Raw genomic sequence first — 240,866 nt, 5'->3', positions numbered from 1 at the left:
ACGCACGAGCCAATTGTAACCCAGTATATTTGACCTCATTTGAATGTTTCACTAATTCATATGCTGAACTCTCTCATTGAGCACTTAAATTTGAAATGAAATTATGACGGGAGTTTCAAATGTGAAACACCTTCATGTGGCTAGTTTTTTAAGTCACTACAGTCATCCTATTGCACTATAACCACTGCTCTTTTAAATATTGAATGTTGTGCAATAGTGGGAGAGTGTTCACAAGTAAACACCATCAGAAGTTAAATGCACTTTGAACACAACAGATCTTAGAACAGTTGCCCGTTCACCAAAAGCTCTTAAGTTGTCATAGTGCTTAAAAAGTCTGAGCATATAAAATTAAGCAAAGGTTTTGCGACTAAATGCTGCCCATGAAGGCAGATGTGTTTTCAGGTAACACCATATCATAGTAAATAAAAAGGGCAAGTGGAACCGTAGGAGCTCCAGATTAGATTTGGTCATGGCAAATACATTACGGGAAATAATTATAACATACTTTCAGCTGTCCCCAGAGATGATAGGGCAAGCCTTAACTTAGAAGGTCTTCCCAAAAGGCTGCCACAATAGATTGACGCTTACTTGCATGTTATGATTGATTTCCAGTTGTGTGGGTTATTTAGGTGCGAAGCACCTTATGCGCCCGGGCTGTCGGCGTCTCCTGTCGTAATCGTCGTCGTCGTCGTAGTAACGGTAAGCAAGCGGCCCGCTGCTCACGCTTGACACGCGCTCGTGCCACTGCTCCAGCGTTCGTCGTCGTCTTCCAAAGCAAGCGGCTCGTGCTCGCTCTCCGCACGCGCTCGTGCCACTGCTCCGGCGTTCATCGTCGTCGTCTTCCACAACTGGCTGCATTGCCGCTCATCATTCCAGCGTAGAATATCACTTTTCTTCTGTCGTCGTAATGGGGAGGCCGCGTTTACGGGGTTATGAGCCATTGCTTAAGGCAGTATGACCATATCAGCGGTGCATCACTGCATGCTTCGCACCTCCCCAGCTTTCACTTAGTGGAGGTGCATTTCGCTCAATGGGTCATTTTACGCATAAAATTTAATTCACCGCTAAAACCGAGCCTACGACTTAACTCGTGCTAGCTGTAATAACTAATAAGTGGCCACACCGCCATGGGGCCGTACTAGTGCCAGCCAGCGGCGATGCGCGCCGAGTTTTTTTTTTCATTAGCATTTGTTTCCATTTTTACTTGCACTTCCCCTCAAGACCAATGGCGGAACATCTCCAGTGCTATGCGAAGGATGGTGCTCCAATGCCTCTCCTTCGCTTTGTAAGGGAGCACCCAAGTGCCATGTAGGGGCTTCGCCCCCACCCTTAATATCAACAGCAATTCAAGTTTCTACCACCACCACCACCAAAACGCAGGCCCTCCGTAGACACTAAAATAAACGTCGCAGGCCTGCGCGGCACACGCAGCAGTCACAGCGTAAGCTGGTGGAGCGGGTACCAATTTCGGCACCACGCGCAACAGGGTCTTCACGGCAGTCTCTTCGCCTCGTTTTGACGAGAGCGATCTCAACTGTCCACCCGGCGTCGACGGCGAGCTGCGGTTTGTAATGCTCTCTGCACAGCAGTCTGCTGAGCATTTCGGGCGATAGCACTTACGCGGCGGTGGCGGCGGTGGACAACAACGCGAACTGAAACGGCTATTAGAAGGAGCCCATAACAGCTTACGCTTTAATACTTATTTTACACGATATCAACAGCAAAGAAAGTTTCTACCACCACCACCAACACGCAGGCCCTCCGTAGACACTTAATACTTATACGATATCAACAGCAAAGAAATTTTCTACCACCACCACCAACACGGAGGCCCTTCGTAGACACTAAATACTTATTTTACCACTAAAGTTGCTCACACTTTGTCTTACATTCTTTACAAAGTTATCCCTCAGAATTTTGAGGATGACAGCCCACAATCAAATGTCATGAAAGAAAACACCGACAGCGCATGCCTTTCATGTTAAATCTTCTGAAATGAAATATTTAAAGTGTGAAACAATAATAGAAGATCGGCCTTACGCAAGAGGCCGCGTTTCTACCAGAAAGCGCGCCTACGTGCATAGCGTTCACCGCCAATGTTTCCCGGTAAACATTACGGTTACATATGCTGCAGTTGCCGGGAAGCGTGAGAAGACGTCAAGGACCTTTGAATGTTATCGCGTTTCACTCTTAAAGGCTAAGGTTAAGCGTCCACCAAATTTTGAGGCCAAAATGAAGTTTATTATCCTCCATTAAACTGCAGCCCTTAAAAATTTCCTTGGATCAGGAAATTTTGTAAAATTCGAAAGACAGAAGTTGCATTGACGAGTCCCACGCGTAAGTTTATACACGCACCGATCTTATCCGGCCGATTTGTTCGTTGTACCACTTTTGCAACTAATTAGAGACGATTAATTGTTACTTACCGTTCTATATATATACCCGCATTTCCCTTGAGAAAAAGGACGTTGCAGATTACATAGCAACAGCTCGGCCTGCAACTGAACTCTCCTGTGCTGCTGTCTTTCGGCGTTTCTATGCTGGGTTCTCACACAGGGATGCATGCATCTCCCCAGAAAAAATTCGTTTGCAAATCAAATCGTTTAAATTGTTAATCCCCTAGGTCACTTGATCCCTCGTTGATCGTTTCTTTTGGATTAATTTTTTCTACGATTAGAATGACTTTTCAAGAACAGATCTCTATAATATATTCCGCTTTCACTTAGTTATCTCAATTAAATATTTCTAACTTCGTAGCCTCTAACACATTTCCGAAATTCAGCCCAATTCATGGTTAATCTCTCTGAGTGGGTAGCAGCAACTGTCTTTAAGGTCATCCTCATCGGCTTTACTTGGCGGACAATATATTTGTCACCCCACTGCTGGAAAGAACCTTTAACACACCCCTTTAACTTTCACAAACTATCCTTGCCTTCAAATATTTCTACTTCCCCTACTGGCCTTTATTTTACTCTTACGCACCCGCCTCTTTTCCTCGACCCTATGCGGTGATGAGCTACGTAAACAATGCCATGAAAATCAGTTGCCTAGATGAAGGCAAGTTCCTCTGTCAAAATCTTGGCTCCAGGCAAAAGATTCTCTTGTTCCGTCCCTTTCGATCACTGCTGTATTTCATTAAGTATTGTACATATTTAGAGATTTACAAAAATTTTAACGGGATGCATTTACAAGCCTTTCTATGCTTGGAATAACTTTCTATATACAAGATCTCGTAAAACGAGGTGCAGTTAACCACAGTTAATCTCTGCCTAAGTGGCAATACATTTAGTTAGTCAGGCCACGGCCTAACCAAGTGTGCTGACCAAGTAGCTATCACTGGTTATGTCATAAGTAGAAGGGCTTCTCAGAGTACTTCAAATGAATATGAAATAGAACATTTCGCCAATTACTTTGGTTCATTCTCAAATGAAAATAAACTATTCCGACAGGGCTGTCCTTTGTGAGCTCGCCAGGTTGAAAAAGTGCATATGCATGAGTTCCTTGAACAACTATGATATTGTGGCGTTCATGGCAGAGACAGAGGACCGTTCAATTCTTTTACAGTAACGCTATGTTCATCTCTCAAATATTCGTGGGTCAATATGTGTAAACTGCATGTTGTAAACAGTAAAATCACTGTTGTTGTCCTACATATAGTTCTCATGTTTATTGGATTCTTGTGAAATTGTTAGGGCTGGCCACATTTTAACAGATGACTTTAAACTTAGAGATTGAGGCAAGAAGAATCGAGAGCTGGGCGTGTTGGTACACTGGAAACAGTGCACAAAGCTAGAATGACAGTGGAAACAACACGGGTGCTGACTGGCAACTGAATTTTTATTGGGAACGCATCAAGTATATCTACAAGAACAATATGCACATGCCAAGCAATGTGAAAAAAAAAACAAGGATAGGAAGTGCAAGGTATTAATCATGCCTGAAGGTGCAAAATCTTCGTATCATGTAACATGACTGATGTTCTAGTGATACTCGTGTCCGCATTCCTTTTTATATGGTACGTTTGAATATGGAGAGTCATATATGTACTCTTACTGCGGTACCACATATTTGTTTTTTCACATATAGACCTCCTACCCCCCCCCCCCCCCCCCCCTACTGACCACATTGGAAGCAAGAAGCGCAAAGGGCGTTTTCACTAAGCAACTTCTTGGTGCTCATGTAATCAGGTATTAGCACAACGCTGTCTTTGCCCTGTGCAAGTTATTCCGCCTGCGGTCGCTGGCAAACAATCCTCGCTGAACACGGAACACATTGAGTAGTCATTTAAGAAGACTAGGAGCATTGCCATGTGTGCATCACGCTTTTCTTTTTATACTTTACCAGTGATTAGATATTTTCGAAGTATGATTGAAATGTGTCACATAATGGTATCACAGATCACACTCCGTATTTGCTGCTGTGTAATAGTCCAACCATTGTATCTAATGCGCATGCCCTGTCCCGAGTGACCAAGCCACTAAGTCTGTTCGATTCGCACTATCTAAACCAGTTCACGAGGTGCTGCACCCCGTCATCAGTTTCAGCGGTGCGGTAATGATGCCCTATGAACCATGTCATTCATTTCAAAAGAGGCAGGAAGGGTGCCAGGGCTGGTTCCTGATTTTTCTGCACCCTCCTGCAGCACGTTGACGTAAGCGCAAACGAAGTCACGCTTACACGCGTCTGCTGTGCCAACGCAACTCAAGGTGTTTAACCCTCAGATAGCCGACCGTACCTGCAGTTTAGGACCTCTCAAACAGACGGGAAAGGTGCACTTCAGGCGGACGAAACATAACGTCTGCACAGTGTGTGGCACTGTGTTGGCACCTCGACATTGGTTTCGAGCGTCGCATTGTGCCTACACCGCTGAAATATAGCGGCACAATTTTATGTGCCATCGCCTCCGAGATTGGCCCGCGCCGGTTGGTTAGCCGGCGCGCGCGCAAATCTTGGAGGCTATAGTTCCGCGGCGCGGTTTTTGTGTCTCCTCGAGAGATGGCGCCATGCTGCGTGGCGCCTTAGGGAGCCTACATGCAAGCGCTGTTTTAACAGCACTTGCATATAGGCTCCCTGTGGCGCCTCCTTTAGCTTCTAGCTGGGTATTGCGCTCTATCTCACTGACGTCTTTCGTAGGGAGCCTACATGCAACGCCGTTTTACGCCGTTGCATGTAGGCTTCCTAGTCTTTCGCTGCCGGTCGCGCCGCCTTCAGCTGGTTTTCTTTAGGGAGCCTACATGCAACGCCGTTTTACTTGCATGTAGGCTCCCTAGTTTTCTTCTTCTAGCTGGGCAGCGTCCTTATGAGCCAGTGCACAGTGTGGCGTGCTGCGGTGTGCTGCGGCGTGGTGTGGTGGGCTGTGCGGTTGTGAACCGATTTTAAGATTGTGGCTAGTATCATCTTCAACCATTCTGCTTTGCCGGTAGCCGTTTCTTGCTTACATCTACTCTCGATTTCAGGAGAGCCAGCAATTTTTGTTTCTTTCTTTCAAGCTGACTGCTCGCCGCTCGCACCTCTGGGAGACGCGCTATGACTGACTCATCCAAAATTCCGAATCAAAGCAAGTCTCTTCAATACGTCGGACCATATTGTGTGAACGAAAGGGATCGTAAGCGACACTCAGATAAAGCCGTCTAATGCCACCCATGAAATACAGCTGCACAATATAGCTGTGCCTCACAATGAACTGGTTCATAGTGGTGCAGGCGATTCGAACGAACGAGTTGTGGTAGCTTATGTCACAAACGCAAATATGTGCAGCAAGGTCTGCAATGAAGAGTTGATTGTATACCATATTACGAAAAAAATATTTAAGAAATTGAATTTTAATTTGCAATTACGTTGACAAAGTCAGGTTTAGACATAAAACTCCCTTTCGTCTTTCTCGTCTTGATGGCACAAGCTCCTGGTAAAATGGCATTATAACTTATTTTTAATCTGTCTTTGCAGCATGGCATGCTTATAGAGCACCGACTATGAAATTAGTTGGCCTTGCATAACAATTATGAATATTTTGTGCAAAAAGAGCAAATAAAAGGTGACAAACATAGCCACAATGCTTATGTCTGCTCTTGTATTGGTTTAAATATTGTTTTCATTTAATCTTTTAAAGCTTTACAAGCCTAACAAACAACATCTCTTTTAAACCGTAGATAGTGTAAATTTATCATATCGGAAATGTGTGGTGGCGCATATATTTCCGAGTCATTTTCATACCAGGCTTCTGTTAATATAATCACGGAGAAGGGGAAGCTTACGCGATAAAAAAAAAGTTCTATAGGTCATCTATTTTTTATTTTGCAGACCGACAGTTGAGAGCAAGAAAGACAAAGAAGAATTTTGTGGTTTTACTTTTTACTACAGGATTATACCAGATATAAAACCCCGAGCCAGATTTCAACTTTTATGAGTACCCAGTAATGAGGGAATCAGGGGAAACGAAGAGGCTGACATAGTATAGCTTGTGCGCATGCTACACACCACGGGTGCTCACAGGCCGCCTCTGACGACCTTATCCCGATTGACCAGAGCAACTCTGCAATTTTAAACTATCACAGAGGGAATAGAGTGACACTACCACTCCCCCATAAGAATCTCAGTAAGGAAAAACAGGTTGTATGGAGAAAGCTGCAAACCTATACATATAAAAACCTGCACATTCTCATAAAATTCATCCCGAAAGATATACGGACACATGCCCATGGTGCGGTACCACGCCAACCTTAGACCACATCTCATGGGCATGCACGGCATATACAGAAATGACAAACACAGAAATTACGGAGCATATACAATGGGAGGCGGCGCTGTCCAGCTCACAGGAAGGGGTCCAAAGGGCCATCATCCGACAAGCAAGACGGCGTGCGGAAGCTAGTGGGGCCCTTGCCTAGGGGCTCCACCCATTGAGCGTTTTATTTTTCAATAAAGTTGTTCTATCTATCTATGCGCCACCCCCATATGCTCACTTCTTCGTGATGCAAAACAACAAAAGAGGGGGCGGTGTATGCGAAACTGCATCGATTGCCACCTTGAAAAATAGTACATATGTGTAACTGATGACTATGAAGCTGTAGCGGCCCGTGCAAATGACATGTTTGTTGGCTTGTATAAGCCGCTCCACTGGCAGTTCTGACAATTTCCTTAGTTTTTTTGAACGCTTATTAAGTTTTTCAACTGAGCAGAATCTCAAACTTGTTGTCTGAGGGGATTTTATTATTAATTTACTTCAACGCGATTCCAAGGAAATGACATTGTTATCGACTGTTAGTATGTATGGCTTTGATATTGTTCCGACAAGCGCAACGAGAATAACGGACACATCAGAGACTTTGTTAGATTTATTCATAACGAATACCTTGCTCGAAAAAACTACCGCTGGCACCATAGCTTGTGATATCAGTGATCATTTACCTTTCCTTCTAGTTTTAGACACAGTTTGCCGTAAAAAAAGCAAAACGTCAACGCGTTTATTCCAGATATTTCAGATGCAAACTTGACGCGATTTAAAGAAGTCCTGCAGGCTGTTACATTGGAGTGCATATATAACATCAATGATTCAGATAATGCATATGACGAATTTCTAAATGTAGTGAAAAATACTTATCACGCAAGCTTTCCCACAAAAATTCCTAAGCGGACACACAAAATACGGAAACCTTGGGTAAGCAAAGATATATACGACAAAATTAAAACCAAAGAACAACTTTACGCTACTTTCCTAAAAATCAAGGACCTAAATGTATTTGCTGAATTTAAGCGGCTTAGAAACAACGTTGTGAAGTTGCTCCGGAAATCGAGGTCGGGGTATTACTCTAATCTATTTTCACATGATATTAAGCGTACCGACCTCACCTGGAAAAAAAACACTGTGCTCGGGCGTAACCAAGAATCCAATGAAATTGAATCAATATGTTACGGTAACGATTATGTTTCTGGTTCTGCTTTAGCCAATCTGTTTAACAATTTTTCATTAACCAATTTACAAGTAACGCAACACAACAACACAAAAGAATACAAAGACCTTGCACAAGCCCAAACACCATATTTTTTTACCCAACAGACGCTCAAGAGGTAGTTTCCGCAATAATTAACCTTAAGAACAGTAGCGTTCGTGACGTAGATAACCTACAATTAGGACCACTAAAGTACGTAGTACATGAGATAGCGCGTCCATTAACGCACATTTTTATCTTATCCTCTCCACTGGTGTATTTCCAAAAAACATGCAGATTGCAAAAGTATCTTTAATTTTTAAGGGCGGTGACAGAAATGTATTGAGAACTATAGACCCATATCGATTTTACACGTTTTTCCAAGACGATAGAAAAGCTCTTCTTTATAAGATTGACTAACTATTTTTCTAAGCAATCATTACTACACAATTTTCAGCATGGATTTCGTCAGCATTGTTCGATGGAAACCGCGCTACTAAAGCAAAAGGAAATGATCTTAAAAAACTTTTCAGACCGTAATTTAACACTAGCAGTATATGTAGATTTATCGAAAGCCTTTGATTCATTACAGTATGAAATACTACTTGATAAATTGCAGTCATACGGTGTACACGGCATTCCGTATGACCTCCTAGCTTCTTAAGGCATCGTAAGTCATATGTATCTGTAGGAACATCTTCTTCAGATATTAAATGCATAAAGATGGGAGTACCTCAGGGCAGCATATTGGGCCACTTTTATTTTGTGTTTACATTAACGACCTACACTCTTTTACCTTAAATACACATGTAACATCAATGTGCTATGCTCACTACATTGCTAATCACCGGTAAAACATCTGACGATATACAAAATATATCTGATGAAACAATGTCGCTGTTACTAGAATGGACAAAGTGCAATTCCTTGCCTATTAATACCGCAAAAACAAAACCAATACCTTTCAGACCAAAAAATAAGGTTGTAAAATTGCCGTTGATTACGCTTGGTCACAATGTGATTGAAATAGTAGAATGCATGAAAGTGCTGGGCGCATATTTTTCAATTACTTTAACTTGGGATGAGCATATCCGCGAAACTCAAAAAATTGTGCAAGATTGCGGGTATGCTAAACAAATGTAGAAATATCATTCCTCAACGTATAAAACTACTACTATATAACTCGCTAGCCCTTTCTCAGTTAACCTACGCCCACCTAGTATGGGGCACAACAACGAAAACGAATCTAAATCGACTGTTCCTAATTCAAAAGAAGTTTATGAGAATAATTGCAGACGTCCCATATGATTTTCACACGCAGAAACTCTTTAAACAGTTTAAGGTTATGAATGACCATGATTTTTATAATTATCCTTTACTCCAGACATACTGTTCGGCCACAAAAAAGAAAAACTCTTTTTACAGCGAGATTTGAGAATTAAGAGAAAATATTGCCATATACCCTACGCGTCACCACATATTTGGCACATACCTACTCCTCAAAAGAACTATGCGAAACAACCAATCGCTTTTACTCTTCCAGCTCTGCTCAATAATTTTGCCAACAAATCTGTAGATGTGTCACAGTTGTGAAAAAAAAATGCGAGATCAGTTTCTGTGAACTATGCTGTATTTATTTATCTATTTTCTTGTATTTGCTCATTAATCTGAAGCTTGCCTTTGTCTTTTGCAAAATGATTATGTTATCTTGTGCAAAAATTGTCTGTACATATGTATAAAAGCACTCATTTGTATGAAAATTGTTTAATAACTGCTGCTGCTGTGTAAAGGGGCAGCCACCTCGTCAAGCTACTAATCTCAGTAGCTTTTTGTGGCTACTCCTTCCTTGTGTATTTGTTCAAGGAGAATAAAATTCAATTCAATTCTATGTACACACGTGCACAGGGTGAGGATAACTGCATTCCAATGCATGTGCTACATGACGACAATCACAAAACAAAACCATCGCATCACTATTTCTTCCACAGGTAATTTTTGCTGATGCTATCGAATGGCTCTCTCATTGCACCAAAACCTGTAGCAACCAATTCACTGGCAATTTCTACTGTAATGCATAGTGCCACTTCAAAACTAAAGGATCCTTGCCGACGTTGCCTTCAGGTGGGAACAGGCCTTCCTGGTAAATTCCCGTTTCACGTTCAGGCTTTCGCGTTATTAGATTATTACCTTGCCGAATTAGTGGGCTTATGCGTGCGCAAAGGGCGCGAAATGCGTGAATGCAAGTTGTTTATTGACACAAGGAGCCCGCATTTTGCAAAGTCATTTGTAAATCTATATTCGCCTTACATCGATCGCCAACGCCGGCGCGCATCACTTTTGCATTTTCGAGCAATTTCTCGTGAGAAGTGTCTCGACGTGCTGTCCAAGGCCGTACAAGCATCCAGCTTTAACAGAAGACGTAGACAGAACTCAAAGGAGCTACGTATGACGCACGCTGCAATACGTATTATCTGTGTCGACGCCATGTTCAGACAGCGCAATGTTACCACTTCTCTTCAAAACCACTCATCCATAGCAAGCGACATGTGGTGCTGTTTCGTGGATGCCAGTACAGTTCCTTCGAAGCTTCTGCATCTTCGTAACGTACTCGCAGATATTAAACAGCACTACAGCACGCACCACCGGGCCACACACACGCACAAGGAACCACAGCGATCTGTGGTTCACAAGGAACCACAAGGAACCACAGCGATGCACGCAGCACGCGCATGTAGGCACCCACAGTCATTTTCAAATTTTGAAACACGGCATTAAATCAAATATTCTATCTATTGAAACATGGTGTATATAACAACCGAACGATAATATTAACCTTTCGTGTATTTTTTATTAAATTGTCGTTTTTTATGACGTGATCATGCGTGGCAGCAGCGGACTCCACTGGGGTTCGTCTGCTGACATGTGCGTCCACCCAGATTCAGCTTACTTGTTATCATGGGAAAATATTAAGATCAAATGTAGCGTTGTTTCATTGATACAAACTATTCAGTCATGCAAAAAAAAACTTCGCATCCCTGCGGCAAAAACCGTTGTTTGGTCAACCTGCCGCCCAGCAAACACGTCTCGGACGTACAGAAAGAAAGAAAAAAAGAAAACTGGTAATTGTGCGGCACTTATTTATTCGTGCATTTTGATACTAAGGTTATTGTATCCTAATTCACGTATATTGAACCATTTGTTGTTGTTATAAGACTGCCATTGAGCTTGAACCTTATTTGAACTCCTATCCCAAGAAACACAAGAACTCTTAAAAATGTCTTGAAACGCCTACAAATGGCATTATACGTCTTGGTCTACGACAAGACTGCAAAAAGAATTTCTTATAAACATACCCTAAGTGCTTAAAATATACTAGTATATGTTCTGTCTGCGGTAACAACTCACTACTGTTACCAGAGTCTATTTTGTTAAACGCATTCAGAATGTCTAGCTCAAGAACTTTTTTAGATGTTCTTGTCTAAAAGTGCATAAAATGCCAAACGGAATGTTAAGTTTACGGTTACGATAGACGTTAACGAACAAAAGACGCCACAGATGAACGAACTCGTAAGAAGCAACATAACATGCTGACTTCATTGTTGAATAATTTCACACTGGAACTTCAACAATCAAAGGGGTTCAAACCAGCGCGCACCCACGACGCCTGGAAACCATTATTCCACGCTCGCGCAGTATGCCGGGGCTGACAGCAGGAGCGAAACGCCTGTGTCAAAGTAATCGCATCACGGTGGCTGTGATCGCAGCGGTGTCACAGAGCAGCTAGCGTGGTTCAATCACTTTGCTGGTAGTCAAGTAGACAGGATCTGAATCTGTCAGGCATCCCATTCCGTGCTGGCAACACTGGGAGGCAGGAAGTTTGAAAAACAGTCGCTGGCGTATGCCTTGTCTCGTTCGCGGGTTCGTACGTTGTGCTAGTTGTGTGCCTTTCTAAGCTGTTCTATACATTTCTTTGATATCTGCTGGATGTCGTTTAGCTGTGCCGACGCTGTTTGCCATGTGTTTTGCATCAGTGCTATGTGACATCGGCTGTATTGTGTGTTTTCGCCGACGGCTTACTACCACAATGGCGGGATCTGCGTTCGCCGCCTTCGTTATCGATGCGCCTTTGTACGTCACACGTTTGGATAGGACTTTTTCCGGTAAGCGAAATACTTTGCACTTTGTTTCTCTTCAACAATTTCCAAACTTTTTTAGGTGTTAACCACGACAATTATTAAGGATTGGGCTCTTCTTGCTTGCCGGTTTTTGTCAGCTTTATTTTGATACGAGGGTTCTGCTTGTTTATAGTCTTTATGGTTAGCGTAGCATGAAACAACTGAAGGGAGTGCATTCAGAGAGGGAACGCTGCTCATAATCATGAGCCAGACTTTACTCGCCCTATCTTGTGTCCTTTTGTTCTTCTATGGGCATCATGTGCATCATGCAAAAGTGTTAAGATCAAATGTAGCGTTAAGATCAAATGTTACAGCTTTGTGTGTGTGCGCGCTCATGTGTCACAATACAGGTTGTAGCGTTCCCGCCGCAATGCTTACTTCTTTTATACAATGCCAAATGCATTCGGCTGCTGTTGTAAAAACTGCACTGGTGCTTTGTTAAAAGTAAGCTGCAAGACTTGTAGCCTAGTCCGTGCTTCATCTGGGAGTGCAATCACGACTGCTTGTAGTTTATTAATGAATAACTGTGGTTCACCTCATTTGTACTTGCATATCTGTCATTCAACTGACCTGATGCTCTTTTATTTGCTTCTTTTCACTGCATAGACGGCTGGACGTCCTGTCTCTTGGCGCTAGCTGAATGGCTGGACCTCGTCATTAGATCAGTGTAAGCCAATGTACTTTAACTACGCTCTCTGATCTTCACGGCCGGTGCTTTGTATATGGGTTAAGACCAAGCACTTAATTGTAAAATATCTAGCAGTTAGCAAAAAACGGGAATTTTTTTTGTAATTGTTGGCTCTGATCCCTAATCAGCTGCCACCATAGGCGCCGACTACGGAGGGGGGGGGGCGGCGATGCCTAAGCCGCCCCTCCCCTCCCCCCGGCCTGAAATGGCATTACCAGAGTCCTGTTACCCAAATCATTTATGGTTTTTTTTGAGTCCCCTCTACTATTTCTTTTAACATGGTAATGTTGCTAAAAGCTAATTGCATCATTGTTGACGCGGACGTGCACGGCGTTTATTCATACTATCGCTTTATTTCTGAAAATCCTGACAATAGGAAAACCAGTGCATTAGAAACATCAACGGCGGCTACCTCATCCGTAGTTTCTCACCTTCAACATGTTATTTTAATTTCCATTGTGAGCAGGATGCACAGACACATATTTCAATGCGTACGCAGGACAAAGTTTATCATATTTTTAAAGAGAGGTAACCAACTAACAATTATTTCTAATGCTATGGATAGCCTATGTCTAGAGAATGAATATGTTTCTGTATGTTCAACTCGCTACAAATTGCTTTCCGCGCTTTTTTTTTTTTTTTTTTTGACGCTGAAAAAGATCCGCAGATTTCAGTGACCCCTTGGGCAGTCTTTTATCAATGGTGTGTGAAATGCACGTGAATTACATGTGGGGATGGAAACATCGCAACGTGCATGCAGAGCTCATAAATATATATAATTAGTAACCGAAGTGACGCCAAGCCGGATTCACTCGAAAACCAGAATCAATAGCAGTCATGCGCAGCAGAGCTTTTGCTAGGACTAAGAATAAAAAAAAGAGGCTGCAGTTTCGCCGCAAAGGCGAAGGAGTATTAGTGATAGCGAAGCATGAGACAATTACACGAAGGAAGATTCTTCCCGTATAAATCCATGTAAGAGCCGCACCCCCAACTTGAAAGCAAATGTCTTTTTTTTAATATAACCGAGAAGCAATCGCGTTCACCGCTGATTCCGATCGCGCTCCACTGCGAATTTTCCCACGCAGCGTACTTTCGCGCATCGCAACTACATAAAAAAAGTGTTACAACTTAAGAAGACAGGAGAGGCACCCCGCCCTGATCACTGAAGCGCAGCAGCCCGATTGCCACCGTGAGTAAAGAAATAGTCCCGCTGACGCGACTCGGCCCAGCTCGATGCGCGGGCTGCCATGTCCTCCATCGGCGGGGTCACCGGCCGTCCGGCTCATGACGTCAGTCTAGAGTGCGGGCCCATTGGTGGATGCTCGTGTGCATCCGCTTTTGAGGAGAAAATGTCGCTGCCTTCTAAAGTTGTACACGGCTATAGATGGCGAGAGGACGCGATCGCGGAGGTTTACAGCATTTCGTACTCGTAGTTGAAAAATTCGATAAAATGGCCCGGTCCCATGTAAGGCTCGTCAACAGTGCGGCAAAAAAGTGCGGCCCTCACACGAGTCTGTACGACGGTTATATCGCCTATATGAATTCTAGTAACATTTACTTACTAATTAAAATAACAAACATAGTGCAATGCACCGACCATGCATGTAAACCTGTAAATATCTCGCTGGATGACCACGACCAGTCGCTATTACAACGCTGGCTTTATGAAGAACGCCAGCAGCGGAGATGAACGGTTCGTATAGCCATGCGATTTACCGGGACTCCAAAAATTCGATTCATCATCACCATCTGCATATTTTTGTGTCCACTACAGGACGGCCTCCGTCAGCGATCTCCAATTACCCCTGTCTGTTAACTTAAGCTGTGCGATCTGCGACACTTGGGGCGCGGAAAAACAGCCTAAGCAGGAATACAGTGCGCATGAAGTTAGCAGCCATCCCTACTCGCCCTTGAACATTGCACCCCCTCAATGATTACCAGCAATTATATACGGCACGCGGGCCGCGTAAGCGTCAACCGAGCACAGTCATTCGCAGCTGCGGCAGGGCTAGATGAGAAGACGCGTGCTCTCCTCCCCAGGCGCGCATTTGATCACGTGACCTCCAACTAACCCCAATATTGACCGCATGGAAAGATAATGTCGATCAAGCCGTCATCGTGTGCGGCTGAGTGTTACGCGCTTTTTCTCGCACCCACAGTGCATGGGTCGCTCACTCATATGACTTTTGGACTTTATACGGAATATCACAGTGACGACGACAGCGAAAATTGGCCTGGAGTGTCGGCACAATTGCTGTCGTAATAAAATAAGAAATAGAAAACAGGCGTCTAGCTCGCTTCTAACGCGGCTGAGGACGTTGCAATGTGCACCGGCTACAAACACAGCATGAGCACTAACGACAAAACCAACAGTGGGCACCTCGCTTATCGGTACTTCGCCCGAACCCATCTGACGCTGAAAAGGGAGCGTATTGTCCACCGTATAAGCACCAGCGGAAACGTAACACTAGGCGCGCAGGAAGACAGCGCACGCGAAGGGACCTCCCATCTCGGGTGGCCCAAGCTTGAATTCGGCGCAGACTAACTCCAAAATAAAGCGCGTGACCCGCGTATGTATGGCAGAGGCAGGAAAAGCAGGAGTTGAGAACGCGTGTGTTCTTGCTGCTAGGCAAAAGAAGACTCCACGCCGCTATCAAGAAGGTTCCTCAGTTCACGTGTTTTCCATCAGCGAGTGACATGTACTGCCAGAGGTTCTATGAAGTACTAGACACAGTGCTGTCTTCGTTTAACAGCAGGTGTCCAGCTGATATGTGGCAGCACAAGTCCCACATTGAGCAGCTTGCCATAGGGAAGTTCTACGGTCATAGCGTTCTACGGTGACGACCTTGAACCCGGACACCTGATTTTGCACAGAGATATGCTGATTGACATTTTAAGCCAGCAAAGGTCGGCATTCAAGCTTTGCTAGGATTCCGTTTATATTCTTTGTCGAACCTTCAACTACCCTTCGGCTACAGGTCCGACAAGTGTTTGTTACTTGTGCATAATAATAGTCAGCAAAGGTCGGCATCATTGCACACATTCGAGGACGTCGTGCACATGTTTCCGGGGAGCAAGGACGAACACCTGCGAAACCTTTTGCCGGAAATGGCCAAGCTAAAAAAATTGCATTGGCCATACCGGTCTCGTCCACCACATCCGAGAGGTCCTTTTCTCGCCTTCGGCGACTGAAAATGTACTTGCGGTCGACGACTGGACGAGCCCGTTTGAATAATCTCGCAATTTTTCACGCCCACAAAGAACTAACTCTCCCGCAAAATTGATTTGAATAAGATTGCCGACGACTTCATTTCCCGATCAAGTGCCCGAACGAACACTTTTTCAATGATGGTGAAATCATCGCATCAGACAACGAACTGATGTCTTTAATAGGAGAGAGAAAGGCACCAACTTACAAGTCAAAGCAAGCCACCTGGCTTAGAAAACAACGCAAAAAGTTATACAAAGGAACGAAAATGGGATCCATACAGCGCAAGCAGAATTAGGGCATTTGGGTAAGAAAATACGCGTGGTTGCACTATTTGTAAAGCTCCCCAGTCCATGCTGTGCATTTTCCTTATTGATTTCGTCATATGCTTCATTTGCCGCTCAATAACACAATCCACGCTGTTTCTATACTTGCTATCGAGACCTTTCGCGCTTTTCAGATATCGCTGTCTATTTATTTGTTAACATGTTTATTTATTTGGGCACCTGATCATTTTTACTCTATAATTCTTTATTCTGCCTCCAGAAAATAAACGAAACCAGTGGCATAAGGCATGCTTTGACAAGTAATGAAACTATTGTGTTATGGATTCACATTATACTTTTGTTAATAATTCTAGTCATAAATTGTGTTCAGAAATTGATATATATCGTTTAATTTTTATATATGTTATATCTTATGTTCTCAATAACTGACCTTTCGTCAGCAAAAGATTTCTTGATTATATCTCTTGTATTAAAACATCTACGAGGCATTACACGGCTTTTTTCATTAATCTGTATTTGTGCGAGGTAATGCGCACAAAACAAATATAACTCCCTAACGTGTTTAACTGAATCCACTTGTCGCATGGCTCATCCGAGAGATATCACTCTATTGGTGGTACGAGGAGACTTAGGCTGTAAAACTGAATTCTCTCGTACTCTGAGGTCATGCAAATACTCATATACGCTCGTTGCTTCAGTGAACAAGCTTTCGAGGTCACACGAAGTTTCCATTGTAATTTTTATTAAACGATATATATATATATATATATATATATATATAAGGGTAGGGTTTGGAAAGCTGGTCAGGCCCCAGCGCCCCCCCCCCCCCCCGCGAATAAAATTTAAACTTTCCGCCTATGGCTGCCACTATTATTCTCAGTTTCCTAAGCCTTCCAAAACTTGACTGTAGGTAGTCAATACTATGTAATAACTCACAAATTAACTCTGTTGTGTCATCATTCACCAGTATTTTATACATGAGGGAAATTTTGCTAGAACAGTTTACGTGGAACCTTGGTTCCCCAATGCGCAAATGTGTTCAAGCAAGTGTGTGATGAGTTCTGTATTCTAAAAGGTTTTCTGTGCGATTTAGTTTCTTCGCAGGAATTTACTGTACAACATCAGCAAGGAGTCTAATCTCAAATCTTTGTGTGTGCTGCAGGATGTATTCTTTGCTGCTTGGATTGATAAAACATTGGCAGAGGCTTCCAATTTGGCTCTACCACCATCAGCACTTGGCTGGCACCTGCCGAATGAATCATCGTAGGTAGGTTGTGCAGACTGCTATTTAACCTTACTCTGAGGGGATCGCACAATGTTGTGTGATGGCGCATGTGTCTGAGATTGTGTTTTCACATGCGCGGGTAGAACAGGCATGATGCTGCGGGTTCCAGCTGCTTTGCAAAAATTTGTCATAGCTCTAATTTTACCTGTGCTGTTTTTTTGTCGCCTATTACAAGAATATCAATCATATGTGTAAACAAAATTTAGCAACTTATTTTTCTTGGCCCTCTGACTACGCTGCCACGTTTCACTTTTCGCTTGGTGGACCAATAATTGAATACTGTTCTTTGTGTGTATTGGCTTATCAACTGCTGGTCAATGCAGATGCTCCGAATTACCTGAGGTATAGATGCACTTATGAACTTGCAACTTCTACAAATCACTTTGCACTTTCTGGCGCAACCACTAACACTTCTAAGACAGGGGGCAATGTTCTCGTTTGATCACATGATTTGATACTTTAAATTTTGTATTAGGTATCATCCAAGGTGACACGTTATTGGTGTGAAGTATTGCCCTAAGCCAATTGGGATCTTATGACATTATATAAACAAAAGTGATTGACCCAACCCCAGAAGCATTGCCTTGTCATACTTTATCACGAGTCCTTTGTGTGCTACCTGCTTAACCTGTACTATGTCATGTTTAAGCATGAAAAAAGGTGACAGCTATACATTGCAAAATGCCAAACTTGCTTTTCTCTGCCATTGCACTTCTCTCTCTGACTCTGTTCTGCATTTTATTAACTATGTGCCAGGAAATATACTAGTAATTTTGAGCATCAGCACATACATACCTAAAGAGTCAAGTACTTTAAGACAAAGGAGGGCATAAATTTATTTTCAATGTGGCAAACTTCTTGCTTGGCACATATCGCCAATTGAAGTTCCAATTTGCGCATTCTCATTTCCTCTTTCGCCTTTTTTTCCCTCGTCTGTGCAGGTTTTGCTTGCCTGTGTCTACAAGAACCTTCACGCGTGTCCTCCGACAAATTATTTGTGGGCAGCCAGTGCTCTCCTACAAGGACTGGCCTGCTCTGGCTGCGGCAGCAATTTACAAGATTTATGCATGGCCACATTTGCTGCTATTTGTCACCATTGTTAATTACACGTTATGCATCTTTTCTAATTTATTAGGCAATAAAATTTGACTGTGTCACATAGCGTGAAGTAGATGTCTCGCAGAATTTTAGCTTGCAGTCATGTTCTATGCACTGCACTGCATAAAAATCTCATCGTACAATGTGTGTAAAAAATAGCAGCGTATTTTAACTTATCTTTCAGTTCTGGTAACATGCGATATGCAAGGAATTCACTAATGGAGGGGGTGCCGAAGAACTGGCCATTATTTCTGCGTGATGCTCTGCAAGCATACGGTCATACCTAACAAGGGGCACCCACAAGGTAAGTTACAATTTACTTTTAAATGAGGCACGAACATCAGAAGAAAATATTTGTATTGCCGGATAGAGTGGCACGCAGAGTGCTTTTCCAGACGTGAACCATTCTTTATTTTTAAGAATTTATTGTAGCACAGCATTCTGTTTCGTATACTTGTGCAATGCTACTCTGCCGGCTGTAACTGATACCAGGATGTCAGCTATGCATGAACCGCAACATTACTGACAAAAATGTTTCCCTGCAAGAAACTATTTCAGTTCACAGGAGACCCAGCAGGGCAAAGTTTTGTCGACATGTGTGGTGTGTTTCATGCAAAGGTGACATTCTTAATGTTTCAGTCAAAGGGGGCACATTGGCATGACATCGGCATACAATGCAAATCTTGTTTTATATACAAAATAATTGTGACCGGCAGCATTCAATTGATTGGTCTAAACAAAATGCACTAATCGACCAATCGGGCTGTGCTACACTATTTCCATGGTTCACATCTGGAAAAATATCCTGTGCATCGCTCTATCCAACAATATAAATTGTTTTTTTCTGGTGTCCATGCCTCATTTAAAATAAATTCTAACTCTGCGCAAACCTCGTGTTACTGTAGCCACTGCTACAAAAATTTTAGAGAATGTCCAATAAAAGTCTTCAGTTGTTGCTGTCAAGATGTCCGTTGGCCAACATTTAGCGTAACGTTAGCAGGGCTTACTGAAGTACTTTTAGACGTCCGCGGCTACACAATGTCTTGATCAAGACGGCTACTATACTTTTGAATTAGCCGCTCAAGACATCTTTTAGACGTCAAGTTTCCAGTTTTTGGTGTGCGTCCGTTGGAGAACCTTAAACCGCAATGGAAAATTGTTTCGTCACTTTGTGTGCAAATGTGTTTTTATACACCAGTTCCTGAAGCCTGAAGCCTGAAGTCTGAAATGATCATTCGACCCCTTAAACCATAATCATTCGAGCCCTTTAAACCATTTCCGCGACGTCAGTCGCGGAAAGTGAACATTTCTTTTAAATGCGCAAATTCCACAGGAATTGTTTCACCGCCAAGACTGCTGTGCGTGTTTTTTATAACGACAATTATGAAGCTTTAGAAGCTACCCGGCGCTAGAGATTTGCCCGTGTGGTGCAAGAGCGCGCCACGCTCGGAGGGATGTGGAAAGAAATAATCCCTAGTGTTTTGGCTTGCCGGCAGATGGCGACGCCCTTCCGGTAGCCGTCTATAGTTGGTTGCGCATCGATCCCCGAGCCGAGAAAACGCGGGAATGTTCAGAAATCGGAGTTGACTCAAGTTTCTCAAACTGATGCCAGCATGTTAGTGCGCTTTAGATTGACAACAGCCTCTAGTCAGCTAGAGCATCATGTGAACACATTCGTACGTAGTCCAAATGCACCATATGTCTGCTTTGTTAATCTGTCTTGTAGCAGCGAAAACGCAAAAAAAAATGCCTGTAGGAGAACTAAGAAAAGCAAGATTGCACAACTTCTGTGCCAATCTTGTACCCTACTCCGCCCATTTGTCAAGCGTGGGAAAGCGTAACAACGCTTACAAGGTACCTGATTTTGTTCAAAAACGTTAATAGCTGTTAATAATAACCTAACCTAACCTAACCTGAATATACTCAGTCCGGCACTCATGATAAACGGCTCAGTGTTATGGACGCCTAGTGGTGTGGGTGGGATTCCGAAGCTCGATAGGGGAGGGGGAGGGGGGAGGAGAAGTGATAAGGTAAAGACGAAAAGGTTAATCAGGCTCCGTTAATTTAGCTACACTTCACTCGCAAAAGGAGAAGGAAGACTATAGTAGACGAGTAGGAGAGAATAGTTTACAGTACGCGCGCGCGCGCACACACACACACACACACAAAAACACACGCGCGCGCGCTCGTCGTGGTCATAGTGCAAAAGAAAGCAGTAACGTTCATGTATTCTTGCTACGGGCAAACAGCCACTGGAAGCTGAACCTGGCATTGTTTAACACGCGAAGCCCCTCTAGTGAAGCTAGCTTAGCGGGGCTCTTTGAAGAATTATCAGGCATTGCATGGGATGTCATTGGCCTTAGTTAGGTTAGTAGAACCGGTAAGGCTTATTCAGTGCTGACTAATGGCCATGTCTTCTGCTACACAAGCCTTCCAGACAAGAGAGAATACGGGGTAGGATTTCTCGTACATAAAAGCATAGCCGGCAACATGAATGAATTCTACAGCATTAATGAAAATGTAGCAATCGGCGCAATAAAACTGAATAGGAGATCTTTATTAGGTAGTACAAGCTAATGCTCCAAAGTCCAGTCATTATGATGAGGAAACAGAAGTTTTATGAATACGTTGAATCAGGAATGAAAAAGGTGCCAACTCAGTACAATGCAGTCATGGGTGACTTCAAGGAGAAAGCGGGGGTAAAGCAGACTGGGGAACAGGCAACTGTGGCATCGATTATACATATAGTGGACAAGAGAGGTTGGTAGAATTAGCGGAAAAGAATCTATTCTGAATTATGAATACCTTCTTCCAGAAGCGCAGTAACCAGAAGTGGAGATGGAAAATCTCTAGCGGGGAAACAGGAAATGAAAATTGGCTTATCCTACGCACACGTGAGAATCGGTTCTGAGCGAAGCTTTCTTCACATCCACACCACATTCATTTTTACGCAGCATCAACACTCCTCGTTGACTATCGTACATTTTCCATTTTGTTCACGTAACTTCTGTCTCCACGCTCGGCTGCTTCTACTGCCGACATTTTCGCTTCTTGCCTCTTGTTCTGCTTGACTATGTTGCCAGTTGCACATACCATTTCTGGGGCATTGACCGAAAATGTTCATACGCCCAGCTGCAGATACCGAGTGGACCAAGTTGTTTTTCCGGCGCATACCCAGTGGCATGGCCAGTTACACATTACCAGAGGCCCAAGTTGTCTATTCACGCAATTATACCCATTCGCACGGGCACAGTTGCATATACCACGTGGCCCAAGTTGTCTGTTTGGGGGCGCACCCCGCGGTAGATACGAAGTGGCTCAAGTTGTGGCATTATCGGCTGGCCAGCAGCCAGAAACAGCAGCACCGAGAAAGTTGAAGGAGGAGGCAAAGAAAGGTTCACTTTAAAATAGATTTCATTCTCGGTGCCAACACCACCATAGGGCAAGATGTAGAAATAGAGGTCACAAATGGGGTAGCCGGTAGGACTGCTCTAAATTTCAAGAGAGAAAGAACAAACTTAGAAGGGAACAGGCAAGCCTAGACGCTGTCAGGGTAAAAGCAGACGAATTCAGGATTTAGTGCAAGCGAATAAATATTCAGCTTTAGAACAACAGTATGAAGATAATTTAGTGGTAATGACCGAAGCGCTCTAACCAGGCTGACTGCAGAAGCAGCAATTGAAGTTGACGGTAAGGCACCAAGGCAACAAGTAGGTAAACTCTCCAAATCAACAAACGACCGAATAAAGAAATGAGAAAGCATGAAAGTGTCTAAATCGAGAGATCAGATAGAATTCGATGAACTGGTATAGCTGATAAGCAAGAATAAAGTCAGTGATAGTCGAAAATAATAATGTCGGAAAGATTGAAGAGCCAGTAAAAAGTGGGGGCTGCATGAGATAGAGGAGGAGGAAACTTGGTATAGTAAAAGGAATATGGATGCTGTGAAAGCAATTTTGATGATGCAGTAGAGGCTGCAGAGGACTTTTATACTGGTCTGTACCGTACCCAGAGCAGCCAAACAGCCTTGATTAGAGGTGGTGACGGACAGGATACAAAATCTTCATGTGTAACTAGCGATGAGGTTGGAAAGGCTTCGCAAGACGAGTAGCGGGGAAAAACGGCAGAATAAGATGAACTAACAGTGGAGTTAACGATGGAGGAGATCATCGCCAATAAGCGCAGAAACAACAGCCTATATGTCTACTGCTGGATGAAGGCCTCTCCCAGCGATCTCCAGTAACCCCTGTCTTGCGCTAGCTGATGCCAACTATAGCACCTGCAGATTTCCTAATTTCATCGCGCCACATAATTTTCTGCCCTCCTCGACTGCACTTCCCTTCCCTCAGCACCCATTCTGTAAATCTAATGGTCCACCGGTTATCTGCCCTACCCATTACATGGCCAGCCCCAGCTCCATTGTTTCCTGTTAGTGTCAACTAGAATATTGGCTAACCCAATTTACTCTCTGTTCCACACCATTCTCTTCATGTCTCTTAACGTTACGTCTAACATCTTTAGTTCTATTGCTCTATGTGCGGTCCTTAACCTGTTATCGAGCCTCTAGGTTACCCTCCATGGAGGGGTTGCAGGGGATATTATACCTGAAGCGTTTGCGGTCCGTTATTCGCAATGTCTCATGACTTTAACTGTACTAGAGAGTTGGAAGAATGTCATTATTACACTAATCCGTAAGAAGGGAGACGTTTAAAGAATTGAAGAATTATAGCTTGCTTTCAGTATTGTGTAAAATATTCACCAAAGTAATTGCCAAAAGAATTAGGGCTACATTTGACAAAACAGCAGGCTTGCTCCATGAAGGGGTATTCTACAATGTATCATATTCATGTCATCAATCAGGTAATTGAGAGATCTGCGAAGTACAACAAATCTTTCTTTATAGCTTTCACAGAATATGAAAATGTATTTAATTCAGCAGAGATGCCAGCAGTCATGGAGGCATTGCGTATTAAAGGAGTACCGGAAGCATACATGAATATCTTATCAAATATCTATAATGACTCAGCAGCTACCTTAGTTATCCGCCAGGAAAGCGGGAAAATACCGATTATTAAAGGGGTCAGAAAGAATCTCTCCAGTTCTATTCAATACATGCTTGTAGTAGTTAAGCTATTAGACTTGGAAGGATTAGGAGGGAGGAACAGTGGCAAATACCTCACAAATCTACGATTTGCAGTTCACATGGTCCTGTTGAACAACGGTGGGGAAGAATAGCACAAATGCTTGAGTAGGGTTGAATATTAATATGCAGAAAACAAAGGTAACGTTCAATAGCTTGGCAAGAGAACAAGACTGGCAGCTAGCCCCTAGAATGTGTGAAATAGTACGTTTATCCATGTCGTCGGCTCACGAGGGACCCTGAACAAAAATTTACAGAAGAATAAAAATTGATTGCAGCGGACACCGGCAGGAACTACCAAAGCATTACCGGCAGCTTAGCGATATTCTTAAAAAGATAGTTGTATAATCATTTCATTCTACCGGTTCTAACATATAGAGAAGTAACTTGTAGGTTAACAATGGAGCTCCAGAACTAGTTAAGGACCGCGCAACGAGCAACGAAACTAAAAAATCACCAGCCCTTCCCCTGTAGATAACCGCAGGTCTATTAGAGTTAAATAATGGGTTCCAAAAGAAGAGAAGCTCAGTCGATGACGGCAAAGAATTATGTGGTGTCACGAAGTTGCGAAATTTACAGGGACAACTTGGAATCAGCTCGTGCAAGACAAGGGTTAATAGGAGATCATTGGGAGGGGACTTCGTCCTGCAGTGGACATAGAAATTTGGCTGATGAGAGAGAGAGAGAGAGACGTTTATTAAATTAAAAAATTGATGATCGTTACTGCGGACGAAATTTCTCGGCCTCGCTTGACACATTTGAATGCCTGAGTGCATTCTGACGCTTCAGATGATCTAAGTGAACTGTCCCTTTAATTTCAGCGTGATGCGGAATTCATTGAGTCTGGGCTCAAAATGTGAGCGCTACATCGCATTCGATATCGCGTTCCGTGATGTCGATGCGCCTGGCGATTATTATTTTCTCGCGGTCCGCACTCACTCGGCGCTTTCGAACGCTGTCTCTATGATGATATCCCACACTGTCACTGCGATTCACAAAAGCTGCACATACATGTCGTAATTATCATGCCAACCTAAATAGCATATTAGTAGTGAGCGCTCAAGAGTAACGACGTTCTACTTATATCCGACAAAAAAAAGCTTGTGATGACATTTGTCAAGCTTGTCGTAAAATGTGAAAAGAAGCCAGCAGGCAACATAAAGTAAAACATACTAATAGCTGACGAGACAGACAAATTTATGTATACTATGCAAGAAACTTCACTCACTCGCAGAAACCAGAACACTGAGGCACGACGTTCTGCTGTATGTGAGACTAAATACGCATCCTTTATCCGTACATTGCGTGTCTCCGACTGGCATAGCGTCGAAGACCCACCCCAATGGCTGCCAGTTTGTTCATAGCGATGCTGCCGCCACCCGACACGTGTTTGCACATGCCTTCGTGTTAGGTATATACTTCCACTGCATCGTCATTGACCGCAGGGGGTCAGCTGCATTTACAACATAGGCAGCTAGTTCTTGATTTCTATAGTGCGATCACCAGGCGTCGGGTACTTTGTTCATCTGATTGTTTCGCCTGGGCCAGGTGGTGCTAGGCACGCTGCTGAGCTAAGGAGCCAAAATGGAACGCTGTAAACAGCGTTGCATGTATGCTCCCTATGCTGAGTGTACCGCGCGCGTGAGCAAATGAAAAAGTCCCCAGCGCACGCTGTAGCATCGCCATGTTGTGTACGGGAGTATGCGCTGGAAGATGGTGTCTCCTGTGCATTTTTCGCACAAGCCAGCCGTTCAGCGTCACAACAGCCTCGAAAACACGAAGAGCCAACTTCCGCCCGTGAAATTCTACCTATTTCGGGGCTGGTAGTTCAAAGCAAGAGAGGTCAAGTCGCGCTTGTTCGTTTTCGTGTGCCCAAACTTTATCCGTGTCGCGCAGTCAGTTGAGAGCGCTCTCGCGTGCAACTGAGGCCCATTACTAAAGGAGAAACTATAGAGCTCATAGCTTCAACTGTGCGCCACCGCTGAGCGCCGACCGCAGCGGCAGCTTCGTGCAGGTGCAGCGTGTGTCACGATGTTATGCGATCAACATGTTAAAAATGAAAACGATGAAAGAGGCAAGGTATCCGTCAAAGACTAAAACATCGTGAAGAAACTGGCATGGAAAGTGGCCTCACAAGTACACCAAGAGAGACGCTTTTACCATCGTCTCGCGGGACACGACTTTGACGTCCCTGGGGACCTAAAACACATGACGAATTTATACCCCTGTCACACAGGCACTTGCACTTTGGATCGTGGTCGAGTACGATTCGTATCGAGTGCTTCCACACGGGTACTTCCGACAATGACTTTGCACGATCCAGATCCAGTCAATCACGATCGTAAGCTGTCTTCTGCACCGTCATTCCGAAAGCCAAAACGATTCAAACCAAACCACCGCTGCCTTCCTCTCACAACACAACTCGCGGAATCACGATGTCACGCAGTAAGGTCCGCGTTCTTTAGACAAATGGGCTGTACATAACCATACGCCCTTGGCTAAAGCGCTCAACTGCTTGCAACTTGCTACCACAGAAGCGTTACCGATCAAGACACTTGTTCAAACAGCCCGCGTGCGCTGTCAAAAAACCCGAGGAAGCCCAATGTGCGTCGCACGCGCAAATCAGCCGCGCGGAATGCGTCACTCAAAGCACGGCGAAGTAGAGCTGCCGCGATATTTTCGTCGTCACGACCAAACTGTCATGACTCAGCTACAAGGCGAAGCAACAACGCCACTGCGAATGATAGCAATCATTCAGGAAAACGGCAAACTTTGACATCGCGACTTACTTGATTCAGCGGTCGGCGGTCGGCTGTCTTTTGCACGCGCGCTGATAGCTGGTGACGCCGGTCTCCGCTAGAAGGAGTGGCGCTGGCGTCTCACAGCAAACTTGAGGTTGGGAGCCCTGTAAAACAGAACACTGCATGGTTTATCTCCTTGGCATTACTCGCAAATATCCCCCACATAAGCAATTCAGCAGCGATCATGCCAACGTCGAACAAGCTAGCGGTTTTCCTTCACAAGTATTATTTTTCACTCTTGTCATGCATCGCGCCAAACGGCCGTTACCGCGATAACGGCTGCATCTCGGCGTCCAAGCCAACGACGAAGGGGGAAAGGAATGCAAAACGAAATCTACCGTTACATAACGGATGCTTCCGGACACTCACTGTATTTCTTCTAACCGCGATTACGCATTTCATGATATAGCGATACGATGATTGAAACTAAATCAGTTTAGAGATACACTTTATTCCATACTCGACTCGCGTCGCCGAGCAGTCGCCGCAGCCACCTACGTCGCGCTATGCGGGTGATTACGGCACGACTCCCTTTGACAGTGCTAATTCAATTGGTAATGGAGTAAGGCGTATTTACCTCGATAGGATGTAATCAATCGCTTGGCATCCGCCATGTGAGTGAAGCAGGTAGCGATTACAGGGGATCATGATCTCCCCTAATGGTGGATGGACAACAACGTATACATAGGAAGACAAAAGCTACAGAAAGGAATATAGAAAACTTAATGATGTTCGCTTACACACATCTTCGTACGCTGCATGGAAGCTGGATGCACCCAAATAAGTGGTTGTAGTACTCATGACAACTATGGCGACTCGTGACTGTAGTTGACGGCAGACGCTATTTTTGGTTATGCTCCAATCTTGGCGATTCATTTGTCCACAAAAATAGATATAGTAACGACTAGTCTATCGGAAGTGAAGAATGTCGTATGACCATACTGCAAAGAATCGCAACTTCAGTACGAACAAGAACCATGCAGATACTCGCACCTGCTAATCATACTGCAAGCTCCGATGCACATCGTAAAATTTGCATGATTTTACATTTTCGTTAAAGTGGATCCAAAAACAAAAGCTGCTACGAACTGTATATAGTTTGACAACGACTATTGCTTACCATGGACACTTGGAGCAATGGTCGCAGTAGTCGTTCCTCGCCCGACGCTAGCCTGTAGAACGGTTGCAGAGGCCCGCACAGCACAGCAAACACGTCTCTGATGAGTATAGCGTAGATTCTGCCAAGGGCACTAGGGGCAACGGTCACAATAGTCGCATCTCATCCTACACTCGTCCGTGTCGTATACGCCGAGCGCTGCATGAGGCCGACAATCCTTTGCAGCGGCCCCGTAGCACGCAAGCCACGTCTCTCTTTTTTCCAGCGGCTTGTGCAGATTTCGGAAGCTCCCAAGTTGCACCGGGCGTCGTGGGTCGCACAAAGGCGCGAGACGGGTGTATGCGCCTACACGTCCGACGGCGTCCGTCGAAGTTACGGTAGGTAAAACCGGTAAAACGATGAAAGAAAAACGCAGCGCCAAAGCTGGCTGCCATCTTGCTTTCCCGCCGGAAAAGTCTTCCCCTTCCCAGCATGCAACTCGAGCTATCGCGAGCTCAGCCGGCAGGGAGGGGAGAGGAGGGAGATAACTGAGCTTCAGTTGTATTGCAACTGGCTGAAAGGCTGCTTGTTTCCGCGGCGCACGAAGGGATCAAAGAAAGAAAGAACTGCAGCTTCGGACATTTTACTGGTCCTTTTTATGACGTTCTAGGTGTGCTACAAAAGTCGTTGAGCCTAAAAGCTGTACTGCTATAAAGCAAGGTGGTATGTAGCGGCGATAATCTGGCCTCATTACGGTCATTTTAACCTTCTTATGCTCGCGCTGATTCTCAGTGGCTGCTTTAAACGACTTTTCTGGAGCTGCCTGAACGCTCTGATATGGCCTGTCGAATTGGCCCATATTTAACATAAGTGGAGAGTGCCTGAAGAATATTCTAGGCCATTATTAAACACTTTTGAGAATGTGTTTTTAATGACCATTGGTGCAGCCGTTACACGCTGGTATGTTAATGAAGCGGTGAACATGTATGTTTCGTGCCTGATGTTTTCTGCTAAACCTCGAAATAGCTGTTTTTCCTCCTGTCTTTTTATTTCTTTTTTTTTGTACTATCGTGCCCAGGGCCGCGATTTTGTAGCGATGCCTTATGACTTATTCTATACTAGTCTTATCATACACCGCTCACGGCCGGCTGATCCCGTTGATAACGCGAGCGGACCGTCGCTCCCACCACTGACAAAGCGCGATAAGCGCGAAAAGGCATTATTACCGGAAAGGCACCGCTACAAAATACCAGACCATATGAGCTACATTGCTCGAGCGCGTCGCAAAGTGTGCTCTGCCAGTGTGGATAGCGGCGCCGATTGGCCCCGGGTTCATATGGCTTAAGGGGAGAGGGTTCCGCTGATCGTGTTTCGAACTTTGCTCCTGCATGATGCTTTCGCCCTCTCTCCCAGGCTTTTGGAAATCTTTGTCTCACGAAAATGATCGGAACAGACCACTGGGTCACCTATTGTGCGAGCCGCTTATCATTCATGTTACTGGAAGTAAAAACAGCCGTCACCTCAGAATTTCACATTGGATTTTTTGCCCCTCAAATCGTCGGCACGCAGGTTTTTGAATTACCATTCGATGCCTTGCCCTTTCTCTCTATTTGCCTTTTCTTTCTTTCTTATAGAATCGAAATATAAACGTCGCTGTGAACTCGCGCTGTTTTTTTATCTGTGATAATCCTAACACACGACAGGCGGCCACCGTCTGTCTCGGTTGTTTTCGTGAGAGCAAAATTTTGACCAGACTACATTGCGGGAGAGGTCGAAAGCAGCCATGAAGGGGTGATGTTCGAAACAAGAATTGCGGAACCTTCTTCCCAGTACTGAGGCATAGCTGAGGCATAGTATAGCTCGTAGTGAGCGCGATAGTATGCTTTACACGCAAACGAACAGGCTAGCACGTTAAAGCGCTGAGGACTGTTCAGGCAATAGTTGGGCTACAAATCGTCGGGATTTCTAACATATTCAATCGCAAGTATTTTGGAGCAACTGACGCCGAATATATCCTCACTACAGCCTCTGTTACTAAAGGTGGACTCGGACTTCATTGGTCGATACTGCAAGACGTGGTCTTTGAAAATCTTTTCAGGGAGAGCAAAATAAAACCCCTTCAGATAATGCATGCGAACTCGTATTGAACATACATCAAAACGAGCGTCAGCTGTCGGAGTAAATTTCTAAGTAATAAAATAATCCTTACGCAATCACAAGCCGACGCTGGAGTTTCCCTAAGTACACACAGGAATCATTCAAGTTGCAGAAAGGTCGAAATCGTGCAGAAGACAGTGAAGCGCGCCCCGTTGCGATTAATGCTTCTTTACCTTCTAAATATTTGCTGGCTTTTTGACTGTATAAAACGAAAGGAGTCTGCCCATACATGCACGTTATACTAGTCACACGTATATAATGTTTCAACCATGCACAATCACATGCCTGTGACGGCAGTTTGAAAATCGTTATTCTGTACGTTGAGCCATGCGCTGTGCAATAATTACCAGTTTTATAGATAGCTTTATAGTTTTATAGATCGCACCATCATCTGAGCCAAGTCGCAGCGCTCACTGGTCTCTTCCCCGTGTGACGCACTACATCGCCCATCCCTCACAATCGGCACACAGCTGGGCTATTTTTCTCACGTAGAGGGCAATTGCTATTTCAGGCGTGTTCCCATCAGTTTCCGTTGAAGTCCCTACCTCTCGAAGGCCACTTTTACAGCTTAGCTCTTAGGCGCCCATTCCTGCGTCGGCGTCGTTCGCCATATCCGAGCGAACGAGCACAGCGAAGGATGACAGAGCGAACGCGGAGCGCAACGGGGGATGAAAGACGGCGACAGCGAAGTGGAGCGCGAGGACGAAAGCGGAGGAGGAGGGAGCAGCGGAAGCATGAGGAGGAAGGCGGTGAAGGAGAGTATGGCGAAAGGGTGAGAAGGGAAGCGGTGCGCCGCACGAGACGTGCTCAATGGGGGCGACCAGGCATGCGGCGGCTGCGTCCACCGATACCATATACGGAAACAAAGCGCTGGCGTGGGCTTCGGACCCACTGCGCATGCGCTACTTCGCCTGCGCCGCCGCCGCTAGAGAATGTGCTCCGCGCGAGCAACGCGACCCCGTGCTCACGCTTTCTTTCTGAACAATGAGTGACGCAATCGGTGGAAATACTTCGTCTGCCGCCGCTGCTCAACGATCTGCCCGAGCAGGGGCTCAGCGCCGCCGCCGAGAGGACCCTGTCCTTCGGAATCAAACTATTTGCTACAATACATCGCGAATTCATAAGAGTTAAACAGCTGCGCTCAAAATTGACTCGGAGATGAGTCACCATTAAATAAAGCTTTGTTCTTTGTGGGCAGTAGCATGTATAGCATGTAGGGTATGTTCTTTGTTTATAGCACTTTTTTTGTGGGCAGTAGCCGTACTGAGTACGGAAGAGTGGCAGTCCATCCGAAAGAGAAAGACACGAGCGAAGTTTGTACGGGAAACCTGTAGGCTTCGAATTTGGTGCTGTATACCCACTCAACCGCGGCACCACCACCCATGTGTATAGCTCGCGTTTTTCACTTGCGTAGGTATACACCGCAAGTGACTGAGCTGTGCCTCACGCAGTCTGGCCAAAGGATTTTATGTCGAATTGATTTAATTCATTCGAAAACGTACTGCGGTTTGCGCCGTGTAAGCCCGTCGCTTCCACTCTTGATGCGCTCCCTCTGCGGTTGATCACGAAATCAGTGTTGACGCAGTGTTCAGACGCGAGGAGAAGAACCAACGCCAGCAATCGCAATTCGCCTGCTGCGGAGGTCCGGAGCTCGACGCAGTGACAGGCCACACAGGGAAAGTTACCGCAATGCACTGTCGCGTTCACTTTAAACTACTGCACGATAACACCTTGCAAAAAAAATACATCTTATATTTGAACTGTCACGATAAAACGCGGCAACGTTACCGGTGCGAAGCTTGACAAAAATAAGCAGTGGAAATGGAACAGCACAGAGATAAAGGCACGATTACGATTCACGAAAGACGATGCGACGGAAAATGCAACTTGCGCAGGTGCAGTACCTACAGTAGCTGCGCGGCGTCACGAGCGAGGAGCCTGTCCAGAAGTGCACTATGTGTGTGGCTAAGCATACTGTACAGTATTTGTCAAAGGTTTTGAGGCCGCCCGGACGCGCCACCAGATTTGCCGTCGCAGTGCCTCTAGGAGCCTTTGGTATGCTGCAAGGGTTCATAGCTTGGAACAGGCAGTGCTCCTCATGGTCCACTATCTTTGGAGTACTGGGCGCGCTGAAGGGACTCCGCAACAAGGATCTAACTTGGGAGTATACTATGCGTACGACAGGAGTGCTGTAGTAATGCCCGACGACGAATACTGTAATGCGCGAAATAACTTAAATGCTTTTGCGAAAAATTGCCCCATGATGGTGTACGTATTCTTGCCCTAAGTAATTTCGCTTAGTCAAACTGCAGTGTCCGTTGATGTTCGTATTATACCACGCAGCGAAGGTGGCCACTAAGGCTCAACCTACCACCCCCAGTGCTACTGGGACTCGATGTAATAGGATGTAACTGGCTTGATCAGAGCAGGGCGTGTAAACTTGGGCGAGTTGGCACAAGATTTCATGATAAAGCTTGAAACAAGACAGGTACGCGGAAATAAACTGCACACTAATTGTTTAGCTGGCTCTAGACAGCAAGACATAGCATCCAACATTTTACAACAGGATCCTGGCGATGGTCCTGGTACAGGGTACTGGTGGTGGCCTTATTCCCCGAGATTCGGCAAAGCTGGATAAGAAAGTTGAGTCAGACGCGCGTTTCACCATGGGTGCTTCGGCCAACCCGCCGAACTGTATTAGTTCTTGGGGTGACAGTGGGCGAAAGGGAACATGATCTGAATGACTGATGAACTGGACGGTAAAAATATGATAACAGCTTTTTTTTTTAAGTGCACCATTCTGTAGTTTACTTCAGCCTTGCGCGCTGTTGCGCAAAAAGCTCGCCTGAGCAGCTAGAAAAATTATCAGAAACGCGCCAGTAACTGTTTCATTTAAACAAAGATGACGTACCGTTAATACATCTCGCACCTGGAGACGCCCTCATAGAGCTTGGCTTTGCGTCCGGTTTCAATCTATCAAAAGGGGTTCCACGGAAGTTGTTCATTTCTTTGACTGTCAACTTTCCCTGAGAGCCTCTATATGATTTCGTTTTCTGATAAACGGCTCTCTTGCTGCAAAGCTTTAAGAACATGCATTACTAGTGCCAGAGCTGAGAAACGACGCGTCGTACATGTCCTTATATTCAGCGGACGTGGTGTCACGATGAAACTATGGGCATCTTACAAGCAACCCCAAGTTAGCGTTAGAAAGGAATCCGTTCGTGACTGGATTTTCGCCACGGTTTGACTTCGGTCGCGTCATGGCGAACCTGCAAAATGAAATCCACCAATCATAGCAACGACCACTATACATTCACTCTATAGTGAACTAGAATTCACTCCAACAAGCTGCGAAAAGTTAACGCGACGCATGCGCTCGGATAGCGCGCGAGCCTCAGGTAACGCGCCAACTGTGCCGTCTTGATCCTCGATCTGTCTGGGAGTAAAATCAAAAGGGGAATAAAAAGAGGAAAGTGGGAGACAGTTGCCATTGCGTGCACGTGGGAGGATACACAGAACACATTTTACTTATTCATCATCGATTGCAAAGTTGGTAATCGTGCACAGCGTCAAGCAGATTTCGAGCTCGGCACACTCGGAAGTAGCTGTGGTATATATATATATGGTATGGGACCACAACGAACAGTTTAAAACTTCCCCAGTAAAGTATCCGTACGCCTTTTGTCTGTCTAATAGAGCAGACGGGTTGCTTATTGATTACACTGATGTAGGAATCTGAAATTCAAAGCATAATGATCAGCTTACGTCTAATTCCGAATGTGTGAATTTCGTGAATTCTGCATTATTATGAATGTTCCGTACATATCTCTAAGCTTACTTGGTGTGTCTTTTTTCGTTTCATGCTTCAATCTGACGCCCTTTCTCGTTATTCTACGTCCACTACAAGGCCTCTCAAATCACCTGATTTACAAAACTAAAGTACCCAGATACCCAGATCCCACAAACACCAGATCTTAAACTCTCAGCAAAGAAGACCACGCCTTCGAAAAAAAATGTTCCTCTAACTGCAGTTTATTTCTCGTGTAAATGTAATGCGATTACCTTCTTTATACCAGCAGTTTACTGCTATCCACCGATCACAACGAGGGCGTAAGATGGTAAAAAGCCGGAGCCAATATTGTAGCGATTCTTTTCTTTTCTCTGTATCATTTTCTCTTCATTCGTTGCTCCTGGTGGCCAATGCCGACGATAACGAAGGCACCGCGGTGAGCGAGCAATCCGCGAAAGGTGAAAGGAAAGGGAAATTTTTCTATACTAGATGTGAAGCCGAATCATCAAAGTTTTTTGCTCGTGAGAGCCGTCTACCATTGGCCAGCCCCGATCGGTAATGACATTTCCAACATTGTGACAGACTAGTACTTTCTTATACGAACAATTTTATCGTAAGATTTTTTTTTTTTTTTGCAAATACCGGCCTTGGCTCAATGTCTTTGTATACACACAGCAGAGGCGCCAATTCTGTCCTACCTTTCGATGTCCTCTTCTTTCAGCTGTCTTCGTGTCGGTAGTGTTCCTTTGACCATTCGGTAGCGTAAATTCTTTATTTCGACTCATATATTTCTGGTATCCACTTCGGGGCGCTGGAAAACCGGGAGAACACGAGGTCCAACGCTTGTCAAAGGCAACGCCAACAGCTGTTTGGATACTTTTGTCAAGACGGTATGCAAAACCTGCCAAGTGCACTTCTCCACACACTTCGCTTGACCTAGCCAAGATGGCTGACCTTCGGGCTAGAATCGTAATCAAGGTGCCAACATGCGGGCTGGTGACGTCATTCCTGCCACCCTCCGTTTTCCGCAACAATCCACGCTTTCAGAACGAGCATCTCAGCTCTAACAGTGATAGTATACCGGGAACGCGGTCATATTGGTTAGGGCAGGTTAGATGAGAAGGCCTGCTTACGGAATTTCACATAACACGCTAGCCAGTGTGAGATCATCACAGCGCCCATAAAGCGTCACGCTTCCTTGACGAGAGTGTAGCAGTGACGTTGAAGAAACACACACACACAGATGCACGGGTGAGACACGGCGATTCTTTAATAGGGCGACGTGTCAAAGAAACAAAGGAGGGGGAGAGGGGGCATCAGACATCCCGGAACAGAACAAAGGGGTAACGGCAAAGAGGAAGCAATCAGAGCGGGATAGGTGATCGGGAAATGAGAGCAAGCATCGTGTGAGCGCACCTTCAGTGAACGGGACACACCATGTAATTGTGACTGCCGACACATTTATCGCGGCAGCTACACGAACAGTCCCCACACACGTCAAAGTCTTCTTCCTGAAAGGGCTCTCCCACAATCGCAAAGACACACGCACACACACACGCCAGGCGCACGAAGGAAAATAGGCGCGCACACCAAAACAGTGTTGACACCCCCATGATTGTGCAAAGATTCCCGTGATTTGCACTTACGAAATTTCGCCTACAGCCGCGTTGGCGTCGCAGACAACAGAGCCAGATATCTAAAGAGGTCACTACACGACACCGGAGTATGCATGCGTCACATTTGGCGTTGGGTCGACCTCTACGCAACATCAACGTGATCCTTCACTTCGAGCGGCACAGCGGGACCAAGAGGACTGAGAACGCAATAGCGCAATGAATGGTTAAACGATTAATTGGCCAAGTTTGATGGCATTAAATCCCGCGTGTCATCTTGCCTTGATCGCGCGGTGCTGCGCGAAGTGACAGCTAGGCGCAACAGTAATAGCTTAAGAGAAATCGGTATTAGTGCCACATCGAGCATCGCGGTCTTGCATGCGTACCCATATCGCAAACGCTTACGGTATCGTAAACTTGGTTTTGTTCAGCGAGAGCTTATTTGTCTATTACTAGCACGTTGCTTGCAAACAACTCGAATGATCACACAGTAATATGCTCAATGCTCTTGCACACATCAGTGAACTAGAGTGACGGGAATCTCACAGATTCGTGCGGATGCTAGCAAGTCTAGTGCGCTGGGGTCGGGAATCAAAGGAAAGGACAGAGAGACACACCCTTCATACACTCTCGTGTTGCTTTTTTTTTCCTCGTGGCTAGGCTGCTGGCTCTAGTTAGAAAATAACATCTCAGTGTGACTATCCTCCGCGGCAAGCGGTTTGCATAACTTGACTAGCAGCTATGGTCACGGCTGCTAGTCTGGGGGACAGATAGAGATAGTATAGTTGCTATTTACAGAAGGTTTCGAGGACACTTGCGGAACTCAGGGAGCCAAGGAAGGGGGTGTTTGGGGTCGAGGGGCTGTTGGGAGAGGGGGTGGGTGGAGGGGTCTGTAAAAGGTTTTGGGAGGGGGAGGGGGCGCTGAAGATAAAAGTGCAGGTGCGCTGGAATAAGGAGACGTCATCAGGCGTCTCTCGCTCGCGTATTATGTGCACTGCCTGCCTATACACCAGCAAGTCTTTCGACCACACCCATCTTGGAGGCACCGAACCACTCAAAGATACGCCACTGCATGCACGCTTGGAGGCAAGTACATTCGCAATGCGGGTTTGACATTTCCAACATCACAATGGCCGAGAAACATCGCCTCTCCAAAAGCGTTGTTCTTACAACGTTTATATGTCAGCCAGGACATAAGCAGACGGTGGTGGGAATACTGATCTCAAGGTTCTTTACACAACAACAAAAAAAAAAGATAAGAAATAAACTACAGTTCAAGACAAGAACTTTCGCCAAATACCTATGACTTTCACGCCTTCAATTCACCAATTAGTTCTCAGCTCTTCTATTTATGAACTAACTTTCCATATTGGCTGTGTTCAAATTTTTACTTATGTGACGTATGATCAAAACAGACTAACTTCGACCTCTGCAACACAATACGAAAAGTAAAATACACATACACATGTTTAGCGGTCTCCGTCTACGCACTAAAATCAGTGGGTCGGCAAGAAAGACTGCGTGGCCATGTGACTAGATATCACTGTAACGTAAGGAAGAAAATGACTGCCTAAGGGCACTCATGTCCTTAATCTTTGTACAAGATCCGTCGGAGGAAAAACTACAGGTACGCAAAGTTTACGTGCGATTTTTTCAGTACTTCCCAGCCGCGCCAATTTCAGAAGGGTAGTCGCGAGCAGTGACAACAAAGCCAATGTGACGGCAATCTACAGATCACACGGCTACGGAATCCTAGTAAACCCGAATCCGTCAAATCTGAAACATCGATAGGAATTTTGTATCGGGTCACAGCAGGAACAGAGATACAGTGTCATTCCTAATCCAGTGCGCAGTTTCGACAGGTTAAATGCCACAGTTCAATTTTTTATAGGTACAGCGAGTTCGTTAATATCACTCTTTTGTGGCATACTTTGCTTATAGAGGTTGACCTACAGTTTCAGACAATCGAAAGCCGTGCTTTTCTGAAGGTCTGCAGCAAATTGAAAATACAGCATAGGAGAAAAAAGAACACAAGAAATAGCAAGCATGCACGGCGTCGTAAATAACACAAATAATTTACGAGAGTCCTCACTTCGACCTCCATTCACACAGAAAACTGGAACAAGTGACATTCATGACATCAGTCTTGAGAGGTAGCCAAAATAAATCGCATCGCATGAAAAAAAAAAAGGTCTCAGCTGCCGGATAAAATAACCCATTCACAGAAGATGCAAATGGTGCACTGCATGTCGGACATAACATGACAGAAAGGTAGGCACCCCTATGAACGCTTCGTTCAAAACAGGAAAAACTATTACAAACAAGGAGCGGCAAGATTCGCACACAGGTTCAACAGACAGCGATGAATGCAACAATAAACACCGAGACGCTTAAAAATACACCTATAAAATCGTTGTTGCAACAAAAGGCATACAGTTTGTGCGAACCTAAACATTACTGCACAAAATTAGTGTCTTCGTAAGTAGACATCACCGTGGAATGTTTTTACCGGTAAAAATGAAGTAAAATGTTTTCTTTTTTTGTCGTTGACTAGAGTTAGAAGGTGGCGACTAAATGTTCAATATCAAAGAATGAACGTAACGTGTACATACTTGAAGTGAAAGGCTTCAGTCAACAAAACAGGCAAATAAAACATATCACATCTGAGTGTATGCGAGCATTTTGTGTGACCTTTAAGTAGTTTGAGATCAGTTAAAGAAAGGAACCATGCGCTTAGATACAGTGCGCAATGTTTAGGCTTTTGCCTAGGTGCGCAAGCGAATTAGAGTGCACACTTGACTAGTTGTTCCTCTCCTGCTCGTTGTCATTACTAAAGGATTTTGAAAAGTCACATCTGCAAATGATTGAAGAAATAATTTCAAATGATGGATCTAAGTGCGAACTTTTTTTTATTCGAACGCATGCTCTATGCCACCCGTGCGCACGAGTTGACAGGAAGTTGGGCGCTCAACAAGTAAGCGCATGTGAATGTCAAACCACCCATGGTAAGAAATGTGCTTATAAATAACTTAATAAATATAGAAGTACATGGTAAAAGTGTATAAATACTGCTAAATTACTAAAACAACTGCAGCACTGCCTTCGGTTCTTATATGGGCTTGCTGTGGAATGTAGCGAAGACTGTAGCCTTCCTAATGCGATCAGCACGACTTGCCGAATATCATACACCAAGATTGAATGCATCGCATCTGAAAACAATTAGCAACTGCTCTTGTTGCCTTGTCTATTCAATTCCTCACTCCCACCCCACACCCTCTACAAGGTTGTGCGCATCACCGGTATACAAAACGTCATAAATAAACAAGAAAAACACAGTAGCACTAATCAACGTGCAATCAAGCGCCGACGGACACAGTAGTCTATACGACCCAACTCGCAAGGCGGCGCACACGTAATGAACGTCCATAAGGTATACGGCTAAATAAATGACGCTCTTGCAATTCAAAAAAAGTCTTGTTGACACAAAGGACATGCATTATTTTCATGGGTCCAAGCGCAAGAAACACCGCGCGTTGGTTTAGAGCACTCATCTAGTGAGGGGCGTGTAAATCAATCACCACGCCTTATTATTTCGGTCATGCGAGCCGACAAAGTGGTCCATACGTTCGTTCTTGACAGCTTAGTGCTGTAATTGCAATGTTTTGCGGCCTAAATAGCGAGTTGTCGTGTTCAACAGACGCAGGAGGTTAACATCGTTGGGCGAACGCCACCTAAAGTCATTCATTACTCAGATAGCAAGGACTGTCTGTTAGTCGCCTCTTCTATAAGTTCTGTGTTTCGTACACCGCAGACTACGGGCTCCCAAGGAATGTTGTATGTTGAAGACGTGGAGCTACTCGGGACACTTGCGACGATCTGCATGGACGAAGTCGCGTTCTCTACATCGGTACAGGTACCGTCAAAAGCGATAAGGGTTGACGTCGAACCAGATCTGAAACATTTACTCTCTCTGACAGAACTCGTTGTGAGCACATTCGTTCGCAGCGTGCGAAGTTAGTAACATTCTTCGAATAAAAGAAGACGCGCTCCTAAGTTTGTCGAGGACTCAACGCACGTTTTCCGAGCATATCTTGGAGAAACCCAAAACAAACAACATATTTCGTGACCCGCCTACAGGCCGAAATATGTGATGTCCAGAAGTGTGGGAACCGCTGGTACGATTGGCTCGCGAAAAACAAATGGTCTTCCCAAAAAGACCCGAAAAGCTGTATGTCGACATACAAATCTCGATGCCGCCAGTTCTTTCTCCGCCGGTTACTGCCAGCACGAGTGATCCCATTCCCTTGCAAGAGCTTGCGTCAAAAGTTACACGGAATCTGCAGACCGCTCTGTGTGTTCTTCGAGTTCGGCGCTCCGAAGACGGGTTCGTCATCTCGAGCTCGGGGACGGCTCGTAACAGTGCAACATGTTCGCGGAATTTCCCTGCCTTAAAGAAGTCAAAAGGTGAGGACGCGGTATTGCTTTGGAAGCGAGTAGCATTCAAGGCCGCGCAGGCCGGTCTGTACAAAAGGCTCCGAAGCTCCCGGGCGGGACGACGACGCGCGCAGTCAACAGATCTTGGGCGCATCACTCTAATGTTTCCTAAATAAAGACTCATGCAGTGGTACACGGCACTCACACAGTTGCCTTTGAATTAGCACTGAGAGCTTATCACCATCCAACATCCAACCACAGCATGCCGTTAGAGGAGTTTCAAGGACAGTCACCGCTGTTCTGCCATGGCACGAATAGATAACATGGGTATTCGGCAGCCGATAAGGGTTATCTCTTGCAAGACCTGCAACAGCGCTGGGCTTGGGTCAAGATTCCTTTTGTTTCTATAGATTTCTTCGTTGTTTAAAGTTCCCAAAGTAAACAGCCTTCATTCAAGAAGAAACGAACAGCATATTGAACTATGGAAAACCTCGTTTGCGTTGGTGAATAAACAAGATTTGTCAACAAATATGTCAACCTCTGGCCAAAAGTGCTCTCCGGGCCCTTCTTTTTCGGGCCCGGAGAACCAGATCCGAACCTCGGTTCGACCAAGTTCCTCCCGTGTAGAGAAGACGCGCACCTTAGAAGTGCCTTCGCGGGAATTTAAAAAATGATAACAACAAAGAACGACGATGCCACTACTACCGTCCCGTTTGCCGAAACATCGCCACGCATCCCAAGTTCCCGGGAGTCCTCCTAGCGGAAGAAAAACACGCGCGGCCAAACACATACACAGCGAGAGCTGCGCGGGACCTGTGAAACGAAAAAAAAAAAACGCCAAACGCCGACTCACTGGCCTTTTCCCCATCGTCTGTGGCCGGTGACCCGAGTAATGAGAGCTAATTAATGGAGGGGGTGAGCGGCAATCTCGGCCGGAGTCGAAGCGCGCACGCCACTGCGCCTCCGAGCGGCGTCGTCGTCGAGTTCTCCAGCAAAACACCGCAGAGGCCGGCAGCCTCTCTCTTTATGCTTTTTCGAGCACGGGAACATTCGGGCGAGATGAGCTCGCCGAGCGCCGCCGAGCGCTACGTACCTACGAACGCGTCTCACGAACGATCTCTCGGCACTCAAGACCTCCGCGTCAACGCGCTACCACAACGGCACCACCAGCACCGAGCCCGTCCACGGTCAGCTGAGTATACATACTAGCAAAAGTTCTGAAGGCCGGCAGGGCGTCGTGCTACTCGTAACCGCCCCCCCCCCCCCCCCCTCAACTTTGTATCGCAAGCTCTGTAGCATCGTACGAGTAACGCAAGGCGAATCGGGAAAAGATGGGAAAAGGGACCGAGGAGTTGTGTTAGAGCCTGTAAGGATGGTGGTGGGGGAAGTCTCTGATTGGCTCCGTACTGATTGCAGGGATTCTCGGGCGCTTGAAGGCTCATTTCTTGCTGCTGGACGGGGAAAAACGCCGGGGGAGGTAGAAGGCGAGGCCTTTTGAAGAGCCCGGGGTTTTTACGAGTAATTAAGTCTCCGGCGTTTCGTTTTCCGAAGGCGTGGAGCTCGCCGCTGCTCCTTTTCCTAATTGTAATCTCGGCACGCGAGCCCTTTCTCTCGGCTTCGCGTGCCTAGTTGGGGGACGCCTCCCCGATTCTACCCACTGAAGGTGGGCACCTACTCGCCTCTCTTACATTTTTGGGGGGGTCACATTTAGTTCTGCTTTGAAAATTCTATACCACCAATTTTGTTTTTTTGCTTCCTTCGTGGGAGCAACACGGTATTCGCGATCGTTTCAGGCGGTGCTCTTGCCGTTGTACAGCGCTGACGGGGATCTGTCAGTCCCGAAAACACCGGCCTTGCTGTTCTCGGACCCGAAATCTCCAATTTCGTCTTGCTCTCTATACCGGATAGTCATTAAGCGTTCCCGAGATAAACTTGTTGTCAGCCGCTCACCGACTGCTTTTATGAAATGTATGTTTAAACAGAAAAAAAGCATTTAAAGGTATGGTACGAACTTATGCTGTGCACAATGATGACAGACGACGGGCCGGCGTACGGGACTTCATTTCAAACCGAGGGCAAGTGTCGGCCCTATTCATTAGTTAGCCCATGTGCCACAATCTCATTAGCAAACGAGGTCATCTTTGAAACATTATTTTCCGAAGTTCAGTCACATAACGGCGGCATTCGAAACCGGCTGTGGTAACGAAATTCTAAACGAATGAACTAGCTTGCTAACGAAATGCGCCGAAGCGTAGGCTTTTCTGTGTGCCGTCATGCCAAGCGACAACGCGGGTACAAAACGGAATGAGTTCTCGAACGGTTCGGTTGGTATTTATGTCGAACACACTTCCTCGGCGCAATTAAATCCAGCGAACGACGACACAAAGCAAAGCAGAAGGCGTGACAATATGTCTTGTGCTTCTTCGCCCTGGTTTTTTGGTGTATTCTAGATTCATCTGGATTCGTCGGCGTCTCTACGCGCCGTCTAGCCTGACTCTGCCTCCTACTGTAGTTCAATGGCTAAAAAGCGTGCAAGAAAAAAAAACGTACGTTAGAGCAGGTCTTGGCGACATGCACGCGAGCGAGTGGTCTGTTGTTCCAAGAACTCAAACTTGAAGTGCGACCACGTTGCCAGCCTACACGTGAATAGTTTCACAGTACGTAACGTTGTAGGTATCGAGGGCAACGGATATATTTACTTCCCTGAACGCCTCTTGTGCAGCTTACGCAGAGATGGTGTTGAGCATTTTCTCTATCGCGGGCGTATTTCTAGTGTGTGCAAGCTGTGCTATCCTGTTGAGGAAACAAGCTACGTTGAGTTTCGCACGTCCCGCCTGAGAACATTCGGAGCCCTTACAGCAGATACTGCTTTTGTCATTGTATACGGCTTTGAACTTTTTTTTTCTTCTCAACGAGAACTTCGGGGATGGGGGACACAAGCAGCGTCACGTCAAGTTTCACACGCGGCATTCGCAATGTATGTATATATTTTGTATACTATATGCAACACAAAACGTGTCCTCACGTTTTCTCTCTCTCTCCCTCTTTTTTTTTTTTCTTCCGGTTTTGCCGTGCAGTCTTCGCAGTCACTAACACACGTACACAACACAGTAAAAACACTAAAAATCAATTTAAAAAAAACAAGGGGTGCCATCACACGCCCAGCGTAAACATCGGGTGAGCACATCGTCTTAATGTTTCTCTCGCCCTCCCTCTAAAAATTTCCTTCCCTAGCAACGACGCTACGGTACATCAATGCAGAACTCGCTTTTGTAACTATACGGCAGGCTTGGATGACTCTTTTCTGGTTTGACTAGAGTGCATGCCGTCAAAAGGCAAACCGCACAGTCCGAGGCGTAGACACGATTATTTCCACGGGGTCAGCGATACGCTCAAGCGCCTGTGTCATTTCGTTACATGTGGAAGTTAACCACCTTTATATATATATATATATATATATATATATATATATATATAACTTAATAAAGGACGTCATTGGCAACACACTTTGTGTACACTGGACTAAAATTGAAAAATCTGCTTTTCCGGCTGTCCAAGTTTTGCATGTGAAATAGACTGCGACGAAAGAAAAAAAAACGCAAATTATATAAAATCACGAATGTGTAACCGGAGCTGTAGTTAAGAAAGCCTTGCACATCTGTGAACTCGTACTTCAATGTGAGGCAATGTAGAACACGTAAAACTGTTAACATGGCAGTTAAGTCGGCTGGCCCGAAGCATTACTAAACGTAAAGGTTAGTTCATTTTCACATTGGCGACACTGCACTTTGCAAATCCACGTTATTCTTCGGCCTACCAACGTATGCCTTGCTGCAGACAGGACTGTAATCCATAATGGAACGGTTGGGGGTGTTAATTCCTGCTTAAACCTATCTAAGCCTTATTGGGCGCGACGCGTCCGCGTGCTATACCACGCTGCTCAGAAGAACTGCCCCGAAATTCTCCACCGAGTCTCGCCCGATGCGGCTGGGGGTTCGCCTTCGACGTTCGGAATGGTGCAGCACGTCTTTACACTTCCTATCACAGAAAACCGATAAATAAAAACAGAAACTATGGAAAGTTCACGGGCAGATACACAAGCAAATAAAACAAGTTGCACTTGAGTCGACGCGTCGCAACGCACACACATGCGCACACAATGCCAGCAGCACACACATATACACAGCACTGGGCCCGCGGAATCATGAATGCGAGTGCCACCTAGGGCTACGAGTGTGAACCACTGACCGGAGGCCCCTATGGAGACATCAACAACAGGTCATCGAACCTAAACGACACACTTGTGATACCGAAAAGAAAAAAAAAAACGCCTGGGCCTTTTCCTTCCATATTTTGTCGGTTGAGGAGGAAAAGGTGAGAGAGCAGCCCAGACTCGTTCAATCATGAAGGTTGCGAACTCCACTTGAAATAACTTGTGTTTTTCCTTTGTTAAATCTAACAGGGTTTCCACCGTTTGCGAACACTTACGGCGTTCGTATACTCCGGTGACACCTTTCGCAGCCCTAGCGGTTGGTTTTATTTGGCCGAACGTTGGCGAAATTATTAGCAAATTCATAAGGCATAGATGCTTAACGCTGTTTGTATTTGAAATGCGTCCTGTGGAGTGTTTCCCAACTGTCATGACCGACGAGCAAAGGGCACCACCGCGTCCTCGCTTTGAGGCACGAGTCGAACCGGGCTTTCACCAGGTATCACCAGGGAGTTTAAGCCTGACGCCACTGAGGGGATCGGGCGTAGCTTGCCTAAAGTGGCTTCGCCGCACGTGCGGGTGACGCAATAAAACGTTTGCTTCCTTTCAGGTGTGGCAGCTTTGCCGGCTCAGGTTCCTTGTGTCTTGGCTGCGAATCTTAACGAAAGTCGTACGGCAGCGCAAAAAGTGCTCGGGCTAAGGCAACTGCATTGAGGCTACTGTTTGAATGAGTTCTAGTGGATTGTATATTACAGACCTGTTCGGGGATCAGGAACGTACGGCACTGCGCGGCCAGCTTAATATAAGTCCAGTGAAAGCACTTCCTCCGTGGAGTATACACATCATATATCAGTTAAAGGGGAAATTTGGTGGATGTCTCGTTAGGGATTAAAGGGTGGATGTCTCATTTTCCCTTTAATTACTTCTCTCCGCCTAGCGGGTTTTCGCTGAACTATTACGTCAAACATCACGTATGAGTGTTACAGTCACAAACAAGCATGCCATCGGATATCCTATTACGGATATCCCATGAATACTGTACCGGGCTAGATATTCTTGGGCGCAATTAGGAAAAGCAAAAAAAAAAAAAAAAAACTCCCCTCATACGCTGTCTCTTGTCTTGCACGTAAAACAAATGCGTTTTCTTTTAAGCTCGAATTGAAACTCAGTGCTAGCACACCTCTATCTCATGAGTACGTCACAGTTAGCGTATTTTTTTTCTTACGAATTTGTTTTACAACATATTTCTTGAAAGAAAAGTCCGGCCATGTCTTTTTTCTTTTCTGAGTCGGGATAGGGACATCGGGACATGACATGTATATCCGACGGAAGAACACGTGTTTTCACTGGATATGTAAAATTTTGAAGGATTGTTTTAAACACTAGCAATTTATCTCACGGACGCAGAGCTTTCCTTGCTAAGAACCATTCGGAGAGCAGCTATTTCAGTCAGGCTCGGCGTGATTATGCGTCGTAGGCTCACTCATCTCTTGCCACGCTCAATCTAGCACATATTGCGACGATGCACCGCAAAGGTGACTAAATCTGGCTCGCAGACCTTTGAACTTTGAGAACGCCGCCACTTCGAACAGACTTACGGGCGCCCATGCCACCAGCCACAGCGCGCTGCACGTGCGGCGAAGCTCACTGCCACTGGCGCTGATCGTGAACCTCACGGAGAGTCCGCTCAGTGGTTTCGGGCAGAACGCGTTTCGCCGGGTCGCACAGGAGTCGCAGCGGGTCGCAGCAGACAGTAGTGCGAAAGCCGACATACAGATGGCGCCGCTGACCGCCCACAGTCAAAGGGCACTGCTTCGTCCCCGAGGATGTGACTCCTCCCGTTTAACTCCTGTTTAACTCCCTCCCAGCGCTGAAGGTTACCGCAAGAACGCGAGCTTTCAAGGGCCCGCCACGTAGTGGCCAACAACGACAGCAATCAAGAACACTCTCGACACGGGGCCGCTTAGTCGCGCAAGGTGGCGCTGCATGCCACGCCGAAGCGGCGAGGACGGGCACTCGTTCCGTTTCGTGTCCTCCGCAACCCCTGGACGAGCGAGCGTCTCGAGGGAGTGACGCAGTCCTGGAAGGCGACGGGACGCCTACAGCGCTATGCAGAGGAGCGCAACGTCACGCCGCTTAGTAGTCCAGAGCGCGAGAAGGTATCGTCAGTGTGCACAGATACATATTGCTGCGCAGGTCATCTTCCTGCCTGCCTTGTCCGTAGTGGCAATTAGTCATCGCCGCGGTGTGCAGTGTCGAAGAGGCTGTTCGGGGCTGGTACTGAGGGTCTGTTCCAATGATGCCTAAGCTGCCACGTCGAACGAAGAGGCTGGCGGGAGGGCGGGCAGCGGTGGAGGACAGCGGGGTTGCTGTGTTTGGGGCGGGGCGCTACGTGGAGGTTCCCTTGGCGCTCTTGTCCGCTTCGTCCTGCCACTTGTCCTGCGAGCGGCGGCGCGCGTTCATGAAGAAGTTGCCCACGGTGCTGAGCTCGAGCCCGAGCTGCTGCGAGATGGTGATCTGCATCTCCTTGGAGGGCCGCTTGGTCTCCTTAAAAATGGCCTGCAGGGTGCGTCGCTGCAGGTCGGTAAAGACGAGACGCGGCTTCTTGGGCTGACTCTTGGCCGCCGGTCCGGCCGCACCCGCTCCACCAGGCGCATCCTCTTTCCGCTTGCAGGCTGCGACAACACAGAGAGATAGGCACACAATGAGGACAACGCTCAAAGGGACACGCATCTCAGAGGCTATGCGATATCAATGCTCTCCCTATCTAAAAGATAACCATATGCTGCATGTCGAGTAACCCCATCTGGACATATGGGGTCTCGTATAAGAACCCGTATGTTCCCACATATCTTATGGGACCCGTATGATATAGTATGGATGTATACGGATCTTTATATGAGACACGTATATGCTCACATGGGGTTATTGGATATGGGGATTGTGTTCTCTTTTTGTTCGATATGGCTGTTCCAAAATAACGCAATGCAGTAATGGAAGCTACAGCTGATCCAATGCGAAAACACCCTTCTTCTTCTTCTTCTTCTTCTTTCTGGGGTTTAACGTGCCAAAACACCCGTGTGCTTAGATATAGGTGCACATTAAAGAACCCCAGGTGGTCCAAATTATACCGGAGTCCCCCACCACGGCGTGCCTCATAACCAGGTCGTGGTTCTGGCACGTAAAACACCACAATTTCATTTTTTAAACATTAGCCAATCAGGAGCCGGATCGTGTGAATGCGCGTGTCCCAAGGCAACGTGTACATGCGACAGTGTCCTCCTTCGCTGTCGAGAGTGCAAGCTCGGGCACCAGTCTTACACGCTGTCTCGAGCACCAAACCACGCCATCTAGCTTCCACTGCAGCGAAAGGTGATTATGAAACAGCTTCTAGCACCGCACGAGTGCAGAAGCGAAAGCAGCGAGATGTATAGGTTCTGCTTCGCTATGAGCAGCGCGGAAAGAACGGTATGGACAGAAGGGAGTTACAACGTCAAAAAAAGAGTTCGCAAACTAATAAGTAAAAACCAGCAGAATTGAAAGTTATGAAATTAATTGTTATCTCACTTTTCTGTCCATCGCTTTCATTTCGCTCCGTTCAGGGACAAAGCTATATAAAACTGTAAAGCTACAGCGGCACAGAGACACTGTGGACATTGCAGTCGCGATTCAGGCAGCTATCGGCAAGGTGCTCAGCTAGTTTGGCGGGACAGTAAGCGGACTGCAGCGGTAAGCTGTGCTGCTGTACCACGATACACTTATACGAGAGCAGATTTCCAATTGAATCCCACGGCGGTTTAGTAGTCTTAGGCGTTCAATCGCTGTTTAAGTTAGCACGGGAATGTGTCGAAATGGAATAGTGTAGCGATGAATGCGCGTATGGTTAATCGTAAGGAAATTACAGTACCTAGAGACACAGAAAGAACACTTGCACGGGCAACGCCATTTCGTGCTACATGAACATGCTAGCGTGCACCTGACAGGCATCACGTTTCAGCCGCTACGACTAGTACAACATCTACTGGAGAGGACACCAGCGGGCAGTGCAAGCATGCGAAGCAAGCATGTAAAAGAGCAAAAAAAAACATTTCTGCGCAAAATTTCTAATATACGATGCTGCCATGATTTTCATAAATACGACGACGCAGATATTGCGTTCTTCAAGAGACTGTAAACAAACAGTAGTTCTATTTGCTGGAAATTGTTGCAAACCATGTGAATCAAGACATCAACTAGCTAATAATATGCAACGCATGGCGAACCACTTCTGGGAAACATTACTAGCGATGGTTTGTTTCGTATCGTTTTTGTCAAAACACTTCCAAGACGGAAAAGCAGATTACATTGTCCCATAACGATATCAGTCGGGCGCACACATTCTAAAAGCAAAGCTTAAGCAAAGCACGAGCTTAATGTTATATCGTAGGTCGGACACTGCGCTTGACGCAGGCGAGGCAGACACAAAACTTGCTTTAGTAATACCCTGAACGTATATTTGCCGCTGATCGTTAAGTGTGCAGCGCTGAGTAATGTGTCAAAACCACTGATTTCTATGACGAAAGTAGCAAACAAAAGACTTCCCTATTAGAACTTGAACATGTATATGGTACTTTGAAATGCTTAATGTTTTTTTATTAGTTATCGAGTTGGAGTAGGCGTCATTAAGTTAGGTTAAGGGCGGTCCGAAGTGTAGGCACCAGCTGAAGAGGCCACGAGGAGTATAAATACAGAAAATGACGCTGCAATGATTTTTCTCAACGCAACAGTCGTCACACTGCTTATTTTAAACAAAGAAGTGAAGCTCATTCATCAGACTTTGCCTTCCTTTTCACTGACTTCAAATTATATTAATTTATTCATTTATTCATTCGCGTCACTGATCAAAATGTGGTAATCAGAACACAGCGCCTATCGTACTTTCTATAAATCAGTGAACACAAGGCACTGCTTACTGCACAAATAATTCAGCGCAAGGTTTTCATTTCATGAGATCTTTGTACTTCCGAAAGTATCAAGAAGAACATATTGCGACGAATTTTTGAATAAAATTGAATTAGTCGCGATTTTCACAAGACAAGGAAAAGAAAAGGCTCTTTACAGACAGCACGCCTGCTCTAAGATCGCACTATATTTCTCTTCTAAGAACAGAACATCTCGCACCATAGGTTTAGCATATTCCTGCTTTCTCTAAGCACGTGCAGGTTATGTCGTGCTTTAAAAAGCAGAGTGGAGCGACTAGCTCCTAGAGGACCAACGAAGCTACTCAATTCACGGAACAAACTGTAAAAAGAAACACACACACAAAAAAAAAACACAGCGGCTGGTCTGCAAATCTCGCGTGACTGACGCCTTCACGCGTTCGCAGAAAAAAAAAAAAAAGCACTCTCGTCAGTTGTCTGTCACACCACGTTCGAAGCAGATGCAGATAAAAAAAATATAGATATATGAAACAACGGGGGCATCACTTTAGTAGGCGTCACTGGCTGTCGAAACCATTCCTTTGTGATCGTGCCACGGGGGACCGTGCATTTCGTGGGAGACGTCGCACCTGTCCGCAAAAGAAAGCGTGTCTCACCCGCCGTTTGATTTCCCTTACGAGGGCTACGTGCATGTCTGTCTCGTTCGAGAGGAAAAAAAATGGGCGATGTGTGGCGCGTTCCCGCGATGAACGAGCATTTTTTGATTGCTCTTTAACACATCTGTCAATCTATGCGTTATTAGGATATCTATCCAGGTTTAAATACCTTCACCAGTATTCATATTTCTCGAATTCGACCGAAATTGCGTACAACACAAATTACAGTGGAATCTCGTTGATACGATTCTGCATAATACGTTCAAGATAATACGTTTTTAAAATCTCTTTTCCAGATAATGCCATTTGGTTGGATAATACGTCGGATTATACGACTTTCGGATGATACGCTTCATTTTCCGGTTCCCGTGAATATCGTATCAACGAGATTCCACTGTATACCCGAATATCAATTTGGCCCACATTAAATCAGGGGTCCTTGCTGTCCCAATAAAATAAATAAGTCGTGTAGCCCCGATTGAGGGCGCTGCTTTCTGGCGCCGTGTGGCTGCGTATTCGTGTTTTATAGACCCTACTTACTCGTACACTCGTACACAGCACACTGCTGAAAACGTTCCAATTCGGTGTTTCTTACGTCTACAATTTCTTGACACTCTGACAATTAGAATTGTAGTCCAGCGGTTAGATTAGTAATCATAATTAAATAATTGAATTTCACCAACAAAAAGGTATTGGCGGATGCTGAGCTAGACTGAACATTATGTAGATGGTTTGTACGAGTAAAAAGGATCAATTTTTTTTTCTTTTTCTAAATGGCGAACATGATAGTTGGGACACCCTGTATATATAAAACTATGGGCGGGAAAAAAATACGCATATTATTTGCTATTGAAAATGTTCCTGCTATCCCTTCCACTCTAGACGTGCTGTGATGGCGCCCGCAAAGGTGACGTAGCCGACAAATCTACGTCACATTCCTGCGAAAGCAGAATGAATCAAAATTCCGAATGCGTGTTCTTTTCTCCAGCTCTTCGTTCGCTGCGACATAGCCGTGGCACCGAATGCACAGAATAACAAGAGATTTCCGCGGCTGACAACAAAAAGCAAACATTAGAGAAAAAGCATTGCAAAACCCGAGATGAGCAAAAGAATGCGTATAAAGCAATATGGTCCAGAGCTCTTTCGAATTTACAGCGATGAGCAAAAAAAAAAAAAAAGACGCTTTTGATTCCGCACACGCAATGTTCTGCCATGTTGTCACGACTCGTCTAGCTTATCCCACAATGCGCGGTGAGGATGTAATCTGCACCTTCCCACCCTGACCAACTCCCAAGACCGGGACCTAGAGAAACAAAAATGTTGAAAATACCACAGAAAAGCAAAGCAAAGGGAACCAAGCATGCTTACACGCCTGGCATATAGAAACGTCTACCAGAGCTCTTGTGCTCGGCTCTGAGGTTGAGAAACACGAAAGAAAAGAATTCGCTGTGAAAGCATTCATTCAACCGACGTCACTTCTTTTTCTCCTTCTTTTTTTTCTATATCTATATAGACATATTTGCATATAAGGCCACGCTTGGGCGTCCAGCGGTAAATCCCCGGATCATCCTTGCGCGCGACCATCCGGCTTCCATCTCGACCCTCTTTGCAGCATTGTGCATCCACTGTTGGCGCAGTTCGCCGTTCTGAAGGCTGTTGTAGCCCGGTGGCCGGCATCGAACACGCTACAAGAAAAGAGGAACGTGCGTGCCAGTTCATCTTCCTGATGGGTCTGCGTTCCGAGATATATCTCGAGCAAATGTGATGCGGTGTCGACTGCAACGCTCTGCGTCCTCAAGCCCCATCACCTATACACCGACCCCTAACCCCCCCCCCCCCCCTTTTCCACCCCCGGTATCAAAGAAGAAAATCGAAGCAGAAGCAGCTGTGGAGAAGGTAGCGTCAAAGCACGTACATGACGCAGGTTCTTACGGCAACCTCGAGAACGATATGCATTGCCTCTATCGCGATACGCGTATCCGGCCCTCTTTTACCCACACGGTAAACCATCCCACGACACTGCGTTCGAAAAAAAAAGAGCTCGTTTGATGCGTCTTCCGCGATGGCCGAGCCTTCACTGGCACGACGGAACGATCTGAGCATGGCCTTCAGATGAGCAAGAAACACATGTTTTTCCTTCGGCGTACGCCATTTTTCTACACGTGAGCCGTTGCTGTAATCGAGCTTTAGAATATATTTCTGAGTGTGCAAACCGCGGGGTCGACAGAGTTCAGAGGTTCAGACACGCTCGCGGGACCCCAGCATCACTCCTCTTTCACCACCCATGTTGTGTTTGGCTTCGTCACACAAAAACCCACAGTGCAGTGAAGCACGCTTTAAAGGCACTCAGGCGTTTCGTTGTCTGCACGCTTTTTCTGGTGACGTCCGACATTTGAGTCTTTTCAGCCAGCCTATCACTTTCCTCTAATTAGTTCCTCTTTCTCAGCAATTATAGGAAACGTACACTTTTTGTGTGTTTATCCCTTGACTTCCGCGCAGTAAAAAACGCGAACGATGGTGCCACAATTCGTCTTTGTTGTTGTTGTTGCCTCAAAATATGTACCATTCGACGTGTATTCTTTGTCTAGTCATTTCTTTTTCTTTTTCAGTTTCTTTTTAGGTAGGATGTGCTTTGTGGTCAGGTCACTTATCTACTTCCTGCCAAACAGCCACAACAGAACCGACGTCAGCGCACGCAGATATTGTTACGTTGCGGAAGTCACATTATGTTCTATGTTCTCACATTAAGATCTATGTTCTCTGAGCGACTGTTCAAACTGAGCATATTCTAATTAGCTCCGGTTGGTCATAGGACCCTCATCAATCAGAGCTTGATGAGGGTCCTCTACATTCAATTGGATTCACGTAGCTTGATCGTGAAAAAAGAATGTCGTCTGACTTTATCGCTCTCCCTTTTTTCTCGCAAATGCACCACTCAAAACATCAAAATGTCATCCCTCTGAAGAGTTAAAACATGTGCAGCCATGACCTTGACCTGTCCCTATATAGATTATCTGCATCCTTATTGAAATGAATGTGCTGTCGCTTGGGTTTCTGGAAACGTTCCGGTAATCGCTTTAATTTCCCCTTCAGTCAAGTATACTAGGCGAAAGGCATAAATGTGGTTCTAAAGTGCAGGCAGAATGAACAGTTTTCTTCTGTTGCGCAGACGCAACGCCACCATCTCATTGCTCCTCAACGCATATATACCGTCCGCCAACTTTTCCGGTCACGTGGTGCAGAGAAAAACAAATAGAGAAAAATTCCCACGCCCCCTACTAGTAAACACGAACTGCAAACAGCATCGCCCTCGCTTAAAACATTGCGGAAACATAGCTCTAAAAAGTCTATGAAATATAGAGGGAAGAAAATGACATCGGCTGGCTGGCAGTGATACCGAAACCGTAAAAAGAAGACGAAGAGAAGAAAGAAAAATACAAGACGACAGTTAAGCGCTATGGACAGGAAGTCACGTCGCGGTGTTTTTCGGTTGACATTGGCCGCAGGTCGGCGTGCCGTGAGCGTCGTTCAGCCGGCTAACGAGTGTCTCCCGCAGGGCGCTCTAACGCAATTGCGAATTCCTCCCGAACGCCCCCAAGGGAGCGTTCTCAGTCGAGCGGATCTGAGGAAAGAGGGGGCGAGCGTCGTCAGACCGCGGCGGTGGCCAGCGCAGTGACCAGACCGGTCTCGAAGCCGACCACAGGTATGCCCTCTCTACGATTACTTTATTTCAACGCGAAAGCGTTAAGGGCTCCGTGTCGCAGAAAATCCGGCGTCGGCGTGTGCGCCGGCGTCCGTGGCGGAGAAAATCATCGCGAACTACCCTGACCACGCAGGCCTTCCGCATGGCGCAGAGGCGTTAGGGAGCTAATTGAAGTTCACAAAGTAAAATCCGTCAGAAAAAATCGTAAAGTACGACTCAACCACAACCTAAAGACATGATAGCGTCGGATTGTAATTTGAATATACGAGAAAACATAATTCTGTTACGATGAAACTCAAACACAAACCCCTTTTCCAGCATTTCTACCATTCATACAGCGGCGTGCCCGGGTAGGCTACTCGAGCAAACGCCATCCAGATGGCACTCGCTTCCTCGGCAGCGTAAAACGGCAGCGGCGTGCAGAGGCGAAGGTGGCGAAAAAAGAAAGCTGCAGTTGCCGGGAAGCCTGACAAGTATTCAGGAATCTTTGAATGCTATCGCGTTCCACTCTTAAAGGCGAAGCTTAAGCGTCCTCCAATTTTTGTTGTTGTCTTTGTTTGTGTTAACCGGACTAATTACGGTTCGATATTCTAGTTGACATTTAGAGGGAAAAAGCATGTCATGCGTAGATCAGATAACCGTTGGTCTGTTAGAGCGACAGAGTAGGTGCCGAGGGAAGAGAAACGAAACGCAAAGTAGAAGGTGGTGTGACTGAGATTAGGAAACTTTCAGGATAAAATGGAGCTGGTTGAGCGTGACAGAGGTAATTGGAAGTCGATGGGAGAGACCTTCGTCTCGCAGTGGACGCAAGTTGGACTGACTACAACTGATATAATGATGACAATGATGACTCTAATGAATGTCATGATGAAGCGGTAGAAGTACGGCCGTGAAATCGTTGCGACACCGTTCTCCCCTGAAATTTCTTTCATTAGCGGTAGCCGCAAAATAAAAAAAGAAAACTGGCACCGCTCGTAAGTCACGAAAATCAAAACATGTAACCACGAAAGCGTTGCTCTCGCATAAAACCAGTTTCAAGCTTGCTTTTATCTCTCACTTATTTTTTTCTTTGTATTTTTGTTCGCGCCGTCGTCCTTCCTGTAATTATGACGTTCGGGAGACGTGCCTATGTCGCTGCCTTCATATTGCGGAATACAATGCCTCCTACCATGGGTTCGAACGTCCGAAGGTGATTAACCGGGGCCGCAGCCAAGCCAAGCCACCGAGCGGGGCACACCGGTGCCGCTGATTTCAGTTGACAAAGGACGAAACGCCGGATCCGTACCCCCTCCAAGATAAATTAATGAAGACAGTAATGATCCGCTCGAGAACGGCCTCTCCCGGTGCCTGTGTACGCAGCAATTAAGACAGGCGACTAAATTACCAAACCAGAGTGAAAAAAAAAGCAAAACGAACATTTCTCAGACTGTCGTTAAGGGGCCGGCAGCTGCGAGAGCTTATCGAGAGACAAAGTGTGCGTAGCTCTCTTTTTAACGTTCGTTCGCTCTTTTTTAGCTCGCTGGAACGAATTAGGAGGTGGAAGCAGGTGTGAAGAGGACGGTATCGCTTTACACGCAGGCAAAAAACTGCCGTTCTGCACCTCACGTGTTCTTATGAATGGATATCAAGTCTGTCTTTAAACTTGCGTTCAAAAGTGTTTCCCGCCAACATTATTTTTTTTTTTTTTTGCTGGCGTTTCAGCGTAGCTGCAGTACTCGCTCATTCAAATTTGATGCAGGCGGATTTGGTTGTCCAATCTAACCATGCGCGCGTGCAGCGCAAATGGAACATGTTAAGCGTTGTTGGCGATCCGTCATTGATCGAACGGTTAGCAACAGATAGCAGATTTGAACTATGCAATTGGCGCATCGTCAAGTAGAAGCCCGGCAACAAGGACACTACAGAACTATTATATCGAAGACAAAGAAAATAAACGAGAAGACAGGGAATTAATTGTACGCATGCGTCATGTATTCATCTCTCTGAACCCTTCATTCTCTTTCTTTCACTGCCTGGGTAAAGCGGTGAACGCACCTCGCATGCGCTCACAGCCGACGTGTTTTCCGCTCCAGGTGATGCCCAACAAACCACGCGCGCAACTTCATTTCACGCGGGGCCAAAAAGAAAGATACTCTTTCATGAAGAAGACCAGAATCCTCCCTTCGAGAGAGAGCTTCTCTGCCCTCACCGCCAGAGCTGCCTCAGGGTGGCGCCGCGAAACACGACCCGCTCCGCACTTCTTCGCTAGCCCCTCACCGAGCCCCCACCAAGCCAGTCAACCACGCGCCGAACGAACAGTCACCTCGGGACATCATAGCATCATGCCGCGCGCGTAGCGCGCGCGTGCGACAACGCGGTATACCGTGTCGCTCGGATAGTGTGCATACTCTTCGGCAAAGCTCCGCAAAAGGCCTCGCACCACTTACGCTAATTAATAATCCAATTTGGCACACCGCACACCATCGTCGGCGCTTTGGGAAACCATGCCACCTCGTTCGAGGTGACGCGAACGAAGCCACCCCGTTAGATAGCGGCCGCCATGGCTTCGCCTCGCATGTACGAGTCAGCGGCGTGAGAATCTAATTACGAGAACGCCGTGCTGGTCTCCCTTCACGGTCCCTCAAGGTCTCCGCTGAAGTGAAGGCGACGGTAGGAAAAGGAACTTCCCCTCCCCCCTCACCCCCCTTTCCACTCACCCAACCAGCGCTACAAAGGTACACCGAAAGGGACACGTCTCATCCGCCTGCCCCCCCTCAGTTCACGTGACGTCGGAGAACCGCGCAAAGCTCGCGCCACGCTCGTTACGTGTCCACGTCGTTTCGACGTCCCTTCTCGGCAGCCAACATCAGGGTCTCGTTCGTGTGGAGTGTCGCCGTTGTTGGCGAAGACACGACGTAGAACCACGGAGAGAAACACTTAACTAGCTGCGGGCTCCGGACGAGGGCGAAACGCGGAGAGGGCGCGATTCTCGCGTCCGCGAAGCGTAGTTGTCGTTCGTCTTTGAGCAAACGCGCGCTGCCTGGCGGGGAATCCAAATGGAAACAAATTTGCCGCACGCGCGCGCCTCGGCAACGTTCGCAGCCAGCGCTGCATTAAAAGGCTTTTAGGCAAATAGCGGCGACGCGTTTGGCCCAGCGCTCTTTTGCCACCCCCTCCGTGCTTGCTCCTCTGCGCCCTCGGAAACTCCGTATAGTGACACGTTGATCTTTCTGTCCGTGCCTCTTCTACTCTGTCGTCTCTTTGTTTAGTTTCTCTCTCTGGTTTTTGGCACAGCTTTCGTGTAGACGAGACCGCTATTGGGTCTGACGTGCCCCCCTCCAGTTCCATCGCTCTTGCCCGCTCTCTCTCCCACACCAGAAGCGCACGGTTCTTCGGGCCCATCAAAAGGCCATCGCATCGCGAGCGACGCGGGAATACGTACGCGGCCGCATCGCAGCCAGTACTGGCAGCGCAGCATCTGCGTGACGCCGAACGCGAGCAGGTTTTTCAAACGGGGGCCCCTCCGAAAACTGTTGCCGGTTGCAAAGTTTCGAGTGCGAGCGCCTGCTGAATTAGGAATACCGGTGACCGCGTTGGAGCTGCAAGAGAGAGACGGCCCCTGGCTGCTCGCGAAAGTTCCAGCGTGTTTTCAGCAATCCGCGTTTCCGGAAGAAGACGCCAGACTTTGAGACGAAGTGTCGGGCAGGTTATTCTCACTTTCCTACGGGGCATGGGTGTTCTGAAAACTCAGTGTCAGCTTCCTTGCTTAGGCAAGTTGCTTGTTAGAAAGAGTTGCCAAGTTAGAAAGAGGCTCGCGAAAGAAAAAAAAACAACTCCGCCCAAGCTGAATGTTACGCAGATTAAACAGCTTTTTGCGATAATTATGCCAATTGTACGGATGATTTTTGTAGACGACGCGCCGGTGAGATTCGACATCAGAGTTTTCGGAACACCGGGTTATTGGAGAGGTGTACGACAACATCAACAACGCTTGTACTGGCATCTCGTGACACAGGGATTAACCAGAAAGCACATGAAACTAACACTGCCGTTGCCTATTTTATTCTACTTACATTCTGATGCCAAGCGTTAGCAGTGACGCAACTGGTAACATGAAATCCTTTTTTTATTATTATTTTCCTTCGGGAAAAGCACCGACGCAATACAACAAATTTTCAAACTTGTGGCAATTAGACACAACTTCACAAAATGTTGCTAGTAACACTGCGACCTAAGTTCCCGGCTCCCATAGCTCGGTAATCCGTTAAAAAAAGAAAAAAAAAGGATAGAAAGTGTACCGACAAGCTTAAACTCTATATTGATGCTCCTACGAAACGTGCGGCGTAATAGACTAGGTGATAATTTAATTATAGTGAGAGTGCGAGGAACGAACGAAGACGGCAACAAATCGATGTCAGGAATGGTCCCAGCAAAATGCACAATTCGACATATTCTGACGCAGATTCGTAGTGAATTCTAAGAGGCGGACTATAATTGCGCGAACTATAGCTTGGTGAGAAGGCTAGCTAATCCGCAATGCTTTGACCGAAAGTTGTCAAGGCGTGTCAGAGGGAGCGCATCTAGTGATCACTATCTTAACGTTCCCGATGAACGCGGCTTTAAATGCGCTTTCAACACTGCCTCCTAAAATTCTAGTCATTTTTATTGTGCCGTTCCCATGAGACAAAGTTGCACCCGTATCTGTCTAGTGAAACTGTAACCCTGCTACTTCCTCGCGCTATCATAGTTGATATTTATCTTCTTGCCAACCAGAGTGAAGTAACAAACCGGGTACTAAGTCCTATCAACATCCGTGCCTTCCCTTTTATTTGCATATCTCTATGTTACTACCACAGCCACCTGTTCCACAACCACCTGGAAATGCAAACGCCATTCCCAAGACTTAGACGGCATACGTCAAAGCCTAAGGCGTCAGGCAGAGTACGGGAAAGATTTCCAAAAAGTTATTTTTCAAGCCCCGAGGAAACAAGCAAACAGTTTTACAAAGAACGTGTTAGCCACATTGCTTGAAGCAAGTTAATCGTTTCATCGCTGAATACCGCAAACCGCCGCATGGTGTACCAGCATGCGAAGAATGACGCTCACACGTACCTACAACAACCTGCAGAGTTATTTTTGTTCTATTGTAGACATCCACATAGATCTGCGCGATTGCATGTGAAGTGTAGTGCGCAGTCTGTGCGCCAATGTGCGCTCTGAAAGTGGCTGTCATTATATCACAGAACTTCTACACAGGCCCCACAGATAAAAAGGACAGTAGCGCAGAACGAATTGGATCAAAAATACGGTTGAGTACGATTAGAGTGATTGCCTTGAAGCAAGCTCGAAAGATCGAATTTGCACCCGCTCCTGCCATCTAAGTACTATTTCGCCAGCAATTGTTAACAGAACATCCGGCCGCTCCTCTATATGAAGGCAGTAACGACACGTCAACGTCACAGATGCAGCTAGTGAATCAGTCGATTCAAATTACCAAATTAAAAAGTTCAATATAGGACACAGACGTGAAAAAAAAAAAGGGGGAGGGGAGGGGGGCTCGGGAGACACAGGCGACTTTGAAGCGTTTTTGAAGGCTTTAAATGGTAAAAAAAGAAATGTGCGGACAATGGGGGATCTTTAGCGTACAACATGTGCCTCCAATGCTGCGTTCAGTTTTTGTGCCATGGAAAGAGCTTATCATCAATTTTTGTTTTCACCTGCGCCTCAGCTGTATGGTCGAATTCACAGCACTCCCCACATCTGTAGAGATTTTCTGTCAAAATCGGGAGCGCACTCACTCGATATTTTGTGGTAGTTTGCAATGCCCGTCTAAAGGAATTCGTAATTTCTGCTAAACAATGCTGCAAGTCACCGCTGTATGGAACGTCAACAATATACACCATTACTGCAAAGTGCTTCCTGGCTGCTTGCTTCAACACATTACGGACAGCACTAAAGTTTGTTTAAAGGCGAAAATTGTGAATTATATGGCATAAGTTTCACCAGGAGAAAGATCACTTGTCATTTGCGAATGACTACGCGACGATAACGTCGCAGCCTTTTACGACTTGAATGGCCGCACTTTCAGGTGCTAAATAGGTTAGTCTCAGAAGCTGCCCTACATGCATAAGAAACTTTAACACGTTCGAGAGCATAGTTCAATGGACAAGAAAGAAGTGTGTATTTATCGGACTGAAAAAAAAAGAGAGAAAGAAAGCGGATCAAATGGGTCGCTGAGAACTTGGCATCAATGTGCTGCCCGCATCGTGGTCGTTCTACAAGAGAACAGTTCGACGTAAGTTAGACAGAAGCCCCCGGTGAAAACTGCCACACGTCGTCCGCTGGATGTCCTAATTGCACCGGTCATTTTTCTCCCGCCTCTCGGCGCCTAGAGACGCGTTCGTCTCTGATGTGGCGAAAACACTTCGCTCAGGCGCGTATGCGCGCTACGTACATCTTCTACAACTTTTCCTCCCCAAACCGATCACGTCGAGCGCAAAGCGCGCGCCAGAACCGGAAACGAGGCTTGGGTTCCACAGCGAGACCCCAGAACGGTGCCCGCTGCGCTTCGCAGCCAACTATCTCGCTTCGAAGCAACAGAACAAACAGGCCGCTCTTGCATTTCGTCGCAGCGACCGTATTGTCTCCTCGCAGGGACGGTTGTCCCGTCCCGTGCCAAGTTCGTTGGTAAACGCGCCATGTAACGCATTTTTTTTTTCAGCATCCTCGCGCTCCGGATCCCTTTCCTTTGCCTTTCTCTCGCTTTTACCGCGGTTGTACACACTTGTGCTGCGTCACGCCCGATAGGAGGACACGTGATAGCCCCCCCCCCCCCCCCCGCCCTCCCCTCTCCAAACTGTTGTGTGCCGCAGTAAGGCTGGACCTTCTAGGAGGCCATACACGCCCGCTTCTACGGGGTCGGACCAATGAGCGGCGCGATATCTCGCCGTGGCCTCTCTCGAAAACGTCGCTGACGGTGGCAGCCAGCGGCAACAGAGGCAGCACACCCGCCCTGTACGCGGAGAACACGGTCAGGCGCTGCACCACCGGCACATCCGAAACGCGATAGCGAGTTCGGGATACCGCCTCGACCCCCCCTCCTTCCGTGTGCCCCCAAGCCCCGTTCAGAGACAGAGAGACACTTACACACATACGCACCATACTTTCGAAGTATTTCATTATTTTTCCCCCCTTCTCTCTTTTGTCTAGCGCGGCAGTAGCTTTTAATCAAGCGTCCTCGCACATTTTTCTCGTTCGAAACTCGCTTCCCCCACCCCTCAGTACGTTTTTCTTTGTACTTTTTGTCTGCGTATGTCCTGCAAGGCTCTCGCCCCTTATCCCGAATTTTTTTTTTTTTTTGTATGCGCGTGTCGTCAGTGCAGCACTTTTTATTTCACTTTGCTTCGCCAATGGTGATCAATGCGGGCCCGTCGTCGTCGTTTTTCGTGCACAGTGGGTGGCAGGCGAGGACCCCGAGGCCGACTGACGTGCGAGAGACGAGTGAGAGGCAAAAAAAAAAAGGGGGGGGGGGGGGGGGTCCGAGGGATGGGGTGGAGGGGGGCGCAAAAACAGAATTAAGTCGGTTCGATTTTCTATCGACCCGTAATAATGCAAATCATCGATCTCGGCACACAGACTCTCGGCGGCGATCGAAAAATCCATGGGAGCCCGTGCTGAGCCGCCGCGCGCCAAAGTTTGTCAGGATGGAGGGTAGCAGCCGGGGGGCGGAGGGGGGCAGTGGATGTGTAAGGGCCTCTCTGTGTGTCTGCGTTTTGTTCCTGCGTCTGTGTGTTTGTACGCGTCCGTGTGAGTTAGTGCGTCAGTGCCGGGCGGCGTGTTGTGGGTTCCGGGAAAGATTTTCGCCTCCTCACTCTCCTCGGAGAGAGAGAGAGAGAGGTTGAGTACTCCTATAGCGGAAGGAGAAGTTGTTCCGATATCGGGTGAGAAGGACTCGCAGGCCGCCTTTCGGCGGCCCGTGCGATGCCGAGGAACTTATCGAGCGCCTCTCGCACCAGAACCAGCCGACGGCGGCTGCTTGCTGCTGCCGACTATACGAACACGTGGTCTAGCAAGACTGCAACAGGCTCCGCCCCCTTCGAGTCGGCACGGGCAACGTTACGGACCAATAGGAGGCCTCGAACCGTTTCGAGGAAACGATTTCCGATTGGTCCGTACGTCCAGGCAGAGCGGTGTCTGCACGTTCGAGAAGGGGAGAGAAGGAAGTTCTGGAAAGCAAATAGAGAACGGGAGAGGGTGAGGGACGGGTTTATGAGGGTGAGCTTCGTCACGTGACCACAGTACGACAGCGCCGTCGTCGGGTGCCAGTCGCGAGGCAGTCGGGATAGTCGAGCGGACGCCCGGCGGTACCGGTCGTCTCGGCTACGACTGCGAGCCAGCCGCGATCCGACTGCCTGGTACCCGCAATATGGAGGTGTCACTAGGGTCGGTCCAAACTATGGACAAAACGGGAGTCTTAGAAACGCGCAGCTATGAGGGCCGTTCACGGACGGAGAAGCAAGACATCGTTCTCTGCCACTGCGCTCTCTAAGAGGCCCCGGCCAATAAAACATGCGTTTGCGCGCATGCTGACGCCATAATCACCATCGGCCAGACATCAAGCGGGGGCCCGTGCAGTAGTGGTATAGATACAGACGCGCCCAGAGCGTTCCTTTCAAGGCTTTTCGGGTATGACAGGACTGAGGGTCGAGGAAGGGGGAAGGTTCTCGGGAGTTTCGAGAGTATACAGCCCGTTCCGTTTCGACTCACAGGGCGGGAGCGGCGCATCGCAGCACAGGCCTCTCATTGCGTCTGTGAGCGTCTGCAATGAGAGAACGAGATACAAACAGGGGTCTGAGCGCCGGGCCCAACGTGTACGTCGCGCGGCAAAATTACTGTTCTCTTTTTGTTTCGCTCGCGGGTACACCACCCGCAATCCGCAGGCAGTATACCCCCAACCAACGGGAACCCCTCGGGTTGCTGTTTGCCGCTGCCGCGCCTTCGCGTTCGTCTCTTTTCTTTTCGGTCGATCGGATCGTTAGAGGAAAAGCTCGCGAAAAAGCAAGCGCCGGGAAGAGGGGATTAGTCGATGCTACGAGCGGACGGGAGAAAACTCGCCCACCCACCACCCACGGCCGCCGCACACACACACACACACACCAAAATCGAAATGATTGATCATGTGATATCGAATTCGGATACGTGCATCTGCGGGGTGGCTTGCTGTGCCGCCTTCGGCACGGGCAGCCCACAAAAGCCTTCTCCCGTTGTCGCTGGCGCGCCAGTTGCCACACTAGCGGAGCGCGCGAACCGCCACGGGCCCACGAAACCCCCGAGGAAGAACGACCGCGGAGCGAAGTCTTCCGCCGAGTCCGGAACCCGCCGACTCCGATCTGCGCCCAAGAGACATCTCCAAAACGTGGATTGCCTCCCACAGGGTGTAAACGGCGGGCGTCCGGAGCTAACGCCGCGCGCAGATCCCACTCCATAGCTCACAAGCGCGCGTTTGGACCAGCAGGAGAAGAAACGTTGGCCCCCGAGTGCTGTGGAACCCTATTCCGATTAGAAAGCTACTCCAGTGTTCAAGAAACTGAATAACAAGATCTTCAAAGCCGACCTCTGCGACAGCTATGTGCGACCAACCTCTGGTCGTACGCATCTTCCGGGAGCACTGTAGACGCCATAGCCTCGGTGACGTGCGACGTCCAACATCGAAGCCCGCGGTGACGGAACTCCGCACGATGGTGGTGTCGAGAGAGCAACAAATGGTTTCGAACGCACTACTGGAGCGGCGTTTCCTTCATTTGCACTGCCCGCGAATGCGGCTCGACTCTCCCGTGCAATCCGCCGAAAAGCTAGGCAACGACTTGGTTTACGCATCCGCTGTCTTCTTCAAAAGTGCCAGACGTTATCAATGGATAGCGCAGTGACAGCGCACTTTCTTTTCCGCTCCTCGACGTCCAACAATCAAGGTCGTGTGAACCCGTACTACACTCAGAGCTCAACCATGGATACGCTCTCTCCTAATGCGCCTCTTCTTCCCGGTGGTGTAAAGCTTCTATGGGAGTCTGGAGGAGCGCGAGCGAAGACTGGAAAGAGGGGGGAGAGATGGCCCTTCGCGATGGCGTGGATCCCGTTGCGGTAAGTGGCTTGCGTCGTTGATACGGGCGTTTAAATTTAAACATCGCTGCTCTCGCGGCCGTCGCCATCCGCTCGCTTCGGGGTCTCGGCGCTTAATCCGACCGCGGCTCCGTCGCACGAGGCACGCATCACTGAGCAGCTCGTCCATCACGCGCGGTCTCCAATCTCTGTCGCCTACATGTGCTCAAGCCGCAGCAGCGGGTCGCTTCTCGCAGGGCCGCTCTTTGCCTCGGCGTGGTGAAGCCAACGAGACCCCGTTCGTGGCATAACTTCCGGAAATTCCCCTTCCGTTTCTTCGCACCGTCTTTCGTTCCACGACGTGGCCGAGGGCCCCACTCCTCTCTCTCTCTCTTTCTTTTTTCTTCTTCTCTGGAAGCAGTCAAGTCAAACTTTCCTTCGCCGCTCTCTTAATCCGTAAGCGGGATGCCAAAAAACAACGAAAGAGATCCCGCTCGCTTTTTTTTTTTTTTTCGTCTTTTCCTTCATGTTCGCGAATGTTTTTTAATCGTTTCGTAGTAGCGGGTAGGCTTCTTCTCTCGTTGTTATTTTAGAGAATACGTCGCTGAGTTCATTTTGGCGTGTACCGAATACGATATTGCTGGGGCAGCTTTTGAGAAGTTGGACGTATCCTTGTTCCTAAAGGGTGGCTCCTCGAAGTGCTTAAGTGTAGACAGCTTAAACCGTCTTGGAGCTACGCCGAGGGCTTGAATCTAGATGAGACGATCAACTTCGAGTAAAAACGCTGCATAATCTGGTTGGCCTGGACGCTGAAATAAATAAAAAGCGCTGACGCGCTTTCTTGAAGCCAGCAGTTCCTGCGAGCAATTTCCATAAGCTCTGCTTTCTTATTTGCGGGCGAGTCCTTTGGTATTGGAAACAAACCCGTAGCAAGCCTTTTGTACTGCAGGGGTTATTATTTTCCGTGGAACCTTCTAGTCATTGTCTATGCTAGGAATGCACGAGGCAGGCTGGGAATTCTTCTCGCCGACGTGTGCGTTGCAGACCTTGAGAGGCTGAGATATTTGTGTGCCGCCAGCCAAATGCACTCGAAAAGTTATTTTAGCCATATTAAAAGCGCGCCAAACATAATTTTAGAACGTTTCATGCGCCACAGCAATTCTTCACGTCGCTATCATTTTGGCGTTTCATAGATGAATCGTATCCTGTACTTGGTTGGCATATTCTTCGTGCGATTGTGATAAGCACATTCTCTGTTCCGAAGGCACTTAGTTTTCGCGAGATTCTCGCATTTAGGCCGCGAGATGCAGCGGTGACAGATTTGTCATTCGACTTTGCAGATATGCGGTGAATTATTTGCGGATGTGAAGCAACGATGCACTTGAAGGGTAGCTATGAAACTTCATTCGATTGACTTCAATGGTCGAAGAGCCTGTTTTTGGAAAGTTATCTCATCATCGGTGGTGTGATTCTTACCGGCCGCCTTGTTTCCCTTGCTGGGGGCTGCAGTTAACTCCTTTTTCTGTCATATTGATTCATCACCTCATGTAAAATTTAGGATTGTCTCACGCACTCTGGCACAGAGCACAACTGGTGTTCCGTGAGCCATTGCTACTTTTAGCGACCCTGTTTTGTCGATGTCGTCAAGCGCAGTTGCTGGAGTGTGAACTTTCAGAGCGCCGGTCACAGGTTCCATACCCGCTGCAGTGCGTTCCTTTCTTCGAAGCTTGACTTTATTTCAAAGTCGTGGTTTTAGGCCGACGATCGTTTCTTGTTTGCGGATGGGCCACGGTCATGCAGGTAAGGTTGGACAGTTTTCACACGGAGTGCGAAAGTATAAGTAGCTTTTTACTGTAAAACGTACCTAGAGGTGGCGATATGGCTCCAGAAAGAAAAAACAAAACGAAACAAACATGCGAGTCGGCTTTACATTTTTGCTTTTTTTCGAAAGGATAACCGTAAGCGACGAAACGAACTTAGCCGGTACGCTCGACATCAGTGCGCGAAGTTTTGCTTCAGACTGCGTTGAGACTGAATTTTGACGATAACTTCGCATCATGACGACCCGGATCACTGTGATTTCATTTCATTTCACTCCACTTGCGTATAGGTGTCAAGCTTTGTTGCTTTATAATCGCCATACGTTATGCAGCGCCACACATCAAACATTGCGTCGCACAATTCCAGTGAAAATACCATTCAGATAGCTGCCAGAGAAGGCGATGCTGGCTATCCCGATTATACAATCCAAGGCCGAAGTTTGAAAGTGGCACTTTTGGCGACGTTGCATGGCCGCTCGCCGGTGAGCTCTCGGAGTTGCAACGGCGTAGAGCGTCACCGTATGGAGTCAGGTGGAGCTCTCTAAGAGGAACAGCCATCGGCACATCTTGCAACGCATGTTCAACAGTGGCTCTCACCACGAAATGTTTAAGAGCGTGTAGTTCGAAACTTGCGTTTTTAACTAAATGCACATTTCCTGTGCGAGATGCGCGTACTGGAAGTGATGAAGTTCTAATCTCGGGCTTTGTCGTCTACGTCAACCGGTCGCGATGACCTGACAAACGCAGATTCAGAGGAATGTGATAACGTTTTGTTTGGTTCCTTGTCTTGTCATGTGAGGTTAAACGGCGCCGTTCCAGAGCACAATATTGTATGCCATGATGGAGCGTTGGCGGACGGCGCTCAGAGGCGCAGCAACGAACGACTCCGGTAATTCGTTGCCAAATTCTAAACATCCCAGTATTCATGGCGTGTCATCTCTCAGCTTCCAAGCGCTCGCCGCGTGCGGGCTCCCGTGAAGCTTACACGCATTAAGCCAGTGGCATTTTTCATCAACGAACAATGGCCACAAGAAATTGAAATGCGCGAACCTGTCAGTCTTGCTTGCACGTAACCCGACTTGATTTTCTCATTCAGTTCGTTTTCTGTTATCGTTGAAATATTCTCCACTGCGTTGGGTCTTTAGCAGTTTTCTTGTAGATCGTCCAGCCGAGGAAAAATGCTGCCTTCATCTCTATCATGCCCATTGCGGTTGGTCCCAGATGGTCCGTTTCTTAAGTCCACATTACAGGCTAAACTGAGAGCCCTAGATCTTTTCAGACTCTACAGCCGCACAACTGAGAGTTTGTATTGCGGTAACTACATCGTAGGTCTTCAACCAGAATGTGTTTCTTCCTGTCATGAAGCCAATGACGCGCTTATGGTGTGTTCGCCCAGGTGCACCACGCCAAGCGTGGGGCGCTTAGTTGTAGGAAAAAGCGTTGAGCGTTCAGAAACCTCAGATGATGTTGAAACAGTATCACGTAGGCCGAAGCAGATCCTCGCGTCCAGGCTATAGCGAAATAATCAATCAGAGGCATGATCGCAGTGAGAAAACACGCCGTTGCACATATTTTACGCTTCGTTGGAAAACCTGGTTTTGCGACAGAAGAACCGAAACAAGGTGTATTTCAGTTCCTTCTACACGCAAATTCAAAAGCGACACGCCATATTATGACGTCACACTCACGTTTCCAGCGTTTCGGCGCGTCGCATGTATGAAGCTCACTACTGATACGATCGCACAGGACTGTTTTGCAAACTCCTGGATATTGTACATGACGATGCGGTGACAACCTGACTGGACGTTATAAATTTCAAGACTTTCGCGGGCTCTCCGGCTTACAGGGCCTTAAAAACGAAACTGGTGAGGCAACAATATTTTTTAACATACATATTGAAGTACGTAGCATCCTCGTCAACAACCAGACTCCGAAAATTTCGAATCCCCTGAAGACGTATAGAAATGCTGACAGGAAATAGAATTTGATGTTGAATCACGGAGCACCTTCCAAAGTACAAAGTAAAGAATTACGCAAAGAGTAAAAAAATAAAAATAAAAAATCTCTAAAAATACAAAAAGAATGATTCCCTACTTTTCGAGATTACATACGCCACTTGGACTCCAAGGAGTAATTGAAGCGAGAATTTATCGTTCCCTCGATACGCAACCAGATAACGGAGTCATAGCCCACTAATTCCTGTACGGATGTAGAGTAAGTACAAAGTGATATAAAATTCGGCGGTCAGCTGACACTATATGGATCTTATACGACACCAACTGCACCTGAAGTTCTAAAGCCTGGCACTGAAAATGGTTACCAGAGAAATATCGCTAATTTCTTAGGCTTTCCTTGATAAGAGCTCAAACTATGGTCAACCATTCAACAAACATACTGCTAAACTAGAAATAGTCAAGTGCGCATCGTCGAGAGTAAAGCTTTGAGACGATTTGGATGTCTTGCGAGTGAGTTGAGTGGGTGTTTGCGAGAAACACTAATATTCGTCCGTGTTCTTCTTTTTTTTTCGTTTTGTGTCCCCTTAGTGACCGACGGGTTTCATGAAGAACCGGGGCACAGCGCAGCGAATCTCTCCAACCGTCAGGTGAGTTGAAAATGCTTTTAGCGCGTGTCATGAAAGACGGTGTCGTTTCGAATATGTCAGTGACGCGCGGAGTTTCTGCCGCGACATTACCAAAAACTACCACGGTCGGAAATGGCAGGCTTGGAGCGGCGTTAAACATTCTCTCCCAGTCGCAGAAATAGGTACGTATTTGTAAACCTGAAACAGACGGTAACTGAAATGCCTGATTGACAAGTACGCTGTTCAATGTTAAAAACAAACAGGGACGCTACAACACTGCCGAAAATTATACCGCAATCCTTCGTAGCGTTCGCTTACCTGGCTATGTGCTCAAAAATGCGCCTTCCAAATGTAATTATCATCTTACTCAAACTCAGTGAGAATATTAAGCGCCCCCGTCACAGAAGCAGTAGTGACCCGTTTTATTTACGTTCAGTTTCCAGCTCAATAATTCTCAATCTACTTGCCAAGTTACGTCACATCGAAAGAAGGTTCGAACGCGTATCAGTGTGCTAGAGTTTATTTGCCACATTTGCCACAGCGCAAAACGTTTAAAAATAGATTCGAGAGCACTATTATTTTGGGACATAGTAATCAGAGCATTTGTGATCGTAGAGCAAGTTTCGCTCTTTACGCGATACCGATGCCCTTCAAACTGTTCTGTCTGATTCAGAGTTGTGAAAATTTCCACCGCCGTGAACGCGGGATAAATCTGACTTCCGCTGATAGTACGCGTAGATAGCACGTTGTGAAAGCGAATCTGATATATTTGGAGAGGGTATTACATGCACTTTTTCAATAATGAATGCAAAATTTCGTTTCGCCGTTTTTGAAAAAGATCTCGGGCCTAAGTCACGTTTCGTTTGTAAGCGCTGCATGCTATTGGCCAGCCGCATTCGCTACTAATATGTCCAACATCACTATTCAGTGGATTTTGCTCTTGCCAACATTTCAACGCAAGTAAATTTTTGTGAATGCAGGCCCAGGTTATTAGGCAATGAAAAACACTATCAACTAGCACTACTAAGAAACACTACGAAAAGCACTAGCAACTAGCAATGAAAAAAGGTAGGTGCATCCGACCATTTCGGACAATAGCAAGGAATCGAGATCGCTTCGCGGTACCAATTTACGCGTCACGTTGTCTAAACTGAGGCGTATCATTTGATCAGCGTCCTCCTCAGCTTAGCAGCTTTCCGCCGAGTTTAGCGCGCTAAACTCTCAATCTTCGCGCATGTTCCGTAGTTCTGCGCGTGGTCCGAAACTCGTCCGCAACTCTTTCGCCGAGCGTCAACTCGCACTAGTGCTTCCTTTCCAAGTCGGACTCTCGTCGGGCGCACGATTTTGCGCGGAGCCGCTTTCAACAAGCGGAAAGGATTCGGCGCGCCACACATAACCCCCGTACAACTCGCTACGGGTTGTTGCGTGTTGCAGCCAGTGGGTGCTGGCCGTGGGCGTGCAAGAACGCATCCATCAGATCCACTCGCGTCGTTCGCTCCAGTGCGCTCAGACACCAAGAAACCACGCCAGCAAAACATGTCCTCCGCCCGCTTCCCGTCATGCATTGAGATACATTACACCCCCCCCCCCCCCCTTTTCTTGTGATGGCGCTTTAATTGGCCACGAGAAAAAGATGCGGGCTTGGTGGCACTTTGACCCGGAGATGCAGCAAAGGCGGCCAGAGCAATGTATGGCAAGATTGGAGGGCATAAAAAGGTCTCGGAACGGTTTTCTTTTCTTGTTTCCGCACTGGCGGCGGATCCAGATGGCATCTCCATTAGCCGACGCTGCCAAAATGTATCTTGCTCTGTCGCCCGCTCCTCGGTTGGTGACATGGCTCGAGCAATGTGGGATGAAAAAAAAAATGAGAGAAAGGACCACCGTTCTCAGCTTCCCCACGCTAAGCGATGAGTACGACCGCCTGAAACGCTGGCAGAAAACGATGTATAAGCGATTGTCGTGGTTCTGACTGTGTGCCTCGTTGCGACTCCGGACAGATGGCATTTCTTCGGCGGCACAGAAACCGCGATGTGGGCGACAGTGATGGTTCCAAACGAGCGAAAGAACGGAAAGCTTAGCTGTTGCAGGATGATCGGCGAACGCACGCTGATATTCATACGAAAGCTGACGACATTTATATCGCAATCCAGGCTTATTCACGAGCGACGCGATATTTACAGACATCTTGTACCAAAGTCGAGGGAAGCTGCTTGAACTTCCATCGTACTTCGTGTGCAGTGGAGTAGTTCCCCTTTAGTTCAACTGCGCGTTAATTCCTGTCAGGTCCTCAGCATCGCCGGCAAAGTTCGAAGAACGAGGCTAAGCAAATATGCAAAGAAAAAGGTAACGAGGAGACATTCGCGACCATCATTGATATTTTCAAGAAAAAAAAAACTCTTGTAGAAAGTGAGAAGAATAAAATTTGATCGTGTAAATTTGTTCAACTTCCGTATGAGTGCCCAGTTCTTAGAAACCAACGGGTCTCGGCAAATGGCCGGAAGGTGGACGAAATTATTTGAACCAGTGGCAACACAACTTTCTCAAGAGTTTGTTATAACGCAATGTGATGCAATGTAATGTAACTTGACGCAATGTGGCAGAGTACAACATAATGGACTTCTTTTTTTTTTTTCATTTGGGCGTCAAATAAACTGTGCGATATCACACGATGCACTACGTCAGAATCAACGAATAGCTCAAACAGTTTATATATATATATATATATATATATATATATATTAAACACCTAGCGATCTATTCAACACATCGCAGTGCACTGAAGCAGCGCATGACCAGAAAAGTACGACTTAGGAAAGTATCATGGCACCGTATACCGCAAAATATACTCCTTGCATTTTACACCGGCCCACTAGACAGGAGTAGAGGGCAATAAAGGCATAGTGGACAGTTTAATCTAAGGTACATTACGAAGGAATGTAGAGTACAGCGCAGTAAATACACTGTAAACTAACTTACACCCTTAAAAGTGAATAGGGTGTAAATCAATCTATAACCCGCACCATTACACCCTTTTTGGATGTAAGGATGTAAGTTAGACACCAATTTACGCTCTTATTCACTTTTAACGGCGTAAATCAGATTAAAGTGTACAGTAGAGAAAAGAAGAGAGAATGCAGGTCGACATGCCTGCTACCTGGCACGTTACTTGCAGTATCATGAAACGCAGTACAAGGCATGTTTAAACGGCGCAGAACTTACCATGCTCCTCGCGGATTTTCGCACATTTAAAAGATGTGACAGAATAACCGTTGAAAGTTATCAAAGCGGTTGAAGCGAAAATATTACGGCAGTCAGAAGCGCCAATGGCTTGCTGTTACTTATGCCAGCGAGAGAGACGAAAGAAAATATGCCATAGTATCGTGCTAATAGTTGATAGCCCGTAGCGGGCTTTACTCGGTGGTGTAAACGCCGTTCTAGCGACGTCTTGAAGGGCACACCAGTTGCGCGAATTGCAGCTACAGTGAACGAAGCTTCTGAACCGCTCCTTACGCGAAAGTCACTGCATATTCCGCTTATCAAATTGTATATGTTGAGCAGGATAAGATAAATGACATCAGGCGAAAAGTTCTCTCTACATAGTCTTTGTTTAGGCCACCTTCATTATGCACCGCAAAAGTAAGTCGCTCGTTTCACTGTGGCATCAGCGTGACGCGCTAAGTGCTGGAGAAGAGTGATTGCGTTTGTTCAGAACAGACGCCGCACCATTTGGGACACTAAGCATCAATCACGTGTAATGTATTTACGACGCATTTCCGGCATTGGCCTGTCCATTCTTGTGTACCGCACGCGTTTTTTGCTATGACCTGTATGACCGCAATGTATCAGCTCTGATCCGTAACATGAAGCACCTTTGCAGCCGGAATTGCACTGCCGCGAACGCGCAGCCAGCTCCAAGCGGCGCTATTCTGTGATTATCACTGAATTAGTGAATTAGTGTCAATTATATACAGTGATTCCCGTTTTACGAGTCTATTTAAGCGCGGCAACCACCCGGGGCGTATTGCCGACTTATTTTCGTCGGAGGCGTAGCCCAACTTCGGCTCTTTTGATTTGTAAAGCGCGACGAACGCCTTGTAATCCTAGCCAAAATGTGTTCCGTGCAGCTCCCCATTGAAGCGGGCACCACTTTGTATGTACTTCGGTGTTTGGCTATGCACTGCGTATAGAACCAGTATTGCCCTCAACCCAAGTGTGGTACTGTTTTGTTCCAGCGTTGCGACAACGTACGGGCGACGTACAACGACTTCCGAAAACAGCCATCGTGACCCGGAACTCAATACCTGGGAGCAGCTGACTCAACCCGGACTTCTTTTGGAGAACGCGCACACAGCGACATATATGGTAAGTCAGATTCCTTTCAGTCAGCGGGCTTAATTTCGCACACAGTCGCAGTCAATGCTCTGCTGCAACTGAACACGAGATCGCGGGTTTGATTACTGCTGAAGCGGCAACATTCGGACGGTCGGTGCAAGAACGTGCCTGAGCCGACATTTTAGTGCATGTTCAAGAAGCCCTAGGGACCACAACCAACGCATTCGCTTCCGCTAAGACGTGCTCCATAGCCAAGTTGTAGACATAAGACGTAAGGCTGATGTTACATCAATTAGGACAATAATGCCGGTTTATTCAACTGTTATATTACCTGCGTTGGGGTTTCGCGGTTTAGTGTGCTTTGGTTGCAAAACTTCCTTTCACCAGTGAAGGCTAAATGGTGCTCGTGCTTATGTTCAAGGCCGCATGTCTCCTGATGCGTACGCTTTGTGTCCAGCGTATGAAAACATGCGCGTAATACTTTCCAGTAAAGTTGAACTGAATGGCCTCAGGGCTGAGCCTAAATGTCATCTCTCCTGGTTTTGTCCTGCTGTTGCCACGAAAGACGGCACAAGAACGTAGCGGGGTAGAAACACCGAAGCCCTGCATATCTATTCTTGGGCGAATATTTAGCGTTTTGTGTCCTTGGTACCTCGCTTACCAAAAACGGCATGCTTAGACCGATCCACTCATTAGCACCTTACGCGAACTCGGTTGCTTTCGTAATATCGCTAGGCCTAAATGTCGGTGAAAACCGCCTTTGCGTAGGACTTAGTGCCTCTCAGGTGTTCCCGTGTTTGCGTCGCTATGATTACAGCATTTTTCTGAGGTCTACAGAACTTTCGTGACGTGGATTGCCACCTCCTGGTCTGTTAGAGGTCCTGACCGTTGCTCTGCATTCTCGTGACCACCACAGTACACGGGTTTGTTTGCTATTTCAAAAGATTATTTGTGTCTCCTGCTTACTGTGAGTCGCGTCTGCAGCAACTGCATCATTGTTTTACCAACACATCTGGTGGAACTCTTGGTGAATATTTTTTTTTCTGTCTATTTCCGTACTACGCCCTTGGGAACTCTCTTCGTTCTCAGTAATAATTTTTAAGGCAGCCGTGCCGTCACCTGAGAACGGCGTAACGATCGCATATAAGCACACGCCGAGTATTCCAGTAAAAATAGTCTTCACTGACCGGAAGGTTTCCAATTCCTTGTACAAACCAAAACTTTAATTTTCTTAAAGTGCGCTGCTAAAACGTTTAAAAGTACTCTCCTCGTATCTGTGTTACCCGACGCAGCATTATTGCGAAAAATAAAAGTTTCTTCGGTAGCTTTTTTTTTTCTGCTGTGTTACAATTAGATGTGAGGTGTCAGTGACAGACTTCTTTACAACCATATCACAAAAAAATAAAGAAAAGACGTGAGCAAAGGATTTCCTATGGTTCTTTATTTTGCTTAAACGACCATCAAGTGTTTGCTAACGAAGGCACAATTGCTTACTGTTCAGTGCCGTGCAAAATAATACTAAGAAAGCACATACGCTACGGCTTCTAGTTGAGACCTGGACTGCAAGCGCGAAAAAATCTAAGCAACAGTATTCTCTCGTCCCCAAAATTTACAAGTATTGCATAAAAATTTCCTCTTCCTTCATCACCCTTTCCGAGCTCAAAATTACCTAATATTAACACAAAAGATTAATGCTTCAAAAACCTGCAGCACTGATCCCTAATTTTTTTTTCCTTCATGCTGTGACAGCTTTTTCGTTAGAGCACAGATAAATCTTCGATATGTCCATTTGAACAATTGCACGTGGCCTATTAAAACTGACGTTGTTGAGCTCGCATAACCAGCGCTGCAAACGAAACTATATAAGCCACTACAGATTAGCAGGTATTATTATTATTCAGGTTAAGTTGAAGAGCTACGGATTTCGAGTGACTTCGCGAGGTGGCAACATTAAACAGCGCTGCCGTGCTACGGCTACGGTTTACGATCGCGCACGGGATACGACCCCGTCCAACTTCTCATGCCAAGTGATACTGAAAGATGAAATGACATAAACCGCCGAACAAGAACGTTGCTGTATGCCGACCGATCCATCCCTGTAAACTTGTGAACAGCCATGGTAGTTGTTCTACTCTTGCACTGCTACGTTACTCCTGCGAGACGGGTCCCTTATTTCGACAGCAAGTACGCTATCGCGAATTAAGAAGCGCGAAATTTCGTATTAGTCAGAAGCATTCTGCTCCTGGTCCCAAGCATCGAGCGTAGACAAGGCCGCAGATTGAGTTCGCAGCCGAGGACAGTAGAAGATAGGGCGACCAGCCCGGCGCCACTCCGAGGCAGACACACCTGGCTTTACGTAAACACGAGTTCTTTCCAGGATTTTGCTTACGGCGATTACTCTTAAGGATGTTTCATCCAGTCTACGAGACGTTTGTTGCAGGCCTGGTGCTTATAATCATTATGTTTCCTCGTCCGCAAGTAGCGAAAAAGACGAAACAAATAAAGGTTTGTCTCCACCGAGGAATCGATCTCTCAGGTGCGTGAGTAATGACCTGTCGGGCTGTCTCCATCTTCGTGCCATCGTCATGCCGTCTGGGTCACAGTCGCCGTGCCGTTGTCACCGACGTCTAGATATTGTCACCGTGCCACCGTCCTCGCCGTTTTCGTCGTTGCTGCCGTGTCAGCTGCAACTACTTAGCGCTTTCTTTTTAGTTTCACTTCCACGAAGCTTTAGCATATGCCAGTTCATACTGTGATCTTCACCACAGCCTTTTTTGCGAAATAGTTGCATGTACGAACGAAATAAGTCGAAACGTCTTTTCCACGTTATTGTTTCAGACCACGATATGGAATCACTGCGCAGTCGGTTGTTGAGTACGTTGTCGTCTCAAACCTTGACGCTAGAGTCCCATAAGGTAACGAACGCGGAAATGCAAAAGACCCGATTCTTGCTTGCTCACTGATTTCTGCCGATTGAACACGTGGCTCTTGCCACTGCCAGGATCTAGCACGGCGTCAGCCTTCCGAACGTCTAGAAAAACCCTCGTTCAGGAAAAAAAGGCATTGCCTTAAAAATCCACCAGGAGCTCATGCTCAGCAGCTCATGCTCAGCCGCTCATGCTCATCACCAGCACGCAGTTAGTGTCGCAAAGAGATCCTTAAGTGTTTTTGTCAAGAAGCCAGCGTTTGACGAAAACTCTCCCGGTCGTGATTAATCACAGTCGAAGAAAAAAATGGACACCAACCACAAACAAACAATAACAAGACGTGTAGGCTCCCGTATGAGAGCCGAAACGTCTTGTTTATTATTTTTGTTAGTGGTGAGCGTCCAACATTCCTGTGAATTTTTGTCCAGGTTTCTTCGCTCGTTTCCAAGCTGAGCTCAAAATCAGTCGCCCAGCGTGAAGAACAGTTGTTTTCCTCCTGTATTATGAGAGTTAGTAAACTCCCGAAAGTTCAAATTATCTTGGACGCGACATTATTGCTGCAGTGATTATGAAACTGGGACACATAGTTTGTGCGTCTTTTCTATGTCACAATGCTATGCCGCATGTCCAAGCACGTTATACCCCAGTCGGAAATAAGCAAAAGCGCTCACGGCAAACTCGGCTATCATCAAACACTTCATAGTACTTCTAGCCTGGATGCCGACTGTGGTGACAATTTAATGTGTCCTATTTCTTCAGTGCTCGCTTGGTTCGCAGCAATTTTTTGGGGTGACTGCTAGTCTAACCCACGAGACGCTTATCTGTGCTGCACAATTTCGTTTTCCAGATGATTCCTGGACAAGGAAGACAACGATTTTCAGATCGACGTGAAGACGATATCAATGCGGTGAAGGCTGAAGAGGCTGTGTACGTACATCCAATAAAGTCCACACTGAAGGCAAACATAGGGCCAATCAAAATAAAAGAATGAGCGTCATACAACCGCAATGAGTGCACCACCATTTCCGAGACCGGAGCTTCCATTCACGACTACGCAAAGGCTGAACAGCCACAGCGCCGCCGCTTCTGAACGTGCAACCGGCTCCCACAGGTGTAAGTCATTTCTGTAATGGTTTGGTGACTAAGGATAATAAAAAGGAAGAAGTCAAATAGCGCTTAGAAGTGAAATAAAGCGTCGTTTTCTTAATTTTATTCAATTTTCAAACGGAGGAACATACCTACTAACACGCCCTTTCCTTCTTGCTTTCTTTCTTTTTTTTTTCTGCTGCCCCGACCCACAACTGGCACTTCACTTTGATTTCGTCAAGCATACAACTTAGCCGCGGACACTAGTAATTAAGGCTCTGCTCAGACTCCACGAAGAAGTGGCGATTGGATTTTGTACCATGAAGTCTCCAACGCGATTAATGCGAGGTACTGCCTCAGTACCAAGCTGAAAGTCATTATTTACAAAAAGGCGCCAATGCGATGACGCATTCAGGTAGCTGACCCTTAAACTCCGTATAGCAGTAGCCCAGCTGACAGATCTTAAAACCTCCGACAACGTTACCTCTCCTTGTCTAAGAGCCATCTTGCCCTGATAAAGCGCCGCCGTGATCCCTCATCCTTGGCATGGTAGTCTGGACATTGTCAAATACCGCCACATTGTCAGCTCTCATTGGTTCCGAGGACTGCTACGGCCTCTCTGATTGGCTCGAAAGGCCGCCATTGTAGAATCTGGCGTTATGGCGGAACTTGGCAATGTCCAGAATACCACCTCTCTGTCGGTCATTACAAAAAGAAAACACCGTTGATAATAGCAACACAGTGTCAGAAAAAAAAAGCAGTAAGTAAAACTTCAGTGAATGTTCCATATGAGGAGCACAAGCGCGTGCATTCTATCGAATTGGGTCTCTACATTTGCTAGAGCGTTAATCTCGGTGCTTAAAACATAAGCTTACGAGCCAAGCGATTCTCTATGGTTTCCTATTTTCTTTTAGGGCCAGCCTCGTAATTCCTCTATCGCCTCTCCGAAACACAATGGCCCCTTGCTCTCCAATCTCCTTAGGTTGGACCTCGTCTCATCACTCATTATTCTCGCAGCTGCGCCCGCTTTCTTTTGCAAACTGTTTTTTTTCTCCCCACCCCAACCCATACGCGCAAGGCGTAGTTCTTTTCCTCGCCTCTACGCTTCACCGTAGCCTTCTCGGTCACCCGCTATAACGTCTCCTGCGAAAGGTGACAAAGCGCTTCCCCGCCACTCGGACAAATCGCCGGGGCCGCGTACGACACGCGAGGCACCGCAGAACAAAAGAACCGCGCGCCGCCTAGCGGTAGCTCCTGCGATTCGGCGCGCATACACAGGGAGACCAGAAACGCTATGCCCACCCCGCGCTTTCTGATCGGAAGGCTCCCGAACGCTGCCCCGTCCTCGACGGAGACCCCTTCTTTGGCGCGTAAGAAAGAATAACGCCGAGTAAAATTAAGCTTGCAAAGGAAAACACACGAAGCGGCGGAAGGGAGCGCCCACCACCTCAAGGAGCAAGCTGCTTCGCGCGGCGGGCTGATTGATGGGCTCAATCTGGTGCGTTCCCTGTCTGTGTGGCGGAGCCGAATCTCGCCCTCGACGAGACGAAAAGGCGGAGGAGAAAAGCCGGGTAGCGAAGAAATCTGGGGTCAAGTGATTTCTTCCTTTCTTCTCTTTCTTTAACATTTTCCTGCAGTACTGTGTAACACTTGCATTCATATATATATAGGCGCGTGTAACGCCCCCTCTCCTTCCGATCCGCCGGCACTCACTGTCGAGATTTTGATTTGCCTTCGCGTATATATGGAACGCGCGAAGCAACGGCCCGGCGCACGGAATTCGTTTCTGTACACTTCCTGAAGTCTGGTCGGCCTCGACAGCTAAAGCGCAGTTGCTAAGGCTCGGTGTCTCTCCTTCGAGTTAGTTTTTTTTTTTTTCTGCGAGTTCCCCGACCTAATATGATTACTCGATGACGCAATGAGGAAGTGAAAAAGTTTCCTACTGTATACGCCATCTTTTAGAAGTCGTGGCCTCCGTGTCGTATGTTAATGTTAAGGATCGCAAATAGTGCGATACAAGGTCCGGCGCCTTCTCTGTCCACTTATGCGTAACGTTCCTCGTCGCACCGTAGTTCGTTTTCTGAAATGCGGTGTTGAGCCGGACCCTCAACTAATGGACGCGGTGTTCTGGAAAGCAGGTTCAGGCGGAGCGCTTGCCCGCACTGCTGGCAGTCTAATGCCATGTGAAGAAGCAACAACCACCATCACCACCACCCCTACCACCTCAGCGCGTTTGTATCAACGGTTTTGATTCTTGCGATGCACGTCTATCAACTACGACAGCATTACATAAGCCTTATTCGTACCAATAGTTTATGAGACAGCCATTGTAGTTCGTTTTCATGATCAATACAGCAAAACTTCACTATAGCGCCTCGCGGTTGCTTATTGGCTGTAGAAAATGGGGCTTTGACTTCCCTCAGAAGCACGCCATGCTGATGTGACAATGGGTTTCGTCCAACTGCCTGTAAAGCTCCTTGGAGTACCTTCCGCCCATGCTCAGACTATGTTACGTTCCTCGCGTGTAAGGTGCGCAAGACAGTACAACTGACAAGGCCGGTACACGTAACCCGACTGCCGCGACGGTAAGCCAATCATGCAATACGAAAATTATTCCGTTTAGTTTGCTTCTGCTTTCGCAATGAGCTTTCGAAAGCACTTCTGTTGTTGCGAACGAAAGACCCGGCCAACGGTAGCAGTCTCGTCTTCAGCGACACAAAGGAAGGCACGCTGACGGCACAAAGTAGACGAACAACTGAAACAGAAGGCGAGTGACAAATGACTGTCGTGGATGATACAATTGGGCAATATTAGCGCTTCCGTAAGTTAAGCCGCCGAAGCAGCAGCCTACAGAAAGGACACACGACTCACCCAACAAACGGAAATGACAGGAAAAACGAAAAAAAAAAAAAAAAACAGCAGACCCCTTTATTCTTTCTTTCTTCTTGGCCCCGCCAGACGGCGCCGCTCAGCGCGCCGCTGCAAGATGACTGCTGCTCATTACTCTTGTATTCTGCGCCATTTTTCTTTCCATCCAGCGCCTACACTGCGAACGGTGTCGCAGCAGAGATCGCTAGAAGCGGCGCGTCGGCGGCTGTAGGTTTTCGATGACAAGCCGCTTGCCAACAGCGAGCTGCATTTCGCTGAGCTCGAACCGAGAGCTGAAGACAAATGGATGTAGACGTGTCGTGTCATGTTGCCCCGTTCCCCCCCGTACAACTCCGTTCTCTTTGCGCACCACCGATGGGCCCACAGGGATCGCTGTTGTGGAGTGTTGAGTGCGAATCTGCCGCGCACACCTAACATTGCGAAGAGGCTTGCCTCCCGTGGTCTCTCACTTTCTCAGCTTCCACGTGTGCTTCAGCGAGGTATATACCTTGCCAGTTTGCGAAGGCAAGCTCTCCTGAGTCAAGCACTCGCCAGTTTTGTCACGCCAGGACTGAGCGTTCCTGAGGTGAAATAAGTTTTCAAAGAAACAGTGAACCTTTATGTCTGAATGTGACCGTATACGTGCAATTATCTTTACCCATAAGGAAATTGAAACCGTCCTTCACAAGACCAACCAGAGTGACAAACTGCAGGGACTTGTATTCTCCAGATGAGGCTGAGCATTTTGTTTTATTTGCATTCGAATAAGTATGGGACGCTATCTTTAAAAAATGCTTGATTTTATTGTCCCCTGTTCTAATTGACACTACCAGAAATCCCGTTTCCGCACAGATACGTTGTGTATGCGACATATGTACGGAGACCTCTGCTTAACTAATTATTATGGAAGAATAAGAACCTGCACTATTCTTCTCTCTGCTAGAGATTTCTCCTAACTACTGAACTTTTCATTCGGTTTCGGAATTTAGTGACCTTGCTGTATGTGTGGCATACTATCGTAGTTTAAAACTTGACCTTCAATTAAAGCACTCCTACGATCGCTGACTTTTATTTCTGTATTTAACCGATCTTCCGGAGGATATCGAACTACACATTTACTTAAAGGGCATTGCTTAAGTTAATAACACGGTGAAAGCCTCCTGCTAACCACGTCACTATATATCCTTTATACCTGTTCCCAATTTCCAGGAAATACTTTTGGGCACTCTTGCTCGAAAAATGTAGTACAAGTTGGAAAATCGAACACGGTATCACTGAGGCCAAATTAGTGTTCGCTTCGTCGTGGGGCTTTAACGTTCTGAGCACTCGACGTCGGCAAACCACCAGCTGCGACTGAACACGGCGCTGGTAAAGCCAACCAACACTTCTTTCGTGTCTCTGCTGCAGACCACCGATGCCTCTGGGATGAATATCTCCAGCACAGTATCATATTTTATTCTTTATTGTTTCAGCGCAAGAAAAGGCGCGCCGGCCTGTTTAGGATAAGGTCACGTGGGTGCCTTCAAAAACAGAATGTAGGCGTTCAAGTGAAATATAGCTGGCAACTGCACACAAAGTGTTCGGTCGCCAGACGCAGGTTAACAAAAGAACGACATAAAAATAGGAGAGCTGGATGGGCCAATTGGTCGGGAAGACGGCATACTGGCCGCAAGACACATCGATGGCGCACTGTAACCATTACTCAACGGAACGGCGTGAAGCGGAACCCGCTCCTCCAGCCCGTTTGTCACGCATATACGCACACGTGCGGCGACTATTCCGCGGGTTCATTTAAGGCACGCTCCTCAGAGCACCGGACCGCACGGAATGAATTACACACTCCGACAGCGCGTCCTCCACCACACCAGGCGGCCTGCGCGAGCAGACTCAAGCCATCACAAGGAGCCATCGAACCGAGAGGCGCCAATTCACCGCGGCTCTGTCTCTGCCTGGAGTGTGCCAAAGGAGTTCGGCAGCGCCAGTAGCCGGTGCGCGCAGATTTATTGTCTCCGAAAGGCAGAGCGACCGCGTCCTCTTCTGCCGTCGTCTTCGTCGGACAGACTCGCCGGCGTCGAGTTCCGGAAGCGACGATAACGACATATCCTCAGGCTCCGCAGTGCCGGAGAAGCGACGCGCTGCAGCGCCTAGACCTCCGCCTTTCGATTCTCCCTGTCTCGTTCCACAGGGGCCCGCCAACTGACAAACGGTGCCTTGAAGACTGCAGAAAGAGGCGGCCGCGGGATACGGGGCCGATATACACGGGTTGCGCTTGTGTTCGGCTCTCTAAATCAATGAAGGGTCTCGATGCCGTCAAGGAGAGAGAGAAATAGCCGAGCCGCCGACCTGGCCCGCGAGTCGGGCGAGCGAGTTAGACACGGACGGCGGAGGAGCTATAGAAAGCGGTGGGCGGGATGCGCCCACCGCTGCTTTTTTGTTTCGCCGCCGGCCACGCTGTCTCGGATTAGTGGCCCATTAGGGGCTCTCCGCCTCTGCTGCCCGGAGCGCGGATTTCGCGATCGACCTCTTTCCGACGCCGCTGTCGTTGGTGCAGCACGCTTCGAAGGGCTGCGCCTCGAATCGACGTAGGAGCGATCCTGCCTTTTCTCGACTTAGATAAAAGAATAAACAACAAAATAAAGGGCGATTACAAGTCGGGTGAAAAAAGATGGGTCCGGATGCGAACTTCGATGAATGATCGCGCAAAGGTGGTCGTCGAAGTCGGCTCCACTGCCTCACTTTCGTGTCCGGCGGGAAAGAAAGAAACCGGGGGTGGTAGTCTGGGGGCGTTCTCATTTCGAGCGTGTCGTAACGCGACTTCATCCGTCGATACGGTGGCAAATATTGTTTTCTGTCAGTCACGGAATCATTGACGCTGTTGTCGTCGGCACGAAGCAGAGGAGGATGCTTGCTTCTAACAGAGAACAGCTGGTCCAGATCATCCGCGCGTTCACGGAGGCATTCTCGACATGCGAGCGGTTAGCGGAGAAACCGTGATGAACGGCGTCGGCTCGTGCCGTTCGTCGCCCCGGTGCCGTGCGTGCAAATGTAAATCGTAACGTATGCATCGCAACACACCAACGCGCAGTCTAATGTCGCCCGGTCGGGGAAACGCGATTCTAAAACTGAAGGCAGGAGTGTCATTAATGATTGTTCGAAAGTGCTTATATAAGGTCAATGTCATTGAACTCGCTAATCTCCCTGTCTTTCAGTCTATTCCTCCTCCCTCCTCCTCCTCCTCAATATAATTGCTTAACGTTTATTATTATTATTATTATTATTATTATTATTATTATTATTATTATTATTAGTTCGTGTTGTTTTCGTGTGTTTACCTTATGATGACACACTAGGCATGTCTTACTTTTCTTTGTAGATGATCCGGAAATTGAGATAGCCGACGACTGCGCTCAAACTTCATTTCATTTCATTTTCATATCAGTTCATTTTCGGTGTCTTTGAGTTGGGAATCAGTCATCGGTGTTTGTTAGTGGTTAGTAAAATATTTAGATGACAAATTCTTACGATACTTTGTTGGGCGTCTTCCAGACCCAGTAACCGTGCGTGCCGCCAACTGAAAGAAAGGAGGGAGAAGAAAAAACGAAAAAACCAAGGAAACAAAAATTGAACGAAATAAAAAAGAAAACAGAACAAAATTCACACTACACCTTTATAAAACAAGAACTCACAGCTGCTTTGATAAATGAGACAAGAATTAAATAAAGATGCAACACCGTAGTTTGTTCCACTCGTAAATGCACTGCAGCAAAACGCGGTGACTTTTTAACAAGATTAACATGACAAAATGTATCAACCAAAAAATACTAAAAAACCACAAACACATGCAAAAAATGCACCTGGAGAGAAATGAAACGCGTATAAAATTAGAGGCAGCACCATAAAAAAACAAATAAAAGTTCAGTACAACAATTCCTTTAAAATTCGACACCGCCACAGCGTTAATCAAATCGGAAAGCCTCGAATCTTTCATCCGTCGGTCCCTGGGGAGTGAAGTTGTTTCTCTGTCTGGCGTCGTGCTCCACCGCGACCGCGGAATGCAAAACATCACCCGAGATCATCTGACACAGCTCCAAGTGTCGAAGCTGCTCCCCACCTTTGGCAACCCCCCCCCCCCCCCCGCCCTCCCCACAACCGGTCCCCCAAATACTTCAGCAGGCTCCTCGACTCTCCTCCAACAGTCACCACACCGTCGTCGGGGCTTCGTCAAATTACTCTAGCTCAAGTGAAACATACAACTATGCACAAACCAAAGTTGTTGCTGACAAACTGATTGCCCAACAACCCTGCCAGCCTTTAATCTATGTCGCTAAGGCCCGCCAGTGTCGAATGTACGAAGAAAAACCAAAACCTCACGGTTTCTTGCGAAATTGAAACAACCCCTCGAGTTAGATGCGCAGAGCCTAGTCTCTAATGCAGCTCCGCGTATAATTTATTTTCTCACGCGGTAGACATTGATTTAAAGCCTCTGGCGCACAGAAAGAAGAAACGGAGGAGACATTTCTTTTTTTCGCTAGGTGTACGAATGCATTCTCATTTTTGCTTGTTTGTTTGTTTGTTCGCCTGTTTGTTTCGCGCTTGTGCGATACTTTTCGCGACGTTACGCCGCTCTAAACAAAGGTGGGGTGAATCCCTCACACAAGAACACTTGCACATTTGATTTTTATCTCGGAGGGCTTGCAGGGCGAAGGTTGTTTTCTTCAAGCGCCACATCAACATGAGTATCTCATCGATGTTTTTTTATATTTCTTATAAAATAAATTTATTCTCTCTCTCTTACTGCCGTGTGGCATTGTCGACATTCAAAGACCCCGGACGACATATTTTTTTCTAAATTCATTTTGCTGCTCTTACATAAAACGCTGTTATCTCTTTGCAAAGCACCTCGATAAAGAGACAATAATCTTGCTGTCTTCGGGCACGGCAGACCTTCGATAGGGGACCCTGTAGGCAGTTGTTTAATGACAACAGTGCGCTGAAATTGACATGGCGGTTGGATACGTACCATTTAGTTTGGAACTTTGGATGCCAGCTTAAGGGTCACACTGATTGCGATTCCGGTGCTAAGTGACTTCGCTCAACTGAATGAACACGACGCGACAGTTCCAGTTTCCAATGCGCAGCTTCCTTCAGATTCTCGGTAGATTCTCAGTAGGTTTTTTTTCATAGTAACCCAATACCCGGCTCCTGCACAGCAAACCGAGAATATTGTGCAGCCCAGGGACCGTGATCAATAGGACAAAGCTTGTAGCTTTCGTACGTTCTATTTCGGATAACTTCAGCAACACATAGGCATCAACGTGTAAGCCGTATTTGCAAGGTATCCGCAACCGTACGCTGTAAAATTTGGCTTCCCTGTCCTTCCATTCCCTGCCCGGCGGAAAATCCGCTAAATTAAGTAAGCTTCGATAGTCTTGAAATGAACTAGAAACGTAATTATTCGGAGGACAGATAGCACTCTAAGTAGCGCTATATATATATATATATATACCTTTCACCATCATCTGCCCTCAAAAAGAAAAGAAAAAGAAGAAACCAAAACGGCGAGTTGAAAGTGTCTCATCCCTCAAGTTCGGCGGGTGTAGGTAGATAATCCGCAAAACTGCCAAACTAAATGTTAGTCCATCCACCGAGCCCGAAATATAATGATAAACAGGGCAAAAGCCACGACCCCAAGAACACGAGGAACAAAGAAATGGCAACGTGCGAGAAAGAAGGTAAGAGAGGAGAAAAAAAAACATAGAAGAAGACGAAGCAAAGGGTTGCCCGCTCGTCTGTTTGCCCCGCGTATTTGCTCAGGTTACCTCCGATTCCTGGCCCACACAGCTCTGCTTTCTTGTGCCCGAGAACGGAGCAGCAAGCGTGGTACATACGCGCAGCTAGGCCTTTTGTTTCTCGACGTCGCACTTTGGTAGGGAGGGCGCTGTCGGCGGCAGCGAGCCGGGCGTCAGGCTGTTTGTCCTTATCAAAAAGGGTTTGATCCGGCCAGCAGCCGCGAGAGGGTCTCGAGGTGCCGGGTCTAATTGGATCAGACACCGGGGGTTTCACAGCTCGGAGCGGGGAAAGACCCCGGCAGCCTTTCCCCCTCCACGTCCGCGGAGCTCCAGAACACACACACACCATCCTCCACGGCTCTCTCTCTCGCCTCGCCACAGCTGCGCTCGGACCGACGACCGAAGTATAACCGTCGAGAGAGGCTCCCCGGACCGAGCAATGAGAAACCACGACGGAGTTCCTCTTCTGTAGATATGTAGTACGTACGAGAATGTACGTGCGTGCGCAAGCAGTGTAAGCGAGGAACGCCTGAGCCGCGGTTTCTTTTCTTTTCCGTCATGCCATCGCTAGTCTTGCGGAAACCCGCCACCAGCCGGCGCTTCTGTCATTTTCTGTTTTTTTTTTTTCGTAGATGTCAAAAAAAAAAGACGTAACGAAGGAAAAGCTAACGGGAAGTAAGAGACGGAAAGAGGATGGGGAGATAAGCAACAGAAACTTGAGTCTCCTGGAGTCTCTGCTCTGTAAAGACATTCTTGAGGCAGTTGCAACCTACCGCTACCAAGCCTGTGTTGTCGTTTAACAACTGTAGATGAGTGTGAAGGCAGACATCTTCAAAGAGGGCTTCAAAGAAGGCACAGTTATGCAACTGAGGCTACTCATTTACCCATACAACACGCCCACACATGCCACAAACACACAAACATGTGAAGTCTACAAAGAAAAGAAAAACGTAGACAACACTGTGCAGGCAAAAGAAACCGTAACTATATTGGACGAGACAATTAGAGTTCTAACCGGGCCGCAGAATCTAGGTACGCATTGTTAAGCCGTGGTCTAGAAGGTGTCTTCTAGAGAAGAGTGGCTTCGCAGCCGTCCACATTGATGCCGACGGAGTTTGCTAGGCAGCGACAGGTTCAGAGATCTTAATAATGCCCGAAAAAGCAGGCACAGATAGTTAGGACCCGAAGTGAAAGTTTCATCCCCGGGCCAGTAAAAAAAAAAAAAAAAAGCTGAATCGCACTAAGTGAAACATCAGTGCTCAGGCGAAGTATTCTCCGCTGGGGACTCTTGTACGCATCGCCGTGTTAACAAGCCGCTGACCATCTTCGTGATGTCGGCTTCTATTATCATTTCTTCTCAGAAATAAATCTCTCTCTTGATTCTCCGCTTGCATTCGTGGTCGTGACAGCGTCATCGGTGAGTTCTAGCCGCCACATCACTTTGCTCATCGTTACTAGAGGGCGCTGGAACTCCTCTGCCGACGTCACCGCTTCACCCCGCATGCATCAAACGCTAGGAAGGACGGCGGTGTGCTCTTCGTGTGTGCTTTTCGCATTAGAAATGGATATACGACGTCAGACGATCCAAACAAAAAAATTGAGAAAGCAAAGGGAAACATTGGAAGGGAAGGAGACGGGGGGGGGGGGGGGGGGGGGTCGGAGAGGGGCTGGCTTTTTTACAGTGTGCTTTAACGGCGCAGTTTGGGAGAGGCGGCGCACGAACTTTGTGCGACGATTCCTGCCAGAGCTTCCACGACCACTGTCCACAAAGCCTTCCCGCCTCGCGAGCGGAATGAGGAACCAGTGACCCGACGTTTGGCGGAAGAAACGGTCAGCTCACTTCCACTCGGTGTTTGTTTTACTTTGACTATATATCTGTTTGTTTTCTTTCGTTTTAGCGTTCTGCTTTCCTTTGGCTGTGACCTAAGTTTTTTTTTTTCTCTCTCATTTTAGTGAAATCCTCTGGGATTCACTTCAGTAGTTTAAACCGCAACATGACAAAAACGACACGCCGTGGGCCCAAACAAAAGAGATAGCAAAAGAAAACTAGAATGATAAAACTGCAGTAAGAGAGAGTTCAGCAACTGCTACCCAGTAGAGTGTCCGCGTGAAACGAACTTTATGCATACTTGCTGTTTCCAGTCACATCTGCACAGACTGTTCGCAGCACTCAGAAAATCAAAAATGTCAGTTATGATGAATCAGAAAAAAAAAACATTCCACGCAACGGTTGCAAATGAAAGAACGAAAAGAATTTTCTCCGTTATTTATTCGTATTGCCTAGCTCAGAGCGCAGCGTTTTGTTCTATTTCAGCTTCCACTGAACAGTTTCAGCTTTTCACGTATTACTGCCCTGTCAAAAATATGCGCATCGCGCGGTTTTCAATCGCTCTTGAGAGGCAGGCTTGCCCCCACAAGTTCTCTTTCCCACTTCCTTTTCCTGCGTAAGGCAAAGGCCACGGACATTTCGGCGCCCACCATTACGAAACAAACACCAAAAAAAAAACTTTATTTAGCTTGCTTTTTGTCGATAAGACACTTCATAACACTTTAAGGTGGTTCGTATGAACGAGGGAGAAATAGGGAAAGATACTTCAATAAGAGCTTCAAAGGCTAACTCTGTACAGTCTTGGCATGCTATTTCGCTGGGAAATTGAATTATAAAGATAGTAAGCCACAAACGTAAAAGAAATACTAGAAATCATCAGGAAAACGCATTTTCGACATCGAGAGATCAGTGCCATCAATGAACTTTACAGCGCCTGTTTAAGGACTGTGTTGGCTGCGGCCGATTACGTTCAGCTACAAGGCAACACTGTGGAGATACCAAGTCCCATTGCTGGACTAGCACTCCGCGTTCTACCTTTCCATTTCAATCTTTCCGTCACAAATCGACTTCGCTTTGTTGAACAGCGCGAAGACATTCAATAAAGAGCTCTAGACTTCAGTAAAGAAGAAAAAATCCTGAACTTAAATTACTCTCGCGCGGTCCTTTTCACTCCTGTCCTCTCTGCGCATCGAAGACTTCGCGGCCGGTTTGGAAGACACGCCGGAGAAGTGGTCGAACTTCCTATTGTTGCGACGGCAGAAGCGACACGCACCAGAGGAACCACACGCGAAGGCGCTTCAGTTCATCCCGCAACGATTCTTCAGTCCCTTCTATTGGCTTCTGCTTACACTCTACTGGCCCATTATGCTCTCTCCCGCCAGCAGCAGCCGCATCACCGTTCTCCACAACAAGCCCCCCAATGGCGAGTCTCAAGAACAGACACACGAAAAGACTCACACACACACAAACACACACACACACACACACACACACACACACACACACACACACACACACACACACACACACACACACACACACACACACACACACACACACGCACACGCACTATCGTGTTTACCGGCAACCAATAACCCACACATATTCGCAACACACAACGACACAAATGACAGTCGTACGCTGTCGGGCGTCGAGCCGAGGTGAAACAAACGGGCCCGTTTCGCGCGAAGTACTACGTGGTCTCTCTTCTCCCTGAATAACGCCGGAGTCCGGCGGCCCGACCAGGCAACAATGGGCCATCCGGCGCCGGGGTCTTTAGCGCTGGCGCCCCGCTTAGTGGTTCTCGCCTCGTCTCTCGGCTCGCTGCGTCTTCGGCGAGAGGCACGCCGTTCTGTGCCACGGCGTTACCATTACGGACACACGGTACAACGCCGGCCGGCGAGCGACCGCTGTTGTTGCGGACGAGACGATGCATTGTCGCCGGGGCTAGTGGGCGTCGTCGTGGATGCTTTGATGCTCAAAGACGATCGCTGCACCGCCAGTCGCGTGAGGCGCTGACTACTCAATCGAACGCAAGAGAACGATTGCGTCGCACTGTCAGTTTACGGAGGAATCGATGCTGACAACTCTGTTGGCTTTTTCTTTCCTTTCTTCCCCGAAATTGAATGAAGGCACTCGTCATCATTCCACAGCGGTCACTCCTTCTCACCAATATACGATTTTTATTAAAAGTTGCGTTAATAAAAAAAAACAATGTCATAGTTTGAGTAAAGCGAGAACAGAGGAAGCTTAAGAGAACAAAGTGCCGTATCATGGCTTGGGTGTGTTGGTTCACGAATAATAAAAGAGTACGAGCGTACAAGATGCAGTGTATCTGTATCTAGAATCACGAAACGCAGCCAATCACGTTTCTTGAGTCAACAGAAAATGTATGTGAAGCGCCTAGGACATTAAAATTCGTAATTGAATAGCGATATATTTTTCATGGAAAGTCTGGAAATAGTTTACACAAAATGCGTTGCGCCTGCGGAAGAAAAGCTCTCTAGCCAAAAATAAAAACGCACTTGACTCTGCATTACTTGCAAGCAGGGGTTAGTGTTTGGCGTGATAAAGCAAACTAAAAAAGCGCAAGAAAAGAGCAGTAAAGGCAGCAATGAATGCAACTTACAATGAATACGTCTACGTTTTTCTAAAAGCGTTTTGTAACAACGTGCGTTATTTTGCGCAATATGAACTGCGACATAACGCCTGCGGTAGGTATACGACGTAGGTATGTATGCGATGTATGTACGTATGTATGTATGTATGTATGTATGTATGTATGTATGTATGTATGTATGTATGTATGTATGTATGTATGTATGTATGTATGTATGTATGTATGTATGTATGTATGTATGTATGTATGTATGTATGTATGTATGTATGTATGGAAGCATGTATGTACGTATGTGTGTATGTATGTACAAGTAAGAAAAAGTACCAGGTAGCGCACTACAGAGACTTTGAACAGTCAGTTATATAAGCTTGATGAGTCTCGCACAAAAAAAAAGAAGTACTCAGCAAAATCAGGGCAACTTGGCCCAACCCCAGCACATCAATCTGCATGCTTGCGAACTCAAAGAAGCAACGCAAGCGCAAGCCGGTAACGTGCGACACTCGCACGAAATCAAAGCGAGCTGGTTTTGCCGCCCAGCAGAAGTGTAAATCGCAGGAAGTGATCGAGGCGCACGCAAGCCACAAACCAGGTCGGGCGAGCGCGATATTTCAGGCCATTTACACGAAGCCAGATGCGTTTTCCCCGTCATTGGTCGCGAGCGTCGAAAAGGCCGCACGCGTAGTTTCCGGCAATAAATCCTCACCGCAAACGCGTCTCCAAACACCGCAGTGACGCTACACCGCAGCGCTTCTCAGCCCTGCGGCCAAGCCAAACACTGAATGAAAAAAGCAACGTGCGGTTGCTTGGTGGTGTAGCGGACAAAGCGTCGGGCGTTAAGGTAAAAAGGAACGGTGCGGACTGGTCGAGGGAGAGAGAGAGAAAGGCTTTGGAAAGGGAAGACGAGAGAAAGGAGGAAGAGAAGAGAGAGAACAAGCGCAGCTTTTCGTCAACCTCTGCTCGCGGAGGACCCGGCGACGCCGCAGCGGTCATTAGGTTGTATCAGCAAACCGCGGAACGGGCAGGGGTGGGCGTGTGTAAGGCTTTCAGTTTTTTGAGCCCCCGTTCGCCGCTGTCTCAACAAATGATGTCATTAAAGGTGCTGCCGCCGGGGCTACTGGGGAAAAGCCGTAGAAAGAAAAGGTTCAGGGGAGGAGGGGGGGACAAAAATGAACCCTCAGGCGTCATTAAAGGGACGCGAAAAGAAAAAAAAAACGCCGAGGCAGCTTATGCAGAGAGCGCGAGGGAAGAGAACGACGAAGCCGCGGCTGAAGTCGCAGTGTGGCGGGGGCGCGCAGACAATAAGCGCTTATCGGACACGAGCGCCCAAGATTTCCGGTCGTCCCGCTTTGCTTATAACCTTCGGCACCGCAACAGCGCCAAACGCTGTGGTGCGGAGGCTTCGGCCCAGAGTCGGGAGCGGGGGTTCATAAAAAAAAAAACAATAAAACCGCATTGGTCTCCTCTTCCCCGCCCTGCTTATTGTTTCGGCGTGGCGTGGTAAGATCTCGCGACGTGCAAAAAAAAAAGAAAAAAAAAGGAAGACACGAGAAGACGAGCTTTGAAAAGCCGCTATACCAGCAAGCGCAAAAATGGGAACACGCGAAGGTTAACGGGATAGCAGAGGCAAGCGGTGGAAAGAAGAGGAGGGGGGGGGGGGGGGGGGGCTGCGTTGGTAACAAGAGGGCCTTGAATTGTAGATTGAAAGCAAAATGCCCCATGTTCTCTCGCCCGGGCTTCGCTGAAGAAAAAAAGAACCGGGGGCGATAAGCGGGCAAGGACAGACAAAAATTAGAGGGGAAAGGGGAGGGGAGGAGGAGAGGAAAGAGAGAAGCGCAAGGCAAGGAAATCGCAAGAGCACGTCCGAGTGGTATACGCGCCGCTATGGCACAGAGCGTAACCCGGAGCTTAATTGGCGTCGGTACCAGAGATAAAACAATGAACACACTCGCGCCCTCATCCCCAAATCGGACGAGGGAGGTAAACGGGCCCGCAAAAGGTCGTTCGCCTTTTCACCGTGCCAAGGAGATTAGCGGAGTTTAAAGCGCGTAGAAATACAACGTCCTATACTCGCTCTTCATGAAGGGGGGGGAGTGGCTCACTTCGTGGTTCGGCGGCACATTCGCAAATCGCGATAATCGTGCGGTAATAACGCTCGAACGTTTGTTGTTCTCTTTCTTATTATATACATTTTTTTTTTCATTTCTTCGCGCGTAACGATGAAACCAGAGTGTAAGCTTTCGAAGTCAAGTAATAAGTAGCTCCATTTCGTCCATGCTACATTTTTTTCTGTATTTTTTAACGAAGAGAAATGTGCAAAAATACACATTTCTATCCTCTCGTTTGAAGAAACTCGCACTATTTCGAAAACTGTGTAGAGGATGGTGTATCTTTCTTTTTCGGTGGGCGGGGGGGGCTGTCAGAATTCAGTTTATACTCTTCTATACGCGTACAGATAATGACAATAAGCCAGTGCTTGCTAATTAAGCTAGATGCAAACTTTATTTTAAATTGCGCAAGGGTTGCCACACAGCCTAATTAGGCAAGGAAGTCCAGTAAACGGATCCAAGGCCATTTCTTGCACATTACTCACAACATCCGGCCACCTACTAATATGGCAGTAAAGTTAACTGAGGGAGAAATCACGCGCATCAAAAAAAGGTACAGTACTACGAATTCTTAATATAGCCACAGCTTAAGGACTAAAATGCAGCAAATATTAAGTCACAAGCTTTCCTGTGATGATATTTTTACCACGGGCAGTTATCGGCATCTAAAGGACGGTTTTCATTGCAGTGAAATACTTTATTAGTACGAAAAATTTTATGCACCGTGGCTAGAGCTCGACCTTGATGTGTCGTCTTCTATTTCCTTCTTTTATGTGTTAGTGTTTACGCGTGGTAAAGTTTTCTTATATCGTTATTTTGTTTTTCACGTGATATATGTTTCTTTTTATTTCTCAAAGCAAATTTATATCTTTGTTTATTTAGGTGAAACTGTGTAAACGCAGGTGCCTTTTTTCAAACCCCATTTAACACCACCTATACAAACCTAGTTCGCTTCTCTAGCGTTCTCACAATCTTTGTCCGATAAAACGGTCACTCCTAGTACTGCACGCCAGCGCCAATCAGCGCCAATACCGGTTGAAGTTGCCAAGCTCCACCGACGCGCAAACGCATCGCCAAGTTGCGCAACATCTCCACAGTCCTGCTCCCCAAGTTTACGACAGCACGACAGAAATCAATGCTGCAACCATTCCTTGTATACGTCACAGATTCCCCAAGGCTAACCGCGAACGATCGCGCGAATCACAACTCAGCCGTAGAATCGTTTTATTTCTATTTCTTTTTTTTTTCTTTTGGATGCGCGTCAGTACACGTATGCATGTCTAATCCCAACTGTGCCTGCGGGCCACGGGAGATAGAAAACGCGTGCCAAAGCCGTCACGTCATTTCTCACACCGTGTCTGTGTTCGCGTCGACTCACGCAAACTCCCCACTACCCCCTCCCTCCCTCTTCCCCTTTTACTCACATACACGCCTCCTTTCGTAACACCTTCCCTATCTTCGAAACCTTGTCTTTCCCGCATCACCTTGTTCTCCCCTTTCCATAGCTGCACTCCTTAAAAGGGAGAGGCTCAGCAAAGGCAAATAGTCTTCCTCAGTTTCTCACCCGTTTATATGAGGAATCGACAAACAAAACACTCGCAAACGAAATCGAACACCGACAGCGCGTCCGGGCGACTCGAAGCTGCCGATGCCACCCGTTCCCGTCAACAGAAGCATCGGCCCCGGCCTGTCAAAACCCGATACACTCCTCTTTCGTGCCGCTATCCCAAACACACACCCCGTCTCCCTATTTCGCATACGCGCCCACGCGCGGCCCGAATGTGTCTGTCTTCTGTGATCGACGCATACGGAAGGACTGAAGGAAAGGAAAAAAGAGGAAAGGAAATCCCCACATAACGCAAAAGGGGACCAATGGTGCAGGATAGAAAGGCACGCAGTCGGAAAGCCGATTCCTTCTCTATCTGCCACCCTCTCCTTTTCATCGTTTTTACTTGCGTGTGACAGTTTTTACACCGGGAAAACGAGTCGTACGGCGCGGCGCGAAAAATGACGAAGTGCGATACGCAAAACGCCTAGACGGAGGAGCGTTCTTATAAGCTGGATCGCTCAAAAAGACAGTGCCGGAGTTTTATATCAATTTTTTTCTTCGAAGAAAGAAGAATGAAGACGGGAGACGAAAAGGAGAAACGCGCGAAACCAAAAGCCAACGTCTGCCTGCCTTAAGGAGGAATACGACGGCGAGATGGAGATTCCACGAGCAGCATCCCTTCCTCCTTCCAATCTTCCCTACTAACCCGCGCCGCTCCTATGTCGTGGTTTGCGAGAACAAAGAAATAGAAAGCTTTAGGCAGGGAGCATCGGATGGGAGGAGTGAAAGAAGAAAAGAACTCATCAGCATGCCTAGAAGGCGACGGCACGACCAAAAATTCCGACGCTTCGAGACAACAAGAACACAAAGGAAAGGTCATCAGACAAGGGGGTCTAAAAAAAGTATAAGAATAGAATTCTTCAAAAAAATTAATTCCAGGAACGCGCGCGTAAAACGGAGGGAGGCAAAGGAGTGAATGGAAGAGACGCGAGCAAGCGGCAGAATGGGGGAAACACAAACCAGTGGTGGGGATGTCACGTGGCAGGGGAAGGGTGTTGATCTGGCAAGAGGGAGGATGGGGGACTCCACCAAAGTGAGACGTCGACTAGCCAGATCAGGGAACGGGAGTTTTCTCCCCCGATCTCCCCCGCAACCTTTTGTTGTATAAAGCGGTCGGGACGCCCGAACACGCGTGCAGCCTCTCCCGTATATAAAAGGCACGCGGGTTTCAGACTCGGCGGGCATTCGAACCCTTTGACGCGCGCTCTCGCAGATTAGCCGCGCTGTTTGTGAAGCCCGGCGTCGCGATCCCCCTCCGTTCCACGGGCTGTGGGTGCGAAAAGAAACGAACGACGACAAATGAAGCGTTCAGACAGCCGCGGCTCGCTTGCCTTGAGGGAGTTAAGGGGGTTGGCGAGTGAAGAAGAATAAGAAAGAGCAGAGAGCAAATGCGCGGAAAGTGATAAGGAAAACAAAAACGCGAAGTCGTCGTCGAGCCATATTTTGAGCTTTCTTTCTCCTTTCTCTCTCTTCTGTGTATCTCTCTTTCTTTCGTCCGAGTGGCAGATGGCGTAGTTCCGAAGCGACGCTCGGAGGCGGATACGACTCATTTGTCTCTTCTCGCCAAGGGGGTGAGGACGAGAACGGAGCGCGCTCGGCGTCTTCGGCGTAGCCACTCTGTGCCCTCGAGGCGCACTGGTTGGAGTTACGCTACGAAAAAGTGTGGATGAAAGAAAGAGTGGGGCTGGGCACTTGCTTTCTCGACTTCTCGCCCGCCTGCTGCCGCTGATGGGCCGCACTCGACGACTTAGACGAGCATAGCCGCACTATGCCGGGCACGTTTGTTGGTGCATCAGGTGAAGTTTCCGCGCAACCTCTGAGCAATGGTTATAGCAACCAATTCTTGACAAACGCTCAACATCTGTCAAGTTACTGATCTGCTGGTTTTCATCACTTTGCAGGGTTTCCTGGTTAGCCGATGCGTGACGAGCCGCATGCTTATTATGCCGCAACTGGCTCATCACTTTGCAAGGGTATGCCAGCAAACGCAAAAGATAACTAGAAAAAAAAAACCGTGACGCAAGACACAGAGAAAGATCCGGCACCATTCCTCTTCCTTTCTCTGTGTCTTGCCTCACGATTTTTTCTATTTATCTTTTCCGTTTGCTGACATACCCTTACCAAGTGATGAGCCAGTTGTGGCATAATAAGCCGCGGCAAATGGCCCGTGCGCATTCGCGCGGTAATTTAAGCGTAAAGTATCGCGCGCTTTCGCAGTCAGCATCACGTCTTCAAACTCTATTCAAGAGTCACTTCTATGTTGGTTGTCCAGCATTTATAGCTGGCTACGCTAGCTGCAAGAAAATGCGGCTGCGTTGAAAAGCGGCGTTTCTTCTTTCTTTAGGCGGTAGCTAGATGAGACTGGCACACGAAAGTCACGTCCACAGATTTATGCCAACATGAAGATACACTCCGTCGTACGCAATATCGTACGCAATGCCTACGCTTACTAAACCATCATACCAAAGTAAAGCGCCTATGCATACCGCACTGCAGTTAGTCAGTATTGCTACAAATTTAAAAAAGCATAAACGCGAGTCTCTTTTCCGCGACAATACGTGCCACCAGTTCAGGAGCAAAACAAACAAAAAGAAAAGAGGCGGGGGCTTACGCTATCTGAAAAGTGTGAAGCACAAATGCAGCGCGTAAGCCTCTCCGGGAAGCTATCAAGCACCACCACTACTTGGGAAAAGATCGTCAGCTCTACGGCAAAGCGCCGCCCGACAGACAAGAGAGCAGCAGTCAGCGATACCGAGACGAAGCAAGTACTAAATGCCAAGCAAACAGCTATCGCAGCAGCAACGTAAATGCGCGTGCAAACATTGCATACTTCGCGCGGCCTAGCTGTCGTTTGCGCGTACTGTACGACCACAGCAATCGCGACGACCCCGGAGCTCCTGCCCGCTTCCCCCACCCCCATCATGCAGCCAAGATGCCAGCGACAACGCTTGTACAGTGTCAGTGCGATCACCCTCTCGCACACCGAGGGATGCATACGCGAGAGCGCCCAACCTTTAAGCGAAGCGCCGCTCGAGATGGCTGTCTCGGCGCATATGCCACCACCGCCGAGAACGCGACCCGCTCCGAACACGGCGACACGCGAACGACGCCCAGGTCGTCGGCCTAAATTAGCGTCTCGCCGCGGCAAGTGGTGCCTAGCACTGGCGCCCCTTCCCTTTCCTTCCCTACTCTTAGGGAAGGGACCCGGGAGCTTCCCATCAAGGCCAGGAACGGGGTCGCTTATAGAGCCTTCCGCTACTGCCGCACTGTGTCCCGGTTTTCCCGCGTCACTTCAGTTTATGGAAGCTGTAGCTTTCTCGTTGTTTCTTTTAGTGCGTTCGTTGCTACTTTACTGCTTTTTTTTTTTTTTCATGGTTTCGCGTTCACGTTTATCGCCTGCGTACCTAGAGCGCGAGAAAGTCGTTGCTCTTGCATTCTTGAATGCGTACTTAGCGATGTAAAAAAAAAGGGGAACAATGAAGAAAAGGCTTAATCGAAACATTGCGGTTACCGCGGCAAGTGATGACGAGCGCTGGCTGCAACTCTTATACGGAGGTTGCGCGACGTAAACAGGGATGACGAACTTCGTTAGAATAATGCGTTGTTGCCGGGCCACAAATGTACTGCTTGATCTTGAAAGGACCCTGCAACACCTTATCTTCAAAACTAATGACACTCTAGAGCAAGCGCGATGCCTTTCGATGAATACATTCTCGTAAAAAATATTTAAACTCCTAAACGCACCAGCTCCTGAACTCCAAAACGCACCAGCGCCACCTGCATGTGGGTCTGTACATTCACTTTGGCGATAACTTTACATCTAAGTTACTGAACACCAGCCATTAGATTTCCAAATTATTTCACCAACAGCGCGCGTGTTGTTCCTTCTTGTTACTTTGTCAGGAAAAAAAAAAAGATCGCAACAAAAGAATGAACTGAATGAAATTTGCCACCATGTCCGCGAAGGTTTTCAACACGCCGCCTAGCGTCTCGACGCCACCGAGTGGCGCTTCCTATTCATCGACAATGGACCGTGGATCTCAGAGGATGCGCTATACCCGTACTCGTTTCCTTTTTGAGAGTATTGACAACTGATAGATACACAAACGTACTCGTCGTGCAGATGACGAAGCGACTTACGGCAAAGTGATAATGTGCACACTCACTGCGTGCAGCGCCCCTTACGGCAACGGTGGCGGCTGACAGAGATTGAGCGACCTCAACAGCGAGATATTAAAATAAAGGCAATACGGGCGTGCCCCGGGGACTTGTAAGCGAAGAGAGCCTATGATACGAAGCGAAGGCCGCCGGACAGGAGATCGCCCCAGCTGTTGTCCTTTCCGGTGCGCTCAAAGCTCCCAAATAAAAACGTCATATGGTCTCTCTTTGAGCGCTCGTAGATGACAAAGAAAACGAGGGCCCGGTCACTACAAGACAACCCAAGAGCCGCACGTTGCTTAAATGCCTGTTTTCATTTGTGTTTTATTCGCTAATCATACGCAGCACCTTGGAATGCCGTAAAAAAGCTCGAGAACCGCACGTGAGTATGAAGTCGACATTTCTAAAAGAGCGAGGATAACAACGCAGCAATGGTGATGTTCAACTGATACATTTCACGTAGCGCAGATACGTCATACGATGACGGTCTCTGCTAGCTGGCTCTCCCTTGCTTATCATTCTTTTCTTGGCAACCCTGAAAACAAACCTCCCGTCGCGCGAATGAAATCCCGCGTCGACCACGGCAACCCACGCTGAACCAACATAAGATAGAACATAGTGACTTTTTTTTCCTCATTGCTGTGACTTTTGTTCTTCCTTCTTTGCATTCGTACTTGCTCTCAAGGACCTCAAATTTTTCAGCCTGCGCTCAAAGTTAACTTCATGAAGTAGAGACAAAAAACTACGCTGCTGCGAGCTAGACGGCCGCTTATCCTCAACCACTCCAAAGTTGAGGCGATAATACATACGTGCGTGGTACGCGCCACCTTTTACAATGTAGGGGCCAAACGAACTCGCAAAACGAGTGAAAAACGAGCGCTTCTAAACAACCTAACAAAAAATTAAAAAAGTTCAGCTCTCCTCTTTTTTCCTCGGTCTCCCCATCGCTTGTCGTCGACCGCAACGCTGTCAATCAAAGCCCGGCGGTTGCCCCGTCCGCAACACCCCCGCCTTCACGTAGTTTTAAACCGTCTCGCTGTTTGACGCGCAAACAGCCGCGTTTGCGTGCAGGGCTACCAGACAGTATAGCCGCTGCAAGTTCCGGGCAACGCTCACCCATTAAATTTTGCATTCTTCTGCTGGGCGCACATTTCTGCTTTCTTTCGCATTCTCCACTTTCGAGCTCACAGCTCCGGGCGAGGCGAGTTTCCTCCTCTTGTGGGCAGTTATTTTTCTTTGCGTGTCTACGTGAGTGCGCGTCTGTTTTCTCGACGACTCCCATCTAAGGAAAAGGCAGCCCGCTCTTGGCTACTGTCTAGTTCGGAACCGTGTTGCGAAGGTGGGTTGTCCAGAGGGCACGCACAATCCGTGGCGTACACAAAAATGAAAAAGAGCAGGAACGCAGAGAGGTAGAGATATAGAGCAGTCTCTGTAGGAAGGCCAGACCTATAGTAAGAAGAGGCAAAAGCACCGACATTTGACGTGCGGTGAAGGAGGCGGCAGCCGCGCAAGAGCGCAGCGGAGGGCGGCAAGCATCGGCGCTCGGGGTCTCTCTTCCAGCACCGCAGACTGAGACGCGGGCACAGCTGTCGCTGACGTATTCGCTTCCCTGCCGAGGCCGAGGGAAGAGAGCTCGCAACAGACGAACACGGAGGATGAGGACACGTGAGAGCACGGTGTCGAGCAAACGGGGGAGTTGAACAGACGCTACGCTATATACGAGCATGCGGCGAAGACGCTACTTTAGGTTACGTGTACTAGATGCGTCCCCACTTGTTTCGCACCCCCCCCCCCCCCCTCCTTTTGTCTCGTCTGGGTCTACGCTAGCGCGTACTTCGCACTCTGCGAGTGGGCAGCAGCCCTCTTTCAGCAAGCACTTTTTCGGAGTGTTGACGCAATCTTCGCCGGTCTAGTTCGTCGGGTGGACCTGGTGTACGCGTTAAAGGAGACGTAATTTTCCCACCCGTCGTGTCCAGCGACTCCCATTCCAGGCATTGCGAAGCGGAAACGGCCGGCGTGTTTACTACTCCCCGTTTGGTCAAGCTTCGCTTCGGGCCCCCTCCTCCTCCCCCCCTCCCCCTTTATTGGGATCTTATTCATATTCAATACCTATACCGTTTTCACACAGTGCTTATAAAGATGAGTTAATGTGGCTTCGGGGTAGGGAAAGGAAAAGTAAAGTCTGAGAGGGGCTTAACAATTAATACATTAAACACCTATGTTCGATAACGTGTACGGTGAACGGAGATTTATGTCGCATATTTGTTATCTAGAGCGCCATAGTGCAGCTCTAGCTCGATGTGTTCGGCCAATGCGCGACTTCTCCTGACATTTCGCTATGCTCTGCCTTCAGTTACAGGTGATGGTGATAAGTGTTATTCGCCGAACAGTAAACGTTGTAAAATATAACACTGCGACGTACAAGCGTTACTCGTTTGCACCGCGATGGCCGTCGCGGGGCGAACGCTGATGCACGTACACATTATTAGTCACTGTATAGGGTCGCAGCACAACGCCTTCTATATGATAGGCGTTCATAAAAAGTTAAACATGCTTTCGCCGTTGGCCTCTTCACAATAACAGCGCCAGTAGTGTTCGGCGCCGGTTTAAGAAAGTCTTGTAATGAAGAGTCATAGTTGCGTAACGCGGGCTTTGGTCCACTTGAACAACTTCTGAGTCGTTACAGTGGTACGGCATAGAGCAGCGGCCGGAGTAAAAGACGTCCAAGTTCATTGGCACAGCGTCATAAAGGACGCGAAGGTACACGACCACTTCGCGTTGACAGCCCAGGACAATTTGCCACCAATCGTGCCTTCTCGCTTAGAACAGGCGCCAACTGCGGAAGATCGCATTCGAGACTGCAATAATCGGACAATAAAAACTGCGACCTATCTCGGAGCTTTTGATGTGACACTCTTCTGTCTAGAATAACAAGCCTGCCGAATCTTCGCCAGGCTCAATTCGCGACGGCTTCCTTTCTTTGTACAGGACGACGGCTCGTCCCAAGAAGAACGGGACCCGAAAACCACGACGCGCCCTGGTGAGACGCCGAGTGACCAGCCGACGTGGCCCGAAGCACAGCACGGCGTCTATAGTCTGGCCCCAGGACGTGCTTTCCCCCTTGGCTTGCAGCACACGCTGTTTCTCCGCCAGCCGTGTCCATCAAAGCGCCATCCATCACATCAACTTTTATTAAGGCGGCCCCTGGGCCGCTTCTGGACCCCCTCTCCTGCCGAGCTCTTCTTGATTCTCGCTCTCCGCGTGGTAAATCCCCCCCCCCCCCACCCCTCCCCCATCTGTGCCTGCCTCTTCTTCTGCTGCTCCAGCGGCAAATTGGCCGCCGACACCGGCGGCACAGCGGCGCCAGATGGAGCCACCTTACCCCCACTACTTCATAGTTGCCCTGCCCTTCGCTTCATTTTCTGAACCTCAATGGTTGGTACGCTTCGGGTGTATGTTTTGTCTTGCTGCCCGCGTTCTGTGTGTATACGTGCGCGCAGCGCCAAGCGAAAAGCCAGGACTCCGATGTGTGCTTATATATATTTTTTACGCTATATCCGCTTTTCGGGGACCCAGCAGTGGCGCCCTCTCGGGAGCAACTGTGTGCTCAGAAAATACGAACCGGCACGCGGTCGACTCCTAACATGCTAAGTTAACAGCATGGCTCTTCTCAAGGCCACCGCCTGCGCTCTTGCATTCGTGTCCATTTGAAATCGAGGTAAACCCGTCCTTAGTTGATTCTCTACGAGGACAGAGATCCGCTTGCGCGTCGTGCAAATCCGGGTGAAGTTCTACGGGTAGAGCGCATCGAATTAGGTTACTCGTCAGCCAGTCGGTCCATAAAACGTGAGTTATTGATGAATTTCTCATCAATAAGAATTCGCTCCCCTCATTTGCTAAGCATGCAGTCTAGAGTAATATATGAAAAACTCGTACTGAAAAACATATTTTCACCTCCGACAAAGCACTGCCTCATTGAAACGAACTTTTTTTTTTTACTAACCACACATGCTTCAACGTTTTCCAGATCTGTAGAGTTACGCTCTCATACTCGTTTCTTTGGGGGGAGAGAATTCGCTTAACATAGCAGATAGCAATATCCAGTCACAATCTTCTTCACACTAAACTACGACAACATCGGCATTGTTACATCAATCATTGCGATAGCTTGTGCTGCATTCTGCCAGGACATGTCAAGGCGATCTGCTAAGTTGAAAATTTTGTCGATTCCGGAATGTGCTGCCTATTGCTCACAGTGATCTCGTCGTAATAAGTAGCAGTCTTTAGAAATCGGATGAGCAGTGCAGCCTCCCGTCTACCTCATTGCGTCGTTTTCTCGCATACCGAGCATTTGCACGATTGCGTGGCGAAGCAAGTACATACATCCTCGTGTAAACATCCGACAGTATTCCGCGAGCACCCTGTTTGGAGGTTCCGGCGATGAGCTTTTTAACGCATTTAATAGAGTCGAAGATGGTGCGGTTGGTTACTGCAGTTATGTACGCATGAACCATGTGAAACGCGAGGACAGGTTACAGAAACAATCGGAAGAAGACAGGCTAATATCGTGATCCCCGTCATCTGAGAACCTGCGTCGACCAATGCAGACGAGAACGTATCTCAAACTGAAAAAGAGTTTTGCTTAACCTTTCTACCATGTCAGGCGTACAGGGCCGCAGAAAACTCACACACTTGTTAGGGGACTGTCCTGCAGACAGGGACAAAGTTCACAGAAGAGATAGAAAGCTTTTTTAATGAAACGCAGAAGTTTCTGCCGGAGTGTGTAATGTCGCCTACATGCGACTATGCATTAGGGAGGAGGTGAGTGATTGAAATGCTCTAATAAAGAGAGGTGGGACGAAGAAAAAAGCGTTAGAAAGGTGGACTTGTTATTAGCACGTAAAAAGATGATCGGTGCGTTATATTCAAAACACAGACGACGTGATAACGAAGTTCGGTCATTCTAATGTGTATATGTAGCATTTTCTAATGCTTGTCAAAGCAGGGCGTTGTCCGGAATATAAGAAAACGACAAAGTTTAAGGCGTGCCGTTGACTAGAAGGACAAGTTACAGCACCTAATGTGCTTACCTTATCAATTTTGTTCATTTGGCTTTCGCAAAAGGTTCTTTCATTTCCAAAAGCTGGGAATTATAACAGGATATATGCTCAACCGTGAATTCCTTTTAAAACTCGATTCTATTCGGATACACAAAAAAAGCGTAGTCTTATACGCCATCGCTGCAGTAATCTTTCAAAGTGACCGATATCGCTAATCTCACCCGACACGACCTGAACATAGATGCTTTGTCTCAGACCCATTGCTACGCTCTACCAAGGCCCCTATATCACCATAGTTTCAATTAGTTGGTTAGTTAATTTGTTCATTCAGCGCCATCTCCATACACACGCGAACATTCACGTGACATTTCTTCCAGGTATTTGATCACTTTCTGTCAAGTATTATGTTTCTTACGTACGCCATACGCTCATGACATATCATATTATTAAGGAAAGTTCACAGCGTAGCCTACGCTTGGTTTCTAAAGAAGAAAGTCGATGGTAATACAGTGTACTTTCGAACAACCATTTTTATCGCCGAGGCAATTGTAGGCATTTCTAATTCTACTCCGTCGTAGCATTTCCCTTCGTTATTGTACTGCCGCTTTCTTCGGCTTCAGAACGTGAAGGTAATGTTTAGTGCGCATGTGATAATTACGTTAGGCGACCCGACAAAGACACAATAAACACTCGTAAATCTCTGCTCTTCCGAAGTATGAATCTGACCTGTATTCACAAAGCACTTGGTACGCCTATGCGGCTCCTGAGAAGGGGCAGCGGCCAATCGTGAAGTGGAAAATAATGTTATCGGAGACGCTGGGCCAATCAGCAATTAAAGCTACGTGAATCCCGATGTTCTTCTTCTGGACCTGGTTGGCGTTGCGCGTTTGCTTACCGGGAACGAACGCTTGTGTTTCAGCTTCATGTGTCTGCGTGTTGTTTCCTTACTGACGTACATGGAGGGGGGGGGGGGGGGGGGGGGGGGGAGTGCTACCTGAAGCAATACCTTCAAGCACACTCCCGGCGGGAGGAACTGGCGAAACGTACAACTGAAGCAAAGTACAAAAAAAAGAAAGAGGCGAACGCGCCTAATCTGAACACGCACCAAAACACGATTGTTTTTCGCATGTCACTTCTCTGCTTCAAGATGCCGAGGAACAGCCTTCCGACAGCCAATGTATGAGTTCCCGTTCGGTCGGCGCATTTGTGCATAGACAGAAAACAACCGTCGGCTAAGGGTGCATAGAAAAGACAAGTCGTGGCCGCGGACTCTAAACAAGCATTCGCGGAAAGCCTCGCACTACGGGCAATGTGCTCTATTTCCTTTCTTTCAATCTTCACTTGTTTACTTTTTGTTGCTTATCCAAGCCGCATTCTCTACGCCTGTCATCGAAGCACGCGTTCGCGTCACCCGTAGCCCGAAGGCACAAGAAAAGCCCGTAATGATGGTCTTGTTAGCCGAGCAGGCACCACACTGGTATGCGCAGGAAAGAAAAAAACGAAACGATATATCCCGGTGCCTTTAAGAGTTAGGCTACGCCGCAGTACACTTGTGCGCTCGGGCAAAGACAACACACGCATATATATCCGTGTATAGAGAGGAATGCGTACACAATGTATCTCTGTCCCGGCTCTGGGTTGAGTGGTGTGGAGCTTGTCAAGAATGCCGGGTGCCACTCGAGGGTGCTTCGAGCGCGATACTCCGGAAACCTCTCCACGCTGCAGCACATCCCGAGTGTACGAGTCGTAGACGCGAGGCCCAAACTGGAGATGCACCATGGCGATTCAAATAAAAGAATTAGGACATCGCATCTCTCTTTGTCGGGCATCTTAATGCACAGAAGGAGCGTATAGATTTGTAAGTTTTTCTCCGCATATGTTTCCCACATTCATAAAGGCAAACGTTTTGCGTCAGCGTATGTTGGCCCCGCGTAGTTCAGCTCCTGGTCACGTTTGAAGGATCAGGCTTCTACAAAAGTAACGCCGTAACGAAATTATTACTACTGGTAGCAGATTTGCTACCATAACAGGCATTTTTCACGTTTATGCTTCAGTAAATTGGGATGAGTTTCACATCGTCGATGCTAGAATCCTAGAATCTTTAGATACATCTAAATCTAAAGAACATGAACGTTTTCATCGCGTCCCTCGCTAGTTCACGTGAAAAGCAACGTAAGAACGAAGGCGCCCTCAAGCCATCGATAGTTTCCTAAAAAAAATCGTCATGGGTTTTCTAGCGACGCAACTTTGACCTGAGCCGTTGCACACCATCGTATGATTATGGCACCACGCCGTGTAAGCGATGGTGGTTCAGGTGGCACTGCCCCGACTCGACTCAAGAAGCAACATCTTTCGAAGCGAGGTTTCCGAATGCCCGAAAAGGTAAGGGCACCGCGTCCGTGCTTTCGGAGTTAAACTAATCGCATTTAAGCGTCGTCGTTGCGTTGCTGGAGCTGTTAAACGACGCAAGCAAGCGCGAATGCCGAGGGTAGACGGGAATGTGGTTAATAAGTTTGCTCTCCGAACGCTACCACGTAAAACCCACAGCCGCGCGATGTGATCCGTCGTGAATACGGTGGCCGCTATGCTACCTCAAGACTGGCGCTTTGCTGTGTAGAAACTGACAGGCGAATACGCTGAATAACTTCAGTTATTCGTTGTCATGACTAAGGCAATGGATTTTACGTACAAAAGAAGTGGAGGCGACAACGCGAACAAAAGCGTATAGGTAGTTAGCGAGAACCACGTAAACATTAAGAAACCGCTTACGCGCTCTCTCTCTCTCTCACACACACACAAACAAACAAACAAACAAACAAAACACGCGAATGTTAATTCTAATTCAAAGTCTATGCAATAATATTTCAATGTCACTCGTAGAACCAACGCAGAGAACTCCATGGTCTTCACGACTCCTTTTATCTGTCTGGAGAGCAGGAAATTCAACGAGGAAAAAAAAAGTCGTTTATTTCAACCTGCTTTTCCGCCGTGGATGAGGCTCGCTGTTCATCACCAAAGCGTCACCAGACAACAGAAAACTGGAAGCAAGGGGAGTGGTGGGCGTCGCCGTTTTGCACCTGGCACTCGCTTTGCGCGTGCCGGTCGAACGGTCGCACCGAAAAAGCAGCGACCGATGCGTTCCTCTCACGGCAAAAGCTTGTCAATCAATACCGGGAAGGCGAAGCTGCGCTTAGCATTCGTCTTACCCGCCTGGCAGACCGGCCGCATCCACTTTGCTGTGTTGGACTTTTTTTTTTTTTTTTTTGCATAAGGCATACTCTACTGGCCGGCGCTGTACTGCTCAGCGAAGTGCGTTTGTTATCATTTATTCGTGACTTTAGCATCGCTGCTGTCTCAAAGTATACTAGCAGTTGCTTTACGGGTATTAACAAGTTAGCCGTCCTTATCTCGGTTAGCGAAAATTGACGTTGTAGTTCAAAGCCCAAGAACATGTTCACATGACCATTACATAAACAATACATAGCCTTTACATAACCATTACGTAACCTTAGGTGAACCCGATCGTTGTCCTGGAGATATCTGTGATCTTACAGGAGGTGGAACACAGAAACAGAAGCGACGAAACACGCGATAAAGCGCGAATTTTCAATGAAATGCGACAACGAGAAGCAAGTGCAAAACGTGCCGGCAGGTACTTGTCAAATGGTTCTCGAACGTCGCATTGTCATCCCTGTGACTTCAAGTCTCAGATAACGCCCGTCTTCATGTGTAGAAAGAGTACGAAAAATATTTCTTCTCGCTCTCTGCTTTCATTGTTCGCTGTAACGTGTCCCATTTATTCGTTTTAAAGAGTAATAGTATAACTTACAGATTTAGGCTTTCGTCCTTGGTGCTCAGTTGCCACGTTGCCAAGTTGACACCTTGAAGTTTATTTTCATTGCTTCTTAATTATCAATGATTGCCAACCTTTATAAAGCAATGTTGAAGCGTTCAATCAAAAATGGTGCTTTAAAACTTCGTTATAAGTTACGTTTTGTAAGTGCAACGAAAGCAATAGGGACGCGTGATTTGGTCTTCAGCCTAAGCTGCCTCTTTAATGACAAGAAGGGCCGAGAGGTAGGCCAAAACAGCATAACTAAGGCCTTCTACGTCACGTCAGACAGAGGGGAAGCGGTAACGCGAGTTAGAGGCGATGGCGTAACGGCGCGGTTTCTTCTCTGTAACCTGTCCTCTGTAAATGAAACAACAGGTGTCAAAGGCAGCAGCCATCTACTGCAGTGCCTTCCTCTCTCTGCAACGTGCGGAAAGGAACACGCAGAAGATGTCGTGCACGGCCTTTGGCGTGTTGTAGGCACCGCGTTTCTCTTCCCCGGCATTGGTATGTGGAACTCTAAGTCTCCATCTAAACACTAATGTTTTTTTTTCGACCTCGGACAAACTAACGAGACAGTAGGAACTGGAATTTGTCTACTTGGTAAGGACAGTAACGCCACGCCTTGAAGAGACAACGCTTCAATTACTATCACTGCGCCCATGATCCCCTCTGATTTTGCCTTCTAGTTTTAACTTGACCTAATAGCGAGGCTCGAAATACCCTGCATTGGGATGATGTTGTGCGGTTACCCTTTACTGGGTGGAATTACAGCGTCGTTAGCCTGACAGTATGCTTAACGATGTTACCCCGGTATGGTAATATGCTTTAGACCACGACAAATGGCGACGAATGGCGTATTGTGCGTAACAAGTGCCAGGGTGTGTCAATCAATTCGCATAGGACAGCGTACCACTATTTAGTGAACGAAAGTCAAAATTACGCCTTACGTCCAGAAAGTTGAAGCCCTAGGAAATTTATATGTGCAGATGTCACAGATACCTCGTGCTGCTTATTCAATTTGATCGAACGCAGAGAGTCACTCGGCAGTGCAGCGCCTGCAGCACTTTTCAATTTCTGACGAATATTTGTCAGAGTAGCCCTTCTCGTTATCGAACGCCTGCTCGCCAAAGAATCTAAGTGCCGTAAGATTTAATACCTCGACCTACCCGCGACGCACCGTCTTACTTCAGCTGGAACAGCTAGCAACAGGATCCCACTACCACAACACAGCTCTTGAATTCGTACACAACGGATGCCTTAGAGCGTACATGTTCTGCCATACTCTGTCATAGGGACAAGCTTGCATCAAAATAAAGAAAAGTTTTCGAACCATTCTTCGTCCGAGTCACAAGGATGGAGAGCTCATCAGTGATTCTACTGTTGTTCCAACTCTTTGGACAACGCTGGTTTCACGTAAGAATGAGTTTTATTGAAAAGAAACAAATGGAGTTCTCGCACTCGGGCGAGAATTCTGCCCGCAGGAAGGCAGGCAAACTGTTCTCTCATCTCCGAATTGCTAGAAAGCCTCGAAAGACAGTCGAGCGTTTCAACCCACAGGTGTCACGGCGCTTTCCCGTGCAAGTCACGTTCGTGGCTCAAAAGCTGAGGCAGAGCGCAATCCGACCGATAAGAGTCGCGAACAAAGGACGCCGTTCGCCTAGTCGCGTACTGCGTTGAGAAAGCCGCGGCTCGGTGCGTACTACAACTGTTTTGTATTGTTGTTGTCTTTTTTTTTTATTTGCCTCGCGAAGCAGAACGACATGTTTCCGAGGCAAAGCAAGCAGACAGGCTGCCGTCGCTTTCGTTTAAACAGCGAGCCACTCTCCCATAGGCAAACGGTCACCATGGCAACGACACCACCACCTTTCGGCCCGACGACGCTTTCCCGCGGCGTCACGGCAGGTTTGTCCGAAGCTAGTTGTGAATAAATAAAAATGAGAGGAAAGAAAGAGGCGCGGGGCGTAGTACGAAAAGCGAAAGCGTCAGACAGTAGATGCGTAGGATGAAGGTTACAAAAAACGGGGGCGAACTCATTGTTCTACCACAAATTCCACTAGCTCAGCATGCATTGCCCAGATGAAATGCCGACTCGCAGACTTCTTGCTTTGCAAGCGCGAGGCCATAAATTCGTCTACTTATTTCCTTTCGTTTAACGTTACAAAACAAAAAACGAGAGAAAGTGACAAAAGAGAGCAGTTGAACAAAAAGTGTATCGTGTTCTACCTTTCATTCTTTTTATATATTTGTGCAAAACGACTGCGAACAGCGATACAGCTTTTCACGCGGGGCATCACAGGAAAAGAAAACGTAAGAGAAAGCAAGAAATAAAAGCGGCACGGATGATGCAGAGAGCTAAGGGCGCATTAAGCAATCGCGCTACTGAAATATGTCAGTAGGAAAAAAAAAACGTGCTGCCACAGGAGGGATGGATGAATACGGAAAGAATGATTTTACGCGTCCACTCTTAACTGTCGGTGTATGTCCGCTTCCTCCTCCCCTTCTTCTTCTCACATGTGCGTTTTCCTATGATTCTCCTATTGTGAGGCAGTCGCGAACGTAAAACATCGGCAGTTTCTCGCTAAGCGAGCGAGAAAAAAAAAACAAAAAAAACGAAAGAACAGCGAACACCTAGGCGAAACACACAGGCCTGAGCCAGCGACATACGACCGCTCCTTTCCCCATCCTTTCACTGCAAACAACAATCTTTCCCCCTTTCCCTCTGCTGCATCATGCCCGAATTTCTCCCTCAGTTGTGACGAATTCGTATCCCGGGGCAACCGCGAGACACAACACGAGCGCACGAGCGCGCGTCACCAAACGCTATACAGCCGGCGCCCACGCCCACAAACACCTGGCCGGCAGACTAGCCCAAGGGCATCGCGTCGCGAACAGGACGCAGCGGAGGAAGAGATGCAATAGGGAAGGGTGGCGGGAAATAGGGAAGGGAGCAAACGGGAGGTCCCGACTTGCCGAGATATGGAAGTAACGAAGGAAGTAACGAAGGAAGGGAACGAGAGGGACACGACGGTGAAGAAGGGAGGCAAGAAAGGAGAGACCGGGAACTACCAGCGAGACTGGGAAAGGGGAGAACGAACGAAGGGAGTAGTGATCAGGAAAAGAAAAAAGGGAAGGGGGCTGAGCCTGCTTGACCCGCGCAGGGAATGGCGGAAGGAGAAACAGGACGGGTGAACACAGGCGGCTGTACGGGGGGCGTCCCATTTGCATGGCAGGCGCGAGCGAGCTTGCGCTAGCTGCCACTGCCCCTAAAGCGAAAGGCGAGAGTGGCACCTCACCCTTAGGGTGATGGCGAAGGGAGCACGCAACAACCTGCTGCTTCTCCCTCAGGACGAGCGGCCGGAGCTGGTGAGCCGCTGGCGAACGGATTGTTCGGCCCTCCTCGGTAAATCGGCTGTCTACCTTCTCCCCAGTGCCAACACTCGCAGCTAGCATACTGCTTCACTTCTCTCCCCCCCCCCCCTCATTCCTTTCCCCTTTCTTTTCAACTATCCCCATTGATTCAGCGAGGCGGGACCCGGGGCGGAGCTTGTCGAAGGGGGCCGGGCTCGACGCCGCCAGCGCCTGCGCCCGCGTCGGGCCCGGGTCCGGATAACATTCCGGGCGCGGAAACCGCGCCCGAGTGGTCGCGCGAACTGCACGTCGCGTCTTCTGTAGAGTGTGCTCCGCCGCAGTGCTTTGCGACCTGGCGGAAAAGCGTAATTTTTTCACCACCATGAAAAAAAATGGTTATTTTTGCGCGGCTTAACGCTGTCATGCGTTGAAGAGCCTCATGACGAATAACAGAGCTAGACATTTAGGGCGAACGAAGTCGCCACGCTGTTATAGCGCGGAAGATTTGAGAGTGAACTAGTGAATGACTCATTAGAACGTGAACGATAGCTTATAATTAAAGACGCATTTGCAGTAGTATTTAGTCAAAGCAAACTGAAGGTGATTGGAATTCAACACTTGCAGAGCCAAATAATGCCGCAAGAAGCTGAGGCCGTGACGCCACGCAAACGGCGCCGGTACGCAGCACAAGTTGGTCTCACGTTTCTTACTTTCCTTTCTTGCCGCCAAACATACACGAAAAAAAAGGAAGGCGCGTGCGTAGAATGACGGTGTTCGTGAAACGCTACCAAGCGTCAGAAGTGAGTATGTCTCCCGATTGAGTAACTTAGTTTCGTTAAAAGCGAAGACGTCACACGTAGCACTTCAGAACGGACCAGCTCCAGATCTTCACTGGAACAGAAATAGTCAACATTTCTCAGACTCTTGGCTTTTGCAACATCAGCATATATGCGCCACTTCGATACGCTGACCAAATTCTTTAAGCACAATGAGTGTACAGTGGTCAACCCTGTGCGACGAGCCACGACATGCGTGCTGTGTGTGCGTTTGTTAAGCGTCGTGTTACACGGCAAAGCAAGCTACGGCACAACTGTGTACATAAGTTCTGTCGCTCTTTTTTTTTTTTTTCATCGGCGGGCAACATTGCTTGTGGTAAGAAGCAGCAGCAGCAGCAGCATACGTGGAGTGGGAGGTGCGGGCTATGTGGTGCATTTGAGGCAGGCGCATGCGGTGACCACGTGACTGCTACGGGGGTGCTACCGAGCGATATGCAGATATAGAGAGAGATAGAGAGATGTCGTCCTTCTCACCAAAGGGTAAGGAGTTAAACGGCAAATGAACGTCGCTCATGTACGTACCTAGAAGACAAACAGAGAAGAAACAAAACAGGAAGGTTTGGTTAGCACATGGAAGACTGGCCATCAACTTAGGCGACACGCCGAATCGCGACAGTGTGGAGCTATAGTGTTACAGCGCACGCTCCGTTAAGTGTGTAAACGCGTCCGACGCCGTTTCGCATGACTTGGCCTCCCGCATAATTAATTACTCCGAACAAAGGAATATTTATATACCTACAATCAGCGCCTCGCGTCGCGCGGCACGCACAAGTCAATCCAGCTACATGCGCCCAGTTTCTCACCACCTTCACCACATCTCGTCTTAATCACTGTATAACATCCCTAATAATTGTTTCTGATGTCCTGCCCATGACTTACTCTCTTCGACGCACCGTTCGCGCACTATGTGCGTCAGTATCTCTACATGACGTTTCACCGCGCTCTCACAGCCTAGAGTTTCAACGCTGGTACTGACTGACTTCTTTGGACAGACTTCTTTGGTACTGACTGGCTTCTTCTTTGGTACTGACTTCTTTGGACGCCCGCAAGAGGTCATCGCAGCATCCGAGCTATTGCGCAGCGCCGACAAAGTTCCGATTAAAAGAACGTCATCAATGTCGCGTATATAAAGCATGTAGCATACATTCTACGTTCCCGACAAACTCTAGGTGACAGATGCAATGTCTCACATGTATGTGGCATCAGTCACGAAAAGAAGGCCCGCCAATGACCTTTGGGGAGATGGGGTAGATGTCTTGCGTGCGCGAGAATACAAATGTCATGCGCAATCGGATATTCCTTTCTTCTTGGCCCTTCACTAGGCGCCCAAGTTGCATCCGTGCAACGCAATCGACTGCACTGCAAAGACACGTTGCTACGCGCTGGAATTTCATGTGGACTCTCCCGAGGCGAGACGGCTTTCTTCATCAGCTGTTGCTAGCCGTAGCTTTCACGATATATATTTTTTTTTCGTACTGTAGTAACCGATACAACTGCGTGTGAAGACTGTGATTGCGAGTAAAACCTCAAGTACATTCTTTGTGGCAGTCGCTCTCGACTGTTGATGACTAATCACTTTTGAAATTGACTCTTCTGAGTTGTCGACCTCATTAGTCTTCGCAGCAGACTTTGTTTGCAGTGTTGTCAGAACAAAAACTAGCTTCTCATAACTTTTACTCACGGTTTTAGTTTGTTGTTCCATTAATCTGTATTCAAAACTTTGCCAGTTACGTGAGAAGTTACGTGAGTTACGTGGCTCGGCCAGTGCCCTAGGTAAATTACAAGATAGCATGAGTCAAAGCAAATACAGTAGAGTATGTCAACAACACTTCAGCTTCAAATGCACGACTCATGCAAATTATTATTCGCGTAAGAGAATTCTGCAGATTATTTCACAATACAACGCGATGAATGCTGCAGAAAGGTGCACAAAAGAGCTCAACAGGAAGAGCCAGTATTCGCAAAACGAGTTCGTAAAATCACCAGCCCTTCCCCTGTCGAGAAAATGAGGGTAAGCGAAGCTTGTGTGTGTACCTGACCTACTACTTTTCCTTCCCTTTCGTACGTCTTTTCCTTCCGTTGCCTTGTACGACTCTCTGCTCGTCGCTGTTGTCGCTTGAGTTCGATGTCTCGAGTATGCTCGGCGGCGTGGTTAGCAGCATTCGCCCGCCATTGCCGCTTGCGATTCTTCGAAAATAAATTGCTTCAAAATTAAATATATCCGTTGCGTAAGACAATGAATGGCTCATACCCCCTTCAGCAATGGCTCATACCTCCCGTAAACGCGGCATCCCCATTACGACGACAGAAGAGAAGTGAAATTCTACGCTGGAATGATGAGCGGCAGCGGCGCCAGCTGTGGCAGAAGACGACCACGACGAACGCAGGAGCAGTGGCACGAGCGCGTGTCGAGCACGAGTACGAGCGCAACCCGAAGGGCGCCAACGAGCCAGCTGCGGAAGAAGACGACGTCGCTCGAGCCAATGCTGATGATGACACCGCGTACGCGTACACCAAGCCCGACACAACTGAGCCTATAATGCTTCGCTTAAAACGTATCAATACTTCGTATAGAAAAGTTTGTAGCAATATACATATACTGGATCTTCCGGATTATAAGTGGTACATCCCACTCTTCGCGAGTATAGAAGAAAACATTAGTGCACTGCTGCGTAAATTTTAGAGAAGCTGTAGGTACGGCACTTGCATTGGTTCTGCGGCGTGGCCGAACGAATTGCACTGACGAGTACCACGTTGTGCTCGAGCCACAGCTGGTCACACGTACTGCAGCTGGCTCCGAAGGTTGAGACACTCGCGTTGAAACCTGGCCGTCACACCGGGGAAGTTAGCGCTAGCGTTGCTGAGGCATGCACCACTGTTGTCGGGTTCCTGGAGGGCTAGGCGACGCTGACGTTTGGCCTCAACATCGCGCTCCTTCAACTCGGAGTCCGCGGCTTTTCGCTGACGTTTCGCCTGGGCTTCGGAAGCCCTCACGCTAGAATCGGCACGTCAACGATGAGCCCTTTCCTGAGCACGTTCATTCTGAGTAGATTTATATGAAATTTCTTCAAAATTAGATATGTCCGTTACGTAAGACAATGAATTGCTTATACCCCTTAAGCAAGAGCTCATACCCCGGTAAAGGCGGCCTCCCCATTACGACGACAGAAGAGAAGTGAAATTCTACGCTGGAATGATGAGCGGCAGCGGCGCCAGCTGTGGCAGAAGACGACGACGACGAACGAGGGGGCAGTGGCACAAGCGCGTGCCTGTGCAGCTCTGAGAGCAGCAGTTTTTTTTTTTTTTTGTTTTTTTGTTTTTTTAGCGTTACATCGCCGGCGCAGGCTAACGTACACAAGCTTCGCTTGAAAAAAAAAGCGCTTGTACTGTTCTTGCCAGCGCACATGGTCTTACGCATTTATAAGTCTTACCGTTGTATAAGACGCACGGAAGAAAAGCTGAGGGGGGGGGGGGGGGGGGGTACAAACGCGACTTAGAGCCCGGAAAATACGGCGCTACAACTTGAAGTTATGGACTCATATGCAATGTTCACCTATTTTAAATTCCGGAACAGAAATGCAGCTTATAGTTGCGTTTCTCTGGAACTCGATCGCTCGCCCTATTTCGGTGCAGTCAAGATTTAAAAAATAATAATAAAGACGACCACTCCGTGAAAACTAACCCGACGTTTTCGTCACGAAACGTAGATTGAGCGGTTATCATTCAGTTATCATGATCACTTTGCCAGAATTTGGATATGCGATCGTCCGAGTAAAATTGCTCGCTTCGCACTGGCCTTCTGTTATGATCAATTGTTTGCGGAATGGACATATCAGTGAAAGATTATCCATCCCGTGAGCACGATGATCAAACGACACTATACTCGGCGACAACCTAAAAATTCAGTACAAGCTTAATCCACAAAACCGCACTGCACAATCCCCTCCACGCCTCCGCTTTTCGAAACATAGTGCCAAAGAGAGCGGAAGCCAACGCCTGCCGCGACTTCACCTCTTAGAGAAAGCCGTGCAAGCTGGAGTCCGCTCACAGTTTAAGTGACATATCTCTGCTAATGCTAATGTTAGGCTGATCGAAACATGAAGGCTCGCTGTTTCTAGCCAATTTCTTTCCCTGAGTGTTGGTATCACGTTCTCTCATAAAACTTTCCAAGACGTTCAGCCGGGTTTCCACATTCTAAAGCTATTGACGCATAGATAGGCCTGGGGGGCTGAGGGGGGGGGGGGGGGTGAGCTTAGCAAAATGGAGAGCGTCTGACGTCACAGAAGTCATCTAACGTAATTGGCAGGCACATCTCTACAGATTCTCTGAGTTGAACAGCGGTGCATATGCCACTGCATTCTAAAGCTGCTGTCGACCATATTTCTCAGTTTAGCGTAGTAGAAGGAAGGACAATTACCATGCTATAGCTATAAAGCTACAATGGCCGCGATAGGTACCGTAGTAACGAAAGCCTAAATAATTTGGATCATCCGCGGTATCGAACACTTACGCAAGGTATAGTGCTTTCTAGCGATTTGCTTTCAGAAGAAATACAAAAAGAAGAAGAAGCTATCGATCTTGCGGACCCAAATTAAACAGCAAGAAAGCAGTATAGCTGATTCACCGCGGCATTAATGGGATATAAAACAGCAGAATAGGATGGGAACTGCTTTCTCGTCTTCCGGAGACCAAAGCTTTCATAATTTACATTCGGTAGCAATAGGCGTCATTATCCAACCAGTCCACCATAGTTAAACCACGCCAATGGAATCGTACCACCTGGATCGTAGGAAGTAGTAATGATGCGCCCAATAACGCAAACTGAGGTAAACGAAGCGGGTTTCGGAATGCGTGTTGAAAGATCGTTAGCGAGGAAAGCAGCTCATGAAGATCGATTACGGTTCCTGAAAATGAGCTCCGCGTTACTGGAAAGCTTCCAGAAGCGATGCCAGAATCGAGACTACCACTTGCAGAAACAATAGCAGATTTGAAAGCCATTTTTGTACGGCGACTCAACCGCAGCCTATTAAATAGCATCGCGATTTGCCTGCACTATGCGGTCCTATTTATAACTGGCGTGAATATTGCTCGCTAGTTTAAAGCAGACTGCGCGCTAACCACAACGTCCGATATGAGTGACGGCTTAAAACTAGTTTGAAAGTACTGCGATAAAAAAAAAGCAACAAATTATTTCTACAGACATTTAAGGCATTGTACCTCCAGCAGCTGAAAGTCCTCCAGCGTCCTGGTGTATTGTAAATGAATTACTCACCGATCTGCGGCTTTCCTGCGCCAGTTGGTTACGCCTATATGGCTAGACCGCCAGCATGACAAGAGCATTTACATAATGTTCAAACGCCGATTGCGCAACTTCACCTTCCTTAAAACGCGCAGCCGTTACTTCCACACGTAAGTTCTGACAGCGGCTTGGGGTGCGCCAGCGTAGCCGCAGCGCCAAGCCTAAAAAAAATTGAGTCAAATTAACTTTTCCCAGGTCTTGCCTAATGTAGTGAAGACCACAAACACTGTTTCTATATTGCAACGCAAGTGCATAATAAACGAGCGAGTGGCAATCAAGAATTGAATGGATGCAACCTATACTGGTGTTTTACACCGTCAGCTGTTAAGAAGAGCTTCTGCGTATTCCTGTCTTGTCCTGTCATATCTTCTTTCACACCCGTTGTAGCACGTGGCCAGCGATTTTTTTTTTTCAGGAGACCACCACAGGTCGACGAAAGAACGCATCGAAGTGAAACTTGGAAGGAAACGAACATACCTTGCGTACCCTACGGGTTGTGCGGTAAAAGCCTACCCTAATTCCCAACGTAGCAATCATCTATTGAAGAGTTGACGGACACCGCTGTATTCAGTAGAGAGCCTTCTCAAAGTGACTAACGGTCCTCATGCAAACTTTTGCAAACCTGAGCTAACTCTGTAAAGGCTCTAGCATCGGCTAATCGGCGCGCTTGGAAATCCCTTTTACGCGTCTTTAGAAGTACGTATTCAGCTGACGCTGTTCTCAGTATCGATAGTTCGAACAGATCTGCTTTAGATTTTGTTTTTCCGTAGTGGTCCAGGAGACGAAGGCGGTATATAGCCCGTATGGTGGCTTAACTATTTCGCATTCCTGTCTTTAAATGCGGTGCTGTCAAGAATCTGCCACCGGTTCCATTATGAAAGCTTCCCGTTTCTTCCCTTTATTTCTTCCGCCTCTTTAACGCGAAAGAATAGTGGCCGATCCGGTTGACAAACGATGTTCGTAGGCTGTCAAAAAATGCACGGCTCGACCCAGGGATACGGAATCCTGCAAAGTTGTCGCCACCCGCTACCGGCAGCAACCACCCTTCGCTGCTCTATTAGTCCACGGTTTCCCCTACGCTGCCACGGGAGCAACCTCACACACGCGCCTAAAGAAAATTTCGCGCTGGAGAAAGAAACAAACGGAACGAAACAATACAAATGAACACCAAACAAAACAAAAAATAAGAACGGTAAGAGGGTACAACGTAAGCGAAGCTTTCTAGTGAACTCGGGAGCGCTCGTTTGGAAATAAATGGACTGCTGATGAACGCCCGCGCCCCTCTCAAAGCAACCCCTTTCTCGGTCGCCTGAACCCCAAAGTAAGGAGGTAGGCCCTTCGGTCCTCATCATCCCATCAGCTCACGCAGGTTCTTTTTTTTTTTTTTTTTTTTGGCCTTCCACCATCAAAACCCTTCTCCGTTGTTCAACGCTTCCGTCTTTGCAACCTTTCGAACCCCGACCGACAGAGCTGCGTACAGCCGCGCGACGACGATAGAGCTAAGTAGAGAAAGAAAAAAAAATGGGTAGGACATGAAAAAATATGAAAGAACAGAGCTGCTTCCCCGGCAACGAGCTCTCTTCAATCCAACGTGAACAACAGTACACCGCATAGAGGGCAAGTCGAGGCGTCGACGAGATGGCGCGCGATCGCGCCCGCCTTTTTTTGGAAGAGAAAGTAAGTGTTCCGGTAATAACGAAAGGCAAATAAACAGATTGGCGAAGACGAAAAACGTACAAAACCGAGACGTAACGGAATGAAAGTAGTGATAGGGCCGAGAGGGAGGCAAGAAAGAAAAAACATAGATATATACAGCCGCGTCTATTCTAATTCGCTTTTCATCGCGGCGAAAAAGCGCACCATATTTCTTAAGCGACCTGCCTTCCTTTCGCGCCCTTTCTCACCCTTACATATCTCCCACGCAAACGCGCACGCACATCTCGCCTCCATTTCAACCAAGCACTTCTTCTAGAATCTTAAGTCCGAAAAAAAAAAAGCAAGAGAATGCCTACAGGGGGGGGGGGGGGGGGGCAAAGGCGAGGGAACGAGAGAGCGGTAAATGAGCGTGAAAAAGCATCGTGCTTCAGCTGTGCACGGATGATGTCTCTTTCTTTTCTTCTTTCTTTTGGCGGGGGCTGGGGGGGAGGCCTTTTCCATCGCAGCGTCCTTCATTGTTCGCTCAGAGAAACGCTCGAGAGATGGATAACGCTAATTGAACCCCCGCTGCTGTCGGGAACGACGAATTGGCGGGAAAAGGAAAGAAACTGATTCAGGTGGCCAAGCTCGCCGTTTGTAGAACGTTCACGAGCTCGCGAGGGAGGTCGCGAGCGCCGTACAGTTGTCTCAAGCTTCAATCGGAGAAATACGGATGAGCGCTATAGTCGCAGGAGTGTTTGAAAAGCCTGCCGCGAGCTCTGTTCTACGAGCCCTTTTGTTCTCGCGCGGCTCCTATAGCTGCCACGTCACCGAGCGTTAGGGGGGCCGTGCGGTTCCGACGCCTTGCCCGTACGTCGACGCGGGATCGTTACGCATTAATCCGTCTGGACAGTGCGAGCTTTCAACTGACTGAGACGGAACGAACGCGCAGTGGCAGCGGGCTGACGAAGACGGGCAAAAGCGACTAACACGCGCCACGGTATGCTGGAAGTGCTGCGGATGGTAGGTGAGCGAGATGTCACGTGATAATTGGAACGATCAAATTAAATTTTTTTTGAGGAGCTGCAGACTTACCTGGTACAATTCTTCGTAATATTGCAATACCGGCATTACGAATTAATAAACTGATTCTGGTGCCGAGTTCACAAAGTTTTTCGTTGGTATAGTGCGTATCCCATCGGCCGGCTACGTTCGCTAATATCTTAAGCATCAGGATTGGCTAGAATTTATTCGATGAACAATTCTAACGTCAAGAGATTTTTGCGAATGCTGGTCCTGGTTCAGATTCCCGCCACCTGCACATTACGTTTCTTCTGTGACGTCACCGCGCATTGACGTGCCCTATTTCCGGAGCGCGGGCCGTGAATAGACACAGAGTTGAACGATGTTAGACCAGATAATAGGTTATTTACTGCGCACTGAAATTTGAATTCATTTACTAAAGCAGGACTGTGAATCGTTATCGCATCACGAGTGGCTAAGACTGCGACTTCGCCTATCTTATCAATTCAGGACTGAAACAAAGTCGGCTTACGGTTACCAAGAAATATTCAACGGCAAGAACCTGGATGCGGACGTTGGTGACGCGTAGGGCGAACAGAAACTCGTCAAACGCAATGAGTCAGTATTAGAACGAGATGTGGGTGACATCAGACCATTGAAACATTTATCTAGAATGTGTAAGCAGCCTGACTGCACTATTATTGACACACATACCTTTGGAATAAAAGTAAATTTCAAAATTATTACGCAGCAGTGTTTTCAATACGCGACTCCATGTTTGACTTGTGGGAACTTTTCTAAAGTAACATGTGCGCAAGAGTCACAAATTGTTTCAAAAATCAGGGTAAAAAATCCGAAGAAAGCGAAAGATAGTCCATAAAATGCAGCCTCATACAGCTGGTGAAACTGCAAAGAAATCAGAAACTACAGAGTCACAGAAACTGGCACGCCATTCGTACAGCGCGCTTTCGCATAACGTGTTTTGCAGTAAATAAGTTTTATCAGCGCCTTTCAACAGTCTTGTTCGCGCCGGTAGGAATAAATTGTGGCTCAAGGACAGTTCACCGAAGGGAACTAGTGGGAACACGGTACAAGATACGATCTCGAAAAACGCAAATAAACTTTTGAAAGGAATGTAATATCGCAGAATACCACTCACTACAAGCTCACTTTTTTAGGAAAACGCTGTTTTATGCATTGAAGCACAAAGTTAACTAGAACGCCCACGCATTTCGTCGGACACTCTGAAAATGAATATCTCGAAACTGGTTCAGTCCTGAGAATTCGTTCCAAGTGGATACGCCTTGCGAACTCAGCGGCTATAATTCGTAGATGGAAAGGTGTGCCGTTAAATAATTAATTAGGAAGTTAATTAGCGTAATTATGTTAATTATTCAATGAGGCGTTTCTATGTCTCGTGAAAATAATGGCCGTCTCATCGAGTAGTTTAGATCAAGGATTATAATTGTGCTATCTGCCACAGGCAATTTTTAAAATTTGGTGCAGCTAAAATGAAACACCCTGTATATGCTCAAGGGCACAACGCACCACATTCCAACGGCTGCCCTCATGCACCCCCGGATAGCGTCAAGTGAAGCGCGCTAGCAGACCCCATTATCGCGCGCATGCGCATTAAATAGCCGCCACTCCCCGTCCTTTCATCGCCCACTTCGGCGACCCCGCGATCTTTTTCTCTTCTTATCAATTCAGCGCTCCTGCCAATCACGCTTCACTCCCGGTGAACTGCGCCAGAGACCCGCAGCCCCGAGGCTACGACTCAAACTCGAGAAGACGACGGAAGACCACTTCGCGCGGGCTCTCAAAATTCGGCGGCCTGCAGGACAACAGCGGGTGGACTTGAGGGCAGCGCATATATATAGACACGGGGAGAAGCGCACCGGAGGCAGGAAGCGAGCCAGAGCAAAGGGTCACCCGTCGTAACTCAGCTCGATTCGCGGTGTTGATCTTTTACTCAGCTGGTCCACCGGCGCGCGCTACCCTGTACCAACCTCTCGGAAACCCCCGCCTTCCTCTCTTCCCCGCAAGTCATCTCTGTCTTTCTACCAAAGAAGGCGTATAAATACTCCTTCCTGGAGATCCACCGCTTCGGCAATCGACGCAATGATGTAGATATATATATAGATATATACACACGTGCAGACACGGAACGTAGAGTGCCGCGCTGTATGGGAGGGGGGGGGGGGGGGGGGGCGTTTATACACCGCCGGGTGTTGAAGCGCCGAAGCGGCGGCTGTTAATCCGGTTAGCCGCCGACGAGGCGCCCGAGTCTCACTTCACGATCGAGTGAGCGGCGCTAGCTGTCCCTTTTCTTCGCGCCACTCGAGTTCGAGCCACCTCCCCCACCCCCCCTTTCCGAACCTTCCTGCGCGCGATCCGAGCTCTGCGCCAGAGAATGACGCAACCCGTAGCGCGCGCCCGAGTCCCGGCAGACGGACTCGTCTTTAACCTCGAGGCCTGCCGAACAACCCTGACTCCAACGCGCAAGCACTTCGGGGTGGGGGGGAGTTCGTTAGCGCGATGCGCCGCTTCGCCGATTGAGAAAGCGCACGTCGTCCTGTGAGAGCACGAAAGGAAAGTCGCGCGAAGGAGTTAGTTCGTTTCTCGCTCCATTGTCGGGGAGATGCAGGGAGAGCGGTGTCTCTCGGGCACGTTCCTTCCGAAACCTGGAAGAGTCTGCGACTTATTGCTCTTCGCATATATACTTCGTCTCGTGGCGCGCAACGAATGCGATGAGCGGATTCACGTATACTGACAGGCGGAGTCGTCAACAACTGGCGTTCCGACATCGTTTACCATGTGCAAGAACTGCCATCGTCAGTCTCTTGTTCCCCCCCCCCCCCCCCCGCCAAAAAAAAAAAAACGTAGTCAAAGACACGAAGAAACATACGTTTATAAAATTTCGATCATTTTTTGCATCAGAGCTTAACAAGATGAGTATAGGACAACTTTCTTAACTTTTGAAAAGTCATTTCTTGCGAAGCTACCATTTCCATGTAGAACCCTTAAGGCGGGACTTGTTACTGGTAGCGTTTATTTGCTGCGCGTTATACCACAGGGGTTAGGCGTAACAACGCCAGAGCTTCTGCGACAAATTCTATACTAATACACTCCTCCCTCTCCCCCACTGTGGAGTCAGCCAAACCAGGTGCAAGCTGGTTATGATCTCTAAGCCTTTCCTTTCAGTTCTCTCTATAACTTTAACTAATACCCTTTAACTAATCTGCGCCGTAACCTGAAGCACAATTCAAAGTCAGTGCACCCCAGTGCTTTCTGACATTTTTTTTCTTTTTTTTTTAGATCACACATCTGATGTCGGTCGATTCTGAAGGGCCAACCCTGATATCTCCCTCCACATCGCAAGCAGCCCTACACGGAACACGGACAGCTTGTGGCAATGACGACAGCGCGTGCGTGGCCCTTGCGATAACTGCCGCAAAGGGAAACGATAATTGCGGCTAACTTTCAACAGCACTGAGACAGTCAACAACAGTGACAAGTTTCTTTTCGGGAGTTGTTTTAGGGCTCTCATTCTACGCTAATGAAACTCAACTTAAACAAGCATTTTAGAATCACCCATTGCCGCTCCTTACTGCCTAGCTGCACTTATTTCGGGCATCCGAAAACAAAGCTTATCTTCACAAGCGACAGCGCCTTCAGCATTCAGTTAGTTGTCCTTGTAAACTTCATTCAAGCGAGACGCGGACAGTCGTGACGGCGGCATTACTGTATCTGGAAAGTGGAGACGTCTTTGACAGGCATCTCTCGATTGTTACAGGATCAAAAAAAAGGAACGTTAGATTTTAAGTTCTTCCTTCAGCGTTATTGATAGGAACCCACAAATTTCAGCTACTAACTGTTCACTAAACACATTCATAAACGTCGTCAGTCGAAGGAAAAAGTAAAAATGTTGTGCAATTCCACGTTCTTGAACTAATACCCGCAAACACAGACTTTCTTTTTTTTAATTTTTGCGTGTCGTTATTCACAACTAGCCTGAAAATCAAGCAAAAGAGAGGAAGGTTAACAATGAAACGGTTAATCTAACTACCCTCTGATAAGTTCCTGTTTCTGCCAGGTTCTCCTGACATGTTACAACCTTTGTCGCCACAACGCTTCCCCAACTGCTTTCTTGCCGGCCCGAAACCAACGAAGCCTATAGGGCTAGCAGAAAATTCGTTCTTTCATTGACATTAGTCAGTCATTAAGATTATCCAGCCTCCTCCACGCTGTCCCCATCTGTAAGCACTACCATGCTCTGCCCCTTGAAGAATACACCTGATATAAAATAAAAATGATTTCATACACCAAGAACATGCGGTACGTAGCGTTCTCGTAACGTGCATAAAGACGTAACACTAGTCACATGATTCATCCTCATCACAAACAGAGGCTTGGCTTAACATCTTAAAATGTACATTTGTGCTGTGAGGGGTACTGTAGTGTTCGCCTCCGGGATAAGACTCGTCACCCTATTCCTGCTCAAGCTGCCCTGTAGGTTTTCCTGCTTTATCTGTCCTCAATCTAACTCTCCTCTATCTGTCCTCGAACTATCTCTCCTATCTGTCCTCGAACTAACTATCGAAAAACCAAATATGGATATTCGCGAATATATGCGCTGCGCTTCATAAAGCCCGTCTTTTCCACGTTCGTGCGACAGGCACTAATTGGCCATTGTGTCGTCGACGACTGAGCCAACCAGGGCTACTAATGCCCATCGGCAGTGAGATCATAAGAATGCGTCAGAGACTGCTTTGGGGGAAGCACTAAAAATAAATTTCTAGGCTAAATTGCAGCTTCAAAAAATTAAGTGTTCCAGCCACTTCCTTAAGAAAACCCAAAGGTTCTGCTGACAACTCTCCGAGAGTCAATGCCACCACAATGTTTGGAAGGTACTTAGCTAACCCGCCGTGGTTGCTCAGTGGCTATGGTGTTGGGCTGCTGAGCACGAGGTCGCGGGATCGGAATCCCGGCCACGGCGGCCGCATTTCGATGGGGGCGAAATGCGAAAACACCCGTGTACTTAGATTTAGGTGCACGTTAAAAAACCCCAGGCGGTCTAAATTTCCGGAGTCCCCCACTACGGCGTGCCTCATAATCAGAACTGGTTTTGGCACGTAAAACCCCATAATTTAATTTAATTTAGGTACTTAGCTAAACGAAGTTGCAAAAATTCAGAGCCCTTCCACTACTGCGAAGATAGAAGCCAGCGAAGCTGTGACCATGGTGGGTCTGCTGTAGAGAATATCGATATAGTGAACTTATATATTATTGTTGTTGATTATATTGAGCACCTTCGGCATGTTGGTCAAAGAGCACGGAGATCGACCGGAGTCTTGTTTTCGCCCGGCGCGATGGCCAAGTAGTGCGTTTGCTGTGCTAAGTCCACCCCATCGTCATAGACTAGCGTATTAGCCACAGCGTTCATAGCCGCGGCACACTGCACGGCAGCTTCAGCATCCTGTGAGATCTCTCCAGTTCCTGCTCTCAGCGGCTCATACCACATATCCAATATGAGCCACACGTGATTTCTTTCTTACCTTTCTTCTTCCTTCCTTCTTCCTTCCTTCTTTCCTTCCTTCTTTCTTTCTTTGGATATGCGGCTATGCGCCACACGTGATTTTATTATTGTTAATCGTGGCGTAACTGAAGAGCATGTGATGTTATTCCTTGTAACCGCAGGCGTGAACAATGCAATACATGAATAACGCACGTGAGGCGGGCCGGAAGAAATAAATTGCGAGCTTCAGCACGACTAAATATGGATAGATGTTGCCCCCGCCATAAACTAATCTTGCCACGTATTTCTTTGACTTCTGCTGACCAACGAGTGTTGCTGTTCCGGGACTGAGAGAGAGGTAGCCCCAGATACCGAAGGTCCTGCTGCCATTGAATAACCTGAGCTTTTATCAAAATAGCAAATTTTCTAAACTTATGGCACATGTTGTGATTCCGAAATTGAAACAGCGGAGTAGTGAAGTAATGTCTGCTTAGCTTAGAAAAGCACCACTTTTGTCATTTCAGTCCCCAAATTCTGCTAAAAAAATGCATCGGCTTTCCAGTTAACATCGTCCCTGTACTGTTAGAAGCACGCTTTTGGGAAAGTGTCAATTCGTACATCCCTCGCGTATCTCGAAAGTGGTGCTTTTCTTGGGATTTCTGCCAACCGCGCGTGATTTCACTAACCTGTTTGCTTCAGTTTTGCAGATTACAGCATGTGCCCTAAGTTTAGTTACTAAAATGTTATTTAGCATATTTTAGTTAATAATACTGAAATTACTTGTTGAAAATTTTCTTGCTGCTATTGTCCCCGTACTAGCCCCGTATACCTTTGTCTCGGCGCATCATTCACCGTCGTAGCATCGTTATCGCATCGTAATGCGCGTTCAACCAACTCCGTTTCGTCTTCATTCACACTAAAAGTTTGCGCAGAAACGTTTCCTTCGTTATCTTTTAACACGCTTTACACCCTGCGAAGTTCGTTTCAAAGCTCGTGTGGCCCGTTTATGCTCAATGCACCCCCCGCCTCCCGCCAACGGAAATACACAGAACCGACAACTGACAAGCCCGACACGTGAAGCAAAGGACGCCACAAGAAAATGAAAAAGACGGAACTTTTTTTTGTCCAAGTTTTCTTCCTATCACGCGTTATCATGCGCTACGAAGCCGCTACAAGACTTATCTCGAAGAGCTTGTCATTGGAACGCAGAAGTACGTATGCATTCGTGCAAAAAACAAGCAGAGTTCAGCGAACTCGGCAACCGTAGGGAACGTTCCTGCCGCTGACTCTCACCCGTGCAATGAACTTGTAACTCGGCGACGGTAGGTGTGAGAACAGGCGCACCTGAGAGGTGAGTCGATGTCAGGCGGATCCCACTGTGAGTGGCACGTCATGAGAATGAAAGCAGCAAACGGACCAGAAAAGAAAGAAATAAAAATGGAGATGGTGGAACAGGGGCATGTGAAGAGAAGGCGATGGGCAGGAAGCAACGAAAGGTGCAAGACTCGGGGAAACTCGGCAGGTTTCCGAGCATCCAGGGTTGCCCCAACAAAGATGTCGCCCGCCGAGGGGTTCAGAAACACGAAAAGTGTCTTGACGCGGCGCGCATCCAGCATTGCTCTACCTGCCAGACAGCGCTGTATGATGCCAAGCGGCAAGAAACACCGGTCTGTACTTGCTGTTGGAGGCACGTGACTGTAGATGACGAATAGATGTACGTTGTGAGGTGAGGCTGTTTCCAACGCGGCGAATATTACTCGCGTTCGTTGAAGCGAAGCTGCTTCTCCGGAACCCGGAACTATTTGCAGCCGCAAGCGAATCGTAGCATCGTGCTGTTGAATAGATCTCCAAGGAAGGTTATTATGTGTGTTAACAGCGGAATCCTTTTTTTTTCCTACAAACGGCTTTGCGTGCCCAAAAACCCGAGCTTCTTTGTACGCATTTTGCGTTCTTTTGTGCTGTCTTCGCGTTCTTTTGTACGACTGACCAATAGCCTCCATCTGGCTTTGAATCCGCTACCTCCCCAGGTTCCCTAGTTTGTCAGCATTTCAGACGGTAGCAATGTGACTAGGATCCTGCACTGCTGAATACGAGGATGCCGAGTTCGACTCCCAGTCGTGGTAGCCACGTTTTGATCGAGGTAAAACCATAATGCCCGCGTTCCGTAACAGCGGTGCACGCTAAAAAAATACCGGGCGATCAGAATCGTCTGCGGCTTGGATGTTACTTCAGGTCGTAAGCCACCACAAGCAACAAATAATCGGTTCAGTAGTGCTGATTTCTGCAAAACTGGCGCATTTTCATGCTATCGGACGATCTTGCAACACAATATAGGTTGAATATCGGAAAACAGCTCTATGTTAGATCCGATCTGTCCTCTTCCCTTACCTTGTATATGTCGGGTATTCTGTCGAATGTGTCGGCTATTGCGTTGGAGAGAGAGAAAACTGAATACTTTTGAGAAAGCACCTTTAAAGTCACAACAAAAACCTTTCACCGTTGCGCGAGCGGATCATTCTTTCACCATGAACTATGTCATTCTAAATTAAACAGGCAGAGATAAGTAAAAAAAAAAAAAAAAAAAACAGCCGCGTAAGCGAGAGTTGTAGAAAAGCTCTTACGGACGCCTAGAAACGAACGAAAAGTGTTCAATAATACTCGTTGTTGTTGTTATTTTTTTTCTCTCTCTCCTTTAGACAAGTACAGTGGAGTACCGTCGACTACCGTTAATTCGACCTTAGTTAAGTCGACTTTTCGCTTAATTCGAAAGCCCTAAAATGCCCCGGCGAGAAATCATGCGCTGGAAGAAAAAATTGTTTAGTTAGAACGCGAAACCATGTCTTTTTCGTTAATTTAAATAGGGAAAGATGAATTTTAATAGAGAAGTCGGAGTATGGCCCCGAGATAAATCTTTTTCCGAAGAGCTTTGTAACAACCTTCACCACCTGGATTTCTTGAATGTGCTCTAACACACAGGCGTCTTTGCATTCCAGTCTACCCCCTTCAGTAACAGTGTTCGTATTTATGTGCACGAATTCTTTCACTTGTTTTCTCGGATAGCGGCAAAAAAGAAAAAAAATATACGGACATACATCTGCGGGTAAACTTGACCCTACGCTTACCCAACGTGCCCCATGTTCAGGTTAGACCTGGAGGACTTAGCTACACACGAACTCTTGGTAAAGGTATTACCCGGTTTACGAGCTGGTTAATATGCCGCGTTCCGTCAGCAATGGTGGAGGGATAGCTTTTGCCTTCCACGTGATGTCTGCAGCCAGTGATGATTATGTGCATGTGGTTTAATGGGCCCTATCAAATCGTTTCTTTAAAAAAAAACACGACAATGCTGACTGTACACTAAATGGAAACTTAGTTACTCTGTATTTACAATGACTCACTTGAATATGCAGAAAATTTCATCCTATCGCATCGATTTTTCTTTCAGCGGCGCCTACAGCATCTTGACATAAAGTTATGTAACTTTGACGCATTTGCTGACAGTTCATCATAATTGTGAATGAAGTGGTTTCATAAACATTTTTGCCACCTGATTTAGCAGCGGTCAAACCCGAAGCGTGCAAAGTTCGCCATATACCATTGCCATGAGCACCTCGATGTGTATCCAAATAGAATGGCATAGGAGGGCAATCGACGCCTCAGGGTGCGTCGACCAGCGGCTCTGCTTCAAGATTCCTCCTCTTACCTCGTCGCCGAAAATCCCGTACGCGAGACACGTACCCCCCAAAAATCTCTGTTTGCCCTCAAACTGAACCTTCTTCTGCCGTGAGGCTAAGTAATCAATAAAAGAAGCACTCAAAAGTACGAAATACCGTGTAAGGCTGCTTCAAGTCTACACCGAGGGCAGGCTTGCAAGCGTACTTGAAGCAGACTCGAGCGCGACTGGTCACTCCAGGCACTTTGCGTGTATTCGCGGGCTTCTTTTACGCTCGTAAAAAACTTTTAATGTCGCACGTATCGAGCGACAGAAAGCTGTATCGGGAGTTTTCCATGATGCTCTACAATTTTCTCATTGACACGTTTTATCTAATATAATATCTGATAAGTTGATTAATTAAGAGTAATTATGTAATTAGGCGGAATGTAAAAAAATAATTTGAGTATCCCCAAGCGACGGCAAACAACATTACCTTGGTTCTGTCCAGCTACGTGGCATTTGCATATTTTTAAACCTCGGGGCATGACAGTTGGGACACCCTGTATATTAGGCGTCGCCCAGTGCTCCGCTTCCGGACCCGCGATCGGTACCAGACGACTGGTCCCGTGAGCATTTACGCAATTTTATACCTGATAACTTCCCTGCCCTGTGGCGTTGGTGATGATCACGTTGCTACAGGCGAGATTAACCTGGCAGACCTGGCCGGCAATTGCTCCGGCTGAGCGTCTTCCTTCCGCGCCAAAATTGCGTCACCATGTGTCAATCAGTCCTGTCTGTCGCAGAAAGGCGACAAGAATGCCCAACACGGCCTGGCGCGCTATCCGCGGTTCAAGGTACGATAGGACAGAGAGCACTTAATGTGCTATCGCAGCCTTTTCACACTGAAAAAAAAAAAACGTCATGTCCCCGCACTGAATGTACACCCGTGAGCAGAAGTATATATGGACCAGAGGTTGCGCGATAAAGCCGATTTTTTCCTCTGCCTGTTAGCGCAATTTGAAATGAAGAACTGCAGTCCAAACTTGGCATTGCGAACTTTTCAGTGTACTCGTTAATTGCAGTTTATGCTTGTTAATTAAGAAGGAATTCAGTTTTTTTTTTCGACAACCCTGTCGTCCGTATACTTTTGCTCACGGGTGTACTTCAAGCATCGCGGTTTGAGCTACAACATGCGCACTTGGACCATGGATTAGTGCCGCCTGTGTGTCGTCCTGGGCTACGAAGCCTTCTTTTAAGTTTTCTGCGAGGCGCTGATTTTCAACGAGGCGTTTTATTTCTGTATGTTCTAACTCGCTCCTAGCGGCGCAGCGTCTGGAACAAAGAGACCTCACACACTCTACCGCTACAGAGGCGTACGCGAAGACGACTGCAACAACAAAGCGTAGCTGTCATCTATGACAACGGTATCTGCGCGCTGCTCTTCGAGCTTCCCTTTTCAGTTCCCCCTTCGTGCAAGGTCCTCTTTTTCTTTCAGAACAAAAATACGAACTAGGAACGACAAGAGAAGAGGGACGAACAGACCAAGCGAACAATATAACATCTCCTCACTTAAAAGAACGACGTAAAGGTTCAGCCCGCGCGTAATACTGAGGGGGCAAAACTCTCGTTGAGGGAACTCGGTCCAAAAGATGGTCATCTTGTATGGCCGTGGGAGCGCTGCAGGTTAGGGCAAAAGTGACGGCGATGACGCCGAAAATCACCGGCTTCCAAGCGCGGCGAGGTTAAGGTGCCTGTCGAGTTCTTTCCGACGATTATGAGCTGAGCGCTTCACGACTCTCTCCTTTTTATTTATTTTATTTTTTTAAGCTCTCGTCCTGCGTTTGTACCTACGAACACACACACACACACACGACGACATACACGCCACCCTTGGCCTCCGGTGTGAATCGCTTCCTCGCTTTTTACACTTTTTTCTTTCCCGCTTCCTCCAGTAGAGGGAGCTACGCGACCCGCCAAAACAACCCGCCGCCGGACAAACCGGTGGACTGCAATGATGGGTCTTCCCCAACTAGATTGATCACACTCGTCTCTATATATAACACCAGCTCGCCTTTCTGTCTCGTTTCCTTTGTGTCATTTTCGATTTGAACTTTGTTGCGTATTATTTGTCGAATTGTGGAAACATTGTCGAAAGCGAAGCGCCTAGTGACTTCACCGAGTAAAGAGAAACAATCGGTCGTTGAGACCGGAAAGAAAAGCACCAGTTCGCAGACGATTCCAGAAGTCACTTGTTTTCGTTTTCGAGAAGAAAACTGTACGCCGGTCCTTCCAGACAAGCCCAACCGGCGTGCGACGGTAGCAATCTTCTTTCGAGCACGGCAGTGGTTGCGGAAGCATTTCTTTTTGCGTCACGCCGGTGCCTTACGATCGTGTAATGGATGGGAGAAATGAAGGAACTTCTGTCGGGGCAGTGAAGTGGAATGTTATCTGTCTTACCGAAGTGGCAAGGTTGGAGCGCGTTACGTGCTATAGGCACTCCTTTACAGTATTTTTCCCACATTCCACAACGCTCTAATACCAGCTAGACGGAAGACCTTTCCCGCTGGAAGAGATCGCGGGACCTTGTTCTCGCATATCACAGCTGCAGAAGGGTCACTAAAGCGCTGATGCGATTCCCGAAGGCGACCGGACTGAGCGACCGTCTATGAAGAAGCGCTGAAAGATTTCACTACGTTAGCGACACCAACACCGGACTTTACCTCCTTCTCCTCAATTTTTGCCTCCTCTTCCGCCATGTGTAGGGCAGACAGCCGAGCTCAGTCCCAGTTAACCTTCCTACCTGTCATTTATCATTCTCCCTCTCTTCTTTGCTTTTTTCTGGCAGCTTCTTGGCGTAAAAGCGAGTGAGATGCTAGTACAACGTATGAGTGTCGATGATGATGAAAGGCGCGAAAGTCATCCACAAAAATTACACCCAGACCGAATGTTTGAGGACAGTTGCGAATTTTACGAGATCGGACACATGCTGAACGTAGAACTTAAGTTGCACTTATAATAAAACGTTTGTAGTAGGCGTGACCACCCTACAACAATATTTTTTTTTTCTTTTCATTCCGGTACCTCTCATGTAGCTGTGATTGCGCATACTCGTCTGCCGATTGGCACCTGTGAACAAAATGCAGAACACAGAACGACGAACTGTCTAGAATTAAGTATGTAAGTCTTTTCGACGTGCATATTATTATGTGTTTTTGTTTAATTATGAGGTTCAACGTCCCAAAACAGTACAGTCGGTTATGAGGGACGTTTTCTTCTTTTTTTGCGTTTTTTTAGTGTTAAAACTCAGCGCAACACAATCATGAGCGTGTGTGTGAGAGTTATCCGGCAAGACAACAACAACAACAGCAGCAGCAGCAGCCACTTAAGTCTGGGACGGTTCGCAAATGAAGATTCGGTTTTAAAAAAGTTCGTGCACCGCGTCCAGGGTGCACGTTAAGGAACCGCAGGTGGTCAAAGTTAATCCGAGCGCCCCCTACGGCGTCCTTCGTAACCCTTTGGTTGCTTCGTGACGTTAAAGCCCGCCAGTGATCAAAAGCGACTCCGTTTTCTCCAGTCCTTGGTCTTGTCCGATAAATATGGGCACAGATGATAAGCGAGACAAGACGCGTCCTTATGCATCGGCGCGGCTTCTTCGCAACTCGGTCGCTTCGAGAGAGCCTAGGGAGCGCCGTATCTGCCGTAACTCGATTACCGCACTCGGAGCCCCTGGGCGTGTCACGCTACGGCCCAACTTGCGTCCACATCCGGTGCTTGCATCTCCTCTCCCCCCCCCCCCCTCCTCCTCCTTTACCCAGTACCCCACCGTGTAACGTGATTATAACGGAGCTCTCTCGAAGCCCCGGGGCATATGTCGAGAAGGAAAGAAATTGTTATAGCAATAATAAAACGAATACTACGATTCGGGATCTTGCAGGACGAAGGGATGGTGACTATGTCCGCCTCTCGGACCGGACAGCCCCGTGAAGTCTCAGCTCCAACCCGCCTTATGTCGCGAAAAAAAAAGGAGGTGAAGTTTCCGAGTGAAATGTTATCTTCCTTTGTTAGCGAACGCCTAGCTAAAGTCGAGCATACGCTGCAAAAAAATTAAGACATCATGTGGAAAAGGTGCTGAAATTCAACGCTAATGTCGCCACCCTTGTGTGTCTGTGTCTGCCTTTTTTAATCATGCATCTGATGACTCAAATACTGATATTTTCGTCATTTCGGAAGTACATCTACCTATGTAGGTGACTGGACTATTTCCGCTTAAAAGGTGTCGTCCATCTCACGCGACTTTAGCTTTCCCGCAAATTGACAGTATGTGCCGTAAAGCACGCTTTACAGGAAAAAATATCGGGGCGTATCGAGTATGCGGAGAGCCGGGCTCGGTTTTTCTCTAGCTGCCCTGCCACGCTTACCAGTCACAGAAAAAAATAAAAGCTGCGGGGGGGGGGGGGGGGGGGGGGGGACCAAGGCAGTTACATGTGCGCAGCGCGTAGGCATTTAACAAAAATTTCAACTTTCTCAAGTTACGAGGTGCAATGCTTATTGCGCTCAACAATATTGAGCCCCTTAGACACTTCGCGAACCGCGAAGATGTGGTTTCTTACTCCGTCTTGTCGTAAAAAAGCACGAACCAAGCATACGCGCAGTGTCGCCACACTTCAGAGCCAGCAGATCACAAACACTTGTCCCAACACCGGGTGCCTCTTTCATTCTACTTTCCTACTTCCCCATACCAAAATGTCCAAGATAAGAAAAAAACAATGAAAAGAAAGGAAATGACACCGGAAATGTACAAGTACCCGTGCTTCGAGCCAGATCTAAGTGAGCCGGTCAAGTTCATCGGCCCCTGGGCGCTGTCTGCAGGAGGAAGGAGCAACAAAGGAACGCTCCGAAAACATCGCTTCAGAAAGGCGCAAGCTCATTTCGAGGAAGCCTAGTCAAATAGACTGCTAGCCCTGGGAAAGGAGGTGAGAGTGCCGCAGGAAAAGACAATGAGTCCTATCCCTCCGAAGAGCGCACAGACGAGATGAATACGGATGGCAGCAAAAGCCGAAGTAAAAGAGATACAAACCGTAAAGCACTAAGGCAAAAAAAAAAAAAAAGTCACGCCACAAGCTATACGGTTAGGCGCTCTCACGTGACGGGGTCGTTCTTGAGAGCGGGGGGGTTGTCCTCGCCGAGCTACGTGGGCAGGCGCGGTGAAAGCCCCGCGCGATGCCGCTGTACATTTGTAGACCGAGGAACAAGAAAAGTAGACCGAAACAGGACGACCGGCAGGCGACGGATTCGGAACCCTAAATCCGAATACGGCAGGAACTTGGACTCCCTCCCTACCCTACCGTTCTTTTTTTTTCTTATTTTCGTGCAGTGCCTGCTTAGGCTGTGTTCTTACGCGTTGCCGCCCACAGCGCATTTACTAAACCAGGAAGGAAAAGAAGATCCCCAACTAGGCTAGAGATGTTGTGATGGCGACTTGGTTTCTGCATAACCCTGAATATACGGATAATGCAGGAAGCACTCGCGTTAGCAGCACGTGAACGCGTTGTTTGATGAGCAAGGGGCCGAGTCCTAGGAAGAAAGCGCTAATAACAACAAGCTGTCTCGATTCCAGTGACAAGAAAACCTTTAAGTTGATCATCCTCGCCAGTGATTTTTCGATGAAGCGAACAACACTTTTGCTGTTGTCGCAGTATTTCTCCCGGAACGACGTTTTGGAACGCGGATAAACTGGAGATAGAAGCGTCACAGAAGCTGTTGGCAGTTATGACAGTTGAAACATTTTGTCAAGGCAGCAAAACAAGAAACGAATGAATATGCAACGGCATTTCGCGCAGCGTAGTTAAAATTACATTACATTTTGACAGACCTACCGTGCTCGTTCTGTGTCACTCACACAGTAACCACGTATGCTACAAAGAATATATAAATTTACAAATTTTGCTGCTTTTTATATCTGCGAGAAAATAGAAAATTCGACTCCTAAAGGGTTTGCGATTCCAAAATCGCTGATAAAAAGCAACGCTCGAAAGGAGAAAAATACAAAAAAAAGTAAGGAAGGCGACACGTTTCACAAAGGCTTGAAAAATCCCGCTAGCAATACTGCATACTTAGAACAAAACAAGAAAATACAAGTCTACACGTACCGCACCCAATGCCCCGCTAACGCATGACATATGACAAGCCTGTGTATAGCCACCAGTCCTGATCTAATAGCTGACGATAGAGCGCACAGAATATCACTGAGGCGAGAAATTCATTATGTTACAATGGGACAAAAAAAAAAAGCAAAGCACCGTACCAGCACCAGTATTCGGTGCTTTTTCATAGTGCTGAATTTGTTCTTCTCCGGCGAAACGTGATAAACGCCTACGACCTATTTCCAAGAACAATGTGTATGCCACGTCGTCACGTGGATCCCGGCTCGGGCAAAGACGCGTTTGTAAATAAAAATGATCTCTCTCTCTCTCTATCTTTCTGTCTCTCTCTGTGCTTCTCGTAGAATTCCCGGCATACCCCCGGATTCTATTTTTTCATCTTTTGGATAGGCTTTAAGGTTGCCACGTGATGCTCCCTTCTATTCCTTTTTATCTTTAATGCGTTCGCATTTCAAGCGTCAAAGTGTAACCGTGTGCGTGCGCGTGTGCCAACACACACATAAGCAACGGCTGCAACTAAGACACTCCCTAAATAAACAAAGGGCCTGATAAAAACTGTAATCTATGCATATGGCGTGTGTGTCAGCTACGGTTTTGAAATAGCGGGCTCATCGGAAGCCAAACTTCCCATATTGTCACAGTTAATAAACAGCGGAACCGCCACTAAGACACGGTTCCGGCGTGTCTCGGACAAGTGCGCCGCTCTGGGACGCCGCACCCAGCTGGACTTTCACACTCAGCATCTTCACAGCTGTCGTCGTACTTTGGCAGGCCAGCGGGTCGGATGGGCCACTGCGATCCATTACGAGACCTCACCCTCGGCATCGCTGCGTCATCGCCTCCGAAACTAAGTGGCCCTTCCGAACCGCCGAAACTAAGAGGACCAGCGTCTCGCCCGTCCGCGCGAACAATTAAATAAAGAGAAGCAGCGACACAACGAGACGAGAAGATCGCGCGAGGGACTCCTCTCCAATGGCACCGGCGCCTGCTATGAGAAGAGACATAAGGAAGCGCCGAATCGTCCTGGGACCGCGGCGACGCGTCGAGTGCTCTTGGCCGAAGCACGCGCACCAAAACCCAAACAAGCAGCTGGTGGTGCATGAAATTGACCGCCCTCCTTCTGATAAACACGAACCAACCTTTTGCGCGCGCCGCTACCCACTTCAATCCCGGTCGCGCCCTCCCCTCCTGTAGAAGGGAGTCGGCGTCCCGAGGGAACAAGACTGCGCGCCATCCTGGTTTCCCCCAAGTCGCGTTTCAAGAGAGACGCGCGAGGTTCCGCGGCAAAGGATGCGCGGAAGTCCACACTTCGTCGTCTCGACTGCGCGGAGAAGAGTGACCGGAGAATATATGGCGCTGTTTGGACAAACCCGCGGTACTCGTTCTCCTGGCGGGTTATGCATTCCCGGTTCCAGTGCTCGGCCTGTGGCAGTATATTACCGCGAGACGTGGAAAATCACAAAACCTACTTGTACCTCCTGAAGTAGAGCTGTTCGCAAACGTACATAAATACGTTAACGAGCCACTTTGACAAGTGTGGCTTCATTGCAATTGCTCGCAGGGGTGCTTCTTATGGCGTGCCTTATTGACTGCGTTCGCACTGTATGTTTGAAACTTCCATCTGTGTTCAATATGCGAGGCTTAGAAATACGAAATATTTGTTCCCCTCATTGGCAAATTAGAGAGTAGGGCATTAATTAAGGAACATGAAAACATTAAATAAGTTCGAAGTTTACCGTGCCAGTGTGCGTACCTGCAAGGTGCGTGTTATTTCGCCTCCGTTCCCAGAATGATAAAGGACGTGGAGGCGAGTGACGAAGGTGGAAAAACCCTCCGAATAACCGTATATCTCGGCGATGAGTGCTTGCAGGGCCAACGTTAACTGCCTAATATGTTACCTACTTCAAGTTGGTTTGTTTGAGTATTCGTGAGCTCATTTCTTGATACGCGTGGATGTCCCTATATCACCCGCATACACACAAACACGCCCATACGCGTGCTCTTTATTTTCAATACACAGTATCGGATGAACGCCCAGACAATGCTAGAAAGAAAAGCAGGACTTCGGAATGTATTCACACACGGTTGCGAAGTCACTGCGTAGCTTCAAGTATCACAATGCGCATTCATCTGGCCACAATTTGGGTCGATTTCGCTGCATACGTGTTAATGCATGATTGAATTTTCACGCGCCTTAATAAGCAAACTACGAGCTTCGCTCAGCGTTTCGTGTATGAAATAATTCATGTGATAAAAGAATAACGTAAGTTCTAGTGCAGGTGAAACAAAAAAAAACAGAAATCAAATTCGAAATATCCCACTAGGCACCTACGCAAACAGCGCGTTTCCTCGAATCGAGGGGTTTCCAAGAACTATATACAAGAAAAGGACGGAGGGGTCAATAAATTAAACGTTCAAACAGCTTTCAAACTCTTTCACCTTTTCACTTCCATCGCCTTAGTAGCTCAAATTCTCGCGAGACGAATATAACAACAATAAAACGAGCAAGAGAACCTTCGCGCGCTATTTGCTACTTTTTTTTTGGCTTCTTCTTCTTTCCTCGTATCCTTCGCACGCGCACAAACCGACCAAGGAGCGACGCGAGCTCTTCCTGCATCCCCAGGGAAGCTCCTTCGAAGCTCCTGCGAGAATAAGCATAGAAACGCCCCATGCAGCGATCGGGCGCCTTTTACAAATGAGGCAACCGCTGCGGCCCGCCGATAAAACGGGGCAGGACCAGTTCACTCCGCGGGTGCCGTCCATACCTCCTCCCCTGCCTTCTCCTACGTCACCCCACGACAGCGGGCACGCACGCACGCACGCACTCGTACACGCAATCGGTGCCAGCTCACTAAACTCCCAAACGGCAAGGAGATCGAACTCGGCGCACGACGCCTGTTGTATCGAACAACGACGCCGTGGGCACACAGGAGGTCGAGAGAGCCGACGATTTGGCTCATTGAAACGCACGGGCCGATTCCCCTTCTCCTCCTCTCAATCTTAAGCCTTACCACCGGTGATGCTCGCGTCCAATTCTCGGCCCTAACTTCCATCTATACACTCCGACTGCGCTCCGGCGCGAGACCCTTCTCTTATAAGGTGCCCTTCACATCGATCTCGAGCTGTAAAGTATAGACACAATGAGAGAGGCCAGCGGACGGCCCGACAGATTGCATCTAATGCAAAACCTGCGACTCGGGTGAAACCGACGATGCCTCTTGCTGCCACTGTAGACACTGCCACTGCCACGTTTGTCCATTCCCGAGCCGGCTTATCACCCCCCCCCTTTTTTTTCTCTCTCTCTCTCTCCTTGGACACATCCCCAGCCTCTTACTTCTCTTAGGCTCTTCCGGCACTGAAAACCTCGCAGTCGCATCGGGTTGAAAGTGAAAGGTGACACAGGTGCAAAAGACGGATGGCTGAGAGATCGAATCGAGCGACAAAAACACGCTGTACGTCTGGTCCGCGAGCGTCCGGCTGCCCCAGCATCAGCATCGAGCGCGTATTCGACTCGGCCATAATAGAAGCAGATGACGCACAGCTCTGCCGCAACGTGGCGTGGGTCGATGATCACGTGTTGACAAAAGCGGACACGTGGATCCGTCAAAGAGCAAATACGTGTCTGTTTAGAGGCAGAGGGAAGTTGCTTCTCCTTCATCAGTTGAAAGCAGTTCCTGTTGAAAAATCGGGGGTGGGGGGAGCGAATATTGATGAGAAAGCGCCAGTTTAACTGCGTACTTCCAAGGCGGTAAGGTGGAGGTTGCTGCGAGATAGTGCGTCCTTGCGCACTTATCTGCGTGCTAGTTTCAGCAGCGATCAAGATACACGGACGTGAGCCGTCAAGCGATCAGATGCTTTGCAAGAGGATAATGAATTAAAAATGGTAAGGACCCCAAGAAACGAAGAAAAAATATGCCTCAACGATCGGCTTCACGAAAGTTGATTTCTTAGTCGGATGTCTTTATTTAGTCCCATGCGTCAAGTTAGTCATGTTAAGCTTCGCGCCATATTTGCGGTGACACCACGAAAAAAAGTTTGCTCGACGCGACGCCTAGCGGCGAAGAAGAGATCATAACTACAACGCAGCCGTAAAAGCGCTTGCGATAAACCAAAAAAATAACAAAGTTGAAAATTTTACACGTGCATGACGAGCATGTGATGCTCCCCCTGCACACGTGTTGGGCTGCGATAAACAACTAATTAAAACACCACGGGCTCACAACGTAAAAATCAAAGTACGACCTCCATCTTGCAACGCGGAATCGCTATGGTATGGTGCGTCGCGCGATAAAATGCTGAAGCTTTAAGTAAAGCGTTAATTGCCCGCACACATTAGAAGCTCGCCTGCGACAAGAAAGAAACTATGAACGATGGGCTAAAAGAAAAAAAAGAAGAAGAAAACAAGAGATGACGGATCTGCGTTGCTCGGTGATGCGTCAGCAATTGTCAAGGGAAGAAAGACTTGCAGCCCGAGGGTGCGATCACCGCGAACATTTTTTTTTTCTTATGACGCCCTTCCAGTCACGACCGGACGTGATACAAAGTGCGTAAGAACAAAGCTGCTAAAAAAAGAACGTCTTCACGCTTAAAAGGAACAAAAAGAAAAAGCAAGGTGCGCGAAAACAAACGTAATCATCAAGAACAACCGTCGCCAATGCTGCTGACGCGCAAAAAAAGTTACGCTGATGCTTCGAGCATTAAAACAAAAAAAAAGGCTTTTCGCGCACGCTAAACTGAGAGTGAGGAAACCCCAATATCGGCATTTTTTATGCTGGACAAAAAAAAACGTGCCTCCAAAAGGCGAAGTACCCTATCTCAATAATAAAAAAATGCGGCTTTGTAACGTTTGCGACGCGATATAACAAAACGAAGAAAAGGAATTATCAGATGAACAGAAAGAACCGCTGGAAAGAAAAAGGCCCAGAGCGCGCGCGTGGCCGCAAGTGAGGCGTCGTGACAGCCGATTCGAGTGGAAACGGAAAGACCCGGCGAAAACGTATCGAACGACGCCAAACCATGGAGTGAGAGACAGTTTCCGGAAAAGGAACTAACTGCGCGAGCACCGTCGGTCGGTCGTGTATGCCAAACGAGCTAGAACGAACGACAAAGCCAAAAAAAAAAGGGAAGCACGAACGGAAGTCGCGACGCCGGAAATTTATTAACGAATTAATTAATTTGCGGGCGAGGAGGGTGTCGGAAAGGTTAGCGAAAAGCGCGAGTTTTAATTAACTGCGGTCGCCGGAACGTGCCCGGCGCGAGCGATCGAGAGAAAGTTAAAAAAATGAAAAAAAAAGTGAACCGGAGCTGCAACCCTAATCTCCATCGTTTTTCCCGAGCGACCCCTTCGACTTCCTAAGCTCTCCCGTTTTCGTACCCCTCACACCACAGGGCTGGTCGCGCCATCTCTGAACGCTTGGTAGAACTACGACTCCCTATTTTTGTGTATACGTGCTCCTTCCCCCTCGCTGAGCGCGTTCTCACTTGATTTGTAGGGTTTGAACGCCGGGCGCTATTTGGAAGCTAGAGGCTGGTAGTGTATAAATATCCTACACGTCGCTACAACAGCTGACGCCGGCCAGAAGACAAATTGCGCAAGTTCTTGGTAAGGAAAAGGGAGCAGTGGAATTCATTGTGGCTTCGGTGTTTTTCGGGGGGGGGGGGGGGGGGGGGGGGACCCGACCACGAAACGAACTTGTACCGCTTCGCTAGAGAGCGAATGAAAGCTTGCGGTTCGAAGCTTCGCTTCCGACTCGCTTTTGATTAAAACGAACTTCGTGGTGGGCTGAGAGAGAAATTAAGGTGGTTTTCGGTGGTACGTTCGCAAAGTATATATGGTTCGGGCGGTGATTTGGCTTCCTGAAGAGGAATGTTTCACTTGTAAACAAGATCGGCTCCGTGGTTGGCTACAATTTTAGATATTTATATGTTCTGCACGCTGGCATCTGAAAGGAAAACATTATGCTCCGAAGAAGCCGCGCGGTGAAGGTCGTCTAACTCAGCTGGCTGATTGTACCTCGCGAAATGGCATATCATGTTTCCTCAAATTTCGAGAGATCTGAAGCAAGAGGTGACTGAACTTACAAGCAAGAAAGATGTCACGTGCAAACCGTGTTCATCCCGATTTCTGGCGTAAAGAAACCATCAGAGCAACTCTGCTACTCAGATTCAAGCATTAACGCAAACCATCATGGTGCCAAAGAAGAACCTGCGAGTACCTGAACTATCGCAAAAAGCAGCGTGGCATATTTTGCAATGTGTACTCACGCAGTGAAGCTACATTGTGGCCAGAGAAAACAATCAGAAAGATTATTATATATAGTAATAGCCGTCGCGACGGCCGTGGCATGAGTGGCTTCATGACAAATTTGGCGCAGCTGACAGGACCTCCTCCTACATTTACGTGTGGTCCCTGATAACACATGGGCCCACTGAATTCTTTGCAGTTTTGATATGTTCATGGTAAAGCAGTCGAAACAAGGACGTCGAGTCAAGCCACTTTCCATCCACTACGATGTGTTGCAGACTACGTCACTGTTTATTTGTTCAACTATACTTTTCTAAAAAATATGTATCTCTCAAGTGAACCGAAACTTCCACATAAATATTTAGCGTTCACTGTGGCGCACACTGCTTCAACAAAATCAGGTTTTTAACTTGATTGTACACGGTTTGTTCTCACTTGTAAACGCGTCGGACAAACCTTCCCTCGCCAATAATACGCACCTTTATTCGCTAAGCTGCACAAAGAGTAGAACCCGATAACCACAAAGCAAGAGCCGAACAGCTGCCAATTCATCGGACAGATGCCTCAATTGGACAGCGTCCAGCCATCTTGCAGTCTATCGTCGATCTACCACTTCCCCAAGCGTCAGTTTCACCCACCACCACGAGACGTCACAAACATCTAGCAAAGGGCGTTTGCAGATTCGTCTTTCGGAGCGCAAACTGGGGTTAAGCGCAACTGAGCGAATGCGTCGTTCCAGGCTGAACAACGTTTAATGACCAGTCGGACTGGACTCCCGAAGCGGGCATACCGGGTTTGGTCAAGCGCGGTGACCATTTTAAATCCGGACCCCCATCTGACCGTCTGCTCTGCTAGTGCCGTGCCAGGCACGTGTTTAGACAAAACACGCACAAAAAAAAACTAGGGGCAACCACCCAATGTCCCACAGACAGGCTGATACGGGAATGCGGGGGCTCGGTGTTTTTCCGACAATGTTTTGTCGCGAAACCTTGGCACGCTTGGAAGCGCCGGCGGAACCAAGCATGCATAGAACCCGGCGGCTATAGCCCACCCCAAAACCAGCGCCCGCGTTCCACATCGATTCAGGCTTCTTTGCTGGTCGCCTACTCCCCGAACTCTCGTATATTGCAACAACCTACAACATCCCTCCAACCCTTACCAGGCACACTCTTTCAGCAGGAGAAAAGTCGTTCTTCCCGGGGGAAAAAATCGGCTATCGACGGGTTGCCGTGTCCGCGTGTTGCCGCTTCTGGAATAGGACGATGTCGTAGGGGTGGGGGTGAGAGAGTTGGGGGGGGGGGGGGGGGGGACATACGACTTCATTGTTGCATTTTTTTTTTCTCGCGGTCCTCCCACATTCGCTTCCTCCTTTCCAATTTCGAAGACCAACTAAAAGCTCGTGGGCCTCCCATTAATTGAGATTCCACGGATTCGAGGGCTGGTGAAACTTTCCGAACGTTGAAGAGCGGTTGTGCCTTAGGCAGGGGGACGAGAGTCGGGTTTTTTAATTGCTTTTCGATGACCTCGCGAAAGTCAGGTATGTAGCAGCGGAAAGGGTCGCACATGCCTGACTTCCGCATGTAGAATCAGAGGTGCGTAGACCATTAGGCAGCACATCCCCGGTGAACCTCACACCCTTAGTGAAACTGTAAAAAAAAAAAACTACGTCTATGGGAACTTGTGAGAAAGGGTGTGTGTGTGATACGTGAGGTATGAATGGAGGGTTAGCGAAGTGCTAATTTGACAAAGGGCAAAGACGGTTGGCAATGAAGTCGAACGCCCGAGTGACTTCGAGAAAGCTGACGCCGCACAATTCGAGAATTCCACGTACGTCGCTGCGTTCCTACATACGAAGCCAACTGCCAAAGCAAAGAAGAAAGTGCTGGGCTGAGGGCGTGTATGGAGGCGTGTCCGAACAGCTGAGCTTCGTAGCAACGAGATATGAACGTTCGCGAACTTAGTTTGCCCGGCTACACTATGCCTGTCACGGGATTCAGGCGTGGTATGTCTCGTGTCATTAGAATTGGATCACCATAGACTCAGTCATTCATTCGAAGTGCCGGGCAAACTGCTGGAGGCCAAGGCTGTATTGGTTGAGTGAAGCGATAACGCGCCACCACAAGAGCCATGGCCACCACATTTGCGCACAATCTTGTGGACAGCAGTTGTAGAGTGCTGGAAAAAGCGAGAAATTAAGCCGGAGAAAAACTGGGAACCACGGCCATGTTGAGAAAGCAATTGTAAATGTTTCAAAACCACGAAGTATTGCAAACGGGTGTCACAACGACTGGCTGGGACAGCTGACAGGACCTTGTCTGTGACGCCAATGTCCAAGGCGAGGGTAGTCCTATTAGCATGAACATTATTTAGGTACGACGAGAAGATGGAGTTTCACCCGGAACTCAGGAACTCGCAAAAAAAGGAGGAAGAAACTATTTGAAGAAGAACGAATGAAATAAAGAAAGAAACTGAGAGAGTTCTGAAAAAATGTACATTTGAGCAGCTGTTCTATCATATTCGTCTCTTTTGGATATGAGCCTTTACGTTGGCTCACTACAAGCTGAAAATTTCCACCAACGATGAGTGGCTTTCACAGAGCTTGTTGGCTTTATTTCAAACAGCTTTCAACCTTTTTAAATTTTCCTTCTCGATTACTTTGGCACGCAGTTTCTGAGCCTTAACAATGGTATAAACAAGCCAAACTTTCATTTACACTTACTAGCTAGAACTTTTCAAATATAACACTCACCTACAGAAGGTACAAACCATACTTGTAACTGTTTCAATGATAGGACAAATGAATTGTGAGAGGTGTCAAAACATGGAAGCAAATCGCTAATTGTCCGCCTCTATACGCTTCTAAACTACTTATGTGAATGACACACTGAAGGTTATGCATTTATTGTTGTACTTTCTCTTATCCTAGCGCTTCTGGGTGAGCTACGTATGTATTTACTGTTTTGTAAAATACAGCGCGACCGCGCGGTAGCGTTTTACTGCATACTTGCTTACTGCTGCCTTAGTTTTTCTGAAAACGTGCAGGGCCTCGCCTTACCCCTTCACGATGCCAATCACCATATGTACCACCATATGTTGCCCAATGCACAATTGTTAAACGCATCCTGAATCAGGAAAACACGCACAAGAAGCCCAATGTAAAAACGAGCAGTAGCAAATTTGTAATTTATTTTCATCCGGGGATATATCTCTGGAATGAAACGTGTGCTAGACAAAACAAAGGAGATATAGCCACCAATCTAATAAAAAGAAATTCTGGGGTTTTACGTGCCGAAACCACGATGTGATTACGAGGCACGCCGTAGCGGGAGACTAATTTTGAACGCCTGGGTTTCTTTAACGTGCACCCAATGCATGGTGCACGCTTTCTTTCTTTTTTTTTTTTTACATTTCGCCCCCTATCGAAATGCGGCCGCCACGCCCACCACGCCGTGGTAGTCGCTGCGCTACCACGGCGGGTATTGTCACCAAACTACGCTCCTGTGAAGGCGCCACGCAAGTTTCTCATACACCAAATAATATGGACATATAAATGTGCTTTTTGGTATGTTTTCTGGCGTTCGCGTGTCATCTTAACATAATCGTACAATCTTCCATGCTCCTCCTACGTTGGGAAATAAATTGAATGATTCCAAATAGAGACGACGCCGAAGCCTTTTCCCTAAATAGTTCAAATAACTTCGCGTTGCTGTCCAGAGAGAAAGACGACAGAAAGTAGACAAGCAAAGGGGTTAACCAGCACGCATAACCAATTTGCTATCCTTCTCAGAGGGGAACCGCACACAGTCACAGCCCAGTATCGCGTGCAGCACAGTGAACACCAACTCAGGCTCAAAAGGTTCTTCAAAGATCCCGGCCTAGGTTGTACGGCTCGAGGATTAACAGGCTGCTGGCGTAATTTCGCCCCTTCCAGCTGGATAGACGTTCTCGTATTATTTCCCGCACTAAAAGCGTCTCAGCCCTGAATTAGTCCGTATTTACTGAGTTCCATCTGTATCCTTAGTTCTGCAGCGTACTCCTACCGCACATGACACCGAAAACAGCCTGCATCGAAGAGTTGTAATCACGGGGGCGAGACAGAAAAGCGAGAAACCGGGTCTGCGCGCCTTTCGTCGTCGAGAAAAAGCGCGGGAGACCGAAATACGTCGACGCGCTTCGCGCATTCGCCGCCAGATGCCGCGAGTGCCGCGTCTCGGAAAGAATACCGCTGAGTCGTCGCTATCTGTTTCTGACGTCGCTTCCCGCTCTTTTCCCGAGCTCCAGCTACAGCAGCGCCACCGCGGCTAGGACAAAAAAAAAGAAATAACGGGAACGGGGCCGGGAAAGCCTCCCTAATTTTTTTTCTTCTTCCCTACACGGAACGCTGCCGCGCCGAAACGCACCTGCCTTCTCGCGAATCGCGAGCCTCGCGCACAGTAAGTGCTAGCTGCACTTGCGACGAAGACGTGTGCACGTTCTAACTTGGAAACCCCCCAGCGTTTTAAATGTCAAATCAGGCCACACCCTGAGCACAGAGACTTGCGACGGCGGCATCCTGTTCATCCTCAAAACCTTAGTAGGGAGAGAGCGCTGGTTTGTGCGTTCATCTGTCTATCTATGTTGCGGTCATCTGTCTGTCTATGTCCCGGTTCTTTTGCGGTGGCGAGTGAGCTTCTTGACATACTGTAGAGAAACAGACCAGCTGCGGCAATTCATTGTTCATTGCGTTCGACTTTCAGAGAAAAGGGCATGACGCAATAGGAAACATTGATATGCGTAAAAACAAAAGTGTGGCATCGGCTCCCGACTGATTTTGGTAGATTAGGTGCTTCGCAGATACAGGAACGCGAAGCTCCGAAAACCCCCTCGCTTACGGGCTTGGAAAATTTCTCGCACCCGCAGGCAGCCATCGCCTCGCCGGGAAAATCGGAAGGGCACGACTCCAAAACAGCGCCGACGCAGGGAATCCCCAGAATAGCGGCGGGAAGTGTGGAGGAAGGGAAGTGCACGTGGAGAGCGCGATCCCGTTTCTCTCTCTCTCTCTCGCTTTCTCTCCTCTCTTCGCCTGGTAAGTGAGACGTTAAAATTTGCGCACCCGCTCAGCCCCGCGCGACATGAAGCTGGGCTGTAACGAGTTTGATCTGAGCTATACGTCGGCATCGGTGGGCTTGCGTTCATGATTTCGAGGTGTTCTGTCTCAGGCATACCGAACCATTTTCGATCTGCAGCACATTTTCCTCTCACCATCGGGATCGCGCGCAAATCCTTGGCCTAAATAAGCGTGCTCCTTCCCCGATACAAGTGGCTTACTACCAATCACGACACTCGTTTCCTCACCACGTTATGTAGCACAGGCTTCCATTTTTTTGGTCCCATCGTCAAGCGCTACTAAACATCTTCAAACGTTTCTCTAGACTTTGCCTGTTCAGGTCCTCGATAAGTTCTTGCAGATCACCACCTGCGTTGCTGAACAGGACAGTGGCATCTGTAATGTCTCAGGCAGCTGATTTATTTCCCGTTATTAGTTGCACCTAATCATCCGCTATCCTAACATCTTGAACACTCCTTGCAGATATGCAGTGAATAATGACGGAGATATTGTGCATCCTTGCCCAACACCCTTCTTGATCCGAATTTCCAGCTTTTCTTGCGAGAAAGAATGGTAGCTATGACACTCTTGCAGGTATTTGTCAAAATATTCACGCGTGTTAGCTTCAATCCTTGGCTATACTTACGGCCTGTATGACTGCTGGTATCTCTACTAAATCAAATGCGTTTCCTAAATCTATGAAGACCATATATAGGGGTTAGTTCAATGCTCTAGATTTCTTAATAGCCTGAATACTGATATGAGTATAACGTATGGCGGGATAACCTTTCTTAAAGCTAGGGTTTCTTCAGTTCACCGAGGTCAAGTCTTACTCTTCTACTTGAAGTTTGCTTAGGCAATAATTCGTACAATTATGCTTCCTAATGTCTGATATGTTTCGACATGTTAGAGATATTGTCGTCTTGTATCAGATCCACTGTTATTCCATCGCCTCCTGCCGCTCTTCCGCTGCACAAATCTTTCAATATCCTCCTACATGAATTCGTAATCACGCTTAGGACCTCGTCTAAGCGGGGAGGCTAGGAATTTCATGCTTACCGCCCAGTTCAGTGTATAACATTTCTGCTGTCCTCACCATATCAGCGAATTCGCCGACGGCATTTCCCTACGCATCATTTACTGCATACGCCTTCGTTCCTGCCACTTGTGCCAGGCCTCGTTTCTTGCTTATTTCACACTTACCTAACCTTTAATATGCTAGGCTTTCCATCGTCACTCACATTTCTTCCCTTTGCGCGTTGCTTCAAAAAACTTGCCATTTCTTCTCTATATATAGATGCCACAATTCATACTCCAACAGCGGTCCTTCTCGTTCTTACTTTTTATTAACTGATGAGATCCGGGAAATATATCCCACAGAAGGACCGGCTATCAAAATCATCAAAAGTAAGCTCCACCTACTAAGGCATGTAATAAACAAGAAGATATCTGTGGAATATAACATCGCCATAACTCAGGCATAGATTCTTATACAAGATATTAAGTCAGAGAGCTCCGCGTCAGCTAGAACGTCCACTCAGAGTGTGCGTTACCTCACAGAACACTCACGATCTGTACAGTCACCGCATGAAAAAAAAGAGAAAAAAAGGAATAGCTCGCACACCACGAAGAATAAAGCACATCAAATAAAAATAATATGCTCATCATCTGACTTCGCGTGCGTTCATGAAAACTTGCAGCCCTTGGTGCTTAGTTTACAATACCCGCTCCAAAAGCAGAGAATATGGCAAATCAGTTTCTGCGGAGAGAGAGAGAGATAAATGAGATGCGAAAGGCAGGGAGGTTAACAGGAAGGAAGATATCCAGTTTGCTACCCTGCACTGGGGAAGGGGTTCGTGAAAGGGTAAAAATTGTCAATGTAACATGGAGCTACATATGCATTTGGGGAAAGCGAATTTAGGGGGAATTAAACAATTTAGGGGAAGTTAACGATCTAGTGAAATTTGGGAGGGAGGGGCTTTAGGGAAACAGATATCGCCCCGTTTCCAGAGTTTGCTGAAGACGGCGACGAGTTCGGGTTGCCTCGCCGACCGGTCCTCTCTCGCCACATCGCGTGCCGCTCCCTACCTCCTCTCCCTTAGCCGGCGCCCCGGCCGGCGATGGCGGAATCGCCGCTGAAACGACCAAAACGTGACTAAGCCTCTTGACGTCACCGCGCCGTGAGCGCGGGAAAAAAAGAAAAAAACGCCGCACGCTCCCTTCGGACGAAGAAGACTCGTGACTCCGGGATTTGCGATAAGCTGCGCGGAGACGGGAAGTGGATGGGCTACGCGTGCTCGAGCGAAGTGTTTCGAAGGGCTGCTTAGGAAGATAGGCCGAAAGACGGCTGGGTCGCGAGACAAAAAGACCCGATAGAGGGGTACACAGTGCGTTGTTTGTGCCCCGCTATTCTTTTAAAGGGACATTAAAGAAGCACGTTAGGTTAAATTTTATTCCCGAGTTACGCTTCCGAAATAGTAAAACGACAACTGTTGTCGCGAGAGAAACCTTGGTAGGAGAGTAAAAAAAAAAAAAAAAAAACGGTCAACGAAAGACTGATGTCAACAGCACCGGGAAATTCGCGCGAAAGTTCGCCATGACGTCATCAGTCTTAACAGTGTCTAGCCGAGTCAATTTAATTGTGTACCGGTTGTGAAAGACTACGTTGCATTTTAAGCGAGCCAAGGTTTCTACCTCGCAAATTTTGATAATTTTTTCGAGCCGTACTTTGAGGCACACTGAAGAACTCAAGGTGATTTGGGTTATTCTGGAAAACGCAGACCAAACTTCCATTTCTTCTTTTAAATTTCGCGCCGAGACTCCAACGCCCGTAGGTACGTCAGTGTAACGTCATGAATTTCCACGTGTCGTCTTGTATTTGGGGCGTTGTGGTGCAGCAAAAGCTCAAGAAACTTGGTTAATTTGCTATGCTTTGACGTAAGTACTACTATGCTAATGCTCTAACGGTGATACCTTAATTGTTTTGTAGCTTTCGGTTCTTCACATTAGACTGAAGCTAACGCACGAGTTTCAAGAGCAATGCGACACAAAATCCGTGTATGCCGCTCAGGAGTCTAAGCGTTGTCTGTAAGAGTTACTACTGTGATATAAAAGTCAAGTGTCACTTAAGGAGGGTAATGTCGAGTCTGAGACATTTGCTCCGGTACAAGAGAATGATATACAATCAATAGAAGATATTTTATATTCTAGAATTTCTGGAAATACAAAATAGCAGGTTACACAGCAACGAGGCGTACGTTGGTCGAACAAACCCTCAAGTGATACAGACGCTGGCTGTGCTGTTCATAACTGCCCCGATTCACAATAATATCATAACGGAGACACGAGTCAGGCATACTTCGGAAGGAGGACAACAAGAACACTGGCGATATGAGTTGAGTGATGCGTTTATAGGAAATAAATTGTTCAACACAATAACCACCTCAGAAATCAGACCTCCCAAAGCCGACCCCTCCGCTGAACCAGCGAACTTTCCACGCAACATGCGATGCAGAGCATTTCACAAATGCAGCACTCTGAGCTCACGCGAAAGTTTGCAGGAATGGCGAAGTCAAAATTTATTGAAGACGTAATCAGCCCGTACATATGCCCTTTTAGTAAAATGATGTGAGCGCGCTAAAACACCTCTAATCACTGTCACCAGTTACCAAGCCGTACGATTGCTCTTCTCCTTAACCACAAGACAGTCGCATGCAACTCCAATGGTTCAGCAACAGCTGCTTCCACTTTGGTCTCGAAACTTAGCACGATGAAGCTAATCTTAGGGCCGACCCCACATAGAATGTGCGCTCAATAAACTGCTGTAAAATCCCAATAAACAAGCCCGGCTTATTTACAGGCCCCAATTGCGACTGTCTTACCTTTCTTCGCGTCTTCATCTCATAGTCTTCATTCGCAAAATCAACAGACACCCAGGTTAGTTTGATATGAAGAACCCCGAGACGTTTGCGCAGATATAGTTCGCGAATAACTCCATACTCAATCTCACGGGTCATTTGCAGCACTGCTGAAGCTGCAGGACTCCTTAGCCAATAGGAAGGCCTCTCGAGATGTGTCACGTATCACGTATCACGATGTGTCACGTATCGCTGCAACGTATCATGTACCAAGCAAAAAAAAACTAAACTCTCCATACCTGCCATTAATTAGACAGTTACGCCCGAAACTATATTCTGCTGCGCAAGGTTATTGCATGTGTGCGCCTTGTACCATCGGCAGCGCTGCAAACGAATCGTGCGATGGAGTATACAGCCCACCCTACGAAACGTTTCACTCCTGCTATTTATTAAATATTATTCGGTGCTTCAGAAGCTCTAACATCCCTCTGCTCACACCAACTTCGTGCGTCTGGTAGCTGCAGCCGAACTCCGATGAAGCCTGAACACCCGTCTGCTTCGTCTTACCTCCGTATTCTCAAACGATCCCCGGCTCGAAGCTCTTCCTCCACTCCATTAAGTTGATCACGACGACGCCCCTAGGCTGAAGAAGACACTACACTTCATAATAATTACCGTGGGGTGTCACTGAAAGTAGTGAGCACTTCTGTCGAGGGGCGGCGCTGCCGTCGACTTCTCAAGTCCCGGTGGAGCGTTGAGTGGAAGTACGTTCTATAAGACCGCGGTTAGATTCAACTCGTATAACCGCAGTGTGACAAAATTAATCCGAAGCTTCTAGCTATGGTAATCCATCAAACGAGGTCTAGCTTTTCCTTTGTAAACCTCTTCGAAATGCTATCAAAGTTCGTAAAAAAAAAATACACGCGCACGGACGCCAAACGTCGTGATAGAGACGAGAAACGCTGTAAGTCGCCACAATGGCAGATGCACCGCTGCGGGACGTAACTCCGTAAACTCGGGTGCGCGAAAGTAAGACGTACGGATTAAGATTCCGTGTCGCGCTGTAACAAATGTCTCGCTTACGAAATCGAAAGCGCGACCAAGCCTCTAACTGCGACATATATCGCGTAACGCTTATCCGGATGAATGAGTATGCGACTAGTGGTTGGCCTACTTGATGTGGGTTCATCTTGGAAGAAATGACCCAAGAGAAGACGCATAGGACTAGACGACCGGACAGGCACCTGTCCGGTCGTCTAGACTTACGACTCGTCTTATTTTGTTCCATTTCCTCCGCGATGTCCCCCAAATGAACTTGAGCAGTACTGTGAAAAGTCGATGCGAAGTTTTTTCACTTGCTCATTTTTGCGTTTGTAAACAGGCGACATGCCGGTCGCTGTTCTAAAACGACACGCTCTATGGGGGTCGGCCCCGTCCTGCAGTCGGCGTTCTTCACGAAGAAAAAAATATAATAAGGAGCGAGTCCGTCTCGAATGATCACCAAGTCGTGATCCGAGCGGGCGTTCACGGCCCTCTTGTGTGCACACAACTGCCGAGTCGGTGCACACAGGCAGCAGCGGCAGTAGCAACCAGAGGGGCCGCAGAGTTTCGTGCAGTCACCAGGGACGTAAGACGGATTGTGCGCCATCTTGTCAGATATAGTAGCACGCTTGACTCTTGAACGGAGATTTGCACATATAGTGTATAACGAATGGAGAATGACAGTTTGCTGTCGCCAATTCAGTATTGAAAACTGATAGGTATCGGCTGATCAACCTGTAGTATGAGTGTCGTACTGAGGCATTAACTCTGTTTTCGAGTGTGTAAGTGTGTAAGTGTGTAAGTGTGTAAGTGTGTAAGTGTGTAAGTGTGCAAGAGTAAGTTCTTTTCAGCGCCAAGGTAACCGTATTAGTAGTATCGTTTGAACAGCTTTTGCAAGAAGGTCTGTCATTTTTTTTTTTTTTTGAAGTCGCTTTAAAACAAACTAATAGGTGTTCTTTTTGTCTTACTTCAAAAGTATCATGTATGCTTATTAAATTTTAAAAATTAAGCGCATTTGTTTCTCACTTGTACTGCTTGTATTTGTGGTCGACAACTTCTTTAGAAAGAATTGCGACGCTTTCGCTCGTCTGCTGCACGTCATGTAGCTCGGGTCGTCTGTTCCAGTCTGGTTCCTTAAAATTTAGTTGTAAGTCGTAACTTGAGAAAAATAAACACTGGTAAATTATGTTTAACTTGTATCGTTCGTTTTTCTCAATATCAGAACGGCACACTCTACGAGGACGTCTTATTATATATCTTTCTTTTTTTTTTCTCGCATCATGCGGTGCGTAATGGAGACATGAGACGAAGGGTCCGAATTCCGATTCACAAAGCTGTGCGTTCTTAAAAAATCCCTGTCATCAAGCGGCCACCTTGCCTAATATTGTTTTATTATATGTCCACTGTACGGCGCTTTTTCTAGCATACACAAAATAATTCAGCACATAAACTACTTTTACTACGTCCCTAGTTAACCTAGTCACTACATCCCTAGCGAACATCTTTAAAAAGTAAAATCAGTAAGGCCCACAGTGTCTTTACGGCAAGAACGTCGGCGCTGAAAAAAAAATGTGCATTAGCTTGTCAGCTTTAAAGTACTATCGTGGGCATTAGCAAAAGGGACGGATATGCTCAAGCCTAGAGCAAATAATTTATGTGATTGGCCATGACATACGGCACATATTAATGTGGTGGATTAGAACGTGGACGTGTCATGTACCGTTCACTGTACTGGAAAAGTGAGTGGTATCATTGTATAAAATATATCAGCGAATCGATTTAATATTTCATGCTCGTTCTTTGAATTGTTTTCATGTTCAGATTGCATTTGTCCATGATAGTACGTCTTTAAAGCCTTCATCCAAATGCTTGGAGGCACTTACATGTGGGCATTAAATTCGCAATACACGCCGGTGTAGACAAAATGTTATTGCATCCACGTCTGCAGTTTATTCCTAGCATTTTTTTTTTTCAGACGATAGCAATAGAAAGACAGCCAATCACGTGTTTTGATCCATCACGTCTCGACATTAGCTTCGGATTTGGCTTGGCTTAGATTGAGTTCTACTGTCTGATTTGGTATATCCCTAGCGGAATATATTTTTGTCGCCGCATGATTCGAATACTGGCTTCTAGCTGACTTCGCAATGATTACTTATCTGTAAGACTATAACGCAATGCGGTGTCTCTTGTAACAGTTTCGTCCGCTGGCAGTGAGCTCTCATAGTACGAAAAAGTTAGAACAGACAGGAAAGTATTCCGCAGGAACCTTATTCAAGGCTCTTCGAGCTACCAGCAACTCGTCCGCAAATAATATTTAGCTCTGTCATATCATGCATGGCTATCAACCGTAACAGGTGTTTCTTTTTCCAGAATATACATATTTTATAAAAATTACATGTGGCAGATAGCACAATTATATTCATTCAGGTGGATTACTCGAAGAAGCGGACACGAAAAATTTAAATACATAATTGGAATTAACAAAATGAATTTCACTTATTAGGATTTAACTAATGAGTTTACGCCACATATTGAAATTTGCGAATTGTAGCCGGTGAGTTCACAATGCATTTTCACTTGGAAATAATTCTCAGAATGACACCACCTTTGAGATATTAATTCCCAAAGTATGCGACGAAATACAATAGCGTTCCAGTTATTATTGCGCTTGAATGCAAAAACATCGTTTTGTTAAAGAAGTAAGTGGAAAAACAATGCAATTTTACCGCAAGTTTTTGACGATGCATAGCTCTAAACCGGTGTCATGTGCTCATAATTCGTTCCAAGTAGATATGCCTAGGTAACCCAGCGGCTACAATTTGTAAATTGCAGTCTGTCCAGTGAAGTAACTATTTAGAATTTGATTAGCGAAATTTGTTAATTAGTATTTTATGCATTTAGATTTATTGTGCAAGTAATGTCCGCTTCTTCGAGAAATCCAGCTCAAGGATTAGAATCGTGTTACCTGTCACAGGCAATTTTCAAAAAAATCTGCATATCCTGAAAAAAAGAAAAACAGCTAGTGTAAGCCAGCACTGAAACACTCTTGTGCCGCATCCGTTCCGTCTTTGTTGATTACATTAAAAACACATCTAATCACTTGAGAACCCGTGTTTTTATTATTTTTTTAACGAGGATGCAGTGTTTCGTCCCTCCGAGTGTCGGTCATTTTGATTGTATATACAGAGCAGGTCCATAAATTGACACAACCATGCTCTAAGCGTGAACTTTACCGTGAAGACTGCGTGTGCAAGCAACATACAGTTTCTCAGCTTCTCAGCCTGGTGCTTGAAGCTGACACTCTTATTCTATTTCTGTGGTAGTTAGTCTTTCCGTTATATAAGCGTTCTTGCTATCATGCGCGCGACTCTCTCCACATCCATCGTGAGCTCGTACCAATTTGTCATTGCTGCTCCACTTGTTTTCTTTTTTTTTAACCTCACAGAATAGCACAAATTTCGCCTGCCACCGCGCTTTTCAGTGGTTGTTTCTTCTTGCTAGCACAAAAATGCACAGAGTCGTGCGAACGTTGCCCTGTGAACTTAATTAATGATAAGTGCCGATTCCCTTTATATCGAGGCGGCATTTATCGTATTTATTGTTCATTTATTTCATTTTTTATTAATTACAAGTAGTTGTACTTTACTTTCCCTAAATATGTCTGAAATATATTACGCCTGCCTATTTTGGTATTGCCTAAATGCCCATCTAACGCTATTTTCGTCGCGCATTTTACCGTATAAGCCAAGTACATGGCTGTTCTCCTCAATTTCTACTGCGAACACTTGACCGTACCATTACACCGCGTGAGTTATGAAGGTGTCAATCCCGCAAGCTAGCTAATTACAACGCCATACTTGTCGCTAGCAAAACTGCATAAAATTTTGCTGCTCACAGGAGCCAACAACACGGCGTGCGAAACGCGTTGATTGCGCGTTTCACTCACCGCGTTGTTGGCTTCTATGGGAGTGTGGCGACAGCAATCTTTTTACACTTTCCACGGAAATATATTCGCCACAATGTATACGGTACGGTTCACTGCTAAGGTAGACATCCGCTTAGTATTTCGCTACCAATTACAGCTGAATCACAATTATAGGCACTCAGACTGCATCGCAATGAATCAATCGTCCTATGACTAATTTTATTCTGTCGATAAACTATAAGCGTTTCAGTTTGGTTGGCTTTATTACCAGCTGGGTGGATCCTTTAGGAGTGAGATGCGTATCATCTTTGTAATACTTGTTAAGCGAACGGAAATAATCGTAGCCACGTCATGGCTACAATGACTGTTATATTTAGTTTTACTTCAACAAAATAAATCAAGCACTACGCGCTAGGTATACACTGGTTTTCGTACTTCGAGCGGACCCCAGGATCTCGGTAGGGTGCACGCGAGGCCCATCATAGCTTTCTCGACATCTCGTGGTCACTTTTGAGTTTGCTTTTCGTATTTGGTCCTTTAAGGTAAAGACCGGTAAGAGACACAAAACAATCCATTCCAAGCCAAACGCGAAGCCGCGCTAGGGCTCCGCAGGCGCAAATGGCCGCGAACTCTGCCGAGGGACGCCGCGACATCACGACTTCACTCAACTATAGTGTCCTAGAATATAATATAGTTCTAGAATAGTTATTCTAGTACACCATAGCCAAACGTACCGGTGACTGCACGAAACTCTTGTGGCGGCAGGCAGAAACAGCAGGGGCACAAAATTGAATAGTATAAAGAACGGAACAAGAAACACAAAGAAAGAGTCAATAAGGCAACGCACGTGGGAGAAGGGGGAGAGGGGGAGCATATAAAATGCGCATGCGCAGAGTGCAACGAGGTGAGGGGCGGGCCAAAACTCACTTGAGTGTGTTGTGTACAAACTGCTGGTGCGGGCAGGGCAAGCGGCGTCCAACTTGGGGCTCTGAGCGTTCATTTTCACTGCACGAGGAGAAGAAGAACGAAAACAATAAGTGCGGTGCGTCGGGAAATGCGAGAAATTGGGCAGGCGAAAAGCCTAGCGCCCTCTCATGGCGGGCGTGCGCTTTGCGCTGCGTAACCGAATGGACACAGTTTAAAATTTTGATCTCTCTCTCGAAAAAAAAAAAGCAGTCATCGGTTAGAATTTGATCGATATTTGCAATAGACCCATGCGGCAACATCTTCGGAAAGTTTGAGCACTGTGGTGATAACGTTCTAGGTTCCTGAGCACTTTGGTTACTTCAATGAGGTCTCACTGAAACAATCAAACTGCTCAGGAACCTACAGCGTTATTACCACAGTGCTCAAACGTTCCGAAAATGTTCTTGAAATCGGTCTTTTTTTTTCAAATATGAATGAAACCTTAATCGGGAACTCCAATTTTTCGAGAGATTTATTCTTTTTAATTGCGGTGTCCATTCAGTTACGCAGCGCCGAGCAGACGCCCACCAAGAAAGGGCGCTAGGAGTCTCGCGTCCGGCATTTTTGCGCTTATAAACAAAAAACAAAACGTTAAGGACAAAACGACACTGATTGGGAAGCGCTCATGGGCAGCAGTGATGTCGCGTCGGAGCTCCGAAGAGAGCGTGTGCAAAAAGCAAAGGAATCAAAGCAGGGATCACACAATGAATCAAGGTGGCGGCGAGATTTCACTGAAATAGGGAGGATTCGGGAAGCTTTGAGTGAAGGTGGGGTGCGCTGGGTGCTGGATTGGGGAAAAGGGAAAGGGGGCGTGATGTGGGGGAAGAGGTGCGCCGGGAACCGCGGCAACTACTCCGGAGCGCAATTATTAATAAATGTCGGCGGCGAGAACCCGAGGACGCGATGACAACTGGTATTAAAACGGAAGGCCAGAGGGATACGGCAAGGTGGCCGATGCGGTTGTTGCGAGCAGCCGTTGCATTCCACAACGACAGCGGTACAACTGCGACACCGTCTTCGGATAGCCGAGCCGATGGTGTCTTCGCGTTCCCCACTTGACGTCTTCTTATGTGCCCGGACTGCGTGCTTGCTACGCGTTTGTCTGCACGCGGCGAGGAAAAAGAAAAAAGAAAACGTTGCTGAGACGTTAATAAGAGACGCGGATGCCGGAGTGCCTCGACAGCAATGATGATTCGGAAGGGGGCGTTTCGTACCACGGGAAGACCTTGTCTCGGGAACGCACAGATGCGTTTGCCTTTTCGTGAATATGTCTTCACCCCTCTCTGGTACTGCCTCGCCAGACTTGTACCGTCTTCGAAGCAGACCGTCTTTGGAATGCAGGCAACTGTCTACTTCTATCTTCTTTTGTTTCTTCTAGCTGTATGTGTGACTGAGGTACCTCGTCGGCAGTAGAAAAGCTCGGATGCAATTACGTCAGCGATGACAAGCGACGGAATCGGGCAACTGCCTGTCACAAAGTTGTAATGGCTTCGTTTGTTGACGGTCGTCATCTCACGTTTTCGCTATCCCTTCAGTGCGAGACGAAACGCGGTACAGCTGCGAGGTAGTGTCACATCCTGACGCACTTTCAGAATGCTTGATTTGTCATTTGCAAAGACGAAACATCAACGCTCACGTCAAATAAATTTCGGGAGCATGTGGCCGATTTCAATTTCGGGACCAGAAGAACAACAGAGACTCTCCAGCCAAATTCGTCCGCTGGCGATCTCGAATAATTCCAGATATCGAACAAAAGTGACGTCATGTCAAAAGAGGTAGAAAGACTCCAGCATTTCTACATCGTTTTTGCTACACACAAGCTCTGAGCAACGGGCTTACGGGTAATCTCTGGATGACTACTTCGGTGCTGTAATGCTCCCAGGGTAAAGTTCCACAACACTGTTGAATTTGTCTATTTTGTCATCTCTGATTTGCTCACAGGGCGACTACGTTCTTCCCTGATTGGCTCAAAACGCCAACATGGCAGAACGTGAGAACACGACGGGGTTTGACGGTGTCCGGTGTAACGCCCCCCAGTCTGACAGGAGAGTAACGAACCCGGACGCACGCCATGTTATTGCCTCTTGAAGCCGCATAGTCTTCATTTTTATTGCGATAGCAATTATATGGACACTCTAGACGCATTTCCGCCGTCGCCGTCGCCGTGAGGATCCGTATAAAGTCCAAGGGCGATAACGTCGTTGCCGCGCGCCGTATGCTGCAAAAATAAAACCGCAGCCTTTCAGGCACACTCTTGGGAGCCTAAGACAGATTTCAAGATGTCGCTCGCTCCTGCTTAGCATGTACTTAACATACAGTTTGACCAATTAAGACCTCCATTGCTAAACTTCTAAAGCACAGATTATCGAAGTTCTCGAAGTCACTGACGCTATGACAAACCCCGCAGATTCGTGCGGCGTTTCGATGCACCTGTCAAAATTGCATTTTTCAAAAGCTCCAGGCGCGTTACGAGAGTTCTGAAACGTGACCCTGCCTCAGATCTTATCGAGACCTGAGTGTCATCGAACGATTCGACTAAGGCTGAACCTCGGTGTCAGTGTCACCTAGCTTGCCGGTTGGCGACAGCCATCCCACCGGACTCATCCAGCCTGACAACAATACCGTGACAAACCAACATTTATACAATCGTGTTTAGGCCGATGTGAGCTATAAAATGACAGCGAGCATAAAGATTCAAAAAGGAGAAGCAAGCGTGAAAGCTTGAACGCAAACTTGTCTCTTCCATAGCCCGTAACCTTCTGAAATAGAAATGACGCGGCCGCAATCTCGCGTTGACTAATCTTTAATGAACCTTAACAGCCCCGTAAAAATAGGCACGTTACAAAATCATTTCTCCGTAAACTTTGTCACCGTGAAGAGCCACAAGACAGGGACCGAAGACGCCATGAAACAACAGGATCAGAAAGGTGTACCTTTTCCATATGCTATGCTTTTCAGAGACTGGTATGTTCGTGTTTCAATGTGTTTTACGTATGCTACATGTGTTTGTGACACGTGCTTTGCGAATTTCTTATCATTTCCATACCTGCCGCGGCAGCTCCGTGGCTATATGGAGCTGCGCTGCTGAGCTCGAGGTCGCGGGTTCGGCCCCATGCGCGGCAGCCGCATTGCGATAGGGGCGAAATGCACGTTAAAGAATGCCAGGTGATGAAAATCTGCAGGACAATACTAATCTGGAGTCCCCCACTAGCGTAGTAGTCCAGGATAAGTATTAAGACCAATACGAATGATTGCCCCACTACGGCGTGCCTCATAATCATATCGTGGTTTTGACACGCGAAATCCCAGAATTTTTGTTTTCATCATTTTCATCTGTAGTAGCATGCTATAGGAGTACCGCCAGACAAACCTATATTTATATAAATACAAAATTTATGGAGGAGCCCCTTCTTCCTATCGCTCGGAGAGAACTTTTCCAGAAGCACTGTTTGTTAACGCAATTGGCGACGTATAAAATGTTGCTTACAGCACCAAAGATTGCGTATGTTGCTTCCTATAAGATGTAGAAGACGTCGCATCAGTTTCGAAGCTGACAACACGTGCAGTTCGCAAGCGCTGACTCCAGCGCTCCGTACTAAGTAATCGTGTGAATTATGCTGCAATATTTACCACCACCTGTGCGAGCGAGGACCGTTCGTGGCTATGAGCCATGTTTTTAGGCTACATAAAAAAAACAATATAATGCTATCATCAATTCTGTAGAATGGCAACGTGCGAGAACGTCCCCTGTTGCCGGTCAGACTGTGGCGTGTACAGCTTAACGCAGTGAATCGTACGGATTGTAGAAACCTGCTGCAGTCGATAAGCTGCAGCATTTTGGCGATTTGAACAAAAAAAAATGAAAAAAAAAGACCTGACTAGATTTTATTGATGTGGAAAGCTCAATAATGTGCTGAATACCCGCTAATCTTAGTTCACACAGTTATCGATCTTCTCTGCACTACGCAGCTCGAAGGAAACGGCGGAAAAACAATAACGAAGAAGAAAGAAAAAAGAACGTTTGCCCTATTTACGAGCCTTAATAGTCATGCTTAGCGCATATCGAGGAGGTAAGGCGTGAGATACAAGACGGCCACATCAAATCTGCACACAGCGAAACGATTATTAACTTTTAAAGCACAGCGACACGGAACAGTCTTCCTTTACCTCGCCCTCCGTATCAGCATAATTAGCACGAGGTGCACGTCTCACGAACTCTAACAGAAACACCAGAAAGAAATGCCGACCAATCGAGGTTTATCAGCGACCACATGAACGCTTGCTGGTGCGCTTCCGTGTCCCTAAACAGTCTACGACGCTTCGTTTCAACTGGTGAAAGCCACAAAAGACGCTATATCCTCAGGTCATCAATTCTATGCTTCAGTTTTACCGCGAGCTTCAAGTGGTCCTTTCCTGCAATCTGTTCCCGTCGCATTAAACTTTCGACAGACGTTTAGGCGCATGCACAGTCAACCACAAACGTTTACGTACCACGGGATTTCAGAAAACGTTCAATTCCCGAGCAGCATGTAGCAGTAGCCAGTAAAACTGTGCACGATAACGTTGTTAGCATATTCTAGTCGAGACCCGAAATTCAAATACCCGACTGCGTTGTGACGCTGCGGGGATATTCAGCTTTCTCCCAGATTTCGTGGTCCGTAATATTTTGTGGTTTACGAATGTACGCGAAGTGGTGCGTGATGAGGCGCGCACGCAGTTTTCTCTTTACGCGCTTTTGACCGCCGATTTTGACCGCCGTATACAGCAACTAAACATTTTAGGCACGAAGTAATGTCAGAGTGAAGAACACGTGGTTTGCGCATCGCCCTATGTGTCTTTTCAATCATTATTAACGTCCGTCACACGTGCCGTGAAGCGACTAACCGATCCGCCGTCAGGGTGTTCTCAAACAGGAAATGCCGCAGCCTATCGATAACAGGTACGGTTATCGATTGGCTGCCCATCGGCCAAACGCCCACCCCTCTTTCAAAGAGAGCATTACGTAAGTTACGTCAACAACGCGACTCGGTGCGCTAGTTGCTGTACATATTGTAAGAGTAAACATCGCTACGACGGGACGCTGTTCATATAGCAACGTTAATTGCACAAAGGGGTGGTTCATAAACCTCTTAAACGGCACGAAAAGAAGAAAACATAGAAGTTCGAAACCGAATCACAAAGGTTCGAGGTAGTCCATGGCTTACGCAATACACCAGTCGCACGCGGATATGCAATTTTGTCGCGCCTCGGCGCACGTCTTTGCTCAAAGCTGACGAGTCTGCTGCGCCCTCCCCCCCCATATGCGAGCGGGCCACGTGTTTCGGTGCCGACTCGGGAGGCGAACCTCGACCGCGGTCCTGCTGTGGAAAGGCTGTGCGCGCCCGGTGCTCTCATCATACCGCCACGGACCGCTGGCTACGGACACACGGGCTTCGTCGTTTCGAGACTAGAACCCCCCCCCCCCTTCCTCCCCCCCCCCCTCCGCTCTTCCCCTTTCTTGCTTGTCACTGCGCAGGCGGAGAACAGCGGGATCGGGCGAAGCAAGGCAGGCGCCCGGCTCCCCGCCCCGACTTCGTTGTCCACCGGTTGCCTCGGGAAACGGCGTGCATATACAACACACGCACACTCACGCGAGAGACGACGAGATTCAGCGGCGCACGCAGGCACGCACTTACACGCACTGTAAGGGTATACAGCGCCGAGAGGGGGGGTTGTGTACGCTCTGTCTTTCTGACACATACGACGCCGCGGCGAAGAGAATTAAATTCGAATGAGCGGATTTTAATGACTCCAAAACAACACCCGCGACGTAGGCGAAAAAGAGCAGTGGAATGGTTATAGCAAATCGAGGTTGTTCTCTTGTGGTAACATCCTCGCAACCTTAATTTATTACTTTTTTTTTCACCTCTTGCTATTTATCCTTTAGAGAAAACGAAAACACGGTTACCTGGGTAGCCGACAGTACGTCTGCGTTTTTGCACTGTGAATTTACTGTAGATGCATCAGCAAGTGAGCGACTAACCTGCTCTGAACGTGAGCTTCGGAGTTGACTGTGGAACTGCGATGAGCAGTTGTTAGTGTGCGATCTTGGAATACTACACTGGTGCAGAGAGCAAACAACACGGGGACACAAGAAGAGTCCTGTTGTCCTGTTATTCTTTCGTCATGTTTTCGCCACACTGGGATTCCAAGCAAGTTATTTTAGATAACCCGCGTTCAAGATTATCCACGGTGACAAAGTAATTGGACGGTGCCCACTTGCCTCACGAGCCCATACGTGCATTACTGCAGTTCCTGAAGTCGAGAGACCTCAGTGAGCGGCGGTGTAGTTTCGATGTGTCCCTACGGACGAAGCGAAACCCTCAGTGTTACCTCTGCTTTCTTTCTTTTCATTCACCAACTCCCCTGCGTATAGGGTAGCAAACCGAAGACTTGCGTCTAGTTGACCTCCCAGCCTTTCGTTCACTTTTCTCTTTCTTTCAATTTCTCTCGGTCATTCAGTGCAGAGTTTGGGAGTTCCACACTGAGACACAGAGGTAAACTGGGTGGGCCACCGGAGGATAATGTACGACGACAATGTACTGTGCTTTCACGTCCAAAACGAGCTCATGTCCACTGTACTGTGAGCGCACTGATGTTGTGGTACTTTAGAAAATGTTAAGAATGCGGAGCCTCACTTTCAGAGAAGAAATCGTCCTGACATGCGGACTCACAAGTCCATTGGACTGACCAGTAGAAGTGGCCACTCACACGCACATGACCACTTAAGAAACGTGACAGATAACGTGCAAAAACAACACAACACTTTTTTATCGCAATTGTGACGATTTGCCGCGATCAGAAAGTTTTACGCTATCATGATGGAAATTCCCCTAGTAAGTTGCCATCACAACGTAAAATTGGACATTTTTCGTGGCATGAAGTCACGGGCCTACAGAAGTTACGGGCCTTTCTACAGAAGTTTCGCTAGCTACTTCCAAAAAATGTTCCCGTGGGTACATAGCAGTGAGGCCTAAAACACGACAAAACATTTCTGTCATTGCGAGAAGATTCAATGTTGTGTTTCCTCAGGTCTGACCTTCCCTCACGTCAGACCCATTGTACTACGAGTCCTCGCAGTACAACGTCGCAGTGCATGTCGTCACGTGGCAAGTGTTTGTCGGGCGGGCACGGGAGCTCTGTGCATTACGACAGCACTTTTATATGACAACTTCTCATTGCGGAAGCGCAGTATTCATGTCTGTTAAGCAGACGACTGCGTCACTCTGACGCAACCTAGGTCGTCGTTCACTAGAAAAGCGAATACGTCAGCAAATAAGCCAGCGGTGGACCTGCATGTATTCCAAGTCAGTACCAGCTTTTTGAAAGCCGTCATTACATTTTGCCTTACAGAATATTGTAAAAGGCATAAGAATGTATAAAAATTTGAGTTTATCCTTTTTCTCTCTTTTCGTTAAGCTCGGAGTGATTGGAAGATTATTGTAAAAGGCACGAGGCCGGTGATTTCAAACCTAGAAAGATGTGACGGCATGCAAGGTGGCTTTTGGTACACCTAGACTGGAGAGATTAGTTCGGGCACGGCTGCGTTATTTGATGCTTTGCGTCGTCCCCTCTACCTTCGACCAGTTCTTTCCGCGCTGTACAGTGAACTAAGCCTCGCATCGGGTTTTTACATTCGCATTCTTTGCGCGCGCTGGGCGTCTTAAACCCGTTGTATGAAAACCACAAGGAGAATGAGAAAGCCACGGCGACGAGCGCGGTCTCGTCAATAAAGCGTTTTGGTATTCCCAGTAGTGAAACACTATAGAACGAAACTATAGCCCAAATTGCCGCATATCATGCCATGTTAATTCTCATCCATTCAACCAGCTTTTGCCTGACAGCGTTAAGACGACTGCCAAAAAAAAAGCATTTAATTCTAACTCATCCGCATCGATTCTTTGTGGGGTCGTGGATTTTTTCAACGGTATTGTGCATTGCATCCAGCGTAAGAAACAGAGCCACATCATCTAAAAACGCGTTCTTGTTTTTGTTTTATTTTGTTTTATTATTATTATTATTATTATTATTATTATTATTATTATTATTATTATTATTATTATTATTATTATTATTATTATTATTATTATTATTATTATTATTTCGCGAACTGTGCAGAGAAGCACGTAACCGGAACTTTGCTGTCTCTGGTTCTTTTTAGTTCAGTATTATAAGCACACGTCTGGCATGTAAGTCTCGAAGAAAACCTCGAGAAGAAAGCGTGCCCGCCAAGAAGTTTCAGAACAGCGAACCCGAACCCCCAGCATAAGTAAATATCTAAGCTGACGTCGCACGGAAGGCAACTGCAATGGCTTCCAGTGACTTGTCTTGGCGTGCGAGTAGGCTACAACCATGTTTGACTTCAGCACACGTCGTAGGTATATACAAATGCTTCTTGGACGACTGCCAACAAAACGGTGCGCTCCGCTGCTCGAAAAAAAAAAAAGGAGTCCGGCGAGACATTCGTTGCTAGTATTTTCAATGGCGAAACTTCACTGATCATTTTGCATGAAGCAGACGCCACAGAATATGCTGCAGTAATGTACGCGTATGACAGACTTGGCACCCTCACACTCCTTCGATTTTCCCCACTATACACACTTGGGTGGCATTCCGTATACTTGCTCTGCAAACTCTCGGTTCAATGCGCCTGCAAAACGACCTCTTCGAATTCGGACACGTCCGCGTGAAGCGAAGTGGTCGCTCAGTCAATCCGTCAATCCAATTCGCACGTGTTTTCTGTAAGCTATATGCAACTAAGTTCCGGCCATCGTTTTTTGGGAAATGTACAGTCAACCACAAAAGCTTACGGACCACGGGATCTCAGAAAACGTTCGAATTCCGAGCAGCCTGTAACAGTAGTCAATAAAACCGAGCAGCACAATGTTGTTCCCATTTACTGGTACAGGCTGTAAACGCGAATACTAGGCTGCATTGTGAGGGTGCGCCGATGTTCAGCTTTTTCTCAGATCTCGTGTTCCGTAAAATGGCGTGGTTGACTGTACTATCGAGATCAATTTTAGTTAAAAAAAACGGTATACACTAGCCACATTCTTTTTCACCAAAACTACAGACGCTTGTGAACTGGCTGCCATTACTGGTAATTGCAACGGCGTCTAATTTACCCAATTTTCCCTGTGTCAACGCTGCCACAATCACGAAGTCCCTCGGGAAAGGTGCTCCCGTGTTGCAACTAATATTCAGCTCGATAGCACATCGCCTATTACTTGCTTGTGGTTGGGCCAGCTGGTACGTGCTTCGTTCGGTGGAAAAGATTCAGAAACAAGTAAGAAAACGACCGGACGGAAAATAACGTGACCGTTTCGTAAGCAAGGTGCCAGCGTACACGAATACATTTGCCCACCGATAATAGACCAGATAGCAATAAACTTAATTGTCGAAATGCGCGCGTATTCTCAGAAACATGCAAGAAACTAATGTCCATTCCTGCACAGCCCCAGGGACGTATCACCGACACGAATCTCTAGTCTATTTCGGATGTTAATATGCCTCCATTATCTTGTGTACCAAGGCATCTTTGCTTTTGCCGGGTGTGTGGATATCAGAAAGACTTGGCTCACATGTGCAGGAACCACAACGCATAGGCTAATGTGCAGCAACCTTGAGCTTGATTTGAAACCTCGTTCTCCCGTGCTCTGTCATTAACACAGCGGCCTCTTTGGCCAATATGTGCGCGGAATTTCATAGACAACACTGACGGCGCAGGTAACGTATGAAATAATCAATTAATAGAATTCAGTTTTATTTCAAGACCTCTAGGGTCGTTGAGGACCGTGAAGAAACGTGCCGAAGTCCACGGCCCCATTTTATCGTGCTTCTTCCAATACGGGGGCAGTTTCTGCGGTATTGAAATGCGTTCGCACAAGCCAGCTGCCGTGGTGCCAACAGAAAAATAGGTACCACGTACCTGTGCACATGCCGGACAATCAGTGACCATTTATCCACTAGCGGCTTGGCTTTCTGGTTTCCCTTCAAATTTTGAATGACAGTGTCAGGTACTGAAACCATGACGGAGCAAGGATACCCGGCTGAACCTAGCCGTGTTATACCTGATGGTTAAAGCTTCCCTGCATCACGTGGCAACAAGATTTTACTAACGCCACCTCAAGATAGATGGATGCAATAGCCCTCGTGACAAGTTTAGTGTGGGCAGAGTCAAACGGTAAAAGCTCCTTGCGTGAGCATGGACAGTATGCCCGCAGATTTGCCGCTAAACAAGGACAGGCTCACGTATAAAAATGTGTAAGTCGCGGTCAGATAAGGGTTAGCTTATCACTAGAACGTTGCAAGGTCCTAAGAACGTTGTCAATATACTAAACGCATTCGCATCGTCAAGGGCCCGAGTTATCTCTCGGGCAATAGCAGACAAAAGCATGCTACATAAAACTGGCGCGACGCATTAACCAATGCAGATGTATTTACCTTGTATGCAAATTTGATCACTCTAACAAACAAATAGAAGTTACGTTGCATAAAAATTAGGCGGTTACGAGCAGACCGCGCGTGAGGCACTGCCGGCCAAGCGCCCGCATGTTTCTATTAAAACATATTTAATTTGGCGTCTCCTCCTACGTAATGGCTCCCACACACGCATGTGTCAAGGCGTCTGTGCAGTACTACCGCGGTTGATTGCGTAGGAAGTAGCCTGGAGCTGTACACGTTAGTAATAGTATTACGACAACACAGCGGGCTGCGTTAAAATGTCACAAGAAACCGTCTCTGCCCGATCCCGGTGTTTTTTCGTTCGATTTCGCGGAGCCGAGTAGCTGCACCCTAATTCGTCGTCGTCGTCGTCTTCTCATTGATTACAGCATGGACACTGGCCACTCCAATTTTACCGGTTGAGAGCAACGCCAACTATGTTTCTTTGTTCGCTAGCTATCTATATGCTCTTGTTTCCAAGATGCTCGAGCACTGGACGTCATTATCCGATGCATGCGCTTCGCTCGCGCCCCTCACAACCTGCCATGCCTACACCTAAAGCATCTCCTGCATCGTCTGTTCGATGCAGGAGAGCAAGGTCGACGGTGACGAAGTGAAGAGTAAAGTGATGTGCTGTATATGTTTCCTGTGGTACCATGAATTCGCGTGTGTTGCGTGAGCTCACCATGTGTTGTGCGTGTAACTTTGGAGCTCCGTGCTAATCTCCGAGTGGATGACCATCCTTCGCTTTCAAGATCGTCAGATGATTCCGTGAGGCTACCATCAGTGTCGCCATACCGCGTCATCAGTCTAGCTAATATGTGTCATAAGGTATACCGCTTATAGTTCCCGCGAAACGAATTCAATCCGTAATAAATTCATTTATTGGTGTTGTAGAGGCAACGAATTCGTAAACACGTGTACGAATACAGGAAGAGACACACGCAAGAGCTGTGCTTGTCTGTTTCTGTACTCGTACATGCGTCTGTACGAGCGCATTGCACGTCTCTGCAACAACAATGGCTGACCAATCAACGCACCGATATCCCCTTACTAACTGTTGGAATCCTTGCAGCGGGTTTGCAGGCTTAAAGGCGAACGATAACACCAAATAACGAAAAAAAAATCATGAGCTATTCCGCTCTGCGAAGTTGGATGGCCAGCGAGGCTGCTTAGCGCACGACACAAAGGTGACGCGGAATTTTGAACAAAGGTACGAACATCGATGACCATCTGATCGGTGGTCATCGTGACGATAGGTACGCACACACATTCGCGTATCACCTCTGTTATTAAATCTGTCCGTCACGTAAGACAATGAATGGCTATTCTCTATATGCTTATAGTGGTATTTCTGAGCGCACTATTTAGATGCCTTTTGTTGACATCCTCTGAATTATTTACCTTTAGGTGTTAAAACAGTTATCAAACTTGTAACGTTGTCTTGTTCATTCAATTGCTCTGCTCTGGTTAACAAGTACGTACAGTATACTTTACAAGTTTAAGCATTCATTACATACATGTTTCTGTGGCGTTAATCTTGTGAGCAGTTGCATGCGGCGCCATTATTCTCACTTTTTTTTTCTTTACATGTGCTGTTAGGACGTTGAAGGCTTTAAAAAACGGTCTTCTTGCGGTTTATATGTCCCCCTCCTCCATATGGTAAATGGGAAACAAGAAAGACGTCTCTCTCTCTCTCTCTCTCTCTCTCTCTCAGAGCATTCTGAGAGTACCAGCCGAATGCACCGTTAGTAAGCAACAACAACGTTGGCACACGTGTTGTGAGAACTCGAGTTCCTGCTTTCCGCATCCAGCTGCACGGTGTGAAGCCGAAACCCGGGCACAATCGCCGGCGTGTATATAAGTGCGCGCGTTCGCGCTTCCTGGGGAGGGGCACTCTGCGTCTCCGCATACACTCTCGCAGTATCCGTACAGAGTGGCCGGTTGCGCTCTCTCGGGCCATGGCGTGAGAGGGGGCCGGATCACGAAACGTGCACCGGCACTACACCGGCCAGCTAGGCCAGCCAGCGGCCAGCCGTATAGCAGTAGGTCGACGCTATTTCAGCACTCCCGAAACGGCTCCTCACGCTACCGGCGATGGCTCGCCATGGCCCGCTCCATTCTTGTTTTACCTTTCTTTGTTCTTTTCATCCTCTTTGTCTCGGAGCCACTCCGGGCTATACCCCGCTCCCCAAGGCGACGGTGTAGCGCACAAAGACAGTACGTGCGCGCCCCGTGGGCATCGGGGAATCTAACAACGCGAGCCGCAACTTGCTCTGCGGTTCCTGTACAGTCGAGGTTGCAAGCGGCTCGCGCGACATTTCTGAGGATGTAGACGCGAACGTCGAGGGAGCTGGCGTTCGTATACACGGGACCCACGCTGGCGAACGAGTACTATACGTTGCCCCGAACGAGTCGGGGGAGTCATTCGTGAGCGAAGGTGTATAAATTTAGCCGCACGGAATGTAGGTGCGCAGCGGTACTGTACAGGTGTATACGTAACCCTCGGTTGCAGCTACGTTTGAGCGAGACCCAGCGTGAGTCTGGAGCAGCAGTGTTTGAGACCAGTCAGTAAGCCGCGCGTATACCTTATGATAAAAGCGCTACGCGCCCTAATTGTTGGCAGGTTACGCCTAAATAAACGCCTAGGTTACGCATAGGTTACGCCGAGGTTACGCCTAAACAGACACAAGCATGCTTTCGTTTGATGGAGCGCGCTGCCTGTGTGCTATATGCATGTGTTCGCCTATTACTTCTCCTTCGAAGCATGAAATATGGTAGAGGCGGAGAGAACCAGGTACCAAAAAAACATTTCTACGGTATTTTGCCGATGGCCTATATGGTTTAGTTGACCTTGCAGCGTCCTCGCCGTTTCTACGACCTCGCTAAGTGTCACAATGCGCCGTTTCCTACCATAAAACGACAAAGTAAGTACAGCTCTGCACCATGCATCAGTGTAGCAGCCGCCGCGCCAAAAAGTGCACAGGTAATGCGCTATATGTGATTCGAGGGCCATAAATGCACGTTAACCATACTGTTGTAAGCATTTCATGCTCCCAACAACCCCCGCCATATTCAAGAAGTGAACTAAAACGTGCACGTGCTCCGTGAACGTGAAATATTGAATGATTCCGGTATGATCATACAGAATCCTACATAAAAGTTCATAGGATTCCACATGGTCATATGAGAGCTTCTCGACATGCATTTTATGAATCATGTATTATATATTATCATGACACATCATATTATCATGACACGAACGGAAATTTGTTTGATTTCCTTTGTTCCCCCGTCTTAAGCGCAACTGATGCCGATTTCACACCTAAAAAAAAAAAAATTCGTCGGCCCTTTTACTCCGTGAAGATGGATGATGAGCGAAGCTTGTCCCTTTGTATACCTAACCGCCCCCTTTCCCATCATCAACTTTATGTTTACTGGAATGTGCCCTTGTTCTTCATCCTGTCTTAGAATATCTTCATTCATTCATACTTGTGTCGCTGTTCGTCGGAGCGGATCACACTCGTCGGCGTGGTTAGCAGTTTACTCGTCGGCTTGGTTAGCAGCATCCGCCCGTCATTGCCGCTTGCGATTCTTCGAAATTAAATTGCGTCAAAATTAAATCTGTCCGTCACGCTCATACCCCCGCAAACGCGGTCTCCCCATTACGACGACAGAAGAGAAGTGAAATTCTACGCTGGAATGATGAGCGGCAATGGAACCACTGTGGAAGAAGACGACGACGACGACGAACGCGGGAGCAGTGGCACGAGCGCGTTCGCGCGGTTGCGCCGAGGGGCGCCAACGAAGTTATGAAAATGTTATGAAGTTATGAAGAAGTTATGAAGGAGAGACGGGCACAGGCGCTTGCACGCATCTCACTGTCTAGCATCACGTGCATAAATCTACGTGCATACTTGCTTTCACATCAAGCTACATCGCCACTGTTGCAATGTTCGCTCCTCGCGTTCTTGCATAGTAATGGTACCTTACGAAACAACAGTAAGCCCTAAGATAACGACGTCACTGGGGAAAGTTGATCGTACTGTCATTCATGGCAGTCAAACTGATATAAACTTTTTTTTTTTTGCAGCTTACAACTGCGGGCTTCGTGTGCTGGCTCTGAGGCGAGTAAGCGGGAGAACGCTGCCGTCACAATTAACAAAGCAATTAGTGACGCTCGACTAATGTTGATGACATCCGTGAGTGGCTGCCTCATCCGTCACTTATTATCACGTGATACAGTCATCTTCCGGAGACACACAGTGTCATTCCCCAGCGATTTCAGTCTGTCCAGATACGAAAGAAAAAGCATGCGCCAGTATCGTGCGGATTGCTATGAACTGCTCTAAGATGCGTGCACCTGCAGCGGTAACAATTACGGATAAGGTTCGAATAAAGCTATATTTCGATTAAGGCGATACCGCTAAAACGAGAGCTTTATTGCGGATCCTTGCAATGAAGAGGGAGCCGAACAAGGGAAGATATTCTTTTCACCAGAAGTCAGTCACAGGAATGATTTGGCTGTCACATCCCCTATAAGATCTTTTTTTCTTTTTATGAAATGAAAGGCATTGATAAGTTGCCTCTGCTAGTAATCTGCTGAGTGAATTAAGCGAATAATCCGTATTTAATTGACTTGTATATACGGACACGTGTCGTAACCTCTGCACTTGATATTCTCACATTCGGCGTTGCTTTCTTCATCTTCAGTATACCCGGTCATCGCTCAACCCGTCAACAGCATCATTCTCTAGTTGAAACGTCAGAAGTGGTGACTTCCTCGTAAAATACGTGCGTATATTGTAAACCATGGCACATGAATACTCCAGTTAATGTCGAACTACTATAGGAAACAAGCTGAAGACCCTGCTTCCCAAACTGCCACCAATACCTTAAGAATTCCATTTCAGCAATAATATTTCTGCAAAATGCGACGCTGATTTTTTTTTCTTTATTCTTTTATAGAAATGAGTAAACGTGAGGCACGACGAAAAAAAAAGAAAGTAAACAAAAGGCATCGTTAAAAATTACACAGGGGAGACTGAAGACCAAAAAAAAAAAAAAAATAACGAAAGAATCGGGCGAGTTCGTCCATTATAATTATGGGTACATCAGTTTAGCACTCGACATCGTTGTCACATTCGCGAAAATGAATTCCGGCACGTGTCGCTCATATAACACAAACGCAGCCTTCGCCCCGATGACTACAGGGATTAACGCGTTTGGTTTAGGCGTGTCAGGAAGCGCCATCCCGGGAGCAAGCACACTTCTACAGCAGCACGCATAGGCGTCACGGAAGAGAAAATGCCCACCCGCAAAACGCGCATAAAGAAAATACTAATAAATAAACGACCGGCCGAAAGCCCGCCTTCAAGGAAACCCTCAAGAAGAGGCTAAAGGGAGTGAGGGGATCCATTAAAGCGAACAGCGCGAGGGAGAGAGACGTGCGCTGTTGTAGGGCTTATAAAAGACGGGAAAGGGGTGAATGACGACGCGAGAGAGTGAGAGATACGACGTGGAAATGAAGGAACGAGAGCGCACTGTCGAGGTGTGGAGGAGAGAAGGGGGGGAAAGCGGCCTGGGAAGCGGCAGCTGCTGAGTCAGCCTGTGTTTGCGCGTCGCCATGGCGACGCGCATCGCGTGCAAGCCGCGCGCGCTTCTTTCCTAACCCCCCGCTCCCCCTCCCACCCGCTCCCCCCCTTCTCTACTTCCCCATCGCTCCGCGCTCCCGAACCCCCCGGCACCCGCAACTAGCTTCGAGGCGGCTGCAAGCACCGAAGCCAGCCGCGCGCCAACAGCAGCGATGGCTGCGCGTAGCAGTGGGTTTTCCCCCTTTCACCTCCCCCTCTGCCTCTCTCCCGCGCCGTACCTCTCCCGACGCTCCTGGAAAACCCCCGAAAGAAGAAAGAAGAGACTTGCACAAACAGTTATGGACAGAGAAACGCGGTACTAGTGTCGCGCTACTTCGCTCTATCTCCGCGCACCGGCCACCACGTGTGCCGTACTCTCGCATAAAGAGGGGGATTCCCGAAGGAGAAGAAAGAAGGAAACCTACACCGACGGTAATGGACAGAGCAACGCGGCGCTACTGTCGCTCCTTCGCTCTATCCCCAAACACCGGGCGCGCGCGCCGTACTCTTGCATAAAGAGGGGTTCGTCGACGACGTCGCCTACTTTTTGGCACGCGGACGGCGGGGCGGACTCGTTCCGTTCGTCCGTCCGGCCGTGCCCTGAACGAGTGGTAGTGGTAGAGAGCGTGCGTGTGTGTGTTGAAGAGCGGCGGCAAGGGAGAACGCTCCCAAGTGTTTGCCGCTTTTGCAACAAAACAAAAAAAAAAGGGGGGGGGGGGGGGGGGGACGCTGCGAGTTCTTCTACTGCTGCTGCTCTAGAGAGCCGGCCGCCCCGCTGCCTGCGCCACTGTTTCGTAGAAAGGAAACGAGGGTTGCGGGAGGAGGGGAAATAAATATTTAAAACCGTGCGCGCGCCCGCCACTCGCCTATGTCTGCCGTTGAGCGGTGACTTTGCCTCCGCAAGACACGCGCACTCGAGGGGGAAGCTTAAAAAACCGAAAGTATGACAAAAAAAGTGAAAGTGGCGCAGAATGCAAGTGGGAAATGCGGCGACGAGATTGCGTGGTGGACCGCCCTGAGAAGTGACGGGAAAATATCGCGTTTTTTTTTTTCCTTTTTTAAACAGAAAAGACAGGTTTGAATAGCGGAGAAAGAAAATGGAGAGGGAGAGGCAGGGAGGTGTACGCGTGGAGTTAGGTGTTGGGGAGTTTATTCCTCATTTAAAACGGCACGTCAGGAGGATGGGGAGGTGCGGCGGTTGTAGCTGTGTGAGGCTGTTTGACGTTATGATGAAAAGCAGCGGAGAAAAAAAAAGCGTTCCCGACGGGCGAAAAGAAAAATGATAGAATTCGATAAGTGGGAAAACTACTGAAGAAAGCTCCTTTCACAAGTTGCACACACAAAAAAAACTTTACCGTGAGAGTTGTCTTTTCTTTTCTTTCAATTCTTTCCCCTAACAGTTTCACTCTAGGAGGGTGAGCTTAGCTACTTTGAACAGTTCTTTTTTTCTTTTCTGTAACAAAAATAAAACTTGTGCTTTAGAACTATAAAGACAATGTGAATTAGCACTGGTCCGCGGTTCTACGTTCTGGTAGCGCATGTCTTTGTTAGAAAGTTCCTGTTTTCGTCGGCCATCATCTTACTTTTAATTTGCCACTTTTGCTCGCTTCTTGCTTTCTTATCATTCTTTTTTTTTCGATAAGTTGTACCATCCTTTCATAGCTCTCAGGGGCACGTGTAGACGCTAAACATGTGGCATTATCAAGTCCCTCTTCTTCATAATCATCCTTGTTTGTTTGTTTTTTTCTCCCCCGCTTCCTCCTGCGTTTCATTTTTCTGTTGTTCTTTAGCTGTTGTTCTTATTTTCTCAGCTACTTCTTCACCACCATTATACTTTTATTTTAGTAGTAGTGAAAGCTGGACTAAATCAAACTAAGTTATAACACACGACTACAAAGAGAGAAAGAGAGAGAGAGGTGGCAATAAAAAGACTTTTTATGCAATCCTGTTTTATGCCGCTCACCTGATTTTCATCTATGTAATCGCACTTTTCATCGTGTCAGCCAAGGTGGTCGTAACTGCACGTTTTTGACACTGAATGGTTCTGAGGTGCAGTCGCGTTCATTATCAGCTGCAACACGGTGACCGTGGTTGAAGTGACTGCACGGCGGCGCCAAAGATACAAGAAATTGTAGAACTAAACAACGTTACTAATGCTGGTATTAAAGCGAATAGCTAAGCTCCTTCGCCCGTTATCGTGGTCGTTGGTTGTAACCGCCGATATAAAGGCGCTGATCGAAAGAACGCGTGTTCTCGCGCAACCCAGTCGCGGAGCGCGTTACGCCTTTGAGACAATAAAACTTCGGTTTGGGCTATGTGGAGTCTCCGTACCGTGCTACGAAAAATGAGCCGTTTGAATAACCGTTTATAACCAACCAATCTCCAACCGCACCGGTAGCAAGCGAAAAAGCGCAGCTTATTGCCCGCGCAACCGCAGCCTATAGACCTCGGTAGCTGGTAGACGACATCGGGCGGGAATCGCTACACGAGCGCCAGCTCCGCCGCATCTTCTCGACGTCATGCCGTGAAGCTGCACGCGCGCGCACACCCGGAAGCTGCGCAGGCATTGCTCCCATAAGCTCGCTTCGGTGGCCGAACGGATCACCTGACGGAGTGCGCTCACATTCTCATGGTTCCTCGCTCGTACAGTCAGCTGAGCGGTGTGCGTGCGGCTATATAACGGCTAGATCGAACAGACCGAGAAGTGTGCGCAGGCGCTTTCGCATGCCCTCGCCGATCGATGGGTAAACACGGAGTCCCGCGTGGACCTCGAAACACGTGCTGCCGACGCCGCGTACAAACACCGCGCGTACGTCTTCTCGAGGCCACTGGCTGCGCAGGTCCGTTTGCCTCAAACGCATTTTCACGCAAAATCACGAAACGGATACGCTGTAAGAGTGAGTGTGCATGCACGGAACGCACAATTCGAGGAGGAGGAGGAGGAGGAGGAGGAGGAGGAGGAGGAGGAAGGAAAGGCAGCGAGGTCAACCAGACGCATGTCTGGTTTGCTACCCTACACGGGGGGAAGACGTTTAAAGGGATGAAAAGAAAGAAATTAGAGAGAGGGGGAGGAAGAAGGTACTCTCAGTGTGAACACGGGCGGTTGGCCATCACTTCACAATCGGCCACCGAGGCCACTCGATTTCATGAATCGTAGCAATGAACGCGTCGCTTTGTAAGCCTGCGACGCGTGGGGCCATGGTCCAAGAATTTTTGTCTCTGAAAGTGCATGATCTGCTGTCTAATCGGTTTAACACACTCCGCAGAACGTCGCGTTAGATGTCATGAAGATTACAAAAACGCAACACGCGCTCGATCGTCTCTTCACAGTTACATGAGTCACAGATCGATGCGTCGGACATTCCTATAAGGAATGAGTATAGGCGTTCGTAAAAGCCACCCCTAACCAGAGGCGGCAAAGTTGCATCACGGCGGGAGAATTTCCATGGAATATGCAGCTTCAGTGTAGGATCCAGTCGGTGGAGGCAACAGTTCGAGAAAATCGGGGTGTTTCATGAAGTTTCAGTCTTGGTTTGAGCAAGTAAACGAGGACCCCTCGTAGCGTCTGTCCTTGATAAGGGTATATCAATTGTCAGGGTTTCTTCATGGGCTGACCGGGCGGCATCATCAGCAAGGTGATTACCGAGGAAGCCACAGTGCCCCGGAAGATATTGGAAGATGTTGTCATGTCCGTTTATGGGGGCTTGATGGAGGCCCTCTTTGGTCTCAAACACCAGTTGTTCGTGGATTTTGCGTCGTAAGGCTGACTGCAGACATTGAAGGGCTGCCTTGGAGTCACACAAATTACCCACATTCGAGGTTTTGTTTGTGCGTGTAATTAACGGCGGCAGGGCGGCAAGTTCTGTTGCCGTAGAGGTGGTTATGTGGGACACTTTGAACATCATTGACGAAGTAGGCAAGAAGAGCACGTAAGATGATACCAGACGAGGCGTGGTCATTCCTCTCCTCTAACGCAGCGTATCTCGGTGACACTTGCCAGGAAAACGCGTCACCACACTTGCTTTGTCTGTCGGCGAAGCGTTTCAGCGCTGGATGACATGGAGTGATCACGTGATAGAGTCACTGGCCTCTCGAGCTTCGGCGCAGATTGTGCTCAAAAGTAGCCGGCTTCGTCTAGAATTTAATTTTGATCGTTCTAATTTCTCTATCTCTTTCCTAGGAACGTCATATGTATACGTACTATAGTATATACGATATGTGCGCAAAGTTCGAGCTCGCTATCAAAATGTCGAAATCTGCGGAAACGAATCAAATTTTTCTGTAGAAATTCTGTCACTGTAGACCTCGGGTGAGTAAATGGACAGATTTGTGAAGGACATATTAACTGTTGTTGCAGGAAGGCATATTAAAGAATATAAGAAATAATACAACTGATTGCGTAGCGCGTCCGCCCCGCCACAACTTGACCAAGAAGCTGCTCCACGTGTAATTATTGTTTGTCTGTTGCTGTTGTTTTTTTTTTTTTAATCTGCGCTCTCCGTCTATATATCGCCGTTCTGGTTCATTTCATAGATAGATAAATATAGTTACGAAGAAAAAGTCGCGTTTCCTTTGCGTTCTATGTACCGAACTTATTAGGTTAAAAGACGCGAGGTGTCGGTCAGTCGGTCAGCTGGCTGTCCTGCTTGTTGTTACGTCTGCCTGTTTATTGGTTCATAGATGGATTGGTTGATGCACTGATTCCCTCCCTTCCTCCCGCCCTCCCCTCTTTCCCTCTCTCTCTTTCTCTTTGATCAGCGAGTTGTCAAAACAGTTTATTTTGCATTCAACTGTAGCTGTGACATGGGCTAGAACGTGTGTTCGGTGATAAACGACGTTTGATCCTTGGCTGATTAAAGTCACCCTCTGTTGGGTCAAGAAAAAAAAACATACAATAAAATATGCCAGCACTAGCACTTTCCTTTTTTAGGAAAGTAGCGTGTGCGTCACAATAATGAGACCAACAAGTCAAACATTACAGGCCAATACATCGGTTCGCGACCACGAAGCTACTCCACGGCCGATCAAGAACGAACATCAAACGAACCAGGCTACGACCATTGCCGGCATGATGCATTCACCTATCATTCGGGGCGGGTTATTTGCATTCGCAAATATTTTGCTTTGTAAAACGCGCCCTGGCGGCAGTGATGGTCTTGCTTTATGCCAGACCACGTGGGTCCATATCGCAGAACGTAAACGTTCCTGTGTCCCCACTGATGGGGCACTTAATGAAGCGATTTCTCTTTCCGAGACCCGAGAGCTGTCGATTTGTGTTGAGCGGGGTAGCGATTGATAAATGGCCCTTGAGAATCATTTTCGGACGACGAGACGAGGGCGTACAGGCCGAATAGGTGCGCATCTATAAACAGCTGGAGCAGCGATCGATGAGCGCTGTGCGCCACTTGTCTATACGTTATGTGGCATCTCGAGAGCATTGGAAGCCCGTCAGAGCGCCGTGTACGTATACCTTACGCAAGTTTGACTTCGTTCGATCTATGACGAAATTGCAGGTTCCAGTGTGACACAGGAAGGTCAGAAAGGATAAAAGGTTGTACACTGAGCTTGTTGCCTAATCTACACAGTCCGCCAGGGTGCAACAACTTACTGTGGTTGACCACATTCGATATATGACGAAACAGAAACTTTGTGTGATGCAGGAAGGCCAGAGAGCATAACAGGCTGTATATTGAGATTGCTGCTTAACAGACACATAGCAAGGTTCAGCTAGTTATAAAATCTATCGAGATATCGGCTAGAACAATCCACTAGTCTCGTGACTAGAAGAAATCGCAGGTTATTACGACAAAAACGAATCAAAAGGCAGGAACTAGCTACAATGCTGAAGGAGCGTCGTCAAGCTTTGAAAAAAAGCGTGGTGTTTATTTTCAGTTTATTATCAGGTGCAAGAAACCGTCGGTGTGTTTTAGTCGAGCAAATTAGAACACTAATGGCTTCTGGTGCCTTATACGCCAAAGGCGTGAGCACACAGAATGTGATGATACAGTGAAGATGAATCAGCATAAACAACACCACGCGCCTCATGTAATTTTGTCTTTGCACATGTAAATATTTCCTATGATATGTTTACCGAGATATACAACTAAGTCCGAACCACAGATGTAGCCTTACATAACCTCACAGATATGCTGTAACTGCGTCCAACAAATGCGTGTGCATGTGCTGCGCTCAGAAAGAGTCCCTCACCTGCCGATATCTCAAACATTCCGAGTCTTCGATGGTGACCCATCTACTGCGAAACCACCCCCTTGTGTATCTAGAGGGCTTCTTCGCGAACAATGGCGTGTTTTTTTTTTTCAACTTCTTTCTCAGCTCGTTTCTTCCAGAGTTACAAACAACGGCTTCCCAGACACCACCAATGCCTCCTCGGGCTTTCACCGTTCGAACTTTTCCCCAAATCTTTCCGCAACTTTGACTTCATCGTGTACGCTGTAGAGTCCACGAGGATAACGCACCCGTTCAGTTCCCGAAACAAACGCTTTGAACGCAAAAGCTAAGATCCAGACCAGCCTCCCGCCTGGCCGACCGCTTTCTACAAAATTTACTTCGCAACTTTTCGTTCCCACGTTGTGTGGCCTGTCGGTGCCGGGCGGGGAACAACAGCGTGGGACCGCGGAACGACCGCTCACTAGCGCCGTTTCAAGAAGGGCAGTGGAATACATGCACAAAAATAATAGAACAAACGTAAGCGATACGGATATATATAAAAGGGATAAGGGGAGGGAAAAGGTATGGGAATCCACATTCCGGCACAGGAGACGCCTCGTCGAGCGGGTCTACTGCGCCCCACTAGCCTCAGAATTCCCCTGTCTCTTTGGCTGCCTTAGAGCCTCTCCGTCTATACTCCTGTCTGGTCATGCGAAACGCGGGGAGAAGGGGAAAGAAGGAAAGAAAAGAAGAGATGAACGTCCAGTGGCAGGTGCCCGGTCGGTGCCGGCCGGATTAGGGAGCGCCCACTCCCCAGGCCTCCATTTAATCCCTAACGCCCCTTCTCATCGCTGTTCCCTTCTTCCCGTGACATCCCCCCTCCCGCTCACACAGCGCTTCGCGTCGGTCTCGCCTTGCAGGCGACGACTGTCGCCACCCGACCCACACCCTCTCCCCATTCTAGCCTTTCCTATCCTTTCTTTCCCTTTTTTGTGTAGGGACGGGAGAAGGGGGGGGGGCGAACAGCTGATCGCTTGGACTAGACTCGGACAACTCTTCGGGGGAAAAGTAGAAATAAAAAAAGAAGCAGATAGATGCGGTCGAGAAAAGGAGAGACATAGCGTGGGGACGTCTTCCCGACTGCGCACGTTTGCCTTTGGAAAGGAACTGGGGGGAATTTGTGGAGCAGTCCTGGATCTTTTCTAAACGGTGAACGAACGCTCGCTCGGTGGTCAATCGGCTTTAGTCTTAAACTAGCCTTGTTTTTAACGGTGAGGTGCTTACTCCAGTTTGGGTCCGGCTTGTACATAATCTATTCTTCTGTGTCGTGCGGCAGAAGAGCGTTTCTTGTGAAGGAAACGCTCTTCGGCCGCTTTTAGGTATCATTGTCTGGGTAGCACATTTCGAGAGTGATAAGATCTGTTCGAAAGGCACTGCGATTGAGTTTGAAAGACGTGCCTCAGAATGTCTCAGATCACTGTTGGGGGTGTTCACTGTCGTTTATACTGCCGTGAGATAGTCCATGTAAGTGTAACTGTTACTACGTAATGTACGTGTCTATTTCTTCAGTCTATGTACACATATCAGTATAGGGCAATCAATCCACCAATTATCGTTTTTCTCCCTTCACTCAGCACTGCTTTTGACATAGTTTTTAGGGGTTTACGCACAGTAACTTTTTACACCAAACTGAATACGACTCAAGTAGTACCAAAAGCGAATCGAATTGAATATCGAATAATTTTCCAATAGTTTTCGAATAAAAGAATTGTATTCGCCATTAACTCGAGGTTCGCGTCTTACTATCCACGATGTTAGTATGTTGATCACCTTACATTGCAAGTTATGAAGCGTTGTTTATCAAAATAAGAAACGGAGCATTACGAACAAATTAGCAGTTTGTTCGCATTTCAAGGCTCGTTGGAAAGTGTGAATGATCGCATATTAGAATAGAAAATCTGGCTCCCTGAGCGACGGACCATGCCTCACTAAGGAAATTCTTCAGCTATGGCCTCTCGGTTGAAACTCGTCGCACATTTGCTGCAGTTTTACGTTTCATCGCGTACGCTTGACAATTCAATATTCGAGAACTATTCGAAACATGTTCGTAGTGACGTATAAAAATTAAATTATGGGGTTTTACGTGCCAAAGCCACGAAATGATTATTAGGCACTCCGTAGTGGTGACTGTGGAAAATTTCGAATACCTGGGGTTCTTTAACGTGCACGTAAATCTAATTACACGGGTGTTTTCGCATTACGCCCCCATCTAAATGCGGCCGCCGTGGCCGGGATTCGATCCCGCGACCTCGTGCTTGCCAGCCCAACACCATAGTCACTAAGCAACCATGGCGGGTGGTAGTGACGTATAATCGCTATTCGATTCCAAGATAGAATTTACAGGACATAGTTCAATTCATTATTCGAAAGTATCGAATATTCGTGTACCCCTAATCGCTTCAAGCAGGGGTAGTGCAGTGTTTCTACCACCGGTGTGTCCCATTAGAATGCGTAGCATTCGCATTGTGAAACACTGTGCGGGACAGGCAGTTCACTGATTTCTTCTCTATATTCCATATCAACCTTTGCCCTGTGCTTCACAAGATCAATATTTACAAACTCAGTTAATTTCGGTTTTTTAGAATTCACAATTCATAATCTTTTTCTTCCCAACTTTTTTTTTTTTTTGCACTTTACTGACGCTGAATGACGACGACTGGCTCGGGTGCACTCTTAGCAAAGTCCAAGACGAGCACTTGGTTCAAAGGAAGCGTGAGGTCAAAATTTGAGGCCTTGGCAGACCGGTGGTATTGCACCCACCAAACAGGCACGCGCGTTTGCAACATACAGTGAACGCACCGAGTAACTGCAGGAGACCCGCCTGCGTGATTATATCGTTTTCATTCTGTGCCCCAACAGTGTACAACACATCAAACACACAAAGAACATGTCGCGCAGTGCACAAACCTCTAGCAATCTAATGACTCTGGGTTGACAATAACGGTTGTCCGATGCTTAATGATAGTTAGTGATATATAGTGGCCACTCCATACATGTATCTTAAGCCACGGGCTTTGACTAAGGGGCAGATACAACCCGCGACCCTTGAGAATACGCTCTAATGACTATGCTATTACTGTTACAGGCGTGTAAGGCATACGTAAGCCATTCTACTCACCAACGGTACAGTATAGTTTTTCAGAAGGCTTATATATAGGGATACCAAGTACGGGGCGGCATCGAACACGTAACCACGTTTCCAAGTACGCCCGACGGTAGCACATAACGCGTCGCCTGCAGACAATTGACGACCAATGAATCCCGTAATTCGTTTCATAGTTCTTTTTTTAAGGGTAACGGCCGTGAGGCGACATTTCACCAGCCACAGCCAGTGACCATCGTGCGTGCCCTGTTGGTGCCCGTCAGCTTCAGAAAACGAGGAAAGTATCACGGAGTTCAACATAATTTAAAGAAAGTAAAGAATTGCTAAAGAGTCAGAAGTTCGGTTTGATGGTGATTCGCTGTTATTCCGTGTGTCCCAGCTAACTTTAGCCCAAGACGTTCAACGAAAAACAAAAAATTTCCAGCCTTCATTTCACCCTGTGAAAGTGGATGTACATCGCAGCTGGTGCGGACGTTATACAAGTACTACCATCCCAAACTGATAAAGAATCGCTATGCAGCACGGGCGGCAGGACGCGCTACGTCGTTGAAGACATCAGCGGTGCTTTTTATAGAAGTTTCAGGTATGTGACGCGCTGTAACTTAAAGATATAAGTCAAGATGGTCCGTCTATTTTTTCCCAAGAAGTCGCGCAAAGTATAGGTCTTCTTATAAATATACGTAACCCCGACGCTGGGATCGTTTATCTACTATAGGTATTATCGGTAGTACACGGATCTGTCTCATCATTGTGCTTGTGGTTAAAGACGTCACTGTTGCGTCGTTGTTGATCGTTATCTTTCCAAATTTCCAAGCAATCGTGGTTTTCGAAACGCAGCGAAGCAATAGGCCTCGCACACGTATAGGTGAGCATTGCGAATTGTTGCATTTATGTTACGCAATATATCGTTGAAAGCAAAAATAAAAGGGGGGGGGGGTAAAAATATTTGCATAGTGGCAAGGCCGTTGGAAGCTAAAAGGACGCGCTTTATGCATATATATATATATATATATATATATATATATATATATATATATATATATAATTTATATATATATATATATATATATATATATATATATATATATATATATATGCATGTGTGTGCGTGTGCGCGCGCGCGTGTGCGTGCGTGCGAATTGAATTCTGGAGTTTCACATGCCAATACCACGATTTGGTTTGGGGCATCGGCTGGGATTCGATCCCGCGACCTCGTGCTCAGCAAGCGCAACAACATGGCCGCTAAAGCCACCACGGCGGGTCGTGTGTGTGAAAAACTCTATACGGAACAAAGTACGGCAACTCCCGTTACGCGTTCCCGCGACGACGCTAATTGCGTCGAGAAGGATCGCGTGCGATCGGCCCTCTAGTCACGCTTACGGCGCTTCACCTCTCGAGGAGATGAGTGCTGCGCCCGGGCTTGTCAGGGCCGCGCCCTCCCACGAGCAAGCATCGAATGACGAGAAGAGTGAACTGAAGGTCTCTCAGGCGCACCCGATCAGCCTCTCCCGAAGGTTCGCGGAAACGCGACCGAGTAAGGATCGCTGTCGTTAGCACAGTGTCGACTATAGTCTTGAAAGGGACCGGGAAATGTAGGGTGCCCTATAAGTGATTTTACTGCGTAATCAGCGAAGGAGCGCGCGTACATAATATACCAGTGTTTGAACGCACATTTATACGTTATTATAGTGAAAAATAATACACAAATTAGTATTCTCTTTCTGCCGTATACCCAGTCCCCTGCAGTTGCAATAGCGAGCGAGGCAGCCGGTGTCCTCCACAAAAGATGCCAACCCTTTCATGTATATTTATTATGTCCTCTCTCTGTCTCTCTCTGTTTGTTTCATAGAAACCTAGTACACGCTTTTTGTCTATTTTTTGCATGGCTTGGACAGTTGAAGAGTGTGAATAATTGCGCACGACTATAAAATAATATATATTTCGATCACTTAGTGCCGCTAAAAACATACTCCTTGAAAGTCGACGGGCTGTGTAACATTTTCCTCGCGTTCCTCGTTGGCTTGTCTTACCGCGCAATTACCAAAATTTATAGATGGTTTCATGCTCGCGATAACAGCAGCGAGCACGCCACCCCCAAGAAACTTCCGGTCACGTGCCTTATCAGTTTTATGCGTTAAAACGCATGGTTGCTTCTTTGCCAGTTACACTGAGCAGCTGCGTCAGTGGGCAAAACCGGAAGCCGTGCAGGGCCTATGTTTGTAATCAGTGAAACGGTCTATAGAAGGCACCAAGCGGTCTAAACGGAATCGCTTTATGAATGAGCGAGCGAATGAATGAATGAATGAATGAATGAATGAATGAATGAATGAATGAATGAATGAATGAATGAATGAATGAATCCTACCGACACGTTTTCTATACAGTCTAATCACTCCGAATGTCCTCTACGCAATTCCTATAGAAATTACGCGGACTTTACGCGGAATCCGATATTCATTCCGGAATGTAAGAACAATTCGGAGAGAATGCGAAAATAATGTACGGAATAATCGTAGCGCGTACGAAACCCTTTCAGTCAGCACTGATTGAATGAGTCCAGCAAAAAAATACCACCGCTTTAGTAGTCCAACATCGGAAACGCTGCCACACTCTTACATCACGTGAGCCAGAATCTCGGGAACAACTGCGGCAGCTGCTGACTCATTCTGTGAAAGTCAAGAAAGCGTGACGCGCGCAGAGCAGCCGCTCCGCCCAATTTCAGGCTCCGGCGTAGCTCGCGTTCTTTTTTTTTTTTTTTTTTTTTTTTTCTATCGCAACCTCATCGTTCTCCGCTCTCTTCCTCACATCGTTCCTTTCAGCGCGCCTGGCGACGGGAAACAACTGACCGCTTCCCTCTCTCCCTTTCGGTCCTGCGTCCGGCCAGCGTTGGGCACGTCGCAACAGCTAACGGCATTTGGTGCTTTATACGCACGCTCAGACGCCGTCAGCTGCGGACTCGCCGTGGGTAAGGGCCGACAATCAGATTACGTGCCGCAGGGCATTGCACGCGAGCTGGAGCTAGCAGACAGTGGCGAACAGCAACTATCAAAAAGGGTGAGCCGATGCTTCCGCAAGAAACGAAGTCCGGTAGCTTTCGCCGTACCACAGTCTTTAAAGGAACAACTTTCCGCCCTTCGCACCCGTTTGCTAACAGCGTAAGCTTAAAGTGAACGAACAGTGTAAATAGAAGGCACTTGAGGTGTGATGCAAAACGTGTATGATAAAGAGAAGGAAGTTCTGATAATTTTACTTGGAAGCGGAACGAGAACTTCGTCGAGTTGAATCCTGTTTGGAACTTCACTCCGAATATATCTTTGTACAGTTTATACTAGCAAAAAAACTGTTTGTTATGCCGCTAAATACTAATTTGTCTTGAGTTTTGTTTTGTTGACGTCCCTCAGTTGTGGTAAATCATACGCCGTACGTTAGTTGCTTATCTTAATTAGACTGAAATCTGGAGTTTTACGGGCCAAAACCACGATTTGATTATGAAGCACGCCACAGTGGAGGACTGCGGATTAATTTTGACCACCCGGGGATCTTTAACGTTCTACCCAAAGCACGGGACAAGCGGGCGTCTTTGTATTTCGCCCCCATCGAAATGCGGCCGTCGCGGCCGGGATTCGATCCCGGACCTCGTGCTTAGTAGCGCCGCACCATAGCCGCTAAGCCACCGCTGCTGGTTTTCACTTGTGGTATTTTGCGATATTGTAATTAGCATAACAGTAACAGTTATGTATCGTGGACTGGACACTAGCCGTACTGGTTGCAGCGCCCAAACATATTTCTGGCGTTAACGTGCATGTTATGGCAATAATTAAAGGAAACGAGAGAAGAGGAAGAAATTAAAATCCTGGCCTGTAGTAGATTGATGCGGCAAAGTCCACTCTACCATAAGGCAAAGGAAGAAAAATACAGGCGAGTACAACCTAATGTTGGAATATAAATGACGCAAAACTTGCCAGAGATAGCGAAGTAACAGCAGTGTATATACAGCAGATGACACAAGCACGGCCTCCGTAGCCTGTGGCAGTTAGCTGTCTGCGTCACGAAGGTCAACTCGGTGTACGATGTTTGTCCACGGGAATAACGCTGATGAGATATGCGTGCACACAGAAGCACAACACATATCTAAATACATTCATAGCTTCACACCCCTTGCGCCACACTGACACGTCCATTCCGGGAGATTGGCGGGCACATAGCCAGTGTGACGTACCCGCAGTGACCGAAGTTGTCTACATATATATATATATATATATATATATATATATATATATATATATATATATATATATCTGGCGAGGAAAAGACGACAAACGCAAAGCCTCGGGGAAGAGGCAAGGAGAGCTTCGCTTTAAAAAGCCGACATGCTGGGCGGTCAGAATAGAAGTATAAGCGTGTATGTATACATCGCGCCAACGCGGAGGCATCTGAGGTCCAAGGCAACGCGTAATCGGCCTACAATCCTCAAAACAGGCACGGCGAAAAACTCCACTCGCACAAGCTTTGTCGGAGAGCGAGATATTACTCTTACAACAAATTTTCGAAAGTTTTGGGCAAGAAAATAACATCGAATGCATCGCGTAACGAATAACAAGCGCAAGTCGGTCGATGCGCGCCTCTGCTGTGTAGGTGCCCGTGTAGGTTACCTCACCGAAGCAAATATGCGGTTCTACATCTCGTGAAGATGCATCTTCTCCGTGAATTATAGGAGCGCGACGCTGTATCTCTACGTCGCGCTTTTACCTATAACGAAAGCAATGAGAGAGTTATAACCGGGCCACGTCTTCGTGCCAGCAGTGCGGCAGTGCGCTAATCGTCTGCTTTGTACATACTCCGTTCGGCCGGACGGGAAAGATTGCTGTACGACTTGATACGCTTTGCTTGACGGCATTGCGGGCATGGCTGAATCTCTCTGATGTCGCGGTCCGCTCCTGTGTCCAGCCGTTAAGCATACGCCTGAATTTGCAACGCTCGTGGAGCGAATAGAGGTCGTCGGTATAGGGTTCAGAAATGCATTTTATCATTTTAGCCTAGAAGACGCCGTCTTCAAAGGGTCGTCCGTAGTGTTCACAGGACGCGAAGCGCGTAACTATTGGCTAATCTCTCCAGTCGCCATTATATTTTTTTTTTGCTCATTCTCTCCCTAATGTTTTTTTTTTTTAATTTTATCAAAGGAAGAACACACGATAAGAAACTGAGTCAAGTCAACCAACCCAGGGGCACGTCATGACAGCCGGCCGTACTTCCAACAAAATTTACTAACGCGTTTTGGTTTTGCGGGGTTGGGCTTTTGTCGCCCTTGCCTCTGAATGAATGTTGGCAATCTGATTACTCAGCGAGGTTTAAAAGTACCGAAGCAACTGCCATGTAGTCAACGGCAAACGTCATAACGAGAGGGCACGGATTAGTTTTCCAACTCCGGGGAGTTCTTCAACCTGCGCCTGAGTAAACCTGAAACTACCTCTAAAAAAACAATATTTCGTTCCTTCCACATCTAAATGCGGTTGCTGCGGCCAAATCCTCGTGGTCCTTCTCCCGCACTCGACGATTCCGCGTAATTTCCTTGGGAATAGCATGGCGGGCATACGGAATGATTGGACTGTATGCAGAATGTGTCGGTAGGATTCATTCGTTCATTCACGAGAAAGGCACGTGACTTCCCTAGGTCAAAGGGAACGCTGTGAACATAACATCAGTCAGTGCTATGCGTCACGTATTCATCCTCCATTCGCGTTTAATCCGCCTCCAAAAAAACTTCAAAGCGCAGTTGAAACGAGGGGAAGAAATTAGCTTGGCGCGCATGGCGAGCAAAACAATAGACCTAGGCGCGCTGTCGAGAGTTGTGGGTCAACTGCGCCCAGCGGCGTTTTACATTAACAGTGACCTTTTTCGAACTGACGCGCCTCCGGCCGCGTTAGACAGAACTCGCGTGTGCACACGCAGACATTGGCAAACGGGTCAACGACCAAGTCTCATCGAAAAGAACAGTATTTGCTGTGCATGTCCCACCGAGACAAAAAATAAAAATAACAACATAAAACGTACACAAACACGCACGACGAACTCCGCCCCTCTTCGAGAGTGTCTGGATTCGCTTTTTCGCTTCGCTCTTTCTTTTCTCACGTAGCAGCGAGCTGCGGGCGGCTGACCGCCAAGCGGTGCGCTAGCCGCGTAGAAGCACGTTGTATCTCAACGCGAGCGAGAGCACGGTTTAAAGGGAAAATGACGACAGAAACGATAAGCAAAACACAAACGGCGGGAGCGTTCAAACATGACAAAAAGAAGAAAGAAAGAAACAACGTAAAAAAACGGGTGACGGAGAGGGCTCCAGAAGGGTTTCCCTGGGAGAGAGAGAAAGAGAGAGAGTCGAGCGTCACTACTATTACCTCTCCCCCCCCCTTTGGCTTTCCCCCCATTGGCGACCAGCCAACACGTAAGCCCCCACAAGGGGTGTGCCTCCCCGCCGCCGACACGGACGACGGCACCTCGATGCCAGCTGCGTCCGCCGGGCGCACCAACGTGGGACACCTGGCGCGTACGGGAAAAAAAAAAAGGACTGCGTAAGAAGGGAATGGGGAGGGGGGAGTCAGGGCGAGCGTCGGGTTGTGCGGAGTTGCGTACCAACGCGTGCGTGCGTGGCCGCCCGCTCGAACGCACAATCGGCAGCGCGGCGGCGAAGCTTTGCGCGCCGCGTCTAAACTCGACGAAAAGGAGGCGTCGTCACCCTCCGCTGAGTCCGAGTAGTGTGTCAACGCGCGTGGAGTAGGCGGGTGTTATACCGCCGCGCTTGCGGGGTCAGTTTGCAGGCCGGCAGGTATGACCCTGAACGGTTTGGCCGTTCTGTATAACCACGGCGATTGAGTGTTTGTTTAGGCGCCACGCGTTATACGTGACGCATAAACGCCAAGCGGGTGTGAAAAATGCGGGGGCCCTATCTTGTAAGGATTCGGTTCAGTCGATCACGCTGGCGGCTGTCGAGCCCGTGGAAAGTCGACCTAAAGTTTCGGCGTAAGAGAGAAGCGACGATGACCGTTTTTCCAGGCAGAGAAATCACTACGAGTTTCTAAGAATCACTGCAAAACTTGTTTGGTAACGCCATGGTTGCTAAGCCTCCGCGGCGGGTAGTTAAGTGCAGAGAAGCGCGCCGAGCTATCGCTTGAAGAACGGAGGGGAGGGCCTTTGGGGCACAGTAAGCGTCAAACGCACAGAACGGAACCGTAAAATCCTAGTGAATGCAAAAACTAGGTTCAAGTTAATCGTGCGGTAGATTTTAACTGCATCGTGCGATACGCCAATCGTAGTTGAGAATACCACAGAGCACATTTCGTCATCTGTATGCGATACCATTCCATTTTTCTTGTTGTGACGTTAGAATTTTCCTTGTGTTTGTTTTCCTTGTGTTGTGTTCCTTGTGTAGTTTGGTATTCTTGAGTTGTTTTTTGTAGCTGTTTGCTTCTTGGTCGTTGTCCTATTGTTTTGTGTCTTTAATTAAGGTTGGATTTGGCGGTGACTGTTTATTTAGAAGACACTCTTTACGCGAATATTAGACGGACATTCGTTTCAACTGAGGCATGTAGTGCAGTGATAATTTAACCTTTTGGCTATGTTTGACACTGCTGGGAACAAATGTGTGCTAATCATATTTGCAAAACAAGTTCGTAGGCATGGTAAAGTACAGTATGCATGCGTACGCGTCTAGTTACATTGTATTCCTCCTGAACTTCTTGAAGGCAAGTGAGCCATGCATACCAGCGCTTTTGCCTATACGTGAATGAACATTCATTATCTGCGCGTGTATGCACACTAACTATCCTCCTTCCTTCTTGACTTGTTTTCTCATTTCCCCTTGCCTATGTGTAGGGTAGCCAACCAGGCGCGCTCTCTCTCTCTCTCTCCCTGAAAACTAAAATCCATGGCTTGATCTGCGAGCCATCTTACGTCCGTAGGGCTGATCAAAACAGGAACATCCGCGTCATCGAAGTGTCGCAAGACACAGGAACCTCCTACGGATGTGAACAGATATTACCAAGGGGTTACATAGACACATTTTATCGATTCACTTTGAATAATGTCAACGATGAAAGCTCTCCGCGCTGAGTGTTCTCAGAAAATGTGACGTAGAAAGCTTTTAGGGATGCAGCTTTATGCACACATTGTTATTAAACAGCCCAAAAAACGGTTGGGTCCAAGGAACGTCTCGCTCGTAATGGTCAAAGCTGCTAAGCTTTGCAGAACTTCGCCGTGTTGTCAGTCGCGCGAAAAGCGCATTTAGTGACTTGAAATCTCAAGATGTATCAGAATATCAGAAGGTAATGCGGCTATCTCCGTAGCTTATATAGATACACTGGCCACGTCCGTGTACGCCGTTATAACCCGATACCTATCGAGGTTTCGGATGCACAAAGTCCGTCCGCGGAACGTGCGTCGCCGCACAGTCAAATATACGTATATATGTATATATACAACTGAACAAAATCATCCTATAGGTCCTTGCTGGCGCGATAAAAGGTTATTTGCAAAAAGCTATTCCATGTCTGACGAAGATTAAAAAATACTGCGAGCGAACATTCCTTCTGCGGCAGAGCGTATAGATGTAAACATGAGCGTTTGCTTATCACATTGTCGTTATTCGTAATTCCCTCGGCTTTTTCTCCTCGTTAATCACGTCTAAAGGTGCGCGGCAACGTGTCGGTGCAATGGTGTGACATCTGTGTTATCTTGCATATTATCGGCCCCACATTTCTGATTGCACTACAGCGACGCGGTGAGAGCCAATCTCAATTCAACATTTTTCACGCATCGTCTTCCTCGCGAAGATTTCTTGTTTTCTTTGCCCTGTAACAATAACGGGCTTCGTGTGCAGAGCACGCTAACTTCACTTGGCACGTAATCACGCTTATCGATACAGAGAACCGCTTATCAGGCTTATCGAATCACGCTTAGTCTACAGAGAACCAGTCTCAAGTTCAAGAGCACTGTGGGTTCGACTCCCAGCCCCGCCAGTCGTAGTGAGTTTCCTTTGTCTTGCTTCATCAACCGAGGTGAAGGCTCTGTGACGTGACTCCTTCTTTAGGACATGCATTCTGTTTAACCCCGACTGTCAGCGTTTCGCGCTTCAAGAAAAAGCACTATTAGCGCACGCTCGCATGCTTAGAGTAGCCGTGCAACGTTACTTACGAACAATGTTGGTTAATGAGTCTACGGTTGGTTAATTGGACGAGTACTTGGTCAATAATATTCACCACCGCAATCATCAAAGCGTATACTTTATAGTCGGCTGCAGCGCATAGTTAAATGCAGTATTTCTACAGTTACGCATACCCTGTGCATCTACAACCGCGAGCCAGTACCGATGAATCACCCCATTTCAGCACTTCATCTAATCCCCAGAAGCCATCGACATATCCCCCCCCCCCCCCCTCTACCCCGCATCGGTAATTTTTCAAATCTCCTTCGCTTGGCTTGTAACTGACCAGAAGTGGTTTAGCCCGTTTAGCCTTGCAGAGCTAATGCTAGCACGTGTTCTGCCAGCGACACTTCCATCAACCATTCGCATTTCGATTTACTAGACTGGCTGCGCCATTGTCGAGTACTACTTCAGTTAGAAACTCTACACTGAATGTAATCTTGATTCTAGTAGCTGAAATAGGTGAAGCCAAGGGCACACGGTGAATGAGAAAGGTGCGCACTTAAGTTTGCCCCCACCGGAGTGGAGCTTTCACGGCGGGGATTTCCACTCGCGAACTCACGTTATAGGCTATATACAGCAGGAAGCCACAGCTGCTATGCTATACCGCGGCAGGCGTACGTCTGAGTAAGGCGCAGAGCCACAGCACGTAGCATGCTACCGCCCTACCGTTGCTGCTACAATTCTAGACATCTGCCAGATTTTGCATCCGCTGAAGAAGCCCCGCCAGCTCAACGCTCGGCGCTGTGTGCCTAAAGTATCATCCAAAGCTGCCGCGATGACCGAAGCCGTATATATAGCGGCAACGGTAGAGCCGGCAGAGGTGAGCTAAAACCCTCTAATATTTCGGTTTGCAATACAGATCGACCGCGCATTTGCTTCGTTGAAATCGTTGATAAAATGAAGCTTAATTAATTAAATTATGGGGTTTTACGTGCCAGAACGACGATCTGGTTATGAGGCACGCCGTAGTGGGGGGACTCCGGAAATTTGAACCACCTGGGGTTCTTTAACGTGCACCTAAATCTAAGTACACGGATGTTTTCGCATTTCGCCCCCATCGAAATGCGGCCACCGTGGCCGATAAAAGGAAACGCCAGTGCGCTCTTGTATTCGGAAATGGGCGTACGCACCAATTCCTCATTCAACACCGCCAGGCTAAGAACTAAGATAAGCTTAAACTGCTTTGTATCGATAGGTAACACGAAGCCGAGAGTCTGAATTATTGAAAGTACACTACCACGAATTTACAGAGTTTCGGTGAAATAAACCTGCGGTTCCGGTACTCATGTTGCAGTATAGGGCAACTTCTTTGTGCAAGGCCACCGTCACTCATACTACTTCAATGATTTTATTTTTCTTATTGTCTCAGGAACGCACAGCGGAACATAGAAGCCTCTCACCGCTTTTTTTTTAATAAAAAACAACGTCAGTACTTTGTTCGCGACTGCAGTAACACGAGATTTAGCTACATCACCTGAATATGGTCTGTGTAAGACGCGTTACACCAGTGCATTCTTCCATGGCTTAGATCGGCAAACGCTTATCCGCAAGACCTACGTGAGGGCGTGTTTCTTGCCGGCTTGGCACGCCGAAGCTTTTCGGTCTGCTCAGCAACACTGAGTGAACCTCGCATACATTTGATTAACAATGCGGAAATCGTGTAAGCTGATTTGATATAGTCGGCGATACGATCATTGTAGTAAGGGTTAAATCGAACATGTGTCACTCCATTACTCTCCGAGATAACAGCGCCTAAATAGCGGAACTACCTGCTACCAAGGTAACGACGACGAGGTTGGCCGAGTATTCTTTACAGTCGACATAAATTCTGCAGTGAACCGCGGTACTTTTTACTCTACACCGTCGTCGCAACTGAAATGGGTTAGGTCGCTGTTATGTTAGTTATGTTATACGCGGCGCCGATTTGATTCAAATCATTTGCAGGATCTAAACGATCAAAGCATTGCACAAGGTGGAGGAAACCTGTAGATTAGTGCATGGCGGATATCAGTCGACGGCGATAAAGAACACTGCGACGTGCGACTTGACAAGCAAAGATGCCGACAATACACGTAGAGTGGTAGTTCGCGCCTCTAAGATCGCGGACACTTGTCATTCTTGCCAAAAGATATGTTGGTAACGGAATACTAAATTAGACAGCCCCGAAATGTTGCAAGAAAAGGAGTCGGACACAACGGCAACGCATGGATACTGAAAACAAGCCGAGCTCTCGACTAATCCGCATTAGCGCTTGTGCCACGCCCGCCCGCTTTCTGGGGTGTTGTGGGCACGCCCTGCCCAAAACATCCATCTCGCCGCTGAATGTCGTCTGCGCGATGCTCGGCACTAATTTGATGTCTTGCTTGTAGCGCTTAGTGCTGTAGACGCCGGAGGATAGGTGACACAAATTGTCGGAACACAAATCTGACATTCGTTTCCAGAAATTGCTTGCAGTGAGTGAAGGCTTGCTTTTGCGCGCGCGTTCGACGATGTGATTGCAATCGTGATACACGCAAATGACTCCGGCGCAACGGATTTTCGCGGCAACGCTCTGCAAATCACCAAGGAGGAATTAGCGAATGACTGCCTTTATAACCAACGTGTCGATACCAAAACCAACTCGATGCAGCCGTCTTTTAAAGTTTCTGTCAACGCTGGTCGTTTCGATCGTGCCGTTTGACTAAAGTTGCTATGACGCCCGGGGCCAGCTCCCCGTGCACTTACGCTACCTTGAGATTAAAAGCCGTTACACAGTTCAAAATAAAGTTGTATGACGATACCTCCATGCCGTAAAATATCGTTTCTTGATGCATACGGTTTTTGGAGACCCGAGTGTGTTGACACCCTTTCTCGTGAGGAAGTGATATCTCGTACAAAACTAAACAAAAACGATCCGTGGCACAAATCGGCTGATGGATACCAGCTGCTGCGATTTACTCAATGCTGTGCCTCCAAAAGACCATGCATAATGAAACCTTCTTCCCTTTACTCTTTTAGTAAAAGCACCGATTTCAACTCAGCCAGTGCAGAATGTGGTAACCCCGACACCCACTGTACAATATCTGCAAGAACTGCGCTCTTCCAGTGAAGTTTACCCCACCGATCGGAAGCTATGCACGAAATACGCGAGCGACCACTCAACCCACCCTGGTTGGCAAGTTGGCTCACCGAGCTCAGAGTGGGACCAAACAACAGCCGAAACGCAAAACTGTAAAGGTAAGCGTTGTTTCGCGCCCAAGAAGAAACCACATCGTTTTGTTACTTCCCAAAATCTATACCTTTACTTACGTTAAAATCCGCTCATTTGATACTTAGTGTTCCATTCGCGGACGGTGCATGCGCATGCCCGTGCGTCTTTACGAAGCAAGTGCCTGCCTGTTTCGAACAAAAGCTGTCATCCTCCGGCTTTCTCGCGTAATCTGTCTCCAAGCACAAAAATCCTCTCGTACACCACTATACTTCCTGCGTGAATTCGCGTGTTACAGTGTGGCGTGTCGCTGTGACATGCGAAGCAAGGGCCTCGGCTTCGTACACAGCATCCAAAGCAATGCGAAGCTCTTGGTTCATACAAGAGACGATGCGCCACAAAGGGACGTTTGGTCTCGAGGCTACAAATGTTATACTTTTCTCTCTCTCTCTCTCTCTCTCTCTTTCTCAATATTTACGCTACCATCGCAGCGCACCAAATTAAAAGGCTACGTTCGTGGTATTACTCTAAATTTCGCCGCCACCCATAGAGAAAAAGCAAGGATGGTACTTCCGCGGCGAAAAAAACTCGCGATCCTCATTCTAAGAACCCACCTTTCTTCTCCGGCCGCATACCAGTAACCCCTTTATTTATTTTTTAACGCTTCTGACGCCCGCAGCTGTTGTCGTGTTCGCCTAGCCGACGCCGTCGCGACGTGCATCCTACGAGCCCGCTCGCTCGTTCACTCGAGGGACCGAATAAAGAGAAAATGAAGACCTCGGGCTCTCGTCGCCGGCGTTGGAGGGAGCTCCCGCTTCTGAGTCACGGGAAAAAAAAAAGGAGGGTGTTATACGCCTGCTAGCTCGCTCGCTGGCGCCCCAGTTTAGCGCTGGCCTCGGCCGTTGCAGCGCGGCGGTAACGCCGGCGCAGGGCATTCCCTGGAAAGCGGGTTTCGCCGCAGCACAGCGCCTCTGCCTCGCGTCGCCGCGCCAGCGGCCGAAGGCAGGAAGGAAGGAAGACGGATGCGCGCCGGCAGGAGTAGGGGTGGAAAAAAAAGGGACGCAGGGGGAAAAAATGCGCGCGCGCTCTCCCGGCGGCGATTTCGCGCGCTTTCTCGCTGGAAGCGCCCCGCGTCGTCTCTTCTTTTTTGCTTCTCCTGGCGTAAACGCGGGAAAAAAAGACACGTGGTGCTCGCGAGAGCGCGCGCGTTTCAAGTGGGAGCGGCAGCGCCTGCCAGAGACTCCGTCGTTCCGGCGCGGGAAATACGAAAAGAGAAACCGCGCGCTTCGAAGCTCGCTCGTTGTCGGATACGTCGGCGGCGCCTGCTGCGCGCGGCGAAGTGTGTTATTCCTGTAAACGGCGCGTGTGTCGTGAGTTTGCAGTTGTCGCGCGAACGGTGAGCCGATGTCAAGCGTTATACTATAACGCACGTGTACTGCCGCAAATGTTTACGTTTCGCATGAAACATCGATGTCGAAACAACCGCGCGACGAACATGGGAAGACTAACAGCGAGCTCGCGTACGCATATTACCAAACGGACGGTACAAGCAAGTGTCGCCTTGAAGTCTCACTCGTAAACAACAACGAGGACGAATGTTCGCCCTCTACATACCTGACTCTGACACTAAGTTCATTCACCTCGGAACAAGAACGAATCAGATCCATGCTCTATCTGCCCACGTGTCCATCAGCACCAGAGGAAACACGCGAACCCGGGTCGCGAAGTGCCAAGTGGCACGTCAGCACAACGTTGACCGGTTGGTTTCCGTTGTGGGTGGGCGGGTTGAGCAAAAAAGGGGGAAAAGAAATAATAAGTCCAGAAAGGAACAGGAATCATCGACTAGTTCGACCCGAAGGGGAGGACGCACCACACACGCGGAGGGGAGGTCACGCCCGCACGTGCAAATCAATGATGGATTGATTCCCGCCTGGTGCGGTGAGGCTTCCGCCCTCGACCAGCTCAGTCCACGTGCTCTCTCGGCTCCGCGTGGTACGACCAGCTCTCCGTAGTGCGCGAGAAGTCGGGAAGACGGCGTGACACTTCCGTCAGCGAACTAGAGCAACCGCCGTCATTCTAATTTAACCTGCAGCATGGAATGCGAAGCTGCAATCATTCGCCACGGACGGTCGCAGCGACGAGGTACGAAGTGAACCATGGCTCTAGTCTACCGACGCAACGTCGCTCAAAACACGTGCGCGTTCTCACTGGTTCCCAGTCGCCACCACATCGCGCAAGGTGAACGCGCGCACCGAGCTGCCGCCACTGCGACTCACCTGCGAGCCTGAGCGCCGACATCCTCTGGAACTCCGGTTCCTCGAGCCACTTGTACATGCGGCGGAAGGTCTCCCTGCCCGACTTGAGCTTGCTCCAGGGCTTCGGGTTGCGCAGCAAGTCCGACAGAGTCCCCTGCGAGCGGCACAACACACGCTGCGCGAAGATGGCCTGCGGAATGCTGTAGCGCTTCAGTTCGGCGCTGATGCGCTGCGCCAGTTCCTTGGTGTTGATCTCCTCCGCTTCGTCGGCGGGGCTGGACGCACCGCCGGCGCTCACTTGGGCCGCGTGTTGCTGCTGCTGTTGTTGTTGCTGCTGTTGCTGCTGCTGTTGCTGTTGCGGGTGGATGACCTGCTGAGTGACCACCGCGGCAGGGTGGATCGCCTTGGTCGGACTGAGCACCAGGCTCGACGACACCACGGACGCCCTGGCTCCGCACACGACCACCTGCCCCAGCGCGTTGCTGCTCACCACTGGCAGCAGTACCCGTGCCGGTTTCTGTTCAGGTTGCGGCGCGGGCGGCGGCTGCGGCGGTTGCGGCGGTGTGGCAGGTGCCGCGAGGTGCGCCTGGGGAGGCGTGTGCGGCGACAGGCCGTTCAGGGCCGGTAGCATGGGCGAGTGCAGGCTCGTCGGCGACTGGGGCGATCCGAGCCGTGTCAGCTCTCTCTGTGGCGCCGAGGATCCTCCGTAGGATGCCGCTGCTGCCGCTTCGTATCCGTTCAGTCCCTTGTCGACGCTCAGGCCGTTCTGCGAGTAAGGAGGCGGCGACGGCAGAGCGGAGCCGGCGCCCAGCATGGGCGCTGTGCCGTGCGGCGGGCTCATGTTCATCGCGCCGGACATGGTGGCACCGAGTTTGTCGTATTGCGAATAGCCTCCCATGCCCATGGCGAGTGGCGCGAAGCCACCGTTGGCCCCCGGGTGGTGTTGGTGGTGGTGGCCGTAGTGGGAGAACTTGTCCGACATGGTCGAGATCGGAGGCAGCGGCTGCAGCGGCGTCAGCGTCGCGTAACTGCTGCTCGAGAAACCGCCGGGCGACATGCGACCCGGGTAGGAACCCGGGTCGAGCCCGCGGAACTCGGAAGCGTCGATCATGCCCGTCGACGAGGCGGGACTCACGGGGTCGTCGAGGTCGTCTTCGTCGGCGCCGACTTCGCCGCACGGCGAGTCGTCGCGCACCGAGAGGTCGGCCGCCTGCAGCAGCTCGGGCGACTGCTCGGAGCCGGCGTCGAGCGGCGAGCGCACTGCATGCCGCTCCGAGTCCTCCTCGCCCTCTTCTATGTCGTCATCCTCCTCCTCGGCGACCACCACGGCCGCCGCTTCTTGGGGGCTGACGGGGGACGCCGCCACCACCACGGCCGCCGAGGGAGAGGGGGGCGCCACCGCCTCTTCGCCACGAACCGCCTCCTCCGCACCCTCCTCCTCATCGGCCCCAGCAGCCGCGGCTGCCGCCTCCTCCGGCGACAGGCAACCGCCGCTGTTTTCGTCCATGCTCTTCGCCTCTCGCGGTGGGCCCGGGCCCGCTGCCAATCAGACCGCCATCGACGCCGCTGGTAGCTCACTCACTTCGCGTCCCTCCCACGGTGCTGCCGGTCGCCGCTGGAAGCCCGGGATACAGCGATTCCGGGACGTCTCACTCGTGTCCTCGAGCGACGGGTGGCCTGAGCACCGGCGCCATCTTGCCTCTGTGTTCCGCCGCGACGCCGAGCGCAGCGCCGCGGCGCAGCGCTCCCCGTTTGCGCATGCGCCGCCGGGGTGCAACCCGTGCGGTGCTGCCACTGCTGGCATCGCCACCCTTGAACGCAGGCAGGCGCGAGTCCCCCGACCGCCGCCGCCACGGTACGTGTCCGTCCAAACATCGCGCGCTGTGATGGGGATCCCCCGGAACGCCGCCGCTGTGTTTACGCGCGACACGCGGTCTTCCGAAACCACGCGGTCGCCGATCCCTCCTACTCTTCGAACGGCCATCGATCTCCTAATTATGAGCGCCCCGCGCCCGCCGATCTGCCGCGGACAACCTCGCTCACATCACCCCCTTTCACTTCGAACCAAGGCAAGGTCAGGGACGCACGTCAATACACGGAGCGAGAGCCGCCCCTGTAAAGCGTGCACCGCCGCAGAAGGACGCGAGCGACGGGCGAGGCGACTTCTCAAGACGCGCGCCGCGGCACGGCGCCGTGCTACCGGAAGAAGCCGACCTTCCAGGAGCCCCAGCTGCGGCGACGCTGGCGCCAGGCTTGCGGCCCCAGCCCCGGCGCGCTCAGAGCTCCAGAAATACCGTCCCCGTCGCTAAATGTGTTCTCCTTTCATCGTTTAAACTTTCCTTCTCATGCTGCCTTCGGCCCCGCACTCAAGTGCTGCGTGTCGGAGATCTTCGTTTGCCTGCGACCGTTACAAAAGTGGCATGTGACTATCTGCAACTAGAGAATACGAATCGTTCTGTCAATTCAGCTACCTTTAAGTCAATCCTATTATTCCCTGAACCTTGTGCCTTTCCTCCTTAAGCATTACTATTACACCGTTCAAGGAACAACAAACGGAACTTGTTCGTTTTCGCAAGAACCAACGCAGAGCCCCCTCGCGCTGCTAAAGCGAACTAGTGTCGAGTCGCTTACTACGGTGGCGCCATCTAGGTGCGGCGGCGCGAAACGAACGGGCATTTCTCCAGCCTGAAACGTGATCGCCCCTCTTCCCGGTCGCCTCCTCACCCTCCCAGTCGCGGGATCCGCTTGGCCGGGTTACCGGAGCGACGGCCTTTGCGACCCAAACAATGAACGTCTCCCTCACTCTCCCGTTTTTCGCCCTTCTCCTGGGGGAAAAAAAGGAAGCCGTGCCCTCGTCGTCTCTGAAGGCGTTCGCGGATGCTGACAACGTCGCGCTGTCCTACTCTAAACACTGCTGGGACGAGTGGCTTTCCCTGGGCGCGGTATTGCAGTATCGTTTTCGCGGGAAAGGCCCGCTGCGAGTTTGCGCAGTCCCGAATTAAAAAAAAACAACTCGTGCGCCACCCCATGACTCACCGCAAGTCACGAAGACGCGTGAGATAGAACAATGCGAGCTTTTCACTGAGAGAGAGAGAGACAGAGTGAGAGAAAGATATTAACTTTTCTGTACAAACGGCTCATTGTTTGAGCCGCCATCGCTGTGAGCGCGTCAGGATGTTGATTTGAGGTAGGGGAATTCCCTGAATAGGTTGAATGCGTTGCACAAGGAGTCGTCAGAGCGTGGTGCGGAGGCTGTTCTTGTGTAGTGGTCGAACTCACCCACGAGTAGGGAGTTCACTAAAAAAATTGTTGGTCTGCCTTGGGTTGTAAGTAGCGACGGTCCTATTTAGACGACAAAGGGACTTGGATCCTGCGACCTTGTTGCAAAAATCTGATTAGGTAGCATGACGCATTGTGTGCGCGAATGCGTGCGCGAGAGAATGCGTGTGCGACGTCCATTGCTTCTCGCAAATGCGGCCTTGCATTCTGTATTAAATTGCTACAGTGAGCGTTATATTTGTTTTATGAGGCAGCCGCGCGTGTTACAAGTTTCTTTCAAGCTGCGAGTTCATTATTAGTATCCCTTTAAGTCCTAAATCTGGTACGTGCTGAAGGGCATCTGCACCTCCTACCGTTCTACCTGCCGTGAAACTATATTACAAACATTTGCTCGAAGTTGGTAGTACTTTCTGCGACGTGCATAGTTTAATTTCAAGTCACTAAATCTAGCCTATACTGCTTTACAAACTTTTCTTGTGATGCCTTTGACGACGGCCACACTCACAATACCCAGAGCACTGAAAAAAAAAACTGTTTCAAAACATTCATTCTTGAAGACTTACTTTTAAAAAATGAAGACGCTCAATTTGCAGGAAACAACATCACCGATCATTTTTCAGACGGGAGTTGCAGTCACTGACAAAGTTGAAAACAATAGAAGCATCTCATGATAAATAAGTTCAACCTCTATAACTTTATTATCGCACGTGGTAACACCTAACATGGAAACTATAATGCATACATTCTAATTGGCAACGGACAAATCTCTGAAACGAGAAAGCTTGTCTCGCGAGAAAGCTTCCGTCACGTTATGCTGCACACAATTAACTATTTACGAATTCTCCTGGGACACCAACTCATCCCTTATTGCAGAGTCGTGAGTGATGTCACGTGCCGCTAGTTCCGTGCAGCAGCAGGCCCCTTGAGCAACCCTAGGGAACTGTAGTTGCTTTTGCGTACCGCAGTACGGTCAAATACATTCACTGATAGGTAATACCATCTCGACACGCGTCGCCACGAAGCAGACAGCGAACTGCTGAAAGCTAACGCACTTTCCAACATTTTTTTTTTGTTATTTTTTTGTTATCATGACTAAACAGCTCGTGACTAATTTCAAAGGTTTCTAATTCTGTTGTTATTCTATATACTTTTTACAAATATTTTCATGGGTAACGTGGTGGCTCGCATAATATTTAAAGAGCCATGTCTGGCCTAGCGAGATGTAGGCCAAACAAGCTGTTGCCCGATAATTGCGTGACACACCGACACACCAACAGGCCCAGCAATGCACGCTACTCAATTGTCATGAGCAGCTGCACATGAGCGCGTTTTGTCTTCTGCGTTGTGCGAAAGTATTTCCATCGAATCAGCCTCGCGGAAGCCAGGGCTTTGCCGGTCACATGCCTGCTGCTCCGCTTTAAGAGAGCGAACTCCCACTTCGATTTCAGGTGCACGTTTGCTCGGCATTTGTCAGAAGGTGTGATGGTGTTTCTTTACTCTCTGTCGAGCTGAGACGCGATATACAATGTCACAGCTGCAGCAGACGAGCACAGACGCTTGTCTGCCGCCTCTCTGCGATCTCACATATAGCGTCACGTTGCCTTCAATGATCACGCAAAACCGAACAACCCAGAGACACCTCTTCCCTTTGTACCCACTATAGCCCAACAAGAAGTCCTTGGCTAATCATTTCAATTGGCCGGCACGCTTTATTGTTAGTTAAACTGCGCCTCAAAGAAAACTTTCTATACATTTTTTAAAGGGGGGAATATACGCAAAAGTGGTGAGGCAAAATTAGTGTTTTCTCGCTAATTGCTATGAGGAAGAGACCGACCTAATCGAAAACACGCTTGTCGCTCCGGGAGTCTCACTGGTGGCAATCGGTGACAAAACTCCCCCGCGGACGGAGTCGATTTTCCTGCCTCCGAGGGTTTATCCCCGTCTCACAATTTTGCCACGGCAGGACTTGATCGTCTTTGTTACGCCTGTATATACATCGCGGAATAGCGCAAAGAAAAAAAAATAAAGCAAGGTTACGCGGTTAGCAAGGCCTGCAGCGCTGACACGGACTCTCCGACTGGAGGCTTCCGTGCGGGAACTTGATCGGTACAAAAATGAATATCGCGCGAATGCGCATAGAGAACAATTTGCCGCGATGGGTTGCAGCTAATCAACCGCTCGCGGCTGCGGCAAACTTTGCAAACTTGTGGTGTTTTCGGAGTGTCGCTCGCTCTTGCGGATAATTGTGCGGAGACGGCCTACTCCCTCCCAGTTTAATCAGGCCCGCTATCCGCGATTTCGTTTCTAATCAGCCGCGGGAAGCGGAGAAACGATTCTGTCGCTGTTTCCGCTGTTGCCACAGTTCAAGCAGCTCGGGGCCAACTCAGAGATTTCCCTATTCAAACACGTGTATAAAACGCCGAAATGCTTTTGCGAGACAAGCGCTGGACCGACTTGAATGACGTTTGTTGCATTTGAGAGAGAAACTTAAATTCTAGGGACCTGAAGGAAGCGGAATTTCGATTTGGGACTTGTAGTGGTTTACGAAAATTCCCTAAAATTGGTAAGTTGCAAACAGAAATGTAGAAGCACGAAGTTTGCAAATACGCAACTGCGCACTATAAAACAGATATCGCAGTTCCGTAAACTGCGTCCGTTAGAGCATCTAAAAAATTGTGGGGTTTTACGTGCCAAAACCACCATTTGATTATGAGGCACGCATAGTGGCAGACTCCGGGTTAATTTGGACCACCAGGGGTTCTTTAACGTGCACCTAAATCTGAGTATACACGGATGTTTTCTGCATTTCGCCCCCATCGAAACGTGGCCACCGTGGCAGGGATAGAACATATAAAGCGGACAAATTTGATATACGAGTATAAGCTTACGTGAATGTGTTACAATGTTTAAGAGGGTTTATTTAAGAAATTTAAATATATTTAGGAGGGTGTATAATAGTACAGTGTTCAGTATAATAGTATACAGTACAGTATAATAGTACAGTAATAGTACAGTGTTCAGAATTGTGATATCCTCCTTCGTTGCTGAGTTATAAAGTTGTAAATTTGATAATTGAGCTTTCTGAAAGTTTTTGCTTTTTGTTCAATTATATTTTTTAATTGACGGTTAAATGAACAAAAACATCTGCTTCCCATAGTCACAACATTTTAGCTTTTTCTTTTAATTTCAACGCACCTCATCAAAATGGATGCAGTGGACACTGAGAAAAACGATTTCTCCTTTCCCATGTATTTAGATAAGACCTTCCGATGTAAAGCTTCGTCTTAACATTAACGGGCCTACGAATAACTCTAGCGTTTCACTCTCACAGCTGGGTTTTCCTACCACCATGGGAACTCAAAGCTAAATGTGAACTAGTTGAACAGGCTATAAGGAACACGCGAATGTCGCCTATAGGATGCAACAATGTCTCGCTGCAAAACTTTGTCCTTTTTGTTCTTGTCTCGATATTGCGCTATTACTCCGTTGTCTCTGGCTCTTACACCTTCCGCCACATGGGTTTAGGGTCCAACACCTGAACACCCCGCGAACTGTCCAGTGTTTGCTCCTACAGCTTCTACAGCAGACCTTCACCACCTGTTGCGGCTATGCCCAGGTATAAGAGCGATATACTCGAGAGAGGATACTAACCAGCTCATGCTTGACTTGATCCAAATGACGCCTGACGTAAAAGTACCAAGGGCACTCATTGTGTTTCCTTCGGCACGTTTGCGACAGGCGTCATTTAGATGAAGTCAAGCACGAGCTTCAAGTTAAGATGCATTTCTGCATACAGGGATAAGAGCTGCCAAGCAACGAACGGATCAGACAGACTGCTATATAGGGATTGGCTCAGGGGCGATGATTTCGCTAAGCCGCTGTACTGCAATTTCTACGCGCGAAGTGCACCCACGCATTTATTCAAATACACACCTAGGCTACTGGGAAAGCTGCACGATAATAGAAAAAAGCAACTGCGCAACTTAAGGGACCGTCTGCAGACAGGTACAATAAGACGCACGAGCACAGCTAGCTTGTTATGCACCCCTGCGCGCTATACCGCGCCGGTCGACCCACCAAGCCCACCGCCAGAGAGCCCCGAAACAAGTGTTGTCGTTGTCTTGTTTGCCCGTCTCGCGCTTTGCTTCTGAATTATGGCGCACGGAACGCTATTCCTATAAGTTTTGCACTACTTAAGATCGCCTGAATGGATGTATTCGGTCGGAGCAGTGGCCAGCAAGTCTAGCACAACTTAATCGATCCGTAGCCATTATTGTTGTCGTCGTCGTCGTCGTCGTCATCATCATCATGATTATCATGATCGGCATCATCATCCTTCCTTTTGCCATGCAACACGCAAAAATAAATGACGTTAAGAATCTGCCACCTTTCATACTCGGCAGCCATGCATAATTGGCATGTTGCAGAGAGGAACAAGTTAAATTCCCTCATCAGAAAGGTCTTCAAGCTTGCCCTCGGCTTACCTGTGAGCACTCACACCGAATACCTGTTAAAGCTCGGAGTGCACAACACGCTCGAAGAAATAATAGAGGCGCAAGAGCGTTCACAGCTGCTCAGGCTATCAGGCACCCCGGCGGGCCGCAAGATACTCGATGAGATGGACCTCTACCCTGTCGACCATTGCCCCGACGCCGTGCGCATTCCCAGCGACATCAGATCTCAACTACACATCGCGCCCATTCCCCGCAATATGCACCCCGCACACAACGTCGGCAGACGTCGGGCCAGGGGTAGAGCTCTACTCGAACATGTACGTAACAACCACATTGAGGCAAGCTTCGTGGATGCCGCGGCCTATGTCCAACAAGAGGCGTTCGCCGTCTCCATCGTCGACTCTAATTCCAAGATCACTTGCTGCGCTACAGTATGCACTTCGAAGCCATTTGTAGCCGAACAGGTTGCAATCGCGCTGGCTGTGCTCGATGGTCGCAGAGAGGTAATATATAGCGATTCTAAGGCGGCCATTAAGGCCTACCAAACCGGGATGGTATCCCCTCAGGCCCTTCGCATTCTCCAAAGCTTGAAAAGTATCTCTCCGCATTCTCTCATTTGGTTTCCCGCTCACTTGGGGTCGATTGAAGGCTCTCCCTCTAACCCTAACGAGAGCGCGCACGAGGCCGCGCGAGGACTCACTGACCGCGCCGCCTCCGCAGTCCCCCAACCACGCGGGGAACCATTGATGACGTATAATGAAATCACTAAGCATTATTATCTGTCAAGACGGGTATTCCCCCTCCCGCACCCTGCCTTATGCAGGGCGCGGGCGGTGACCCTTCGACTTTTACAAGCTCGTGCGTATCCTAACCTTGCGGTTCTTCACGCTATATACCCTGAAAGGTATCCCAGTGCGGACTGCCCTGCCTGTGGACTAACGGCAACATTTAACCATGTGTTGTGGGAGTGTGAAGCCTCCCACTTTAAAGTACTCTCTCTGATTTTTTTTTTCGACTACAGCCATTCGCACGTTTGCCTAGTCGTCTATAATTACCTTTAATAAACACAAATATTACCATGTTAATGTTCATTTTTCTAAGTTAATTATTCTGTACCACATTTCCACGATTCATTTCTGCTTCAAGTTATAAATACTGAAAAAAATTCAAAAGCTGGGATTCCTCCTACCTCAATCATTCGCTTCACCTTATTTTTGTGTTCTTTTTATTTCTTTTTATTTATACGAGGTGGGCAATCGTAATATGCATATTTTTTTAATTTATGATCGATTTTTTTTTCGTCTCTTCATTTATATTTGTTATAGTACCACCTGGTGCTTGGCCTATTCCCATGCTGGGTTTGTGCCATTGTTGACGGAATCATCAACATCATCATCATCCCTATCATGCCGAATTTGTAAATTCGCCCCAGAACGCAGAAAACAGCCTGATAACTGCACAGGCGACGCCGACACCTGTACTCGGAACGACTAAATACGAGACACAAGCTAAGAATACACACAAACGAATTGCTGTGCGTGTACTTATAGGTGTGTTTGTATGCATAGCCTGTTGTCTCATTCTGCGCTGTTCACTTACCGATGATGTCAACCACATATCTAATTTGCTCGAAGCAAGCTAGAAAGGAGATACTGTCAAGAAAGTGTTCCGAAATAAGAGGCTCGAACGCTGGCACGGTAATCCGACACAGATGTGTTCTTAATTAGGCTACAAAGTAAAATCTATTAAAGGTGGCAGGATCCATATACTATTAAGCAGTACAAGAGCCGGCACTGCTCATCCCCAAGCGCCGTGTCACTCCTCGGGTATTTATTATTCACTACCTGCGCTTCGCGCTTACGAAAACAATACACCCAACAATAGTTGATTTATATCCACAATAGCTATCGGTGTTGCAATTACATTGCCGAAAAATTAGATAGCATAAGTATCAAGCCGTCCTTTCCACTACACATTCGTAGGCAAGGCAACATACTGCCCGCACAAACAGGCGTTCACCGCAGCTGCATCTGTGTTGGGACGCGCTAGCAGTTGTCACCGAAATGTAGCCGAATCCAACGCCCGCAACAAGTGCAGAGATAGCCTCAGTTAAATGCCGAGAACTGAAAGAGGCACCACTGAACGACCTGCAATTCTTGGGCCGACCTGTTGGTCCAATGTTTATAAAATGGCGATGTCATGTCGTGTGTGTGTGTTTCAGCATGGCACGCTACAGATGCCGGCTGTTCTTGAAACTTGTTGACCAAAAACAGGTTTTTCAACCATAAAAAAAACATTTATCAATGATCGTAATTAAAAGTAGCGCAGGGTAAGGGTATACATGCCACTGAACATCTCTAACTGAAGTGTGCCACGCCGACAGATGCGCACAATCGGTACGCGCAGTCAAGATCGCGCAGAGTAAGTGAAACTTGGAATGAACCGCAGGAACACGAACAATCTCACAGACAGTAGACACAACGCAACACAAGGAAGAGCGACGAGGTAGAATACACGCTAACTGAAGAAGCCGCACTTCCTCGAAGGATTCATCGGAGAATCAATTTTGCAGCGGTACGTCGTTTCGAAGTCGCGAGAGTTTCTCAAGACCGCACTGCAGTCCAGGGCCGCTCCCGCCCACGGCAGACTGGAGCAGACCATGCGACACAGCGTCATAAAGAACGTTCTCGGCTCAGTGAGCGCGTCACCAATCTCGAGTCGGTGCGCCGACGCGGACGCGTCCTCGAAGAAGGCTTGCCTGACCACCTCCAGGGCCGGCAGGTAAGGCAGAAGCGCGTGGTTTGTAACGCCCGTCGTGGGGCAGCTCAAGCGGCTCTCCACGGCCTTGCGGCTGGTCTCGCTCATCCAGGAAGGCGAGACGACGCTGCCGTCCGCAACGACCTTAAGACCAGTCCAGTCCAGCGACCGCATCATCTCGGCGGTGAAGTAAAAGCCGATGCCGCCGTAGAACATGGCTGGAGTAGCGTTGACGTAGTACAGCGGACCGGTCAGCGACGCCGCGGCAACGTCCACAGCGTTGTCCAGGTAGTCGTACCCGATCATCAGCGGCGACAGCGTCGGACTGTAGCTCGAGAGAAACTGTCGGGAGCGGCGAAAAGCTTGGCGAGCGAGCGCTGTCCTGCTCCTAATCCACGTCTTCGCGAAGGACTCGTCCGCCGCCGTGCCGTTGGGGAAATCGCGATAGACTCGGCCGAGCTCCGGCTGCAGCTGATTCGGCAGCCACAGCCGGACGGTCAACGCTCGAAGCTTCTCCACGGCGACACGCCTGTCCGGTTGAGCAAGCCACCACTGGGAGTCGACCATCCGAGCCGTCCGGTCGACCAGGCTGCGCAGCTTGGCTTCCAGAAGTTGCCTCTCGGCGTCGCCGGTGCGAAGCTTCCAGTGCAACGTCGCCACGAGCGGAGCGTAGATCCTTTCGACCTGCCTGGCGCAGAACGCCCCGTCCCAGCCGTCCTCGAAGAGCCGTCCGAGACCCGAGTCGACCACGGCGCCGTATTCCTGGACGAATTGCCAGGACAGGTGAGCCACGATTTCGCGGTCCGTGTGGGCGCCGAAGATCGTCCCGACGGCCTCCAGGACTGAAGCGTCCGCCACGAGGACTAGATCCTCCATCGCGAACGGCGTCGCCGTCGACTCGTCCGCGACGTTGGCGTTTAACTTGTCGAGCCATTCCTTCGATGAGACATTGCCCGCGTAGTAGCCGAAATCTGAAATCGGCATGTTCATCGGCTCCAGAGTCTCCTTGGCTGCGCTGCGTAAGAGCGCCGAAGCGATGACGTGTTCGGTCGTTATGACACGTTCGATGCTCTCTCGAGAAGGGGGCGGGGGCCACGAGGACCCGTTGGAAGCGCTCTCCGTCAAGAGAGCGTCACGATGATGCGTCCAGTATTCGACGTAGGCACCCTTCATCACTAAGTGAGCGTGCCTTGCCGCGAATCGCTGCACGAGAACTCTCGGGCCGGGGTACAGTGCCAGGCGACGTTCGGTTCCGTTAGACTTCGAACTCCGCAGTACCCGGATTCGCAGCCAGAAGCACAGGTCCCACCTGAGACAGCAAAACGACGTCATCGTCTCCTCGCATGAGTGAAACGGGTCTCGAGAGTTTATAGGTTCGCGATGAAGCAAAGCTAATGAAGTCAACCGTTTCATGTGACAGATAACAAGTACACACTGTGCGCCGTCTTGTATAAGCACGGTTCGTTTGCACGCTTCCTTAGGGTGAAACATTGATAAAAGTCATTCGGTGCACTTCTACCGTTTCTGGAGTACATACATGGCATCGTAGACAGCTATTTGTCGGCAAACCTACGCCGTAGACTTTCTAGCTTGCTGAAATAATCGTATACCGAGTTCCTAACGCCACAGCGACAGAAGTTGACCACGCGCGAACTGGCATACTGGAAAAGAATGTTATTTATGGAAGTGCAGTCAATCTTTTTTTTTTCCATTCCGGACCTGTAGATTCGTTCGAACGTTCGTGTCAAGCGTACGCCTGCCGAGGACTTCTGCCTCGGGGGCGACAACCTCCGTCCGATGAACATGCATAAATTTTGAATATTTCGTTCAGTTTGCCTACTCCGACCCCATTGCGCGCCCCTGTGTTCAAATTCAATAAAACATTTTAGCCGCATGCTTGGTTTGGTAGAGAATGGTTATGAATCTTTAAGAGTTCTGCAGCCAAGGGTTAATGCTTTTGCGACGCGTCATGGACCTCGCAGGCGCCTCGTACGGAGCAAGCGCAATGTGCGTCTCGAGCGTTCTGGGAGCAACCCGAGCAGAGCATGAGCACACTCGAGTGGACCATTGCACTCGTAGAAGCTTAGCTGCTCCCCCCCCCCCCCCCCCCATTTTTTAGATGTAAAGTAATGATTATGTATGCTGAGATTAATACTTATTTCATTCGACCGACAGAAGCGCTTCCTTTATTCAAAACTAAGATGTTGGCGCGTAGGCATCACGGAAGTCGACGTCAGACGCACGTGTCGAGAGTTTTCGTGTTTAGCTAGAGAGTCCAGATACCCAGTACAGAAAGCTGGGTAGAACTCGCCATTCGCATTCTTAACGAGTTCTTTCATGACAAAATTTATTTCATGACACAAACAGTAACCCGGGTCACTTGTTCGATCAATTGATGAACTTGACCTGCGACGCAATGAAAAAATAAATAAAAGAAACCGAGATGGGACCAGAACAAGCCTACCGGCGCTCCCCTAATCACAAAACTAAATGGCAATCGAGACTGCTCGACGACTACCCATGCGGGTGGCTCTCGGAGCGGATAAGCTTGCATATACGCTTGCAGTATAGACTATGACACTGTGCTTAGATGACGGCAACCCAGTAAGTTAGATTACGTCGATAATGTTCTTTAGAGGTGCATTGTTTTAAAGGCCCCCCTGGCTGTTCATACGCATATTTCGCGCCCTGAGGCAGTTAATTTGATGGTTAACATAAAACGTAACCTTCTTCACTTGAGGAAGACGATGTTAATCAGACGCAGGGGGTAACACTACATGTTCAAGGGAAAACCGCAGCGAACATTTCGCGCTCTAGGCCTCTCATCGTTGGCTCACCCAGTAAACGAAAGACCCATCTGCAACGTTTACTGAGCCCCGAAGCCACAGCCGCAACGTGCACACACCTGTAGACGAGCCCTATGAGGACGCCCAGGGCGCTGACGTCACAGCAGTTGTCGTCAGGCCAGCACAGTCCCAGCATGGTGATGAACTCCCGGAATTCATCGAGGTCGTCAGCGCTGGCGCGACGCCCTCGTTTCTGGCAGCTGCGCATCAGTGCCAGGGGCTTGCTGGCGACTTTCTCCACGTCTAGACCGCTAATCAAGAGGTCCTCTAGGCCTCCGAGCCACGCGATCAGGACGTCGTTCAGCTGCGACTCGAAGGCTTCTGTCGAGCGATCCCGGCTCGAGCGGCTTCCGCCACCGCCGGGCGACCAGGCCGAGCACACGTAGGCGCTGAAGTCGTGGCACGGATCCGCGCTCCGGTTGAGGCCAACGGTGAGCAGCAGGGCGTGACGCTGGCAGTCACGGGTCTCGCAGGTCCTGTGCTTCACCGATACGAGCTGGATTGCGGCCCGTTGTCTGGCGACGTTCAGGAAGTACACCCAGCCGAGTGCGACCGCCAGAACCACAAATATCCCGCAGGTGGCAGCGAAGAAGAAGCCTTCGATGGCGTCTCGATGAGCAGCACGGGTCGTAGTCTGCATGGCAGATGGACGCTGATGGAAATATACGTGCATATTGGGATCAAATCGATAATCTACGCGCAGGTTGGAGGGAACGTGAGGGAATAGTAACGATGCCTCGCGGTTAGGTGTATGTACAAATATGAATGCTCCATATACACTTATATGTATACGTGAAATGACTTCTGTGTTCTTCCCCCCGCTTTGTGATATGTACTACTGTCTGGGTGCTAATGCCCGTATAGCGACACGTATTTGTGCGCTTGTGACCTGTCCCCCTAGTGCGGTTTCATACTTTTTTTTCTTAATTGCTTTATTTTCCTTTATTATTCTAGCCTGAGTAGTGTGTTTGGGATATCGGAATAGCCGGCCCTAAAAGTAATAATACCCCCCCCCCTTTTTTTTTCTACATATAAAATAAGTATTCAACCGACACAATCAACGCACATTTTGGAAATCTATGTGAATAGGGTAAATAAACGATATCGAATTGCTCGTCTTCTGCAACGCGTCCTGCAGCACAGAGATTACATGCATGCCTGACCGGCACATCAGCGAGACGCGAAGACTCCCACCACGCGAACCACGTGATCCATGCGACCGCGGACTACACCGTCTCCTGTATCGGCCCGCTTTTCATCACGCCATTTCCGGGATAATCCCAGTTTGCTATCGCACTATCTCCAGGACCGGCCCACTTTACTGGGCAAGAAGCATGCTAAACCCTGACAAAGAAACCACCCAAAAAAAATTGGAGGACACTTAAGCTTCGCCTTTACGAGTGGAACGCGATAGCATTCAAAGATCCCTGGCTGCTTATCAGGCTTTTTTCTCGTATATTCAAATTACAATCCGACGCTATCACGTCTGTAGGTTGTGGTTAAGTCGTACTTTACGATTTTTCTGACGGATTTCACTTTGATAAATTCAATTTTTGTTCACTAACCCCTCGCTCCACGCGAAGGGCCTGCCCAGTCGGGGTGGTTTGGGATGATGTGGTTCGGCGTGATTATTACCGCCAACGACGCCGGCGCTTGCGCCGACACCGACGCCGCATTTTCTCCGACACGGGGCCCTTAACGCTATCGCGTATTAAAATTCGCTTTAATGAAGGAATTACGCACTTTGTTGCCTAGTTTGACTACGTTATTCAGTAGAGAACAGAGCCGGCAACCGGCACATCTTTCGGTGCAGTACCAGAGGGGCGCTACATATAAGCCGGTTCGTTATACGAGCGTATATCCTTCGTATGACCTATTCGGTAATACTGCGACAGCATCACGAGCCACGCTCAGCAAAGTCCGGGACGGTTCGCCTAGAAAGTTTCGCTTTAGGAGAGCAACAGCAGCACCCACCGGCTGACGAGCGAGAGGGCGAGATAGCCGGCGACATCTTGGACGTGCCGGAGGATTCGACCAGGGCCCCTACGGCCGGGTACGGCGAGGGAGGGCCGCGCAGCGTCGGCGAAGGTAGCGACGGCGACGGCGACGGCATCATGGGCAGCGCCTCGCGCGACGACTCCGTGTAGCCCAGCAGCTCGGACGAGCAGCCAGCCCCGAGGTTGAGAATCTCGCCAACGGCCTTCATCATCTCTGGTATACGCTGACCGCAGCCTGCCTTCGTTCCTCGCTTGTTCGCTCCAAACTAAGGGCACTTATCCACCACGGCTGGGTTGGCCAGGAAGCGGGCGGCAGAAGGAACCGAGAGTTACAAGCTGAACAATTGGAAGGAACGCATACGATAAATGAAAGGGCTGGTGGCATTCAAGTATAAAAGATTGTAGATGTAGAGCCTAGATTTACGGCTCGATCGCGATAGCTCTTTTCCCTTGCTTGCTTGCTTGCTTGCTTGCTTGCTTGCCTGCCTTCAAAAGTGGCTCGCCTTGCTTGCTTTCCCTTATCTTCTTTTCCTCCTCCTCCTTTGCCTCGAGACTTTTCGTGCGCGTGTAGAGCGAGAGGTGGTGATGATGATCTAATTAACAATGGCACGAACCAAGGCCAAGAGAGGTCGTGAGCCGACCTCATCAATCGTGTTAGTTTTCTTTTTTTCTTCCTTTCTTTTTTTTTTCTCTAATGGCGCTGATTTGTATTAGCCACTGAAAGCAAAGAGCAATGATGTGAAGCGCAGTCTTTTGGATGAAGACCCGTTGGACGCAGGGAGGGCATGATTTGATTTGAGGCCCCTTGATTTGAGCATCTGCATGCTGATCCCTTACGCAGATTGATTGATTGATTAATTGCATGATTGATTGCATGATTGATTGATTGATTGATTGTAACAAAAATAATGAGCTGCGGTTGCACGCTGGTGCAGGATCCTGCCATGGACATGAATATGGTGATCATGGCGATGATCATCATCATCACCATCGTACAAACGTTAGGAGAAGAAGATGAAGAAAAAATAAAGATGAAAGAAGACACATTTGAAAGAAGTAGCGTCATTTCAGAAAGGAACAAGAACAAGGTATGGAAGTCGCACCCGAGCGACAAAAATAAACTGCGACAAGGAAATGAGCGACGACTGTTTTCCTGAATTTTAATCAAGTCACTTTGGCTTTAAGTCGTTTCCGCTGCAAATGGCGGATTCTCGGCTGTCGCTTTCGGATCAGCGCTGTTTTCTAGCATTGTCGACTGTTGCTCGAACTATGGTCTGACAGGTGAGTCTATTAGGGCGCCGAATGTATAGACGCCAGGAGTAGGCAAATGCCGGTCTTTTCTTTCTTCATAGTTGCAGGCAAGTCTTCTGTGACAAAGATACTGTGTTCGCTCAACCGAACAGTACCACGTCAACAGTACAATAATTCAGTAATTTATCTACCTCGGTAGGAACGAAGAGACTTTTCTCCAAGCATCTTACTGTTATATTCAGAAAACTTCACGCACTTCAGAAGCGTGTTGCATAGTATCTATCTCAAAAATGCGCTCAGCCAGCATTCCGTCCTTTGCAAGAGGGTCAGCAGAGGTGGCGAAAAAGAGCGCTGCACTGAAAAAAAAAAAAGCGTGTGCAACAATTCGTTGAACGCCTGAGCGCGGTAACGTACCGGATACCACTATCCTGCAGATACGTTGCTACATCGGCTAAACGGGCCGGTGTGTTAATGGTATACTCAGAAAGCATGCGTATTCGCTAAAACGTTCGGTTAGCAGCCATCAATCCAAACATTGCAAGATATGTAACTGAGAACCCATGCTTGCTTAGCGACACAGCTTAGCGACACCTTGAGTATATAGGGCGGCCGGATGGGCTCCATTTGCTCTTGGTAGGTAATGCCACATTTTCCAACTAAGCGCTTTGGTGTCATTTTGGACGCCGCAATGGTGTCGACGTCGCTCATGTACCTTCCCGCTCAGCACTCTTTATTAGAGAAGCTCTGCCCGATATTTCAGGCCCTGTAAGTGGCGATACGCTCAATGCACCCGCTTAAAAAAGGCACCGTAGCAGGTTTTGCGCTGGCGATTCTCTCGCCAGTCCTAGCGCAGTCAACGCCTCCAATACTTTCAACGCCGTCATCTTTTTAAAGCGATAGCTTTCTTGCAGAAACGTTCCCCGGTTTTGGTGGGGGGGAGGGGGGGGGAGGTTGGCGGACGATCTGACCTCGATCGTATCATGAGCGTTTCAATGCGGGCTTGTTAATTCGTCATCTTGGAATACTACAGCGTAGCTCACACAGACGAGGACAATATAACGCATGCATGAACAGACAGAGCGCCGTGTCTGCGCGTTCACGTGCCTTCTTTATACTGTCCTCGTCAGTGTGCTCTACGCTGGTATTCCAATTAAGTCGTTTAGGTTCGCTCGCAAATTGGCTTGTGCACTGACGCTGCCAGTACCAAAGCAGCACGGGAACGGAAGCGTGAACAACTGAGACAAGCCAAAGAAACAATGTCATGCCGTCGTCCTCACCATCGTCGTCACGCCATCATTTAGTCGTCATGCATGCTGCCACCGTCACTGCATCGTATTGTTGTCACACCCCCACCGCAGTATTACGCATAATTCAACATGTCAGAAAGTTTACACCACGCAGCTACCGCTTGACTTAGACGGTGATCGCCCGAAATATCTACCCAATTTCTTTCTTCACACCCGCGAGCAGCTTTCACGGCACTAAACGTCTTTTATCGGGTACGTTAACTCTGTCCGCATAACGTGTGTGACTATCGTGACCTAACTATCGTGAAGTCGTCGTTCTTTCTTCCCGCGTTTTCGGCTTCCGATCTCACCGACCCTAAGCGAGCAATTAATCCTCGCCGCGTATGGCAGTCAGTCAAAAGACGTTCACAGAAAGGACGTGCACGATTGACTTGTGCCAGGCTTCCTGGAGCCCCTTTATCACGTCTCTTCGCTTCGAACTGCGCGCTCGGTGGGGGCCAAGTTACGTCTATTTTCTATCCACCAACTTACGCAGCATGTATGCATATAGAATATAGCGCTACGCAGCGCGGGGGAAAAAACAAACAAGGACACGAGAATCTGAGGCGGGCCCTCTTCTGACCCTTATCTTCATCGCTTCACTACAACAGCCCCGGATGCGTGCTTCTGCAGCAAAGAACGTTATTGCTAGCCGTACCGGAAGCTCCGCGCATTTTGTTGGCAAGTTTCGTTGCTGTTGCAGCCCGCTGGTGATGCTATAGGCCGCGGCAGTTAGTAAATTAAAGCCGCTGAGAAGACACTGGGAGATTTTTCCGGTTGGGGGGGAAGCCAACGCTTTTCTCTTTGCGACAGCAAAGAGATAGTGTACATTCAGAAATAAAGGAGAATGAAGGGGGGAGGTTTCTCTCGAGTTCTGTCTAATTGTAAGCGCAATCTGCGCTTTGAGAGTTGGGACGGCAGATGAGTGCTGTGAAGAGATAGAACAGAAGAAACACGGATACACACGCACACACACACTCTCTCTCTTTCTCACATACATACATCCCTCGTTCCCAAACTTTCATTTGCTCCGCGCGCCAATGTGTTCTTCGAAGTGCCAGGACGACTGGGGTAATCTTCTTTCTCCCTATCCGCTCCCTCGATCCACCTCCCCTTTCCTCCGCCGCGCTTTGCCGAGGCCAAAGCCACGATTGAGCGTCGACGAACAGCTATACAACGAGAGAGAGTGAGGCCAGCGCTTTCAAAAAGCAAGAGAGCTTTGCAACGCCAGCAGCAGCAGCAGCAGCAGAAGCAGTAGCAAACAGCGCCGCAAACGAGGCTGTTCTCTCGGAAGCGTGGCGTATCATTTGCGCCGGCACCGAACGAACGCAGCTACCCCGCCGGCCTTTTGAGCTTGCGCCGTCGGGGCTACACGGCTTTGGCGCCGTAATTAGCGCGCCAAACCCGCCGATTATCGCTCGTCCTGCTCGCTGCAGTAACGGGACTATAGCGTATGTACACGCGCGAAGCAGCGCCGGGTGTTGGTTTCCTTGTTGGCGGGGCGCGCTTTGTTGACTCGACTGCCGCCGCTGCCGCTGTTGATGTTGTTGTCGATGGTGTTCTTGCCGCTGCAGCGAGTGGACTAGTGGTCTAAAGTGGCCTTCTGCAACACAGACCCATTTTCTTCCTCCTTCGAAGAACCGCTGCATGAGCGAAGATGAACGTAATGTACGGGACGAGAAGTGTCTGTTTATGTGGGGCTGCCAGAACTGTCACTGGAAAAAAGGAAGTCATCCGTGAACTTCTTCTTCGTTGACCTTTTAAGTGGCAATTTTAAAAACGAGACAGTTTTGCTTTTCTCGGCTCGAAGCACGCGCGAGAAACGGCGTCAGTTTCTCGTCTATGTGAGCAACGTGTACTTGTGTATGTGTGCGCGTGAAAACGTCCACATCGTGTACTTCATCCTTCGCGCTTCCTGGTAAATTGTTTTCTTTTTTTTTTACTATGTTTATGTTTTCTTTTTAGTGCGTATCAACCGGGAAAGCGAAGCAGCATGTGCTTATATATCCAAACACACACGCATGCGTATGTTGCGGAGCGGTTTGTCGAACAGTACTGTGGATGTCGCCGACGAGACGACCTCAGTCACATCCATTAATTAAAGAGCGCTCATTTGGAAGTTCGCGGAGCGGCAACGGCTGCGACCCGTTCGTGCAAAGTATACCACTGTCCGCTGTACCAATCTACCAATGTACAAGTGCCTGTGTCCGCTGCCAGCTTCCGCACCGGCAGATATTCAGCTCCGAATGTATCTGTCCATGATGTTTAAATAAAGCTGCCATAATCATATTAGGGTTCCAGTGAAAGAAGCAGCCAGTAAAGGAAACTCCATTTGGTCCTCGTTTTGTAGTCGATGGTTCCCGACGCATAGTCGTACATGTCATTTTCTTGGGTTTTCGGGCACCGATTAAGTATATGTTCCAGTGACACCTCTTTTTTTTTTTTTTTTCAATGCTCTCCAGGAGGAGGAAAGAGAGAAATGAAAGGTATGGATGTCAACTAGGCGCGCGTGCGGTTTGCTACTCTATGTGGGAGAAAGGGATTAGGGATGAAAAGAAAGAAGAAAGAGCAGGCACTAGCACTGCCCGTAACGCCTAATCATCATCGGCCACTTAGGTCAGCCGATTTCAGACACTTGTTAAACGTGCCTTGCTTTGTAGACTGGCGACGCAGGGGGCCACGGGCCGAGAATCTTTGTACGATCTAGCAAGTTCTCCTCGGTTCACCGAAGCTAAGGATCGACGGACCGGTTTAGTCCTTGAGGGAGGATATCCTTGATCCTTAAAGCGGTTTTTTCCGCCGCCGCCGATTATTCGTTTATGTACGACAGTCAAGTGCGGATCCAAGGTAGCCTCGGTAGGGGGAGGCGGGGGAGGGGGGGCAGTTTCATTGATGGTTATGAGTTGCGGTTTCAGGATACGACAGGAGACGCCTCAAAAGGTTTTAATGGCATATTCGGATTTTCTGCTCCCAAAATCCTAACATGCTCGGAGTTTCTTATGTGCGTTCATTATTAATGCTAAGGCGGAGTTACGTCAGAAACAGTAAAACAGTACCGGAATTTAAGTTCTCAGTGCAACGCTGCCAAGTACGGAAGGAATAGCAAAAACCTTGTGATGGTGCATAACGCTGCAACGGTTTGGTTGCGGCTTTGTCGGTGCGATATTTCGGACTGGTGCTCTAGCGCAAAATATACAGGGCGTTTCAGCGAACACTTTCAAAATTTATTTAAGGTTGCCTGTGGCAGATAGCCCAATCTAGTTCATGAGCTGGTCTACTCGAAGAGGCGAACATTACTTGCACAAGAACTTGAAATGCATAATCGAATGATTAACAAAAATTCACTAATTAAGTTTTTAACTAATTACCTGGGGGTCCATATTGCAATTTACAAATTGTAGCCGTGGAGTTCGCAAGGCGGATTCATTTGGAATTAATTCTCAGGATGACACCAGTTTCGAGATATTGATTCCCGAATTTTACGGAGAAATGCATTTGCGTTCCAGTTAATTTTGTGCTTCAATGCATAAAGCGACGTTTTGTTAAGAAACTAACTGGAACACCAATGCAATTCTCCGCACTGTTCGGGAATTATTATCTCGAAACTGGTGTCATCCCGAGAATTCGTTCCAAGTGCCGCCTTGCGAACTTCACGGCTACAATTTGTAAATTGCAATATGGGCCATCAGGTAATTAACTGAAAACTTAATTAGTGATTTTTGTTAATTATTCGATTATGCATTTCAATTTCTTGTGCAAGTACTGTCTGCCTCTTCGAGTAGACCAGCTCATGAACTAGAATTGTGCTATCTGCCACAGGCAACCTTTAAGAATTTTTGAAAGTGTTCGCTGACAGAACCTGTATATTAAGGAAAAGTGTTCGCGTGTCAAGTCATTATCAAAACTGTTATGCAACAAACTAGTGTTCTAAAGTGCAAAACAGTTTTAAACGGTCGCTCTTGCATGATGCAAAAAATGCTGACAAATGTCTGTCCTAAGCAAAATACCGTACGCCATTCAAATGACCATGTATGCATTTCAGCAACCGTAAACAGTCAATTCAGGCGACTATGTGCATTGATATGTATGGGAAATGCTGCGCACAGCCACCGTAATTTCATGACTTTAATTATAACTGAAAGCACCGTCTTCCGATACGTACTGGGAAAATTATAGTCGAATACAGTCTCTCTTAGGAATACTCCATGCCGGAAGGAAAATAAAGTTTGTACATTCTGCGCTACACTTTATTAAGAACAAAAAGAGCGCCTGCTAAGGAGCTTCGCTGCTAGAAGGCTATATAAGTCTCGCAGCTCAAAAAAAAAATTAACAACCGGCCCGTACAAATTCAGCATGCTTTTTTAAAACAAAAATAGAGCATTTGGCTGTGAAGCCTTATTATCAAAACAAAGTAATGCCGCAAGTTTCAAACGAAAATACACAACAGCAAATAATGAAGACAAGTTCTGCCCTAAGATGAATTTCAGGAACTCTTCAGCAGGTATAAACTCCATAACGGCTGACGTAAAATAAGAAAATATTTCATAAGGCAAAGGACAGTTATGCAGGAAAGTTGAAAGCCCTCGTTGTTCGTTTATAACTTAATGAATTATACAGACAGAAGCACTATGGTCGAATCGCTCAACCACTCGATTCACGTCAATATCGATGTCCGGGTGAACGGAAAGCAAGGCAAGGACTAGCAATCGCTCTTCTGAGTCTTCTCCCATCGCATGACAGAATCCAAGTTTTCAGCCGGCTAAGAGTAGAAAATCTCCTCTCTACTGCAGGCCACACTGATCGTCAGAGTCACGAGAACTTGTAGTGGTAAGTTTATTGTAGGAAACAAGTCCTTGTCGCTAGCTGCAATGGCCTCGAGGGCTGTCGACGGAAGGCGCACCACACGTTTCTCTTTCTCGGCGCCGCATCGTAACCCTCAAGTCACATTCAATGGGAGCGCCCTTTCATGACTACTCACCGATGCAGACATGATTGGCCCGTACTTGTTCGTAACGCTGCTGCAAATCGGGCTATCCTCCGAAGTGCTGGCAACATTTAACTGACGAAGGTAGCAAAGAAAACAGTTCAAACATATCAAGCGCCAAGCAGCCGTGGGTCAGAACGATGAGAAATACGGGTTGAGAGGAAGGCTGCAGCCGGGTCATGACCATGAGGCGTCGTCTAAGACATTTAAGGTCACGCGGGCTATCGCTTTACTTATATACAATCGTCTCCGATGGTTTTCGCTTAATTGTTACTATGATCTGCAAAATACAGTGAGTTTGTTGTGCTGCAAGGCTTTTTTTTTTTTCATCAGTCCGAAAAATATCGTCCACAGATTCACTTCCGCTTTTAATATTCCTTATTTAAAAAAAAGGACTTTTGCTAATTTTGACCCGCATGTGCTGCGGTAATAGTCATAGTTGAAGTGATTTGGAGGTGAGCGTTGACTTCCGCACCTTTCGAGGGAGCCGGTCTTAGCGCCTTCGAGGAGAAGATTAAAAAGTAAAAGGCGGTTAGTGCTAGTCATGAAAGTGTTGGGAAACCATCTCCTTTGTCCTCACGTGAGCATCACCCACACAAAGCTACTACCACTATGTTGTCGGGGAAAAAATGGATACATTGAGTTTGCTCACCTTTCATGCTTTCCAGCATTATACTACCTCGAGTGGAACAGTACTATAGAAACAAAGATGTTTTGGTTGAAAGCAACTTTCCAGGACCGCCAAAGAGCGGTCCTTTATCGACATCGTTGCGACAACATCGCGCAACGTAATCGTGACTCTCGCAACCTGATGTTAGTAATTTTAGATGTGAAAGACACTCGCAGTCAAAGATCTTGTGAGATCTACTATTATTAGAATATTATGCGTTTGTACAGATTACACAGGTGAAACAGCGTAACTTTCATTAAACTCCACCCATCTTTCGGATAATTCAACATAACTGATTCACCAGATTACACTTGTTATAGCTGTACTTGTTTTACACACATACCACAGGTAGTTCCCGTTGTACTTCGCTATTAAACGCTCATGCGCTCTCAAAGCAGCGCGACAAACGAGAATTTTCTTCAAAACGTACCATTTCGCGTGTAAAATACCACCTTAGGCCAGAAAGTGCTTTCATCGCCAGCCTGTGTGGCTGCAACCCAATGGGGGGAGCTATTCCGGTAGTATAACCAACGGGCTATCTGTTCTACGAACTGCATCACATTCCATACTGCATCTATTCTTAACGTAAACTATCACCAACTGTTGTCATGTTTGATCTCTGAGCTATACTGCGCTATTACTATCGCTTACGTTACGCTCCTGTCACATTCCCTGCCATCGCTCTTTGCGCGGCTCTTAGCTATCTTTCAAGTGTCTCCGTTTATCCTCCTATTCTTAAAGTACTCCGAAGCTTGAACTGTAGGTCCGGCCACATAATAACAAGAATAACAAGAATGCAACGATTATGTCTTAAGGATATCGGTGAGATCATATTCGGGGTGTCCCAACTATCATGCACTCAAACTCAAACTTCTCAAATATTATAATTAGATTAAACGTGTCAATGAGAAAATTGTAGAGCAACTTGAAAAGCTCCCGATACAGCTTTCTGTTGCTCAATACGTGCTACATAAAAGTGTTTTTCCGAGCGTGAAAGAAGCCCGCGAGTACACGCAAAGTGACTCGAGCGGCCAGTCGCGCGCCACTTTTGCTTGTATTGGTTCTGTCCCTTGGTTCTGTCCATCTACGTGGCATTTGCATATATTTAACTCTTGGTGCATGACAGTTGGGACGCCCCGTATATAGGATCCACTAATGGACGCCTAGACGCCCTGAGTTCGTCTCCCGGCTATGGTTCTGCTTCTTGGAATCTCAGAATAATAAATACACTTCTCACGCATCCCAGCGCGGTTCCTTCGACGTCACCGACAAGCTTAGATAGCCCACCGTGGTTTTACAAACTCAAAAACTCCCCAAGTCCCGCATCGGCCATCAGACACCGGCGCGGGCAAGGCACGTGTCCCGGCCGTGATCGGGGTCCCGCCCGGCTTCGAAATGAAGGAGATAGAGAGAGGGAGAGCTACACAGATTGATATATACGTACGCATACGCCGAAACACGAGTAGCGAAGTATCGAGGTGAGCGCCCTCTTATCGCAACCTAGCGTCCGGCCACGCCCACCCGGGTCTCAGTCTATTTCTCACTTGCCGCTGCACGTGTCATCTGCATAAAAACCGAAATCCAAGATTACCTTACACAAGCACGTGCTCCGGCTGAGCTGATGCATTGGCGAAAGTTCTGACGAAAAAAAAAAAAAACGAGATATGTAGAGACAGCAGCCAGGGATGGATAGATAGAAAGAAGAGGAAGCTTCGGTGGATTACTCAGCGCCTGCTCTTTTGTCCGACGCGTTCCTCGCGCACCGGTTTGCATATGCGTGGACGTACCAGATCGCGCAACCCAAAGATACGATGAAAGGAATGGAGTGTTTCGGTGCTCTCCGTACGCTCGAGAAACGACGAGCGGGCCGGGCCGCGTATACGTTGTGTCGACGACGGTGACAACGAGTGTGAGGCGACGGCGGTGGCAGTGTAGGCGTTTCCCGAGCGGGGTTGGCTTTTGTGTGCCCGCCGGACACGCCCACTTCGTGCGCTACTCTAGTATAGTGTGTCCCCCCCCCCCTCCCCTCTCTGAGCTGCCAGATGAGAAAATCGATGCCCGGTGCGACATCACCGGGCAAGAGAGCCCCGTCGATGAGACACGCGTCTACGTGTGTGAACGCGCGTAAGAGAAAAAGAAGACGCGATTAGTCGACGTTCGTCTCCACTACGGCCGTGACGGAAGTTGAAGCCATATAGAGCTATACACTGCGAAGCAGGTTTACGTAGGAAATATATAGAAGCCAACAGAACACGGTTAGAGCGAGCCTAAATCGGCGGCGCGGAGTGTCTAAAATTGGCCGGAAACAAGCTCTTTCGGAGACTTCACAGCTGCATTTGCGACGTGTCACTGGAGCTCCCCCGTTGTGGTCATCCTGACGTCAATGTCCAGGTCTCCACTATAGTACAGCATTCGCGGTCACTAGCAGCTCTGAAGCCTTGCAAACTAAATTCGACGACCCGAGGGAAACTCAAGGTTCTGGTGAAGAGCGCCGCGCGCTCATCACGCATGCCGTGTGTCGCAGCTAACGGTAAAACCAAGCTGTTCAGAGAAAAAAAAGAAATTGTTATAAAAGACAGTGCAATATACTACTTTAAGACATACCTGTACGGTTTTCGGTCGTCAGGCCTCTGACGAACGAACACAGTATGTTTTAAACTCTTATCTTGTAATGTGTTTGTTCTTTACTATTTTTTATTTCTTTGAACGGCTTCGCTAACGCTACCTGGGACACCCTACATATGTCCAAAGGGGCGCGCGACCTCATAAAAATAAGAAACACGCTGGTAGTCAAGCTTCATTAGACCTCTTATTGTGCACACAAGAAATCAAGCAAACTTGATCTTGAAGAGCAGCATCTCGCCAAGTATGCTCCAGCTGCCAACAGGTCTCTCCATGAGAGAGACAGTCGCCTTAGCCATCCTCCACGGGAGACACCAAGGTGTCGCTGTAAAGCCAGTGCCTGCGAAAGTGTTTGCTGGCCGGACGTCATGGCGGAAATTGCGGGACTATTTGTCATGCGTGAACGCGACGTGCCTCGGTGCTAAAGAACGCTTCATAAGATCTAATCTTGGCCATGCAGCCCATGGGTGTTTTGAGTAGGGACATCTTCCACTGCAACGGACCGACGTTTCTACTTGTCAACTATATATCATTCTTGATATTCAAAAGTAACGAGCCTCCTACGCACTGAGGCTGGGCGGGGTCACGGAGGGCTCCAAGAGCTTGTTAGTAATGTGACTCCCAAGAGTCAGCATGAGGGGGGGGGGGGGGGGGGGGTTGTAACCCCCCCCTCAGATAGATAGTATTGTTTAGATAGTATTGGCAAACTGTCAACCCCCCTCCCCCCCTGGCAGAGATCCTGGGTGCGCTACTGGCTTATACATCAAATTGTATAAGGGCCCGGTGTTCTCACACCATCATCAACAACAGCCTACGTTTATGTCCACTTCAGGACGAAGGCCTCTCCCCTTGCGATCTCCAATTACTCTTGTCTTGCGCTAGCAGATTCCAACTTGCGCCTGCAAATTTCCTAACTTCATCAACCCACCTAGTTTTCTGCCGCCCTCGACTGCGCTTCCCTTCTCATGGTACCCATTTTGTAACTCTAATGGTCCACCGGTTATCCATCCTACGCGTTACATGGCCTGCCCAGCTCCATTTTTTTCTCTTAACGTCAATTAGAATATCGGCTATCCCCTTTTGCTCTCTGATCCATACACTGCTCTTTCCTGCCTCTTAACGTTAGGCCTAGCACTTTTCGTTCCATCGCTCTTTGTGCGGTCCTTCACTTGTTATCGAGCTTCTTTTTAACCTCCAAGTTTGTGCCCCATATGTTAGCACCAGTAGAATGCAATGATTGTACTCTTTTCTTTCCAATGACAGTGGTAAGCTCCCAGTCAGGATTTGGCGATGCCTGCCGTATGCACTCCCAACCCAATTTTATTCTTCTGTAAATTTCATTCTTATGATCAGGGTCCCCTGTGAGTAATTAGCCTAGATAAACGTACTCCTTTACAAACTCTAGAGGGTGACTGGCGATCCTGAATTCTTGTTCTCTTGCCAGGCTATTGAACATTACGTTTGTCTTCTGCATATTCATCTTCAACCCCACTCTTTCACTTTCTTGATTAAGGTCCTCAATCATTTGTTGTAATTCGTCCCCATTGTTGCTGAATAGGACAATGTCACCTGCAAACCGAAGGTTGCTGAGATATTCGCTGTTGATCCTCACTCCTAAGCCTTCCCAGTCTAAGAGCTTGAATACTTCTTCTAAGCATGCGGTGAATAGCATTGGAGAGATTGTCTCTCCTTGCCGGACCCCTTTCTTGATACATAACTTTCTACTTTTCTTGTGGAGAACCAGTGTAGCTGTGGAATCTTTGTAGATATTTCCCAAGATATTTCCGTATGCCTCCTGTACTCCTTGATTACGCAATGCCTCTATGACTGCTGGTATCTCTATACTGAATCAAATGCCTTTTCATAATCTATGAAAGTCATATAGAGAGGTTTATTGAACTCCGCAGATTTCTCGATTGCCTGATTGATGACATGGATGTGATCCATTGTAGAATATCCCTTCCTGAAGCCAGCCTGTTCTCTTGGTTGACTGAAGTGTTGCCGTGATTCTATTGGAATATTTGGTGAATATCTTGGTGAATATTTTATACAGTACTGAAAGCAAGCTCATGGGCTTTCTTCCCTAGCCCAAGAAATCCTAGCCCTCAATAACCTATGGTCACTGCGCTTTACCCTACCTAACACTTCTACATCCTGGACTACGCTGGGATCGGCAAATAGTATGAAATCTATTTCATTTCTTGTTTCTCCATTAGGGCTTTTCCAGGTCCACTTACAGCTGTTGCTACACTTCCCGAAGAAGGTATTCATTATTCGGAGCCTATTCCTTTCCGCGAATCCTACTAACATCTCTCCTTTAGTGTTCCTAGAATCGATGCAGTAGTTGCCAATTACTTGTTCACCAGCCTGCTTTTCCCCCACTTTTGCATTGAAGTCGCCCATGACTACAGTATACCGAGTTTGCATCTTTCTCATCACTAATTCAACATCTTCATAAAACTGTTCTATTTCTTCATCATTGTGACTGAATGTTGGGGTGTAGGCTTGTACTACCTTTATTCTGTACCTCCTATTCAGCTTTATTACGACGACTGCTACCCTCTCGTTAATGCTGTAGAATTCATCAATGTTGCCCGCTATGTCCTTATGGATTAGAAATCCTACCCCGTATTCGCTCTTCTCTGGATGACCTCTGTAGCAGAGGACGGGGCCATTAGTCAGCACTGTATAAGCCTCACCAGTTCTAACCTCACTAAGGCCAATAATATCCCAGGCAATATCTGATAATTCCTCAAATAGCCCTGCTCAAATAGCCCTCACTCGATAGGGTGCGCGTGTTGAACGTTGCCAGGTTCAGTTCCCAGTGGCGGCCTGTCCGGACCCAGAGATTCTTAGCACCCTCTGCCGCGTCGCAGGTCTGGCCGCCGCCTTGAGGGAGGTAGTGGTCATGAGTAGTGGTCATGAGTCATGAGGGAGGTAGTGGTTGAATACTGCAACAGGGAGGCCAATTCCTGTTCTGGTGAGGGAGTGCCTTTGTTGAAGCTTAGTGGGCCTTCCTAATTTGGTCGCACCTGGGCTAGTATAGCCCCACTGGCTTTGGCAATTTTTTGACGGTGTCAGGCGCCACTCCAAGCTTGAAAATGTAGTGAACTGGAGGAGGATTCAAACCTACGACCTTCGGATTAGAAGCCCGGTGTTCTACATCTGCTCTACGTCATCACTCGAGTTTTCATAGTGCAACCTAAACCCAACCAACAAGGCAGGAGGAAGCCTACTGTCCGGCTCATGAAAACTTGTCCAATGTCAAATCTTACATGCAATCCCAATAGGGCCTCAACCATCTGCAGTAGAGTAAATTCAGCACCACTGCTCTTGCTCTAACCAGCTGCAATAGAGTAAAATCAGCCCTACTGCAGTTACTCTGTAACAAGCTGCAATAAAGTAAAGTGAGCACCACGCCAGTTACTCTGACTAGCTGCAAAGAGTAAAATCAGCCCCACTGCAGTTACTCTAACCAGCTGCAATAGAGTAAAATCAGCACCCAGCAATTACTCCCTTTCTATGGAGTAAGGTTGAATTACTCTGGTGCTACTACAACCTCCGGATGAGGCAGAGTCGGAGTCCATGGATAAAAGTACTCTGAAAGCAGAGTCGTATATATGTGACAAGCAGTTACTCCATTGCTCCATTGATAGAGTCAGGTTGACAACTTCAATACACCCTTTGTTTTTAGAGTGTGCTGACGACTTCTCGGTGCACACGAGTTATCGCCGCGCACTGTGGACTACCCAGATGAACTTATTGGTTTATGTTAACCAGCATTTTCATCCTTGGTATGCGAAAGGAGGGAGATGTCGAAGGCACCCCGGTTTCGTCCTCTTGGTGTGACTGGCGGGGCCATCTGAATAACGTGCGCTCGTTAACGGCCAATAAAAGTAACGAGTATTTCCTCTAGTCCAGAAATGGTCGGTCCTGCTGCTGGTTTTGAAACAAAAGTCGCCGGCGCTAAATAAGTTTTGCGACGTGGAGATACCTTATGTGTATCACTGAGTATCGTAACAGGTGTCGAACCAATTTCTTACGAAACGTAGGCCATTCGCGAAGATGAGGCCGTATATACACAATATACTCAGTATAAGCACTCTGTATACCAGTGACACGTTCGGTTGAAACACGCGCCAACTCTGACGGAAGCGGGCCGCTATAACAGGCATTTTCTTTTTTTGTTCTTTTTAATATCACTGGCGCCATGCAGTACGCCTTACTCATAACCACGCTATATAACAGGTGCAACTAAACTACCAAGCGTAAGACACTTTCCTTTAAAGCCGGCTGTGTTGACGCTTCACTCCTCTGTCAGTTGAGCGTGTAGCAATTAACTAAGCGCGAAGCGGCAGGCAGCTTTCATTGTTTAGAATAGCATGCACTATTCACAAAGGGAAACAGACAAGGACGTCCTTGTCTTGCCCTTGTCTGTCTTCCTTTGTCCCGTGTTTAAGTACAGCTGTTCAAACCCATCTTATTCACTACTAAGCCTCGAGTTGAGGCGACTCCGCAGAACCACTAAAACATTTCTAGGGCCCGCACGCCTCGTGGCATGAAGTCAGCAGCGTTAGGGCACTCCAGCCTGCACCGGATTCATGCGCGTTACAGCGTTTACAACAACATAAAATGCGAGCAATCGGGATGACAATATTTTTTTTTCTGTCCTAGATATACGTTACACACCAAAGATATCACGGCGACTGAGGCATGAAGTTATGCGAAGTAACCTGAATACATTGCAGACATACTCCGATACCCACATTTCATGCAATGCCTAATTTTTCCGCAGCGCTGTTTGCCGTCAGATTAGTTTTATATTTACGTCATACATGCCCTTCCTTCCTAAATCGCACTATTCCCAACTCTGCTATTTTTTCACGGATGAAGCAAAGTAGAAACAGTTGAATATTCGCACCTATAAGTTTGTAGGAGGGTATAAAGACGCCTAAGATAAATACTGAACCAATTTATACTTATGACGTATTCCTTGAACGAAATTCTGGCAGAATCCATCACACAATTAATGTCGGTGTAATGCAATTAGCATTTAATACCTCTGTCACACGAGCACGCAAAAACTCTTTTACGCAAGCGGTCTTTTACCAAGTTGAGACTTTTGAATGAAGAGGTGTTGCGCAGCAGACACACGGCGCCGACGATCTCCTTTTAGTGTTTCCTTCTGGACACGCTACCGAAAGCATGGCGCTAGCGTTCGAAACAATATGTACCTCGAAATCGAAAGTGAAACCTTATTGTTTAAGCGTTTTCAAATAAACTTAACATAAGAAATGTTAATATAAAGATTTATTGTAGCAGTTTAAAGAGCGTCATCACGTGACATCCCCAGCCCGTTCGACCTGCTTACGAGAGTACAGAAGAAAATGAGCATTACTGGGTTTACTACACCTTCTGCGAGAGATAAAATTATTTTTATGATGAGCCTAGGCGACAGAAAATTAAGTATTCGCTTATTTTCTTTAATATATCATAATTTCTGGTGCCCACTGGCTTCGAGGTTACTCCTTTTCGGCCGTGAAGGAGATCGGCGAACTCCTCTTCCAGAAAAGTCCGCTTCTGAAAAAGAGATCGCTCCCTGTCGTGTGTCTGCGGGCGAAACTCTTCTTCGGGAGAAGTCTTTTTGCTCAAAAGACTTTCGAGTGCCCGTGTGACAGGGGTATAAGAGGTACTGATACGATATTTTCGAGCATTGATACATTGCGTTAAATGAAAGTCCTAGACATTCAAGCCTTAGGAAATACAGTGACAAGCCTCAGAATACCTGTTAATTATTTAATGCAATAGTTTTTCTATAGCCAGTTTCGGTTTCGTTTCAAGGAGGTCGTATCTAGGAGCAGGACATTGCGACGTGCACGACGTTGCCACATTGCGCCGGGCTTCTTTCTCGCGTTCCCCTTGGACACATTGCGGCATCTAGCGACGCTCCCGCGTAGTCCGGGCGAGGCCTCCGTGATGCGTGGCAACACAAAATAATCATAGAGAAAGAAATTGAACAAGAGGGGACACTCGGCAAAAACTGGCAACAGGAAACATGTCTCCATACGTCACGCTATAGTACTTATGCTGATTTATGCCGAACGTTAGCTGCCGCGAGCATAAAAAAAAGTAAAATTAAGTTAACAGACATTGATTTATTTTTTAAACTCTTTGCCGCGAAAACTAAAACGTCTCGCGTATAAATGAACTTAAACTTTGCGACTTATTTTTCTTGCCTTACCTAGCGAGAGGCCAATGACGCGCCAGATGCATGCGTCATCCGCCAGACACTCCCCAGAAGTGAGCGAGGGCGGCTGCCATGGCGGCTGCGCGTTTGAGCGCTCACCCTCGATTACCATGTTAAACTTATTGTCACATTTCCCACCCCATAGTTTTCTTTTATTCATTTATTTCTTTTTAACCTATTATTAATTAGATTTTTTTTCTTCTCTCACAAAATCTTCCTTTCTAATCACCAGTATTCTATTCGTTAATTCCCCCTTGTTTTTATGCACCGAATATAACCACCCGATTCATGGCCAATCCCCCACTGTGGGTATGCGCCACAACCACTCAGGTCAACAACAACAACAACAACAGTGCTCACCCGCCGCGACCCGTCTGTCTCTCTCTCTCTCTCTTTTTAATGTAGCCTGGTTTCTTGGGCTCCCGGTGTATTCTTGCGCTCCTTCTGCACTGGGACAAGACACCACTGCACTATTGGACTAGGGCAAGGTGAGAAATTTTGTTTCACAGTCTATACGACAGAATTAGGCTTACAGCACGGGACCGAGACTTAAGACGCAGATAGCGAAAAACAGTTTGGCCGTCCTGGCGCAGTTAACTTGAGTTAATTAATCGTGCTGGGACATGTTTCCGACGCTTCCTAGAGGATTATTGTAACTTATTTCGGTTCTGTTGGGGCACGCTAGCCGCGCAGCGCGCTGTGACGCAGTTAGCGATAAGCAGCTCGGCCGTGGTGACATAGTTTGGCGTGTAATGAATCTTAAGAGGGACAAGTTTGTGACGTTTTTGTGGCCCCGCAACAACATATACCTTCTTTCGGTACTCACGCCTGTCGAAAACGTGATGGGCGATTGCCAAGAGTGATAACATGGGAGTGTGTAGCTGGCGCCGGCAGAACGCGCGAAAGATAACGCCGATGAACATATCAGAAACTTGTAATTCGAAAATTCCGTCTTCTAAAGGACTGAAAACAGGCTTTGCACCCATGAATTTGACTTGAGTGCGAGTAGAAGGCATTCTGCGAACGTCTAGCATGGTCCGCCTGGGAGCCTCTGTGTGTGTAGCGTACCGTCGCGTCACCCGAGGCCAAGTTATAGAAACGCGAAGTCGCCCGTGTATTTGTGCTGCTAAAGTGCAGGAAATAATGCCCGGAAATGGGGGAATGCTTGGAATTAGATGTTTTCATATTTTATGGTATTGTTTGGGATGAGTCGGGTATTTTTTACGATATGTATGTAAAAGTGAATTGCTTTTGTTTGTAATGCCGCGCATTCACCACTTTCGCACGTTTCGCCTCTACACGCAGTAATCCTATATCTAGATACCAAATGACACATGCTTGTAATTTACTTTTTTTTTTCAGCTGATGCTGTCCGGTGGAGCTTCATACGGGAACTGCTGCGTACCTGGGGTCACAACGTTGGATGAACGCACAAAAAGCGCGGAACGAGCTTTTATATAGAGCAAAATAAATATTTCCTTATTTCACAAGGAGTCTTGCGTCTATTTTGTGAAATTGCACGGGGCACAGATTCGATGGGACTTGACAAGATCGTTGGCAATCATTTTTACCAAATAACAAACCGATTCCGCACGAATACCGTGCGCGGTCGGGGAAAAAAAAGAAAGGGAAAAAAGCGCAGCCGGCGTGCTAGCTAGCGTTCAAAATGCGCGCGCCCGAAACCGAAAACGGAAGTGATTGATGCCGACCGCTTGGCGCGCTGCCATCAATTCGGCCGCTGGGCTCTATGGGAGTGTCTAGCGTGTACTAGAATACGGTCTAGTACACTCCGCTCTTGTTGAATTCCTTTCTCTATGGAATAATTGCCTCCCTCGCCGCGGGCATTCGTGGCGCAGCGCGCTAAAGCGTCAGGCTGCTACGCTAGAGAAAATCGTGACGTGATTTGCATTCCGCCCAGCAGCGGAGAAATTTTAAATGCTTGTTTCACACGTATGGTCATACGTATAGGCAGGCGAAGTTCACCATGAATGCTAATCGCAGTAACACAATTTTTTTTACCTTCGCAGTGATCGGCCGATTATTATACGAAACAAATTGAAACCATGCACGGCAACCTGCAGTAAACGCCGCGATAGTCAGCGGTACAAGACGGCCTAACGCGCAGTAGGCTTAACGTATCATGGTAACGTATCATGCGCAGCTAAAGCACTCCATTAACTGTCGAAGCAATAAAGCGAACAAACCGAATAGCAATAAGTGCTAGGATTATACATCAGAAAGAACCTTACCTTGATTAGTGCACAGGCCAGAGTTATTCCACCGAAAGGCGGCTGAACCACTTGCTCCGAGTGTTCTCATGCATTTTAAAGAATTGAAAGCAGCCGCCCATCATCTTCCCGGTTAAATTATACACAGCACTCGTTTTGCGTTGAATCTGAAGCCTTCCATGGTACACATCGATAATGCGTCAGTAAAGAGCCGGCGGCAAACAACTCTGCAAACGAACGCAGAGAAAGCGAAATGACGTTGAAGCACTGACGTCAAGCTGCTGAGCTGAAATCAGTTGGGTATAAATGACACCGCAATTTCGCGCGCACGCCCGAACGGTCATCTATATGGGAAGTGCTGGCAAATGCCTCCCACGACAATAGATAACAGAAGCTTGCGACGCCAAAGCGCGCCGTACTCCACAGGTCACACTGACTGTGCCGTGACGCTGCACTCTAGCATACAGCGTCCACTTTCCGAAGGCGTAGTGCCGCGCGCGCGCGTTACGCCGACCGATATTCGCGGCTTATCATTCGGTTCCGCAACGTTATGCTTGGACCGGTGGTGATACAATCATGCGGATACATTTACGATCGAGCACCGGCGGTTATCGCGCTCGTCAAGCCATGCTTGGCAGTTGAAACGCCGATTCAAGCAGCGTATACGTGAAGGGACAGACAACCGCTCAGAACATGATTTGAGATAAACCCTCTGATGGAAAGATCGTCCATCGTATTGGCTAGAACGGACCCTGTTTTTCTCATCAAACGTGGATTTATATTTTTAATTCTTCGGTAAGAAAAATGACCTTTGGCGCCCCAAGCGGCAAAAACATGAACCTTTTTAAGAGGTCTACCACGTGACCTTCTTTAGTGTACGCGGCTCCTGATCTTTTTAATAATATTGAAATGCAGGAACATAATTTCTATTATAAGTTTTTTCTAACTTGCAATGTGCAGATAAGCTTTCGTTTGTAGTGAGCAGAAAAGTGGCGCTGCCTTCGCCTTCGTTTTCGATGACTTGGCTTGGCTTGTCTATCGACTGAATAACGACGACGGGGGCCAGCCAGCCATGACGTAGGTGTGTACGTGAGGAAAAAAACGCGGTGCAACTATAAGAAAGGTCTGTGCAACAACGCAAACTTATTGTTACAGTCTATTTACCTTTAAAAGTGGTGGGAAAGGTGAAATATAGGTGGTTAACCACAGTTGCACTCCCTCCAGTGAAAGCAAGACGATGGGCGGCTTTCACAATTTGCCGAGGCAGGCTATCGGCATCGCTATCACTTCTCAGCGTTGCTGGAGGAGGGACTCTTATTTTTTTAGAGGCTGCTCAGATCGAAAAATTCTGCTTACAAAATATCTACGCACTTTTGGAAGTAACTGCTGCAGGTGTAAACACTACCGAGGGTGAGCTTTACGTTGCGCCATAAAAAACTAGGTCCTTAAACATCGGTTGTCAGTCCCTTTAACGCGAGCATTGTCCCAAGTGCATTGTGGCGACGACCTGGCAGGCAGCGCTTCATGGAAAGGTCTTGCAGACCCGAAACGAGAACACACTTTGTGACGACACCTTTTTCCCTCCCGCGATCCTGCCATGTAGATTAAATTATAGGCGTCCTCAACCACCCCCCGACGCGGCGTGCACAACAGCAGCAGCAGTGGAAAATCGAAGGAAGAGGCAAATAAATACAGAATACATTGATATTCTTTGAAAAATGTCCAACCTTTAGTGCGCACAAAGCTAGTGCTTGAACTTAATTACACATCAACATTTCAAAACCGAATGAAGTGTAATTATTATTATTCACCGTACATCGTCTACTTCACGTTTTTTTTTTTTTTCTCTCTCTCTCTCTCGCCGATGGCCTCGGTAGCTGAACTGTCTCCATGCAGCTACTTCCCTTTCGCGCACGCATCGATCATGAATAAAAAGTCCAGCAAATGCTCTCGGTTTGGTTGTTCGGCCAGCAAAAAAAAAAAAAAAGTGAGCAGCGGTACCACAAGGTCAGCGCATTTTTTTAAGGTTCCAAAGATACCAAAACTGACGAAAATGGGAACAACACCTTAAATTATTTTATTTCTGCCAAAAGTTATCTTACTTTGCTTTATTAAGGCCTATTGTCAAACTTCACTCCATCGAAAACTTTTTATAAAGCATTCCAACCAATGCACGTCATGTTTGAAGCGTGAAAAGCTAATTTTACATCTTCACTATGCCATGTACATGTATACAGAGTGTCCCACGTAACATTAGTCAAACCTTTAAAATATGCAAATGCCACGTCGCTTGACAGAACCAAGGGAGTGTTGTTTACAGTCGCTTGGAGATACTCAGATTATTTCTTGCATTCCGCCCAATTACATAATTAGTCCTAAGTAATTAATTAACTTCTCAAATATTATAATTAGATTATAAGTGTCAATGAGAAAACTGTAGAGCAACATGAAAAATTCACGATACAGCTTTCTGTTGCTCGATACATGCTAGATAAAAGTGTTTTTCCGAGCGTGAAAAAAGCCAGCGAATACACTCGAAGAGCCTCGAGCGGCAATTTTGTGTGTATAAGGCGAAAGCCTTATGTGTCTCATCCGTCAGTTCAGTCCCTTGAGCGAAAACGCGTCGGCGACACGAAAGGTACAAAAAAGGCTACGAGCCGTCAACCTTTGGTGGGAGTTGAACCACAACTTTTGGTGTTAAGGCAAAGTGAATTCAGGTACAGTTAATTAGGATTGAGTTAAAGCACTCGAACCCACGACCTTTGGTGTCAATGAAGGTGAAGTTAATTAAGGCACAGTTAAGACATTTAATTAAGGCACTTGAACCCACGACTATGCGTGGGTGTCGAAACCACGACCTTTGGAATTAAGAGGGATGACTAAGTGAAGTACACTAAGCAAATTAGGGTGATTACTAAGCGAATTAAGAGGATAAGTAAATAAATTCAGAGGATGACTAAGCGAATTAAGAGGGATGGCTAAGCGAAGTAGACTAAGCAAATTAAGGGGGATGTGTACGTCATGTGCATCCGCACTAGGGCTTTCACCTTCAAGCCGTCTTAGGAATAACATAAGAGACCCTGTGAATTTTTCTCCGCCAGCAGACGACGCCTCAATGAACAAAACCCGTATTTGGACTCAAAAGCTTGTTCAATTTTAAAATCGGCCCTCCTAAGCGTGGTCTATGCAATTTAGTAGCAAAAAAATACAAATAAATTGTTTATTTTTTCGCCACCAGGTGGCGCTACAATCAACATAGTATTTTGAGCCCGAAAGTAAGTTGGATTTTGAAACAGGCGCTACTGCGCATGTTATTTAGGATCGTGCAGTTAATTAGCAAGAAAATACCGATATAGTATATTTCTTCGCCATCAGGTAACACTACAATTAACAAAAAGCAATACAGTACACTATTGAGCGTGTTGTTTAGGACCGTGCAGTTTAGTAACAATAAAATACCAAAAATAAACCAGAAATAAAACCAACAGTAGCTGTTGCGTTAATGTATGGCTCACAGCAACGATTTTATCGCCCTTGGACTTTATACGGAACCTCACGGCGACGGCAGAAATCCGCTTGAAGTGTCCATATAATTGCTATCGCAATAAAATATAGTTGGGTATATGTGAATGCCACACCTCGCTATATGACATGTGGTATATGCGGGTTATATTGCCACACCATTCTACCACTAAACTTGCTCACACCTTGTCTTACGTTCTTGACAAAGTTTTCCTCAAAATTTTGAGAATGACAGCCCACGAAGAAATGTCATGAAACAAAACACCGACAGTGCATGCCTTTATGTTAAATCTTCTCAGACGGAAATATTAAAAGTGCGAAACAATAACAGAAACCTGAAAAGATGCAATTTTTCTTGGCGCGGCTGTGCACTATCTCCGGGATAGGCCCACACCAAGAGGCCATGTTTCTACCAGAAAGCTCGCCTTCGTACATAGCGTTCACCGCCAGCGTTTCCCGGTAAACATTACGGTTACATAAGCTGCAGCTGCCGGGAAGCGTTTTGCCCATTTCGCTCTGGCGGCATCGAATTCCTCTGCATGGCTTGCAGCGGCATCTACACTATGCCTGCCGCGTCGCGTTCTCCTTCGTGACAAATACAGCATGTTGTCCTTGCTGACGGCGTTTCCGGCGCTGCGTCAGAACGGCTTTCGTTTGTCTACTTCGACGCGTCCGATGTAGAGACTATAAGTCATCCTGAGAAAGCGTATGCCAAGCGCTGATCTGCATGGGTATAAGTGACTGTGCTGTTGAAATGTAGCTTGTGCAGCTTCGTCAACTGCAGTTTACATGCTTTGTGCGCATTGGCTGGTACACGTCGCACTTGCCTGCTGAGATGCGGCGCAGGCTTGCGCTCTGAAAGCCAGGACAGGAAAAATATGTTCAGCCTTCCTCTGCTCAACGTTCCGTACTGCACAGCCATCGCTTGTTTTCAAGTACGTGTTCGAGCCCTCGACGGCCACGCAACGTGTCGGCATTCTTGCAGCAGCTCAAACGACGTGTGCAACGAGAAAGCATGCCCAGAGAGAGAGACCCATCAGCTTGCGCATGTTGAGCGAGCCACGCGCCTGGTCAACTAAGAGATCAGCAGTCGTGTACGGTTGTCCAACGTTCGCCATTTTCGCATCGCTACCGCATTACCAGCCCCTCGGCTTTGCTAAGATTACATTGCTGAGCATTTATAGCCAATTTAGCCCAAGTATAATTTTGTTGTAGTTGGCCTTTAAAGGCGAAGCTTAAGCGTCCTACAAGTTTTGTTTCTCGCGGCGCACACCAAGGTGGCGTCAAAGCGCAATGAAAAAGGCAGAATCAATGCATGCATTTGTTAGTGGCACCTTCAGTTCAACTTTTGGGTCAAGAGGCAAGCAGTAATAGCATCTTATCTTAGTGGTGAAAACTTGCTGTGCTGGAGTAGGATTGTCTTGCAAGTGACTAGAATTCAGAGCCGTTCTCTGGAGCTGCCATTTTCTCGCGACAGTGGCACCGCCGTGCGAGCATTGGCTGTGGACTGCGGGCACCGCGAATCACTGCACTGGCGGAAGCAGGAGCGGTTGCAATGAATTGTTCTTCAATCGGACCGCTGATGCTTAAAATCGATAAGTTTATACTCATTTCACTTCTGCATTATGTACACACGAGTCCATTCGGGTTGCACCTTCTTGGATGCAGTGGCATTCACACTCTAGGGGAGGAAGAGATTCTCCTGACAAGAGGTGAAATAATCCCTCCTAATCCACTTTTGATGTATAAAGTACCTTATTTTACTGGGTGTATGTTTCTGCTGTTGATGTTGGCTGTTCATTTATACTTTGCACTTGAGCTAATGGTAAAGAAACTACAGTTTGGGGGAATGAAAAGCTGGTACACTATATATTGTACAGTAAACAGCACAGTTCTCTGTACAATACACAGCCTTTCGTGCATTCTCGATCTGTCCCCGACTTGAGTGAAACGACTCTGGCATCACTGTGCGTTCTACAATGTATTTTCATAAGTTCAGAAACCAGTTGTTGGCACCAAGAAGCTGTCAGGCTATTTAGTTAACTTAATCAAACTTTCAATAATGCAACATAATACAAATGTTTTGAGGCGATAAGGAGTACAGACTGAGAACTGGCAGAAATGAGAGATCCAAGTCTACATACAGTGGACTTGAATGCACTGCTGCCTTTTATATATCTTTCCAAAAAAAGTGATGACGATGAACATGGGAAACATTAACAGTATGAACCACATGTGAATGACGTTTCACATAAAAAGACTAAAAAATGTCCCGTGATAACTGGAAGTTACGTCATGTGAAGTCCGTGTTTTGATGCCCGCTCCGTATTTTGCAGACACGTTCCTTTGTTGCCTTTTAGCAATTGGAGATCCATGGACAGCTTGAACAGTGGTATTCGCCCTAAGTTTACGTGCACTTGGTCATGCTTTTTGAGAGTTAACTGTTGTGCTGATGATGGCTGCAGCCTGAGAACTTGTCTGCTGTGCAGCATTGGGGCAACTAAGTTCCATTTTTAGAATGGCACTCACACTGTCACATAGAACTTGCACACTTTCCTCGAAGCTTCTCATAGCCTCAAGAAGCCCATGATGCCAATTACGAATTGTAGGTAGTCGAATGAAGAGTGGCTGCTTTGCTCGTTACAAGGCTTTCTGGTACTTTACTGTTGCACTTACAATGGCTCCTGCTAAAAGACGGTAGCACGGATCATTGCTGGCTAAGCTGCGGTCTTTTTTGAGCAGGCATTCTTGCAGTGCAATGTTTTATAAAGGCAGTCCAATTCATCAGTTCAAATTAAACAACAGGCCACTGACGCTTTCCTTATGGGAATTTATCGCGGCACCGATGAAGGTCGCTGCTTGAGAAGGGCTTGGCGATCACGTAGCGCCTTTGAAGCCATGTCGCGGTCCTTCTTGGACGGGGTCTTCTTGCGCTGTCGTGCCTGAGCCAACCGTCGCCAGGCTTCAAGAAGCTCATGGTCCGCCACCCGTAAGCGCCGGTTGAATTCTTGCTGTGCCAGGCTCTCACGGGCACGCCTCAGAAGTGCATTAAGCTGAGCTCCATTTCGATTGCTGATACTCCGGAGCTCTGTTTGGCATCTCCGTAGTTCTGTCATGACCTGAAGTCAGAGAACGCAGTTCCATGCAGGATTAGTGTGAATAACAAATTGCGTCAGTGCAACACGTAGACACACACAGAAAACAAATAGAACAAAGCTTTTGCCTCACCACTGCATAATAAATATTTACTGTAATGTTACAAAGGAATAAAAATAAAGTAACCAAATGACAATACTGGCTTTTAGGCCAAATTATTGGGAGTCTAAAAAACAAGATTCACCACAAAAGAATGGTTTTTATTCTACCATAGTGGAATGAAAAGCTTGTCAATGCACTGCTGCAAGCACTTGCATGCGACTTGGTCTGTATTTTGACCAGTGTCATGTCACTACAGCCAGATGAAAGCATCGTTAATGCATGCACCAAACCTCCATCCCCTGGTAACTTCAAACACGCCTGACCATGCTCCACTAGCAGAACAAAAGTGAGTTACTTCGCAACTGTCATGACCGGCACTTCACTTGCTTCACTGTGGCCTTTACTGGCACCTACAACTAGTTTGGCGTAGGTGTGTTCTGAAGCAGCCTTCATATTTCTGAGTGACAAAATTTCAGCAGAGAACAATATGGCCAAAAGACTGTTTTACTATTTAATATGTAATGAAGCAAACACTGGATGCACATGAAAAACACACAAATGCAGCCTCGGCAACATAGCAGTTTAGCTTGCCCTGCGGTTAGGGCGCGGTCGGTGACTAGTCCATAGCTATCTATAGCAGTAGCATCGTTTGCTACTTTCAATTTCAAATAGGCCCTGACAACGTATCAAAACAAAAGCATTCCTATTTCTGTTCGTCTAAGCAGCCGAATCAGCATGCAGTTGTGCACACTTAATACAAGCTACCGAACAGTGCACTGCAAATAGGGTGTCCGAATTTTAGGTCATCCTAATACATGACATCACTGAAGAGTGGTGGTGTCGCGATGCTGTCCATATGATCAACATTGTCCTAATTGTGGCTCAGCGACTGCATAGTACAGTTAAACCTCCATATAACGAACTTCAGTATAACGGAGTGATTTATACAGGATTTCAATATAATAAAATTTCACTGCCGCCGCGAAGGAATACTGAGAATCCATACATCTTGCAGCCCCTCCCGTGCAAGAAGAGTCCATTGGCAACTATATCTATATTTATTTGCATAATAAAGACATAAGTAATTTTGATACAGTTAAACCCCAATATAACAAAGTTTATGTCTTGCAGTGGACAAAGAATAGGCTGATGATGATAACGAAGTCGGTAAAATTGGCACTTAGCTTCGTTATAGCAAAATTCAACCTCTGATGCAAATAAGTACAGTTGCCGATAGACTTTTCTTGCACAGAAGAGGCCACAAAATTTTCAAAATTATAGAGCACTTGGAAGAGAAAAAAGAATAATTTTGTAGAATTTGCGACTCGGTGATGAAACCTACGGTTTCATGCTGTGTCGACATCTTCACAGCGGTACAAATCAAAACCAGTCACAGTTCCGTAACCACTCCACCCCCGCGGCTAATAGTATTTACCCGCAGTGGGACGATGCTATCGTGGAAAGCGCTGGCAGCGAGAATTGAATGCTTCGTCTGCCTCTCGCTGCAATGCATCTCGCTGGTAACTTGAGATCATGCAACCTCCAGTATTAAATGCGCGGGAACATAGCGCACAGGATGGCATACCATCTAGGCACATCCACATTTACAGACGCGGCAGATTTACCTCTAAAACAGGGCACGTGGGTTGCGTATGCGCTCAGCTGAGCTGACAGCTGTGCGCAGCCATGGCCATGCTAGACAAGCGACCGCACACCAACCTGCCTCACCCCCCCCTCGCGCTTGACTGCGTTACATCAAGCTCGTTCCCCTGCCCCCCTTTCCCCTTGCTCACGCAAGAAGACAGCGCTCATCAAGCCACCATTCTTCTCGGCTGACCCTCGCACGCTTTCACTTTAGGGGTGTGAGATTATTGTAAACTTCCGAATAACGAATTGAATATTTACTATTCGTAAATGCAAATACTTTTCTAATACTTTTCAGATATATCAAAACATCCACTGTGCTCAAATAAACATAAAATTGAAGCAAATCTACAGCAAATTTTCACCCCTGCGGGCATAGAATAGACATAAAACATAAAACTTGCGTAGTGGAGCAGGCTACGTCACTCAGGTAGCCATACATACTGGCTGCACAGCAACCATTTGCACTCTCTGAAGAGCCCTGTGCGTGCAAAGAAACTACTTGTTTGTTTCTAATGCTCCCTTTATGCTTTTAATAAACAACACTTCATAACATACTATGTAATGACAGAAACTAGCTAACTTTAAATGGGTCCTGAACCACCCCTCGAGCTTGGTAAAAAAACATTGTCCGTGGATAGCGTACGCTGCTGTGAACATTTTAGCCAAGTTTTGGCAGTCGTGCACGACGCGTGGAGCTCGCAAGTGGAGTGCGAAGTCACCTTTCTCTCAAAAGCTCTTTTTCAACAGAAGCCATGTTTCCCACTCTTTTCTGGACGCTTAATGACGAAATAAAACGTCCAGAAAACGCGGCTGCTATTGGCCAATAGGTGACGTCGATCAAAAAGATAGCCAGGTGAGACCACACACATGCTTGCGGACGTGCGCTCACTTCTGGCAGCTCCTGGATAGATGCCTTGGCAGACTACCGTATCTATTTGAATTTAGGCCGATAGTTTTTTTCAGACAATCATATACCAAACTCTAGGGTCGGCTTAGATTTGAGGATTTTAAAAAATGAGCCAATTTTTTATTGAAATTGATAAACATGGTGCATAGCTAGCGCCACCTAGAAAAGTCAGTATCGCAGCCGCTACTAGCTGCGCCAGTAACCAACTGAAGTACACGAGCAACATCGCCATTTTGACCTGTGTCGTATCGGAGTGTGGTGTGCCGTTATCGTAACGGCACCAAACAGGCGATGCCACTATAATGCCGCTTTCAAACGAAAAGTTGCGCGAGCTGCAGAGGCATCGTCAAAAGTTCAAGCCGGGCAGGACCTCGGCATCGATGAGAAAAATGTCCCATCGTTGGAGGGGGCAACAAGAGAAGCTTTTTGTGTGCACTACCATGAGGATGTTTCATCCTTCAAAAAGTGTAGCATCTCTAATGCGCTTATGATACTGAATATAGTGCACTGTTTGAAGATGAGAGCGATAAGGACGATATCGACAAGGCTAGCAGCGATGACGACGTAGAATGAGCTCACAAAATGCTGCAATTTGTGAACGCTGACCAATGACTACCATCTGTCGGTGAAGCTGGCGAAGGACAAAGCCGGTCGGCACCCCTTAGCATGGTCAGACTCTAGCATTTGAGCGCAATCACGCACTCAAGCCCTGTCGTGCATAAAGCTAGCGCTGCGCATACACACTACAGTTGCATGTAGCTGCAGTTTGCTATGGAGCACAGATACCGCAGCCGCCGCCATGAGTCCACTGGCTAAGCGTACTGTGGCTCGCGTCGTAGGCGTCATAATTGGAAGCAGTGGCGTCTACGTAAACATCTAAAATCAAATGTCAACTGCGCGCCACGGTGACATTTAGAAGGCAGAGCATTTTGGGCATGCCCCGCTCGGCCATAGCCTTAGCAGCGCAAGGCGTTAAAGAAGGAGCAGAAGCACCGCAAACGCTGTGTTTGATTGCGAATAACTCTGCTTCTTCTGAAATTGAAGTAGTTCTTGCGGCAAAGTATTTCTGAAATATTCTATATTAACTTTAATTGCCTTTCTCTACTTCGCTAAAAAGTGGTTCAGAACCCCTTTAAGAATACTGGAATGTGAACACCGTTTTACAGTAAAAGCTCGTTAATTTGAATTCTGCGGGAATGCTATGAAAATTCTAATTATACAAAATTCGAACTAATAAAAGTCAGAGAAAAAAAATCACCGCCCAAGCACTCTGTACAGACGGTTAACCAGCGAAGCTGAAACGTGCGGCCCCGGTGTTTAGCAGTGGGTTAATCCCGACGCTGTATTGAAGCGTTTCTCAATTATTGGTTACACGTTTGAGTTTCTAGTGGAACGCAAGCACCAATGGCGAAGGATGGTGCTAAGCACGACACCGAGCTAACTTGAGATATTGAACACATGTGACAATGGCGAGCCGAGGAGGCGGCATTGCAGGCAGAGCAGCGTCAACATGGCAATGGCGGGAACGCGTTCACCGGGACCAATGCCCGCTTTCGGCAGCACTGCTGCGACGGGATGAATGACTTCACTGACGGCGCAGCCAATGGCGCGCGTGGTTGGGTACGACGCAGAGAACGACATCACTAACGGCACTGCCAATGGCGCGCACGCTTGGGTGCGATGTAGAAAACGGCGTAACTGACGGCGCAACCAATGGAAGCCTTTATCGAAACATGTGGCGAACGGTTTTCTCTGTTTCGCCTGGCCATCTATAGCTTTCGCTGCAAAAATCGCTCGATTAAGGCACGTATATAGACCGACATAGCGTGAGCGCACGCGTGCGCGCACACGCGTTACGTCACGTTGGCGACAACAGCGTCTATAGTTCGACGCACTGGCGCAGCCAACCTAACCTGACGCGGTCCAACGTGCCCGACGTCGGGATGGCTCTTGCTCCATCCGCGAGCTCTTCGCGCTGACCAACAATGCATTGCGCAAGAAAAAAGGGTGCCTACGCCGCTTTGCCGACGGTTGCAGACAGCCGTTCAAAGTGCAGTGCGTCCCGAAGCAGACTCTCTATATGGTCAGTACCTGGGCATATGCACGACATGGACGCACTGCACCTTGAAATCGAAGAAGAAACTATGCAGGTACAACAGTGGATCAGTGGTGTACGGTGTCGGCTAGAGACAATTACTTTAAATCTAGAAGACTCCTGTGAAAAATTCGCGGAGATGCTCAAGCACCTAAAAATTCATCACTTTGTTAGCAGGGAACAAGCAAAGTACTTGCAAGAGTTGAAAGCAAACATTAAAAAAGACGAGGCAATCGCACTCATGAACTTTGCAGAGAACTACAGTTTTATTGTTCAAGATGCCTCGCAATCACACCACTAGGTAAATATGCAGGC

The 240,866-nt window shown here is 47.7% G+C and overlaps 3 protein-coding genes across 4 annotated transcripts in view; all 3 read right to left on the bottom strand.

Moving 5' to 3' along the window:
* Positions 1-34,905: 34,905 nt before the first annotated feature.
* On the bottom strand, positions 34,906-196,226 carry LOC119432998 (homeobox protein onecut). 2 transcript variants are annotated; one of them, XM_049658477.1, is made up of 4 exons: positions 194,583-196,226; positions 154,439-154,516; positions 82,399-82,447; positions 46,336-46,585 (listed from the first exon to the last, which is right to left on the bottom strand). In XM_049658477.1, the coding sequence occupies exons 1-4, from the start codon at positions 196,066-196,068 to the stop codon at positions 46,459-46,461; spliced, it is 1,740 nt and encodes a 579-aa protein (XP_049514434.1). In that variant the 5' UTR covers positions 196,069-196,226; the 3' UTR covers positions 46,336-46,458. The 2 variants fall into 2 exon arrangements, with proteins under 2 accessions (XP_037556076.1, XP_049514434.1); XM_037700148.2 differs by lacking the exon at positions 82,399-82,447 and having other exon boundaries at positions 34,906-46,585.
* Positions 196,227-204,531: 8,305 nt separating this feature from the next.
* Positions 204,532-229,421, bottom strand: LOC119432685 (uncharacterized). Its single transcript, XM_049658916.1, has 3 exons — positions 229,204-229,421; positions 207,957-208,531; positions 204,532-206,360 (listed from the first exon to the last, which is right to left on the bottom strand). Exons 2-3 carry the CDS (start codon positions 208,103-208,105, stop codon positions 204,812-204,814), a joined length of 1,698 nt encoding a protein of 565 aa, XP_049514873.1. The 5' UTR covers positions 208,106-208,531; positions 229,204-229,421; the 3' UTR covers positions 204,532-204,811.
* A 5,929-nt stretch (positions 229,422-235,350) lies between these two features.
* Positions 235,351-240,866, bottom strand: part of LOC119433810 (transcriptional adapter 3) — a 19,787-nt gene continuing 14,271 nt past the window's right edge. Inside the window, exon 5 of the mRNA XM_037701070.2 lies at positions 235,351-235,823. Coding sequence (XP_037556998.1) covers positions 235,536-235,823 — 288 coding nt within the window. The 3' untranslated portion in view covers positions 235,351-235,535. The remainder of the gene's footprint in view (positions 235,824-240,866) is intronic.

The sequence above is a fragment of the Dermacentor silvarum genome, chromosome 11, assembly GCF_013339745.2.
Source record: "Dermacentor silvarum isolate Dsil-2018 chromosome 11, BIME_Dsil_1.4, whole genome shotgun sequence".
Lineage (NCBI taxonomy): Eukaryota > Metazoa > Arthropoda > Arachnida > Ixodida > Ixodidae > Dermacentor > Dermacentor silvarum.
This window is presented reverse-complemented; position numbering and strand designations above follow the sequence as displayed.

Bases quoted from the DNA above. Each gene is read 5' to 3' on its own strand.
- LOC119432685 (XM_049658916.1), bottom strand. From the start codon at position 208,105: ATGCGCAGCTGCCAGAAACGAGGGCGTCGCGCCAGCGCTGACGACCTC. The intron at 206,361-207,956 runs GTGTGTGCACGT...TTGCTGTCTCAG, and splicing joins CTCATAGGGCTCGTCTACAG to GTGGGACCTGTGCTTCTGGC.
- LOC119432998 (XM_037700148.2), bottom strand. From the start codon at position 196,068: ATGGACGAAAACAGCGGCGGTTGCCTGTCGCCGGAGGAGGCGGCAGCC. The intron at 154,517-194,582 runs GTGAGTCGCAGT...CTCCTCGTGCAG, and splicing joins GTCGGCGCTCAGGCTCGCAG to TGAAAATGAACGCTCAGAGC. The intron at 46,586-154,438 runs GTGAGTTTTGGC...GTGTTGTCGCAG, and splicing joins TTTGTACACAACACACTCAA to CCTGCAAGCGGAAAGAGGAT.